The sequence below is a fragment of the Echeneis naucrates genome, chromosome 15 (assembly GCF_900963305.1).
Source record: "Echeneis naucrates chromosome 15, fEcheNa1.1, whole genome shotgun sequence".
Classification (NCBI taxonomy): Eukaryota; Metazoa; Chordata; class Actinopteri; order Carangiformes; family Echeneidae; genus Echeneis; species Echeneis naucrates.
Genome location: NC_042525.1, coordinates 6,583,194 through 6,832,869, shown reverse-complemented (window position 1 = coordinate 6,832,869; position 249,676 = coordinate 6,583,194). Strand labels below are relative to the sequence as shown.

Below are 249,676 nucleotides of genomic sequence, written 5' to 3'. Positions count from 1 at the left end.
GAATGGTTACAATAATCAACTGGTACTTATTTGTTTAACTTATTAATATGCCATAAAAGTATGGTCACAGATTCTACAGAGGGCTGCCCCTCTGTGTCTGTAGTTTAGGACTGTGTCTGGGATTAGCGGTCAGTTTGTCTGAGGGACACATCAAGATTGCACCTGCAGTAACCACTGAGTTACAATTAGGTCAAGCCACCTGAGACAACCCTATGGGGGTTGTGGCTGTCCTGGGGGCACTTCTGCGGCAATTGGAATATCCATTATGTGGGCTATTAAGTCTCAGTCTATAGATTTTTCTTGTCCTCTTTTCAATGGTTTTACTAAGCATCTAATAATCATACTCATAGATAGTAAGCCTGTTATCAAACTTGCATGCAAACTGATCTGGTTCATTAAACATTAAACTTGGTGAAAAGATAGAAGTAGGTCAAAGGAAATTAGGGTGCATTGAACCTGTAGCTGTGTTCGCGGATGTAGAGCTAATCACTGGGGTAATACTTACTATCAATTATCAGCCACAGTTGCCCACACTAACAAACAGTTAATGTCTTTACTATAATAAAACTGTGTATTACTAGCAAAATTCTGTAAAATGACCATTTCTGTCTCTCCTGTAAATGTTTTATGCTTTATTAATATAATGTAATTTTAATGACAAATGAATGTATGTATATTTTGTGATTTACATTTGTGGACTTACTGGCTGATTTGATTATATGTCTTCCATGTAGGCTTGTTTTTTCACTCATTCATTCATTCATTCATTCATCTTCTAGCACTTATCCGTTTCCACGTTGCGTGGAGTGCTGGAACCAATCCCAGCTCACACTGGGCGAGGGCAGGGTACACCCTGGACAGTTATTTTCACTCATAGGTGAAAGCAACTTCACAATATAACACACATCACTACAGTTTTGAAATGCATGCAGGGTATGATATTCTGCTCCATACAGCAGGGGAACCAAACTTTACAGCAATGGGATTATTTAAACTTTTTCAAACTCGCAGTGAAAGTCTAACAGTCAGCATGAGGGCGCCTTTGCGGATGGAGAGATTCTATCCATATGCCAAGCACACTTACCAAGCACTATTTTCATCAAATGCGTTTTGCATACAGAGCCCATGGTATCTTAACCTCAAGAGTTTGCTGTCTTTTCAATCTACGTTACTTTTTACAATTTCAAGTATCCTGTGTAATAGTCGCCTTCATTTAAGGAGCATAATGTCCCTTAAATTACAACAGTGTGCGGTCATGCCTCACCATGTCTGGAATTATTGAGACAAAATTAAATTACTATTTGAGTAATTACTTTTGCAAGACACAGACTAAAACAGTCCACGGTGACATTGACACTTTAAAGTTTTTCGAAAGTGAAAATTATAGTTTTCTATATTATACTGGGAGAAATTTGTCCGTTACTAATTGAAATCAGGAACATTCTCACCAATTAATTAGTTGTTCACTGTTGAATTGGACACTTGCAAATTCAACCCACTACACTCAATAACCATATATCTAAACTTCATTTTAGCTCCCAACTTTAAACATTTTAATTAAACTAATGTCTTTTTTCATAACCCATTACTCACTTTGACAGAGAAGATATGTATACTTAGTTCAAGCAACCTTTCGAAACTGCAAAGGACTTTATCACAGCGCCTGGCAATGTGCCCTAATGGAGAGGGTGTACCAAAATCTATTAAAAGCAGAGAAATTGGTAGGACCTGGTCAATTGTGTTTTTACATGGAGGAGCTGGGATCTTCGTGTTTTACATTGGATTATATGTTTGTTATTTTTATCATTCTTAGAATTTTATAATAACACTTCAATCACCTGAAGGGGTAGCTCCAGTGAACAAATCACAAAACCATGTTTCCTATGCCACATTATCTCTAGAGGATGACAATGCTCTCACATCAGAATTATAGCATCACATCCACCTCTCATCTGCTTTTTCTCTCATACAAAACAATTTTCTCAGACCAGCTGAGGAGCACAAGAGATGCGGCAGAAATAGATCCAACGACAACAGCCATTGGCCTGAAGCACTCAAATGTGATTTTGAAAATGCGTTGCCACAATTCAAACTGGCCTTGTACTGACTGACTGGGTGAGAAAATATGAGGCGCTCATGTGACTAAAACAGACAGTGATGAAGTAGGGTTTTGACTGTGTTATGCTTGTTATGTTCAGCGGTGTGATCTTACACGAGCCTTGACTGTCATTTGGCTATGCTTGTCTGCAATACAGTACAGGGAAGTTTAACATTCCCATTTTCTAAATTGCCAAATTCAGGCCAAAATGTTGTAAATCCTGCAGGCACAGCGCACTTATGTATGGCATGCATGTATGAGAATATCAGAGAAAAAAGCTATGTCTATCAGTGTAAAATTGATGAAATACAAAATTGGGTTTGGGTTAGAGGGTTAGGGATTATGTTTCAGAGATCTTTTGAAGAAGGTCACAGACTTCACTATTGTCATTAAAATACACCTCAGACTGACTTTAAGTGATTTTAACTAAAGATACTTACATCTGCTCCCTCCGCTGCCATGTTAAACCTTTGGCCCAAAGCACTGGCTTTTTCATATCAAAGAGAACCTATATCATGCAGCTATTCCAATGAGGTTGTCACCAACTGATTTTCTTTCATTAGCCTTCAATAGATAGGCCAATTATTTTCTCATCTTTCAGGAATAACCCACAGATCTGTAGCTGCTGGCCAAACTGACACATTATTGTATCTTTTTAATTCCCTTTTATTTTTTTTTTGTCTTCGTACTAGATGCTGTCATGTCCAGGTGAGTTCTCAGAAATGATGAATGAGACTCCTTAATAGCTTTTGTGATTTTTGTGAGCACATGAAAGGTACACATCAGTGGTTATGTCTGCATACAGATTAGTAACACACAGAACACTTTATTTGTCTACTGCTTTGCCATATGTCAATTTAGTAAATGATCCTTTAAAAGGGGGCAGGTGTTTTGCCTACAAAGCCCTTCCACAATTGTGCTTTGACTGGTGCAATAACGCATCAGAATAAAGCAGTTAATATGTTTGTATTCAGGGAAAACAATGGTGTTTGCTGAGCTTGTGTATGTACTCATCCAGTACAAATATAATGCTACACACAGCAGTGCTGTATTTGTTCATCATGCTCTCAATGAAATTCAGTCCATGTATACTGCATTAGGGGAAACAAAAACATTCTTAAAAAGTACATTGTTTGGTGTTGTTTAGTGTGAAGAACATATTTCGCTGCTCTTCCATGAAGACGTGTGTATGCTATTATCTCAATGTTTGTGAGATCAGTGCTATTTATCATCATTTGTCAACAACCCTGCACATTCTATGTTCACCTAACCCACTGAAACCTGAAAGCTTTTTTTGCAGCTACAGCTCATTACGGTGAAAATAATGAATAAAGAATAAAGAATATATAGGACACACTGAAACTCTAGGTGTTGAAACTGCACCCCATTCTGCAGTCACAGTATTAAGCAAAAGTCATTTTGTTTGGATGTTTTTTGTGTCCAGGTCATGAATACTATCACAGAGAGCAGTTCCAGTTAGATCAGTGTACTGAATATGTGCCCATATATCAGCCACCACTTCTGCAACATCTGAAATGCAACTCAGAATAACAAAAAAATGTTCATCTAGGCTGCTCACAGACAGTAGTGCTAAAGTGTCCTGAAAGAAAAAAAAGAAAAGAAAAGAAAAAATCTGTAGGAAGTAGCCATTGAAAATGCGGGATTGACGGATTTTAAGAACCACATATTTTCACAGTTTGTAATCAATTCTCTCATCTGCATAAAACTGATTAAACAGAAAAACAAATGAAGTTAACTTAATACAAATATTACAGAACCACAAAGGCAAAGTGAAAACTGTACACAAGGGAACATTTTTATTGGTCCAGGTAAAGCGCATATTGCTATTTATATGTATGGGCAGGCTGCTTGCAATAGCATCGGGTACCCAGCAAATTACTGTTATCCAATCAGATTTGTTGTTGTTGTTTTTTTTTTTTGTTTTTTTTTTTTTTGTCTAGTAAACAAAAACTAAATGTTAGCTTGATCACTCACTGGTTGGGATCATTGTTAGAAACTCCAAACCAGGAAGTATCGTAGGTGCATAGAAACAAAAATCCTACCAGAAGAACTGATTTCATTGTGGAACAAATGGAGTAAAACTGCTTACAATGGATTTGATACAATCACAATTTAAATAACTGTAATGTAAAAGACTTGCTCATTTGAATGGTTCACCCTTTAATAATGGACATACACAGTTTTGGGATTGCCTCAGTTTTATGATTCACCACCTTTCTGCAGGTTCATCTGTACAATCTAAACTTTTCTTGTGATTTGACTGTATAATGAATTAGAGTCTATCTGAGCAGTTTAGCTCAATAGTTCCCTCCCTGTTTAGGTTTCATCTACAAAACAAATTAACCACATATTAATACTGACTCCTTATTAGTGAGCTCATTCCCTCTTTGGCTTGTGGGGCCTTAACTAACAGTGAAACTATCAGGCTTTCTTATATTATTTTTCAGTTTCCAGTTATTTTGAAGCCCAGCTTTTACAAACATAAGATTTTAAATAAATAAACAGATAAATGAAAATGGCCTATAGCCAAGTGGCAACAGAATATATTACTTAAAGCATTTACAATGCCACAGCAGTGAAATAGATGCACACTTCACAAACACAATTCAAATACACAGTGCAGCAGTCTATTAATCAGTATTCCGCGGACAGCAGAGAAAACACAGAAGATTATATTCACTGTAACTGAGCCGGTCAGTCATTTTACATCCAGGCTGCATCATCCACCTGCCAAGTTCATCTTTGACAGCACCTCACCAAAACAGACAGTTTACTATCAGGTAAATATATCTATTTGCGTTTTATTTAAATTACTTCACCATTTTTTTTCGTTTGTGCGATACGTTTGTTTATCGAGTCTTTGTAACTTAGCTAATGCTAGCGTTTATACACATCCGTGGTTACATAATGTAACTATGGTTACAGTTTTAGCTAGTTAGCTAAAAGCTGCCACCGCTGTATGAACACGTTAGGCTTTTTATTGCTAAAGCTACAGCTTCAATTCCCAAATACCCACATTCATGTGAGCTGCAGGCTCCATTTGTCCTCGTCTTTCACCAAGCAAAAGCAGCAGCTAAGTGGATATCTGTCATGGGAAGTGCTAATGCTAATGTTTTAGCGGTTAGCTACAAAGTAAGCTAGTTCGTAGCTAAACGCCTTTGTGTAAATTGAAACAACAACAACAACAACAACACAAACACAAACACAAATTAATATTAGTAGCTGCCGCATGTGTACATTGGTTCGTTTTTTTTTAAATATTACTGTTGTGTTCAAATGTCAAATTTTTCCATTCCGACTAAGTTACAGAAATAACTGACGCTTTGCGCTCACACACAATGTTAAAAAGTAATTTCAGTGGCGCATAAAAAGATATCAGTGTCAAATTATAATCCTTGTTTCGTGATGCAATATTCCACCCAAAGTTGTGGCTGCTTCATGTTTCAGAGGGAATACTTACACCATTTCACATCACACACGTAACATTTTGAACACAGACTGAAGGGAGCTCCAGAGAAAGAAATGGTCTCCTGGTCTCTGTTACGTGTTGTTAACGGGTAAAATGGGGTTTCTGAAAAAAAAAAACAAACCCAAAACAACAAACAACAACAACAAAAAAACCAACTCTTTATTTCAGAGAAAATCCCATGGAGGCTGACATAACCAAACCAAATGGCTGCACTAAGCTTTTTACTTACCTGACAAAAACATACGATGCTGTGTGCACGAACTCAATCGAAAATCACAGGGGTTGCAAATGTCCAAAAGCATAATTTCTTAGATTATTTGTTGGGAAATTTGTCTTGTCTCCACGTCAGGAGGGTGGCAGACATGTAAATGTGAAGGCTTGGGGTGAGAATCAGCATGACCATCTGTTGCATGCCGGATACCCATGTCTGACTTTTAGTGTGGACTGTCTGTGAAAAGATTTCAAAGAGAGAAGGTCTTGAAAAAAAATATGTTAAATATTCTATTGATGTTTTTTAAGTTGCAGGATTGATTTCTGACCGATTGTTCAATTTATTTTTCTATATTTAAACATCTTCTCAATATCCTTGTGTCTTTGTATGTTAAGCCTTTAAAACCACAAAGTACACAGTTTTTAATTTCATTATATGGAAGAAAAACAAACAATAATGACTCATTTCAGAAATAACGTCTTTAGCATTTTTTTAATCCATAGACAATGCTAGTGAGGATTTAAAGGTGAGTAACACCCTGTCTTAAAACCAACAAATTATGCAAATCTTGTTTATTTATTTATTTATTCATTTTTTTAATACAGTCTTGGCACATGACCCCCTCACGGTTTGTCTTTGTGCAGATTGCAGTGACCAATCAACAGCATGGCTTTTGCACAACACTGTGAGTAGATGGTAATGTATAACTGAATGATACTCCCTCTTTTCAGAAATGTAAATTTGGTAATGTTTGGTCAGAGCAATAATGATCTTCTCTCTGATGTTACTATTTAAAACTGTATTAAAACAAATTCTGTTTTTTGCTTGTGGAAAAGGTTTTAAGATTGAATATTTTAAAATTGTCGTACCTGCAAGAGGGCAGACACAGATTTCAATTCTCATATTTTTTTGATCTTTTTGATTTAGATCAAATCTGCACATTGGATATGAGGGAACGTGCCTTACCCTTATGCCACAGACTCAAAAGCCCTGATTTAAACTCTTAATGGACGGATACAAATGGTACATGTTGTAGCTGAGATTTCTGCCCCAACTACTTTTGAGTTGCAGAAAGATGTATGCTATGAATACTGAGACATTGTAAGAGTTTTGTTTTTATTTCATGAAAAAGTTTTTAATATGGAAGAAATATCTCCTCTCTAATAAGTGCTGTCAGTTAGACCTAAAAGAATGTCATTGCAAATGGATAGGCGGACCGTTATCAGTCCTTTGTTGGTTGTGAAAGGCTCTCCTTCCTGCCAGTAAAAGGAGATCCTTTAGAAGTAGAAGTAACATTGAATAGATCAGCTGGTGTTGAATTTAAGTCATATTAACAGCATACAGCTGAAAAGAATTTTTTGTCATATTATTATATTGAAGAATGGAATTCCAATTCCAATACAATTAAGTCTTAAAGAATAATGTAACCACTTTACCATATTTGTACAGTCTTGAACAGTGAAATATAGCCATCTGCTTAATTCGATTCACCAGTTGCTCTTTAAACTATTTTCCCTTTGTGTCACACTTCTGAGAAGTATGCCGTTGTGTGTGGTTGAAGGGGAGGGTCCATTAAAATCATCTGTCTAAACAGTTCAGTATGTGGAGCCTGAACACCTGTTGAACTGTTGGTGTGCTGTTTAAACAAAAACTAAACAAAGTACCTGTGATTTTACCTTAATCTAGTTTTCAATATACAATAATCAATCTGAATTGGTGTGGGTTGTGGAGCCACATTGTCAAAATAAGTAGACCCTTGGTGGAATAAAGGAGTAGGTCATGGCACCAACTAGACTGCATTTGAAACTTAGCCTGACACCTTCACGGAGTACATTGAATGTTGAAGTCGTTGCCCTCCATATAGGAGTATAGTATTGCCACATGGCATTTGCGTGTTCTGACTAAAATAGTATGAGCATGGAGCATGTCTCTTTAGTATAAGGTCTGTCTTTACAACTGAAAGCTGTCACCTTATTATTGTAGCCCAACTATAGCCTGTTCTGCTCACACTACATGTTTGATTTCTTTTGCTGTGCGGTATAATGTGATGAATAGACAGGTAAGGCTTCAATAAAGATAAATATGTCAAGACTTTTGTTGTTCAGATATTTACTTTTTCTGTTTGAACTGACAGTTTCTGCTTATAACACATTAAACCACCTTACAGTGGAGCAAATCTGTATGCATTAAGCCTCCTATTCAGAACAGTTGATAAGATGATAATAGATCAAACAGCGTTAAATTCTGGCACCTGGCTGTTAAATAAGAGAGTTTGTTTGAACTCCAGTAGGGCATTTATTTCCCCTAATATGAAAGCTTTCAGTGTGTGTTCTTGTTTGCTGGAGTCTCTGTCAGTGCATTTCAGTAATAATGACAGAGTGGGAGGGCCACTCGGTGCAACTAATAAGGAGGGCGATCTAGCAGGCGATCCCACTGTGACTTTTATTTCCAAGTCCTGGAATCCGGAATCGTACTGAACGTAATCACACATGGATTATGCTGTTTTCCCAGGTTTCTGTTTGTTTTTGTCTTAGAGGAAACTTTCTCAGCATCTGTAAGTACCCACAGACCAAATTTAATTCCGTAGTAAATGTAAAAAGCGACTGAACAGTGAACAGCAGCGTGTTAAGATGAACTCCTCCTTATATCAGACACCTTTGCCATGTTTTGTCGCATGACATCAAAGTGTCCTTTTATATCTGCTTAAGTTGTTTGCAAACCGGACACATGCTTTATGAACCGGTTATTTCTGATCTGTGGACGCTCTGCAGCAGTGAACATGCAGCGTATTGCATCACTTGTTAGTAGCAAAGTGCGAACTGAGCCAGATACTGAAAGGACATCAACCGCTTCATGCAGTAATTATTAAAAAATAAAATCATCCAGCCAATCAGCGGTCGCGAAGAGAAACCCGCTTCTCTGAATATAGCGAAGTGTTACAGTGAAGTTATTGCCATTGACCGAAAGTGGCTGAATGATTGATGGAGAGACGGGATATAGTATAATTACTGCAAGTATTCAAGGTTTAGCGCTGAGCTCTCACCTTCCTCAGGCGGCCAGATGTGTGTGATAATAGTCCATAAAAAAATAAATACAAAAGGGAATTAAATGCCAGTTTACAGCAGGTAGCGCGGCGACGCTGTCAAGCAAACAAAATGAGGCAAAATAAACCTCAATAACATGGCTTTAAAGTAACACTTTAACTCCTACAGATCCCTTAAAAAGTTGAATGGAAAAACGCAGAATAATTGTGACTGCAGTGTGAGGCATTTCAGCTGCGTGTATGTGGAGAACTGATGGGAATACTATCACCCCTTCACCCAGACAAGGAATGTGATACCTCTGTAGTGCTACTTGTCTACAGCCCATGCACAGTTGTAGCTGCAAGTAACATGGTCACTCCATCTCCAAGCTTATGCTGCAGGCCTGCATGCAAAAATTGTTTGAGTAGGACAAAGCACAAGTACTTCCATGTTAATCATTGGGGAATAATAATTTAGATAAAAAGGAGGGAGAGTACTCTAGCTTGAAAAATACTGTTGATCACACTATGTGTGACTGTGCATTTAAATTGGCTTCATGTGTTGTGGCTGCTTTATGGTCTTTGGAAGTCAAGTGCAGTGCAGTGCTCTGCTGTCTTCATAGTTTTTCCCCAGTAGAAATGGGTGAATGTAGGCTCAACTAGGAAAGAAGGATAAAAGTCCTTATCACAGCGTGGTAGGAGTCACAAAGCCACATTATAGGCACTGAAAAACAGCTGGTGATTCATTTTGAGATTGCTGTTTGCTTTTTCCTATACAACGTACAAACAGCAAATTAACTACATGTTGATTTGTTTTTATAAAATAGGAATCACTCCCATATAGACTTTACCTATTTACCTATTTGTATAGCACATAGTTAGTGTCAAATTTAAAATGTCTGAATTTGTTTGTTCTTTCTGAAGTTCTTGAAAGAGAGTCACAAAATTAAGTTTTGTTTTATGTTCAGTAACAAACATTTTGCGATCAGAGTGATCCAAAAGTTGTTGGATTAGAGTCAGGATTTACTTACTGTACTTTATTGGCTGCACTTCAGTATTGACCCATCTAGGATGTAGATGGTCTGAGAAAATCCTTTCCTTCTTTGCTATGGCATTAGATTAATGTAGAAGATTTGGTTTGGCAGCTAAGTCAAATGGTTTGAGAGACCTACTTGTAACCTGAGGTTTCCAGGTTTGAGTGTTGACTGTGACGTCCTTGAGCAAGACACTGCTGACAGCTTACTCTTCAAATCACAACAGTGTTAATAGAGTAGTATAGAAATAAAGGCACATGAAGGTTGCGGCATTTAAACTAAGACTCAGAAATGATGTGTTGGAAATATAGTAAACTTCTCATACAATTACTGGGCAAACCCTGCTGTAAGCCAATTAGTAAAAATGATGAATGATCTCTGCTGTAACTTGTTAATTTGTCTTATAATTTTAACAAATTAGCACTGTACATTTAGACAGCATCGTATTGTCTTTTCTTGGTGTCGAGTGCATCTGCATATCTCCACAGTTAATTTGTGGAGAGGACATACAGACCTAATGAATTATAAACTGTCTATGGAGAACAAGAGGCAGCTTGGCTTACTACTTTACAATTGAAATCTTAACATCAACAGAGCTTAGAGAATAATGATTTAGCTGTCATTATCTTACTGTCTTTATCATTGTGTAGCAGGTGTTCATGAAAGTAATGTGTAAAGGACTCAGAAGTGCATTTTCCATCTTGAGTGACTGCATAAATACAAACCAAGTTTTTTGGGGCCAGTGAGTGGGCTTGTAAAACAATTAACAGTTAAAATACATATTCAGAATAACACAACTAGCACATAATTATTGAATACATGTTGTTAAAATAAAAAGGCTGGACTGAAAGACAATTGACAGAGTACTGTGAGTATGATTACGATTAGATATTGGGATGTGAAATGCTTAGCTGTTATCCATCTTAGTTTCACACAGACACCAAGTTATTTCAGTGCAACACTGAAAATATATCCAAAGTTAAGCCAAATTTGCTGTTGCACTCAACAGAATAACATTTTCTTAATAAAAATCATTTGAGTAACATTGTTTATGTTTGGGCCTTTCTGTGTGGCGTTTGGATGTCCTCCCCATGCTTGCGTGGTTTTCCTTCCACTGTCCAAAGACATATATGTTTAAGTTGATTGGTTACTCTAAATTGTTCGTAGGTCTGAGGGTGAGTGGTTGTTCGTCTGTCTGTCTCTGTATATTGGCCCTGTGATGGATGGTGACCTGTTGCCCATTGTGAGCTGGGATTGTCTCCAGTATCCCCTGTGACCCAAAAACGGATAAGTGGAAGACGATGAATGAATGAGTGAATGTTTGTGTTTGCTGTCCTTAGTTCTGTTTTTTTGGCAATTCATTTTGATAAATGTTTGATTTGTTGCTAAAGAATGAATTTAACTGAACTGTAAAATAAAAAAATTTCTGCCTTTTCCCAGGTTTTTTCAATTGGGCTGGTTTCTAGTGTCAGAACCATGATCTGTTTGCTAAGATGGATTACTTTCCTTTGGACTTTAAATTCCATTCCTTGCAGTTTTGGAATGGCAGTGGGCGAACAAACAGGTATATGGGTTTGTTGTTCTCAGCTCTTTATCCTTTGCAACGTTGATGTATAATAGCATAAAATGCCAGCTGTGATCTTCCTTTAATGCCCATGTGTCAAAAGAAAGTATACATGTTGGGAAGATGTATTACGCCATTTATATTATTTGGATAATCGTTTAAGTGCATTTCAAAGCAACAAGTCAGTGAAAACATGTACTATACCTGTACTGTGCATGCACCTTTACTTTTGTTTGATACAAGATTTTAAAACTGCTTGACATTTATGTTTTACAAAGCATCTTTTACATATTTGACAATTTATCTACAGTAGTGAAAACACAGAGTAATGTATGTCATTGTTATGAAATTAGTTTTCTAGAATGTTTTAAAAACATAAGGCTTGTTAAAATGTGATAGGATTGTAGTCATTCAGCATGTAATTTAAAAATCAAATATAGGCTTGCCTTTGTATTAAATCTCACATCACATTTTCCACTTTTAAATGAAAGCTCTAAAAATTAATGCCAAAGTAGTGAATTGATTTTCTGTTCTGATGTGGATTTCTCTGAGAAATGCGCAGTGGGAAAAGAAAATCTATTATCTTTTTTCCTGACAATTTTCTTCTTCTTCTTTTTTTTTTTTGAATACTTTTAAGAATTGGTTCAAAATGTAACTGGCCATCTGTACCCACCAGTAATGGCTTCTTTGTGGCTTTCCTCTAGATGGCCCATGTCCCCCCCTAAGTGTAGAGGATCGCAGGTTTTCTGATATTTTAGATCGTCCTCTAGAAATCACAGGTATGCATTATTTCAACACAGTTGATTTCTAAATAAGACACTTACATGTTTTATATTTGATGACAGATCTTGACTCTGTCCACAGGATTTGATCTCACAGATAAGTTTCTGCTCCGAAAAGGAACAATTACAGAAGACCTACAATCATTTCGTTTAGGAAGCAGTCCACTTATCAAGCCAACAAAGTGAGTAGCATGTGACTTTATGTTTGAATGCATATTTATGCATTTGGGCTCAGATGATGTACTCTGGTTCCTTAAACTAAATATCTTCTTATATGCTTCTTAATTTCTAGCACTCTGGCTCATTCCATGAAACTGTTGCATAACTACAAACATGCTAACCCTAACCCTACAATGCAATATTTAAACTGCAATATTAATTTGCATGAATGACCAGGGTGTTACTCCTTTTCATAGTCATAGATGGTTCGTGTTATAACTTGTGTTAGACATAACTAGATTTTATCAAAGTGTTGACTTGAAGCACTGCAGATTTAGCATACCCTCCTCAGAGCAATAGTTTCCATTTCCCTCAGATAATAAGGAAAAGTTGTGAGGTGAGTTGGTGGACAGAATTAATGTATATTGCATTCATTCAAGGAATGCTCTAAGGGCAGAAAGTAAGAAAGAAGGTCTGCTGCCCCACAGGGAGAAAGTTTTGAGTTTGATTCCCGGGCCTGTGTGAAGTATGTATTTTCTCCCTAAGTCTGCGTGGGTTTCCTCTGGGTGCCCTGGCTTCCTCCCAAAGTCCAAAGACATACATGTCTCGTTTAATTGGTGACTCTAAATTACCCCAAGGTCAGTGTGAGTGGTCATTTTTCTTTGTATGTCCCTTTATGTCAACCCTGCGATAGACTGGCAATCTGTCTAGGGTGTGCCCCACCCTTGTCCAAGATGCTGGATGGTATTGCCTTCAGCGCTCCGTGTGATATTGCTCAATGAAATGAAATATGAGAAAAGAGGAATATTAAAATATCTGTATTTGTGTATTAAGAATGACCAGTGTAACTGGCTACTTGGCTTTGCAATGATGTTTTGGAAAAAAAAGTATTTTGAGATCTTCATTGTTTCTGTGTCCTTAGGTTGTATCTGTGAAAGAGAACACTTTGTCATTCTTCTGGGAGGGGAGGATATTTTTAGTGTTTTATATGGCATGCAACTGTAAACATTTACTGCCGCTCTCTTTGGCTAGGTGAAAGAATCTTTAAGCCAGGTGCTTTGTGATTTCCTTCCCTGTTCAGACAGCTGGTCGAAAATACACATAGTTTAGCCCTTCTCTCAGTCTGCACCCATAGAGCAAGAAGATGCTGGTTTTCAGTGACATTGCTGACAGTGTAATTGGTTATATTGCAAGACTGTGATCCCTCTCATATCCAATTATCCAAGTACTTTGACAGGTGATACTGCATGTCAGCTGAGGAGGGAAAGCAAGGGCAATTGCATGGAGCAGGAGGCCCCTCTGCCCCTGCCACAGCCAGTAAAATATTGCTCACTTTGCTCGCAGAATATGCAACGATGGATGTTGGACTCTTTAGATCTGGTTAATGTTCTGCCAGCTTCTTGGCACAATACACATTGTGATACATAGATCAAAGCTGACATGCTCATGGAACATTGGTGTGCGGTGACACATCGCCTTATAGAATGCCACTGTATTCATAATGTACTTCCATACAGTATTGAAGCTCTCTGCTGCTGTTGCTCGTCTTAAAATGAATGTTTGGTCTTACCCTCTTTCCATCTTCATTTGACTTCTATCCCATATTCAAATCTGCCTATTATAACATTTATATGCAAGCTGCAACAAAACCTTACATGTTTTTTCTCATAGTTGGGAAAGTTCAAATCCTTACATGTTTAGTGGGGTTCCTTTTCTTTCTTTAGATGTATAGCCAATGGAAATCGTTGAGGTTTCTTTCTCTGATTCTGCTGACATCAAAGTAGCAAGAATCTCAAGGGTATTTATTTTATGTTGCAATAATATGTTTTTCTTTTTTTATATGGCAAAACATATCCAAGTAAGAAGGTCAAATACACATTCACCTTTATATACAGTGCATGGACTTAAGCACCTTCTCAGGTTTAGTGGGTCTTTTCTGACTTCAAAGATGAATACGAATCATATTATGTTGTCGGAAGCTAATGTCAAAATAATTTACTCTTAACTGTCATAGTCTTAGCTTACGTTGAATGGAAATGGGACCTAACCCTTACCCTAACCCTGACATCTGCAACAGTGTTGTCGTACAATATTGTGCACAGTTTGAGTATTTACTCATCAAGGCAACTCTTAACAATCAAAATGCTGAATTGGATGGTAAATGGAGTGTGCTTATTGGACTATAAAAGGGCTTATATTAGCAGGTTTCAAGTCTTACCAACTATTCAAGGAAGTACAATCCACATAGAACCATCCAGACAACATTCTTTTCTATACAAACATACTGCATTCTGTGCATTCTGGCTGATGCACACACCACTTCTACATGAGGGGAAATCTGGTGTTCAGTATCATGCCAAAAGACTATATGCTGATTGGAGGCTCTGGAATAAACCTGCCGATACGCCAATGAATTAATTAACTACTTTTTCCTGAGCCACAACTTCCAAATAGGATTTAAAATATAAGATAAGATATGAATTAAGATATAAAATGTGTATGGTGAAGATACAGTAATGCAGTTTATCAAATCAGCAGGGTTTGTGTTTGTTGAACTGTAGTCGTTTGTAACAGTTGTGTCAGCTAATTAATCATAAGGGTTTACTGCAATCGATAGTGTACAGCTGACTTACTCTTTCAAGTACTCTGTCAGATATAAAGTAAGAGCCTAAATAATATCTGAAAAATACATTTTTAAGTGCTTGCCTGCACTGTTTGGTGTGAAGTGTTTTTTTTTGTTTGTTTGTTTGTTTGTTTTTTTCTGTGCAGCCAGGTATTATGAAAATCATAGCAATGTGTTCATTATGACGAGTTTTGTTTTGTTTTGGTTCCTTTACACATGAACAATTCAACATTTTTCTAAGCAATTCCACGTTGATTAGAGGTAACAAATTACCTGACATTAATTTGAGCAGCTAGTCATGATTGTGCATGAAATAAATTATTTTTTTGCTTGTTATTATTGCTGTGTTATCTGTATGTATGGAAGAGGAGGTTTATTTATGCTTAAATTATAATAGCAAAGCAATCTCACACATTTCAGCCACAGACATTCACTGTGATTTGCATGAAATCTCTTCAGTGGTACAATACTCTTACAGGTCGGAAGCATGTGTGATTTGGCTTGCTCTGTTGCAGCCTTCTATCATGCTGGCACACATGGCAACTCTATGTTCAACACAGAAACAGGACTCATGCTGTGAGGAGGTTAAGCATGAATGATGCATTTGGCATAGAGACTGACATGGTTGAGACCACTTTGATCTTTTGGAGGATTTATTATCAGTTTTAGGGATTTGAGCCAACTAGGCTAATGTTTGACAGTTGATTGTTTCAGCTATGGCAATCTGATTTTCCCAACCCATTTAAAAGAATCATCCTGGATGGTACTTCTTAAGAGGCAGGACAGCAAAGCCGCTTCCGAGAGATTCTCCACCAGACCGGTAGTGTTGCTGTGACTTTCTGTCAAACCATTGTCTCTGATTATAAAAGGAGCAGTTCCAGCCAAAGAAATATGTATAGTCAATGACTTGTTCCAAGACCAGTGATAGTTTCCAGACTACATATGCTTATATGAAAATGGAGTTGCTTTTGATTTTAAGTCTTGTGTCAGCTGTGGTGTTCCTCTGTGATATGTTGTGCTTTTTTTCATCATTGTTATAGAGAGCCTCTATTTTATATTATATATTACGTATGCACAAGAAGCTGTTGGCTCAAAGACATTTGAGCTCAATATGATATCTTTTTGCTCTTCCTAACAGCTGTGGTTCTTTCAGTACTTTTGCTCCGTGGCACACACTACAGGCATGTATGCAAAGTGCTATACAAATAGGATACAGCTGGCATTGGATCAAAACATGCCATTGAATGTAATCCAGAAGGTGGTTATATTTCTTCCAGAACATATTTGCAAATGCAAATTAGTTGTATATAAATGGAACGTGGAAGAGGCAGGGCTGGCTGAATCACTTATTGTATATTATAATGGTTTGTCTGGCATTGCAGCCTAAGAGCTCTGAAAATGATTGCAAAACCTTTCCATTCACTGATCATCACTTTTGTGTAGTAGAGTTGTCTTAACAAAGTGGTTTACAAACCAGTTCACATTAACATGTAAGTCTAGTTAGCTAGTCACAGATGACAGTCCGCACAAGGTCAAGAACTTTAACCCTCTGGACCTCAGGGATCAAGTGTACCGCCAGCCAATGTATTGAAAGAAGAGCAAACATAGTTTTAAACATAGGGACTTTTTTGTGAAGATGGGTATGAACATCAGATCCCCAACAGTGCTGTGTACTCTGCAGATTGTATAAGTTCTATTAAACTTACTTACATGTATTATATTCCAGTGTACGGCATTAGTAAACTGCTGGATTTGTCTTTTACATTTTCTTTCATGTTACTCCCTGCACCTTATCGTTAGTACAGTATATTAGGTATAAGCAGTTGTTGTATGCGTAACATAAATATACTCCATCTTGAATTTATTTTATAAATCCAAATGTTCATTGATTGCCGTGACACTTTTCACATTGAAATGCTGCTGGAGAAATCCTTTAGCCCCTGGGCAGCAAATGACCTTCCCAGTCCTCAGCCTCTCATAGATACATTTGATTTTTCGTAACTTCTAATTTGGTATATTTACTATTTTAGTCATGTACTATTTACAGCAAATATCAACGAATTCAAGGGATAGCAGAAGAGGGTATGAAGCTCTGAGAGAATAGGAGATGATATATTGGAGTGAAAACTAATTTCCAACCTGTCCAAAGAAACTCCCTCACTCCCTCCCCCACCGCTCTGCTCTGCCTTCTCAACGACCTTATCATTGCATTATTATTATTTTTGCTGATCTTGATTTATTATGTTTATGCTCTTCCACTTTTGACTGTTAATCTGAGTCTGGGGTAAGGTCTAGGGTGGGTTTATATTTGAAGGGTACAGTGTTTTGTTTCTTTTATAATGCAGCATTTAAAATTAGTAAGGGAGTGCAGGTGTAGGCTGAGAGATGAGTTCCTGATTAAGCAGTAACTCATTTGAGTGCGTGTGATTTGAAATATGATGTTGTTTTCCTTATATCTTTGCTGCTTTTAATCACATATTTTTCTTGTGCTGGAATACACTTTCAGCTGGGAACACAGAATTATTATCTGACTTTACAGAGCAGCTGAGATCATGCATATAAACCAACAGCTGCTTTGGACTGGACATGATTAACCCTTTAACTGTAGCACATAGTATCTCAGCAAGGTAAAAGGTTGGCTTCTGACTTTGGATCAATTTCTATACATTTTCATTATCTCAATGACAGGCACTAGTATAAAATTCATCAAGCTAAATGGAATCAAGTTTGTCAGATTTATTTATGTGAATGTCTACATAGCAGGAGGATACTGAAATGGTTTATTGATCATTGAAATTGATTGACTGTTTCATTGTTCAGCCACTGAAAGCTTTAAGAGTTGACTCACAGTGTTGAGGTATGACATATGCTACAATAAGCTACAATAGTCTATTATTTTGTCTTTGTTTAGATTAATATTTCCAAACGGGCTCTCAAGTGAATACTCCCTTGTCACCATCTTCCGGGTAAGAAGAACAACAAAAAAAGACCGCTGGTATCTTTGGCAGATATTTGACAATTCAGGAGGCACTCAGGTGGGCCCCACTGTTTATTTTATAGTCATATATCAGTTTCGGTATACAAATGCGAAGAATATGGTAGGAATATATGTTTCAATCCAATGTTTTTAAGCTCCATTTTACTCCCCAGGTATCTGTTATAGTGGATGGTGGCAAGAAGGTGGTGGAGTTTTCCTCTCAGGGGCTGTTCACATTTAGGAGCCGTGACCTGCACGTCCTTTTTGATCGGCAGTGGCACAAGCTGAGCATTTCTGTGCAGAGTAATAAGGTCTCTGTCTACTTGGACTGTAAACTCATAGAAAGTACCCAGACCAATGAGAAGGACCCCATAGACCTCAGTGGGCACACTCTCATCACTACACGAGTGGAAGATGGACGGCCTGTAGATGTATGCCCCACACTACCTTTGTCTAAACATTTTTGTCTGTGTATTGTAAAATCTATGTTGTCATTTAAGTATTTGCCAGTTTTTCACTCAGTAGTTTTGTTAGATTTGTTCAGTGGTTTGGGAAAGTGGTTCAGTCTATTAACAGAAGTTTTGTAATGCATGCCCAGTCCTTTCAAAAGGTATTTGAGACTGGCTTCAGGACCTTATTTTTTTAATCTGTTTAAGTCCTTTATTATGACATACGTGTTATGCACATTCTTAGAGATGCCTCAAAGTGCTAAAAAAATCATGAGGTTATTTATCCCCCTCAATGCTTCAAAGCAGAATTTGGCTTTAGTAGAATTAACCACAGACTCCATGGAATGTGTAAAGATGTATGTCAGTGCATGAGAAAAAATGCAGGATTCAAGTTATCGCCTGATGAAACAGCAATTCCTGTCGAATTAGAAGGCCTTATAGATATATGTCTTTTAGGTTTATATGGGATATTTTCATTGTCTTGGAGGTAAAAGGAACAATACTGTTCAGATAGCTTCAAGATAGAACAGCTCATATTTGATTAAAATCGTGCTGAGTGAAGAACAAACCTTTGTCAGTAAAAAGAGCAGCACAATGTGTTGATGAAACTATTGTATATAGTGGAATGGTCCCATAATGAGAGCTCTTTTGCACAGATTGAGCTGAGGCAAATTCTAATCTACTGTGACCCTTACATGGCTGAGATGGAAAATTGCTGCGAGCTACTGGAACCAAAGGTAAAATGTTTTATATTGCTGCTCAGTGTTAATGTGCGGTTTAAAAACAGCATTTATCAGAAATCAATCAATGATAATAGACGAGTTGTCACAATATATTCTGTCCTTTATCCTTCATAAGGCACTACATAATACACTGCACAGCTAAAGAAAGGAATAAGACGTAATGAAGGCATACAAAACTCTAAGAACAAAACTGTAAAAACAATTCAGCAGGCCATTGATTTAAATATATTCATGGAAACGTCTTGGTGTCCCGGAGTAACAGACTGTACCTTAACAGATGGTGTGTGATGAGACAATGAAGGTATAATAAGCTTTTGTCTGTCATATATTTCCCCAGATAGAAACTTAATAACAGAGATTTTCCATCACTGTATAATCAATAAAGGCTAATGGAAAGCTATTCCAAATGGAGAGATGACTTTTGACCCCTTACAACGACATGTCTTTATAAGCATGCTGCCATGTCAGTGTAAAGTTACATCTTGGGAGTTATCACAACCTTGAGAAGAAGTTATCACTGTTTGGCTATTTTGCCATTTCTAAATTTTACTTCACAGCATTTTATGTTATTATATCATTTGCAGCATAACACATTGTATATATATGTTGCCTAAAATCTGGATTTTAGTTAAAGTGTGCTGCATTATAGTGTACTTTGTACTTGGTAACAAGACAAGACAAAGGAAGGTGTCTAAATTGTGAAATTCCTCTTATTGATCCAGTGTGAAGCCACGAAGACATTTAATGGGACTTCCCCTCCCCTGGTTTCAGAGCAGCTTCCCCAGATGCTGTCTCAGCCGGTCTCTAAGTCAATTGACAGATGTCACTGTCCAGCTGAAAAGGTACAATCAATCCCACCCAACAACAGTCTCTAATTGACTAAGTGTAATGCCTGTTGTAACTGAAATAGCACTGATTTACTCCACATGCACTCTATCCTTTATAGACACTAAAGAACCAGTTAAGGAACATTTATACCAAATAGCATTTTGGAAACCAGCCAATGGTATTACAGTTGTAATCTATTAGAAAACACATTAATAATTGTCCCAAATTGTTCAAGCATTGTAAGTTTTCACCATACTACAAATGTGAAAGTGCAAAAAGATTTTTTCTAAACAGCAAATATTATTGTTAAATAAAATGCAAATTGAGATATAAAATTTGAATGGAACAGATGGTGCAGCTGCAAGGTGATGTCCTATTCCACATACCCCCTTTTATGATTTTTATATTCTGACTGCAAGTTACAAAGTGAATCAACTTTTCAAATTTACAAATACAGTTCATTCCCATCAGTAGAGATATCGGAATGAAAGATCACGCACTATAACAATTTATAAAGATAATACATTTCAAGACTCTGCAAAAGCCTAATTTCTAAGTTTTGAATACCTTGTTTCTGTTGCTTTACTGATGAATAAATCATTAAGATGAAGTTCTGTTTTTCATTCTACTGTATTCACTATAAGAAAAGATTTATGCTGTTGGAAGAAATGTGTCTGGAATGTTTTAATCTTAATAGTTTAAAATGTGTTCACAGGGAGATGCTGGACTTCCAGGGTTAGCTGGACTGCCAGGACAAAAAGGGGATAAAGGAGACAAGGTACAGACTTTATGAAGCTGATACATGCACTTAGTTTTTGGTGGCATTTATTTAAAAGGAAAAATACAGGTGTTAGTAATCACCTGTCAGTCTTGTTTGATGTGGGAGAGCAGCATCACATTCAACATCCACAATTCCCAAAATCCGACGATGCACAGTTCATTGAATCATAATAAGTATTATCACTATGCCAACATACGTTGCCCCATGTTGTAAAAACTATATTTTTATTAAAGTATATTTAACCACCAAATATGTAAAATAAATAAATACATAAAAAAATCATATATTGCACATAGTGACAATGTTATTGCACACCATCTAAGCAGAAGTTTGTGGGACTACTGGGAGCATTGTTATGAAATCTGACCAATGAAGATAGGAAGGACCTTCGATCGTGTTCCTTCACACATTTTGAGTAAAGCAGGTGCTCACAGAAATAGATCCCCATTCCGTTCAGAGAGTCTCCCAGGGGGTGAATTGAAGAGAAAGAAAGAGATACATGCATCTCTCAACCATCACCTGTCTATGTTGTAGTGTCTGACAGAGTATCTTGTGTTAGAGATGCTACCATACACTTAACTGCAGAGGAATTCTGTCCCAAATCTCTCAAGGAGTGTGAACGGAGAAAGCATGCATTTTTCCAAAAACAAAAAAAATAGGTAAGCAGCTCAATAAATTAATGGAATTGTAAACGGCAAATTCCCTGTCAGCTTTTGGCTACATCACTAAAAACAGGTCCAATGGACAATGTGTTCAGCTACGAATGGTTTTCATAGGCAGGAACAGGTGGTGGTATTGTAAACTTGATAAGACCAGATGACTTTTGGGGTCAGTGTCCTAATTACCATGATGTGACTGTGACATTAAGACAAATGAGATGATGTTAGACCTTTGTGTCTAGAAAACTACTCATTCCTAAAAGGTATAAAACCAAATTTATGTATTTTTCATCTTCGTGTTGACTCATTTAAAATGTACTTACTTTGTTTAATGCTGTCAATCTCAATACACACTAAACACGTACCACTGGTGCTAAAATTGCTGTTCTCAGAAGGCCATTTTCATGCCATTTCCTAGAGCTGTATGATGTAAGGAAATCAATTTATATTATGGATGTAGGTCTAGATATTATATTATAAAATGTTTAATTTGAAAGATTTTTTGCAAAACTATCAAATCTAATCAGATTTGTCAATGTGTTATAATGGGCACTGAATGATACTTCATTGGCCTAGCACTTATCAACAATGCTATCTTGTGCTTGTGCAAATAGTCATACATCTTCCTAGTAAGTGTTGAACAGAAACCCATGAGCCAAAGAAACAATGAGAACACATCTTTCACCTGCAGAGACCATGTATAAAAAAAACTGTGTTTCCATTAGTTTTGCATTACTGAGTCGCCACAATAGTCACTGCTGATTTGAAATATACTCTGTAAGGGCACAGGTCATTCAATTTTTTTCTAGTCTTACTGCAGGCCTTGTCTTGTGCTCTGAATCAGTAGCTCATGTTGTTAACACCTGAAATCTACTTTCAGCACATCAATATCTGGCACTATATGTTTTCTTATTGAATACCAAAATTCATAACAAATCCTATTACAGGCTTGAACACGAGATCAATGAAGTAAAGGAAAACATGATCACAGTGTCAGACCTCTATGCTGCTGAACTGGCACAAGATGATACACATCTAAATTAAGATTCATACATTCATTCATCTTCTACCGCTTATCCATTTTTTCGGTTGCGGTGGGTAAAAGGTAAAAGCAAATTTACATGATGCTTTGGGGTAATTCAATTTTCAGGAAGTCCACACAAACTACACCACTGAAAGGCAATGGATTCAGAGATACATTATTTTAGCAATAAATAAGCTCTAAATCATCTTAATTTATTGTGCTAAGAGATGGAGGCATGTTTGATATAATCACGATTTATTAATACAAAAAATATAATTTTAAGCAGGTAGTGTGGTATATTTCTAATATATAAATGATGATAAGTAAGTAATAAGTAAGTAATGAGTATAATGATGATTGAAATGTTAGTAAAATAAACACCTGCTCTTGAGTCATCACCCTATGCAAGGGATACAGATACTTGAAGACAAGAAAGTGTCACGAATCATATGGTGTAATTCTTTTCATGTCCACGAAGAAAAGAATTGTAGAAAATTAGTTTTTGTGAACCATCAGAAAATATAGTGTTTTATTGTCTTTTTGTTACAAGATATTCTTTCACATTAATCTGCCTGGTACATCAGGATGGTGGTGCACCTCTGTTAAAGCATATTGAAATCATTGATCCCTAAATTTCCAAGAGACTTCCAGTGGCTATTCTATACTGCTGCATTCATTGTGATTTATGTTACAACATATTAAAATAGGCTAATAAAGTAATAGCACCATCAATAAGATGAACACATGGCACCTTCAGTTACCAACAAGAAAATCTGAATTTATATAAATTGAAAATAATGTCAATGTACTTATTAACAATTTAGCTCGACTTTGTAGAGATCAATCAAAGACATCTGGGCAATTTAGAACATTTAAAACACCATTAATGAGAACTGCAGGCCAATCATCATGACCTACACAGTGTACTTCTTGGAAAAGTGTATAGGGATTACTTTGGCTGTATTACTCCAACAGAAAGTAATATCCTGCATTGCAGTGAGGGTTTGATGGAGGATTCTAATGTACTGCAAAGGGATTAAACTGCTATGATTAATCCAGAATCCCTCAGGAAATTAAACAGATAAGTAGTGGGTTATAAGAATGCAGCTTACTTGAAAGGATATCCATTTTCTATGGCATTGCACCTAAACCTGGGTATCACTAGATTTACAGAACCTGCTTGTACATACCAAAAAACCCCACAAAAAAAAGAAATAAACGAAGCTATAATTAAAATTAAAACTTCTCTCTCATCTACAATACCAGTACTTTATTTACATTTACAGGTCTCTTCTGCTAATCGCTGCTGTTTTCAATTAGTTCATTCAATTTACACTTACAATGCGGGTAATTTAATTTAATACAGTTTATTATTAGGCTGACATTGAATCTCTATTAGCTGTCAAATAATGTAATTGTTCTTATTGTATGCATTGGTGTAAAAGGTTTTCTTTAAATGGTTTTGTGGTGTAATGTGAAATGACAATTGAAGAAGACTGAATTTGGAAATGCAGTACATGTGCATGACTGAAATCAGCAGCTTTAAATATCTGCTGTTTTAACCACTTTAACTTCTGAGTCCATGGAGAATATTAGATTATGCCACATGCTTAATCTAGAAATTTGAGAAAATGTAGTCCAGGCATGTTATCTGGAGTAATACCATTAAAGATGGCATCTCATTTATTGGGTTTGGATCCATGCTTTCTTTTTTGAGTGAGCTTCTTGAGTTCAAACAAACAGGGCTTATAATGAAGATGTGACCATGAATGGGCCTCACGTTTAATTAGATTCTTAGCTTGCAGCAAGTTTTTTGTTGATTCAATTTGTTGTACAGCTATCTACCTCCTCCATTAGCAATTTGTTCCTTTTCTTCTTCTTTTCTATTGCCCTGTGAAATTACACTCTGAAGACAATCAAGCTTTTCTTTCAGCCATGTCCTGCTCTGTCCTAGCACGACTCAGATCAATGAACTCAGGTCAGCTAGTCCAGACCAGAGTCCTGACTAAACATGAAGAAGCAGCATTTAGCTTTTATGCTGCCAACAAGTGGAACAAACTGCTAGTGGACGTTAAATCAGCACCATATGTTAATTCTTCTCTCATGTGTTTATTCATGAAACCTGCACTGTACTTCTCTTAACTTATCAAACTGCTGTATATTCTTTTAATCATTTTAATCAATTTAACCAGTTTATGATTTTATGACTTTTCTCTGTATGTTGTCTTTATGTATGTAAAGCACATTGAATTACAATTTGTGTATGAAATGCGCTATCTAAATAAACTTGCCTTGCCTCTTTCTAAAATGGAGCAATTATTAAAGCATTACAGTGAACCCTAATAAGGTTCAGATTTGTATTGTCCAGTTGTTGGAGGAAACACTATCCTGATCTGCAGCTGCCAAGCCACTGTGTCAGCAAGAACTTATGGAACAGCTGTTTGAGCAAGATCGCTGATGAAATGACAAGCCTTCATAAAGCTTTTCACTAATGTGTGAACGAGAGACCTTTCACTAACTGTACTTTGTGTTGTTTCTGTCTCAGGGGGACACAGGGGAAACCGGGCCACAGGGGAGCGCAGGACTAAAGGTAAGCAACTGGCAAACATTTCATTATTGTTGATTTATTCTGAAAGCTTTGTTTGCTTGGAAGTTGAAAATTTTTTGAAGTAGTATACACAATTGCAGAAGCTTTCACCATTCTACTTAGCTTGTGAAAGCTTCCTTTTGGTTTCCAATGATACGTCTCCGATCCCACTCTTGGAGAACTAAGAACCAGTATCCAATTTTTTGTTGTCTTTGATAAATTTTGTTTTAGTTTCAACTTTTTTTTTCTAGTATGATTCAGATCTAGTGAATAGAAGGTGTCTCTGTGTCCTTAGTGATTTCTTGACTTCTTCACTTCACTTTCTTGACAGATTTTCTGACAATATTGCATCGAATCACTGGCTTGTGTGTTGACACCCTCAAAGTATTACAGATAACAAAGCTAACTCAGAATCAAATGAAACCAGCAAATGGGTGTCCAGTCCACAAAGAGGAGGGTGTTCTGTGATTATCTGGCACTTTATGAATTGATTTGATTTGATTTCACTCCCAGATAAACCCAACTTTATTCCCAAGCAAAAGTGCTACTGTCTTGGTCTGATGCCCTATTGGACACAGTTGGCAGTTTTCCTGGGTGGAGTGCCAGAAAAGGATCACATCTTTGTCGCCTCAATAGCAGCTTCTTCTAGATGATCTTACTGTCTGCATAGAGGTTGAGATTTGAGAGTGAAGTGTCTCAGTTATGGAGACTTGCTGAAGCTCTTTGCTGTTGAGTGAAAAACAAATGACTTGCATAACTTTATGAGTATTTGCAGTAACATGTAACTGTCTGTACCGGAGATGACTAACAGGCAGACTGTGGTGTGGGTCCAAATAGGACAGCAGATCTAGATCTATTACCCTTAAATTATTTAGGATTAATACATTCTGACTATGCATTTCTATTTTAACTGGGCATGTTGATAAACAGCCAGATTCAACCCAGGCTGCTACAGTTAGGACTGAACTTACTGTATATGGTATGCATACCACATGATGTATTTACTATTCTTAGAAAAGTTACTATTACTGATGCCGTGGCTGAGTGTAGATCTGGTGTGATAGAAATTGTCATAGAGTTGGATATTTAAATTGTGAGAAAAATTAATATACCTTCAATTGAAATTCAATTGAAATTTTATGTATTCTCTGTTATCAGGTCCAACATCACTTACTACAGTACCAACATGTGGTTGTTTTGTTTTCGTGTGGTTGAGTGAGAATGTCCTTTCATTTTGTCAGGTATTGTAAAGAAAGGATGGAAAGCAAGAGGGAGAGTAAGAAAAAAATCTTATCAACTAGACATTGCATTCAAGTGATCAATTGCACTGTTGATTGTTGTGGAAGCAGTTTAAGCATCAGCAGCCACCTGTACAGGATCATCCCTGGATGGCTTGAACCTTTATCCACTGAAAATGTTAAGATGACACACAGCTTTCTCCACTTGAGCCCCCTCAGATGAGGTTCACACACCAGCTAAAGCACTCTCATTCCTCTAAGGTGCACAAGAAAGTCCACATTAAAATCACTAGCAGTTGTATTGATATGGTGCTTATGGAAGCATTGTGCTTTGTAGTATTACATACTTAAGTCCAGGCTCTTGTCTGTTTTTCTGAAATGCAATGATGTGTTTCATGAAACCTGTTTAAAATTCCAGTCTGTTTTGTTACATTCCGAATGTGTTTTCGTGATAAAATGATTACACTAATCTTTTGCACTTTTACATATATGTGAACTCATATTCTGTTAACATTTCACAAGGCACTTTTGCCTGCAGGAGGGTCCTAAAACACCAATTATCAGATTTTGAATATTATATGAGTAATAATGTGACTGACCTCGGATACTGTGCTATGAGAGTTTTCTTGACCTTTACTGACCAGCTAAGATCATGAAACTGTATAGGTCTGAAAACAGAGCCAGCAAGTTCCAAGACATCCTGGAACACTGCTGGCAAGGCTGATGCAAAGTTGGGGCTGGGTAGTTCAGGAATCAGTGATAATAGAGATATTTGTGGAATAAGTCTCAAACAGCTTCTTCCCTGACTACATGCAGTATAATCTAATGGATTTTTATAAACTTTGCCGAGACCGAAATGATGCAAACAATCTTGCTTTGAATTTGATATCTGATTCTTGTGTTTGTGGCTGTTTGCGTAGATCGGCTGCGAATGAGTTTTACGCTGTGGAATTTAAAATTATTTTTGATTTTACCAATGATGACTTGACAAAAGTGTTTAGATACTCTCATACTCTTCAGCACAATTTGCCTACAAGGATAGTTGCATGTAGGTTCCTTGGTGCTTAACGTGGCATATAACTTACCATTGATATTGAAAATATGTCTTATAGTTCATATGAGTTTATGAAAATTATCTATGTTATGCTATGCATGTTATGTGTAGTAGAAACATCAGGGTGGGTGAATTTGTTAAGACCTACTGGATGTAAAAACTTTTCAAGGGTCCTCTCTTTGACTTTTAGCTTTCATTCTTGTCATTGCAGGGAGAACTGGGATCAGAAGGGCAAAAGGGGATCGATGGAGAGAAGGTAACTACTACTCTGTTCAGCAGACATATATTCTATACATAGCACATCAGCCAGATCTGGTTTCGTCAGGGAATCAATTCTTATAGGCTTTTCATTTTCTGTGTGGTGCCCTAGGGGTAGAGTGTAGCAGAGCTTTCTGTGTGGCTGTTTTCAGGTGCCCATCATATCTGAAGTAGATCTAAGTGTGTTCTAGCCAGCAATGTCCTTCTGCAGTGAAATTAATTGATATGTATGCTACCATAGGCCCAGCATACTAACGGACTAAATTCATTTTTGAAATGACAGTAATCCCCTTCTGTGTCTTTTCAAGTTAAACTTCATTGCATGCTCTTAAATCTGCCTGACATGATGAAACCATTCATTCATTAATTCATCTTCTACCGCTTATCCATTTCCGGGTCGGGAAGGGCACTGGAGACAATCCCAGCTCAAATTGGGCAAGGGCGGGGTGCACCCTGGACAGGTCGCCAGTTCATCACAGGGCCAACACACAGAGACAGACAGAGACGAACAACCACTCACGCTCACACTCAGACCTATGGACAGTTTAGAGTTACCAATTGACCTAAACATGATGTCACAGTGTTTTTTTTTTTTTTTTTTTCTTTTTTCTTTGAGTAAATGCATATGCATCAGACTGTAATTAACATTCTTCTGGGATCTTGTTGAAGCTCTCCAAACCACAAGCACATTAATGCTATTTAGTATTAGTTAAATCAAAGAGAGTGTTATGTTCTGCAGCATTTGTTTGCTCACACTGATGCAGTCTCAATAGATAGTAGCTTTGCAGATGGCCAGTTTAAAGTGTCTTAATAAAGGGACTTTTCTTTCCTTTTCCAACCTCCCCTCAAGCAGACAAACAGCTGCCAGAGAAATTGGCCTCCCTGCAGGCACTGCCCCAACAGAAACTCAGAAAAATCTGAAAACCAGTGTTAAAACATAAGTCTGTCAGTAGCAAAGATTATTGACTGACAGAAGCCAGCAGAAGTACTTGACATTATTTAGTATAAGTTAGATTGTTATGCAATTAAAACATTATCAGAAAGCTACTGGGATATTAATTTAATGAAAGAATTAGTCACATAAGTGGTATTATCAGTAGTGCTTTTATTTATGTGTGTATCCACGTTAAATATTCAAGTTACCACTGCAATAGTCGTTGTGTACTTGTTACTCACTCCCTCTTAACCCTTCATTACACAAAAGTGGACAGGAAATCCCACATGATTGTAACTGTGCAGTAATTTAAATAGAGTCCGTTCAAAGAAAAAAAAAATTGGTTTTAGCTGGTTGCAGGCTCTCGCATTAGTTTGTCTCCCCACAACCAGCATGGCCCGCTTTGTTCCATGGTAAGTAGCTATTGGCAACTTGAAAAGCCAGTTGACGTCACATGCATATTTGCATATGAATAACCTGATCAAGTTTATTTACAGAGAAATGTGGAGGAGAGTGAGACCACCTAACTGGAAATTAACTCAGTCCACATCAAAGGCTGACTGATTTGTAGTCACATTATTCAACCTGTAGTGACAGGATGTGAGTGTACATGACTCCTCAGTTTCCTACAGGCTTTGAATTTCCATTCACTGATTACCACTGGTTGTAAAACAATGAGGAAGAAAGAGTGACAGAGCTCTTGTTTCTTTGTATGAGCAACAGTTGACTGGACCTCAGTGGCACACAAACTGGAAAGAGCTGGAACCTTGTTCATCAGGGAGAGACTGAGAATGGGTCACTAACCCTTCTCTAAGAAAAGCAGCTGCTTGTAATATAGCTGGAAGCCACAGGTTGATGTCATTTGCTTTATGATATATTAGTGCACTTTTATGTGTGTAGACAATATCAACATTTCTCAAATCAAAATGAAGCATATAAATGTATGACTACATTTAACTGACGAAGTATGAAGTCACAAGGGAGCATTTTAAAAGTTAGATAGTTGCAAAGTTAGCAGCGTTTTAGCAAATGTGTGCTGACAAGCTGCATTGCTACCCTCTTTTCTGTGTGTGTGTAGAAGCCATCTTCATAAATTTGATTCAAACTTTTGTGTCTGTTCAGTCAATAGTTAGAGGTTGTAACATTTTTCATGATCCCCGAACACTCAGATATTAATTCATCCATTCATTCACGCTTTATGCCATAAAACCTCCAGGCAGATGATAAGATCAATATCCATTCCAACTCTCTCTGACCAGTATACTGATCTGGTCTGAGGCACAAATATGAGCATAGTAGGAAAGGAGACTTGTTTATGATCTTTGTGCATCCTATATGGTTGACTGCGTTCCCCTACATGCCTCTTTGGGATTTGTTATGCTGTGCCCCACTTCCTTCAAACAACTAAACAACGTTGGGAAATAGGGTCTGCCTTTAAAGCTTTTTGCCCATGATCACAGACATCTTAGCAGAAAGACAGTTGGCCTGGCTAAAAAAGATTCTTAATCATTTTAAGCTAACAAGCCACTGGCTGATACACCCACCTTCAGATAAACACTGAGGCACTGAGTACGATTTAAGGTAAGTGTCACATTGTGACAAAATATCATAATGACTGTTCTGACAGAGTATCCATTTTTCAGTCAGTGATCTTAAAAATTGTGTTGTGAAAAAGGTTGGTATTTTAATTTCCAGCATTAACTGAGCTTAGCGAATTTATCCAATAACAGTCACCTACTTATATTCTCAGCTGTTAGATAGTCAGCATTAGATTAATTACAATTTGTTTTCACTAATTTATGAGAAAAAAAATATGGGTCTAAATGCATATTTAGTTTGATTAACTGGCGTTTGTTCACTATTGAGAGTACTGCAGGTTCTGTAGGTGAAAATAAAGTGACCTCCAAGTCAATAAAAAGTAGTCGGATGAACGAAATAGGATGTAGGTTTCTACATTTGATTGTAAACAAAGTAAAGGCATCTGCAAATAAACTAGTTTGATAATTTTTAACCTATTTACTATGTCCACCAAATTACTTGTCCCTTCACTGCAATTAGCTCCTGTTCCATTTTTAAAGCTTGTATGTTATTTAAAGATTGAGTAGACACCTGAGAAGACAGAATTCTCTGAATGAGCATGTGATCTTGTATCGTTTTGCAGATACTCGTCCTGTGGGAAAGAAGGAGTGCAAGCTGTGTTATCTTGGGGGTAATCCAAGTTACATTTGTGGCTACATGATGTTCAGCTCAAGAGTGAAGTGACATGGAAAAGGAGTCAAGCAACACTGATAGAACATGATATCCTCTCCACTAGAGGATCTATTGCAGTGAACTCTGATATCCTGACACATTGTGCCTTTGTTTAGGTTACCTTGATAAACTGTATTTATTTACTGAGTGTAGTAGACATGCAAATACACTGTCTTTTTCTGCGCTCAATGTCAGTGTGATTAGTGTTGTACCATACTTAATGCGGTAGTGTATTGCTGAGCAAATGGAAAGTCACAAAAGGCATTTCCTGCCGTAACCTCCCTGGCATTTGTAGGCCGGCACTCAAGATATCTATGTGACTTTGAGATCCTGTTCCACAGAGCTTTACAGGCCTGTCATTCAGTATAACTACATATTTCCACCAGAATCATCAGACTATTTAATGCATCTAGAAAATTATGTAGTGCCCCCCCCAATCATTAAATTATGTACAATAGCTACAACTTGCACTCATTCTTCCACTTGTCAGACAAGAACACCGACCTGCAGTTGCTTTGGTTGTTAAAATGTGTAAGCAAAAATAATTAGACTGCATTTGTACATCCCTGCTTCTCTGGCTTTGTTTATTTACTTGTTTTAGTTGTCTTGGGCTAGGGAGTTGCCAGATTGTCTTGTGGCCCCACCGCTACAGGAGTGACGAGACACAGTGGTGTGTGTAATTAGCAGGCAAGTGTACACAGCTCCCCACAGTGTTCTGACCTCATGCTGCAAGAACAACAGCCATACAGCCATCTCCAGCCTATTCCCAGCCGTGTCTCTCTCCTTCACCTTTTCCTGTAAATGAAACAAACCTGTGGCTCGCAGCAAAAGCTAACAATTTATCCAGGATCTCTAGATCTTATCTCTCTTAATCTCACTAAGGACCAGATATGGGTCTATGGATTCGTGGCTATTAGATAGAGGGGCAGCATCTTAACTAGGGTACAGCATGTAGTGGGATGAAGAATGATAAAAAAAAATAATAGATCTTCTCCTTTATGGTGTCATTAGATGTTACCTCACAAATCATCACCATTCATCATATTTGAATAATTTAGTGTTCATCTGTTGATACCGTTTAACAAAGCAAAGCACTACCTGACATTGTGATTCAAACTATATCGAAAATTATATTCAGGAATTTGGATTTAAGGGATTGTTTCTTTATGACCCAAATATTTCCCTATCTGTTACTTTCTAACATCTTTCCTGTTTCCTGAAAATCATATCAACATTTACAAAATATCTATTGCAAAATACATAGATACTAGAAGTGTATAGTCTTCTGTGGATAAATAATAAGTCCTTGTCAGTAGTAACATTCAAATATAAATCTTTTCTATGACACCTTTCCTTCTACAAAATGGATGTTCTTATTTAAGGGATGCTAATGTTATTCCTCTTTTAAAATTCTCTATGGGTTGAGACCTGGAAGAAAAGAAAGAAACGGGGTGAGGATATTGTGTCTCATAGCCACACAAGTCAAATATATAACACTAGTCGCTAACACTTGATTGCACAGCTTTTTAGAGCAGTGAGAGCAAAGCTCTGTTTTCTTAAATATCTGCTCCCCTGACAGGAATAATTGAATATATTGTATATGTCTTCTCTGTTACGTGAGGGCACAGTTTCAATTGATTTGCATGAATTTTTCATTTCAAGTGAATAATTCTAAAATATTCAAATAAAAAACATTAAAAAGTAGTTACACAAAAAGGTTATTTTTGCCTCATAAATAAAAAAATGCATCGAACATATTAAAAGCACAAACTCAGAAAACTTGGTGGAGGTTAATGGCGGCAGAAAAATTTAAGCAAATCTAGTTAATGGTTTGTTTATTTAGTATTTGTCCCTGAGTTTTAATGCATGAAAGGGGTGCTGAAAACCAAAGAAGTAATGCTTACTTTATATGGATGTGGTTCTTATTCACCTTAATACTGACAAGTTCAGATGCTGTGCAGCTCGCCAGTGCCAAGCTTCTTCATAGATCTGGAGTCTTGGGATTATCTGTATTATCACACAGATGAGCCAAATTTCTCTGAAAATATGCTTGTTTGTTTTTTTCTCAGCCAAAGTTTCTTTTGTCATACAAAATCAACAACCACACATACACCCAAGAAACGGAGCATCAGCCTCCTTGAGGAGACAGACCGACTTGCTCTCATGTGGAAAACTTTTTAAATTCTGAATCCTTCATTTAAAACCTCTTCCTGAACTTTTGAAATTGAAATGTTTGCAAGTCAAGAACATTTGTGTGACAAAGTTTGTCCTCTGTAGTTGCTCAAAAAGGTTTGCAGCTTACATTCAAAAAGAAAATGTTGATTGACTAGCTCAGCTTCAGATTTACCTGTAAAACATAACCGTCAAAGTTTGTATCTTACAGTATGAATATCCATATTAATGGTATTAATTAGTAAATATATCTTAAATATTAGAGTCCTTGGCAGAGTTTGTCATTTTAGGATGGAAATGTGGAACATCATTTGCATTCAGAAGACCTTCAGTGGTCTTCGACATTCTCCAAATCTCTTAATTTTACTTGAGGGAAGAACATAATTTTTTTTGAAAAATATTCTATGTGCTGACCTCTCATGCCCTAAATAGAAGGACATCAGATTAGAAATTTCATCAATGCTTTTTATAATCCAATCCACAGTCCATGCACACACGCACACATATGTGTGTGTGTATATATGTGTGTGTGTGTGTATATATATATATATATATATATATATATATATATATATATATACATATATACATATATTTATTATAGTTTCCATAGCTTCTTTTTATGTTGGAAATTAGATCAAATTGACAATTAGCTCTGTATTTGTTATGACTGTGTGACTGATCTGAAGCAATACCGTTTTAGATTTTTAGTTGTTTTTTTTTCCCGCTTAACTCAGAAGACCTTGTGTTCTGTTTTTTAAATAAAGAGAAAAGCAAATGACTGTTAAGGATCACAATAACGAGGAAAAAGAGTCTATATGGCAGGACATTTACTGTAATAAGAAGACAGGTTACCCTTGTTACCCAGATGGTTGCTCAATTTTTACAACACTAATCAAAATACGCCTCTCCACTTGACTCAACCTGAAGCTGTTTACATCCTTGTCAGATGGGCCTTTCACCACATCTATTGTATTAACTCAAATGTGCTTTTAGACCCCTCTGTTATATTTCCTCAACAGAGAGCTGAAGCTATCAATCTAAATAAAGAATGTGTATTATTTTCTGCCAGCTACGAGGGGAGAAAGCCCTATTATTGACAGTGTGTGTTGTGTGGAATGAGTGCCAACATGCAGTCTGATACAATCATGTCAAATCATGTCATTTTAAGTACAACTGGTAGGAAAGCTGTTTTAGAGGTTTCCATAGGGACAAATATTTTCCACTATTCCTGTGGCTTCTGTTTTCTGAATTGGGCTTTAACACGAGGCTTGCAGGGAAAAAGTAATGAATTTGTCATGTCTCTGGTGGAGCCAGACTTAATATGATAAGGGTAGGTAATCATCTTCTGCAGATATATAATTCACTATTAATAGCCTTTCTAACTCTAAATTTAACCATGACAAATTATTGTATTTCTGATTCATTTTACACACTGCTCACACTCCCCATCTTTCCTGCTCCCCGCCTAACCTATTTCAAAGAGTTGCTGCTACTGGCCCAAATGTGTCACACCTAACAAGGCTTGCTGCAAATTTAGCCTGTCAATATGTGTCAAGCCTCATTCATCAGCTAACACTCTTTATCTCGGCTCCCCCTCTTTCACATTTCACCGCCAAGCGGCTTGACTTTGCCCAGAGCTTGCGTGGTTCAATCCCACCCCCAGGTCCATTGCTGCAAGCTGTAAAAGCAGTGACAACCCCTGTCCTTGCTGTATCTAAGTGCACTGAGGGAACACAGACGCTTGGGGTAAACAGAGTGGAACCAGCCGATTGTGAATCTCTCAGCAAAATTTTGGTACATGCGCCTACTGGTGACTGACGTTATCTGCTTCTTTCTCATTGACTGCTTGTGACAGACATGAGTATCTCACACCTGCATGAGATACACATCTACTGAGTGTCATCGTACTGACATACAGTAACACATACTGGGTCATTTTTTAATGAGTTTAGTTCATTGCCTCTAGTAAAAATAAATATATCTCTATATATTTTTGTTCCTAGGGTCTGAAAGGAGACCCAGGGCCAGTTGGTCCCGTTGGTCCCAAGGGAAACAAAGTGAGTGAGTCCGCCGTACAAACTGGACTGGACTAAATTACACCATAAACTTTACAGTTTTTGTTTTTAAATTAAAACAGATACTTCAAGGGATCTAGTTGATTTATATGAGCTGTAATCACTGTTTCAATAGTGTGTTTTCCCATCTGTTTGAAGTGCTGCTGTGATTGCTGCTCCAAACATGGCCAGCGAAAGAATATTGTTATTGCTGTCATAACTTAGCAGGCCATACTGATGGTCATTTACAGTAGCCTTTATCCCAACTGAAAGAAAATGTTCCACTCACTATATTTGTATATTCATAGGGAAAGCTGTTTGTATTGGACGTACCCAACAAAATCCCTTTATCGTTCCCTCTCTAAACATATCTTTTATGGGACTAAAGGCTACTGCAAAACTGTGGATTGCACACTATTACCTTCTTTCCTCAAAGAGCCCCTTTATTTTAAAATATTGTATATTCAACTTTTTTTTTTAATCAAAGCGTACTAATACAACAGATACATTAGAATGTGCCGTCTGATGCGTCATGACAGATCTAATTGTTATTTATTATTACTATCAGTGCTCATTATACTTGTTTCTGCATAAATGTTACCTGAGATTGAAAGATGCTGGATTCGTAAAAGACGATACTCTATTCACTGACATCACTGACATGAATTTGATAATATCTTGTTGCAGTGCAGAAAATATTGGTCTTTTTAAACTTAGCTTTTCTTTTCATCTCACAGTGGGATTATTTTCATTGTATGAGATGAAATGTTTTTCCAGTAATTAGTTGCCATATCTTCTGCTCCTTTATTTCTCTCCCTTACTGGGGCTTTTTTCCCCATTTTATTTATTTATTTATGTATTTTATTTTATTTGCTTTCTTTTGGTAGAACTCACCGCATAATTGTAGGTGCAATGCTCTGTCTGCCAGCCTTGAAGATATAATGAGGTCTGTGTGTTTCTGTGAAGACAACAGAGAATCAGAGAGTATTTTATCCTGTTTTCCGGATGGGGGAGTTGAGCTAGGTGGGAGCGTGGAGAGCGTTTGTTTGTATTGAAACTGACAGAGGGAGGCAGATTTGGAAGCACAAAGTAATGAGTCCCCTGAATATCCCATAGCAGACATATTTAAGCTGTGACATTCACTTTGACAATAAAATGGATATGAACTACAAGCAGAATTTTTTTTCTTTCATCCACATCTGATAAAAGGGTATTGCCAGTTGTCCACTGATTCTCAACTCAATGCTTTATATAGTAAGGTTGAGATTGTACGCAAAAGCTGAGGGAACTGCAAAAATATTGGACAGTGATATACAAGTCTTATATGAAAAGACAAAAAAAAGAGGCAGCAAAAAGTGTACAGTATGAGATCATTGTTTACATTGGCTTATGCTAGCGTCAGAACACATCTATTTTTCTCCTTATATGACTGTTTGTGACTGCCTGTATGTCACAGTCACCAAACAATGTTATCATACCTGTCCATTGTTAATACTGCAAAGCTTTTACATAATATGGTACAGCTGTGTTATTTTAAGGCCTGTCACATTTATATAGCACAAGCTTACTTTCCAGTTTTCTGAGTGTTAAAGTCATCAGACAGGTTTCATTTCATGACTTACTATAAATACCATTAAATGGTTTGGTATAGCACATTGTGCGTATATTGAAATATTTCTGCTATGCATAATCTCATTTTACCTGACCTTCAGCATGTTACTGCAAACACGATGAGCCTATGAGGTACACGTTTAAAAGTCAATAGTCAGTGTACAGATTTAGCTGTAGCCATTTATGATGCACACAATATGTTAAAGAGGCTTTTGGAGTTCTCACTAATGATTCATTCACAGGGTAACGTGGGTAAGCCTGGAGTGCCGGGGCTGTATGTAAGTTCACACCATTTCATCTACACCTCATTATGCTGTCTATACAAGTAAAGAAATTCAAAAAGAACAGGAGTAATGTTGTTCATGTGGCTGCATTATGCTGGACTGAGCTTTGTAAATATCACAGCCTTTTGGCTGAGCAGGCACTATACACACCTGGCCCACAGAGATTGAAAGTGAGGCACTCAGGTGAGCAGTCCCTGTGTCACATTACCATCGCCTGGGAATGGGTCAAACAAGGGGCAGATAGAGAGGGCTCAGTGGGCATCCCCTCATGGGCCAAAAGGCTGGAGATGAGCAGCCAGGCAGAAAAGAATGGCGCTCCAAGCCTTGGGCTGGTAGCGGAGGTTGACAGGTAGTCACTGTCTGTATCTTTCATGGGTGAGACGTGGATGTACTGGCCCTTTGATGGCCCCTACAGATGTCTAGAATTTACAGACACCTACATAGAACTACACCAATTGGGTTATAATTGGATGGGCTATACTGGGGCTTCTTATGTTGTGGAGAGGACACAGAACAACATAAATGTGCTCATTCATTCTAGCAAACACAAACTAAAGTTGCATGTGCCAGCAAGCTGTAGAAATATGTACTCAGATACTTCCATAGCCACCTCTCAACACATATAGTAAATTTGTGGGCACAGATGCATACGTACAAACAACTCCATGGTTACACGAATTGTAGCCAGGGAGTTGACGGCTTCTGGAGATTAGAGGTATACTGCGGGTGGTAAACTAATTACATACACATCATGAGGGGATCAGCCTGCCAGTTTTAATCAGTGTTAGTGTGATATAGAATGCTGTCCCAATGATTCTGTCCTGCCATTTTACAATACCCATCTAACACTACCCCTCTTTCTGGTGCTAATTTTACAGGACAAGGAAAAATAACAATCTTTCCCTGACCAGCAAACATGGCTTTAGTTTAGTTTTACTGTTTCACTTCATTCCATGAAACTTTGTGATCAGAAACTCTATGCTCACCAACCAATAAAAAACAAAAGAAACATGAATTACTGATTTATTAGCAAGGAAACTACAAGGAGACTAAAAAATGTTTTGTCACTGGGCGGAGCTGTCACTCTGCTTTCAGCTGCTTTTGTAAAATGTTTTGGGGCTTGTTTGTTTTTGGGTTTTTTTTTTGTTGTTTGTTTTTTCGTTTTTTTACTGGCTGCTGACTAATGTAACAGACATGCGCATTTCTGCACCTGTTTCCAAGAAAAGTCAACAGTATTTGACTTTTAGTTGCCGATTGAAAGAGGACACCAATTATTTGGCTTGTTTTTGAAAGATGAGATGTTGAATGTGGCCTTGTGTCCATTCTGTGGCTCAAAGGATAGATGACTCTGTCTGCCCTTTTCTGACAGTGGCCGGCAGGGTGTCTGGGGAGTAGAGCAACAGTCACGTCTGAACTTCTCTTGGGGTCACTGCAGCCAAGGATAATTACTGTAGCTCATGACCAATTATGTTGCTTGCCTATAACTGGTCACGTGTTGTTGCTATGTGCATGAACCATGTGAATTGTTTCCATACTGACATACATGTTTTCAATTGTTTAATTATCAGGTTAACAAAGAAGGCTTCAAAGGAGATCAGGTATTTTATTTATGTTTACATTATTTACATTATTCACTGACAAAACAACTTGTATTCTTGAGTCTATGTTTTCTTCTTAACATTAATTTATTTGCCATATTCAGGGCCACCGAGGTGACAAAGGAGAAAAGGTAACTAATTAATCACCACATTTAAGTAACACCTCATTTCTGTGTGTTTTTCTTGTTTGACAGAGAGTGCACATAATATGTTCTCAAGCATTTAAACACAACTATTAGGTTCATCAAGCAATTACTGAAGCACCATAAGCATATGTTATTGCACACACACAACTTCAAAACTAAATCACGCCTCAGCATATACCTTGATTAACTTGTTAAAGAGTTTCTTATCAAGCTACTTTGTAGAATAATGGAATGAAGCTCTGATCAAGTGAGGCTGCAAATTGCCTATTAGGAGAAGATGGTGGAGAAGTTACCTAGAAACTGTCCATGAGTGAGAATAAAAACTACAATTGCACACAGCCTATGCTGCCTATTCTTTCAATTTTAACTAAGATAATGCTGTCTTTCCCATCATTGCAAATAAGCCCACTAGTTCTTTACTGGTATATAAAGAACATTTGGCATCAACCTGTCTTATATCACTTTTTACAGCCATAATCTGTTCTAGCAGTACTGAATCTACATGAACATAGCACCCAATTAATTACGATACATATCCTTTCCCTAGGGATTGGCGGGGGTGCCAGGTCAACCAGGGGAATCAGGCAAAGAGGGCAAAAGGGTGAGTAAATAGAAACATTCTGTCAGTTGTGTGGCCTGCCTAGTGGTTGTACTGACTTAGCTTGGGGAAATGCCAAACAGCAGCTGAGAGGCTGTTGTTGTTTTTGCAGGAGGCAAAGATGATCTGTGGCAAAGGGATTGCAACAGATCTGGAAAGAGGGAAGGGGTGGTGTGGGCCTGTTGTATGACAATTAATGAATGGGCTCCATGGTCATGGGGTCACATGCACTTAACAGTGTGACTGGCAGCACACATGGTTAGGTTCCACTGGGTTTTATGGACAGTGTTGAGTTTCCTAAAAGACCAGCTTGGTTTGGACCAAAGTCCATGACTGAATCAGCTGAAGCCCTACATCATATTTATTTGCATCTCACCTTTTAAATGGAAACTCTGTGGTTGGGAGTGTAAATTTCAGGATCTTCATGCATTTATGCATAAATAAAAAAATAAGCTTTTACTCCAATATTGTCTGTTCAGGATGGCTTTTGTTCAAAGCTTTGTAATGTGAAATTTCAAGTGATTATGCATGAATAGTTCACGTTTGTTATTTGCATGGGTATGGTATTCTAACATTTATAATGTAGTTGGTAAGCCTTGCATCATTATGCTGGGGTGAACATTGCCTCATTGAAAGAATGTTATTGTTCCCTGACACCACAGCTGAAAGGCATTGTTCATCGACAGGTGGAGAGAGTGTCCTTTTGTGTCCAGTTTAATTGACTTGGTGTGAATACCTTTGAGTATTCCTGTTTGTCTTAATACTCAGAAAATAGCAAAAAATAAATACAATTTGTCTCAACCGCAGCAAAATACAAAATATAAAGCATCGTGAGCTGTAGAGCACCCATAAGTAGGTCAGGCAAATGTTCTTTTCAGATTAAGCAAGAGCTGAGATGACGCACAATACTTGAGACATCTGGATGCAAGTATCTCAAGAATTCTACCCTTCTGTGCGTGAATTCATTTAAAACTCAAAACTTGTTCAAATAACGTTAACAATGTATGACTTATCATCAGTTGTGTTATTTCTCAATGGATCATTTCCCCCAATACATGAAGTAGCAGAATCTGTTGTCAGGGAAAGTGAGCTTGTAAGATAGTGCAGATGTTTATTTGATGCATTTTTCTCTCTACCTCATTAGTTGGGGGTTATTTTATACCTAACCTCACTTAAGTAGGGACTGTGCGTCAAAGGAACAGGGTGTCAGAGGCATCAATTATGGTGCTCACTTTTCTTGTGGAAAACAGTCTTATGATGAATCATTCAATCATAATTGGTTCTAAAGAAAAAGAAAGCTCTGTTTTTGATGTTGTGTCTTCTTAGTTTCCTTTATAGAGATAATATTTCTTGCTCTCTTGTAGTTAGTGCTTTTTAAAATTTTGCCAGTAAATGCCTTTAAACTTGCCATCTCAGACTTCATGCTGCTGTTGTTGCTGAAGACATAGTTGTGATCTATTAATACTCTGTCTTTGATGACTCACTGACTTGACTGACATGGTGACTGTTAATGTGCTAAGGTTTCTGCTTATTCTTAGCTCCAGGAGTCACATGTGGCCTCAAAGTTGTTGACCAACCTGTGTTTCTGCAGTTTGACAGCCTATTTTAGGAAGGTGGACATGTATCATTATCAGGGGCTAGCTAGTGGCCAGCTGATACAGCAAGAGATTCTCACCCAATTAGCAACTCTTGCTCAGGCTTGCAACTCATTGGTGTCACACAGAGCTAAAGCTGCTGTCCAAATGATGCAAAATATAATGATAGAGACTGACCACTCCACAAACTTCATAGAATAGCCAGGAGTGAAAAGCTTTCATAAGGCCTTAGATTCAAGCTAGAACATCTCTCACACCGTCTACTCCAATTTATTGTTGAGGAAAATATGACCACTCTAAGCCATTTTGATTTACTTCAAGGAGATATAGAGGACATTGTAACGAGGAGAAGAAGAATGATACCATTTGCACTGATCCTTTTCCGAAGCTTAAAGCAACATATGCAAGAGAGAATATCAAGGGCAGTCACCAAATGCCTTCTTTGACCTCATGTCTAACATTCACAGAATCTTGATTTTACCTTATTAGCTTGATGGATGACTAGTTCAGTTAGTCAGGGCCAGTCCAGCCATGTCTAAGAATTTATGGCAATGTGTTGCCCCTACATTACACATTGCCATTAATAGTGATTTGAATGGCTTGGTTTTATCCATTATAGATGGTATTGGCATGGAATGCAGGCAAAGAGTAGGACTTTGGGATTCAGAGGCACATTAGAGCATATCTAAAAAGAAGGTAGGGAGAACAAGTAAAATGGATATGTACCCGTTGCTGCCTGTGGTGTGCTAAAATATTCATCGGGTGCTGTAATGGCGTGCTAAGCTCTGTGTTGTCATTGTAGGTTGGCCCTGTCCTACGCAGACCGGGGAGGTGAAAGACATGCATGTTGAAGGGATAACCTTGATATTAAAGGGTTTTTATTTTGGTCATTAGTTATGCTTGTGCAGCATGCAGTGCACATAAATACCTGTTAGATGCCCATCAACAAATATGAGGCTCTGTATGATTAAGTGCAATGAGTCTACAAAAGCTTTGAAGGATTTTGTAGCGGAAGGATTGAAAAAGTACCAGATTTAATCATTTTAACTGCTCAAAATAGGACTGAAAACCCATCCTTGGTCAATGCACTTTGCTTCCATAAAGCCAAAATACACAGGAATACCACGGCAAGCTTGGTTTACTCATGTCCTGCCAAGTCCTCCCAGCATACTCTGCTCCAGTAGTTGGCATAGGTTCATCACTGTGCAAGGCAGTATGTTGCCATGGATTAATAAATAATCATGTTAATAAATCCCCCATTACAAGGTGGGTCTCTGAGTTTTAATCCATACCTAACACCACATTAAGTCATATTAGCTGTATAAATACACCAGTATAGAAAAATTAGGCTTTGCTAAACCAGGGTCCCTGACGAATGCCATGTTGAGTGTTTGCCATAGAAGATATGTGGTGTTTTCATACATAATGGACAAAGATTAGTTTTTTTTTATTGGTTGTTTGTTTTTTTAACTTTGCATGATCAATAGCTGTTTTTCTTCACATAGATTCATCCTGTTGATAAACCATACCTTATTTTCTTTAATGCATTTCACAGAAGGCATTTAGGTTGTATGAATACAAAAGATTTGCAATCAGCTTTAATCAGCTGAGGATCTCAACTGTGTCAAGGATTCCCTGTCTTCTGCTTTGGAAAATGCACGTGCCTGACAGATGTGCGGCGCAGTGTTTGTTCTTATTAGACATAGCTGTGCTAGTGCAGAGATGATGAAACTCCAGCAAGCCCTAGAGGAAGCAGAACTGTGACTGCTCTGTATATGGATGTGGTCTCTTCCAATGAATAATGCAGTGAAATCCTATTATTGGTTTATTCATTTATTTAAATGTGGTTAGTTTGTTATTTCTTTGGTTATTTTACTTAGAGAGTGATCTTGATGAACACTTGGCGAATTATACAGATTTGTAGCTGGCAAGTTGCAACTCTGATAAAATTGTAGGTGGGTAGGCTTTTTTTTTTACTGTGCATGAAGTCAGTGGATTCTGTAATCTTTGATGCTGCAAGGAATCAGACAACAGTTGACATTCTCAATTTACTGTCAATCTCTCTCCTGTTAAATGGCTCCTGTTTTTCATTGAAATATTAATCTGCATCGTTCAGCTCCAGGTGTGAGAGGATGACACTGTGCCATTTAGCAAAATTCAAAATAAACCAAAAAGGCCTGGAGTAAGTTGCCAGAAAGACAACTCTAGATGACCTAATAGACCCTAGTAGGGCGAAAAGCTATTAACAGAGACTTTTTTCATTTTAAAGGAATAATTTTCTCATGAAATCATATGATGTGCACTATCGATATTACCAATAAAAGAATCTGCCCGACTATTGATAGCTATTGAAGAAGCATAACAAAGTGGAGCTCTAAGATATGACCGGACTTTGATTTTGCTAACAGGTTATTCATTACTAATTACAGTGTCCAACAGTTTATTTTTTTAATTTCAATTCTTTCATTGTTCTCTTTTAAGTTATTCAAAGGCATTTTCATGTAAATCCTTTTCATGGAGATGTGTTGATGTTTTTAGATGGTTCTCTAACAAGATGCAGGAGCATACATTTCCTTTTAAATTAGCTTTGATGTATTCGTAGCTTATGACAGCAGACATGTGGTGGCTCAAAGCTTGTATTAGTTTGCTTTTTATTTTCCAACAAGCACATATCAGTGAAGTCATGAGACCGGTTCAGACTAGACATGTGATCCTTATGCTGGAAGTCGAATGAAATAAGAGAACGGACTTAGAGTAAACATGATGTTAACTTGTTGGTTATTTAGTCAGCGAGACACTTTCTCAGGAAGGAGATGCTCTTCAGGTTATTTTTTGAGAGTTGGCTCTTTGTAAAATAATATGAATCTGTATTTCAAAACCTCAATCCCTGCCACATCACATTTGTTAGTTGTTGCCATTTCACATCATGTAATAGCAAAGTCCAACATCAGTGTATGATAGTGATGTTCAGTTCCTCAACTGTGATAAAGATTTTGAAACAACGAAACTAAGATTAGCAACAGCTGGCTGGACACTTTAAAGTGCCATGGAAATAATCTGTCAAAACACGATAAAAGATCATCTTTTGTGCCTCTGCTTGGCAACTCTGCCAGCCCACTTTTCTAAAGAAGAGGGAGCTATGTGCTCTTTTGGAAATGATAGTGGTGTTTACATTTTCCATTCTTGTCCTGTGCTGAATGACTGAGACAGCTGTCTATATGTCCTGACCGAAAGCACAGGCATATTTTCCACATATTTTCCTCTGTCTCCCTCACGATGACACATCTCACATTTTGTACGTCCACTGGGTACTAAACTACACGTGAATTGTTTTCTCCCAGACCAGGCAACAACTATGTAATCTTGCACTTATGTCATTTTTTCTCCCACTGAACTGTTGACCATTTTCTCTTAGCAATGGGCACATAGAGCCTGTGTGCGTGACTTCATCATGCTTAAATGTCTACGTGTGTGGCTGTTAAACCATGAGGAAAAACATCATTTTGCTTCAATAGAGATGCCCCGGCCTGCAAAAAAATATTCTCCTGAAGTGAACTTACTTGTTCTGTACTAAACCAGGCAAAAATCACATTTTTTATATTGTATTACTACAATTAAGCCTTATATTGCAATCGCACTATCTGTCAAAATAATAAATATTGGCTTTTTTGCATATCACTCAGCCTTACAGGGCACCAACATCACGCTGTAACTGGATTGCTTTATGTAGGTGAACTAGGTGTCATGTTAGATAAAATAGCATTCCTCAACTCTAAAATGAAATGTATGCCCATTGCACATACCTTTTGTGATTTAACCTAATTGAGTTTGAAAAAGCATGCCGTCTCGGGAAACTAAAAGCATGCTGCAACTGGAATTTAGATGCCTCCCCCTCTACAGGGCCAAGCAAATGTTGTTTTGAAATAAATGAGCCACCACAGCATATATAATATTCATATAATATCTGATGGACTTGGCTCAGGTTCATTTGGATCATTCTGGCTGTCTGTAGAGACTGAAGCAGACAGTGACATTGATAGGGAAAGAGTTATGGTTTGGTTTGCGGGGACTGGAACATTTGGCAGCTGCTTCCTACTCCATAGGTGGAGGCAGACATGAACAGCGATAAAACTGTAACAGACTGTTGACCTCTACCAGAACACCTGCAGAGTGAGATTATTAAGTAACGAGTCCCTGGTGAGAATAGCAGACTTCTTGCCAGAAGTTCTCCATGGGAGGCTGCCGCTGAGTTTGGTGATACAACAAATGCATGAAATTACAGCAGTTATTTGATTGGAGTCATGCTTTTTGTTGTTCATGTCAGCACACAGCTACAATGATATTATGTCTGCAAGGCTTTCTTAACAAGGGCCCGAGTTGTGCATTTACATTTATAATTCTGACAAGCGGACTTTTTTTCATATTTTGTTGTATTTTGAAATGCTTTCAGTCAGATTTGTCACTGTTCTATTTAATACACTTTCTTATAATAAACATAAATTCTATACATTTTACATCAAAGATAAACAATTTTGTAATTTGCAAATAATAGTCACTGCATAATAACAAATGTAAAAGTATAACTTGTTAGTTCCAATTAGTGTTCTGTAAAATAAAGTGCAAGCATATATTTTGAATAATTACAAACTGAAGAAAAACACTGTATGTCTTGTATACTTTAAATTCAGTGTAATGCAATTTAATAACCAAAACTAGCGCCTGTTAAACAACTGTAATGGTATATTTAACCACTGAGATCATTAAGTTAATATTTCAATCAGTTTTTATATATGGTGGTGAAAGCTGCATTTGTAGCTTCTGTAGCGGCTTGACCTAGTGAAGCTCAATGGCACACAATGAAGAATTTACAGGCGAGCAGGGCTCACAGCTGAGATTTTCTGACAAGATTTACACTCTGTGATTTTACAAAAGGGGGAAGGATTTGTTAACTCTTTGTTTCCATGAATGGAAGAGGTTATTCTCTTTCTCTCTCTCTCTCTGTCCGAGACGAAAATGGCGAAAAAAATCCAGAGAGCTTGCCATGCTTTTGACACCTGTATTACACCAGGAGGTAACACGTTTGCCCATTGCACAAAGCCATTAATCTTGTCAATGTCAAGTGCTTTGGGAAGGAGGATGAAACAAAGATTTGACCTGATTGGGTATGAAAAGGTCTCCCATTTGGGCCCAGTTGGGACAGAGGAGAGTTACAGGAGGAAGTGTTTGGCACATGCAAGGACAGATGCACAGCATTTTGATTTATCTCTATGACTCTTGTCTTTCCCAGAGAGCCCTACTATGGCGACATCCATGGGTGTCCAGAATAAACACACATTAATTGGCCTATTAATTACAGAGATGAATATAGGGGGCAAGGCTTGGAGAGAGCCCCTTTGATTGCACATTGTTCACTGGGTTTTAAAGCGATTTTGTGTGTATGTTCGTGTATGTCTGTAAGTTTACGTGTGTAAGTATACAAGTGAAACGCTCATGTTCAACAAGGGGTAATTTAGGTCAACTTATCCTCTGAGCATTACATAGGCTTGCTATACTTGGCCAGAGTATGGCTCTCATTCGCAAATCTATGACTTAACATCTTTCTCAGGAGACAGTTGTACCACACAGCAGGGACACTGCAGGCAAAATCTGTTTCCCTGCTGCTCCAATGTCTAAAATCATCAGGGCCTGGGCCAGGTCCATCCCAATGGCTTGTGTCTAATACCTCTCCAAAATTTTCAAGTGTTGTTTCAACGTCTGCCAGGTCATACCAACACTAATAGAGTGTCATGTGTCAAATAGAGTCAGCTGAATGAATTGACTTGACTCTTTGAGGTATGTCACTGGACACGAGGTGACTGGCCCCTGTGACTGTTACAGGTATCATAGCCAACACAGCGGCTTCAGTCATCTAAACAATGAGATTTCTCTGGCTCTGCACAGTCTAGTAATATACAAACATCCTCTCCTGGCATATTAGTCAATTTAGGGGGGAGGCAGAGTTTGAGAAATGCTGAGAATGTAAATACCTGTAACAGCAATTTTTGATCCAGGACGCATGGATAGATATGTGAAAGATATGTCTGAGCTTTTCATTTCCTCAGCCAACAGAGGGAGGAACATGAGGAGCTCAAAGGACAGAAGGGAAGGAGGCTGGTTGGGGAGGACATGCAGCCTTGAACACTGCAGACCACAGAGGTGTGGTAGTGGGAAGCTGCATCATTTACAGCTCTCCATTCATATACTGATTCTCCACACGCTCATCCTGCCTGCAACCAATTTAGATACATTCATCTGTGTCCACTTTAATGGCATGCCAGGGAGCAGTGCATTGACAATGGCCTGATATTATACAGATGGTAGTGTGCGGGACCTTAGTGTAATCAGTTATGCGTGGTGAGTGATATGAAGCATAAGACTCACTGAGGGCTACAGTACCCAGAGTGAGCGCCCTGCAGATCTATGCACAGTGTATTCTCTCTGACCTCAAATATTTGGTTTGTAGAATGAACCAGGGTTTATTCAAAGTAGATTTTCAGCCTCCCCTATTCACTTGTTGGATAATGCATTAATGAAACACTCAGTATCTGTAAACATAGGATGGAAGCAATCTGCTCCGGATGAATAATATGGCCAAAAGTCCAGATGAGACTGTGAAATTTCTAAGAGCCAAGACTAATAACAGCTTCCATTAGGGGATGAGAACATTCAAGAGGCAATGTTGGTCTAGTGAGGAGCCAGCAAAGTAGGCACCCAGCTTGCATGAATACACTGCACAGACATTCAGCTGATCAGTGGGAACTGGGCTCATAGTTTAATATAGATTTATCATCTTTAACACATAAAAATGCTAATTCATATTGTCAGCCCTTTTTCCTCTCCTTAGGAGTTGTTAAAGTCAATGAGCTCTTAAAACTCATCACTGCAGATGTGGTAGGGCCGTGGTTGTTGTAAAGAGATGTTCGGAGGCTCCCTCAGGACTGCTTTGGCTTAGTTTCCATAGATATTCAGAGTCTGTAATTTCTGTATTTGCCTTTGGCTGTCGTGTTTGCATACTGTGTGGTAGTGAGGAGTTGGATGATAGCTGCAATGGCTCTGTAATGGTTATTTTAGCATTCTGTCACTCGGTACCCTTGTGCTGCCACATGTGTCCCTTTGTATTGTGAAGGAGTTTAAAAGAAGCATAACATGCCATGAAAATTATTGTGACTCTCTCGCTGCCCTACAAGTTTTTTCCTCTCATCTATTTCCTTCTGCTCATTTTTAAGCACTCTACAGAAAAATTTCCTTTATGGTATTCAGTGTCTAATTGCCAGACTGCCTAATTAGGGATGTTACCCCACACACATCATACATTCATGCATTGAGGACATCCATCCTCTCTCACAGAAGGCTTAGAGTCTCCTTGTTGGCATTTTCCCCTGCAATGTATAAATTTGTGATGAAGCTAGTTTGCCATCTAGTGGCAAGCGTACAAATGGCAATTTATTCACATGTGGTCTATGATTGAGTCCTTGTGAGGAAAGACCCCATGGAAAGCTTTAGCCAAGAGCCTATACGTGCAATCTCGGACAGCTGAGCTGTGTCTTAAGTCGACTGCAGTGTCAGCCATCTCTTTATATGTCCCTGAATATTTAGATGGCTTGAAGTTAAAGAGAGCATTGTGTGCCAGTCAGAATGGTGAAAATACTAAGCTGCATTTGAGCCCCTGCCAGGCAGCTGTCGGCTTTGCCGTTCTCTTCCTGCCCCGTCCGCTCCTCTTAACCCTCAGTAAACAACTGGAACAAATCCTATTTTATTGAGGCTTTCACCAAGTGCAAGGGATCTCTGCAAGCTCCAGTGCCCAGGCATTTTTAGAGCTTGTGCAGTGTCCTAAGATGGCACCCAACAAGGGCAGTCAGAAGTAGGGAATTTGCACTCTGTCTCTAATTGGATCCTTAATCAGAAGCAGGTGAGGCTAAGGTCTCCAGTGTGTTTTGTGGCATTTCAAGCAAGCAGCATAATCAATATTTATCCCAGAAGCATTGATATCTGTTTTGACACAGTGAAACCAGGCTTGGTGTTGATTCTGACAACTGCAGTATATCAAGCTGCATAGTTGGTGTGAAGTCAGTCACTGAATATTTGTCCGCCTCACCAGCTGACACTCAGAATTTCGAGGTTTATGCCCAGAAGCTACCAAATTGAAGTGGTGTATGTATGTATGTCAGTACTGCCAGCACAAGTTTGTTTCTTGTGAAGTACTGATCCACGTAAAGTGAGAATACGATAGATTTTGCATTAATGTGTTGCTGTGTATTTCAAAAAGATTTTACAATTCCGGGCAAGGTGGCATCGGAATGGCACATTACTGAACTAAACATGGTCAAATTTGTAAGACGATGCTGCCAGAACTGCAGTGTTTCTGAGCTCTTTTGTGCATACTGTATGCAGCTCTTATGCTAGTCTTTCTTATGCCTATGGTTCATGGTGCAAATTTCTAAATGAGAATTTAGAAGATACTTTTTACAAGGGGGAAAGATTACATTTTTAGAATTAATGGAAGAATAAGTGAGCTTTTCCTGGCAGTTTAAATAATTGTCTGCATCTTGTCTGAATCTGGTTTCAATAAGTGTGAAGGAGGTGAAGCTTCGACTAGAGGGACAGAGGCTTCAAATGCATCTGGTTGTGTGTCACACTTATCTATGTGTCTTTCACAAGGCAGGAGCAGACAGCCATTTTCACTGGGGAATTAACACTGTGACAGGCTGTCCATGAGCCAAACTTTCTCCTGTGCAACATGTGCCCATTGATCTGTGTGTGTTTCTGCATTTTCTGGGTGTGAATACACAATTCAAATCCTGGGTGTCCGTGAGCTTTTTTCAGAGTTAGTGACCTCATTTTTATTCTGTGTGTTGTTAAATAGCATGAGGATACAGTGTGAGTCTACACATTTGTTTACCAAGCACATACAGTTTCTGCTCACAAGCCAAACAGTAATTTCCAGTTAAACCCATTACAGCAGTTAGACGAAAGGCTAAGGTGGCTGAAGTACATGTCTCCAGAGGGGGATGAGGCTCAGCTCAACCAGAATGAGCGGGGTTGACATGTGAGTTTTTCAGTCAAGAAAAGGTCATAGTTTCCATGAGCTACAAGAGAAGACGCGACTTGGTTTGGTAATGTCCACTAGTTTGCCCTTCAGGATATGGAAGGACATGCAGTGATTAGTTGGTCAGAATGCAAGTAGAGGGGGTATTTAGGCTATATTTGGTGGATAGTGAATTATGCACAGTTTATAAATTAACGTCTAATCCTAAATGAACACTGTGGCTTCATCTAGTTAACAAGTTCAAATTTGTGCATTCAAGAAAACACAGCATGTAGTAGAGAATTAATGTAAATTGGAATAAAGAAAAAGCACTTATTCAGTGTTCTTTTGTTTTACATAGAGAGGTCCATCATCAAAAATCAATGACAAGATATTACATTTGATAACAAGATGACATTCAAATGTTTTAAAGAGACTTACCAATTGATACCTACATATTAAATCCAGTTACTATTAGAGATGGTACTATTAACAACTTTTGCTATTAACCACTATTTAAAACGTCAAATTATCCAGCCATGGAGGCTGTGTAATGCTGAGATGTTGTCACAAAGTGTCAAAGACTAAATCGTCATTGTCATCTGTAATCGTGGAAGTGTGATTATTTGTCTCATGATAATTGTAACATCAAAATCCATAATGGTGTGATCCCTAGTCACTGTGTCCTTTTCAATTGTGTGTCAAGTTTGAGTCAGGTGGTGTTCATTTCAGAGGGCTCCCCCTTCTACTGGCCCCCAATGTCAGCGGCGTTTTTCAGGTGGATTATGCGCCTTTTTTATGGCATATCTGCTCTACCTTGAGCATATCTGTTCTGCCTTTTCCATTTGACAATAGTTTGGGTAGTCAGACATGGAATGTCTCAAAGACCATGTTGACATTTGGGATAAGGATTATGGAGTCATCATGAAGGAGTGCCTCTGGTGTGTGTCACTGTCGCTGTTGAATTTGCTCTCAGATTGGGACTTGTGTGTTGGAGGACTGAGCCAGGCCCCATGTCTGCGCTTTCCTTTTACACTTAACAACTCAAAGCATGGTTGAAGCCAGTCAAGGCAGGGATCCATGTGGATTAAGTCAGAAGTTCAAAATACGCTGTCAATCTACACAAGCCTCCACACCTCAGCTCAAAAGTGTACTCATTCTAGTTATGCAAACACCATTATTGAATTTGTAGCTAATGTGGGGGCGCTTTTCACACTTCTGTTTTATGGTTTGCAGCTTTTTAGAGTGGAACTGATAAATACTACATGCAAATATGTGTTAAGTCTTGCCAGCCCATCTTTCATTTACTCATGAGGCCAGTTCATCTTTTTCACTAGTACTTTTCCCTTTCCTTTCCTCCACGATCCCTTCATCTTTCTCCACCTCCTTCCATCCCTCCCATCCTTCATTTCCTTCCTTGCTTGCCTCTATCATCCTTCCCTCCAATCTACTGCAAAGACATGAAGGAGGGCTTCACACTGCAGCGCTCAAATAATAATCAAGCAATAGGATGTTGTCAAATTTATAGGACACTGAGTGTTGCATAGCAACAGAGATTGCCAGGGTGATCCAACAAGCGCTGGAAGTTGGGTGAAGGAGAAATGGGGCAAGTGGCAGGAGACATGAGAAGGATGGAGAGACACCAAGAAGAGAGAGAACCATAGTTAGGAGAAAGGGATGAGATGAAAGTAATAGAATGATAATATTACGCACAAAGGGAGACTTGAAGAAATAGAAAAGGAAATTAGAAAGTTAAGGTTGGCTTAGCTGAAAGAAAAGGTTTACTGATACTTCTGGCTGCTCATGTGTGCTTGCCATTCTTTGATAATGCAAGCTATTATTATCACCATGATGTCATATTTTACTTTGGCATTTTGGCATACATGAGGTGTTAACTTTCAAAGCAGCAGGGTGAACTAACCATTCTTTTAACTAATGTTCAGAATGGCAGACTGCTCTTTTACTCTATTCACTACATTCCTTATACATCAAGGAGAGCAATGTTTTGGTTTTGCTTTACATGTTTTTTTATTTTTTACACATTGTCTCACATTTTTTAAAGTTGAAATCCTCAGTTTCAGGTTGCTGTTCGTCGTTGTTGCCTAGAGACTGCTTTGGACTGCAGTTCACCTCTGACAAGCACCTTTCCCCTTCACCAAGAGAAACAGGACATAACATTTACATTAGTTTGCAGATTTTCTAAAATTTGCTGTTGGAAATGTAGCAAATTTGAGCCATTGCACTCATCTTTGAAATAATTTCACTGTTGGCTATTACAAAAACCTATCCATTTTGTGACCCACCATTGCTCTCTGAGAAGGGAATGTGTTTTGTGCTTCCTATCATTCTGGTACGACACTAACATACTTTGTGTAAAATTTTAGAATTTTGCAACTGAAAATATGTTGAATCAATAAATTAAACAGTTTTATTTAACCATTACATTTACACTAGAAAAGGCCATTGCAACATAAACATAAGGCATAGTTGATTTGAATATATGAAAGAAATATTTGTCATAATGTCAGGGATGACAGCCAAAAGTTGAACTGTTACTGCTGGCAATCACTGGTGTAAAAGCTTTTGCACGAGTGTTTTTGTTTTTTCAAAATCACAACAAAACAATAACCTCTAAGTGCAGAAGGAAATGTTGTACCTGATTGAAAGTTCAATTATTAATTCTGATGCCAATCCTAATTCACATTGGTTGAGGTCGTCAGTCCATCACAGGGCCAACATACAGAGAGGAACTGCTCACACTCAGACCTATGGACAATTTAGAGTCACCAGTTGACCAAACATGATGTCTTTGGACAGTGGGAGGAATCCGGAGTACCCCCACGCAGGCACAGGAACAACATGCAAACTCTGCACAGAAAGGCCCCAGGCTTGGGAATCGAACCTGCAACCTAACAGTGGTAACCACTATGCTGCCATGCCATGACTGAACAATATTCTAAAATGACCTAAGTTGTAAATGTCCCAAAATCCCTTTTGTTACGTCTGTATGACATTCTAGCAGGTACAAACATGATATTTTGAATCAATCATATCATTGAAATGGCAGTCTGGCTACATTCAATATGAAACCCAGCGTTAATAATCTAAATGCTGAATCTGTACTATTTAGGTGCTCATGGTAACCACAATGTTTGTTGGCATCTTGATTATCTCAGTATTCCAGAGCCACCATATCCCTTCAGAGGCAGTTATCGCTCTGTGTCACTGGCAGGTGTTTTAGTTTGGAGAGTCAACTGAGTGCAAACGGTGATGACAGCTGTGCTCCGGACTAATTACTTCTTGTCACTGTGGACAAATTTGTTGGGGACGTCGTGCTAACTAGAAGTCTTCTGGGCAGAAAAGTGTCAGTCTGACCCTAGGGTCACCCAGTGCAGTTAATTTTTTTTATTATTTATTTTATTTTTAATTTTTTTTATGGATTTCTTTTTGGTGAAAATGAATGTGGTTGTAAATCTGGTGTCAAAAAAGAAAGAAATTCAATACAGCTAATATTAAGAGCTGTCCTAAAATTAGAGACACCTTTCATAATGCAATACAATTAAGCACCACCAAAGTTGCCATAAAGTTGAATCAACACCAGTTTCAACAAAACCACAAATGTGGTTAATTTAAAATATTTGAATTACGGAGTTACACTATTTTAAAACAGTATGAAATCCCAAATGACAATAATATCAATGACGGGAAATAAAATCCTACACAAAATCATATGATTTTTCTAAGAAGTAACTTTGAGATAACTGTGCAAGGATGGTACAGGGCTACAGTAATAAGTTAATCATTTGGAGTTTATCCTTGATCACCATTTAGTTGTTCATGCTTAATATGAGTTCTAGAGTAATGGTATTTATTTTGATGATAATATGCAAATACGTGGATACAAAATTATGAAGCACTTTGGAGTTAAAAGAGATTTAAGGGCAAATGGGGAGAAATAATTTTGAAAACTGCATAATTCATGATCTGTTTGAAATAATAGCATATGAAATATGCATTAGCTAAATTACTTATCTATGTAATCTGCTTTTGTTATTGAATTTAGGCAGAAAGGAGAGCAACAGGGGCTAAGGCTAGAACAAATGATCTGATATTTTTGCAAACATAGCAATGATTCTCTGTCAGCATTTCATTATGATAACACCACCCTGTTTTTTTGTCAGAGTCAGACCTCGAATGTAATATTTTTTAAAAATCTACATGCTTAGTGCTTATTGAAGACTTGGCTGGCTGCTCTTTTCCCACGACAAAGTAATCAACATAAGTTACATTTTGAACATCATTTCATCATTTCAAGTAAATAAATTTAAGGTTTAAATGTGCTCTCCCTACACAATGACATAATTCAACATTTTCCAGTTTGTCTTGATGGGACTGCTCAGTCAGGCTCATTAGAGCACATGTATCTTTGAGCAACATTAATACAGATGATCAAAAGACACTGGCCAACGCTGTGAACATCAAACAGCATGAACAGAGGAAAAATGTGCTATCCCCAGGAGTAAGCGCAAACTGGTTCCATTGTGTCATTATCAAGGTTAATATTTACCGTACTACTCGTCTGTTTTCATCATCCTGTAATCTGTAGAGAACAAACAAGAGAAATGCCAGCATATGAGCAAGAGCATACATGCAAACAGATGATGAAAAGCATTATATCCCAGTTAAGTTCCTTCCTCCATCTTTGTCGCAGGCAAATTGTACAAGTCAAAGTCGACCCACTTAATCAAAGTCTGCATGCATGACAGTGACAGGGGCAAAGCTCTGTAATGCTCTATTTTTCTTCAGCAGCCAGTGATCCTCCCATCTTCACAACTCTTCACAACCATTAACTCTTTGGATAGAAGTGTTTTTGCGTCACCCCTACTGACACATACAGTAGAAGAGAATTACAGTCTTTCAATATCGCAATAGTGTCAGATGATGAAACTCCCTTTGGAAAGAGGTAATCATATTTAGCCTTAATATTATCTGCATTGTGCCGTACTTACATCCTTGATTACGCTGCTGTACAGTGAATTGATACTGGCTGGAGCATTACCATCTCCTAATCGAGCTGATTTTACATCTGTCCTGTCTGTGTGTGTGTGTGTGTGTGTGTGTGTGTGAGAGAGAGAGAGAGAGAAAGAGAGTAATTCCATACACTTCTCATAACACAGAGCCAGTGAATCTCTGCCAGTTCATAGGATAGCTGTATGGATATCCACAAGAGCTGTATCCTCTTTTCTCATGAGAAATGATAAACCCTCTTGACGTAAATTATACCAACTTTGGTTTGGCTCCGATAGCATTAAATCTCATTAAGATGTCAGCTTTTCAAGACTTTCAGATTTTCAAGCACTTGGGCATTTTGTAATTCACAAAATACTGAAAAAGTACAAGGCTTCCTTCGTTTTGACCTCGTTTTGCAGTCCTGGACAGCACTGCCTGTCTTGGCCTGCTTGCTGCTGTGTGTGCTCCTTGGGTTGATTGATGCACCAAGGGACTCACACAGCTGGAAAGGAGGCAGTAAACCAGAGGAGGGAACAAAGAGTAGTGGGCCACACGGGGTGCAGCAATTAAGCTGTTTTCTTGTTGTTAATTAAAAGCAAATTAGAGACTGCGACAGAAGTCGCTGTCTAGTCTCAATTGCTGGCAGCATTTATGCCCATCTACACCTGTTGTTGCATCTTCACTCACTCATCTCAATCCTTTATTTCTTTCCTTAGGGACGGAGAGGAAAAACAGGGGAGCCTGGACCCAGAGGCCTTCCTGTAAGTGATGCACATGAGCAGATACCTACAATACATTTTGGCTTTATGTTTTACTTAACTTTTTCTCATTTAAATTAAAAACTTTTAATCCCCCTCAAAAAAAAAAAAAAAAAAACAGGACGTAATGTCTTAATTTTATGCACCCATTTCAGTATAAGAAAATATGGGCTGTTCTTTTCTCTTTTCTTCCTTCTATTTTTTTCCAGTCAAAATCAATTTCAATTTAACCTTTATTTGACCAAGAATTCCCCAGAGATTACCAGTGCCATCATTGTAAAAGCATATTAAAGCAAACAGCTGATGAGGACACCAGAAATGCCCTTAAAATCCATCTTAAAAAGAGCAATTACACTCCATCTTATTCATAGTGAAACCTCTGTGTGAAGTTTGCGTTTTAATTCCATGCTGAGGCTATATTGATCCAGCCAAAATCTCCCATTCTCTCATTCTACTGCAGACAGGCTGTATTATCAGCACAAAACCACAAGGTGTATATTAAAGTAGCACTTGAGAATGCTTATATTGATGAGTAGGACAATTCTTCCTATAAGGCCTGTTGACTTCTTGAATTATCGTTGTTTCCTCCGGGGTCCAAATCAATCCCAGACATTATTTGCGTGTTTGTTAAGTGACCCACACACTAAAGGGCACAAACACCACAATACATTAAAGGAGACAGCTTGTCAGACATTTAACTGCTGAGATGCCATCACACACAGAAGTGTTTAGGCATTGTGTATCTCAGATGCATTGGGGGTCCAATTATTTTCATGGATTATTGCCCTAGTTACATTCTTGATCAGGACATAAGGTGTTTTTTTTTTGTTGTTGTTGTTTTTTTTCTCCCAACAAGATTAATTTTTGTTTGTAAAACTGAGCTCCTCTGTGTTAAACTTCTCAAACATTTCTCAATGTAGCCACAGACCTACTTATTACCTCATAAAGTTGTAGGACATAGTCATAGGTGAAAAGAAAGACAGGATGCAAAAGACGTGACATTTCTAAATGGCAACACCCTGATGATACCCTTAGCATGTGCCAGATTTCCCTCCATCATCTGGTACTGGCATTTATAAGTCACCTGTTTTGCTGAGGTAGATCTCAGGGGAAAAAACCATCTTTATTCAAAACACACACCAGGGCGTCACTCTCTGTCCATTGGCAGCAGGACAGTGCTTCAGTTGAGGGAGCAGTTATTTTTCCAAGTTAAATTAGCAATGCACAATAACAGGAGAGTCTGTGAAAGGCACACAAAGATAATCTATAGTCTGTTAGAGGCCAGCCATGTTTTCATGAGACCTAACATAACAACAGAGCAAATGTTAGAAAATACAATACATCAAGCCTATGCTGTAAATATGAATATTTTTCAGGTGAAATTGCTAGTTAAATTTTTGGGTTTTTGAAGTTTTATATATACAGTCATAGTTTTTAGAAATAAATATAAATGCACATCCACACATACACACACCAATGTGTGTGTGTGTGTGTGTGTGTGTGTGTGTGTGTGTGTGTGTGTGTGTGCGCGTTTATATGTCTTAGGCTGACATGAAATCCTTTACCTGTGTGAAAAGAATGGTACAGTGCTTCCATTTGTAGGGTCCCACAGGAATCACTGAGCGAGTGAATGTTAAGATATCACTCTGAACATTATTCAGAATCAGAAATAATTTTTTATGAATCCCCGGAATTGACATCTTGGCTCCATCCATTACAAAACAAAGGATAGACATGTGGGATATAAGGCTGACATGAGATGTCTCCCTGTTGGATCTGCACTTCCAAGAGGGGAGTCAAGATGACTGAGCAGTATTCACTCTGGCAGTCTTCCCATCAGACAAAGAGTTTTATCATCCTGGGCTGTATTACAGAAACTTCTGAACTTAACAGATCCTATCATACAGTAACGCTTTCGTAACTATGTTAATTAAGCTTATGAGCTGATTTTTTAACAAAAAAAAAAAAAAAAAAAAAGCCATTATGAATAGTTCCAAAATCAATGTTCCTATCGTAGCTTCAGACTTCCAAAAATATAAAACAACCTTTCCAAACTTTAGGATAACAGCTAAGCTGTTAATAGATACAGGCTACCCGGGGCCATGATACTGCAGTCAGCTGTGCAGCTACGACCAACTGTGGAGAAGCAGATCCAGCAGCACAAGGCTCTGCTGGTTGTCTGACAAATGCCCTTCATTTTTTGCAAGAAGAATTTTTTGAAGTGAGGTAGCATTTTTTGTACATTTCAATGAGAAATCTTATAAGTTACAAAAATACTTTAGTGAGTTGAGCTAAGAAAAGTAGTATTGGTTGCTAGGTAACAGATATAAAAATTGATAACCAATGTCGGATTGAGTGTTTAGGATTTTTCAAACTGAGGTAAGATAGCATGAACAAAAAGAGAGATAGCATTCCTAAAAGTATTTAATTTAGTAATACCAAACCCAAAAAATGTATAAATTAACTTAGTTTTACTTTTGCTCATTGTAATGCACACCATTGTCTAAATAAAGATGTACCATTTATAAGTGGCTGTAGCGAGAAGCCAGCCCAGATAAGTCAGACATTTATGTGACCACAAGCAGAACCTCTTCTTGCTTGACTGACAGTTTTGTGTTTGTAGTTAAGTGCAGAGCCCCCTCACTGGAAATGACACCTTTCAGTCAATTGTAGCCTATTCACAGTGCAAGTTAAATAGCTGTTTCCACCCTGCACCTCCTGCAGCGCAGCACATCGTGGCTCAGTGCTCATACTCCATACAGACAGATGGCCATTAGGTACAGTGCTTTTGCAAACAGCATTTGCAATCATTTTCATGAAGCCCAGGGGTGCTGTATCTCACCAAAGGCACATGAGATTTGCAATGGAAAAAAAACCCTCCAACATGAACCTCTACCAGGCTTCCCACTGTCTTTTTTGTTACCTGTTCCCTTCACAAACCCACCCCCATCCACCACCTACAAAGCCTCCAGTGGCCCACTTGTGATCATGCCGAGAGTGAAAGCTATTGTGTAGTGGACAACCCCTTGACCGCAGCTGTTCATTTGATGTATAGGTGCGTCGTTTGCTGGGGTGTCAGCTCAGACTGCAGAATTCCTCCTGCTCTCTGTGCCCAGAGGAAGGAGACATGTCAGCTAGCCAACCTTGAAAAAGAAAGTTGGCTGTATTAGGACACGCTTATTATACCTCAAAACAAATGGGATTGCAGGAGCAATACCAGGTGGAGACACAATGGATAGAGGTTTTGTTTGGATATAGAGTCATCATGTATTACCATGTCATACAAAGTCAAGTTTGAGGATAAAATGACAAATTGAAGTTACCCTTGATTACGTTTCCATAGGTTCTGTACAGCCGTCATCTGTCTCAGCTTTAATATCTCCCTCAAATCGATCTCATGATTAAAGCATATGTTAAAGACCTTTGACTCATACTAATGTTAGTTGATTCAATGCTCTAATACTTACATTAATATCCAAGCAAGCCATGCCCTTGCCATGGATCAGTCATGCTCCAACATTGTAGATACATCTTTTCTTTATCATTATAAATTCATGTTTACTGCAGATAAGACAGCTCTTGTGTCTGAGAGAATTATATCACACTTTAATCTGCCATAGTGAAACAAATGCAGTATTGCATTTAAAGGAATGTACACAACTCCACATGATGAGTGAGAGAGGCTTAACAAACACTGTTGCCAAGACAAATGAAGTTTCCATTAGCAGTAATAATTGAACAGCATCAGGGATTCTCCCTACTTTTCAGCGGCCATCCTTTTGCATTTTTTAGCTTGGACAAAACAGATGCAAGTTAAACTAAACTGCAGTTTGTGTAACATCTTTGTGAACTGAGCCCCCTCTCACACTCTCAGCAGAGTGTGAATGTTTTAGTGTACAAAAAAAGGACGTAGCTGCAGATAGCTTTCTCATGAATCACATCTCCATAACTATATCTCCCACTGACAATCTCAAACAGGCTCAGAAGGAACACTGCAGATATTGATGGAGCGACAGGAGAGATGTAGACAGGCTTAATTGCAGTTTGATAACTCGGTGTGTCTCAAAGTCAACCTAACACTCACAGACATCCACAGGTGGACCATTTCTACCTGTGTAAAGGTAATGTGTAATGCAGTTAAGATTATCTGAAATGTCTATTAACTTGTTATAGACATTCTCCTCTCTGGAAATTGCCTGGAAATTGACTTTGTATGATCTGCAATGGAGATCTAGGAAAGACAACCACCAAAATGTTTTTCCATCAGCCTATGCCAGAATGCAGTATGGTGCATTTGTAGATCTGTCATCCTGTCATAATATTAACTTTCCTTTAAATGTGATTTAGATTGAATGTCAATTCAAACATTTTTTCCTCTCTCTTTTAAATTGGTGTATAAATTTCTGCGTACAGTATGATTTGTAGCTCATCTTGTGCCACACTGCCCTGCCAACATGTTCCTCAGCTTTTTCTACATTATTATGTAAGCTCTCATATCTCCTGGGTTGAACCACACCCATCTTCAAAATTCTACCTTCATTTCAGTCTCAACTACACACCTGTAAAGTTTTTAACTATCCCTGAATGGTTGAGATAAACACCTCCACAACTATTGCATCTGCTATATTCTGTGTCTTCAGGACCACACTTTACCAGTTTAAAACGAATATGGCTGCTTGTTATAGTGGTGATTTTTTGTTGAGTTTATTAATAATAATAAAAACAAGTGATTCCACTGGGTCGAAAAGTCAGTACAGAATTTAGTTATTACTCAAATTCAATTTTGCCACAAGTCTCTCGTCCCTGCCTAAAATATTAATAGGACAATCTGTTCATGCATAGCAGCAGTCTACTGACTTAATAACAGCTCATAATTTGGACAAGGAAACAGCAACTATATCTCGTCAAATGATAGGTATCACAGCAGCTGTCGGTAGTGAGCTGGAGGAATGGGGAAGGGGCTGTGGCTGAATGGCAGTTATTGTGTTACTGTCCAGGCACTGCTAAAGAAAGTACAAATATGCTGCGACCTTTCTGAGGTGTCCCTCACTCTTCTTGGACCAATATAAAACAATATAAAACATATATTCTTAAAGTTTAAACAAAGAGCATTTGAAGAGTTCCCTAAAATTCTCGGTACTTGCCATGGCAAACGATAGTCTAAAACCTTTCATTCAATCTTTTTTCACTTTTGTCCTTTTTATTCTCTTGTCTGAAAGAGATCTTTATTAAATGCATCAACACATGTGAAGCAATGGATTTCTTCCACTCGAGAAGGATTTGATTACTTAATTTCTGTATGTCTGTCATGTAACTACATAATGGCTCATAAAGACCAATTGTAACAGAGGTATTTGAGCGTAGAAGGTTATACGGAGGTGAAAAAGCATACAGAATGTTGTGTTTTCTACTGAGGCTTCAAGAAAGTGTGAAGATCCCCAGCATATATGCGTATAACGTCCAGTTCTGTCATTCTGTCTATAAATCTATAATCTAGAAATAAATCATTTTAATTATTCATTCTCTATGTGTCTTGGCCAAGGTGCAAGTACATTTGTTTTACAGTTTCCTTTACTCAGAGTATTCCCCACATAACTGACAGGAAGAAATCCCACTACGGACAATCCAAGGGCAGAAAATCAGCAGTCATAAAGTGCCATCTATTGGCAGACAGAGGAATGATTTTAACACGGAAACATGTAAAATACTGCAATGCAACAGGGGCTTGAGCTTTTCATTATGCTGTTTGACTCACACAACAACATAGTCGCAAAAACCCGATAGTCTGAAATTGTTTTCCTTTTTTTCCCTCCTATAATAAGCCACAACCCCAAAGTGTTTTGGTTTGAAGAGGACACCGTATTGTATGCTGTCCTGATTACTCATTTACTCATTGTCTCAAGTTTCAGCTGTCTTTTTCAGTCTGACTTTGCTGTCAGTCACAGTCAATGATCTTCTTGGTTCACTTACAGGGAGAGAAGGGCGAATCTGGAGACCCAGGAGAAAAAGGAGAGAGAGGAGACCCTGTACGTATCTTTCTGCAGTGACATTTACAGTGCCATTGTGTTACAAAGTCATTAACCATAGGCCTCCTTCCATAGGGTCAGCCAGGAGCTGAAGGGGCCAGCGGGATGAAAGGACAAAAAGTAAGTCACATCAATGCCCAGTGTCATACACAGTAATTCCCTCTATTTGTGCTTCTTGTGTGTGTGTGTGTGTGTGTGTGGGGGGGGGGGGTGGTATAAGGTAGTAGAATGGATATGATATAGCACATTTCAGACTCTAAACCTTTCCAATTCAGTCATCTTCTCTTAGCCTGTTTTTTCTACAGGACTCTGAAATCATCAAGCACAGAATAATGAATCTGCAGGTTGTTATTTCTTGTTTTTTTTAGTTGCTTTTGTTTGTATGCTTTGTACTTCCAGTGTGATCAAAATCAATGTCTTGCTGTTGACAGCTTGTGCTTGTGTGCTCTGCGTAAATGTGTATCTTTTTTTGTTCTTGTTCATTGAATTTTGTCCAGGTGATACTGATATTTTTTCAGTGAAGCTTGTAAGACTTGGACCCAGAAACATTGAAGTGGTGCAACAAAGGTTGTTCATTGTAGATTTTAGGAAGAATTGCTCACGGCTGGAACATGGGATGGGAGGCAGAGAGGAGTGTGGCTGGACTGGACGATGAACATAGAGATTTTGGCAAGTCACAAGTGAACCTGAAGTACAGACAAACAGGCAGCAGTCATGAAGAAACAGTGTAGATAACCTGATCTAAAGTCGGTGTGACGATGCTTTGGCAGGAGTAGGACCATCACATACCCACAAACACAGACAGAAAAGACAAAGGGGGAAAAACATGAAACATGAGGAAGGTGAAAACAGCAGGAATACATGACAGAAAATGCCCATAACTAATAGATCCTTTGTAGAGGAAACCCTCTGTGGTAAGCAGAGAGGAAAATCAGACAGGTTAACAGTTTTGCCCTCAGTTCTTTTACCTTGACTATTATCTCTGTTTGTATATCTATATTTCGCTTAACAGAATTGCATAAAACATAATGATGTCAACAAAATCTGTTGGAAAAGGGGGCATGTGTGAAGTAAGAAGCACATTGTTTGCTTCAGAAAGTGCTAACAAGTGGCAATTTATAACGCACTTTAACCATCAATGGTACCCAGACAATGAATCCTTGTGGCACACTTAAAGGTGCAGCAAAATAAAACTGAGTTCAGTAGGATTCATCTTCTGGGAGCTGTGAATGTACAAAGTGATGGAATAGCTGTCATTGGCACACTTAAGGTGATGCTGCTAGTTTTACTGAGAATCTCTGTAAAACATGATTGTGACGTGGTCTTGTATTCTAAGTGTGTGTGATAATTAGCATTTCTTGTGACGTAACTTTACTGACTGTATTCGCATCCTTAGATAGAGCCCCATTCATAGTGAACAAAAACATTTAAACAAATACCAATGGATGCCAATAAAACATTCTGTATCATATCTCATTGTATATGAGGCTACCTGCATGTGTAATTATACAATAATTAATGCTGCATTTTCATCCGGAGCAGATGGAGAATAACTTAACTCTTTCTGTTATTCATTCATTCATTCTTCTTCCACCACTTATCTGTTTTTTTGGGTCACAGGAGGTGCTGGAGCCAATTCCAGCTGACATTGGTTGAGGGCGGGGTACACCCAGGACAGGTCGCCAGTCCATCACAGGGCCAACATACAGAGACAAACAAACACTCACATTCTGAGCTACAGACAATTTAGAGTCACCAGTTGACCAAAACATGCATGCCTTTGGACAGTGGGAGGAAACCCATGCAAGCACAGGGAGAACTGCAACCTTCTTTTTGTAGGGCAATAGCGGTAACCTTTTTTCTCTCTTTGAATAACAAATTTACACATTTAAGTGGGCTTAGTGGGGTACATCATGTATTCTTGGACAACTTTTTTGTTGTTTAGAACACTATGTATGCACAGGTGATGTGCTGTGTTGTCTTGTTTGAAAACACAAAAGTTATAGCTTGTAAATTATGAATAGGAGAAGGGAGACTTCCAAATCCAATGCATCACAATTCAGAGCTGTCTTATGTTTCCCTGAAGCAAGCAGGCATTACAAAGTTATACGTGGTGCAAGTGATTGGATGTTTGTGTGTGTACTGTATTTACATGGAAAACATGTATTTTGCATAATGCACACCATTGCAGTATACTTTTCAACAAGACCTGTGTGTTGTGTATTCACTCATCTCAAGGCTCTTCACAGACACTTTGAGTTTGACAGTAATTTCTCTGAAGCCTGGTAATGTTATTGCCTTCTTTATCGTTGATCCAAAACCTGTTGATGTTGCTGTTTGAGGTCACTGGAGGCAACTTGCTTTCAGGAGTACTTTCTAAAGTGTACTTTTAAGCTATGATGTTATTGCCATGTGTTTATCTCATGGTCCGGCTACCAGCAATGTGTAGTCACTGATAGTATGTTTCTTTTCTATTTGCAGGGTGATGTTGGTCCTCCGGGTCCTCCTGGCCCTGTGAGTATAATATATACACATAATATTTACAATTCCTCCAATATGCAATGTACTGTACACCTTACATTTCCAATTGGATTGAGGAGTAACTAAAATAACCAGGTCTTTGCTGAAAACCTAAGAAATTTTCAAATGTTTACATCCTACTTAATAATGTTCATAATTATAAAACATAGAACAAGTAACTTTGTTGGAAGGCATCAATGCCGCTCTGAAGGAGAAATGGATAACAACCTGGCATGTCTGATGAATACTGTAGGTGACACAGAGTGGGTGGTGCTGAGAAGATAGAATTCATTGCTAAGACAATTTAAAGTAAAAAACAAACTGTGAAAAATCAGTTTAAGATCTGCGAGGGAGCAGCAATAACTCAGATGACATGTGGCAACAAGTTTCTCTAAATTGAAATTTCAGTATAAAATGTGCCAAATAAGAACATGGTGTTGGAGACCACGTGTCACAATCTGAGAAGTTTGACATTTAGATGACTCTGTCCTAATGGGGTTTGTTCTAAAGATCCTCAGCCTATTCAACCTCTAAAGGCTTCAGACATGAGTTTGGAAACAAAGTTTGATGGCTTTCTTTCTTACTCTCACTTATGTTGCTTGTTAGTTGGGGATTCATATGGAAATTAGACAACTTAATTATACTGCAAGCAAAAATCATTCAATCTTCTTTGGTTTCACTGGTTCCTGTCTAACCATCAGAAACCTACTTGCTTAATAAGAATAGATATCAATGTTGGCAGTTTGAATGCATACTCTAAATATTGAGGTCTCGCTTTGCAATTATTTTAGAATTTTTCTTCCTATTCTGTAAAATTTGTTTCAGAGGATAAAGAAATGTTCTCCCGGAAGTGAAATACTCGGTCGTATTCATTGTTGTGTGGTGAGGTGTGGATCACACCTGACACTGGAAATGTACACTATAGCACACAGTGGAGGAGGAAAACATTAGTCATTTGATAAATGAGGCTTTTTGAATATTTAGCACCAGCCACTGTCTGTGCTCTCTGCTTTCCTGTGGCAGGTAATTTTGGCAGTTAAGCATTGATTTCCCTTACACAGCAGAAGCAAGGGTTCAGATCATTACCCTCCCTTCATAAACCTTCTTGTGCCTCTGTTTATTAGTAAGGGGGAGGAGCAGTGGGCTTACAGGCATACTTGGCCATCACATCCCCCAACAACCTTAAAGTAGCAAAACAGTAATTTTAACTCTCAGAATATCCTGTCTTTATTGCTGCCAGTATTTCTTCACAATAGAGTTTTATAATCTATTAAAGTGAATCTGTTATGCCAAGTTATGCGTAGTAATGGTTCTGTTCAGTATTTCACTGCTACTAGGAAAGATTATATCAAAATCTTCCGATCTGGCCATGTGCTGATGGCTCTGAGGTTCTTGTTCAACTTCTGAGGAAAGATAAGTGAGAGCAGTTGGTTTTGTCCATATTTCTAGGTCAAAAGTTTGCAGATTTTGCAAACAGTCCCATTGGAGGGCGTCAATAGGGGTAACAGTACATCACTAAAGGTTACTTTCACAATAGTTGGCAAATGGGGGAGAGCAATTCAAATATTCCATCACAGTAACACTCTCATAGAGCCAGCTGACACAGATTAGTCAGGACCAGCAAGTCCTCCAAGCTGAACAAATATATAGTTTGTGTGTCTGTACTCCTGATACAATTCATAGGAGTATCTCTTTCTGTGTCATCTCCACAAATGTACCAGACCTTCGTTGTCATGGTTACAGCAATGCGTATGTAGAGCATATTAACAGCAGCATGCTAGACCTTCATTTTCATGATTGCAATAATAAACATATAGTCATATTTATTGTACAATCACAGATTGGTTAGATTAAAACACAAAAGGCCCTTTTTTAGGTACAGGTTTTTCATCAAATAAAAACTGAAATTAATCTTAACTTGGGGGGGAAAAATAAGACACCAAGCCCAGAGACCTTGATAAAAGAATCGTATCTTCTAAAAATTTAATTGCTGTAGGGACACCAAAATGTTTACCAACTGGATAAGGCTTTGAGTTCCAGGTTTGCTTCTATTATCTCTTGTTTATTTTATCCTGAAACTAACCAACAGCTGAGACAGTTAGACCTGCATGTGGCCCTGAACCTGACTGAAAGGGCTTGAGGTCATGTAGATGTAATGAGTTCTGATGATTATAGATAGATAGAGTTTGATTTACTTCCTATCTTTGTTCAATTTTAATACATTTAGCCTGAAACACTGGCTTTGTTTTTTAACCTGTTGTCCAGTTTGCACAGAAATTTCTATTGTGTATTGCATATCTAGATTGTATCTAGACGTATATACGCCTGCAGTATTGGCAATGAAATGTGATCATGAGCAATCCACCTGAAGCAATCCGTCGTCACTCACTGCACTGCCCCACCTCTCCCTGACATGTGAGGGGTTCGGAATGTAATTGTAGCCCTTTTTAAAACTACATTTGAGGGAGAGCTTATTTCTTTGTGAGGAAAGCCATCAGAAAATTGGGATGCCGTGCAGAAATTCTGAGAGTTTATTTCCTGTTTTTCATTCTTACTTTCTGAAATTGCCAGATAACAAAAATGTTTAGAGAACACTGTGTCATGTCATTTCTTCTAGGTGATGACAGCTCATGGATTGAGACAGCTTTCTGGGACTGTAAGCAGCTGTTTATATCATAAAACTTTAATATTTATATTTATTATATATTTATTTTCTGTGGTTGTCTTCAAATTGTACACGAGGTACACTTCAATCGCATTTTGAAGTGGTCTGTTTTATGTCTTGTTTGAGGATGAAATGAATGAGAGGGCCGCAAAAGGAGAAAAGGGAGATCAGGTAACTATTTCTGTCATTAATATTTTTCCATATAGAGAATTAAACTCAGTATTAGTTTTCAAACATTGCATCCAGCATTTCTGAACACAGCATGAATACTAATTCACATTTTGTATATTGCATTAACTAAAGCAGCACTGGCGTTTGATTTAGAAATTGAACATCACCTGCTGTTCAATGATGTCTTTGTGCTGTAGAGGTGAAGCACAGAATAAATTGATGTACAATTATTGTTTGGGTCTCAAAACAACAGATGTAATGAGTTTAGACAAACAGATTACAAAGGCCACTGATGCAGCTGTTGACCAAACATTGAAATTGTCAGGCACATGAATAAGAAATATAAATAACAGGTAGCGATGGAAGAATCTACACGTGGAACATTCACTGAATAAGTAATTGAAAGAAGCTAACTAGGCCAATTAATTTCCTTGTGCACATCTTAAGAAAAGGCCATTGTGTATATCCTTTACTTTTTTGCAGGGAGAGAGAGGGGCTCAAGGACCACAAGGCTTCAAGGTAACTAGTTGAAGTTGTAGCACCAAAAGTTGAGCCATGATATCCCCAGTTGGCAAAATAAGGCTTTCAAAGTTGTGGGTACTACACTTTGAGCTGTAGAAAAGAAGAAAATTTTTATCTTCTTTTTGCTCCTCATCGATATCTTTCTCAACTTTTTTTTGCCACTTTAACAGGGAAGCATAGGGTTGCCAGGATTAAAGGGAGATACAGGTCCAGAGGTGAGTTTTTGTATTTATTACATACATTACAATAGCTTAAACAGGTATGTCTAAAAATTTATGAATATTGTACAAAGTTGAAAATGTAAAGAATGAGTCAACGCTTCAACACACGTGCGAGTGAATATTTCACTGTATAGAAACACTTAGTTTACTGTTGTAACCACTAAATGGTTAAGACTCACTCTTCGAGAATTTTGAAGTTCTTTCATGAAAATATCATACAATGTTCAGAATGATGCAGATTATTATCCCAATCATGAAATGCACTATATAAAAATAGCAGCCAGGATACTGATGCTTGTGTACTCCTTTTCTTAGTTATCATTTGACATAAACTCAGTTTCCATGGTAATATGAGGATCGTTCAAAGACAATAATGGGCTGAGAAAGGAAAAGGATATAGACAGCATAGCATAGCTGGGGTATAAGCTTGTAAATCTACTGGTGCTCAGTCATGAAGATATCTGCAGCATACAGTAATTGCCATGAAGACAATTCTTTCACTAAACAAATGGACAAAGTATCACAAAATATTTTTTTTCATTTATGTTTTGCCAGGGGAAACGTGGGCCCACTGGACTCCCAGGACTCCCAGGCGAGCAAGTAAGTATATTGGCTCTAGACACTGCAAATTTATGTCAAGCCTTCCCCTTTCTCATTGTCACCTCACCATTTCCTCTACTTTCTATTGCAGCCTGACAGAATGAAAGAGAAAGATGAACAGATAACCCTCAATGGGCAGGGACAGGGAGGAAGTAGGACTAAAAGTCCAGAATTTTTACACAGATGATCAGTAATCAAATTTAAGAATTAATTAGTGGAAAGAGGCAAATCTTAGCGCTGTATGCCAGGAATGGAGGCAGCGGCCCAATCTGTTCTCCACACCTGCTTTGGTAATGAGCATCTGTCTTTATTCAAAAGCAGGGAGGGAAAAGAGGCATTTCATAAATCCTGGCTAAGCGAAATTATGTTGGAACACGGCAGCCCACTGAAGCAGTGAGGAGGAGGAGATAAATGTGTGTGAAGAGATGAAGGCCTAGTGATAGATGTGTCTCTTTTCACCACTATTTACAGGGCTCGTCAGGGGAAGCAGGGGTGCCTGGGAGAGATGGCCTGAAAGGAGAAAAGGTAGGTAAACTTCAGTTCAAGTTTTCACTTCAAAGGAAAAATAGACAGCTATGATGTTTTATCACAGGTCAAGCATGCCAGACAACTTGTGAAGACGCATTGCAGATTACCCACCCTGCATACCATCCTCAATCGTGTAACTTTTTTGTTTTCGCTTAATCTTTTCCTAGTCGGACACTTTCCAAATATTGTGATGAAAGCGGCAAAGTGCACAGTTGATAGATTTGATGGGCTTTGTCAAAGTAAACACAGTTGTACAGAAGTCTCCCCACCCAAAGCAGTCACTCTCCTACACTGCAGCTCAATAACAGAAAAGTGTTTGAGCCTCCTATATTTATTCACATTTCTAATCGTCCTTCCCTCAAATAATATTCGCAGCAATTATTATATTATTTTTGTTTAATACATACAAGTATCAAAACAAACTGTCACTGTGATCAGCAGCGCTAGCGGCCAATATTGTTGACCAACCTATTCCTGTAAGCATAAAGCAAAGCAAACATGCTTTGTTTGAAATGCACACCAGCATCTCAGTGTGCTAGTGCTTTCACCTCGATGCTTACATGCCTGTTAGTGTGATGTGTGTTCACGAGTCACTTACATGCACTAACAGACTACATATGAGGCTGATGGGAATGTTATTAGCTTCACATGAAACATTGTTCTTGTGGTGTTTCTTGAGGAAAAGTCCAGCCAGCCCACGCAACATGTGGAAGAATTCTTTGTGGTTGACCAACGAACCAACATTGCTATCCAATGATTCGCAATGTTAAATCACTTATACACAACTAAATGATACAGGTCAAATTTGAACATTTCAGTGGTAGATAAAGTTTTCTCTTTTGGTTGAAAGTGTCGTAACAATAAGAGTCTGTAGATTTATTTGAGGGCCAGGAAACAAAAAACAGACACTACTATTTCTGCCTTATAGAAAGCAATTTTTGATCTAAAAACTTGATGGGCTTGCGAGGGTCTGTTCAGACATTTTGTGTTCAGAGAAAATTCTGATTGCTGTGTGTCTTTCTGTCTCTAGGGGGATTCTGGTGGAGTCATGGGGCCACAGGGACCCCCAGGTCCTAAGGGTGAGCCTGGAGAACCTGGAGGTGGATATTTGGTGAGTTCTATGTAATATGCAGTCACTTTGATCTGTCAGTGTTCACTTCCACCATCAAGTGATAGAGTGCAAAAGTTGTAAACATTAGTGTGGAACATGAAAATGGCACAACACAATTCTGCAGAAGTTCTCAACTCTTAAATCATCCCCAAAGAGCTGGAACAACAGCCGTAAAGGTAAACTAACCTCCACTGTTCCAGCTGCGTAGTTGCCTTGACATTATGGAGATATAATTCCATTAAATAATCCGCCATTGGATACCTCAAGCCTGGATAATCACCTATCTTCCCATTTTGGAGCTTATAGCTGTTGAAGCGCTCTCTTTTATGGCCGTAGCTTTGCATATAGAAATGATCATTATTGCATCATCAAAAAGGCAGTGCATGTGCAGCTAAGCCCTCATTTGTCGTTGATGCCACTTGCACTCAAACATTGGAAAACTGTTGACAGCTTTAAGCAATCATGTTTGTCTATGGCAATTCTGAACTGAACATTAAGGTCAACAGCAGACCCACTCATCAAGAAAGAGGTGCTGTGTTCAGTTTAAGCAGGATAGTAAGGCAAATATTACACTCGGGAAGAAGTATTTAAACAATGTCGAAATTGATGCAATTTTGGAATAGAAGGCTTTGTGTATGTGTGTATAAATCTCAGTGGGACATGTTATAAGCAAGCAATTTACCTTTGTTGTTGCATTGTTCAAAAGCTGAGCATACCAAATGTCTTCTGCATACATCCCGATAATGTTTTAATTAACATCAATGCAATTTGTAGACACTGGAAGAATTCTCACATTTTATTGTCTTTGTGATGTAAAATAACTGTAAGAGGGAAAAGGCAATAAACAGGACTCAGACTGTCTTAAGTGTTTTTAATGCATGGAGTAGTTTATATATACTTTATTGATTTTGCCTTTAAAAGAATAATGAGGAATTTAGTCTTTGTTTCTTCTGACTTTAAGTATATGCATGAATCATGCCCCCAATTTTTACTGAGCTCAGACTTTTTTACTGTTTTACTGTTCCCCTGTTTTATGCTGGTGTGAATTTCTTCCTGAAACTGTAGAAGTGTTGCATTAGTTCAAATCCAGCTTCTGAACCTAATCTACATTGTACAAAGTAGGACTTGTAACACAAATGCAGCCAGAGAACAGGAATCAATGTCCCATCAGGAAAGTAAAGTAAATTATGCTTAAAGTAGGCTTGACTGCAATCAAGGTTTTTCTCTGTAGTACAGCATTATTAGTCTGCCTCTGTATCTAGACAGTATTAAAAATGATGGAAACAATATGGGTCATGAACTCTTGATGCAGTGTTCAGTGTTCAGACATTTTGCATTTGGATTTTAGGTTCAGGTTTCCTGTTTAAATTCTTGTATTACCCTGCACCTCAGGGCTCAAAGAATCAGTGAGTCCCTGTTGTGACACTCCATTCATGTTTTGTTTTGTTTTGTTTTTTAGGGTGATGGGTTGTCTGCAACTAGAGGGTCTCGTGGGCCCAAGGTAAGAAGCACTGTGGTGGCAAACAATCACCAACAGAATGTTGCATGTGTGTTCTACAATGTTTGTTAACTTCTTAAAATGAGTGATGGTCTGTTTGGTATGTCAGTGTATGACATGTATATGTGTTTTGATAATCAGCTGCAGTATAGGTCAGTTGCTCCAAACCTTTTTTGTTACCTTTAACCCTAGGGCATTGTCACATGAGCTCAAGCATCCCCTCACCAACAGCCCCTGAAAGTTTGGATGATATTTAACACTTTTATAGAAGTGGATGTTTGGCAGGAATACAGTTTTCTTATAGAAACTGGGCCATTTAACCATATTTGATCATTAATTTAAATTGTTCACCTGTTACTTTTTGCTAAAAGAAATTGGTAAAATATCTGCTTTTGATTCCGTTACTTTTTGCTTAACTCTTTAGACTTCCCCACTCTCCTGATAGATAGTTTTCACTAAGTCTGCCCTCTTACCCCTCCTGGCAGTTTATCTTTTGGGTACAAGTTGGTTGGGAAGTTTGTTTAAACACTAATAGATATCATGCTGTTGTTCAGAGGTTTCGAAAAGTAAAGCTTAAAATAATAATCATTATTAATCGTGTTTTATGGGAAAAAAGGCCTTGATCATAGTTTTGTGTCTCAGCCTTGAAGCTACTAAAGGTAGAACATAAAGGGAAATTAGTGGAGTCTGAATACCTAATGACCATACAGCGCAGCAGCAGCTCTACATGACTTCTGGATTTACTATCACTAAAACTGCACCCACTTCTCTCTTGAATTTTCATCAGGGTGAGAGGGGCGTTCCAGGATTGCCAGGAGACCATGGTGAAAAAGGCGAGCCTGGAGAGAGTGTTATAGGCCCGCCTGTGAGTATGATGTTGTATTGATTGGTTTGTGTCTCCCACATGCATCATTGAGTTCAAAGTATAAGAATTCAGATTCTTGTCTTGAAGCATTGTAAGAATGAAATCCTCTTTGAATATCAAGATCAGTGTTCATATCTCGAATGAAAATGCTCATCATTACTGTGAGGTGTTGGTCTAATGCCCTCTACCTTCATCATATATGCTCTACTGCTGTTTGAACCTCACAGATTTGATTGTGAGTGAGTCTGCTTTCATTTTTGAAATACAGGATTGTTGGAGACAGAGAATCAATAGAGCAAAAGGTGTCTAACACAATTCCTTTATTGGATCCTGGGTGCTAGAGGGCAGATTGTGTTAACAAGATGTATAATGTGTTCTTAGGGCCTCATGGGACACCCAGGAAAGCCGGGAATGGAGGTCTGATTCCACAACACACAAACATGTTCTATTATTTTTCTTCCCATTGATTAGCAAGTTTTGCAATCATTCTAGAGTCCTTATAAACAGTAACTGTTTATTAACTGTATATTAATATATATATCAATATAGTTAAAATTTTGTTTTGTTTTTTGTTTTTTTCAGGGTGCTCGTGGACCGACTGGTTCTATGGGCCCTCCTGGAGCTCCAGGAAGAGAGGTGAGTGAAATCAGTCTATACCTCTACTTACTCACTACCTCAAACATTGGCAAATAAAAGATGGCCAGAAGCATAAAACTATGTGAGCTATCCACTATGAAGATGAACAAGGACAATGTATCACAGCTCCTGGATATAAATCCCCACCAACTGAGATTGCTGTGAAAACCAAGATAGAGTCTTGCATGTTTGCTTGCTGTCATTTCCTGAAAGATTGTTAACGCTTTTCTTTCTCTGTCTATTAAAGGGCTCCCCTGGTAGACCAGGCCCTCCAGGCCCTGCTGGACCCCCAGGTGAACCAGTAAGTGAGAAAATCAAATTTGTTCTGTCTGCAGTTCAGCATCACTGATTGCAAACTACTAAGTTCGCCTTAAAGCACAAGTCATTATTTGGAGTCATGCTGCAATTCTGGGAGAATTTGCAGGTAGTCACTACTGTTCAGTAATAAACAACATTTTAGATGTTGTAGTTTACAATTGCTGCTGATGCTGCAACAAACTGACAAATCTTTTTAGTTTTTTGTAATTCAACTGAGCAACATTTATTGCTGCTATGATAACTGTATGGTCAGTACCATGTGTGCTGCTGTTGCTATATCAAAGCCTTGTAAATTTATCTTTTTAATCCCTTTATATTCATGTGCTGTAAAGACCCGTGAAAGACATTTATAGTCCACTTTATGTTTATGAAAAATACACAAGCTGCAATTTAAAATGTTTGCTCAACTCCAGAGAACAACAATATTGTGAGGACGTGAGGATCCTATCCTCCAGCAACAAAGTTATTAAACTGCCTCTTCAAGCGTTGAGGATCAAAACTGAAAATGAAAAACTGAAACAGAATTTTGTAAAAAAATGTTTGGGGTAAAATCACATTTCTAAAGGCGCATAAGGCAGTCTTATAAATTGATGTTTTGAGCAATTTACAAGCTGCGGTTGCCAGAACATACAAAACACACAAAAAAAAAATCATGAAAGATTTGTTTGTGTCAAAATTAAGACTGTGGTGATGCTTCATGGATTTTTCTTTTTTTGTGACAGACTGCCATGCCAATCGTCGGAGACATGGGTGCTTTACTTAAGGTATTTTATCTTCATAGTTAATGATAATTGCATCTTTTCAAAAACAACAACAGGGAGAGGGAAGGAAAGGGGCCTCTGAGTTCGTATTTAAGAATGTTGATTTGGAAGTTTGTATGTTGACTTTATACTTATATATGGATGCTGTCAGTTCCAAGAGATAATAAAAGCCCTCGAGTGCCTCCATCAGGATGAGTGGGAGAAGTATCTTCAGGAAACAGGCTCACAAGTTTTACTCATTCACTACAGGTTACACAAAAAAGTCAGAATTAACTTTTACATAAGGAATGGAGACATATTGTCATTTCCTCTGAACACATGAAGGGTCGTACAGATATACACAAACAAATCTATTCAACATTGTTATGATTATGAATAACTTATAGGTCTTAGTGGAGGGAAATAGCTTCAAATAATGTACAACACTTAAAATAATATATTCTTAGTTTACCTTACTCATTCATTTTTAATGGGTAGCACTGTCTTAACATCAAAATAAAAAAAATAGCATTTTCTCTGAGATAATGATGTATAGTGACAAAACATGGCCTCTAATATTAGTTTATAGGAGTAAGTTTGATCAGACACCATGGAACTAAGAATTCACCACAGTTTAAACATACTATTCTCTGTATTTAGAATCCCATACAGAAAAACCTTTGAGAACAGCTCTCACCTTCTATGGTTTATCATAATTTCCTCAGGTAGAATTCCCTTGTCACTTCTGTTCACCGTCATATGTTAAAACATTTGATTCCTTACCAAAGATTTTTTCCTTCCATAAACCACATGGCCTCCATCTGAAACCATTATTTGCTCCCTTTGACATTGTGTTGCAGCATGCTCGCCATACTTAAAGGTTATTGCAACTTTGTTCCGCTGTTTCGTTTTTGAAACAGTGTTTCAAATACAGAATGTGCACTGACAATTTAAGGCCAAGACTAATATCAGATCAAGTGCTTCTTTTGTGGCTTTTTATAATAGACAGACTCCGTCAAAACCATTACACCTTTACTTTCTCTTTTTCTATTGACTGAAGCAGATTAGTCACCTTATGTGCTGTGGTGACCTGCAGGGCAGCACTTAGCAAAATCAAAGTATTTCAATTTTTAATACTTAATGCACTTCAACTCAGACAATAAATAATGTGCTTTTATACGACTGTTCACAGATTGATAAAATTGATGGAATGCCAGTGGTGTTGTCCTCCTCTATCATTTGCTCCTTTGGAGTCAACTTAAGTGCTCTGTCAGATTAAGCTACTGTATGGAGCCGTCATCAGAGTGGATTTTTGGCACTCTCATTAATATTCTAACCTTGTTGCCACTTACAAAAAAGGACTAGACACATCAGGCGCTGGCATTTTACTTTTCATTCATGAAATCAATAATATCTTGTTCTCATGTGCAGATTTTGTATTTCATTTTCAGTTTCTAGTTTAATGCAGCTTTTTAATGGTGCAGTATGCTCCCATTTTTTCTGCCTACCTTCAACATTCCTGGAAGGTGCAGTGCTGTTATCAAGCCTGGATCATAGACTATGATATTTAAGATTCTCACCTAAATGTCACAGTCAATGAATTTGACAAAGTTCACCACTCACCTGGATGAGAGACACTCATGGTGGGTTCACATTATTTCTGCTGTGTAGACATTTAGAGCGCACTTTGTGTCAGTGGAGGTCCTGTTGTCCACCCAGGGGATGTGACATAAGAAAGGGCGAAAATGCAATGCTATGGCTCGACTTGATGAAACCTTATCCTTGCCACAACTTTTGTTTCCTCCCTTGCCTGCACTGGTAGAATGCTTGCAGTTTGTGCCAGACAAGATTCCCAGGACTGCCTGGGCAGAAAGGAGAAAAAGGGTCCCCTGGTGTGCAAGGAGTAGAAGGCATTGTGGGAGAAAAGGTACAAGTAACAGCATCAATTTAGCAGGAATTTGGAACAGACATTGTAGACCTGTTTTTCTGACCATGACACTTATCATTACATGGCACATGCTACATTTCCTATTTTCCTATTTGATTGAGTGCATGTGTGTTTACACCCATATGCATTGTGTTATTGTGTATTGCTGTCCTAATCAGGGAGATCCAGGTGTAAGAGGACCCACAGGCAATCCTGGGAAAGAGGGCCCGAAGGTAGACAAGAAAATTGTATTCTTCTGTAAAACAAATGTACTTAATGTATTTTTTAATGTGGATCTGAATTAATTAAGTGTTTTCCTTGTAGGATCAAAGAATCTGCAAAACTATTAGTCTCATTTCACTATATTGTTTATTTAAATGTATGTTTAATCTAGTGTAAAAAGATTTACATTGGAAAACTCCTTTCAGAAATTGCTTTTTGGATTATCTCTAGAAACCTAGCCATCTGTCCTACGACTCATATTATTCTGTGTGCTCATATGTGCTTGCTGCAGAAATTGTTGCTATGGAAACTCCTGTATGTTGTATCACTGTGAAACAGGCCGGGCAATTTGAAGTTGTGTTCTGTAAAGGGGGAAGTGACATTTTGAAGTTTATACCTATCAGCCTTTAGTTTTCGGCCTTTTCATGTCCAGTGAAAAACATTCACTTTTCTATCCCTCACTGGCTCTGCTTTCCTGCAGGGAGTAAAAGGAGAGAGAGGGTTCCCAGGACCCACAGGAGATAAAGGTGATGATGTAAGTGAAAAAAATTTAATCTAAACAAATTAATTCAGTAGTTATCTAACCATCTGGAAGTCACTGTGACATTGAGAGGTGAGGTTTTCAAAAGAATGTAAATCTATTGTAATGTAAGACTTAAGACTTCAAGCCTGTTTACTCTGAAAGTGTTTTATCAAAAGATGCTATTAAAAGTTATCCACAGTAGGGCATGTGCACTATGCCCTACCTTTTGCATTTTTACAAGCTACTTTATGAAGAAAGTAGTGTGCCATGCATGTGCATGCGTGCTCATAAAAAAAAACAAGGCAATTTTTACTGAACTGCAATGACAACAGACTACCTAACAATAACCTAGATTGTATCAGCTCAATAAAACCATGTTTTATTTCGTAGTTCAAGATCATTTTTATTTATTTATTTATTTATTGTGATCATTGAAGATAACACAAACAATGCAATTTCAGAATTACAATAAACAATACAAGCCTGCCTTGTAAAAAAAAAAAAAAAAAATCATACATATGCTCTGCAAACCACTGTAACAGCTGAATTGTTTCACAGCTTATACAGAGACAAAGTAGTATGAAAAAGCATTAACATTAACAGCAGCCATTGCTGCAAACAGAAAGGTCTGATTCACCCTATACAGAATTGTCTATCTCTGTGGTGTACCATTTCATGTGATTGTGTTGGGTTGAGAGGATTAAGACCCAAAAGCAGAACACCAGACACAGTACTGCGAGCAGAGATGGGCTATTTATTGTAAGATGCAAGGAATTTGGAGAAGAAGGAAGAGCCAGAATCCAGAGTCCAGAGTTGGTTGGAAGGCAGGTGGTGTACGGGCCGAGGCTGGCTGACTGGTGGGGGGAATACTGAGGCACAGGTAAAAAGAATACAATTTAGGTTAGGGTTAGGAGCAACAGGAACAAAAGGTAACAAGTCAGACTAGGTCGGCCGTAGCATTAGTACCACATAAGTAACTGAACAGCGTCTAGTGGGGTGAGCTGCACTTTATACTGCAGGGCTTTATGAGTTGATGATGAGCAGCAAGAACTGGTAGAAGCACAAGGAATGAGTGAGAGGCATGACAGATTGTTATTAATGACTTCCTAGAAAACCTTTCGAGGGAAGAAGAACACAGGTGGACCAACACATTACACAACACCTTACTCCTTAGAGAGTTTCTTTTTACTCTCTTGTGAGTAGCCAGTAATTTAATGGCACATGAGCTGTTGGCTTGGCGTCCACACTGAAGGACTTTAGATGTTATCATTTCAACATCCTACTTTAGAGCTAAGAAAGTATACTGTAAGCCCAGTGTCGCAGTGAAATGTAAATGTGAGTGTTCTTTTCATTAATTATGTAAGGCCTGATTATCCTCATTGTCTCCTACAGGGGCCTCAGGGTGTACCAGGCCTTCCTGGAGTGACCGGTCGGACAGGAGGCCAAGTAAGGCATCTGCCATTCATGTGGCCTGATTTTATCCAGAGCCTCTTTCATTATTCAATAACATCAGGACACAAAGAGCGTTTTTATGGGTCTATTTTATTGTAACGTGTAAGGTTTTGTGCTCAGAGCAGATTTGTTGCAAGAATGGTCTTCTGTTTCTAGGGACTTATGGGCAGACCAGGTCCAATGGGCCAACCAGGAGCCAAAGGGGAAAAAGTAAGGTGTTCATTTCATTTAAGAATTGATCTATATAATGCAAGGAGTGTGTATATATTCCATGGTTTTATGTATGTTACACTATTCGACTTCACACATCATGTTTGCTAATATTCCTGCATTGTTTTCAGCTAATGTAATTGGTTGTAAGTATAAATTTGTTTATGTGCTGTTCCGTAAAGTGTAGGTCTTCATCAAAATAAAAGTACAATTTAAAATACAATTTAAGATGGCAAATCTGATCTTGGAAGCACAGGTGCTTGAGAGGTTAGCGTGCATGCCATGTTATCGCAGTGTCCTCAGTTCAATTCCAGTCAAGGATCTATGCAGGTCATTTCCCTCTCTCTTTCCCTGTCGGCCTCTTTGCAATGTGCTAATTAAAATAAAGGCATAAGAAGCCCCAAAAAAGGACAATAAAAAGAAATGAGAAGGCTTTTTTAACCAAGACATTTTTTGTCTTTGTTGTTGTTTCATATGATCCTTTTTAGGGAATCTTCGTCTTTTTCTTAGGACTCGTATAGGAGATTCCATATTTACAGATTGCATAAGCATGAGACTGAGTTAAGATTTGGAGGTTCACAGATATGTCTAAGATGTTCCTGTGGTTTGTCTTTGGCAGGGAAATGAAGGACTTCCGGGCAGACCGGGGCTTCCAGGGCCTCCAGTAAGTTCTTTGTGTTTGAATGCGAGCCAGCTGGTGATAACAAGTCCCAAAACCTCTGAAATGGTCAGGGGTTCTGTGTCTGTTCAGACCTAATGCTAAGAAAAAAATCTAAACATTAGTTTTATTTTGCTTTCACCAGGGCCATTCAAAGAGCTTATTTTCACAGATGCGTGTGAAGGCCATAGACATCTCTTCCTAAAGAAATATAATCAGGGCTCTTACATTTCACTTTGTCTAACTGTGTCCTATGCAGAAAAAAAAAACATGATGAGCATACATACAGTAGAGATGTGATGAAATTGTAGCGACCTGCACACTGGCATTGAATCATGTTCCCTCCCTTTAAAAGGCCACTGAGTAAGCACTTCCAAAGGCAAATCTATAATTCATCAGCAGTCCCCTTGAACCTTCCGTGCCCCCCCACACCCTAGCCTCATAAACTGCAGTCTAGGAGTACAGGGAATGGCTCAGTGGCGTGAAAAGGGCACAGGCATCCACTTGCTTCTAAATGAGAATCTTGACTCCCACATTTACAATAGCTGCCCTCCACCAATGTATCACGAGAAAAACATTCTTAAAGGTTCTAATATGTCCAAGAAAACTAGATTGCCTAGTTCTCATAGCTCAATCTCTTAATCTGTGAGCTCTTTTGTGTTTCCGAGATACTCTTGTTTCTTTTAATCACAACTAGCAAAGGGATTATCAAAACATGTCTACTGTACTCAGTTTTTTCTGTTCTCTTTACTTCTCACTCTCTAGCACTCTCTCTTTGTGTAATCACCAAATGAGCTATTGATCTCTCTCATGTAGCTTTTAAAGGCTTAACACTGTATAAACGATCAAGACCTACTGTACAGTTATCTGTAGACTCTTAGTGACTAAAACTCACTGAGAGGACATGTCTGATTTTCTGCTGATTGTGTTTCAGGGTGTACCCTTTGTGGAGGGCAATGGGATGAGTAGTCTGTACAAGCTGCAGGTAAAGACTTTTAAAATTACTTCAACTTAGTGATAGCATTGTGAGCCATTGAATGCATAGTACAGAGCCTTCAATCATTTGTGGCTAAAACGTGTTTGACCCAGATTGTAAAATGTGTTTTCATAACATGAAGAATGTCATTTCAGAGTGGTGGAGGTAATTTAGGACCCCCTGGAGCTCCTGGTGCGCCGGTAAGAACAATCACTATTATGCCTGAAGCAAATCTGTAACAGTGTATTATGGAGAAATACTAGCACATTGGCATGTTGATACTGTATAAGCCACGGAATGTAGAAGATCTGAATGACGAATAACCTGACCTGCTTCCAGTGTCATCTCAGCTTCTGGGGCCCTTATTTCACAGCCAATTATGTATATTCAGAGCGGATGGCTGTTGAAGGCCAAGAGGCTTCCTGATTTTTGAAAAGGTGTCTCTCAACCTGCCCCAGGACACACTGCATCATTGATATGTAAAATGGTCTTAGAAGTTCAGTTGCTCGACACAATGCAAAGCTGAGGTGACCCAATTTTGTTTATCAGCTCCCCCTGCTCCTCCTTATCAGGCAGTTTGTAATCTTGTCCATTCCTGAGAGACCTTCACTCACAGGCCCCGCAGGGATCCATCCACCTCAACGAAAACACTTAAGGTGGTAACAATAAATAGACTCTCCAATATCCCCAGTGCACGATGAACATGAACCAAAGTTAAATCTTGAGGATAACTCTCTCAGTACTGCATCCATGACAGCCCAGCATCCCCTCTGGAGTAACCATAATGAGAGCATCTTCATCACGGACAGAGCTCCATCTTTTTAATAATTCCCATTTTTTATGTGGACAATGCTAAAAAAAATTGAATGCCTGTCTAATATATGCAAATGTCATGTCATAATGAGATTGGATTATGAGATTCTGGTCATCATTTCTTGCATGAGTGAGTTCCATATTCTACAATGTACAATTTATAGAAAGAAATTGTGCGCAAAAGGTAGAGCAATGATGAAAACTATTAATTTCACTGACAATAAGTTGGAGTAGCCACATGTCATCTCAGGTTATATTTCATATTTTTATGGAGGCAGTATCCACATTCATGGAGGTAATCTGTTGTTTTACTTTTTTCCTCTCTTTTCAGGGTCCCAAAGGAGACCAAGGACCTGCAGTGAGTTGAGGATTTTCATTCTGGAATATATTTTTATGAAATATTTGTCTGTTTTTGTGTTGCCAAAAAATAAGACTTTAGAGCTGCCAGTTGCTTTCTATTATTGTCTCTGTGGTTCTCTACAACCAAGTCAATACACCCTCAAGCTTGAGCACTTAACCGCTCTTAGTTGAACTTCAACACACAGCAAAAAATGATTACTTCGCCTGCAAATATGAAACTGTTGTACCATATTGCCAGTAGGAACCTATGAACCCTCCCTGTACATCACATGCCCACCCCCCAACCCCCCCAAAATGATGCTTGAAAAAAATACACATACACATGGAGACAATTTGACGCATTGACATGAATTCTTTATTCTCACAGGGCCAATTGAATTTTTTATTGTTATGTTGCACAGTGATTTTTCACCAAGATGTTAATTTGACACTTTAATAAATTGTGTGAGTGGCTCCAGTGCTGTGGTGGAATTGCCCCAATCTGTCTCACAGCTGATCCTCTAGCTGGCCCACTCTCCCCTTAGCCACACTCGCTTATTCACGACAATCTACATGTGTGACAATTACCTGCACAATTTGTCTATGTCAGCACCAGTTGCCCCTCCATGCAGTGTGATGGCATTTTCCCATGGCAGCTTGCACAAGATGAGGCAGATAGAGGCCATCACTTGTTCAAGCGCAGGGAATGGGGCTCTATTTTTAGTGCAAAAAGCAAGTCTGATTGTGAATGTCAAATGGGGCTCTTTTTCTATCCCATCTGTAACCTACAAGGTGTGATAGCATGTGTCATAGATCACATAATATAATACACTCGGGTTGAGTTATTGTCCTCTTGGGATTATCTTTGTATTGACACGTGAAGGGCTGTATTAACAGCTGGCTGGAAATATCAAGAGATGAGAGGACAATTTGTCAAATCTTGGCTTCTGCAGAATTAAATTTACTTGCCTTCAATCTATAACTGTACACTACACTGTACAGCTGTAGTCTATATTTGCTTGTTTATGTATAATTTTTACTTACAGACATGTAATAATGTCCTTTACCAAGATTACCCTCCAAAACTAGGATCTTTCGTGGTAGCAAAAGTAGGGAACTAAGTATCAGTAGTAGCTGCTTCAGCAGATACCTTTTCCTCTAACAGGGCGACCCAGGGGCAATGGGTTTACCTGGACTGGAGGGACTACCTGGTGCGAAGGTAAGCAGAAACATTAGCTCAGAGAGAAGTCTAATCTGCCATGATCTAACCCGGTTACAAAGGGAGGAAAAGTATTTTCTCATTCTTTTATTCTCATATCCACCAGAAAACAACATTTAACAAAAGGCCAGTGAAACATGTCATGATAAGTTAACTGATGGGACAACAATGATGCAAAGTCATTGTTTTTGGCTTTTCTGAAAGACTGGCTGAATCAATTTCAGGTTGAACATTTTTTTAATTGGAAATGCAATAATACTAGAGCAGTTTGTAGGGAAAGTATGTATATTATAATTAACCATCCAACAACAACAAACTTAACAATGCATTTGGAACTTTTCACAGCTTCCTGTTGTAAATCTGTTTATAAGACCCGCTGTGTGCATGCGTGCTTGTGTGGGCACTCACACATGTTGCCCTTTAGAGATATATTATAGATGTCAAAGTTGGGACTAATAGTTGTATTTACATTGATAAGGAGGTATGTAATAAATATGCGTTCATGATTTCTTTGAGTAATTCGACCTAAACACAGGCTTTTAAACTTTCTTTTGCATTTGTCTAAACACTGAAGTGTGTAGGCGCTTTAATTATATCCTGGTTACGTCATTTCTGATATCACTACTGTATGAATGTGTCTGCATGATATTATAGTCATTTATGTGTATTCCTTATGTACTGTGTGTATCATCTAAATGACACATGTTGTGTTTCTTTCAGGGTGATATTGGTTTGCCTGGTTCACCTGGGACGCTAGGTGCTCCAGTAAGTATGTTTTGTTTTTTTGTTGTTGTTGTTGTTGTTGTTGTTGTTTTTCCTCAATGAATTTACCTTGACACATACTCCTTCGTGATCAATCTGTTGTTAAAGTGTTAAAGTCTGCTCCTGGCAACAAGTCAATGATGTTTCATGAAGCACTCAGATTAGTCCCATAACACCACATTTAAGAAATCGGATGTATACCTGTGCTCTGTATTTTCTGAACTGAACTGTATTTTCAGTGCAGCTATAGTAGCAGTTGGTTGCTATATAATAAATGGGAGGTTGCAGGGGTGCAGTGGATATGACACCATTGAGGACCTGTCAAACACTGTCTGTTCTCCTATGTTTGTGATTGACAGGGGAAGCCCGGCACTCGTGGAGAGCCAGGGATCCCAGGAGAGCCGGTGAGATGCAGCCTCTAACTCTCTTTGAGCTGTCAGTCTATGCGTCATTCCTTTGTCAGTGCCGATTGACATTGCCTGTCTGTGTTCTCTGACAGGGTGAGAGGGGGCCACTCGGAGAGACAGGATTCCCAGGACCCGAGGGACCGCAAGGTGTTGCTGTAAGGAGGCTACATGAATTCTGTTGCTCTTCTCTTAATAATGAAAAGGAGATGTTGCTAAAATACTTGCCAATAATTCCAGGTTTGATATAAAAACGACACAGTCTTCTTTCATCGTCGATCAGCAGCTTGTTTTTTCCATTACATTAGAAAAAAGATGAGTCAAGGACAGTATGGCTATAATGCTATCAGGTGTCCTAGAGATGATTACATTCTGCTACGTAATTACCATCAGAGTTGGTTTCTGTAATTTTCCCTGTAAGCGCACAATGGAACAGTGTTCACGCAGCAATCAGGATCATTATCCTTTGGTTGAGATATCTCATTAACTGTGGAGATTACGAGTGCAACAGTGCTGATCCAATCGAAGGTGGAAGCTGATACAGAATGTCTTTGTTTGTGTTGCACTCCTTGAGCAGGGCAGACCTGGAAAAGATGGAACTCCTGGATACAAGGTGAGTAGTGAAAACACGTTGCAAATCCCCTTATAGAAAGTGCTTTACATCAGCCAATCTACAGAAAGATGGCACAGCAGATTTTTACCCCCCCCCCCCCCCAAAAAAAAAAAAAAGCTACAGCATCCTGAGTGCATGAAACCTATTTGCATATTTGAGATTTTAACAATACAAACTAAATAGAATCCTGCAGATTTAAGGCTTTGTTGACTTTTAGTCTTTTTACCCTAATTATACAGTTAATGCGTTCAGGCAATGATAAAATGTTTGTAATAGAGGGCAGTAGACACTTAGATTAAATATGCATTTTGCTGCCTGATGAACCTGGTCAAAATTGAAACAAATGGTGCACCAAAATCTCCTTTTAAGTGACTGATCTAATACATTATACACTATTTACTACATAAAAACATACATACAGAATGGGCTCACAGCATGTAGCGCTGATCAGCCATGAATAGCCATTCCCAGCACATTATGCAATCTAATAACCAAACCGGAGTGGCTATTAATATTTCTGTTTTGCTGGCTGATTAGGTAGGTTTTTTTCACCCTACATTTTAATGACAGTCCCAGCAGTTTATTGTTTTCTCATTATTATTAGTTAATATTCTTCCATCAAAATCTCATGACAGAACATAGCCTTTATTCTCATGACTTTCTGCCATGGTGCTTGACTTTTTGGTGGGGCAACAGTGCCATCTAGCAGACTGTAATGCTCCTTCATCCACACTCCTTGCACACTGCTTTGAGGTTTAATGTAATACTCAGGGAAGCATATTTCAGTGGGCAAGATGATAGATTTAAGCTTCCCATCAGGCACTGGGGAATACAGAGTACTGCAGATTAAAGCAGGCAGGGGAGAACACCATCACAAAGAGATGCCCGCTTTAAAACCACGTCATGCCAGATTGTCTTTTGCATGGCTCCTGTAATGCAACAGGAAAGTGATACAAAGATGCTCCCTAAGGTATTGCTGTGTGTGCAGTAAAGGAAAGCAATGAGTAGTGACGGCGGGGATTGGAAGACGCAAGATGTTGTGACATGAAGCCAGAGACAGGTATCCTCCTCTCGCTCCTACATACAGTAAAGACAGCGACAGTGGGAAAACAGGTATTTCTAAAACAAAGTCGGAGTGACACAGAGGAGCTGTGACATCGCAGAGGGTGGAACCCTATACAAAGAGATATTATGCAAGCAATACACTTGAGCTCAGTAAGAAGCAATCAATGCAGTCAACTGAAAAAATACATTTCTAAATTCAGGCAATTCAGGAAACCTTTGTTCACTTTTTTTCCAGACAACAAACCAGAAAACCTCTGCAAATATTACAGTAAATGTGGTTTTAAGTAATATCAATCTCAGCTTCATGTCTGCAAATTAGAATATCAGAGTTTTGAATATTTCTGAACATCAGTGCCTGGTGTGAATGAGAAGCTCTGGGGGATGCATCATATCATGTTCACATTCCAGTTTACTTCTTGGTCTACAAAAAAGCCTAAAAAATGCTTTTTTGCTTTTATTTCTAAGGGAGCTACAGGTAGAACAGGGGACAGAGGACCCAAAGGAGAGCGTGTAAGTAGCATCATTCCTTAAAAGAAGCTGTTTTGTAAGACGAAGACTATATAATTTCCAAAAAATGGTTTGAATAGTTATGAAAGTCTTTCCTTCAGCATAAATATGACTAATCCCTATAAGCACTGGATAAAGACATTTAACGCTCACTACGGTTTCCTATTGTATTTGCACGGCAAAATTAAAGAGCTCTGTCACACTTCTGTAGTAATCTATTGCAAATGCTGGTAATGGAGGATGCAAAAATACGCTTTTAGCTTTAAATTTGGCAACAGAACCTCAGGACAAGCGACTGACTGGAGAAACGGGCCACTACGTACAGCATGTTTAGTGATACAGTTGGGTATGAGTCTCACCTGAAAATCAGACTGTCTGTGGTGTAATTTATGCCAGCCATTGACTTATTTACAAATATAATGCAAAATATTGTGTAGCATCATATAGAGTAGAGATAAGTCTGTGCTTCTGTAACACAGGGTGATGCAGGAATTTCCGGGGAAAGAGGTGTTCAAGGTGAAAGAGGTCGCCCAGGAGACCCTGGTCCTATTGGACCCGTCGGACCACCTGGCCAAAAAGGGGATCCTGGCCCTCCAGGAGAGTTTGGCAGAGTAAATGTCCTGGTAAGTTGTACCTTTGCAGATATTCAGAGAAAACAAAGACTGTCCTTCCACGGGATCAAAACCTTAATCATCCTTCTTCTTTCCTCAGCTTGTGTAACTAGTTCAGTTCTCATTCTCCATGTGTAAAGTGGTGCAGCCACAGATTTGTGGATGAAACATCAAACAAGGCTGTGCAAGGGAGGATGCTGTTCTCTTTCTGCTCAACACTTCCCACTCCTGATAATCTAAGCGCAACAGAAGGTCATAGAGGGAAAGAGATAGAGACAGAAAGAAAGACAGAGATATGTGGGCGTGCCCAGAGCTCTGTAGAGCAGTGAAAACACCTCCGTGTGTCACAGACATTTTACACACATTTTGCTGTACGCAGTCACAACAATTATATAACATTCACAGCTCAGATGAAAAGCTGTTTTGAATGCAAAGATTCAAGGTCCAAGGCTACAGTGTTTTGACATTGCTCCTGAATGATCTATCAGTGCAGAAAACTTCACGAACTACAAAGAGAATACTCTCTTTTTCTAAAGCATCTTGCTCTGGTTTCTTGTGTCAAACCATATATTGTTGTATAATTGCTTTGACGTTGGAGCCATAAAGAGTTGACATGACAAACTACTATTTTCCTCCTGAGCGCAGATCTGGACATAAAGAAACAGCTCAAAATCTCTTTATAGACTTATAGCAAATTTAATGCTCCCTGCTTGAATTTGTTTTACTTTCAGCAAGCTTGAAGGTGCAAATGTTACATAATAAAGCAAGATGGGATTTTACTGAATCATTCAAAAAGAGCTTAAGAAATCTCAATGCCAGCTGTAATAGGTTCAGTGTGAATGTGAATCTATCAGGTATTTCTTCAGGTTTCTATCATCAGTGGGAATTACATGTGTTGAGATACAGGTGGGTGACAGATTAAAGGAAAAACCATGGTATGGGGTTTTTATAATGGCGGTGGACAGTCCCATTCGTGTTTAATTGGGTTCAGATTTGGTGACCATTAAAGGCATAATATCATTTTCACATTCATTAAATTATACACTCCTCATGGCATATGGATAAGAGAATTGTCCTCTCATTTGTCCACACATTTTGGTTTGCTTTATCGCTCGTCTGCATTCAACAGCTATCCACTTTATTTTCATGCTGTGATGACTGTCATGTCTGTTGGTCTCTTCTGTTGCCAGTTCAAAACATATTTCAGGAAAATTTTCTGTTCTTCTCTCTTCACACAGGATGATCCCAGCTTCATTGAGGAACTAAAAATGTTAATTCGAAATGAAGTATTACGGGTCCTTGAAGGTACATTTTTTTTCTAACAGCAGCCTCTGTTTTTTCTTCCTTGTGTCATCTATGCCTTTTCCAAGTGAAGTGTTTTTGTTTTTCTTATCTTACAGAGAAGCTGTCCAGAGCAGCCATGCTAAAGAAGACACCTGCAGGCATCTTGGCTTCACAGGTCCAAGGGCCCCCAGGACCTCCTGGCAAAGATGGATTACCAGGCCCACCAGGAGAGCCTGGACCTCCAGGTCCTCAAGGTAGGCGCTTTGAGGAAGGCAGAACTGCTGAGCCATGATACAGCCTTTGAAAAATAACCAGCCCTGATACAATATAAAGAAGAAATAATATTCCTTACAATTGAAAACTGTGAGTGAAAGTCAATTAACCATATGTTGTCTGATGTTACTGAATGTTTATATAGCCTAGGCATATGTGTAGGGCTCATTGGTGCATTGAATCTACCAATTAGTCCACCCACCATATGCTGTATCACACATGGAACCTACTGAATTTAAAGGAGGCAGCATTTACTATAATAAAACCAGGTCTGCAGCTTGGCATGAATTCTGCTTAAGATGTTTCTCTGCATGTTAAGAGGTGAGATTTAACGTTGGTAATTGACTGGTTTGGGGCGAGGGCACCAATGTAGGCTAACACTTGGATTTTGCAGGGATTCATGGGTATTTTTCTCTTGCTTACACCCACATATCAATGCAGACTGAGGGGCGGGAAGCAGAGGAAAGGCCAGGAGTGTGGTGCACAGCGACTCTATGGGAAATATGAAGACAAACGAAGAATTGGCTGTGAATAAGAGAAAGTATTACCAGTGTGGACAGCAGAGAGCCACAGTGTTGATACCTCACTCCAGTAAAGAAAGCTCCTAAAATAAAAAAGGAGCGTAGTCAGGAAAGAGGGTGAACATTCTTTATCAAACTGATAATAACTTTCTGAGTGCTGAAACATTGCTGATGGTTTGCTGGTTAGGCATAATACCTCAAACTTGCCCAGATGTATATTGTGTCTGCAGCAGAACTATGACATAACTTTTGAAGAGGAGTGTAACACGTATCGGTGCAGATCAAAACACCGTGGCACCGGCTTTTCTCTTTAAGCTTTGTATCTACCTCACATTATTGAAGACCATTAACACTTCAACTCACTGGTATAATATAAATGCTGCATTAATTAAAAAATAATATGGTTAATATAAGTAGTATTTATGCCGTGTTAATGCCTTTTGCATTGCACAATTGGGATTTTGCTCTGCCTGGTTTATTTTTTTTATGCTTCAAACAAGTGTTTTATAGGTCATTATTAATGCAGCTTTGCAATAAGTATTTATTGAAAATAAAGAGGAAAGTTATTTCCCTTGATATATCAAAAATTCAACAACTTCTTAATTTTTTCTTTGCCTCCACTCAGCTGGGGAGAGAGTTTGGGGTAATATTTCCTCATTATTTCTCGTCATCCTTCGCTGGAGACTGTGCTCCTCTGGAATATCCAATTTGACTTCTTCTCCAATAAGCCAAAATGAATTGTTTATGGAGAAAAATAACCCCTCTGTTGGATTCACAGTCTTTTTTTCCTCTTGGTTAGATTTCACAATGGCGAAAGTCTCAAGCTGGTAGAGAATACCCATAAGGATGCTGAAAAGCATCAGTTCTTTTTTGTTACTTTTTTCCCTCATTTGTTTTTATTGAGTGTTTCTTTGTCTTTCTATTTATCTTTTACCTCTGAGATCATTATGGAAATTCTCGCTGCTGTCATTGTGTTTTAAGTGCATATTTCAAAAATTCAACATTGTGTTCTTTGAACATTTTTTTACTTTGTATTTCAGTTCATTCTGTGCATTTATTGATACTGACTTAAGCAAAATGTCTTTTATTATATCTGCATATAAACTGTGTTTCAGAACTGCTAATCTTTGTGCTGTACAGTATAGAAATATCAGCAAATATCCCCCAGTAATTAGTCTATGATAGAAAAAAGTCTCCTTTTAAGTCGTAGCAGGAATAGATGTTGCTGGTAATACTGTTTACAGCAGCATACAGCAGGTGTAAAAAGTGCAATCTTATCAATCAAGCCTGAAATCCCACCCAGTGGAAATATAGTTTTTTACTAATGTGTTTTGTCCATTAGTGCCCCTAAACTGTGTACGGACGTTGTGTGCCATTTTCAGTTTATCACTGTGCACTAGTCCAGCATGACACCCAAGCTCATTGCCCTGTGTGCTATTCAGGATTTTTTTTTTGCTTAAGGTACAGTGCTCTTTTCTCCATGGTACGTCTCCTCCCTGAATGAATACCCCAGGCTTTGTGAGTGTTGACAGAAGTCTCGTTATTGCGACAATGTGTGGATAGCCACTCTCTCTTTGAGTTGCAGTTTTGAGGCGTTCATAAGCCTTTTTTCTGAGATTTTCTCTGACATGTAAGCATTGAAGCATTACTCCTTTGGGGCAGGCAGTGCGAAGCTTTCAGTGTTTCTGATGCACTCCATGCAACTGCTGGTCTTGAGACTCCATTACTTTTAAGTGCCCCATGGGGAAATATTCTCACAGCCACACATTCTTACTTCGTATACTGCTGTTTTTGAAAATTAAAGACTTACTGGCTTTGCATGGAGTGAAAAGGTTTGCTGCCCTGACTTGAAGACACCCACACAAATCTGATACACTAAGCATGGATGTGTGTCTGACACTGCTTGTTTTTTCATCTTGGATGTAATCCTATGACCAAAAAGAAAATGGCTGACTTTTATTTTATTTCATTTAATCTTCAAATGAATGACCTGGCAGAGAATTATATTTACTTTTAACTTTATCCTTGTCAGAGTCTAGTTATCACGAATGGACATGGTTGTTTTTTGCATCTGTTGCATCTGTTTTCTCCAGAACGAGCTGACTTTTAATTACACCTCTCTTGTCACTCTCTGAATGCCTGCAGTGACCCAAATGTCTGACCTGTGTGTGAAAAAAGCGTATTTGCTCTGTTTTGAAGTCTTCAAAGATGGAGAACTGTACAAGCCCACCACGCCTTCTTCTTCAAACACTAAGGCACAGATGGATTGTTTGATGATTTTTATTTTGACAGGATGTCAGTACTTGTTTTTATTATTCAGAGGCTTGGAATTGAAACTAAAAATCCAGAGTAGCCTCTTTCTATATCAACTACTATGACTGCTTCCCTCAACACAAGTACATACTTGAGACCTGACATTGTCATTGTGTTGATGATGTTTCTATCATCAAGAAGTTAATCTGTAATGTCGGTGTCACTGCACAGACATATTAACATGTTATGGCATTGATATTAATCGTACTAACTGTGCGACATAGTCCATAAACATGACGCTAAGAAGATCTACTGTTTCTTTGCAGTATTCATATTCAGTGTTGTGTCTGCCTGCAGGGTACAGGGGTCAGAAAGGAGAGCGAGGCCAGCTAGGTCTGGGGTTACCAGGAGATCCAGGAGTCATGGGGCCACCAGGTAAGAACACCACACCCTAATCATAACCCATAAGAAGCATCTTAGTTAGAGGATATATGTTTTTCGAATCTGGTCCAATTAAGGTTCAGCTCACTGGTTCAGCAAATTCTAAGAAGGAAAGGAGTGATACTGTTGGGGGGAAAAAAACTAGTCTGTCACAGACACTGAGAAGAGTTTCGGGCCTTTTTTTTTTTTTTTTTTTTTTCATTAAAATCATTGAATTAATCCTGTTCTAGGGCTTAGGTTTTATTATTTTACCATTGGCAACTAAACAAAACAGTAAACTTTTGTCTTTGTGCCATATTTGTCACACGTGATCACAGGATCTCCTCTATATCTGTCACAGTTCACCAAGGTTTGCTAACTGTCTAATGAAAGAAAGGAGATGAAATACATGTCCCTATACCATCAGGGAATTGGGGTTGTGTCATATTGCAAACCTGAAATTCTATTTCACCCTTCATTTGATATTTCAGCACATTGGAGAGCAACACAGCTCCCAAATTGCACGGTTTTCTAAAACTCAGGGACCCCAGTAGATGAGAAAATGTTGCAATGACGTCCATTCTCTGAAGTAAAATCCTAGCTTGGTTTTGTCTTGGACAAAGTTTCACTGAACACAACTCAAATTGGCAGCTTGTCCCCTGGTCCCATGAACTAAAAAAAAAAAAAACCTCCTTGTATCCTGGAGCATTGAGAAGTAGATTAACTTTCTGACTTCCAGTCTGTGACTGGAGAAGTTTATCACAGAGCATATATTCACTCAACCTACTGTGTCTATGTGCATAATGGATGTGTAGGGAAAAGGGGATCTGACTGTAGCTCCTCTGGAGAGAACAAATCATGGCTGGTGAAAGACATCCTCTTCAGGGCCACAGAGATAGGAAACACCTTCGACACAATGGGCGGGGTGAGACTTCAGCAGTACTTACATCTTGGGGATAGTTGGATAGCACTTGAATAAAATCAATGTGCCAAGCCACTGTTCTATGTTTTTCCTGAATTTAGATTTACAAGTCTCTTGACGATGGAGGATTTTTTTCCCCTACCAAAAGAGTTTGTCATCTGGCCATCATAGTGAGGGACAGCCTGTCAACAGGGACGTGTTCCCTCTGGACCATCTGTAAGCTCATAGAGACAAGCATAACTGATTCACATGCTGCGTATCTGCCGATCATCTGACATTGATTGGTGAGGGCAGGGTACTCCCTGGGCTGAGATACACACAGGCAACTACCACCTCACGTCTATAGGCAAGTTAAACTCACCAGTGAACCCAAACCTGTTCATCTGTCAGCGTAACCCAAGAAAAGGAAAACAAGTCTATTCAGGTTTTAACCCAAAACTTCCTTTGGACCCAGAAGCCTCTTGCCACCCATTCACATAGAAAAGACTCCATTTTACCAGGTTTGTTAGACAGAAGTCCTCCCGGCAGGCCACAGTCTCCATTTGATGTCTTTGCTTCATCTCCCTGTGACCTATCTTGATAGTAATTACTTCTGATGGTGCTGTTGCTAAGTTATGCACACCTGAAGTGCATTAGTTCTGTGCTATTCTGAAGTCTAATTAGCAGGGTTAAGCTAGCAGCTGTTAGCATTCAGCTGAAGTCTTTGGCTGATCACTGATTTAAGAAGTTGGAAAGTAAAACTATTTTTATGGCGCTATGCACCTTTCTATTGATGGTAACAGAAGAAGTGGCTAGGGCAGACAATGTGTGTGAGCAGTTAGAGGAGATGGATGTGGCAGTGAGGAAAAGGGCAAGTTGTGTTGTCATAGGAGAGAAAAGAGCAAAGAGTCTCTATGCCTGTTGTTGTACGAACTGTGGAAGAGCACCCTCGAGCTGTGGCTGCTCTGACTGATGTAATGAAGAGCTCAATGGTAGTGGAAGTTTTTTTTTTTTTTGTTTTCTTTTCTTTTTCAATTCATGGAGAGAAAACAGAGGAAATGAAACTGTTACTTGTGTTTGTACCGTACAAACACATTGTTCATAGAGACATGGGGCCGATGCCGAATGTGTCTCCATTCTAACAGCTGTTGCTAAGAAACATGAGTAACTAATATCTGAGATAATGACCTCACCATGTTATGATAAAAATATTATACTATGTCATAAAATCCACATTCGGAATAATAATAATAATTAATAAATAATAATTATTTATAGATTTTAATGCAATTAACCATGTTAACTGATAGGTGCCCTCAGCAACTTCAATAACATCATTTGTTGTAATTGCAGTTCGCTTTAATGTGAAACAACAAAATTAAGTTTTTTATCATTATCTTACCTCAGGCAGTAAGTTGATAAAATATGTCAATGTGATTTATTGGTCATGGTATTAAAATATATATATGCATATAAAGTATCTTGTAGCTCTTTGGCTTTAAATAAGTCATGTATCAGTATATACTGAAATACAGGATGTCACAGCTTTACTAAGAAAGCTTGTGCAACATGTAGTGTTTCACTACTCTCATTTGTAATTCTGTGTCGCTTCTCAGAAAGGTGTGTGACCATGTGTGTTTGTGTGAGGGAACATCTGCTTGTCTGTTTTTTCACTAATGCAAAGCTCTACTGAACAATGATAAGGTGCATCTCAGCACGGGAATCAATAATGTGTAATTTTCTGCCAAGGCCCTCCTGGGATCACTTCCTCAGGCCCTCCTGGATCTCCTGGGCCTCGTGGACCTCCTGGGACGTGTGACCCTGGTGACTGTCTCCTTCCATCCCTACCAGCCCAGCAGAGTGGTTTGGGCTAGGTAGAATACAGACACACAGTCTGGGTTTTTTTTTTTTTTTAAGGATTGCTGTTGGTTTGTTTTGAACAAAATGGCAAACCTTATATTTTTTTCATTACCCTGCTTTTAAGTTGGTTTTTCTTTCTTGGTTTCACAGCCCCTACTTTAAATTGATGCATTCCTTGTCAACCCTAATTATGTCATTCAAGACCATGAAATGACTTTATTCTGTCAAGTTCACTCCTGTCTGAGAACATGAGCTTAATTATTTGTTTGTCTCCTCAATGGGTATGCCTATGCACTCTTCTGTTCATATTCAGATAGGCCAATGTGCTGGCAGAAGGTACATCTCCTTTGTAAGTGAGTGAGTGAGTGTGTGTATGTATGTGTGTGAGAGAGAGAGAGAGATTATTTGAATGAATATGGTCATTTTATGAGTAGGTGTGAGAAAACGGCAGATTTTTGAAACACCTTATACAACCAAAGTGCAGCAGATGTGTCTAATATGGAAATTATTTATTTTAGGCTCCTTCCTTTGAAATTAGTAATCATTAATGTTATTATGAGGAAGAAATTAGCAAATTTTTTGATTATTGCAATGTTTCGTCTACTGAAATTGTGACTCATGACACATTTGCGTTGTGAATGATAAATAATTGTAGAAGAATCAGCAGTGTAGTTGCTGAAGATGTTTTTCTGTGCCAGTACGGAGCTCTCGCCATATCTTTGTCAAACAGCAGCCTACAGCTCTTACTGTTCATCTGAAACTGTAGGGCACAGACACCAACTTCCACATCGAAATGAATGTTCCTTAAGTGTTGTTTTTTAGAGTGTGCTGTGACCTCTCATTCACCTTTTCTGTTGATCTAATGTGTAAATAAGTTGAAGGAGTGACTGTGGGGTTTTCTCTTCTCTTCTGTTTTGTTTAATGGGGCTTGTGATGGGACCTGACAATGTAATTACAGTACATAAGCATAAGCTTAATGTGTCAGTGTAATGACACATTAAGGTTCCCACGTTTCTTCTCACTCATCGGAGTTTTCAGTCCGAGCTGATTGTTAACGTATATTGTTTACAGCGTTGTGGATGATGATTCCTCTGGTTTTATTTGTATATTTTTGGTTTTCCGTCACACAAAGGAAATTGGACAACTACACTACCACTTCAGACATCTTACTGTTATACTCATAAATATACTTGAACTTGTTGTTGTTTATTTTTATTTTACAGTATCATAATGTACATTCTGGTATTTAACTCGCTGACCAGCACTGTGTGTCACTATGTACTGTTGGGTCTGTGGGGAAACTTAAGACTGGAGTTTTGACTTATTTATTTCTGATGTTTCCCGGTGTTCTCAGCTCATTTCAGAAAGCTTTGAGTCAGCTTCACATTATTAGGGATTTTGATTTACCTTCTTCAGAAACCAAGTGTGGAAGGCTGAATATCTTACTGAGGACAATCACAATGAAAATATCAAAAACCTCTAAGACAGGAAGCATTCATACTTTGGGCTTAAATGTATGCCCATATATTTGAAGATTTTCTTGGAAATGTGCAATTGACTCATTGAAAAGCAGACCTGAACTTTAGAATAATGCCCAATGACAAACTTTTATTTGGCAGAAAATGATAATTAAGTTGTCTGTGGTATATTTTACTTTTTCTTGTGCTTTCTCATATTCTGCACTGTATAATGAAAATTTGACTCAAAGGCTCAAAGTTTTCTTTTAAGTTTCCTGTTTCGATTAATGTTTGAAAAATTCTGTGGGTGTATCTGAACTTTTGTGATGCTATGAACTCATTTCTATCTGAATTTCATCCTTTAAGATCTGTCTGGCACTTTTCTTTTTCCACTTCATGCCTCACATCATAGAAAGTCATCATGCTTCTTTTACACATGTAAATGATAATTCACATCTTATTCTGAAGCTGCAGAGGATTTATTTTTTGTTTAATATTTTCTCAGCATGTTGGCTTGGATTTTATCTTAAATTTTATCAGTGTGAGTGGGTCTAATTTTAGGGTATGGAATCAAATGCGTGCCACTGACTCCATTTGTGAGTTGAAAGAGCCCCCTGCTGGATATGGATTTATTTTATCATTTCTTTTAATATGAATAGAAAACAATCTTTCTTTGGGTTATAGGCTTCATAAAATCCTTTCTTTCTATTGGCCTGCGTCCTTTCATCACCCTAATTTTCCTATTCCGCTTAATGGGTTCCCCTTGGAGACAATAACACCGACCTTGACCAAATTCAAATGAGACAGCATCAACAAATTAATGGGATTTGAACTTTTTGGTGCACTGATGAGAGACCAGCTTTCTGCATGTATTAAATTTGGATGGAATTGATATTAATGTGCATTATTTTGCAGTTTTCATTTAGCTCAACAGTACAACCAGGTAAAACAAGAAAATAAGCTGCTGATGTCACAGCCCGCTTCGTAGCTCTCCCACTTAATTAAGATGAAAGCAAACACTGAAGCTTAATTTGAGCATCCTTTAAATAAAATGGTATTTTTGATAAGATTGTCAGATAATACACAAATTACTTAAAACTATACTCTTGGTTTTATACATCCACATCTTTCATTTTATGCTGATTGTTCTTACAGTGGTGTAGCCTGATCCTATTGCCACATATAATCACATCTTGTAAATAAGCTTGTAATGAGGGGGAACTTGGATCAGTCTCTCAGCATGGTCCTGGATTAAAAATGTCTCCCTGCTGCTCACACTGCTACCCATCTCTGTTCCTTTTTAAGCCTAGATCGTGTTGAGTGACTTTAATGTGTGTTTTTGAAAGTCTTTGGTTGGATATCTACCTCAGTCTTGGTTTACCACATGTCTACATCATTAACTATTTAACACTAACTGTTGCCTTTCACTGAAAAAGCAATCCGAACCTTATGTGTATGTAAACAGATATGCTGCAGTGCTGAACTGCTGATGAAACGTCTGGACAGTAATGATAATCTAGTGTATATGTGGTTACCAGGTATCAGAGGTTATATTTTACACTTCCCATTGCAACATCTTTTACCTATACTGATTAATGGCACCTGCCTTACACGTGTGCAATAAATGTTATTCAGTGCTTTATTTCCTTTGTTCTCTTGTATTTTGTGTACTGACTTTGCTGAGGTTGCAGTCTAAATCAAATGGCAGTTCTTATTTCCTATGAGTTTCATATTTGAAAGTTTTGTTTGGGAATTACTCGCAGCACTTAAAATTTTTTTCTGTTTTTCACAATTTTAATGGAATGGCTTTCTTTAAGCTCTCCAAATGTTGAGATGTGTATGAAACCTGATATGAATGAAACATTAACCATTTTTTATTCTTGCCCTTGGAAACAGCTGTTGCAGAAAAAAACAAAAACTCTAGCAGGACATTTAGTAGCTGTTCTGGACTTGATATTATCACACAAATTGGAAAAAAATAAATAAATAAAATAATTATAGAGCGATTCAGAGAAGATGGAAATTTTAAATCCGTATTTCCATGGCAACTGAACAAAAACCACATCTGCCTTTAAAGGTCATGTGACATGATGGAATAGCGCAGAAAAAGACTCCTGAACGGGCTGAGAGGTGAGATAGTCATATTGTTGTTTTCAGCAACAACATTGGGGGTTTCTTTAGGTGAAAAATCATTGAAAAGCAACAGAGAGGACTTTAATTTGCATTTCCTGAAAACTGGTAATTTATCATTACAGATTAATACCAGATACAAAATTTGTGTACATTGCATGTGGTTTGCTTTTTTTTTTTTGTTTGTTCGTTTTGGTTTTTTTGTTTGATATTACTTACTGAGGGTTTCCCTCCTTCCTAAAATATGTTCCCATGTCTGCACAGCTGCACTCTTCTCTGTACAATGAGGCAAAATCTCACGTCAGGTTGTTTTGTAGGAAATATAATTAACCACAATTCAAACATTTTTTTACAGATTTACAACATAAACTGAAGTCAGTGTGACTTGATGACATTTTCATCCTGTCTCCTTTTTATTTTGAACTGCTGGGCTGAGAGCGTGGTCAGACAAGGCAAGTTTGATACTGAGAAAAGGATTTCAGCAGCTGTGCTGCTGGTACACTGGTGTACACAGAACAAAACTGGAAAAGGCCCTTAAACCAAACAAAATCCTGAGCCTGATTTGTGAGACAATGGATGAGCTTTAAGTGAGAAAACGGTGCGTGAATGGAGAACAGGAGAAGAAAAAGCAGATAAAGCTGTGAGGAGATGTGGGAAAAACAAACATTTTTGGTCATTTCTTTTCATCTCAGAAATGTAATCCCACTGTCCTCCATAGATCAAAACATCTCTCAGGTAGAAAAACACCAGAAGGTGCAAGATTTTTACAGCACAAAATAATGTTTAGTGTTTGTTGTTGATTTTTTTTATATACTGCTGGCTCCTTCTGATCAAGATGTGTCTGGCACAAAAATTCACACAAGACCAGAGGTTAAGTGATCAAAAGAACCACACCAACCACAGCCCAAAGAGACGATTGTGTGATCTTGTGTGCTCAGGGGAGATGGTCCATCAGTCTTTCTCTCTCTGCCAAAGTGGCTCTTAGTTTCCTGCAGGTCCCTTCACGTCCAGGGACTGGATGGCCCCCGCCTGGAGGTTGCAGGCTGATGGGTCACAGTAGCCATTAGGACCAGCTGCACCTGGAGGCCCGGGCACACCAGGCTGTCCGGGAACGCCAGGAGGTCCCCTCTGCCCATCTCGACCCTCCCGACCGTAGCCAGGTTTTCCGGGCTCACCTGTGATCACAGTATTCACTTTAGGATTTTGGATAAGTTCATACTTATTAAGTCGCCCCCTCCATACTTAGGAACATCATTCCATTCCTTCATTGAAATGCAAAATGTACTCACCAGGAAGTCCAGGAGGTCCCGGCTGGCCTTTAGGTCCTCGTGATGTGGTCCCTCTGGCCCCTCTGTCACCCATATCGCCTGTAACACAATGACAATATAGTTTATATTGTTACATTGTCTGGACCCCGTCAGGAGCAACCCCTGCCAATAAATATATTACCTTTAGGTCCTTTGCTTCCAAGAAGTCCTGGTGGCCCTTTGAGTCCTGGAAGGCCTCTTGTTCCAGCCTGCCCAGGGAAACCATTGTCTCCTGGAGGTCCGGGAGGCCCTGGAGGTCCAGGCTTCCCGGGTAAACCAGCCACACCAGACTCCGGCCTCCTCAGACTAGCTGCTAACTGGGCGAGCTGTTCTGTTGGAGCAGGAGGAAAACAATAAAACACATGGACCGTTTCTAATCAGTTAGCTTCAGCTGACTGTTATCATTGGAATTTTTTTTAACCTGCACTTTGTCACAAATAATGCTGTAGCAAATGAACACTCATTTCTGAAATCCCAACGCAACTCTCATAGAGGCAACGGTCCAGGAGCTCTTGTACTTCAGAGTGAAGCAGAGCGAGATGAAATTGTGGTCACGACATCCTTTGGGCTTCCTGTTTTTCAACCTTTTTCCACCCAACCTCAGTAAATTGAGCAGAAAAAAGATAATACTCTTTATTTCAAGCAATCAGCGATAGAAAATGTATGTTCATGGTGCGGAGGATCTAATATTAATCTCCTGTGGCTTTGCACCGCATGGTGCTATGCACTTAAGATTCCAGTTTCCTGGCTTCTGATGAAAATTCATGCAGTGGCTCTACAACTGCTCTTTTTCAAGATTTCCTCCCCATCCAGACTCTTTGCTCGGAGGAGGGGAGTGCAGGTCTGCTGGAGGTGAAATAAATTTTTTAGCACATCACGTATAAAAAAAGGGTTAGGGCATGAGTGGAGGAGATGAGTTGTGAAGATATAAGAGCAGAAGAACGAAGAGAACGGAGGTCATGACTTTTTCTACGGCTAGTAGACGGAAAAATTTCATCAATCAAATAAACAAAGGTTGAAGCTTATTTCATGTTTTGGTTACGAGCCCTTCTCTTATTCGTACTTCAGGGCATCGATGCAGCCACGCAGATCAATAAAACAGCAGAAGGGCAGATCTCTGCGTGGGTGTGTAATGAGACATTCGAGGAAAGATTCGAGTCAAGAAATGAGGCAAAAAGGGATGATAAATGGGGTTAAGGCCTATCAGCCTTACCTTGCATGACGCGCATGCAGACTTGTTTGATGTGTTGGTCACTTGGCTCTTTGCCCTGGAAAGAAAAAGATGAAAACATTTTGAGGCTTCTCAGTACTGTTATGAATTCACTTGGATTATTTGATTGTCTCGGATGTCTTGTACGAATGACAACACAGGTGAGTTTTCAGATTTTGAATGAAGCTGCTGTGAGCCTGGCAGGGATTCAGTTTCTTCACTGAGGCCTTTGGTGAGTGCAAAACTCACTTGCTTGTGTCTTCTGATCAGTTCCCTGCTGCTGCAACATTTTGGGGTTTAGAGTTTATTTGCACAAGTTAAAAAAGAAACAACCAACTACGAGGGCTCATGGTGTGTCGTAAATATTTTTTCTAAATATGTTCTGAAGACTTTAAAAACTTCCATAATGCAGTCCCCCTTTATCTGAATTAGTTTGAGCTTTAAACACGGGAGGCTTTACTTCTACCCACACGTTGAAAGTAATGCATTTTAAAAAATTTGACTTTTATGACTTGAAACATGAACAAATGACGACTGATAATTTAGATGATAGTTCAGTTGGGACGATCTCATCTGTTTTAGTTTTGTTTGTTTTGTTTTGGTTTATTTTTGCTCACCCTTTGTGAGTCTAATGCTAAATGAGAAGATCGTTTTGTTTGCTGGTCTTCTGTCTGTCTGCTCACTCAGGTATTTTAGTTATCCTCAAGCACTTTCTCAGGACCCTGATCTGAAGTGTGTTCTTGTGGACATACCGCAGGACCCTGGGACCCTCGGACTCCAGGCGGCCCCCTGTTCCCCTGCATGCCCCGGGGTCCAGGTGTGCCAGAAGGCCCCTCAATGCCAGGCTGGCCTCGACTTCCCTCGGGACCTCTTTTGCCAGACTCGCCTGGATTTCCACTCTTAACAGGTAATAAATCACCAGACCAGATAGAAATATTAAAAAACAACAGCATTTCCATATACAGAGAGAGCAGATCTGAATAATCTGTTTGAACTCACATCTCCTTTAGGCCCAGATTCTCCCGGCTCCCCCTATGACACCATCGATGACACAGAGACATTTTTACTATAACTGAGTTGTTGAATAGTTGTCGTCAGTTAAATTAGCAGTGTTTATTAACTTACAACATCCCCCTTGTCTCCAGGGCTTCCTTCATCACCTTGTCCTCCCTGTGAAAACAAAATGTAAATAATTTAGATTCAGCAACATGTTCATGATTTGTGATGCAACATTACTATTAAGACAAAATGACATCACATGAGGATTTCATACCTGCTCTCCTTTGGTTCCTGCTTCTCCACGGTCTCCCTGTAAAAACAAAACAAAGAGAATTTCTTCAACTAATCAGCTGTTTGCTGTTGAACATTCATTTCTCTCCTGCTGCTGTAGAAAGCAGTATTTAATCTGAAAATTGATCTGAATGGGACCAAAGTAATCTCTGACCCGCTCTCCTTTCACCCCAGGAATGCCAGGAGGACCAGGGAGACCAGGAAGACCAAGATCGCCTTTGTGTCCCTGTAACAAATAACACGGAAAGCAGATGAGTAGAAATTTTGGAGCATGGTTATGTGGAATATGTTGAGATCCACTGCAGTCTTTTAAAAGACAAACAAAACGGTGCACTTAGATTATTTCATAGTGCACAACACCTGTTGGCATCGCTGAAAAGGCAGAATCATGACTTCTCAAAGTAAATAAGTCCTGTGAGAACATGGGAATGTGTTGATAACTGGACAACATCCACACTTTGCGCTCACAAACGCTCAGCCATGCTGCATTTGTGGGCACCGTTCCCTCTTTGATCACTGACCGACTGTCTCAGGAATGCCACCAGAACAGAGGGCTCATTCAGCCTCTGCCGCTTTTTAGTCTCCCCTTACTGTGAAAATAGACCCCATGTGAGATCCAGGCTCAGTCTATTCTCTGAGACATTCCAGTGAAACAACAGCCAGGACGAAGGACTCGGAGGCTTCTGGCCTTTCCAGCCTTTTTCATTCAAAGTACCTAAATACAAACGGTTATTTTCTGCCTCTCCGTTGTATATTCTCTGAATTCCGTACTCAGCAATAAGATATAGAGCTTCCTCTATATATAAATCCTGATAGATTTACTTTGGCTGCCAAGGTTTCACAAAGATTTTATTTTCCAATTCAAGGCCTGAATTAAAAATATTGTTTTTTAGATATAAATCGATCACTTGAAATCCAAAAGTAATTCAATTGTGCTTGTCTTTATAACTTACCCTGGCACCTGGCTTGCCGGATGGTCCTGACGGGCCTTGCTCTCCTATGCCTCCCTGTCAGAATGAGGAAATGAAAGTTAGAAAGTAAAAAATTGAATTAGGATACAATATATGCTGATATAACAAAATATGAGCAACAAAGAAACAATAGAAAACAATAGAAATTCAGTCGATGGAAAATACTCACAGCTTCACCGATCGGTCCAACAGGTCCGACCTCCCCCGGTTCTCCGCGCTCACCCTGTCAGTAAAGTAAGACACCAGTGGTGACAAAGATCAGGGCAGCATGTCACCATCCCGGACGCTCATGTTCATACTTACTGTTTTGCCTGCAGGTCCCATTGTCCCAGCGATGCCTGGCTGACCAGAATCTCCCTGCACACAGACAACCAACATGTCAGATTCTCACACTAGGAGAACGAAAAGTTTGGATCCATGAAACAACATAAGATAGCAAAATAAATGATGAAGTAGATAACCTTAGGGCCGCTGAAGCCTTTTGGTCCAGGTGAGCCAGGCAAACCCTAAAAAGATAAAAACATCAAACGTGCCATGAAAAGGTACAACAACAGCAAAGAGAACTAAAGGGAAAAGATTTCCAACAGCAATGTCACACTACTCCTCTTTAGAAGGACGAATAGAGCACAAGGTAAGATGCTTCAGTGGAGCTTCTGATCCAAATAAGCTTGAGGTGAAAAAGGTGTCCGTGGTATTTAAAGCTGGTGATGACTTTTACTGAACAACAAAATCTTATCGATCAGGCTTTTGCTGCCACAATCAGAGTGTGTGTGTGTGTTTTCTAACTAATGTTCATTTCTAGCTTTCATTAGAAAAAATGACCAATAAGATGTAAACGAAGGCCACCAACAGAGCAGGTTTATTCCATTCTGTTGGACAGACAGCAGCTTTATGCTTTGAACAGGTCCTGTGGGGGGGTCCTCAGGATGCATACAATCAGAGGGTTAAAGGTCATACTCACAGGAAGCCCCTGAAGTCCAACCTCACCAGGAACACCTGGCTTCCCAACACTTCCCTGCAGGGAGACAGACAGTGAACTGAGGCTGATACAACTCATAACAACAAGATAGCCAGTAATTTTATTATTATTAAATAAGATCATTTATAACCAAAATAATTCTTTATTTTTAGAAATGAATCTGTAAAATGAATGCTCTACCTTGGATCCCGGCATCCCAGGAATACCCTCACGACCGTCCACACCTGGTAAGCCCTGATGACAAAGAAAGAAAACAAAATGAAATGAATTGTTTACTAATAATAGATGTGAATAATAGTTATTGGGCGGACACTCACAGCCTCTCCCTTGGGACCTGGCAGACCTGTGATTCCTCTTGTTCCTTGAACACCCTGAACAACACAGCAACAGTAAAGTTAGCCTATTTACACCACCTGTTCCACACATTTATTTTTGACCTTGGAACATGTTGGTGGACACGAACCATTTCGCCTTTGGGCCCAGGCTCACCCATCACACCTCTCTGGCCTTGATCCCCCTGAAAACACAAAAATGAATAATGTATGACTCAGACAGACAAAGTGCTTTCTTTACAAATAAAAGCATGACACCCTTACAGTTGCTCCAGGGACACCCTGGGGACCCGGGACTCCATCAGTACCTCGAGCACCCTGTCAGGAAACAGCATTAGTATTGATGTTGCAGTTTATTTATAATAAACAGGATTGATCATAATTCATAAGGATTTTAGGTATATGGAGGCCATAGAGCTGTAAAATCATAAGCACTCACCAACTCTCCCTTAGGGCCCATCATTCCCATGGCTCCACGAATTCCCTGAGGGCCCTAAAATAATAACACATCCAACAACTGTCTCAATGAGCAGATATATAAGAAACGGACAGGAAAAAAAGATAAAGAGCTCTAACGTAACATCTAATTGATAAAGTATCTCACCGTTGGTCCTTGGGCTCCAACCTCTCCCTGACCTCCCTGCTCTCCCTCCTCACCCTGAGAAAAGAAAAACAGCAACAAGTCAATCAGATGAAACACTGAACAGGCATCACACGGCCTGCTCCGGTCAGCGGTGTGTTGAATAGAGAATGAGGCAGCTAGTCTGAGATGTGTTTTATGCCCACTTCTTACCGGACTGCAGAAGGGGCAAAAGTAAACGATTTAACTCCAAATTACTACTTTCCTGCTCTGCAAATTCCAAATAATTCATATGCTGACTGTGTGGTAGACCTGAGGAGGCATATCCATTAGGATAAATAACAGTCTGCCTCTGAGCCCGCGTGCGTTTTCTACGGCTACAAAGGCAATTTCTTCTTCAATTATGTGCATTGGAACTGGATATTAAGACATGTAAATAATAAATCAGTGCTCACTAACTGTTACACAATAAAGAACTAATAATGCAGTGGAATGGATCAGAGGTCTTATTGCTTGAAGACAAATAAGGCCATGGTCTTGATTCTGTTTGGTTTTATGTTACAATAATTTTCGATACTAAAATAAAAATGTTCATCTTCAATCCGCATGGATACAATGCTCAAGAAAAAATAAAGGCAAAGACCTAAATCAGCCAGGCTGCTGAAAGATTCAAAGAAATTTCTGGTTGTGTGATGAATAAATAATGATGTCTTTATTTATTTATTGCATTATTGTTTTATGTAACATGTAATTAGGAGAACATAGCTGCTGTTCTTTTTAAATGCAAAGTGAGCTACTTACTTTTTGGATAAAACTGTGCTACTGTGCAATTCACTACAAACCCTTGATTTGATTTCAGTCGACATCACAATATAATACACTTTCAACAGCAAAGTGGCATGTGGTTATTCTGTTGTTAACTGTATCTTAACTGTAAACATCTTCATATTTGTGAATTTGCGCAATTGAAACTTTCAGTGAAGGAGAAAATCTGTCTCCTGGAAGGAGCACAGACGGGCAGTAAATCATATCCCTGCACAGGGTGATAAAGAGAGACAGGCCCAGACTCATTTCCATTTATATAGTGCACGGACACATTACAGCGAGAGGGTAGTTGTGCTTGAACATCATTTCACATAAATCATTCTCTGCGCATTACAAGGAGTCAGAAGCATTATACACACACACGTATCACTTCTTCTTGAAATAGAGCAGCTCAAATAATACTTGTCTCAAAGGTGCAGGAAATCACTCCTTTTCATTTAGCTTGTGGATAATCCTCATCTGATGCGGGGCATGTGACATTTGCTGTGTTTTTAAGTGACTATTTATGTAGTTTCATGTCAGTTTAAATCCAATGCTGATGTAACATTTCATAGGACTAGAAAACAGATTGTTCCCTCAGATCATCGTTTACCTTGTGTCCTTGTTTGCCAGGTTCTCCTGCTTCTCCTTTTACACCTTTGTGTCCCTGGAAACATAAAGAGAATAAACACACTGCTGCATATACTGTACAAGCACAGTGAAATGAATTCAGTGTGACACAAAACACCTTTGCTGGCACTTGCCTTCATGCCAGGGAGGCCAGGATGTCCAGATGTCCCAGGTGGACAAGAATTTGGACACTAAACAAGGAAGTTGGAAGTTACAAAATAAGAATCATAAAATACTCCTGACACTTTCATGCAGATCTCCATAAAGCGGCCTTTTACCAGATCAGTGCTGCCAAGCATTCCAGCTGCACCCTGAAAATTGAGAGAAAATAAAAGTTAGCAATTTCATACTGTAAGCTATCACCAACATTAAGGCCCTAAGCAGCTTGTAAGTCACTGAAGGAAGGACAGCGCAGGCATTAGCAACAAGGCCAAATTCATTTGATGCCTGCGTCATTTTTCCTCCCTTGTGAAATAGGAAAGCCAAATGGAATGATTTGCAAGCGTTGTGGGATGCCAAAGGAAGCTGGGTCACTTACTCTGGGTCCAGTTGGTCCACGAGGGCCCTGTGGACCTCTCACACCCATAGCCCCCTGTGGACACACAAAATGTGGAAAAAAACAAAACGTGATCCACTGATTTGAACTACCAACCACGTATCATCAGGAGTCAAAGTGGCAAAATGAGTTTAGAACTATTCATTTACTACCATCTTACAATGTGGTTTTCTTTGGGAAACCTCCATTAGTATGCCCGGCCCACATGAAACATGCTCATATAGTTTTTCACACCGTCAGAAATTTGATGCTTAACATTTAAAATATTGGTTCAGCAGGTCTATTTGCAAATAGTCATCCAGGGTAATTTATTCTGGCGGGCCATATTCGTTCATTCCTTGTTAAAGGTCGATGGCAAATTCAATGTTCTGACACACATTTATCAGTGCACATGGTGAAATATGCCAAAACCAGATTAACTGTATCTCCATAATAAAGGTTATGAAATCCACTGTGGGCTGATACAGACAAGTACAGCCCAACAGCGAAATTCAAACCAGAAGGTAATACACCTTAACTAATTAACTAACTAAATTACTGGGCCGGCTAAATATTTTATATATATATATATATATATATGGGGTTGATATGTTTTTTTTACCCTAAATAAATTTTTTTTCTTACAAATATATGAAAATGAAGATGTTGAATCGTGAAGTTGGTACAGAAAGCGTGATCAGTGAATGATTCATGTGTGCGTGTTCTTGTACATGCTGAAAAAGTTCAGGAGCAGCACTACTTTTAGGTCACTGACATTAGAGTATGCAGCCCGATACAGATGCATCATATTATTTGTAGTGTTGGGAGATGTTCGGAGCCACCTGGAGGCTGCAGCGATGTGAGGGGTGTATCCTAATCCCAGACAGCATGAGCAATAATAACTATTATTCAGTCTCTACTTACAGGGGGCCCGACCTTTCCCACTTCACCCGGAAGTCCTCCAGGCCCAGGCGGTCCCTGTCCAAAGTCACAGTTCAAGAATTCAGCATCAACACAATTTAACAAAATAGGTAACAGGGCAGTATTGATTGTGTAGTAAACAAATGACTTACGGGGGGTCCATCTGGCCCGACACCCTAAAGAAAGACACGTACAGAAGGACTCAGTGTGGAATATATATATTATTTGATGTGTAAAAAATAAGAATGATTTTCCAGCTTTTTTTTCTGATCCTTCCAGTGACAGGAAATTACTCACAGCTGCCCCACGAGGTCCAGGTTTCCCAGGTTCACCCTAAAGGATGAAGAGGACACCTTAGATACACAGACAGACTTTGAGACAAACACTGAAATACTGTGCTCAGGTGAAATTGAGCTGTTGTGAGCCTGCAGACAGTCCGAGTTAACATTCCTGCAGCTCATCACATGACTGAGCTGGGCGCATTTGACCCAGCAATGTTTAGCCTAATGAGGACCAATGTTGGGGCTTCGTTCCCCACGGAGATTACACAGAGGACTTGCCGGATTAAGTCTCATTTGTCATGAGGAATTGGTTTATGCACTGCAGCTCTCGCCACAATACCAAAAGCCTGGACAGCAGCTTGGCACCAATTCACCAACAAGTCTCTGGAGCAGGAAAGGAAGGGCTCATTAGTCACTCACTTTCTGTCCAAGTAGACCGTCAGGCCCGGGATCTCCAACGGGGCCGGTCAAACCCTGCAGAGAGGAGATATCAGGCTTAACTAAAACAAAGTGCAGACAGCTGAAATGTGTTTTTCCCAACCTTATGTTTGAAACTAAATGCACCTAACATCTACATCTATATAATTTTACATCACAGCACTAACAAAGTGCATTAAGAGGAGCCCTTTGTTTTCATAAATAAACATTCGTTTCATGATAACCTCCAAAGTGTTTCAGTATCCACTCCACTGATGGTTCGTGTCCATCAGTCACCTTGAAAGTAAAATGTCCACAACTGTGTGTCTGACTTCACAGACATGCAGGAAAAGTCAGCATCAGGGCAGAGGGCAGCGCAGAGAGCAGCATTCCTCTGGCTCATTTCAAACAAGCTCAGTGAGAGAAGCCATTCCACACTGCTTCGAGGATTCTCAACAGGAGACACCAACAGCAGCCAACAGAGCTGCTTTTGTTTCCACAGTCCTGGTTGTGTTATGGAGGTAAACCACAGCCAGTGGACCACGACGCAGAGAATAAATGGAGTTTATGACCATATTATGATGAGTGAGTGTTGAAATTTGACATTTAATCTACTTAAACATTTAGGAGAGTTAAATCCGCCTACAGATCCTCTTTACCAGTCGATCATCAACACCAGTGCTGTTATGTTTTCCTAACCTTTCTTTAAACTTGCATTAAAAGTGAATTAAACTCAGTTCCTGGTTTATCATGTTACAAAGGAAGTTTAGATTGCTTTAATAAATTCCTCACATTTTTGCACACTCTCCCAAAGTACCCACCCCCCCCAGTCTGAGTAAATCTGAAAGTGATGAGAGCAAACATAACCTATGAAGTGGGCGGCTGACTCTTTGTGGTTCCACCCCTTTGGCAGGTTTGGGGTGTCATTGTAGTCACAAATTAAGCAAACACCAAATACATGAAATGTAAAAACATGGAGGACTCACATCATTTCCAGGAATTCCAGGTAATCCTGAAGATCCGGGTTTGCCAGCGTCTCCATCAGGTCCCTAAACAAAGAGTTGCACAGACACACACAGTTCAAGGGGACGCTGAGAACTAATGTGACAGATCATTAAAAATGTTTTATCAAGGAGTTGGAGTTACAGGAGGGCCGTCCTCGCCGTCTGCTCCCCTCTCCCCCTAGACAACAAACGACAACACAAAGAAGTTAGTGAAATACTGACAAAGGTTTCTGACACACTGTATGGACAATGTGAGAGCACTCACAGCAATCCCGTCAATTCCTGGGACACCTGCAGGTCCAGGAGGGCCAGAGGGTCCGTCACTCCTCTGGGTAAAATAACAACGATAAGATAAGACAATATCCGCTTCGACTTCTGAAGCTGGCCCTTAGAGCTGACATCAGGCTGGTGATGTCTCACAACAACAGAGACATTATGAATAAAGGAGAGCAGGTGCACTGCCTTATTGTAGTCTGACAGACGACAAGTCTCTTGAATACACACAAATATCTGTCTAACAAAGACAAACAGTTTCTGCTTGACCAAAAATGTCAGCAAATGGTGGCACGGTTTAAAGGAAAAGAGAAAAAAAAGCAGAGGACTTAAGACAGTCCAATAAATGCATCTATAAAAAAAATCCATCATCTTGTTGACAGAGAGGACACTCACCTGCAGCTCTGTCCCATCAGTCTGCGGAGACAAAGAGACAGAGCACAGAGAGGGAAACAGATATAAGTCTTACTTGAGCGGAGCAGAAGAGGACAAGCTGCAGCAGCAGGAGCAGAAGTGGCCCTCTGAAGCTGGGGGCCGGAGCCATGATCTCCCAGTTGGACAGGAGAGTGTGTAGGTTTAGTCCTTTCTCTGGGAGCCCCCGACAAAACAACCCAACTGAATCCCCTCCAGCTGTCACATAGACACCAGGGGCTCATGTTTATTCATGGGACGCCCGGCTACCGGAGGCGATTGGCGGGTTTGCGGGGGGGGGACCCCGCGGGGAGGGGCCACACCGCAGACGGCACCAATAGGCAGGACCAGCGGGACATTTAACTTCATACAAACCAACATTTTATATCAACTTTATCCCTGCTGGGACTAATTAAAGCGCCGCGGAGGCTGATCAGGGAACCGTTCTGCTCTTACTGTGTGGATACCGGTTGGGCTCATTGCCTTATCCGTTTATTTACCTTTGGATCAGCTGATTAAGGCAGCATTTGATCTTTTTCAATCGGATCTCAGTTGATCAGGTTTTAATTCTTACCGATGTCCTGGATGGAAGATCATCACACGCCTCAGTCCGCCTCACGTCGCAGTGAATCAGCATCGACTGGAGCTCAAACTTGATAAATAAACACAGGGAACAACGCATGATTATTATTATCGTCGTCATCATTATTGTTATTGCTATCACAGACATGGCCTCCCCCATTAAACTCATCTCTTCGCTGCGTCCAAAGGGAACTTTCCATTAAAAGTTATCCTGCTGCATATAAAAGCGGATAAAAGCTTATTGATCACTTGGTGGATCTCATCATTGGAGTATTATCACGGACCTATCGTGTGATCAACGTGTTGCCACATCATGAGTTGTGCAGCAACATGCCTTTGGAAAGAAAGGGCCTGATGCTTCGGTTTGTGCTCACGTCGTGTTTTCACCACAACCTGCAACAATTTGCACATATTTGTCGGTGGAGCCCGAATGGAGACGCAGCTGACTTGTGCTGGACTCTGACTGGTAGCCTGTGGGCTTTACAAACAGGGTGGTGAGAAAACACAGGGATTCCCAGCGATCAGGACTCTGTCTTCAGAGTGCAGGGTGACAGCACTAACAGGGAGACGGCAGTCTTTACTTTGACAGAGCTAAGTCATAGAAAACTGCTTTTCTTAGAGGAGAGGCCAGGAGAGGCTGTATCTGTGTCAAAAGACACAGATACAGCTTTTGTCTTAACCTAAAAATATGAGTTAAAAACAAAAAACAAAAACACGACTTTTAAAAATGGTGATAGTTGGCAAAAGGTTAATACATAGAGCAGTAATAATTACTCATATTTTAAGAGCTCATTCTGCCTTAAGCAAGTAGCTTAAACCCGAAGTGAAATTAATTTAACATGCATGAGTTGAAATCATGCAAGAAACCGCAATGTTAATATGGTAATGTAACTGTAGGCTGAAAATATGAAGTCAAAATGGAAGCAGTCTAATAGGGTTGGAGGGCTTCCTGATCTGATGCTGGATGATCTCTGAGTGATACTTTGCAGGTCTTTGGCAGCATTTCCTGCACAAGCTGGGTGAGTTGTCAGACCTACCGGAATTGCCATCACTGGGTTGTCTTTAAGTTTTCCAATCAACGTGAACCCATCCAAACTGACTTTTTCCCGGGACTGTATGCTCTGGGAACCAATCATGACACAGTCAACCAAAAGGGTGACGGAGCTCCTGCGGACATCAAGCAGGACTCTGTGCCACTGGTCGTTGAAAAGAGAAACCTGGGGGCTGAAAACCACAGTCTGCCTCCCACTGCCCTGCACTGTGAAGGTAAACTCCAGTGACCTCGACTCCCCGTTGAGTCCGATGGCCAGCTGCTCGTTGCCATTCACATCCTGTATTTGCCAGATATTCCACTTTTTATTTATGTTCCTTGAACTCATGCGCAGCACGGCCACAAAAACAAACTCCTCCGGCAGTCCCCGTGGATAAGCTGATCTGAAACAGAGGATGGACTATTGTGAAACCTCAAGCTTCCATCTTCTGTTAAAAATCAACACCTGTTACCTGTCATTGTCATTGGAAACTATTGTGTTCGTGATGGAAAAGTTATATATTTCATAATATAGAGAGAAAAACTTTCATCATGTCATTCATTTCAGAAGCGATGTGATGGAAATGTGACCCATCCTGGACATTCAGGACCATGGACAGGGTAAATTAAGTCACACTGGCTCAACCACTAGATGTCCCTCTTGCCTTGGGAACTTTGCAGCTCACCTTGTGTTGATTCTGAAGTTGAATGCTGGACCTATTTGATAGGCAACATGCTGAGGAGATGATCCAATGACCTTTTTCACTCTCCCCCTTCTTGCCAGCTCAGCAATGTGGAACTGGGACATGATGTAAAATCCTAAAGGCACAGGGGACGAAGAGGAGTGGTTCAATTGAAAATCATCTCAGAGGTCGCTCAGGATCTCGAGTTGATCATTTTCTCTTGCTGAATAACACTTTTTATAATGCTGTCAAAGTAACATTTCCATAGAGAGAAAGTGTAAGCCCTTCAACAAGATTGCAAGCTATTAATGGCTAACTGTACATAATTGGTGTTTTTCTGCAATATGTTACATAAGCCTCATGTTGCTGTGCAGAATTTTTGACAATGGCAGGGTCAATGTCACAGAAATAAAGAAATAAAAAGTATGAAGACAACTATGCTACAAGTTTTCAGTGAAACCACCTGGGAAACGATCCCCCCCGACATTTATCTGTGGGCACATGGATTGTTGTGCCAAATGAATGCCAACTTGAGGTGAAAGCCGCACAGCTGCAACGTGGAAACAGAAGACAGGCCATTAGTAGATAGTGTGTGTGTGTGTGTATGTGTGTGTGTTGCAAGGAGGGAATAACAGCTTGGTGTTTGGAGAGCTGCACCACTGCCTTGAATAAATATTGAACTATCTCTCACTGTTTGTGGGTTCCTCTTTAACACTTAAGCTCTAGATTTTCCTGTTCTTGCACATCTGGACAGGAAGTTAACGGTGTTCATCAAGTTTGAGTAAAGGGCTGGCTCCATGGGGGACCAATATTATAATGACCATTTAACACTGTTAAAATGTGTGGCCAAAAATATATGTATCAATACATTTCATACATTACCAGTACGTACATTTAGAAACAGCCAGAGAGCTGAACGCTTTTACCCAGAAATGTTAATGCTGAGCGGTAAACATGTCATAAAATATAGATAAGGCCAGCAGTCTGTCAGGATGAAAGACAAAAATTGGCTAATGAAAATGTAAGAATGCAGTCATATAAGTGCATCATATTGAGGGATGTCAATTAGCAGATTGTGTCAGCTATAAAAGAGAAATGGCTAATAAAGCTCAGTACATATGAATAAGTTATTCAGTACGTCAGGGAGAAGACACAGTAAGGCAGAGAAACTGCTCCTACAAACAGGAACACCAGCATGATTATTGTATGTATGCATGTTTTCAGTTGACACTTGCTGACAATCGGTATGGAATTACCCAGCACTGGAGAAATGCATTCAATTTTAAATGATGAAATTTAAATAGTTAAATGTATTATCTTGTCAGTTTCTCTGTGGAGGACTACTTACTCTGAGAATGCAGTCCTGTGCAAAGATACTTTGGGATCACGTAGCAGCAGCACAATGAATACAGAAGGATATTTCTGGAACATAATAAGAACTGTGTTACTCTTGAGCAGTTGGAATCATTTGCATAACACTGGTAATGACAAATCATATTATAGGTACAGTCTCTATTAAGCCAATTATTTACCTTTTGACTCCACCCATTTCATTGCTTGGTCTGGAAATGAAAAAGCACCTGCTGCTGGGTGTTTCCGCAGATTGGCTTCCAGAAGAGACCCTCTACAGCTGCTCCCTCAGCAGGAGTGAAAAGCTCCAGGTCACAGTGAGGGGTCTCTTATAGGCTTGACATTTATTTGGGGGACTGAGTCAACAGCTTCCAGAGTGTCAGCTCTGCATTCCACTGTGGTTGTCCTCCAACCACCTTGGGTTTGATTTATTTTCAAGCATGCAGTGACATCCTATCCCAGGTTTATTTCAATGATTATTATTTTTTTTTTATATATAAATATAACTGATAAAGCAACAACGTTCCCATGTGGTGGTTCTGTTCATCCAGCATTATTGGGGCTCTACATTTTCTGTGATTTCTGTGGTTGCTTGGTATTCAGGCAGCATTGTTTCCATTGTAGTCATCTTGAAAATCACAAAGAAGGTGTGATTCATGCTGCAGGAGGCAGAAAATAACCCTAATGCTTCTCATGGCTGCTGCTCATGTACATATATTTTCCATTGTAATGATAATATCTAGATATGATAATCTAGAGAAATGCATTGCATTTTTGCAGGGCAGCCAGCTTTCATAACGCCTTCATAGGGAATTGGTTTACAAAGGGAACTAAATATAAGAGCCATCCACATTTCTTCTCATAACCTGCCATTTAGCACTTGTTTCAAGCTATGAATTGATCGGCCTCTATCAGCACCAGTAAGTAAAACTGGACTCAGAGCTGCAAACGCTGCAGAAAACCCGCAACAAATCAGATTATTCTCAAAAATAACACCACAAAAAAGTATATCCGCTTTCATCTGCATGTCCTGAACAAAACAAACTGTATTATTTAGCGCCTTTTCTGCCTATTCAGAATACATGAAATGGATTCCGTCACAAGAAGACACAACTATGTTCATGAGATTAAAAGTTATTATGGTCCAAGAACAAAATCATTGTGATTCGCGTCCCTTTGAGCAATGTGCCGTTGACAGGTAGCAACTTTGCATGCGGCGTCAGATGCGGCGTCTGGTATGTGCAGTGACGCGCAGTTGAACGCTCACCAGCGGGCAGCTGGAGCGGCGGCCGCTGTCAGCCCTTCAGACCGAGCAGCACGGTTAGCCCGGCGGCTACCAGTCAGCTCTGCCCGGAGAGAGATACATGGCCGGTCCGCGCTGCGTGTTGTTTCCAGGCCGTCCCTCCTGGAAGTAGGAAGTGGGAGCGTCAGCAGATCAGTGTGTGTGTGTTTTTTTTGTTTTTTTTTATGTCAGCTCCTCAAAGCGAGAGGACGAAGAAACCGGAGCTAACGGCGGTTAGCCAGCCAGCTAACGTTAGCTTAGCAGCCGAACGGTGAGTAGCGTCAGCGGTGCTAACTGAGCCGTGGGTGGCTAACTGGCTACGGAGTGGGACTCACCGCTCCCAAGTCCGTTCATGGTCGCCTTTTTCAATTTAGTTTTTTTAATGGCTAAGTCAGTATCATTCCTCAGCTCTTGTGGGCCCCCTTCGTTGCAATGTTTTGGTAGCTTCCCACCTGTAACCCCGCAGATCTGCTGGCCGAGATTTTGCCCAGCAGCCGGGGACCATTGTCACCTCACTCGCCGGGGAAGGAGCATCAAAACCGTGTTGATGAGTTAAAACTCAGAGCTGTTTGGGGATTTGAAATGTTGACATAAGATTTCATCTAAAAAAAAACGGAAAAACAAAACAGTTGACCGGTGTCTGGTAAGGCCTTCTGACACACACACACACACATATATATATATATATCTTACTTTTACTTTCATCGTGGTAGGAGGTTGGCTGGTCTGAGGTGTCCTGAGTCCCAGGTATGATTACCTGCCAGCACATTTCGGTTTTTAGATGGGAAACAGCAGTTTGCTTGGCTGTGCAAAGTCTGATTTGGTGTTTGTCAGTGAGGAAACACAGTAAATAACGCTTCAGAGGACATCCGTCCGCAGGCAGCCTGACAGCAAACGTAAAAGCAGCTATCGTGATATAAAAGTGGTCATTTGAGTTATTTGGCTGAATTGTTTTACTATCCACTAATTTGTCCGTTTTTGCAAACTAACTATGTACATAAAGTGGCTGTTTCGAGATTTGGGGATAAGTAAATCAAGTATAAGTATGTCTGTCACAGCCTAATTCATTTAGTCTACTCTAACCTCTTTGCCTGTCCAGTTTCATTTTGTTTTTATGTAAGAGCCTTTAAAGATAGCCTCTTCAGGAAAGGAAGGTGTGTTTGGATATTAACACAACCTGCTACTATTTTCTCAGCATTGACGTCTGCGTCAACAAGGTCAAATTCATGGTAGCCTTTTGTCGTATTGGTTTCCACTGGCATGAATGCCATGACACATTGTCTCCCAGTGGATAATTTATTCATTTCATGCATAACTAATTTAGGTAGCGCCTGCATGATGATTTTTGCCAGTTTTATTGGGCCCCTTAAAAGAACCTTGTAGCCTTTAATGAGATCTAAATACATCTTCAGTTAAAAATGTATAGTGACAAGGGTGTCTGTATTTATTTCTAATGTTGAACATTGTTGGTACAGTATTGTATTTCCTGCCTATTTTTGTGATGTTATTCATAGTGTTTTCGTCTACCCTGTCATACTAATGCTATAAGTGTCTGGGCTTTTAAGAAATTAGACAGAGAACAGGATGCCTATGCCAAATGTAAGACTCATTCCCCAGTAATAATTTCCCTGAAACACTGACGATCATCCAAGTCTTGCATCTTAAATTTGATCTTGCTGATGCTTCATTTTAATTAATCAGGGAGTATTTCAACAAGTTATGTAACTGTAGTCTGGTATTTAGCAATATTTTTTCATTTGAAAGACACAGCACTTTACAAAAACCTTCAAATCTGTTTGTCCACTTTTTCCAGGTGTGGAGCTGAAATGACGTGAGATGTAAGGCCACTGCTTGTAGAGATCAAGATGACTGAAGTCCAGGCCACAGTCGAGTTCTCTGTGGAGCTCCACAAGTTCTACAATGTGGACTTGTTCCAAAGAGGGTAAGCATCATCTCTTTGGTTCAAGAAATAATAAACAACACTTGGGTATTTTGTATATTTCTGTTAGCTGACATTTGCATTGAAGTATTATATTACTAAGAATAATAACCAATAGACAGAGCTTAAGATTTCACAGACAGAGCTTTGTTATTTGAACAATAAACTTGTATTCAAGTGTATTTTGCACTAAATAAACCACATAGCTGTCACTGAATAGCTTCCATGCTCTTCAACATGACACAATGAAAGGCAGCTATTTTCCATATTAGTTGATGGTAAATACTGGTTTATCATTTAATCCCTGCTTCCTAGCCTGTGATTGTATCACTGTAGTATTGTTTATAGTTTTCTATGATACTGCTAAATTAGGTATGATATGGCTCACTTTTTTGCCTTGCCTTTTCCTGCTAATGCCTGCCAAGATGTCCAACAAACACAGAATTTTCAATTTTTCATGGAAGCTAAGATAAGCCTAATAGCTCTAACTGCTATGGTCTTGAACGCATTGAAGCTATGGAATGGTGCACTAACACTTTTCTGTGCTGAGTTAAAATATATGCTCTTTTCTCTCAGCTCATCAGTGCTTTAAGAGCTCAGGTTTACAACATGAGTGTCTGCAAAGAAAGTGCTCATTATTCATTAATGAAAGGTGTCATGTCAGTTTCTAAGTACAGCCATGTGTAGCTAACCTTCCCTTTCAGAGCTTTTAATGAAGCTTTTGACTAAACTGCTAGTCATTCATACCAATGTTAATACCAATGTTAATCTGATCTGTCCATATTTTCAGGTTTTACCAGATTCGTGCCAGTCTGAAGGTGCCAGCCCGGGTGCCCCATAAAGTAGAGACCAGTCTACTCCATCCGGGAGGTAAATTAACTTTTAAAGATGTGTATAGCTCCCACACTGAGGGTACTATTTTAACTCCACAAGCGCAACATGAAGCATGAAGTGGTAGGCCAGAGATGCACGGATTGTGTGGGTATCTCAAGCATAGCTTCTATTTTGGATCATGTAGCTGCAGCAGCGCAGTGGGCAAAAGGGCTTTCTAAGGTGATTGATAAATTCACTTGTACCCACCAGTCATTTCACTGGTCTCCAAAACAGTGCCAGTGCCCAGAGGGAGTTATTATGACAACAGCTTAACAAAGGGAAAGTAGCTTCCAAAAATCAGTTTTTTGCACGATCTAGAGCAGCACAACCTGAGCACACAGAAGGTTAAATATGCTTCCAGAGGGAGATGATTTAGATATTATTTAACTTGTTCAATTAAATATTAAATAACTTCTCTTCCCCTGTCTGGCCTTTGCATCTCCCTGTGTTCACTGGTGTAGCACTGCCCTCCCTGCCTCACAAAGGTATTTTCACTCAATAAAGATCAACAAACTAGACTGGTGGTGGTCACACACATGCACTGAAATAATAAAATATTTTGTTGTAATACTATAAGTGCATCTATCTCATAAAAGGTTGGCACACCCTGTGGTGTTAGACTATGAGGTAAAATGCAGACACACACACACAAAAAAGAAAAAAAATTAATAAATGCAGCCACTCATCAGCCCAATGCCATTTCAGTTTTGTTTCTGTCTTACATCAAGAATGTCCACAGTATACTAGAAAATTTGCAGTTTTTATCTCAAAAAAATGTTGTTGCATTCAAGGCACCTACTGGATTGATAAACTGGTGCAATATGACATCTCTTGTAGCTCTCAGGGCCATGCCACAGTATTTTGATTTTAATCTGACATCTGTCATCTTGTGTGACATGGCCTTTACCAAATGAGAGGCACTGGATTTATCTACATGTCCTTCTGAATTAAGATGACTACAGGGATTTTATGTAGAGAAGAAGCTTTTCAAGGCCAGGAAGTCCTGGAGAGCTGCTTGCTCTCATCGTCGTGTGGAAATGCACAAGGTTCTATGTACCCACATTGTGAAACCTTTTCTGTAGTTTAGCAGGGTACCTCTATGGATCCAAAGGTCAATGCTGAGCCCTGGCTCTTTGCTCTCAGTTCTCCAATTAGAGTGCTGTTTTTCTGTAAATGCTGATGAAACCAATGAATTAATACTTATTCAATACATTAATAATTTCTTGAGATTTGAATTTCATTTTAGCTCTTGAGATATTAGTGTGGTCTTGGGATACTGTTATTGCAAATTTGGTTTACTTAATGTTTTGTTGACATGGAGCTGGTAGGGCACTGGCTTATCTCACTGGCCACTCCCTGTTCTTAGTATTTCTTAGAGGCTTTGTGTATATGCCACATACCCTTTCTTAGCAACTTGCTATTTTTTTTTTTTTTTTTTTTACCTTTCACAGGAGAGTATGCAATGCTTAAATGTTTCATTTCCCTTTTCCTCGCAACTCTTCTTTAGTAAAATAAACGGGAAACTACACAGTCAGCCTTAAAACAGGGCTAATAAAATTTAACACACGTTATATGATTAACACTATCTGTAGGTGGCCAAACTGCTTAGAATACTATTGCTTTAATATGATCATCATTTTTGAAAAGACCCCACAAGGACTTAAAAAAAGGAAATTCTCGATGCCCTAATCATGATATACTGTACCCGTAGGGGATGCTGAAATAAAGTTTTGTGTTTAGCTCGAGCCTTAGTAACAGTGTGGTCTAGGGTCAAAATTCCTCTGCCTCGGTTGTCTTCTGCTCTAAAAAATGTGCGCCTCTTTTTGTTTTCATTCTTGGCAACTCATTAAAAATATGACAGATATTGCTGATTTTTTATTATCAGTTTAAATATTAAAGCCTATTCATTGTACCAGGAAATGAAATGTCATTTCCTGGTACAATAGATGTCATGCCCCTGACAAGCCATGACATATTTTAAACTACAGAACCCGTTTAACAGATGCTTACAACACACATGCAGACATCGGCTAACCAGTTGCCTGTTTGTTGACGTACTGCTTGTAGTGTGTAGGTGATTAAACAGAGAAGAGGGGATCAATAGAAAGGCAGACGGCATGCTTGGATGCTTTCTTAGCTTCTGCTTTTTCACACAATTAACTAAACATGGTTGTTTTTTTTTTTGTAGGTTCTGATTTGGCATTTCCTGCCTCAGTCCAAGATGATGCTATCTGCAGCAAAACTTTCCAAATCCTGTACAAGAATGAAGAGGTTGTGGTCAATGATGTACTCATCTTTAAAGTGATGATGCTGCTAGATGGGAAGAAGGTAAGTCTGACACAGATATTTACTTTATTTTTATTTTCCAGTGCATAGTTTTCTACCAAATGTCACTGCTCTTTACACACTTGTACAGTTGAGATGTGTCTGTTTTACATCCTTTGGTTTTATATGCAAGATGTAAAGTCAGCTGTTTTTCAATATCATCAGGTGGAAGAGTCCCTGAATGACATGGATTTCCAGCTCTTCTTAGATTTATATTTCACAGATGGTGATTACACGTAGGTGTTGCAACATTTAACTGCATGTTCTTGTGGTTGTTTGCGAATTTGATATTTGCATATCTTATGTAAATGTGACACTAATAGGGTCTACTGTGTCATCCTTGTTCAATTTCCACAGGCCAGATGATCCAAGCTCTTTGCAGAATATCAGTGGTCGCACACTTCGTTTGCACTTTAGCCTTCAACGAGGCATCCACCAACACATCAATGTCATGTTTGACTACTTCCACCTGTCTGTCATCTCTGTAGCCATCCATGCCTCCCTAGTGGCATTACATCAGCCCCTTATCAGGTCAGACTGCCACTTAACCCCGGACAATATGTGGATATTCAGAGAAGAGGGCCATGGCTTGCATTCAAAATAGTTCTATATTCATAAACAGCACTTAAAGCACTTAGACATATTTACACATTTAACCTGCCGTCAATTCCTATACAATCATTTAAAAAAATCAACATTGCAGTTGAAGAGTGAATGAAAACTAAAGGGAAACTAGATTGGATGTGACACCTAGATGTTTTACCTCAAATCCTTGTGGTGATAGGGTTAGGGTGTTTTATTCTACTCCATGTATTTCCCTAGTTTTCCTCGACCAGTGAAAACCACATGGCTTAACCGCAATGCTCCAGCACAAAGCAAAGACTCAGTCATCCCACCTCTGGAGAATGTGGTATTCGGCAGCAGCTATGTCAAGCAAGTATCACCAGATGTAAGTGATGTCTTTATGGAAAAGAATATTGTTGGCAGTTTTTTTTTTTTTTTACATGTTGTGAATATGTTATGAACCAAATAATACTAAAGATAAGATGTGGAACACCGATGATAAAAAACACAACTCAGTTTTATAAGATTTGTTTGTTAGATTATTTCATGCACATGACTGTTCAGACAAATCAGATTTGCCTGTCCCACACCCCACGTAGATACTTCATTTCAATCTTATATGAATCATAGGGAGGTATGTCAGGCTGACAGATTGGATCAAAAAACATGGATCTATCAGGCCATTGCTACATTTTGCCATAAAATAATGAGATTCCACTGACAGAGCTGCCCCTGGGATGCAGTGGTGTGAATGTACCAGTTATTCATATGGACCAGAGGCAGTGGATCTCATCCCCTTGATGTGTTACTAATGGGTAGCTCAAGTATGTGTAGTACTTTTCACTTCCCTACAGGGATCTGCACCGAAGCCACTATAAAGCATTGCCAGTGTATATGGAAGACAAAATAAATGTTTGGAAATAACTGTCATTTGGTTATTGAAATATCAGAGTAATGAGTCCTACAGTATAGTTGCATATATTTTTGAACCACTTTCTCCTCCCAGTGGATTTCTTTTCCCACACATAGCTGAATTCAGATTTACACAGTGATTTATTTATGACTTTTCTCATGGCAAAGGCTACAAATCAATTGTTTCCAAGTGTTAGTGTCCAGAGCAGTGGTATTACTGTTTAGAAAACTAAACACCTGTTACCTCTTCACCATGTCCTCTATGATCCCTCAGGGCAGGACATTCCTGGTATCTGACCACTGTCTGCAGCATGCCTTCAGTCTGCACCAAAACCTTTGCTCCAGCCTCTTCATGGCATACCAGGGCCTCTTTGGCTACTTCACCTCTATTACCAAGGACCTGCCCTCCTCCCATCGTATGGAACTAGGTATACTGCAATGTGTCTTCACATCAACTCACGTCAGAGTGCGGCTTTAGTGGTTGCTCAGTAATGTAATCCTACATCCTTTTTTTTTTTTTTTTAAATATGGCTCTGCCACGCAGATTTTACTTTTTCTTTTTTAATTAGAAGAACTGATACAAGTATTTAAAGTGTGATACATAATAATACCTGATTGATTTTTTTTTTATTTAATTTTTTTTTGCTTTGGATCAATTTTCATTGTTTTGTCTTTTTGATGTTATTCATGTATTGCAAGTTTGTTGTTTTCTCGGTTCTCATGTCATTTCACCTGATCCCCTACACATATTCTACCCTTGAAACAAACAACACAACTAACTACACACTAAATAATTCAGGGATACAATTGGGATTGACTAATCTAAGGTACTTGAATTTACAAAATCATATTTGGATTCAAAAGTATAGTCTGTTCACATGTAAATTAAACTAAAAAGTAACTGCTCCTGAACACAACTCATCATTGTAACTGGCTCATCAAACCTAATCCACACAAGTGGACAGTTATTAACCTATCCCAAAGGACCAAATAATAAAAAGGTTAAATATGCCTATATGTGCAATTTTACTAGCCAAGCCCAGCATGCAAGTCCTATATGAGAGAGTACTCAGAAGACCCTATCCCCGAAGTCAAAGACACGTCTACATAGGTATGTCCTGACCCTTACAGTACCTCAAATCAGCCTGCCTTTCTCCTCTTTTTCCTCTTCACTCCAGTTTCCTTCTTATAGAAAAAACAATTTCCCATTTACCAGAGAAAAAAAGAAATGCTGTCGTACTTTCATTATTATTTATGTATACACTTTGTCTGTCTTGCCTTGGTCAAACAGTCTTTAACCTCAGCGGTGCTGTATAGTTTGTAGGCTGTCTCTGGTTCCTTCTAACACTGACGCTGCTTCACACTACAGGTTCTTCATAAAACCATCACCATTCTTGAATAAATTATAGAAGAGAATCTTATTAATTCTGTTCCTCTACCTCCCCAGAGCAACTTGACTTAGAGGCCCGTCTAACTGACTTATGTGAACAAGTCAAGGTAAGAGCATGCTTGAATTGGTCATAAGATAATAGCTTATGTCCACTGGTAATACTTATTGCCAAGGACTTCGACAAAACACATATATAGTCATAATTCTGTGCTTGTTTTGAATGCCACCTGTTGTTTTTATCTCCTCCTTTAGTAGTTCACTGGTTGAAGCCTGGCTCAGTTTGAAATAGTAAAGAAAAAATAGAATAATCAATATGTGGTGGTACTGTTTAGTTATACTCAATGTTCACTGTTACCAACTAAAACATATGGAGTTTATCGTTGCATAAAAGAGGAAAATCATAATCAGGTTGAGCTCCGAGTCCAGTGATCAGTAAGAACTGATATCTCTAGATAGGTAAGCCTCCTTTAGATGAGGGATGGAATGATAGCAATGCCTGTACAAGATGGGGGCATATTCCGTCGGTCAAGTGCATTTTTTTATTAGTGTATTGCACTGTATTTCCAAGTCACAAAGACGCAAAGGAGATTGAATAAATCGATTCACTTTGATTTTGGAAACTTCATGTTGAATTGAAGCACCTTCTTTTTATCAAACATCTTCTGATTATTGAAAGTAAATTAAGAATAGCAGTAGTGATTTCATGTCTTTGTGGCTTAAGATGTTTCTTATTTTTTGGGAATCAAGAAGCCATGACAAAATGAAACTCACAGTAGTTTAATGTTAAACATACTCATAGGAACAGACTGACAAACCAAACAGAAATTGCCTACAATAAAAAAAAAAACCAAATATTGGTCTTTATACTGATGTTCGTAATACAGTATATACTCACTTGAGCCCTCTGCTGGGTGTCTTTGTACTTGCAGCAAAAAGCAGATTCCCCTGACGAGCTGGCAGAACTGGTAAATATGAACCTGGCACAGCTCTGCTCTCTGCTCATGGCCCTTTGGGGACAGTTCCTGGAGGTGGTGTCTCTGCAGGAGCATGTTGCTGCCCTTCTAGCTATGGAGCATCACACACACAGAGTGAGTTTCAGTTTCATTTAAATATCTCATTGGTCATTTTTAAACGATGATAATCTTTTTTCTTTTTTTTTTTAATCTGGTAATCTGAAATGACTATTCTCAATAACGTGGTGCTGTTACAGGTACGACGGTTTGCTGAAGCTTTCTTCTGTCTTGAACATCCAAGACAATCTGCACTGGCATACCAGGAACTGCAGTAAGTTGTGCCTGCAGTGACATGCTTGTCTTTATTGTGAAATACCTTCGTTGGTGACTGGCCTCTCACAGTAGTTATTCATCTGAAATACTTTTCTCACTCTTGCCTAACCCCCAATCCCACTCAGTGCTCACAGTCACCAGCAGATGACTAATGCTATCAAAAGCTCCAGCTACTTCCTCTCACTGCCCCCACTTCCAGTTGAATGTGCGGACCTGGATGGTGATGTTAGCTCTTTGCCAATCATTTTTGAGGATAGATATTTGGATTCTATCACTGAAGGTTAGTAACACAATGTTTCTTCTAAGAGCTGACGCACAAGAGCTAGATATACAGTCTTAAGGCGCAATAATGACAGATTTTTATTTATTTATTTATTTTTTTAATTTCTTTTGGTTCCACCCTGAAGATCGTGATGGACCCTGGCTCGGCATCCACAATGCAAGGACTGGCTCAGTGTCCAGCAAAACAGATAAGCACAATTCTAAGGACTGCAGTGCAGCAGCCAGTCCTATACCTGAGTCTCGGTGTGCCATGACGGAAAACACTTGGCCAGACAGCTATGATCCACCACCTAAGTCGAAAGGCAAGTCAGTCAAACTTAAGAAAAACTCAAAGACTGAGAACTCCAAGAAGCTGATCAGACAGGGTTCCAAGGATTCTGTGGTCCTGGTGGGCTACAAGAACCTCAAAGCTCCATTTGGTGACCCCAGCGCAAAGTACAAGGAAGGGGAAGCTCCGTTGAACCAGGACGAGGAACGTGATACCTTGCAGGGGGAATCAAGTAGTTATTTAAGGACTAATGCTAACTCCACTTTTGACTCTGGCGCCACAGCAGCACATTCTGGAAACAGTGCTGTTGCTTCTGTCGCAGATGCCAATATAACTACCACTGCTTGTCAGAGAGATTTCTTAAAAAATCCCACAAATTTGAACACACAGAATAATCCCCAGGCAGGTACTGGGGCTATCACTACATCCAAACAACCACTACACAAAGACGAGCAATCTGACCAAGGTGGCCTAAAGCTGCCACAGTGGTCCAGTGGACTTAAACAAATTGAGGTGAAACCAAGTAACAAGAATCCTTACCATGGGGATAAGGTTACAGTTCTCCTACCATGTCGGACTGATGGAAATGTAAGTAATAATATTCCTGAGATAACCCAGACAGGCCTCTGTGATGCACAACAGTCTGTTGTGGAATCTGTGTTTGAAAGGCCAGGTAAAAGCCAGGTCTCAGTACAAGTAAAGAGTGATTGTATCAGGCTTCCAGATGGAGGAGCTCCTAGTGCCTCATCTCGCCTCTCAGACTCAGGCATTGAGAGTGAACCCAGCTCCTTTGCTACTCAGCTTGCAACAGGACTGCAGACTTGCACAGGACCAGGTGTTGCTGAATCAGGTGTTGCTGCCCTACAGCCTGAGAGGCCCCTGAGTACTGCACCGCGGCCCATTCAGCAAAACACTCTTCAAAAGCCCAGTGGTGAAATTCTTTGCCCAGAAAATACCAGTGGTGTCAGTGGAGTTCAGTCCTCTCTCACATCTATTAATTCTTTGCCCTCAGACGACGAGGGCGAATGTTCCTCTAGGGGCTCCAGTGGAGCCGAAGTTCGCGGCAGGAAATCTAGTGTGTTGGTGCAGGAACAGAGTGTAGTCTTCTCTGGGGATACGACTAATAAGTCTGCTGCATCTGGCACCCCTGACATTTGTGCAGGTGATTCCCAACTTGTAAAATCAGTTTTTGAGTCAGACACAGACGCTAAATTAATTAGCATTTCTGAAGTCGGACGAGAGGGAGCAGCTGGCACCGGGACTGTTAAAGAGTCCCGTAGCGAATCCCATACTGCCTGCCCCTCCAGTAACTCTGCCACCAGTAGCACTGACCTGGTAAAACGTGGAATGGTAGAGAACTACTTTGGCTCATGCTCTAGCACTGATGTGTCTGAGATCAGCCCTGTAGAAACATCTGCTATCACATTGGGAATCCAGACAGGACCCCAGGTTGAGGAGGATGAGGACGAGACAGAACATGAGATGATCGAGAATGGTTATTATGAGGAAGGGGATGGCTATGCTTTTGTAAATGGTCTTGTAGATGAAGAGCAAACAGGACTTGGGGACACAGCCGCTAAAGAGACAAGTCTTCTGTTTGAACCACTTAGCATCTGCTACCTCCACGAAAGTAAAGATTTATCAAAAGCACCCATCTGCTCAAATCAAGCCTCCAGCAGTGTTGGATATAGCTTGGGAAGACCTCCCTGTCCTGCCCTGTCCTTTAGCTTGCGGTGGTATGAGTGTGCATCTACAACACAGATGAAAGCGTGAGTCATCCAATGTTTTGTTTTTTTTTCTCAAATCCCACTTAATTTTACATTTAACACATATGACGATCCTTTTTCACACATCATACATTAAAAATTTTCAGTATGTAAAATTATGATTGGACAGGTTCCTCAAGGCCAAGGAAGAAATGAAGCAGCTGAGGTTACCTGGATTCTTATACAGTGAGGTTCCTGAGCTGGCGTCCACTGTTCCATATTTCAGCTTGGAGGAAGATGAAAGCTGCGATGAAGGCATCCATCTCATTGTCTGCGTCCATGGACTGGATGGTAGGAAACCTTGTGCTTGTTTATTGAGTCTATTTTTTTTTCTTCATTAAATATTTTAACTCTGTCGTTCATGTTCTCTCGATTGCTGCAGGGAACAGTGCAGATCTAAGACTGGTGAAGACTTACCTGGAGCTTGGACTGCCTGGTGCTCGCATAGACTTCCTAATGTCTGAAAGGAATCAGGTGAGGATAACATCATAAACACTGCTGTGCCAAATATTAAAAATCTTTGCTATATTCCTTTTTATGTTCAAGTGGTTCCTGCATATGCTCCTTGAGCTTTTTTGATGATCAGCAATTAATTCTCCAAAGTAAATCAAATCAAACAAAACCTATCCTAACCTAACCAATTTTATTCTCTTTTCGTCTACAGAATGACACCTTTGCTGATTTTGAGTCAATGACAGACCGACTGCTGGATGAAATAGTCCAGTATATTCAGATATACAACCTCACTGTGTCAAAGATAAGGTAAGAGGTTCAAACGTTCTTATAGCTGCTGTGGAGTGGCTGGAGTGAAAAAAGCTAGTGGTGATAAAGGGAGACAATGGTACATGTTTTCAATCTCTCTAGTGGCTCATTTGTAGCATTTCACACAGTTGTTCACATTACAGATGCCACAAATAGTTGTTCTACAAATGATAGAAAATAGACTACAAGAGACATCCAATACCTGGCTCCTCTCCCATATCTGCACAGCCAGTCTTTTCTTCAGTGTGCAGTGGGTGTGAATGTGAGTACCTAACAATCTGACATATCCTCTTTATCCATGTAATTCTTCTTTTGCAGCTTTGTTGGTCATTCTTTGGGGAACCTCATAGTTCGCTCAGTGCTGAGCAGACCCAGGTTTAAATGTTACCTGAGTAGACTGCACACCTTCCTCTCTCTCTCTGGACCTCACTTGGGCACACTCTACAACAGCTCTGCTCTGGTCAACACAGGTACAGTAAGGGTCCGAACAATTCACTGATGTTTTCAGACAGCACATTTTTGAAGATTTGGCTAATACTTATATTTTCTGTAGTTATTGTCTCTCTTGTCTCTCAGTAATGGATTCTGCTAACTATTAAATTCTATTCCCAGGCCTTTGGTTCATGCAAAAGTGGAAAAAGTCTGGGTCGCTCCTGCAACTCACATGCCGTGATCATTCTGATCCTCGTCAAACTTTCCTTTACAAGCTCAGCAAGAAATCTGGTTAGGTTTGCTGTATTTCCTCTTAAATTGCACACACTGTTTAAGTGGAGTATAACATAGTAGAAAATTTGCTGGTCTGTCTTTGTAGGTCTGCAGTTTTTCAAAAATGTGGTGCTGGTTGGGTCACTGCAGGATCGCTATGTCCCGTATCATTCTGCTCGAATAGAAATGTGCAAAACTGCGTTAAAGGACAAACAAACAGGTGAGTTGAAGCAAAATTTTTGATGTGCCTACTGACACAAGACATTTTTGGTAAACACAAGCGTTGCTCTGTGTACTCTATTTGTTTGCAATCTCTAGTGCAAACTCTTCACTCTTGCCTTGTTCCACTCAGGTCCTGTGTATGCTGAGATGATTGAGAATCTGCTGCTGCCAGTTCTTCAGAGCAGAGACTGTAATCTAGTGCGATACGATGTCATTCATGCCCTGCCCAACACAGCCAACTCCCTAATCGGCCGGGCCGCCCACATTGCCGTCCTTGATTCTGAGATCTTCTTGGAGAAGTTCTTCCTCGTTGCAGGCCTCAAGTTCTTTCAGTAGAGCTGCGGCAGAATCAAACACATGGCTGGATGACAGGAATGTGGAGCAAATACCTCACTGCATCGAAACCTTATTCTGATTATGGTATCTGGATTATCCCTTGGTTTTTAAAAATATTTTACTTAGAGAAAAACGACATACGAGCATAACCATGATTTATTTTCATTTCCTGTCTATATTAGAATAACAGTGGATTTTTATTTTTCTACTGCCATTTTTTTAAAGATTGTCTTGTTTTTTTGTTCATTATTTTATGTTTGTGAATGATTTCCCTCATCAATCTATAATCTCAGTGTTATTTATGTGTTATGTTTTTAGTTTTGATTAATTTTCTCCAAGTTATTCAATTGATTTTAGATGATGAACTGGAAATGTAGCTGCTACAAAAATGAAATGGCTGTTTTGGTGAGCTGGCCCATGTCAAGTCTGCACATACTGTCCTCACCATTGCACCATATTTTTTTCACCAGTTTTAAGAGAAACTGCATTGATTTGCACCACAACTACATTTTAAAAGCTTTTGTACTGAAAATGGTCATTTGTACAAGTTACTTTTTTATCAACAAATTTTCCATCATTTTTAAAGGCAAAGCTTGCATTTGAAATAGGATTGTTGCTCAGACTTACCAGCCTTGGCTTCAGTTTTAATACTTTCTGCTGTTCATTCTGCACATTTCCCCAACCTGGTGTTGGGACAATGAAGCTTTGCCTACAACATAACATTTTATTACAGAGTTTTAAGCAATGCTTATGATTCAGCAAAAGCACAGGTTGGTAATATGAACTTGTTTTATTGAAAGTATTGGGTAGGTATCATGGTGATTATTTATGTGGAAAAACTGGAAAGTGTTGATTGAAATTAAAAATGTTTCTTGGACAGTTGTTTATATATCATCATACTCCTACCATTAAATATGCATATTATGAAGTTGATTATATGGCGTTTTCTTTTTGAGGAGACCTGTGTTCCTGGGGTCTCTTCGGGTTTGGTACAATAATGCATGAAAATAGCTTTTCAGTATAACGTACTAATGTACAGATTCTGAAATTATGAAAGAGACAACTCATTTTAGCCAGCGTTGTCAGAATGACCTAGGAGATTTGATGAATTTGGATTTTTTGTACACATGCGGCCATATTTTAGATTTCTCTTTGCAGTAGAAAATATAGCCCTGCAGATGGCAGTGTCAGCCAGAGACACTAAATGGACAGTTTGTGTAGTCCGTTATGCCAAAGATCGCAAGAAATGTATAAAGAATATCATTTAGTATATCTCTTTACATTGCACATAAATGTTTTTGTGGGTTCTAGCTTGCAGTAACACCCTCACATTAAGTTTGAACTTGTTTGAGAAACTTATTGATTTCCTCATAACAGTGGAAGATTTCTTCCCACCAGTCTTCACTGATGCTTTCATCACTGAATTACATCACAGCCATACATATTAAGAAAAGCAGTTTTCTGCTCAGGATATTCAATAATGTTTTTAGTTCATCCTGAAAAGAAAAAGATGCATAACGGCCAAATGTGTTCTACTGGGATGCTGTACAGAGGGAGGGTCTGTAAACTTTATTTACACACAGATGACGATATGGGAAACTGGCATAGCCATTATTATTTGAGTCACCAGAAACACGGGAGTATCCATCTTCTAGGCTTTATCAGGAGGATGATTAAAAAAAAAAACAAAGTAAAGACTTGTACAAAAATAAAATATTTATTTGAACACACACGGTGCATTTTGGGTTGAAACGTGTAATTGTGCCCCGGCCCTAAGATGGTATGATTTGCTGTGGTTGTATGTTACTCATGATTACTGATTTTTTTTTTTTTTAAATACCTAAATAACGTTTTAAAAGCCCAGAAAGACCGGTGACACATCCAAAGATCACACTTCCAAAGGTCATCTTGTAGGTAAGCGGCAGAAAGTAGCGGTGTGTCATTTGTGAACGATTCGTTCATTTTGAACTGATCTTTTGCATGACTAGGGAGTAACAAATCATCTCAGTGGGTGATTCATTTCTCCCCCCTGGTCCGCACATGTGCCACAGACTCAGGTTCGTTCACGAATGGATCCTTCTGTCGCATGTTCTCGTGTTCTCTTCCTGTTGGAACGAATTCATGCAGTACAGGTCTTCAGTGGCCAGGTAGGCTGAAGTGAACAGCCATCACAGGATGTGACTTTGTTAATGATAAGCATGAAGTAATCAGTAATTTCAACTTCAGCAGGCTTTGGCCTAAAATGATGATCAATAATTTAACAAAAAAAAACAAAAAAAAAAAAAACAGTGAAGCAACCCATGTTGCTCTTCAGTGTTTTAAAGCCGCCCTTTTTCAGTCGTTACTCAAATGACAGCTGCAGCGCCACGCTGGTTTCAAGGAAAGAAATGAACAAATGGCTTGAAAAAAACATTGTTTCGCTTTACTAAACGAGATAAAGAAGACATGAGCCAGTAAAAAAGATCCGAACTTCAGTTTTATGCAAATTGTGTTACTTCGACATCCAATTAGCATGAGATCGGTCCACCAACGTACAACAATGTCGGGGGGATATTCGTTAGGTCTTCTATTAAAATCTAAGTAAGCTGATTAAAAGGATAAAAATGGTAAATATATCTAATTATCAATAATATATACACATCGATAACTGAAATAACCAGGCACCAGAGAGGTTTTTTTTCCCTTTTTATTTTTACAAATATTCGCATATTTGTACGCAATTAAAACACACTCACCCCCACAACTTTTCTGAAATGGTACGGCCCAATCGTAAGCACCACAGTGTGTTTAAAGAGGCCACAACATACCATGGAGGAGGAGGGGGGCCGGAGACTGGCTGCACTCTGTCCGGATAAAAGTACAACATTTGGAGTCTGGAAAAAGTGGAAGAAGGTCTGAGACTCAACTGCGAGCTTTTACGCCTCGTTTAATATGATGGTAAGTCACACACCGTCCGTAGCTCACTACGTTAGTGCTCAGGGTTGGTGATGCACTTGTTGCATCCAAATACACACTTTTGACTTGAGGGTAAAATAACGTAACCACGACTGGGAATAGGAGGGATTGTTCAGGTAATTGTTAAAGTTGATTTTTTTTAAATCTTTTTATAGTTTCCGAGTCTTAGAAATGTGTAGTGGACTTTGCAGAGGACACGCTTGCAGCTGGCTCATGATGCCGTGTTGAAGTATGAAGCGATTCACAATGAGGAAATAAAATTGGAGATAATGAGCGCAGAGCTGGAAGTTTGAATGCACCTGAAGTTCTCCCGAACTGCACTGCCAAGCTCATGTATAGTCTGTGTTTATTCTGTCTTTTAAAGAAAGAAAAAGTATGCATTTCATGGCTCTGAGTCAGCCCCAGGACTGAGGCTCACTCTGTTTTCAGTGGGATGAGTATAAATGGTGCTCTCCTGCTGATCCAGAATCACTCCCCTCACTTTTTGTCTCATTCCTTCATGGTTTTCGCATTTGCAGGCAGTGAGGGATGTTGTTTTTCCAACAGCCAGCAGTACAATCAGAGTCAGGGATTATAACAGTCTTGGAGGGGAATTATCGCATACAGATGGCTGCTCTCATGTGATGCCAGGTTTCTCCCTGGTCAGCAACCAGGGGGATGTCTGAGGACTCCAGCTAGCTCTGTTTCGGGTTGATAGTAAACAGGTGGGATGCAGAGTAGTGTAAATGGCCAGTAGTGCACTAGATTTGTGTATGTGCAAGTTTGGCCTGGATTCACCTGCTCTGTCTTTGGTGTGCAAAGTACTTTATAGATGCCACCTGCAGTCTTGTTTTGTTTTGGGCTTTTTTGTTTGTATCTTGAAATTTTATGAGTGCATTTACATTTATTGTAGCCGTACCTGCAATCCTTACCTGTGATCACATATTTTGCATTTAAGATTGAAGACTTAAGTCTGGAAATCTTTGACATAAACAAACAAGGTCCTGATAAGTTTAGTTCAGATTCAGATTGAAAAACGAGCTAAAGAAGGAGTTCACGACAGGGCTGTCTGCATACAAGGCATTTCATCTTCATGTGTGAACTGCTCATACATTGTTTACAAAAGACAGCACCCTCGTCCTTAAATAGCCTAGACATTGAGGTGTAAAACTCCTTGCTTATCATGACGTTGTCTGTGATTTTCTGTCAAACCTAGAATTTCTGAAAGGGAAAAATCCATCAGTCTGTTATATAACTGCAGGAATACTGTAATATTTCCGATCCCAGCTGACATGTTGTCAACTGAACTAACTGTTACAGTGGAGCTACAACTCTTTCATAATGTTTAGTTTCAAACTGTTTACTAATGATAACTACACATAACAATAATGAAAATAATGCAGTAGTTTTTCATACATTTTTAGAGTTTAAAAAAATTGCTTTGTGCATTTGTGTTTGCATTTACTACTGTGTCAAGTTGAACTGTCTGTAGTTTTGACTTTGTCACAAACAAGATGTTCAAGCTACAGGTATTTCAGGTCTGTTTGCTCTGACACCTGGATGTGAATGGAGCTGTGTTTAAACATGTCCACAAATCATATTTGGTAAGAGAAACCTTTAGTGTTTTGCCCTCTGAGTCAGGAGCATTCACTCTTTGAAAGTTTTATATGCTTGCAACTCATTTAGTCTTTCTTGTGAGTTAACTTTTTTTTTTTTTTTTTTTAATGCCTTACAAAACAGCTTGTCTCTTTAGTATGTAATAATAAAAGTTAGGTGTAAGCAGACAAAAGTATGACGTAAAGAAACAACAGTTTGTTTGTCCAACCTTCTTAAATGCACAAAGAGACAAATATAGGCTGATCAGCTTTTTTTCCATCCCTTGTATTCTATTCTTTTTATCCTGGTTTTCATCCAGAGCTGGATTTAAGGGATTTAAAGTCGGCGTGCAGCAGTAATTAACCTGATTAATTGACTCTTAGACGTTAATCAGATGAGCCTTCGTACCAGTTGGGGCTTTGGGTCAGTAAAGGGGGCAAGTTCCAGGTGAGCCTTGGTTTGCAGTAAATTGCCCCCCCCCCCCCACCTCATGGCCATTTGTTTTATTAGGTTTCTCAAATCTGCCATAATTAAGTCCAGGTCCTGTCAGAATAGAAATAGTTTTCGTAAAGATTATCTGATTGTTTTCCAAGTAATGGCTATTATTAAGATTATAGTATGGTAAACTTTACCCAGCCGTTGAAGTGTATGATGCTTTTTAAGGTAGACTAACTGCTGTCATTTACATGAGTCATGTGTTTTGATTATTGTGGTGAATGTTCTTTGTGAGGGTCAACATGGTACAATGGGCAATCCATGTGTGCTAACAGGAGAAATCCGTGTGTTTGTGGGATTGTCAAAGCTATGAATGATTGAAATCAATGTAGAGGGCTGTATGTTACGCCCTTTGAGCTGTGTGCACTGATTTGTTGAACTCCTTAAAGTTTGGTAGTGAATGCAACACGAGGTGATTGTCTGTTTTTCAAATTCCATTTGGCTGCCTTCATCGCTCACTTTGAACTGTCGTTAGACTTTTTATTATTATTATTATTATTATTATTATTATTATTATTATTATTATTATTATTACTTCACTTATCTCACTCTGATGTCATCCGTCTTCTTAGATACAACATGGACAAGCTGCCCTTCTACAGATAAAAAGTGAAGGATAGACAAAGCAAGAAAAGACTAAAGCAGTTTCACAGAAAAAGCACTCATCACGGACATACAGCAGACATTATGTCCACCTCCATACAGCAGAGGACCATTTGTGTTCTCCTGCCCAACAAAGACCAGCTGGACGTCACTGTCGGGGTGAGCCTTTACTTTGTCACTTGCTGTCTGCTTGACTGTCGCTAAGTGGTTTGACAGATGGTCAACGTTTTGGCTGTACCACATAGTCGCACATTAAATATAAACATCTTTTTCTTTTCACCTGCTCCAGCCAAAGTCCACAGGGCAGGATGTTTTCAACCGTGTGACAGAGCTTCTTGGAGTCAAAGAGCTGCATTTCTTTGGCCTCACAGTGGTTAAGGGTAAGTCCTCTCCTCGTTGACCTTCAGACTGTTCACATCAGCATAAAAAGCAGTACGTCAAGAAAACACGAAATTGTAATTATACTGCAGGCAAATTTGTTGATCGGCTCATGAATTTACTACTGGGATCAAAACAAAAACATCATGTTTGTCTTGTGACAACAGTTTCCAGCAGGGCTTTTGTACGCCACTCTTTTGTTGTCACTTTTTTGTGTAATATTTAGAAAAACGTTATATTGCAAAAACCAAAAATATATATTTGTTCTGCCCATTATGCATAGTTGAATGTTGCAATCTACTTAATTTTTGTTTCATTGCGTTCCTGATCTCTTTCCATGTACAAATGCCTTGGTAATCTTATGCGGCACACTATTTAAACAAGCAGCCTTTTGTTTTTGTGGTGTTGGTTCAGCGATCACTTAGACCTGGATTCCTGCAATATTAACTTCATTAAGCCTGGAATGCACCCTTGCATTCCTCCTCTTCACTCAGGGGAGGGGTGGATTGATGATGGGAAGAGGAGGGTCAGAATGGAGGGGAAAGAGACAAGGGGGGGGGGGGGGGCTCGTCATGACACAGGCAGCCTCACAGCTCTTGTTGAAGGAGTTGGAATGAGTCACAGTGGGGGAAAAAAGGGGTACAACATCCCCATTCTGAACACAGGTTGGAAACACACCCTTAGCCCCTTTTACTGTTAAATATCCAGATTAGAGCTGTGCTAGGTCGATTTGACACTAGCATAGTTGTCATAAGCTTCACATGTAGACTAACGGCTTTTTTCTTTTGCCTCATTGAATTTCATTGTTGGGTAAATTTCACACTTGATTACATTACTGTTTGTTTTCTAACTGCTTGTTTCCTGATGTTTTTTTTTTTTGTTTTGTTTTTTTTTTTCCCCCTCTGTCCCAGACAATGAACACATATTTTTAGATATGGAGGAGAAACTGACTAAGTACTTTCCTAAAGAATGGAAGCAAGATTCAGGAAAGGTAAGTGCCCACTGCAAAGAGTAGTCGGTTTTGATGAAGCATTTTGTGATGACCCATTCTCTGGACTATTATACATGTCAGTTAATTGGGAACACAGTTTATTGGCCTACATGCCACAGCATTGCGTTTAGCATGAGAAAAACTTTTAAAATGCACAGGGCAGCTCTGACACACATCTTTCTACACACAGGCTTTACAGAAAAGACCTTTGCCTCTAATACTCTTCCTCAAAGTGCAGTACTACATAGAGAACGGCAGACTCATTTGGTATGTTCCTCTGTATTTTTTCTATATACGTCTTCACCACTTTACAAGTTTGTTATACTGCTGGTGAACTTCTGTGTTTTGTTTTGTTGGTTCTAATTCATCATTGTCCTCCTTACTGACATCATTTCACTCCCTCCTCCCTCTACCCATGTTTAATTTCGGTGACGTCTGTGCCAGTGAACGGAAGTCACGACATCTATACTACTCTGATTTGCGTGAGCGTGTGCTTCGCTCAGAATGTCGTCAACAAGAGGAAGTGTACTTTCAGCTGGCGGGTTACGCCTTACAGGCTGATCTCGGTGACCACCCGCCTCCCAGAGAGTCTACGGCCATCACCGCTTACTTTGAACCAAAGAATTACTTTCCCCCCTGGGTAGGTATTACCATTCATTTCAAACTCGAGCTCCATCCATCCATCTTCAGTCACTTATCTGGAATCAGGTCGCGGGGAAACTCAAGCTCCAATAGATTTCTATTTTGAGTTTATGTGCTCCTTGCCTAATGCGTGTCTGTGTCTTCTTCCTTGCGTAGATTGTTGCTAAGCGGGGTGTGGACTACCTGCTCTGTCACGGGCCAAAAGTGCATCAGGAGCTGTGGGGCCTGTCCACCCGTGATGCCATCCTGCTGTTCATCAGGGCGGCATGTCGATTGGAGGATGTACCTGTCAAGTTTTACAGGCTCCAAAAGGTTATGAATCCGTTTAGTGTTTCAGTTTTTGCAGCACACACCAAACTTCAGAGGTGTTTAAGTGCATACATAGATTTTTATGGAGTTCACATAAGAAATGATCATTATTTAACGGGGTGGCGAAAGAAACTGTTTTTCTAACTCATTTTAACTTTTGGGTATTTCAGACATATTTTATTGCCAAATTGATATTTTATGAAAATATCTGTCTCAATATTTATTTTATTGAGACAAATTGAGTCAAATTAGAAAAATTTGAGCCGGGCTAGAAAATGAACTGTGAGGTAGTTGTGTAACCCTCCATCTATGCCAGTTTATTGTCCATTCTATTTCTAACTCACTCATTTACTCGATAATATTTAGAAATTTTGCCCATTCGTTGCATAATGTGTTATTACTTTAAATCCGTTGTTAGCAGCAACTCAGCATGTTTTCCAGTGAGCACGGAGAGAGGCTTAGCTGTGAAATAGCTATCTTATCTGTGCCAGTCAGATGCCTCGCTGACATCTCATCATTCATTTGTCCAGGACAAAAAGGAGGAGCGGGGCACAGCATTGCTGGGTCTGACCCTGCGAGGAATGCAGGTTTATCAGGTACATGCATGTGTGAATGTGGCATTAATGCAGAGTAGGTGTGTCAAGCGCTCACAAGACTGAATCTGTGTTTGCTCACAGATTCAGTGTTTGTATCTGTACTCCTATAAAACCCCTGACTAGACATGTGAGGAATGTGTGGGATTGCCACCAGCAGCATGAGGAGATAGGAGCCGTCTGCCATGCCTGTCAGTTGTTTGATCTGTCCATCAGGGGCCATCTGGGGTGGGATTAGGGCTCCAGGCCTGGCTGATTAAAGAGCCAGCAGACCGTGAGATACCTCAAGAAGTCCTTAGCCTCTTGGCCAAGACCAGATGGACTCTTCTGTACAAACACAGTTGATTATTGATCACTAATTTAAGATAATATCCAGAAATTAGTTTTTCTTTCACAAAGTGGCAAGCTGACAAGTACTCAAGCTTTTGCTTTAAAATTATGTGTTTGGTTATCGTTAGGAGGTGGACAACATCAGACAGCTGCTGTACGACTTCCCCTGGTCAAACGTGGGACGTCTCACGTTCCTGGTATGTACTCCTCACCTTCCTTCACCGTTAAGTGAAGGAATTATTTAACATGCATTAGCTTTGTACCCTATGAATGACATGTTACCCCATGCAGGGTAAGAAATTCGAGATCCAGCCAGATGGCTTGCCATCAGCTAGGAAGCTGGTCTACTACACCGGGTCATCGTTCCGCTCTTGCCATCTCCTCCTGCACCTGAGCAGCAGCCATCGTCTCTACCTCAGCCTCCAGCCTACCCTCAAACACTTACGCCAGCTGGAGGAGAGTGAAGGTAGGTGAGGGAAGACCAAATACTAGGACAGAATTACTATCTGTGATAATTATAAACATAACACTCCCCTAGGAACTGCTAGTTAAATGCTCAACTTAAGAAAGTCAGTTTTTCTTGCACAAAAAGACTGAAAACATTCTTGTTCAATAATTACATTTGAAGTACAGAAATTGACCCTGAGTTGCTCTTCTTTTTTAGAGAAAAAGCGCTACAGAGAGTCATATATCAGCGATGACCTGGACTTGGACCCCCCAGGCAGTGAGAGCAGCCCTGGTCTGTCTCGTCACTCAACCAGTAGCTCTGGAATTGAAGCTGATGCCCGCCAGCACAGCATCTCCACAGAGATGGCCTCTATGGAGGAAGAAGGACAGCGGCAAGGAGAGAAGTGTTTCAGCTCAGCAGCCAGCCATGGCACCGCCTGTACAGCTGGGTTTGACGCAGGCAGTAAGAGGCAAATGGAAGATGAGGGCTGGCAAGAAGAAGGTGAATACCTTGTTGATCTTTTTTTTTTTTAAATCAGATTACATGCAATTGGGAAAACTTCTGATGAACCTAATGCCTTGTGTAACCTTGTAACTATGGTCTCGTTATAGCCTGTTTCTTGAGAATTCGTACACTCTCTCCTTTTTTTTTTTTTTTTTTTTTTGGTCCATTGTGACCTCAGACAGATCTAAGGCCTCCACAGCTGAGGTTTTGTTTTTGATAATCAGATTTAAAAAATGTGTCTCTCCAGAGATCAAGAGCAATGTCGGGACTCCAAAGGAGGTTCTTGTGGATGATCCTGATGATATGTTCCAGTTGGCTGATCTTCTTGAAGGGGTGTCAGTGGATTGTGCAGAATTCCCCCTAGACACTCATTCTCCAGGTATGACTCATTAGGTTTTGACATGAGGGATATTGTGCAAACAGCATTTTATTGGTTCTCATCAGACCAGTGCTTTCCTCTACTCTACTCTGTTAAAATTGACCAATGAAATCAACTGGGTTCTCCAGAAAACAACACATCTCCTCAACTTAGTGATGGATATCTTGAAGATTTACATAAAGATATGTTAAAACAGGTGTGTCATACATCTTCTTTGTCTTGCCTTCTTTTTCTTAACTTCCGAACTTTGAATTACTCTGTATTTCCTTACCTTTTATCTTCAACTCCTGTCTCTTTTCAAGACGTTGAATTCAAGAGCACATGTGTGTGGGGATCGCCACTACCGCAGTCTAGATGATGTGCGTCTCTTCCCACTGCCGGCCCCCCTGGGGACAACGCTGTTGCCAGATTCTTCCCACAGCTATACTTTTGGCCTCCCAGATGTCTCAAGAAACCCAAAGATCCCTGTTAATCACAGTCATTACCCCATAGTGCACGGCCAAACCAAACATTCATTCTATGGATGCAGGTCTACCAACAGCCTCTCCCTGGACATGTTGGGTGATGAACAGTTCCTCGAATTCATACTATGAGCACATCAAGTGCTAATGGCTACAAATTCACTTGCTCTTGCCCTTCGTTTATTAACTTGCAGGTTGCCAACACATGAATGTCTGTCTGTGTGAGTGTGTGTGAAACGAGGGATGTGCATTTCAAAGTGCAAAGACATTACTGACTCCTCACTCCCTCTGGAAAAGCTGTGGGGTAGATTGCAGATCTAACTCTGCAACATTTCAGTCTCAAACAGATCATATTTATTAATGTATATTGTGTATACACGACTTGCACTATTTTATTTCATTTCGTTGTCCTTAAGCAGAAACATATCTAATCAATTTTATTGTCTTTTGTGAAACCGATGCTGTTCTTTGACTAGGTCAATGTTGAGGGTATAAAATTTGACAATAACAGATGCTTTGAAATTTTAAAACAGTGTAGTGTTGTGCTGTTTTTGCATCATGTTTTTTTTTTTTTTTTTGTCAAGTCATTTGTGTTTTACCTCCACAATCCCAAGGTGCTAATGCTTGTGCTCCTTTTACTTAAAAAAAAATCATATTGAATAATATACTCTATTTTGTACAGTGTGCTCAGTGTATTTCATATTAGCCTGCCACAGCAATGTAGCTGCTGATGTAGAGAACTGAACCGCTTTACTGTTGGTAACGCATTCATCCAAAGCTTCCCCATTCCGTATTCTCCTCCTGTTTTTGTGTATACAACATCTAAGTATTATTTGTCAAGCACTATTTCTGTAACCAGTAAGTGTACAATGAATCTTCAGTATTTTTGTATTATATAACCCCCCAAACAAAGAGCCTTTCTGTTGTTGTTTTTTCCGGTATTATTTTCACTGCCTTGTGAAGGATAATTAGTATGCAAAAGAACTGATGTCTTTGGCCAACATGAGGTCACTGGAAAAGAATGTCAGTCTTAAAATAGAGGAAAACTTTCACTTCAACGCCAATAGTTTGTGAATAACTGAGTATAAACTCACAAAGCAGAACAATCTATTTTTGATCATTATGAAAATAAATTCTTAATCTCACTAGTTGGAGCAGCAATTTTCCTAACACTGTTTACATTTGATAGCCACTCCCACACACACACACATTTCTGGTGTGTAGTGTGTTTTTGTTTCTTTTTTTTTTTCCCACCGTCCCACCTCTCGCGAGAGTTTGAGATGACGTTTGCGGAAGTTTACATCCCGTTCGGGTAAAACGTGCAGCTGGTGGCCGCTGTGGCAGAAGCCGGCTGTGGGGCCTCCAAGATGAACGGTGTTTTGGTGAAGGCGGTTCTGGCCAGCTCTCCGGACTATGACCGGCTCTTCGAGTCTCTGTCCTGGCCGGGGGAGTCGTGGCCGAGGCCGGAGCGGGTGGAGGCGCTGACGGCTCTCATTGAGGGGCTCGGACCGCTGTTGGCAGACAGCAGCTCAGCGGAGAAAAGCCGGCGTATTCGGGATAACGTCGAGTCGGTCGTTTGGATTCAATGTCTCCCTCTCCTGAGCAGAATCTCCATCGAAGCCGGAGACGGTGCTCCATGCAGGGAGAGCACAGCAGCTGCCTGCCGGCTCCTGAGCGCCTGCGTCCGGCTGTGTGACCGGGCCGTAGCGGGCCGGGTGGCTCTGTCCGTCCTGCCGGCGCTCCGGCTGTCGGAGGACGAGCTGCCCGGTCCGGAGCGGCTCAGCGTGGAGGTCGCCAGTGAAGTCATGGCCGCCCTCATACCCTCACTGACGGACGACGACCATCTCATCCTCGCCACCTTGTCATCGGCCTTATCTTGTATTAAAACGCTCCCCGATGCGTTGGTGTCTAAAGTCACGGTGAGGCTCCTGTTGAGCCTCCTGGACGGCTGCAGCGGTGTGCGGCTGAGGAGCAGCCTGAAGCTCGTCCTGGAGGAGCTGTGCAGCTGGCACTGCGCACAGCGGACAGCCGTGGTCACGGAGCGGGCTCTGCTGTGTCTGACCGCCCTGTCAGACCACCTGCTGCTGAAAGCTGAGCTCCCTCCCTCCTCATGTGTACCCGATCCTCGGCTGTCTCTTCACTTCTGGAGGATCGTCCAGGACGGACTGACGCACCGGGACAGCATCTCCCGTAAGAGAGCGCTGTACCTGCTGAAAAGGTGTGTGGCTCTGTCAGAGGAGGAGCAGGTGGACTGTCCTCACCCTCCATCGGGGGAAGGTAACATGCTCAAGCCCCGGACCAAATTTAAATCAGTCATTAAATGACCTTACAGTCAATCATTTTCTTCCCCGTTGATGGATTTGTTGCAGGTGAGACCTTGTTCAGATGGGCTCCTAACAGAAGCGAGCTGCTTAGAGAGTTCTGGGAGGATTATGCTCTGGTCATGGAGACCCTGGAGGAGAACCAGGTAGAAGATGAGTTAGACAGCTAAAACCAGGTCAGCTGAGGGCATCATGGGGCAGATTGATAATATCCCTTCTCTCTTCTTCCTGTGCAGGTTCATGTGGTCCGGCCAGTTCTCAACAGAATAGACACGCTGATCCAAACAACAGTAAATGATAGTCAAGGTAACATTAAAGCACTGCAGTCTCTTTGGTGTTTTAGTAATTTACTTATTTATTTATTTATTTTTGCATATTTTGAATCATCTCTACCTCTATCCTTTTTTATTCCAGGCATTTTTGCCTTTTGTTGGAGGACTGACCTGTATTCATATGAACTTCACTAACCTCCATTAAATAAAAAATGCAAAATAAACAATCCCCAAAATGCATGCTAGATAAAATAATCAAACTGGATTCGTTTTTTTTATTTTCCTCCAAATGACAAATGTTCCATTGAACACACAGTAAGGATACAGAGGCAGCTCATTAAATCCTCTGTCCGTGTTGTAGCTTCAGGCGTGGGCCTCCTCCACCCCTCCTGGCTGTTGTGTGTGTACCAGCGGATGTTCCACAGTGAGAATAAATCCTTAATGAGAGAGGGAGTGTGTCATCTGCTGGAGCTGCAGATCCTCCAGCAGCCAGCTATTGCTTTGACCTTTTCCCAGGTACAAGCACAGATACATCTTATCCAGTGGTATTATAAGACCTGTTCATTTGAGTTTTACTGAAATCAGAGGTAGATTTGTGTATTAACGTTTCTCTTCCTTTGCTTTGCTCCTCAGTTTATTGTTGGGCCTTTTATGAACGTTCTGTCTGAAACTTCACTTTTCCAGAGGTAAGAGTGGCAGGTGATAATTTATTGCTGTAAGTATTTTTATTTTTTTTTGTCCAAGCCATCATTAATCCACCCTTTATCTACATGTAGATCAGCTGGACAGAGTGTGGGAGATTGTCCTGAGTTGGCGGCTAAACTTCAAGGCTTCATGGTTGCCTTCTTCAGTAGCCTACCATCAGAGCACAGAGGTAGAGGAAAACAGAAGTCACAGAGAATACAAATGAACAAAACTCTCACGACTATGCATTTGCATTTGCTTTGTAGGTTCTGTGTTGTTGAAGATGATTCAGCAGCTGAGCTCTAAGTACTGGTGTGCAGTGCCTCTTCTCTTCCTCTCCCAGGCTCTATCCAAACTGCCCCCAAGTCCACTTCTGGAGATCGATGGGCTCACTGCTCTGAGGTACCTCTTCATGCGTACAGTAAGAAACACAGCGTCGTAGCTGGTTACGCTGGATGTTGGTGCTCATTTTTTCTGTGGTGTCTTTTATAGGGAGGTGCTGCGCTGCACCATGATCACACATCAGGTTATGTTAAGAGGAGCTGCCCAGTGCTTCCTGCTAAGTAGTGCCCTCTGTCTCACAAATGTGGTAAGACACAAATGGTGAACTTGAAGCTAAAACCTGAGCAAATCTTTTCATTGAATTTTGAACAAATTCACAGAGGTCTCATTTGTGGGGTGTAAATCAGGTGGTTCAGTGAATTACAAACATGTAAACTGATTCTTTGCAAATAATTTCTATTAATTTGCATTACAAAGCATTTCCATATTAAAGGAGCACAACATGCAACTTTATTGCCTTCATCTTTTTCAACAGCCTCATAATGAACCTATATATCCTCGTATAAAAATCTACTATAAAGAGGTGCTGGAAGTTGGGCTTTTTTCATTTAGAAAAGACAGAAAAAAGAAATAAATACCAAAGAAGAGGTTTAGAAATAACAACATGTCCCCATGCGCGAGCATGTGTGGTTAGAGTAGAATCCGCAAAGTATTTTCCGAGGACAGGACATGTCTACAACATGTGATATGGGCGGCTTCACCTCTTTTACATTAGTTGCAACAGGAATTCACATTTGGATTTATAGGAGATAGCTTGGCTTTGGGTGTCATTGCATAATCTTCAATAAATAAATGAAAGGAACACAGAGGGATGTTGTGTTAAATCTGAATCCCATGCATTGTGTGAGAGTAAAAGGTTCTCTCCTGTAAAACCAGAGAATTACTGGTTTAGCATTAACAGATGTACCTGGTTTGTGTTCAAATAGTTTTTTACCAAAAAGTGAAAATAAAGAAGAATGAAAACTATCAGCCAGTGTAATTTTTAATGAAATATTTTAATTAGGTGAAACATCACTAAAATGGTGAAAATTGAAGTCAGTAAAGCGTCTTGGCAGTGGGATCAGGCGTTGGTCATTGAGTTCAGAAATAGTAATTGAAATAGTAATAGTAATAATTGAGTTCTGAATGACAGCGGTCATTCTGTCCTAATCTCGTTGTAACACCACAAATGCATCAGAGATAAGCTAAATGACAATCTGAAATAGTAAACATTGAACTTACTGCAAGGCTGTTGTGAAGGTAGTGGACATTGTCTTTTTTTCAGAGGGCAGTGACCCTGGATGATGTCTTTAGCTTCCTGATGCATTTCCATGTGGAGGAGTCACTGTGTAGAGGGACAAACATCTGGAATCAGGTGCAGTGTATGCACAAGACACAGAGTGAACACACAAAAGACAATATGCCTTAGAATAGCACATTTCAGAAATTCTATGGTTGGCTTATTTATACCCTTCCTGTTTGTGACCCCCATTGCAGTTGTGTGTCTGGCTGTCAGACAATGAAAGCAGTTTCAAGCCCAGGATTGTGGATGGTGATTCCACTGGTGCTGCTAAAAAGACAGAAACTGTAAGAAGCTATGTTCAAGCTGAGATATATGCCTACCACCAAGTTCCAGCGAGCACAGGTAGGTCAATTCAAGTAAGTGAATGTGATTCATCGTGGATTTTAACAGTTAGTGTCAGTCAGTTTTTGTGCTTCTCAGGTCAGATTGAGAGGTTACCTGACTCTAAAGAAGCTGATAGGCTGGCCAGAGCCATTTTGCTGTGTGTGGACATGGAGAAGAGTCAATGTGGCACCAAGATCAGTAGCACTCTGGAGTCATTACTGTTTCCCCTGATGGACACCCTGAGCAGAGTCAGCACCAATATTTACATGCCTGTGCGTAAGAGCGACAAGAGCCTGCAGCTTTTGCTCCGGCTGCTCCAGCTTGGAGAAACAGCAGGATGTCAGCACGTCGGAGAAGAGCAAGGTTTGTAATAATATTGATTCACTGTCACGGCCAAGTCCGCCCTCATAAATACAGGAGGAGGGGGTAAGGTAGATGGATTCAGTCAGTTATGGTATCTCATGGGGAAGTTAAATGACATATTTTTTCTAATTTTGAAAGCATTCTTGGAAATATAAGTGTGCTACAAGGTTTTCTGCAGAGCATCAAAACAAAGCTCTCTGTGTGACACGCTGTCTAAAACTTTGTCCACTTTTGGAACAAATCAAAATTATTATTCTTATTAGTACTAGTATTATTTAATGACAACATCCAGTCTCCAGTTCTCAGTCTTGTCATTACCAGCACACGTTACACAGTCCTGACCCACTGAAGAGTGTTTGATATTCAAGTCTTCTTCTTCTGCTTTTCACAGGCAACAGTGTGATGGTTGTCATAAAGAAGCAAATTTTTGAAGTTGTTGATCTCATCCAGGAGTTTATCCTGAGGCGGCTGTGTGGGGAACTGCAGGAGGTACATCCTAGCAAGCATCACTCTAATTAGCATGCAGGTCCTTAGTGGCTAGCTCTGATTCTTCTTTTCCTTTCCAGCTATTTGACGTGGAGCGAGCAGAGCTGTATCTGGCTGTGCTGAAACAGCTGGTGCTCATGTACAGTTCACCACAGCACCGCAGTAAAATTCAACAGAATGATTTCCCTAAACTCATCAAGCACAGTCTCAGTGTCCTACAAGAACCAAGCCAGCAGGTACAAAGCTTAAAATCAACCGACACTCAGAAAAGGAATTTTCCAAACCAACTTGACTAATTATTGAAAGACCTTTTTTTTTTTTTTTTATTTCCAGGTCCCCTCTGTGGCAAACCAGGTATCTAGAGCAGTTGCCATGGCTTCCCTGGCTACAGTCTGTGAACTTCTGGAGCTAGAAGTGATTAACATGCAAACAGAGACCTGTTATGCTCTGAAAGAATTAAATGAGTACTTCTACAGTCCGTTGTCACAAAGTCAAGCACTTCTGGGAAACTTCAATAAACGCCTACTGAAACCGCACACAGGAGACTGTTCAAGGTTAGATTTGTTACAGCTGTTACAGAAATGTACAAATTAAAAATGACTCCTAACTGTTGGGCTGGGAATTCAACAATTAAGTGCTTTTCTTGACTTGACAGTGATCGAGCAGCGCAGGGTCCTCTGCTGCAGGACTGGGGATGTATCGCTGCTAAATTGATTCGAGACCAGTGGATTTGTCTGAGCTTCCTCATCAAGGATTTAGGGATCCCTGAGATTTGCAGAGCACCAGACACCCTCAAGGCCGCTCTCAGCTGCAGTGTGGATGCCCTGGCATTGCTACCTAGTGACCTGGTGCTGCCTGTGCTCACCTTTATGCAGGCGGTGCTGCCGCAAGTGAGTCTCAGTTGTTTTGTGTCAAAATAAGTAATTAAAATGATTTTTAGGTGTGATCATGAGTTGTTTATTTTAAGAAGAAATACAGTGTACTGTGCCCTTATTTGGTAATGTTTTGATCCCAGTTACTGCTAGAAGAGGAGATGCTTTGTGTGGAGGCCGTGACTGTGAGCTGGGAGCTGGTGCAGGGACTGAGCAATAATGCCAATGACTTCTGGCCGGCCCTGAAAGGGTTCATCTCCATGGTCTTCCACCATAAACTACTCGAACTGACACACACTCAGGCCCTGACGTTTGCTGCCACCTTGAAGCAGGTGATAAAAATCAGGCTGCTTGATTTTGAAACGAATGGATGTGATAATTTGCTCTTTTAAAATACATACTCTGTTAATGCTTGTGATTGATTTAGACTGCCACCGAGCTGATTGAGCTGTCTCAGTCAAAAAGTGGAGTATTCGGATTGTTGCTGCAGCACTGCTGTCAGACATGGCTGCCCGAAGGACGAGGCTGTGGCGACCAGACTGACACTGTGTTCTCCAGTGTTTTCAGCTACATCAACATACTCACTGAGGCTTGTGTCTATGGACCAGTGTTTAGACGAGACCAACGGTAACCCTACAGAACAAAATTTCCCTAGTTTGTTGGCTCCTAGAGCTTCTTTTCTTTTTTTTTTTTTTCACTGTTTTGTATGCCACTTTCAAAGGCTCATCCAAGATGTCCAAACATATGTGGAGCAGCTCGGAGAGGACCCTGCTGGCAATGTCATTGTCACAAGGTGAGTCTTCCTTTTTTGCAGTTTGTGAGTGCACTCTCCATTTTGCAGCAATTTAAAAGACAGCCACTGGAGGTCTCCCCTGCTGTGCAGATGATTTCACAGTTTAACCACAGTCTTCATTCCCCAGTGATGACAGAGATGAGCAGTTGCCCCGAATTTGTGCTCTGACTTTGCTCAGCCGCCTGGATTCCTCAAATCGACAGCATGAAAGACTTATAGAAGAACTTGTTATGGCTTTATTGAAAAAGGTTAGCTGGGCTGCTTTATTCTGTTGAAATAAGTGTGATAATTGATATTAGTACATGCATAAATATGTAATTCATGTTCAATTATTCACAGAACGCTGTATGATTAGATATACTAACACTCCAATGTGATTATATTATGAAGGAGTGATGCCTTTGATTTGGAAACGGGATGAAATTACTTTTATTTATAGTTATTACTGTAATATTTTGTGAATTTTGCTTGTAATAGATATTGATAGTGTTTTCATTTAGGTGGTTCAGCTAATTTACCAAAACAAAGAAACATTTTTCATCTCCCACTCCATCCCTACAGGATAACGAAATATCAAAGTCAAAGGTGCGTTACTATAGCAACTCCCTGCAGCACCGTGTCAAAAACAGAGTATGGCAAACACTGCTGCTGTTGCTGCCTAAACTCAGAGAGGTAAGACAAAAACACACAATGCTAACAGTCACACAGAAATTAAGCCTGCAGAGAGTAGCTGTGACAATATGTGTGTGTTCTTGCAGGAGTTTGTTGCCTCTTTACTGAACCACGTGTTTGAAGCTGGATTCTGCAGTAACCAGGCCTCAGTAAAGTACCTGATTGAATGGATGATGATTCTGATCCTCATTCGCTATCCACAACACATAGACAACTTTTGGACCTGTTTCAGCATGGTGGGCCCCCATATGGACACCCACCTACCACTAAAAATACCACATAGTGAATGAAATTACAGCTAAATTACTGTGTTTTCTGTACAGGATCATGAAAAGACCAAGACAAGTGTCTGCACTTTCCTGTCAGTCCTGGTACATTTGAACACCATCATGCCTCATCTAAAGGAAAAGGTGAAGTCCCAGCACTTTTCATTAAAAGGAGTCATGCAAACATCAGTTGTTTGTTTGTTTGTTTGTTTTTTTTGGTTTGTTTGTTTGTTTGTTTGTTTTTTTTTTTTTGCACAATCTCTCTTTCCACTAGATCTATCTCCATGTGTGTTTAAGGCAGTGCAGTTGCGGAAAGCGCTGGACATCATCCTGCAGTATTGTTTCAACCATAACTTCAGCGTGCGCCTGTACGCCTTGCTTGCCTTGAAAAGGGTGTGGAACTTGGCAGAAATCCAGGCAGAGGAAGGGGCTGATAGCTTAAGAGAATTGTCCACTGTGATCGAGGCCTGTTTGAACCAGGCTGAGGCCATGCAGAGCACTGGGTGAGCACCTGTCACACTCAATAGCTGGAAGAAGAATTATTTAAAGATGCTAATGTATTTGTTTTACTTCACTTTCTAGGAATGCCAACAAAAACTGGATAAGGATTCAGGAGCACTTCTTCTTTGGTGCCTTCCATCCTGTCAGAGATTACAGTGTTGAGGTGTGATGGGGTATTTTTGCAGAAATTGAGAAGTCTGGTAGCTAATTTGGTTTTCAGATTTTTAAGGTAGCACAATATACCGTAACATTTTTGTTTTCTTTTTTATTTATTTTCCTATCCTAGACCATATTCTATACCTTCCCCAGCCTATCAGATTTGGCTGATGATGAGTGGATTCCCACATGGAAGTTTGAGAAACTGGCGCACTTTCCTGAAAGTCTAAGGTTTCCTTTGAAAAATCCTTCCCCTGACCTGAGCCAGCTCCAGCCTGGAGACTGGATCCAGCAAGACAAAGGTACAGAAGCAGCAACCACAAGGAGTAGATGTATTTCATACAGTACATCTGTGGTTGGGTGATCATGGTGTTGCATCATTTAGGTGAGCAGGATAAAGAGGAGCGCTGGGCTGAGGTACAGAAGAAGATCACTCCCTGGAGGTTGGGGATTCAGGAGCAGGAGCCTGAACTCCAGCTGGTTCCACCACAAAGGGCTGCTCGGCTGGGAAAACTCCACGGTGCCTTGCTGGTAGTCGCATCACTAATAGACAAACCCACCAATTTAGGAGGTGAGGAACAGAACAATAAAATACCATACTACCCATTTCCTAAGAAAATAGGAGATAAATATTTGGTGAATTTCTCATTGACTTATGGTGAATAATATTGTGAAGAACTAACATCACAGGCTTTTGTTTGGTTTCATGAGTCTGGGCTGGGCAAAGAGATCTAATGGAGCACCGACTGAAACCAATTATTTGAGCTTGAGCTTTATCAGAGTTTGAACAGAGAATGTCCAGCTTTCATAACAGACACTCCTGTTTTCTGTTCCCTGTGAGCTCACTCCAGAGCTGTTCTATCAGATGATAAGAGACTGAATTTGTTTATAGAGGAAAAGACCCATTTTCAAAACCAATATTGATACTGGATGATGGAAGCTAGAACATTAGCTGGGTCATTGTGTAAATGTTTTACTTCACTTGGCCCACTCAATGGTCATTTGTGATGTAGCTTTTTATATCTGTCTGTTCCCATGACAGATTGGTTGACATTTTATGCCAAGTCATCTCTGCTACAGACGACTAAGGCCTGAAACAGGGATCTTGACTCCACCGTGAAGCATTAATGAGAATTAATTCTTCACATATAACCTTGGCCCTTTTTTAGTTTAGTTTTTTTTCCCCTCTCATTTGTTTGTTGTTGTCCCAGGTCTGTGCAGGACTTGTGAGATATTTGGTGCCAGTGCTCTGGTTCTGGACAGCCTCCGCCACGTCAGTGACAAACATTTTCAGTCCCTAAGTGTCTCATCTGAACTATGGCTTCCCCTGTTAGAGGTAAATTATAGAAAGAAATTACATCCTTCCCACTGGGCTTCTGTCTTGATAAATTTGTGATTTGTACCTGGTTACCTCAGAGTTAAAATGATCTCAAGCAAAATCAACATACAGAGCCGTTGACGTTCTGCTGTTTCCCACGAATGAGGAAAGTAATAAAACACATTCAGTCGTGTCTTTTGGAAATTTAGAACATTTCTAACTCTTTTTTTACCCATATCAAGGTTTAAAGATGTGAAAAGGTTCTGCCTCATCACCCATTAGTCTCATTTAGAAGATGTTTTCTAAATAATCATGACACTTGAGCTTTATTGAAGTTCATTTTTTACTCTTTTTGAGATTTTGGGTTCTGGGACAGTATCTGTTGAATTTGACTGTTGAACAGAACCTAAGATTAGAAAAACAAATTTAATGCTCAAATTAAACTGTGGGGAAGCTGTAGCATGCTGATAAAATGGGCTTTGATGGGCTCATGTTCTTTGATCGGCTGTGTAAGAAGGACATTGCAGGCATGAAGTACACACTGTTCACCCTTCTCAATGCATATGCATTTATATTTTCTTATTACTTGAACTAAGAAGTTTGTTTGCATAATCTCTAAAATCCTGTGTCCGTCCATCAGGTGAAGCCAGTGGAGCTCACTGACTTCCTGCAGCTAAAGAAGAGTGAAGGCTACTGTATAGTTGGAGCGGAGCAGACCGCCAACAGTCAGAGTCTCCAGGACTATCATTTCCCCGAGAAGACCCTGTTACTTCTGGGGTATGACAGAATTTAATGTTGTATCGATGTTGGTGAAAAAGAAAAAAGGCACATGCTACCCATAGTGCCCAACGCTGGAAAGCCTCTCTTTTCCCATGATTTTGTGACTTTCACACAGATAATTGTGTGAGCTGACGGGACTATTAAATGTTATCTCAGTGGTTTAGTGTGTTTTCCCCTGCGGGAACTGCACCTCACCCCTCCATCACAGTCCTGTTGGGGCATGCTCAGCCGTAATTGGCTCTCGCCAGGGACAAAAGCACAGGAAATAAATTGCGCCAACCAATACAAGCAGTGTGATGACAGCAGCAGAAACCTTTATGTTCACGAGACTGTCCTGTGGCTTCTATCAGTGCAACACAAATAATAATTTTGCTCAGCCTTTTGTAACTTTACACAAACTGACATAATAGTGGACGAAAGTTTGTGCAATTTCTAACTATGCAATTTATAAACATTAGCTGTCCAGCTGATCTGACAGAAAGGGAGAGTGTAGGTGTCCTGTTTTGTTTTACCCTGTTTGATGACAAAGGTGTGAACAGTGCTGTTAGCTCCAACACCCCATGTGTGAGCAGGATCTTGAGGGCTTTCACAGCTGTGTGGCCGCAGCATGGCCCCGTTCTAATCTCTCATCAGGTGCCTATTATCTCACCTAGTTGCACTCAAGATAAATGTAGCTCATCAAATCAGGCTTTCTTGCTGTGTGCTGCCCTCTGTGGACTCACTGAATGCAGAACTCATTACCTTTTTATGTTTGCTTTGCATAGCCCATATTGCTAGAGCCAGGTAAATACTCAGCTAATTACAGTTTGAATTTGTCCTGGACCTGCTCACATGCATGACAAAGTTTATTCCTCATAACTGTAAGGACTTGAGGAAAATTAAGAAGTGATCTGGCCGCTCATGGCAAGGGCTCTTCACCTTAAGAGCAGTCAAATATCATTACTTTAATTTCTACTCTTGCCGTGTGGAAAAATCTTTTAGAGACACTTTGGGTGAGTTTAAGAAAAAAAAAAAAAAAAAGTAACATTTTGATAAAAATTCTCCTTGGTGTTCTTGTTGAGTTAGATGAGGAAAATTTCTAATTTTTTGTCAGTGTTTTGATTAAATTAATAATTATCACAGATATCACATTAAAAATACTCAATACTAAATAGACATCAGTACTAAATAACTATCATTAGAAAAATACTAACGCCAAACTCGGGCAGTACTTGATTTGCCTATAATCCATCCCACAGTGAATTTCTTTCTCTCTCTCTAGTAATGAACGAGAAGGCATTCCTGCTAACTTGCTCCAAATGCTGGACGTTTGCGTGGAGATCCCTCAACAAGGCGTCATCCGTTCCCTCAACGTACACGTGAGCGCTGCCCTGCTGATTTGGGAATATACACGGCAACACCTGGTTTCCAGTTCAACTGAAGTCAGCTCAAGAAACTGAAGAAACCAGCCGTGCGGCCCAATGGAGGTCACTTCCCTTCTCCAGATGTTGCCCTTACTTCCTCATTTCTGGTTTGCAAGTGCTTAAAAAAGCATCTTAGGGGACTTTTAAAAAGAAGATGTCAACATAGTGTGCGGATTTTAATATTCTACAGGTTGGGATCGGCCCTTTCAGAATTTTTTGTGATCAGCAGTTCATCAGTACTGTTCTTGTGCCTTAATGGGAGTCATGAATAGAGATGTGTACTGCTCATTCAAAATATTCTGCTGGGCATGCTGTTTTGAGCAACCTCTATAACAGCAGCATAGAAATGTTGTGTTTTTGTTTTTTTTGTTTTTTTTTAATCTGAGCAATTTTTGCCCCGGAGCCCCAGAACTATTATGTCCATATTTTTTATGAGATGATGCTGCTTTTAAAAATAGACAAGTTTATATGAATTTGCAGAATTTTTTTTTTTTTTTACACAGATGAATAAATAAAAGGCTGTTATTATCTTTTAAGTACTTGTATTTATTAATCGTGGTGGAGGGAGCAAACAAAGAGTTAAAATAAGGAAGGGTAGGCGTTCATGCGTCCCCCTTCCTCCCTCATGAAGAGTGCAGGAGCTGGTTCACCTGGAGACCAGGTGGGGAGCAGATGGAGCAGCTCACCGTCGATCAGCCTCATTAATATTTCCATGAAGTCACACCTGTCCGTGGCTCATCATGTAGGGGGAGCATCCTTCAGAGGGACACATGGAAGGCCTGGGCGGCTCCTGGTCCGAGCCCCCGCCGCCTCTGCAGGCAGCTGCGGTGCTGGACAACGTGAGCTGGACAGAGAGAGCGTGGCTGGAGGGGTCCCGGCGGACCCAGCTGGTCCTGGAGATCCTCATGGTGCTGATGTGTCTGGGCGCTGTGGCAGGTAAATAATGACTTCTGATTACTTTTTCATTTCTTCTTCTTCTTAGTATATATATTTTAATGCTAAACAGTTTCCTGTTTCCTTGCCACTGTCACAAAGTGCTTGGTTTGGAGGGAAACTTTGGTCAATTCCATAAAGAGTTTGGTCTATACCTGCTCTAAATGTAGTGCCTTCGCGTAACTTTATGGTTTGGTGCTATAAAAATAAATTTTATTTAGACAAATTGAATTCTTGCGTGTCTGCATCTTGTATTCAATGTTCATGTAATTCTTCATTAAATATTTATATCTGTAGGACTCTGGGTGAAAACTGCACAATGTTTTCTAAAAGGGCATTTTAATTTTTATTAAAAATGAAGAGAGGAAAAAAAACAAGTAAACAAACAAAAACCCTGTGCAATTAATTTTTTTTATTTTTTTTATTTTTTTGATGGCAAACATAGCTTTTAATACACGTACTGAGAAATGTGTTTACTTGCTGTGTTATCTGGATATACAAACATCCAGTTAGATGTATTTAACAAAAAGCAGGCTCCTTATTTCACTGCTCAGATTACAGTGATGGGGTCAGTGTGATGCAGTACAGGGTGGTGTAATACCAGCATCTTAGACAGGAATAACAGAGATTTAAAAAAAAAAAAGAAAGAAATGCTATTCAGAACAGTTTAAATCAGGACACAGATTTTCCCAATCCAATTATTAAATCATAGCTTCAGTACCTGGTGAACGTTTGTGTCTGAGGTTGTTACACATGGAAAAAGATAGCGTGACCTCTGTGCCATTGTGTGTCTGTGTGTTTTGTTGTGTTTGTATTGTAGGTAATATTCTCGTCATTATCATTGTGGCTGCAACCAAGACCTTCCACTCAGTGACGTCAGTGTTGATCATGAATCTGGCCGTCAGCGACCTCCTGGTGGGCGTCGGAGTCATGCCTTTTGTGGCCCTGTCCGTCATGAACCGTGACTGGGTGGACTGTACGGTACGTTACCTTGGTCCAGTTCTGCACTTCCCAGCTTCAGCGTCTGACGTAACTTTGAACACCAGTTTCCTTTGGACCCGTCAGTGTTCATGTGATGCTGTGTGCTCTCTCCTGCCTGACAGGACCTCTGTTTGTACGTGGGCTACACCTCCTCTGTGTATTGCACAGCTTCTGTACTGACGCTGGCTGCTATTGCTCTTGACCGCTACCACTCCATCATGGACTGCCTTCGCTACAGCTCCCGCTGCACCCTGTGGAGAACCTGTACTGTGGTCCTGTGGATCTGGCTGCAGGCTCTGGTTACCAGTTGCCCTCCCCTGCTGGGCTGGAGCTCCGTCAGCTATGTGGTTCCGATGTACAGCTGTGCAGTCAACTGGGCCAGCAGCCCGAGCTACACCGCTTTCATGGCTGCCCTGTCCTACCTCCTTCCTGCAGTGGTCATCCTCTTCTGCTACGTGAACATAGTCAAGGTGGCGCGGAGTCACGCCAGAAGGATTCACACCTTAGAGGACTCTGTTCAGCGAAGCATGAATCCAAGCTCTGCTTTCACTCCCGGGGATTCACCTCAGCGGCACTGTGGGATGCTCCACAGCCCCTCCAGACTGATCTATCATGTGAGTGGACAGCTTGTCTCCGAGGTCAGAGGAGAACGAGGAAATGATATCAGCTCTGTTCTCCCTGATTCTGCTACAGAGCAGGGCAACCCAACATCCAGGCGCCTGTTCTCCTTCCTGGCCCAGAGCACTGCCCAGCCAGTGCTGCAAAGCTCACAGCAGCACCACAGTCACAACGGAGTTGTGCGTCTCTTCCTGGTCATCTCAGCCTTCTTCTTCTGCTGGACACCTTACATAGGTGTGGCACTGGTTCAGGCCACAGAAACTGCACTTTCAGGCCATTCCCGCCTCATCCCACCCTGTGCTGTTACCTTTTCATACTGGCTGGTTTTGCTGAACTCTGACATCAATCCTCTGTTGTATGCTCTGCTTAGCAAGCGTTTCCAGGGTGCTCTGCAGGGTCTGAGGCAAAAAATAAGAGCACAGCTGAGGCGTGGCATGGGCAGGGAAGGTGACGTCAGAGCAGAGGGAGACGAATGCAAGACCAGCGACCCCTGCACCCTGAACACCAGCCCTCGTGGTCCCCCTTCTAGCTCTGAGAGTTCAACCAGTGACGACTCCAAGTATTCCTCCTCCATTTTTACTGTAGGCACCGACTCATTCAAAAGTCAGTCAGAGGAGCATCTATGTAAAGTGTGCCACCCTGAAAACGCCTCCTTATCTTGCACATGGCCAGGCTCGGGTGCTGACAGGAGGGTGAACTGCTTGCAGGTCCCCTCTCGACCACAGGCAGGCAGCAGACTACCTTTCTCTGCTCTGACCAGAGAACGACAAGCCACCTTCTTCTATGGCCAGATTACAGTGAGAGTAGACCATGATGTTTGTTAATTGTGCTTTGGCAGATGTAGTTGCACTTGGATCAGAATAACAGTTAATTCCATGACTGATTCATCTATTATTTCTGGAGAGATATAAGATGCCAGTCAGAGTAGCCCAAAGCTTTGCTTTATCTCACAACCCAAAGATATTTCATTTAAAACCAGCAGATGTTTGAGAAACCAGAATCAGTGGTTCTGGTTTCTCAAATAGATTCAAAGGTCAATCAGCTAATAATTATGTTTACAAACAATTTGTGTAAGATGCACATCACTGCAAAAGCCCAGAATATGAATTTTACTAATAGACTTTTTTTCCTAATTAAATACTCTTAAAAGAATATTAAGATACCTCCAGATTAATTTTCTATTCATCAGTTAGTCAGCTATTAATTTCATTTTAGCTGAGATCATTAAATTTGTTAAATTGCTGTCTGGTGGTGATCACGGATCGCACAGCATAGAACTACATCCATCATCTATACCCCCTATCTGTCAGGGCCGTGCAGGGCTGGAGCCAAGCTCTGCTGACAGTGCAGTGCAGGGCACACCCTAGACAGGTTTCCAGTCCAATGCAGGACCGACAAATAGAGACACACAACCATCCCCAACCATTTGGACTGTGGGAGGAAGCCAGAGAGAACACAGACAGAACACACAAACCCCCCGCAGAAACACAGAGTCCGACGATCGAACAGTGTTGAACACTGCACCGACGTACTGCCTGAGAACCACAAGACTGAGGAGATAATAAACCTGGACAACAGAATGTATTGAAAAGAAATCTTTTATATAGTACATGTGATTACACTTGAAGACACCCAACAGTAGATCTAATAAACCCATCATTTATTCACGCTCTAAATATTTCTTCCTCAAATGTGATAATCATATGTTGTATCTCAGTGTAAAAATCTTCATTCCTTACAAAGGTTTACATTTATGTCTAGCAATAATTCCAGAGGAATACAATATTATTATTTATTGTCATAGAGAATGACAATGGGAAACAGTGCTAATTTACTCTATTGCAAAACAAAGAAAAGGCAGTGAAGTGGACTTGTCAGCTGTATCTGCTCATACAGTATGTGCATGCTCTTCCTGTAGGTGTCACTTACTGTTTCTCAAGGTTAGTCAGCAACCAAATGCAAAAATCAAAAAAAAAAAAAAAAAAAGTCCAGTGCGATGCATGAAGAGTTTTTTTTTTTTCTTTCTTTTTTTTCCCACATTTTTAAAAAAGCAACTCTGTCAGATGAGTACAAGAGGGGTCGTAATAAAGAGTCTCTCTGCAGCAGTCTGTGGTGGCGTTGTAGAAAAACAAATGGCGCGTAGCGAGCATGTGTGGTGGAGTGATGTTCATACATTCACAGCAAGGCAGAGATTCCATCAGTCCACTTCACAAGGCAGATGCCTCTCTTGCGCCGAGGTTCATCTCAGGTTGTTAACTTGCCTCTTGAAATGTGATACATGAAAACAGATACAGTGAGAGTTGGACAAGGAGCAGAGCCGGGCAAACATTACGCCATTCTCATGTGTCAGTGCGCCTCTCCTCAAGCCACAGTGAGTTTTTCTTCTGCTGTTTGTTATTTTAGTCTGTTCCAAATGAGTTTGTTTGCAGTTGAGTCCAGAGAGTTAAGTGTGAAAAGAGTTCAAAGGGAGGCTCAGTGATAGCTATGACTCATGTTGTGAGTTATTAAAGGGGTATTTCCACATTTTCATGTTTTATTATGAGCTGTTGGTGCCTTTAGTCCATCCAAAGATTGGGATACCTGAAGCATTAATTGTGAATGTTTACTATCATTTGAACGACAAGTACATGTAATTCATGTATTACCTGCTGCCAGTGTCTCAGCAATAGGTGAAAAATGCCAGGCAAATGCTTGATGGGCTGACAGTGCTCACAATTTTTTTTTTTTTGGACAAACAAATGTCAACCATCTCATGCACTGGAAACACAGACAATAGAGATTCTGGTTTTAGATATCTCGTGACTAAGCTGAGGGCCTGAGCACTGACTGTCAGCTTTGACAGGATGGGAGTAGCAGCCCGCCAATCGGTGTGGTCAAAATGGACCTGACTGTTTCTCTCAAAGTTGAACGGGGTGAGGCGACATGAAAGCTTCTTTAGCCCAGATTGATCCTTAGATGTCCAGACAGGTCCCTTAACACCAGATGAGCCCATCGGGTCCACAGCTCAAGGACATCCAAGGTGTGAAATACAGCTATGTACAGTGCACGAAAGGCAGGTATTTGTTAGATGTTTTCAGGCATTCAGCATTTTTAGGCATTCTTCTTTGGATCTTAAATGTGTATAACTGTTTACATGTTCAAGCCAGCAAGACCACGAGGTATTAGGCCTTCCTGGAAAAATGTCTGCAGGATGTGGTGAACCGAGTGGAATGATTAAGAGGTACAGCAAAATTAATACATGACTCAATCAGTAATACCTGGTCATCTTTTGGGTAAGAAAGATTACAGCTGATATGAGTCCACCAACTTGGATGACCTCTGAGTGGAACGGACGCCAAAGGAATGATACACAGTCTATTCTGCTTGCATCTCCCCCCTTGACTAAAATAATACTGATCAAAGGGGAAGTCCAAAATGTTTTTTGTAATGTTTTGTTTTACACAGGGAGCTGTGTTTAAGATGGGTCAGGGCACTGGACAGGTCAAATGACCTAACACTGAGTAACACCTCAATGTGTGTGTGTGTGTGTGTGTGTGTGTGTTTACATGGTTATATGTGATGTCGTCAATGTGCAAATGTTGACATGGAGGTCCGGGCTCTCCCTCTCCAGTTGAGCCCCGTGGTGGCGCCTGCTTCTCCTCCGCTCTCTGCTGGGTCGTCACGCTTGCGCAGCCTGGTGCTGAGCTGGATGATGCACTGGTCCCAATCCTCCGGTAACAGCAGCATGAGGAAGCCCAGGCAAATGATGAACACGGCAATGAGGCGAACCGTGTTGAAATGAATTTCACATGTGTAGAGGTCCACCACTGTGAAATCATAAGAGTGAGTATCAGTGGAGGGTTTAAATGGTGGCGTTGAAACACACCTACTTTAAAGGAGTAATGTTAGAAATCAATATACAAAGTTAATTATGCATGAATTATGATTTAAGAAAAGGTTTGTTTTACTGTCTGATGTGAGGTTATCCTTGAAATATAAAGTAGATCATAACTTTTGGAGAGATGTTGATGGCATCAAATAACTGACTGAACCTAAAAATTTGGATCCGTGAGGAAAACCAAAAGACTTACTGGCATTTACAGGAACACTTAGGACGATACCAAGCGAGATGAAGGTCGGGTATGTTATGGCGATGCCAAAGTTCACGAGGACGTTGAAAGCTGTGAGGTGAAGCAGAATCAGAGTAGGAGTAAAAAACACAATGCAAAACGAGCAAAAGTGTTTTCATGGGCTGCATAATCATTGCAGTATGGGGTGTGTGTGCCATAGTGCGTGATACAGAATCTTTCCATACCAAAAAGCAGGCCTGCAACCCCGCAGAGGTAGGCCCAGGGGATGTCTCCAGGTGAACCGATGTACTCCACGCGTGTAAAATACAGGATGATCGGCACAAAGCTGATGAACACAAAGTTGGCACTTCCAACAATGCTGAGAAAGAGTGCAGCCTCTCCAAATTTGGCACTGCCCAGGACCATCTTGAAGAGCACCTGAGGAAGAAAGACCAGAGAGCGTTGAAGAATCTGCCTGCCTTTAAGGAGCAGACGGGTACTGCAGAGGGGGCAAGTACCTGCCATGACCCTGGCGAGGGAACTGTCTGCTGTCTATCACGTTAGGCGGCACAGACAGCGGGGCAGAGGAGACCGAAGCCCCATCAAAATATAACTATCTGTCCCATAAGCTGCTTGATCACGACATCATTGCCCGAGGGCAGCAGCCAAACACATACATATCTCATGCTCAGCTGAGTCTTTCATTTCATAATCTCCTCCTGTCTTCTGCCACCTGGTTACATAAGTAGAAGGGAGGTAGTCCAGGATTTCTTACATAAGACATATTTATACATATGTTTAACGATTTCTGCAGGATTTTTTCCCACTGCACATGAGAGTGTCACTACGTGTGGGGTACGGTAAACAAGCTTAGTTGTCATGTTTAAAATGCAAATACCTTGTAGAGTGCCGACATCGAAGCCGAGGCCACAACCAAAGTGATGCCAATGACCGAGTGGCTGTGGAACCCATCAGCGTAGGTCATCATTACAATGCCTGCTATGGCCAAGATGGCAGCTACTATCTGTAGGCAGAGACAGAGAGGGGGAGGAACATCAGTGGAAGACGGATGGACGACATGCTGCTCACAGCGTGGTGATAAAGATGCTGGAGCCATTACTGCTGTGTGGGGACACAGCGGGCACACATGGTCCACACTTTGTTATTCACTGCAAAAATCACAAGCCTCACAGGACAACAGTTGTAATGGTATAATTAATACATCGGTTTTATTTTGAAGTCTGCAGACAGCTCCAGCCTCAATAGCACCGTGTGTGTGTCACTGTGGCAAAATGTGATTCTGGACACAACTATTGTGGCAGGAACATACACAAGCACACACATATATATCCATATATTTGAAGTCGTGTTTGTGTGTGTGTACTGTCATAGGAACTACCACAGGGCGTTATCTGTGGACAGATATTCTCAGATTGATGGGTGTGGTGCAAACTCTGGGTACCAACAACTCTTGTGTTGTTGACAGGCGTGGTGTCAACTTCCCTCTCATATAAAATCTGTTCTTAGATTGACAGAGTAAGTGCAACTTAGAACAGGCAGCTTCTACAGTGTCAGCCTGATTTACGCTGCACAGCCAACATGTTTATACATGATGGGAATAAAATGAAAACCAATCTTTTTTTGCTGCTTGTGTTTGAGTGCATGCGGTGTTAACTGAGCACATGGACTGAGCAGCAGCGATATGGACGGGACGCAGTCCAGCTGAGTGGATTTGCTCTGCATTAAGGAGGTGTCAGGAAGATAAATGAGCCGTGTGCTTTTGCTTGCCCAAAGCCTTTGGCCACCTTGAGCAAAATGTCTCTTTCTGCACTGCAGGCTGCCCGTCAGTCACAGCTACACCTTTTATTTGTAGTGCGGCACACGTTGCTCACAGGGTCAGTGACCCTGTACGGTAAAGGATCATGACACATGGATTTCTATAATTCCAGTGTGACGATATAGATGGAAGATTTAACTCCCTTTCATCTAATGAATCAATTTGTTCACACATTGGCAAAAGGGCTTCACTTTATTTTGTAACTTTCTAACCTGAACACTCCACTCACTCACCGCCTCTGCTGCTGTCGCCAACAGGAATGAGTTATTCCTTTCTGAACGCAATTTTGTTAAAGCTACCTTCATCTTTTTAAATCATTTAGTTCCCATTTCTCTCTCTCTCTCTCTCTCTCTCTCTTTCTCTCTCCTTCAATGGCATGCCAAACTCTTCTGAGAGCCGCTGCATTGCTGCAGACTTCCAAGCACTGCATTCCCCACCACTGAGCGAGAGAGAGAGAGAGAGAGAGAGCGCGTGTGTGTGAGGGTGTCAGGGAGAGAGCGAGAGGGATGCACAATTATTGTAGTATTTGTCTCTGACTGGGGCCTTTCATTGCAGATAATGGGGGTGGGGAGGAGGAGCATACACGAGGGAGAGGTGGTGGGGTGGTGAGAGTCTGAAAGCAGAAAGTGGGGAATCCATTCTGCAGAGTGCAGATGGCTGTAGATGAACGCATGTAAGAGGTGCTTAGTGGGAGCAGAGCAGGAGGCACATCAGTTCTTACACTCACCCCTCATCTGGAAAAATCTGTGACAAACATGCAAGCGCGTGCGCACACACACACAAACACTCAGCAGGAGGCACATTTGAATGATACATAGGCGGGACATTATGCTGTCACACGGTAACATGCTCTTCCCTCCACAGTGCTCTGTGTGCAACTCACATCCAGCTCTGATATATTGTATAGAGACACACAATCAGATGCAGTTAATATCCCCACTTGACTCAAAGAGCATCGAGTAAGATGGCAGACTTCTGTCTGTCCACCAAAGCAATCATTTTTGACCAACCTTCTGGTAAGAATGTCTCCATTAGGTCATAAAAGAAATGTGAGTTACAAGACACGATAGAAAGAACAATCACCAGCTCCAAAAATGATGTGCATCTCTGACCTCTCAGGGATATACATCCTGCTCAGCACACACTGCTGAATACACATGCAAAACAAATGCATAAATGTGCAGCAAGTAGCACAGATGTCCCCTGCGAACACTTGGAAAGGCAAGGCAAGCTTGTTTTTTCTCGATTTTGATGTTTTCCTAAACTGCTGTTGTGCATTTAATCTCTTAGGGCCGATGTACCTTTTTCCAATTTCTCTTTTTATCAAATTTTCATGAAACTGAATCAATCAAGGGAAAAAATACAACACTTTGTTGGCATTTACTTTAATGTTGCTCTTTTTCTTTCTCTCTCTTTCTCTTAGATATTAATTAGAGGCTGGCCAAATCAACTGTGCTCGAGACAAATAAGGCAATCAAACATCCAATTAAAAGATAACATTAAACCACACAGATTATTTTTAACCTGATACAAACTGAAAAGAAAGGTGTTGTAAAATCTAACCAATGGGAATTTTTTTTTTATACTATGGTTTTAAATAAAACTCTTGTAATGACAATAAACAAATTCCTTTTAATGGTTGTTGTCTTAATCGCAGTTGAAAGAGGCCTGAAGGGGACAACTGGAGAATCACTGCTTTACTTTACTTTTTTTTTTATCATAACTGAGAGCAGAGAGAGAGAGAGTAGACAACAGCAACAATAAAATCTCACAAATTCTTGCAGACATACTCACCCTGACCCCCATGAAGCGGTCTCTGAGTACAATCCAAGACAGCAGAAAGACGAAGGCCTTGTTACAACAGAACAGAGCTGACACGTCTGTTGTGTTGATCTTCCTGAGGGCCTGCAGGTACAGGTAGTTGGTGAGGATCCACAGCAGGCCAAAGGGAGCCACCTTGGTGAAAAACACCTTGGGGGTCAGCCCGTCATCCCCAAAGAACCTGCAGCACTCCCTGTGCGGACACACAACACAGAGTGGAGTGTTCACATATTGAGTTATGTGCTATGACTAATTTCAGTTGATACACATTATTATAGTCTGGGACTTTAATCAATATTTATAGATACAAACAGCTTCATCTGTACAAATGCCACCACAGGGAGACTCTAATCTGTGATGAAGGCTAAAGTTATTCCCACTGTAACAGTTCCATCTAAATTAATCTCTCCCCAGTGCATGAGAGACCGATTAGGCAGAAAGAGCTAATATCAACAAGTAGGCCCTGAAATTACAAATTTCTGAGCTACAACTCTGCCTCTGTTAATCAAACTAAACACGTTATTTCATTTGTTCATTCGTCTTTGTCTTTGGAGTACATTGTAATACAATAATAGCAGTGTATGTTTGTGTTTACTATTTGCCTGAACAGATACATCAGATGCATGCTGTTCATGCTGCAACCAAGCAGCAACCCAGTGCGATGACCTCAGATGACCTTTGTCTACAGCCAAAGTTTGCTAATTGGCTGTAGACATCTTTGATTTTTGAAACTAGAAGACATCATATTTAGTGAAGGTGGCACTTTTCTGCTTTATACCCTATCCTGATTGTCAGGCAGGTTTCTGTTTGTGTTACAGTCTGTCATACTGTGGCCACACCTTAATGCAGACTCAGTTTTATGGCCTATTTTTTTCTTAATTGGGCAATAAAATTAATAAAAATGAACACCATGTTGTATTAAAAAAGATTTAAGTTTACTGTCTCAAACTTCTGGGATTGAGGGAAACTCCTTGGGAAAATGCTTACTGAGGTTAAAACAATAAGTAAATAAATCAAGAGAGTCCTTTGATGGACGTCAATCGAATTGGTTTTCATTTCTGCGGTGCTGTCACCGCTGAGACTTTTCTTTTCAGACTTTTCAGTAGATAGATATTCCTGCTGCTCCTGCATGCCATGAAATTATATGGTTGTGACTGAGCCAAGTATCAGTATCTAAACACTTGATACTCTTCATCTCCAATCTGTTACTACGGTTGAAATATTCCCTTTGCCAAGCTTTTATATTGTGTCCCACTGCTCTGATGCCAACAAGTATTTTTTTCTACTCTTAAACTACAGCTTCCCCCTTCCCCTGGGTCAAAATATAACATTGTTGAATTTATTTATTTATTTATTTATTTTGAGATGCTGTCTTTTGGACTTGCTGATGTTTACAGTGCTTCTTCAGTTACACTGTTTACCCTGAAAGCATCTGTGGGCTATAAAAGTGATGAAGCAGCAATGACTGAGGAGTGGCAGGTAGCGTGTTTGCCTGATTGTCTCTCTCGATAATGAGGTGCAGCGTTGCTATGAATCAACTCCAGAGAGCTGAGTCTACACTAAATTAACATTTCTCACGCTTAATTCAGTGACAATATTGTTAATGTCTGTCACCATTTCATTGCAGATGCTGGATACGACACCTCCGGTTGACGGCTGCGTTGTTTTGTTGTTGCACTTTACAGACCTGCAATCTGCTCTGACATCAGGAGGACCTGTAGCTCTGCAACTCAGCTGAGGAGGCATATTTTAATGCATTCAACAGCTCATGAAATCATTTTATGATCATTTTCATCATTTTTATCTGGTTTCTTTGGGACTGAGAAAATGGAACCAGTAATAAAAGTGATCAATGTGTCACAGTGCTAATGACTCATTTTGCGCCGTGTGTAGAGAAACAGGAAATGAACAGAAACTTGCCTTTTCAGAGCATTTGTGCCCTACGACTTGGCTGGATTGAATTATGACTTTTTATCTCATAATTTCGACTTCTCATCTCATAATTATGACTTTGTATGTCATTTTTTTTTTAAATCAAGGCTAAGTTTTCATCTTTTTTTATTTTTTACTGGCAGAAATGGGCTTCCATAAATATGTCACATTAACTTCAGCTCCTCTAAAATTATAGCAAAGAGAAACGCAGATTTTTCATTCAGAAGGCAGTTATTACCAGTGTCTGACCTTTTCCATTGGCCACCACTTTATTTAAAGAGACAGGACTAATATTACAAATACCAAATCTTGGTCACTATTTTTCTTTTGCCTGAGATTCAGCACAAGACACTTGGCCCATCAGCTCCAGCCAAGTTCCGGCAGCCCATTCCCACCCATCATCTACGACACCTGCCACCCCCTCCACTTTCTTTTTCTTTCTTTCTCTTTGGACTGAAGTAGATTAGCAGGCAGCAGAGTTAAGATTTTTGTCTAAAGACTGTGATTATCACTGTGTTTCAACTCCGAAAGCTCAAAACATCTTCTGTTTGTTGCAGCAGCACAAAGACGTCTTGGCAAACTAAAAAAAAGTATTATCTAATCATATACAGTTGGAATTTATTTATTATGTTTATTCTGTATTTGTTCTTCTTCTTCATAATAATAATAATAATAATAAGGTAATAAATTTCTGGTTGCTCTTCCTTTTGCTGCTTTTTGACTCTATAACGACCTCCCACAAGGTCTTAGAGAAGCCAAATCGGCTTAAGTTGTTTTGTGCATTTTCCTCTCTGTATTTGGTTTTCTTTTTCTGTAAAGGATTAAGCTGCTATGTAAGTCAACATGCCCACAGAGCACTGACAGCCTGCTCACCTGAATCTCTGTTTGGGCGTTTGCCTCTCCGGACTCTTGCACAGGTGGCCAATGTAATAGAGGGGGAAGAAGAGGCAGTTCCAGGTGGTGGCAAACCAGGTGAGGGTGAAAGGGGCATCAAACTGCTTAAAGGTCAGCTTGGCCAGCTGGGTGGAGCCTGCCCAGGACGAGCACACGCACATGACCATGGCGACCCCCCACAGGGCCTTCTGCACTTGTACAGTTGTTACCCTGATGCAGCAGTGGAGCCTCCGTCTGTTGGAGCCGGACTCTGCTCCTGAGGCCCCAGCAGCCGACTGTGCATCTGTGTTGCCAACCACACTCTCCCTGGTGCGGTCTTCTCCTGCAAGTGGACACACACAAATATTAGACAGGCAAATAAACACATTGATATTTATAATCTACTTTATTTGAGTGCCTTTCAAAATGAGCTACTTTTGTTTCTGTTTATAAAATAAAGATTAGCTCTAGCCGTGGAAATAATTTGAATAACTTTCAGTAAATATGAGCTCAAAGCTAAAACAGCAGCTGTCTCTGGGTCACCCGTGTGTTGCCATAGTTTTCTAGATAAAAATAGTCGCTTTTGCAGTTTAATTGAACCTGAAGGTAATCAATCAGACATCTGAGTTAAAAATATAATGATCGTGTGTGACAGGCAGCATCCAAACAGAGGACAAAAGAGGGCAGATCTGTTATCCAATCCAAGGCCTCCTCTCGACCTCATGAGCTACAATGACATGTGCGTGTGTGTTTGCCTGAGTGCACAAAAGCATGTGTTACAAGATTTAGCTTTCTATTGCTCCTGTCAAAACCTGACAGCCCCCATACTTCTTCAGTTACAGTGTGAATTGAAGCAAAGTGTTGCAAAGCTGTTTTCTACCCACGCTGTGCCTCATTCCTGATTGGCTCCACCAAGATCAGCCGCTGCTCTTATAAAGTACTGCAGTACATAGCTGTGTGTGAATGTAAAAGTTATTGAATTCAAACCCAACATTTAAAGTAGTTTCAGTAGTTCAGATCATTCTTGTGATCTGGCTTTCTTGATCTCTCAATGACTTTGCGATTAAGGACAAATGAGCACAACCACCAAATATAAATGAGGTTTCAGACTCAGTCTTTGAACCATGTGGCTACATGTTCAGCACAGGGACCAAAACTGCACGGCTTCAATCAGCTTCACGAGGACACGGCAGAAAACAATGCTCCTCATGCTCAGCTGTGTTTTGGAGCGGCTATATGATGCAGACCACGCATGTTCTGCTATTTTCTGCTTCCCAACAAGTTAAAAATGTGCTATCTCCCTAATGGTGTTTCCAGAGGTAATGGTGGGCCGCAGGGAGCCTTTTGCAGATTTAGCTGCACTGTACACTGTTGACTGGAATTTAGAGCACACGTCAAAAGGCCTCAGTGTGACGAGAATAAATCCAACTCCGGCTGGCAACAATTATTGTACACCATCAACAGGACACTGAGTATTCTGTTATTAATGCAGTCTTCCCATGTCAGCTGAAGCAGTGTCTATCTTTATGTTAATGCAGTCTCCCCAGCAAAAAGGACACCTTTTGTCTAATTTAAAATATTTTACTAAAGACCTGTGTAAGAGGGAATTCATCAAGCCCAATGAGGCGGCTCATTCTTCTGTCGGAGCTGTTTCTGACCTTGCCAGGTGGTCTCATCATATCTCAGATTAACTTCCCTGATGACTATCGCCTCTAATGCTAATACCCCGCCCTCCCAAGGCCCCCTGCTGAATACACAAGAGATTGTTAATTTGTTTCTCCATGGCAAAAAAAAAAAAGAAAAGAAAATGTGATGCAATTAAAGTGTAATTATACTGCATTGAACAACGCTCCATGTTGCAAAAGCACTCAACAGGATCTGACAGCCCCGGGGAGAAATCTGGTAGCAACGAAAGCTGATTCATTTGTTGTTGCTTTGAAATAATGAATCAGCAAAGACCAAAAAAAGACACAGACACACGTGGATATATATCGAAGTCTTGGGACAAGGGTAAGAATTAAGTTTCTCTATTCTGAGCTCCAAGCCTCAGCGTCTGTCTCATTCTGGAGGTCATCTCTTGTTTACACCACGCAGCTTTTGTCCTTCCTGGGCCTCCGTCCCACATCCTGTAGCCTTGGCCACTGCGTCATGCTGCAGCGCACTTTAATCTTCCAAATGTAGTGGTGGGCCAAGCTACACAGCCCCTAGAGAGGCACTGGGACAGCCGGCAGAGCATTTCCAGCTTTGGCACGTGCGAACACGCTGAGTGAGTTGTCATGACTGCATCAGTGATATTTCTGTCATGCCGGCGACACTCAGTGATTCAGCTGTGACCATAATACTCAGAACAGATAGAATCCATTCTGTTTTTAAGCGACCCCAAATATGAATTATGAATTAGCAATTTAAAGCTGTGATGAGTAAATGCTGAGACAACAACGTATATTCATTTGTTCCAAACTGAAACAGTGACTCAATCATTTAAGGTCAATGCACTCCTTTCATATTTACTCTGCCGGCGACAATGATACTGTATCAAACTTGACTGCCAGTGATGAACAATAAGAAACACTACAGAACTGATCATCGAAACAGACAGCTAAGCCAACTGAGTAGCTGAGAGTCATAGGAAGGCTCCTCTGCTAATGACATTTACTACCATGACTGTAAAACACTGAAAGAGTCTCCTTGTGTAGCTGCTGAATGATTAAGTGAAAGTGCTTAACCTTATCATTTCTTTATCAAATGTGAACCTTCAAGGTCAGTGTCCAGGTCTCATGGCCGCTGCAGTAAAGCGAACAGCCTGCAGCACAATCTTTGGTCTCATTTAGGGTTTTTTCTTTTGACAACATTTCATAATTAATCTCAGATTTGTACATTCGGTTTAGTTGCACATTTAATTAAATCAAATAAAATTCTTCATTTAGCATCGAGAATACAGATGGAAATATTTCCATTCATTCAACCAATTCCATGTCTAAAACGCTTAAACGACACCAAAAGGCATCTGTGAAGTCCATGTGGACAGGAAGACATCCTTGTAGGATCGGCTTTGGAGTCTTTGCAGTCTGTGACAGCTGTGTGTGGCGTTTCAGATGTATTCAGGGAAAGGCAAACCTCAACAGGAGGGAAAGAGTTAGAGAAAGCTGTTACTAACACAAAGCAGCGTATTTTAGCCACGTTTCGAACACAGAGTTCTGCTCTTTCATTGACAGTGAAGGAGTAAAAAAAAAAAGACATTTGTTCAATGTGACTCCTCTCTCTGTGTGTGAAAATCTGTAAATGAATCAGTTCCTTTATCTCTAAAGGCACAGTAAATCAATCTTTAATTTATGTGGTCATTGGTCCTGCGGTTATTTAGTGCTCTCAGTGCCTACTAGGGCTGGGTATTGAATATATATCATTCTCCTAGCAGGATCAAAAACACTGTGATAGATGTTCAGACTTATCCGGAGATTAACTAGTCAGTTTTCTCTCAACACATGCTTCCCTGCTCCCACCAGGCTACAGTTCCCACTCCCGCTCTCCTCCCTCCCCCTACAGACTCTGCAGTGCAGATCTCTCCAGCTGATAGCTGCAAATCCCAAACGTGCCAGCAGAGGCCTGCCTGACTGCCTGTTCTCACACTTTACAGAACATGGCCATGGCAAGCCGAGAAAGCCCTATTACGTCCCTCTGTAATTCCCCGAATGGGCCGATTCTCAGTGAGCAGGGAAGAAAAATCCTCATCGGCAGCACGGACGATGGCATCAGACTTGTGCTGGTTTACCACGGCGGCCAGGCAGCTGTCAGGGGACCTGAGCTGAATGTGGGAGACACTGAGGTAAGAGAGTCAGGCTTGTCTGAGTGGCAACACCTTGGTGTGAGTAAGAGTGCACTGCAACACTCGGCCTCAACAATTCAAAAGGTAAACAGATCAATCACTGATATACACAAGAGAAAGTCTTTTCCTTGTCTTACTGTCTGCTGGGACTTTGTTTCCTGATGAATATGAATTGACAAATGCATCTCACTTGTTTGCACTCTCATAAGTAAACATAACAGTGCGACAATCCCTGAATAGTGTCAGTTATAGATTATGTGGAAATGATTTCGGTACGTTGGGTGAACTGACCCTGAACCTTTTGGATCTAGATGAATAACAAGGAAATGATGCAAAACCTTTGCTTGGCTTTAAATGTGGTTATGCCTGTCACAAAGCATCAATCACCGAATAATTTCTTTGATAAAAATAAATCCTTCAGTCCCACGTTGACTTATATGGTCTGTCATTTCTGACAAGTCTTTAAAAGATGCTAGTCTGTATTTGTTTGCAGAATTTCTAGGAATTCGTTGCAAACTACAAACTCAAAATGTCAAGTTACAGAAGGACGGGGTTTGTGTCATGGCAGGCAGACAGACAGGGAGCCAGGTAGCACGCAGACAGACAGCAGTCATTGTCTTTGTAATCTCCGAGAGACAGTGGGAGTCTGGGATACTTGGCTGTGACAGCTTGGTCAGGCCAAGCTGTCAGTCAGAGGCCCTTCAACGCACCAGAGCAGGCTCGTCTGACAAACCTGTCCCACGCAATAACACAGCAGAGAGACAGGTGGAAAACACACCCTGCTGCCTCAACCACCTGATAGGTGGAACCACATGGGCTCAGAGGAAAAAGGCCTGGGAGGGCAGACAAGGGCAGGGCGGCTGTTACTGATCCTGCTCTCCTTAATTCCTGACTCGTTTCTCCTTCACCCTCAGAGGGCGAAGAGGCATCGTCGTCACCTCAGCATCCAAGCTTGTTGTTTGCCACTGGCACCGACCCGCCTGGCTGGTTCAACAGATGCTCATGAATTGGGTCAATGCTGCTGCCCCCTGATGTCTCATTGGTTAGCGACACGACAAAGCACAGCATGCATGCAAGCAGGACACGTTTGTGTGTGTGTCTGTTTGTGCACTGTGTGTTACAACAGCATTAATGCTCTTACTTGTAGTTGGCACTGGGTTGACTGCCCAACAGTATTTTCCCCAGCGTCGAAACATCTCTCAGCATCCAGCTCCCTCCACAACAGTGAAAACTCTGTAACTGACCCGCAGTTTAACACACTGGCAGGAGTCCAAACACTTTCTGCAACAAATCAATATTTAAAAGATTGGCTTCAGCGTCCTGGCTGAAGTAATGGATAGGCTAGCACCATAGGTATACTGTACCATCAGAGCATCTGCCCAAACAGCGCTTCCACTCCACAGACGCCACTATTTTTATCTCACACTGCTGTAAAATGACAGACGCAGCATGATGATCGATCCTTTTTGAATGTTACAGGATAAAGGAAGTTTATCAAATGAGATTTGGTTGGAGTGATCTGCAAAGTCAGTCATTTTCACAGATGAAATGGCAACTGTGCACACAGTACACTTTTATTTTTTTTTTGCTGACACTTTTTCCTCACAATTACTACAAGTGCTTGCATGCAAGGTGGATATATTTTGTCATTTCTGCATTGCAAAGATTACCCTATTAGGGACAACACAACTGTACCATCTGGTCCACTGGCTGCATTAGACAGTCGAGGAAGCTCGGCAGCAGTCCCGCAGCCTGAGGAAAGTTTTTGGATCAACTCCCTGAAATTCGGATTATAGCTTAGAGCTGCATCTTCACACTCTTTTTGACAGAGGATTTTACTCAAAGATAAAGCACCAGTACACTGTTACACAAGTCCTTCTCATATACGAAAGACAAACGAGAGGGGCGGTGAGAGAGAGGTGGCAGCAAACCTGAAATGACCTCATACAGTGAATAAGTTTAGCACTTTAACAACATCAATCCACCTATTTAATGTCTCATCTCATTTCAGCATGGACTGACTGAACACGTACTTTGCTTTCGATAGACCTGAACAAAAGCTTGAGCTTCATCAATGGAGCAAGGGTCTGTTTCCCTTGCCTTAAAAATGCCTCTGACTACCTTCAAAGTCATCTCCAATTACATTCAAAAGATAAAAGTAACCTTTTAATGGAGCTCGACAAACACGAATGTCATCGCTGCTTCTCATCATCCTTTAACAGCAGTGATGCAGGTCAAACATTGATGCACCGTATGTTTGGCAGATATCCCGATCTCCATATTGAGGTTGTTGGTATTCATGCCGTGTCTAAATTCACAAATTCATGTTCTAAATTCAAATTTACATACAGATAAGATGCATGCAAAGGAGCGCATTTTTGCATTTGTGAATGTATAGCTATGCTATATGTTCAACATTGACGACTTGCGTCCTTTTGTTTTATCTCCAACTTTAATCTTTTAAGGCTGAAACCTCATCTTTTTTTTTTTTTTATCTCATTTGCTTAGTGATAACTGCTGCTTTTCTTTTGCTTAATGCTCCTGGTTTAAGATGAAAATGCACAATTAGCAGAGGAGACGGGCCGAATGTATCAGGAAGTTAGTGTAGTACATTTTAAAAAATTTTAGGATCTTGAAGCACACAGAATCATGCAGACGGCTGGATTGTCAAATATTTAATGATAGCTTTTTCATCAGAAGTCTTAAATCACGTTCAGGTGTTCAGTCGGTCCCTGAAAGCAGCTGGTGAAACAGGACCAGCTTCCTGGGGGACCTATGGACACTGAATCACTTACAAAAAAGCCTGCTCTGTTTCAAAGCTGTTAGAAAATTATAGAGATTAAAGGGATTTTTATGAACTTCTCACCAAAGCTTCTGACAACACAGGAACAACACAGACACTCCCCAAAGACATCATCAGCTCCAAATAGATTTTTTTTTTTTTTAAGATAGAAAATAAAAAGAAATCAATAATAATTATCCATAGGCTTCTGGCTGGGTGCATCTGTCACAAGGACACATAGGAGAAGATACTCCAGATGAAAACATTGAACAGAAACAGCAAGAGATGCTCAGGAATGGACTTCAGTTACAAAATAATATCAGGCAACAGTTAAAGAACAGTCTGAGTCAGGGTTGTGTTGCCCGTTGATGGATTGTTGTGTAACTACCCTCCAGATGACAATTACTAAGTGTGATGCCCCAAAATTGATCAGTGGTGGTTCCACCTTTCTCTCAAATCAAAGCTGTTAACTTGATAGTCCCAGAAGACGTGTCAGTGATCCAGAGACGGCCACGAAAGCAGGAACAGACTCTGAATTTGGTTTTTACTACATCTGCTCAGTTTTGTACTCGCTGTGGTGAACTGGAAATGTGAAGTGGACACAAAAGGAAGCAAAGAAGATGAAGAAAAAGGAAAAGACATCAGAAACAAAATGTTGCTGATGAGGAAACAGGTTTTCGGTGGGGGCGTTACATAAGCAGTAGAGTGTGTGAAAAGCTGTGTGTTGAGTCCCTTCTCCTTCAAAGCAGCTCATAAACTCTACAGCTTTGACTCCCTAGAGCAACTTACAATACTATATCTAGCCCAAACACAAACAGACGCGTGCGCACACACTAACAATCCTTTCTCTATCCATCATCCATGTCACACCACAGCTTTTTGTTAATTCTAAATAAACAGAAGCTTGTCAAAAAAACAACCCGCCACCGTCTCGGTTATTCTGAAAATGAGATATTTTGGGCTGACGGTCGTACAAATAGGCTCTGCTAATCCAGCAGCGGTGATTATTCTGGGGTTATGATGGAACAAATCCAGCGTCTTGCTCGTTGATTTGTTAGACTTCTGCAGTGTCCATATGAAACAGCATGAAAGTTCCTCATTCAGAATCTAGCAGCTGGTCCAGGCATAAATTATGAATAATTAAGTATTTTCAGTTAATAGCCCTGACCGTCCTGCTCCACTACACCTGGAGTACAGTCACAGTTAAGCCTCACTGATGCCTCTTAGTCTGCAGACTGTGAGCTCAAGTTTTGACAGAAAACGCTTTCAGAGGTTGAGGATTAAATTTATATACATGACTGTCTCCATTATTAACATTTATAGGAAACATCACTTTTTTTTTTAAGACTGCACTCACATTTTGGCAAATCTATCTTCACTCCACTTAGTGACTGCTTATTGAAGCACTGCACAAAGTTAATGCTACAAGCAACCCTCTCCTGAAATAAACAGAGATGTGATAATGGTCATTTCATCTGTAAAGGCTATTTCAACGCGCTATTCGATGAGCACATCACGCAAAGGAGAAAAAGGTTTATTCATTATATATAATTCTTGGTTTTTCTTTTAAGTCACGTGAGAGACGCAGATGTGCTGTAGGGTTCACTTCAGATTCAAGGAGCTTTATGCAGTTCTGTTGAAAAGTGCCATGAAATCAGCAGCCAATTAAGTGTTTTCTGTCCCAGAAACACTGAGACATTCAGCGGTCCTCTGTCGCTGAGGGGTAGATTAAAAAATGCATAACATCCCACTTCCATTCTACACTATAGGCTGAGGAGAAGAGCCAAAGAGACACACTGCACAGGCTGTGAGAATATACCTGCTGAAGGTGGCAGGACAGGCGGGGGGACCCTCTCTCTCGTGCGCACGCACACACACACACAATGCAGGGAGACCCCATGTACTAAAGGCACCACAGAGGACCGGTCTTCCATCAGAGCCTCTGCAGGGACAAACTAACATGTTTGCTGCTGGGATGCTCTGGTATTTTTATTTATTTTATTTTTTTTTTTTTTGCCGTCTGTAATGGGTGGAGGTGGGAGAAATGGGGTGGGGGGATCCCTGCTGCAATAACAATTTAAGTCCCTCCCTGAGGATAAGAGTCAAATTTAGCCCAAACCCAGCATGAGTCAAAATCAGTGCGTCAAGTAATTTGGAACCTGTGACAACATATGAGTTGCTCTAATGCTGTTGAACACGTTATTAGGGGGTCGCCTAAAATAGCAGATTAGAATTTACTATTAAGGCACGATGCAATTGAATTATGATGAGGAAAAAAATGGATGGGATTCCGTTCGATTTGCGGTGAATGTTGCATCCCATATTTTAGGCGAAGTTGCGCGCTCGGTTGATTCCCTTGTTTTTGTTTTTTGTTTTTCTCTTTTGCTGTTGTTGCTTTTATCTCGCGGGCAGAAAGATTTTCTAAAGTTAACAGACAGAGCAGCCTTGAATGAGATATTCAAAATGAAATCATCTCTCTGTGTTTTACATCAAAAAGAAGGATGCCACCAAATTTAGAGTAAAAAATAGAAATAAATGAAAAAGACAGACAGCCTCCCCCGGTCTGCGGTCTAAAGGGACGGGAACTCTCCCCTACCTTCCACTTTGGTGAGGGTGAGCACCGGGCTGTTGCAGGCGGACAGCGGGGCGACCCTGGCGGAGTGTTTCTTCATGGTGATGAGCTCGGATGGGCTGAGCTCTGAGCCGCTTCGACTACATCCCTGAAGCTGATGTGGTGCAGACGCCAGACCTCTTAGTGGGACTCTTGATATTTCTAGAGCCGGTCTCCTGTGATCCTTCTCCCATTTGAATCCATCCAACTCCCCCCTGTTGATGATTATTTATTTATTTAATTTTTTTTTTTTTTTTTTGGTCGTATCCCCCCACCCCCTTCCTCCACCTGCCTCTCCCTCCCCAAATCTGCTCTTCCCTGCGCGTCCTGGTTGGTCTCTCCTCACGTACAGTTTGACAGTCTCTGCAATTCGCCGGCGTCACACATCCACCCCCCCCCCCAATCATATACACCACCCACCACCGTCTGTCCCGAAGCAGCCGTGCTCCTCCGTCCTTTGGGACACCCCCGCTGCCGTGACCGGCTGCATCCAACTCCGAAGCTCTGCACCATGTTTGGACGGATCTGATGGGACACATGTAGTTAACATGGGAGAGCGCGCGCGTGTGTGTGTGTGTGTGTGAGAGAGAGAGAACACTTTAATTGGCGCGATTTATATTAAATTTAAAAAATGATGAGACGAATTGATGGTTTTTATCCGGGATCCACGCAATTATGGCTAATTTAAAGTCCCCAGATTTCTTCACAGTCCAACAGACCATTATATGGAGGGAGAGCTATTGTAGTTAAATAATTGTTTCATTGAAGTTTATTATTGATGCTGCGGAATGATGGCCAGAGCACATGATATGAAGATATTGATTGTCCTGTCTTTTTTTTTTTTTTTTTTTTTTTACATTCTGCAACCTCAGCCTTATACATCTCCTTTTGATACTTCCCTTGGCTTTTGTGTTATTTTCTCTGTTGAATGTTTTCTATTTTTTGAATATGATTACCTCACATACATACATACATAGATATATATTTATTTTACAATCTATGAAGGTGGTCATATTGTTCCTGCTGACCTTTATCCTCCTGTCCCTGTGCTTGGGGAAGCCATAAATGTGCACGCTCTGAATGACTGGAGCATCCTCATGCAGCACAGCATACCATGGTGAATACTGTATTCACCATACATACACCATATTTTTCTGGGGAAAAAAGTGTGTGTGATTTATTATGTATAATCTGTAGAGGATAAGTTTAGAAATGCAGATATGAATTGGTATCAAAATGCTATTTCCTGTAAGAACTCATTATATTGTGAGTCCACACTTGTGTAGTTACTTGGAAAATCGTAAACCAGCCTCAGTCAAAAATAAATAAATTAATAAAACGACTAAAATCAATAGTATTCACACAATTAGACTTTGATAAGTAAGGTTAGTTAACTAAGTGATAGTTATTTACCGATTATTGTAGTTTTTCCCGTTTCTATCGCCCACTTCCGGGAAGTTTGGGGGGCTACTTAGACCACGTGATCGGCCAGCTCTTTGAGCTTCCGGTGACGCCACTCTGCCCCAGCTGACCCCAAACAACCCCAAACAACTTAGTTTGTTTAGTTTCAAGCTGAGTTGAGGCGAACGAGACAGACACGTAGGCACACGGTCAATGCTGTCGGCCTGGATTTTCTCTTCTTTCACCGATTTTTTTTTTTTTTTTGTTATTGTCGTGGGCACGTTTGCCATTTCTTTCCCACCGACATGGCGACGAGTGTGTTGACAATGACGGAGGGGCTGCACGTGCTGAAAAGTGACGAGGAAAGCGACGACGACGTCGACTACTACAGCTCGGACTTCGACAGCGCCGACTCGGTCGAAGAAGACGCTTTTGATCCAGGGGACGATGTCGTGCTCGACCAAACGTGAGTAATGTTGAATTGTTGTCCAGTCACCCGCTGATAGTAAAATATAAAATACACAATAAGATGTGTTAGTAAAGCAGAATTGTGTTTCAACATGGCGTGGTGTGTTAGTGTAATCCACTTATAAAGCATAATTGATGGCTGTGTGTGTGTGAGTGAGTGAGTGAATGAATGAATTTTTTTTATGTGCTGACTCGAGGTTTCTCCAATTTTTCCCACTTAAAAGGCTTTTCCTGGAGTTTTTCCTCAGTCGAAGTGAGGGTCTAAGGGTAGCTGCTATGTAAAGCCCTTTGAGACAAACTGTTTATAAAAATGGGCCACACAAATAAAATTGCCTTGCTATGACTAATCACTTTTTTTTTTTTTTTTTTTTTTTTCAGTGATAAAGATGCCTCTCATTCCTGCCCTGTTCCTGGACCCTCCACCACTCTTACGCAGTCTCCAACCAGCCCTTGTCGACCATCACCACCTGCCAGCACTCCTCAGCCTCCCATTCCCAACTCCCCGGCTTCCTCCCTGCCTGCTCAGAGTCCTCGCAAGCGTGCAGCTGCCGTGAGCCCAGAAAAAACGCCGTCAAAGAGGCCTGCTGTTGTCCCACAGGATCTGGATCCATGGCACGGCATTGATGAAGAGGATGAGCTCCCTCAAACGCTCCCCTTCCGTCCACAGAGAACTCCCGGAGTGCAACTGGATCGTCAGAAGGATTACAGCCCCCTTGAACTTTTCATGCTGTTCTTCAGTGAAGATGTTGTGAATGTTCTCTGCCAAAATACAAACAAGAATGCAGAGCGCCGGCTCCTGAAAGGACAGTGGAAGCCCCTGGACACCGAGACCATGATGAAGTACCTGTCCATTGTCATTTATCTCGGCCTGGTGAAGCCCTCCGCCATGAGGGATCTGTGGAGGAAGGATCGCCTGCACAGCCACCCCTTTCCCTCCAGTGTGATGGCAGGCTACAGGTTTGAGCTGATCGGGGTATTCCTGCACATGAGTGACCCAGCAGCTGACCTTGTGAATGACCAGCTCAGAGGCCAGCCTGGTTATGACCCCCTGTTTCGCTTGAAGCCACTGCAAGACCAGATCCTGTTGGCGTGTAAGGCATATTACCACCCCTACCAGAACATCACCATTGATGAACGCATGGCAGCCTCAAAAGCTAGACATGGCATGAAACAGTACATGAAGGCCAAGCCGATAAAGTGGGGTTTCAAGCTGTTTGCACTGGCTGATAGCAAGACAGGCTACACGTTCAACTTCAATGTGTACCAGGGGAAAGCACTCACTCCTAGCGGAAATGGTCTGAGCTATGATGCGGCTGTAAACCTGATCCACGTGCCCTTCCTTGGGAAAGGCTATAATTTGTACGTGGACAACTTCTACACCAGCAGAGCTCTTTTTCTCCATCTCCACCAGATCCGCTATGGGGCCTGTGGCACCATGAGGGAAAACGTGCTTGGTTTCCTGAAGAACAGGGTTAATGCTCTCCCCAAGACAGCAGAACGAGGGGAGATGAGGTGGCTCAGGGAGGGTCCCCTGCTGTATGTCAAATGGAAGGACACGAAGGAAGTAACTATGTGTTCTTCGCTTCATAAGGCCTATGGCGGCGACACAGCGCAGCGGCGGATCAAGAACCATGATGGCAGCTGGTCAGTGCGTGATGTACCTATACCTCAGCCAGTGAAGGAGTACAACAAGTACATGGGGGGAGTGGACTTGTCAGATGCTCTCATCAAGTACTTCACTGTGTCCCATAAGACGATGAGGTGGTACAAGAAGCTGTTTCTCCACTTTGTTGACATCGCTGTGGTCAACAGCTTCATCCTTCACAAGGAGTTGGCTATGGAGAGGCAGAGGACTCCACTGACCCAGAAGGGCTTCAGGGAGGCACTGTGTTTGGAGCTGGCCGACTTCAGGGGGGTGACCGCTGAGAGTGAGAAGGCAGCAGAGACGCCACAGCCACAGGAGGCAGCTGCTGAAGACAGGCCGAAGGGATGTCTTCCTGTACCTGTCACAGATGTGAGTGCTGCAAAGCCTCGCAACAAAGCCACCACTGGGAGGCAGTACTGTGCTCACTGCAGTGCTCAGGGAAAGCGGAACAAGACCATTTTTAAGTGCAGGTCTTGTGATGTTCCTCTCTGCATGATTGCAGATCGTCTCTGTTTCACAGAGTGGCATGACAAGAAAAAGTCCAACACCTTGAAGGACTGAAATTTCAGCCAGGTGTCTATCCTGACAGACAACTGAACTTGTTTTGACAGTTTTTTTTTTTTTTTTTTTACAGTTTTTTCTTTTTTACTGTTTTTCAAGTTTTTTTCCAGTTCATGATTTACATTTTTCGCCTCCTAAAGTCCAGCCCCTCGTCCACGTCGTAGGAGGTGGTAACAGCACACAAACTGAGCAACTGCTTGGACAGAAACAGCAACTGGTGTAGCTATTTGCACAGTCAAACAAATCCCTGTTGCACAATGGCTTATGTTAAGTTTGCATGAGCAGTCAATAAAGAGATCTGAAACTGTGTAAATGGCGTGAAAAGTAAACAACGAGAATAAAGTCAATAAGTAAATTGAAAAAGCTGGAAAGCTGAAACCATTCATCTGGATTCAATCGTTTCATGGTAATCCACTATGGCCTACATATAAATCCAAACAAACATTTAATAATTAAAATTAGGAGAACTATTAGTGTTATTTGGAAAAAAAAACTAATAAATTGTAGGCCTATACATAAATTTTTAACTTTGTTGTTGTGGTGGGGGCTTTGTGTTGGGTAACATCTTCAGCTCATCTTTTGAGGCAGAAGAGAGCGCACCATTGAGTGTCCCATGGCTCGTGTTCATTTGATCTCTATACCAACAACAGAAATTGGTTTCAAAAGTTCAAGTGACAGTTCAGAGACTCTCATCAAGTTCCATCGCTCTTAAAAACTAAGAGAAATCCAACAAGCAGTTTCTGAAATTGTATCTGCAACCCCTTTTCTGTTTACGTCACGTGTGCCTTATTCCGAGGAAAACAGATTGCTGTAAGTGGTACAGTGCAAATTGAACAGCCAAATATTGATCTAAGAATGCCTCTGCTGTCCCCGTGACACACACACACCCCCCCCCCCCCCCCCCCCTCCCCCTTTAAAGACATGAATACGTGCCTGCAATGGCTCAACATGCATGTGTATATGAGTGCTGGGTATGGGCATGCCGAAAAGGAAACAGCACTGAATAATTCACTGCTTAGCCTCTACCTCACTCAGGCAAGAATCCCCTGCTCTGGCTAACTAGGACAGGCAGCTCTAAAAACACTCTGCCCAGACCCATTTCAACATCCCTCAGCAACAAAATCCACTGGATCCTCTTCTACTTTCCATTGCTTTCCCCTCCTCTGATGTTTGGGTTTGAAAATGGGAAATGTCAGGACCAGCGGATGGGAGCTAATGGATGAAGTGTAAGAAGTCACAGTGAACGAACTAAAAGGACAGTGCAGGATGTTTGATGGATAAACATTATAAACACGTCACCCATGAATTATGTTGTTGCTTGTCTCTGTGAACGGTTCGTGTTTTTCTGGTGTGCACATGAAATGTGTGTCCCCCATTTGAGCGCTGCAGCTGCCAGCTGTCTTTGGAAAACAGCCTAATTTCGTCAATTTTCAGTAGTATAGAGATTCAGACAGAAGAGCACTCGCTGGTATTGATAGAAAAGCTGGGGCGGTGGAAATAGGTGGAGCGGGTGAGATCATTAAAAGATCCCAGTCAGTGACTCAGACTTTTATCTGCGAACACGGAGGAGGATCAAACCAGTCCACGCTTTTAGACACCACATGAAAACTCTCTCTCTAACACACATTCACACACTGCATATGAATAGGATTAAGCGCATCTGAGCAATAAAGAGGCGTAAAAAAGCCAAACCCTTTGAGGCTCCTCCGTCAGTGCGGCCCCCTGAATACCTTATATCTACCCAGAGGCTGATGAGAGCAGATGCAGGACCAGAGGCAATTCCTGCATGTACAATGGAGTGGTCTAGTGCCGTTCAAAAAGAGGCTTGTATCTTTCTTCAATGTTTGTTGGTGCCAAATAATGAGAGAAGCCATTGTCATTTTCCGGGTCAAAGAACCGGCGCTGCTAAAATTTTATCAGCCAAACACAGAAAGGCTCGTACACATCTTTTTTTTGGGACTTGGTAAATACAACTGAAAAGAAAGAATATAACAACAACAACGGGGGAGTTCCAAAACGTTAGCGTGGCAATGGAAATGTCATTAGTTTTGCAGGTATTTGGTTTGTAGCGTTTTGGACACAGTGAAATATTAACGTGATGATGACACTAGAGAGAAGGCAAAGGGATGACAAAATCACTTCACAAACTGCCAGCTACTTAGACTGGTACTGCAGCTGCAATATAAGTACACAAGACAGAGCTTAAGAGTGCAAAATGCAATAATTCATTGGCAAAAAAAAAGTTTAGCTATGATTGACTTGAAGCACTAAGTGCAAATCAACATGTCTGGGGTGTGCACTAGCTGTCTTGGTACAGAGAGTCAGAGCGGTTGCTGTTGCCCTTTAGCTGAAACACTAACAGATTTTACTGGCATTTAATATCCAAATGACACAAATAATGCTAATTTCAGACAAATCAATTCCTTATCTTACACCAATAACAGGTACTTTATGTGAGCTTTACCAAGCTGAAATTAAAGAAGTCTGGAGAGTGTTGCACTCTTGGCCAAAGGCAAAAGTGTGTCTGCTGTAATGTAATATTTCTTTGACTTTCACACAGCAAAGGTCAGATTTATTCACTTTCAAATCTGTGTTCAAAACTGGCGTGAATACGAATCAATCACAAAGGTTAACATCAGAAAAGACATTAGTCTGTTTGAGCTGGCCAGCAGGGACATATAATCTTTATGTTTATGTTAGATGAATGAAAAAGGGTACAAAAAACAAAAAACTGCTTTTTAAGCACTTAGTTTCCCATCATCAGTCTGTCCAAACTGAAATATGACCTCTCCTGACTGTTGTGATTCTGTCATTTTAGAGAAAAATCTCAACAATGGAAACTATCCAGATATTCACAGTTAAGGCATGTCTTCTTGTGATGCCAGGCTGAAGCCAATTTTTACTTGACCAGTAAAATATCAGGTACACGGTTCTGTAATCAAAAAATAAAACACAGTTGGAAATTTAATTTTAATAATGCTATGAATTTTAATGGTGGGATGATTGATGGACTTGCTCTGTTAAATAAACTGAGGAGACAACGTTATTGTTTGCCTCCATGAAGAGAAAAGTAAGTGAGTTTTTAATCTGCTCTTGTTTACTATGGAAAGCAGGTAATGGAGCTGCAAACATTAAAGCTGAAGATGAGCTTGTCTCTCCGGTCTCACATTTAATAACAATTCCCGGGGTGGGGGGTTGGTTTGTACTTGAGAGTTCGAAATAACAGCTTGTTTCAAGTACCAGAAAGGTCAAGTCAAATTAACTCTCCCTCTTTCTGGCCCGTATACGTCTCCGGAGCAGACCTGGCTCATGTGTGGAGGCAAGTGGCTGTCAAGGTATTGCAACCAATAGCAGTTTATTGGATTAATGGCCTCAGCTTGGTCCCCTGGGGCTGTAGGAAGGAGAAAATAGTTGCCAAATCACTTTTGCCATTTTAGTTACAATGCAGAGGCATATGGTGGCTGAGACTTACATTGATCTTTCATAGAGCCCTGAAACCTTTATACTCCCTGTTATATTCTAACTGATACTACACATTCAATACCGTTTTAAGAAAGAGCACAAATGAAAATAGCTGCTGGTGCTTTTTATAATGAAAAGAAAATATAATTTTCAAATAAATCCTATGTCAGGGAGATAAATACCTCTGTGAATTACTGTAATATATCTTTTTTGCAGAAAAGAGTAGCATGAAATTATGTGATAAAATAAACAACAAAATCTTCATTTTTTTTTTAAAATCAATTCAAGTCTCTAAATTATTGATGATTTATTGTAATAATTAGCCAATAATTTCTTAAACACATACATTCACTGGTCACAAAAAAAAAAAAAAAAAAAAAAAAAAAAACAGTGAGAGAGTTTACAGATTTTATAATCTCTCCAGAATCGACTAGAGGAAAGACAGAGATTGGCTGCCACTTTAAACAAGGGTGGGTCTCCCTTTAAATTACAACCACAGCTAATAAAGCCCAGCAACATCTATTAAATGCCATCAAGTTGCAATGCCTCTTGATAGCCCTTATAATCACACTCTAACCCAGCGGCCCACGCTTAATCAGGAAGACAGAGTCTCCATTAAATTTATCTCTCTCCAGAGGAATTGGCATCAGACGCCACGTTTCTCCTCTCCAATTAATGCTGTTTCAGAGTTACAACATCTGATTTGCAAACATTTGATTTGTGGTGCAGACGTGCAGGCAGGTCCAGTACAGGTGCTAAAACTGATTTTACACTGCTCTTTACGTGGGCAGTAAAAGCTACAAGTTTTTTTAAATGATGGAAGACAGACAGCAGACACAGCCAAAGAGACGCCGTTAATTAACAGTCCTGTGTTATCATCAGCAGGCTCAGCTTCGACGGCTTTTCCAAGCACTTTTTGTATGCATCATCTTCACAAACAACACACACACTGTATTTTCCAACGTCTTAGTCATTTACAAACATCAGAAATTCCCTCTAGGTGACAACTGCAACTACTTTCCCCGACCAGTTTGAGCCTGTTGGTTCAGTAATCCAACTGCTAACCAGCCTCTATAATCAACATCTTCCATCTACTCCTAATTAAAACTGCTAATAGGCAAGAGGAGCAAGACTGTTAAGGAATCCATCTTTATTATGCTTGTAACTGTCACATTACCCATAAAGAGCCAAGTTAATTTCCCTTCATTAGACAAAGAAACTGACCCTTGCACCCCAACTACTGGTTAAAAAGAGAAATTTCTCCTGGGAAATAATACTTCATGATCTCTCTAATGAATGCCGCTTGCTCCCTCTGTTGTCAAGTCACAGTATCACTTTTGAATTTTTAAGGTCTACTTAACAGGTAATGTAGCTCCAGGATACATCTGGATGAATTGTATTTTCATTTTTGCACCGGGCCGGTCTTGAACTATGCATTTTATGCATTTTTAAACTAGATTTCGTTGCGGTTCTGACACAGAGAAAGAAATGCGTGTGACATTATTCAAATTGTTCTCAATTGCTGTAATGATGGGGGCAGCATTTCCGTAAAAGCTTCTCTCCACCACTTGCATCTGTATAAGGTTATTATCCAAGCTTTCAGTGTGGGCATGAATTTCAAATATTGTTCGCTGTACTCCTTCCTGTGCTGCCATCAAAACTGTTTTAATGAAAGGAAATTAGACTCTTGGAAGTTGAATTTTCTGTGTGTTGGATGCAGATGAAACCAGCCTTTGAATTGACAAACCTGTGGGGACACGATGCTGACATTGTAGAGCCTCCAATGTTTCTGTAGGGGGAGCTGTGACCACATGTACACAGTGAGGACAATCTGACATGAAGACACCTCAGCTCAGAGTTTGGATAAAAGAAAAAAATAAAGGACCAAGAAATCAAACTGCAACCCAGCAGTGGAGCAAAAAGTGGGACAGCAGTGATGAAAGGTGATGAAATGACCCACATAAACTGAAAACACACGCACAATGCAACACACTTAAATACAAACAGACAGACACATTCAGTGGAGCCGTGCATCATGGCAGGTCTCTGTGGGGTGACGTCTCACCTCCTGCTCTCTTTCATGTCCTTTCTGTGGATATTATTAGAGCCCTGTCACATTTGAGCCACTAGCTCTTTGGTTTGATCTTTTCAAGGTACATTCTCCATAGTGAGGTTACAAAAAGGCCCAGAGAGTCCCGGGCGACCCTAAACAGCACTGGCAACGCTGCTAGCAGCCACATGGACCTATAGTGCCTTTATAAAAATGGAAAAAATAATCACTGAAAATTAGCTTCAAGAGCGGCTTTTTAGGTTATCTTAGGGTATCTCAAATACAAGGTTGTTGTTACTCCAGACTTTTGCTTTTGTGTCCATCTCCCAGCGAAAAGGTTTAAACCTCTCTGCTTTAAATCTCGTTTACCTTCCCTTTAGCCAGGTGTCTCATACTTCTTAAACCGAACCAAGTTATAACAGATGGATTAAGAGTGTGTTATATTATACAAAGGAACTTTGTAAAAACATGGAGATCTTTTTTCGCAGTTTCTCTAGAGAATGGAAATAAAACCATAGAGTTGCTTGTTATGCATTTGACCATTAAACGAGCAACGTCCGTCAACACATCTTCTAGAACCTTCTGAAGTCCTTTCTTTGTTTGATTTTGACTGAAAATCTCAAAGCCAAGGGCCAGATTCAGTGAAGATAGATAGATAGATATACTTTATTTATCCCAGGATGGGAAGTTGCAGTGAAATGTGTATTTTCAGTTTTGAGACATGCTAAAAATTAAGTATCACACAAATAGGAGACACTGACATCTTCTAACAGCAATCATAAGCTAAATTAGTATAATTAACTATTATTAGTATTGATGGAGTTTAGTTGGGTTTACTTGAAGCTGCTATGTGTGGATATGCCACAATATGAGGCTGCATTCATACATATAGTGCTCCAAGGCAGGTTAGTTTAAAACCAGGCCACTAATGAAGGTTTATTAATACAGGGAATCAGCAGTATCCTGAATTTCAAGCAAGCTCCACTGTTTTCTATTCCTCCCTGAATTTTTGGTATTCCTTTATTGATCCCTGAAGCTACAGATCTACTTGTCTCCCTCATTATTTGGGTCGAGACATTGAAAAGCCAGTATATTACTGCTGGTTAAAAGGGTTGGAGATGGAGCAAGGAGTAATTGGTGTTTCTGCATAATGCTTCAACATGCTGTGCCACGCAGGGGCCTCAAACCCGTTAATTTGTTTGAATCCAACCTCACTAACTGCCAGGCTAATCCTGTGACTCTTCATTTTGGCTATAGTGTGAAACTATCATCAGCTGATGAAGGACATGAAGGACCTGTTGCCACCTTTAAACTCACTCACTCCTGCAGAGACAGCCAAATTGTAACCCAGAGTACACAGGAGATTAAATGAGTAAACTAAACTCTCTCTATGTGACTCATAGTGGCACAGAGACGGCTGACACAAGTGTGAACATCCTTTACAAAAAATAAATAGGAGAAAAGCAATACACCTGAGACACTCAATTATGGAGAGATTTGGCAATATGAATCATGTTGCTTAAACATAACTGAGGCTGGCAGACTGAAATTGTGCAAAGGACTCTGCCTTTTGAAGTAAATAATTCAAAGTGAGGGAGCAGGTTCAAACACACAGAAAGTAACTAGTAGTTAAATACAGTTGGCAGCTGCACCAGCAGTATAAAAGTTTTTCTGGCATGTTTAATTTGGACCTCAATAATCATGTTGTCAGAAGGCTTCAGACCCGCTTGTTTTTTTTCTTTGAAGCATGCGCCGCCCAGCCGGGGTCGCTTTCAACGCTAATTAAACTGGTTTCTGATCAGTGGCAAACCTTACTTTCAACCCGCAATACAGCAGGTGGTTGGAGGCCTTGGAAAGGCCTTGGAAAGGCCATGGACAGGTGTGTGTGTGTGTGTGTGTGTGTGTGTGTTGTCAGCATTGTAAAATTTACATCGCCTCCATCGCCACTTCTCAACCTCAAACACGAGCACGCAGGCAAATAGTGAGCAGTCGCTGAGGGACGAAAATAGATCTCGATGCCCTTGTGTTCCTCGAAGCTGTAAAATGCACAACTTAGTACACTTGTTATGGGGTTTACAGAGGCTCTGTTTGCTTTATCAGCTGGTGATGGAATTATCAAAAATGAGGCAATTCATTATTCTGGTGACCCCTCCTCATTATAAGATCAGTGTAGGCAACATGGCTGACAAATGTCCCCTGAAATCACACCTCATTCTCCCCAGTGATTACTCTGAATTCCCACTGAGGAAAAGGAGAAAGGTGCTCTGCATAAGGGTTTCTCAATCAGCCTTAAACTAAAAACATTGATTCACCGTAGACAGTATAATAAACTCCATAACCTGCGATAAACCTGGTAGTCCTGATGTATTTTACAAACATTTCTGGGTGAATTCTGGGTGAATAGACGGAAAAACAGTCTACTGGAGAGAAAATGCAGTAATCAAAGCTAAAATTTCAGTGATACACAGATCTGTCAGAGAGCTGTCCTTAATGCGTGGAGTGATTGTCAATAGTAAGTACTTGGGCAAATGGAGGCCTGGGCATTGGCTTGATTTGAATAAGCATTGTGATCAAGTGGTTGTTCCGTACATGTCGTAGGCTGAGGGATGTGGACCAGTCAATTCCCCGAGGGGGAGAGGAGGTTCAGGCCTTCTGCATTCCCCCAATGGCTGTCGGCTCTCATCCATATCCACGGCTCCCTTAATTGCCTGATTTCCTGACCCACGTTGAGGGCTGGTGAGGGTGGGGGGGTGTAATAATGACTTACAGTGACATGCACGGGTAAGACTCTCTCCCTTGGTGAACCAACAGACTACAGCCCCATGACAGACCTCTTGATTTAATACTTCAATTAATTCCTCATGATAAACTCTCAAAGAGGACTTCTCACAGAAAATATCCTGGGTCTGGGTTTGGAAAGACTCCCATGAGACCACAGCACAATAAAATTTTGATAGGTTGGTTAATTACTGGACAGAGATTTTTTTTTTTTTTTTTAATTAGCAAGTAATTATTGGAGTCATTTAGAGCTGAAGCAAAATGATTTTCAATATTGATTATTCACTCAAGCCTCTTTTGAAAATAACCAAATTCTCAGATTGGAGGATTTATTTAAAGTGAATCTCTTTTGGTTTTGGATATCATCAGATTTTTGGGAGTTATTTTTAAAGTCACAGCTGCTGTCCATCTTTACTCTGTCGTCTTTTAGAAGAACCTATAAAACCATAAATACCTCAAATAGGCTTTTACATTTGTGTTGAGGTTTTTCAAAAGTAGGTGCCGCCTTACTCAAAAATATATATGACTATAACTGAGCACGCTTGAAGGAAACATAAAATAAGGAACATGAAATATCTTTTAAGTCACGTCCTCCTCAGCAGCTTGAACAGTTTGTATCATACTGTATCAAGACTTTTAGCACTTCAGGGCTTCATCAGTCAAGACTCATGGAAACTCATCATCTCGGGAGTCCACCATGCTTACACGTTGCTATTGTTCATTATTTATGAAACCCTCAACGCAGCAAACAACTGGAGAGATGGTCGGATGCACTTGCCCCTGGCCTCTGAGTTCCAAAGGAAATCAACTGCTTACATTCTCACAGTCATTAGTGATACTTCTGCAAGGCCAACAATAATCTATGGAATAAGAAAGACCTGACGAGGGAACAATCTACTGATGTGAAATTACCACTGGAGTTGCAACACATCTGTGTAATCATGCCTATTTCAACTAAGCATCTCCTTCTTTATGATGTGTGTTACCTCATAAACACAACTGATGAGTTTAAAAAGAGGGAAGTTTGAGTGAACACCGTGTTCGATGAGGATTATTCTCCTTTGAGCATCACAATAAAAAGATCAGCTGTCAAACAGGTGCCAGTATTTTTCTTTTCTCATGCAGAGGTGCCAACTCAGACAGTACACACCGCAGAGGAGGAGTGGGTGTCGCCATCACGTACAAATAATTTCATCCACTCTGGTTGTTTTTCTGTTACGCCTCATCTGTTTTTCTCTGACACATCTGCCTGGACTGTATGTTTACCCTATTAAAAGAAGAGAGATTGTGTACCTGTGTGCACTCTTTCATTATTCACTGTCTTGCTGAAACTTAGATGAACACGGATACCACTCTAATGTCTAGCATTAGCTGAACTTATTATAAAGCCATGCTGTCCAAAGGTAAAAAAAAAACCAACAACCCCAAAACAAAACAAACCACAGCTACACTACCTGGGCCTCTAATGTCAGTGATTGTTTCATTTACACAAAAATTGGAGTGGAATGATAAAATTGTGCTGCGTCAGTCCTGTGCTGGGCTATTTTTTGGGTTCAGTGTCCTACAGTTTCTATAAGTTGCTCAGGAACCAGTTAAGACACGGTCCAACATATTACCTCTGTATGACCAGGCGGTCCTGTTTGTACCAGTTTAGAAGCAACTTGAACTTTGAAAATCAACTGAGATTCGCGGCGTGTTAATGAGCAAGATCATTGGCGCTGGAGTTTTCTCCCCTGTGGACAGAGGCTGCTGGCAGCAGATTCATATTCACAGACCGGTGATATCCATCTTTTCAAAAGCACAGACCGAAATCTCTACAAAGAAGCAGTGTATAAAAAGTGTATATCCTAAGATGTAAAAAAAAATAAAAAAAAAACTTTGAAGATACTTTACCACAATATATTCACAATATCGTCATAGAAGGTTGGTGGTATGGATTTATGTGATGCTCCTATGGTACAACCAAGCACTGTGTCCTGGAGGCTTAGCTGTACTGTTTCCCCTATCACATCAGCCTGCCCTCCTCCCCCACAAAATCTCTCTTCCATCTCCAAAAGATAGCAGAAAGACAGCCATAACCGTAACTACACTGCCAGCACCACTCAGTGTCATTCGGCTCTGAGATCTGACAGGTAAACAAACCAATTAGAGTAAGGTGTTCTCTAAATGTTGTGCGCTGACACTTAGAAACCCCTGCCCACATTCATCATAAATGTCACATGCTGAGCTCACCCCCACCCCCTTTTTTTTTTTCCCGGCTGCAGCAGTGACAGAAACAGCCACACAAACAAGGACAGAGAGCTGGAATAGATTGAGGTTCATGAGTGTGAAGCAGATGGGGTGATTGATGCGACTGCTCCTCTCACCCCGCTGCAAAGATTCAGTCACACATACAGTGTATGAGAAATGCAGTGAATGTGTGAGCAGATGTTGCATGACTGTGCTGGGGCAAGAGGACAGTATAACAGTGTGTTGGAGGAAGCTGGTGGGGAACCAGACGACACTTGTAACAATAATGTTTCTATTTTTAAACCTTGGATTTCTGAACACAAACGGCATGTGGAGAGTCACGCAAATGGAGTTGAAGAGCAAGGACACTTGTTAAAGGCTGAAATACATCTGACTACGGCTTTGTACATCTTTGCAACCAGCAAGATCGTGTATCAGGTGCGTTTGTGCGACGCTGTGTGCAGCATTTCAACATCAGTGAGGGACGTCCAAATTGTTTGCTATTTTTTAAGTTACTTTCTATTTCACCTTTCACTATTCCTAAAATCCTTCACAACATCACACTGGTCTGAAATACACACTGAAGTCTAAACATAATTGAGTATGACTAAAATAAATAAATGTCATCTCTTTGGAACATTTGGTATCATTTTCATTTGTCCCAGGTTTCAAACAAATGTAATTTAACACTTTATGGATTAGTCACCCTCTCTGTACTCTGGATAACATGAGTCACTCTAATGCTGATGGGAGACTGTTGAGCCTGGGAGGGGAGCTGTACTGTACACATCATGTTTACTCACTTGCTTTCTGCCCTGCGTTCTGATTTGTAGGTGTTAAACTGACTCATTTTCAGTAATAACTCATTTGGCCTTTTTGTTTATTGAAAACAGAAAGACTGCGTAATCACGACTGCACAAGTACACTGATGTGATACGTCAACTAATGAGAATGAACAAAAGATATTACAAAAGAATAAGAGATAAATCAGATAATTTTCAATGATCTTAGATAATGTATCTTGCCTGATTTGTGTTAGGGGGTTTTGCCAGTTGCACTAATGTATCACCATGTACGAGCAATATGAGCAAAGTATGCATCACCTCATATTTGAAACATACAGTATATCTATACCTAGTTAGGCAGCCAGGGCTGAAGTAATGATCATTAATATCAAATATGTCTTAAAACAGTCTTACACGGACAGCTGTGACTCCTTCGCTGTTTGCAACCTTCTTTCATATTCCACAGTCATTTGAAGGTTGATTTATGCAGCTCTAATATGTCACTGTCCTGCTCTCTGCTGGAATACCTCGCCATCTTAATCAGCTGTCATGGAAGAAGTGTGACTAACACCTTCAGTGTTGGACTCCAGCGTCTGAGTCCTAAATGCAGCGAGAAGGTCATCTGCCAGTTGCACAGCGCAATTCAAGCCAATCACCGTTCATAGTCTCTTCAGAATATGAAAAAGCAACATTATACTGGAAAATAACGCTTGTCAGAGGAAAGGAAAAAAAAAATGTGCAGGATAGGTTAGGACGCTTAAATATTCTTAAGGGTTTAATATGGTTGAAAAATTTAAATGGAAAGAGGTTAGATTGCTTTAAGAGGTATGACAGGAGAATCCTTTTTGCTTTTACAGTTTTGTTCTTATTACATAAATGATATCTGCACTTACTTTTCTAACTGCTAAAAACAGAAAGATATATACACAAAAATAAAATAAAGCATCATCTAAATGAAAGGACTCATCAGCTTAGCTGCATTTGGTGAGGACTTGTCTTTGCATCGGTATAACAAAGTGGCATCAATACTCTTCTTTCTACTTCTACTTCTTTCAGTTAAGATGCCTAAATAAGCCTCCTAATTACTTGCACAGCCCCATTTACACTCCGCTCTTCCTGTTCCCAAGCAGCGCTCTTCTGTGGCTAACACAGACAATGACGTGCTGTGTATGGCCACAGCAGACCCTGGATTAATTACGCGGAGGTAGGAGTCATCACTTCACAACTTCTAATTAACCGCAGATAAGAGGAGCGAGGAGGAGAAAGGGATGACAGCAGGGCAGGATTTGACATTAAACTGGCAGGATTTCCATTACAAGGAAATGGGAGCCCTGAGAAGCACAGCACCAAAGCTGTAATTCAGCTAATTCTTAGAAAATCAAGCTTAAACGTACAGATTCTGCGTGTTATCGTGCAAACAGCATATCCATCACATCGCTCTTGGCAAAAAATACCAAATGATTCTTCTAATAAGCACCCATCTTTGAGGTAAGACTCAATCATCGCCACGACTCTGTGTTATCCCCACTGAATCGGTGGTGCTGTTCTTCTTCCACGCTATCCTGGCTCATCACCTCCACCACTTTAGATGACACAGAGCAGATACGAGCAGCTGAGAGGGGGTTTTGTTCTCCTTCAGTCTGGGAGAGCTGATTCTGCAGTTCCTCTAGTCAACTGGGCTCCAGCTGGAACCTCAGGAGCAGGTGTGTAATGATCCATGCACCCCTTATCAATTATAGATGTGATGTTACGCAACAGAAGCTGCCTCTACTGTAATGGAGACGGTTAAAAAAGAGACTAAGACAACTTCTTCAGAGGAGCCTTAATACCACAGCTTGGGTAGAACAAGAAACTAACTGTTTTTGAAAAGAGTGGAGAAAAATTATTTAAGGGCTGGTTGGAGCAGGAAAATGTAGTGATACTAGTACTTAGACAACCTCGCATACCTGTCGCTGTGATGAATCAGAATCTGGACGAGACACGTTCAAAAAATATCTCTTCCGCTGAAACTGTGTGCTTGATCCTGTCATTGCTCATTTTCTAGTATCTTTGGTTGACTGAGAGCTGACGCAGGATAATTTGTTGCTCAGAACTCATGCTCCTCCAGAGACAATGCCTCAGCTCCTCTGGTGAAGAGTGACCCTCCACTTCTATTGATACATAAACACCCGCAAGTGGGAAAGGACCGTATGTGCAAATAATCTCATAAATATCAGTCCCACTATCATATAACCCTTCTACATTAAATATTAAACACACTATGATGTTGAACTCCTCAGGGTGTATGATATTTTTCGGTGTCTTGTATGTTATGCATATCACTAAAACATGGAGTAGTGTTTTAAAAATACATAAAGAAGCTGAGGAGCAGTGCAGAGATGAAATCCTGCAGGGAAATTAATTGTTTACCTAAATACTGCTGTCTCCATCTCTTTTCTCTCTCCTTGCTCTGCCTCTTTGTGGATGATTGTGCACGTGAGCGCATATTTGAGTTTTACAGCAACTCCCGTTTACATAAGCCGAGGATCTTGTCCCTTGACTGAGCATCAGCCTACTTGACAGCACTGTGCCGCTCGGTGCATTTAGCGGCTCCGCTTGAAAAAAGCCAAGATGTAGATGAAGAGGATCAAGGTCGGGGAAGTTTCACTTCCTCTAAGTCAGTGAAGCAGTCAATGAATCTTTCTCTGTCTGCGTGAAACAAAGGAGGAACCGAAACGTCATTTAAATACCTGGTAAATATGGGAAGACTATAGATTTCTTACTGGACAGTCCCCTTAAAACTTATTGCCATTTATTTTTATTTTTGCTAGTCCACATTTCCCAGAGTGCTTTTCCAACGAATCTGCTAGGAGCCGAGCATATGCGGCTGCGCCAGCTGAGCTGAACAGAGTCACTGTCATTGTGAGCCCGTCCCTTCCAGCTGCCCTGCTACTGCCAGCAGTGTACAAGGCCACATGGGCGCCCTCCAACCTGCTCCGCTATGGAGTCTCACCATGCCAAAAAACCCTGAGCCCAAAATAGAATCCAATCTCATTTCATGCCTCGTGAAGCTCTAAATTTGCACCAGAGGGGATGCCACATTTGTGATAGATAGTGCGAGTAAATTAGGAAAAGTACAAAGTCTGTTTGTTGGACGAATGTTTCACTTCTCAGTGGAATTTGACAAACCTGCGGGGACTACTTCCCAAGCAAAAGAAAGGTCTTTCTATGAGGCTCTGAGGTAAAATAAGCTTTGATAGCATAATACTGTTCACGGAATCAACACATACCCTGAAAATCTACCTGAGCAACTCAACCAACTCTTCTTTTGATTAATACATTTAATCATAGAGAAGGCAGCACACACTTCTAATGTTCTGTTGGAATCATTCAACTCAAGATGAAGTTCAAGAGGCGTCACTAAAATAATCTTTGTGTCATGTGTCACCAAGACTTTGCAGGCAAAGAGAAAAGTGATCGCACTTGTTTTCCGTGTGTGAACAGAGCTTCCCTGGATCTTCACAGGCTAAATCTGCAACAGTGATATCAGATTCTGCAATGGCAACATCCCACCCATTTCTATTTCATTAACAAGGATGTGGATATGTTTTAATAAGAAAACATCTAATTTGAACTACCCCAAGGAAGCAATGAGATAGATAAAACATCTGCAACATCTGCAACAACGACCGCACCGGTATATATATATATATATATATATATATATATATCATACACTGGCTGATTTTTCACTCTTCAGGTGCTCCCATAAATATTTTATGGGATTGAACCCAGGTTAATCGTGGAGGAGTCTCCATGATAGTGTGGACTGTGTTTGGGTTCATTATTCCACTGCAGTATGAAAGATGCAGGCTTGGTTGGGATGTATTTGATTCAGCGGTGGTGTCCAACCCCAAAAACATCCCCAGGCTTGAATTTTGGCCCCTCCACATCTCATTGCGGGTGTGATAGGCCACAGTATAATCCTCCTCTCTCTTTTTTGTTATACAATGTCCTGTCACTGCTTAAATTTCAACACAACTTTTTTTTTTTGTTTGTTTTTGTATTTTCAGCCCACCCCAAGCAGTTGGCCTTGTTTCCCCTCCTGAGAAAGGACTTACAAACTGCTACTTGTCTGCTGGGACCACAACAAGAAAGCCTTCTTCTGACAGCAAGCCTGCTGATTTTAGTCTTGCGAGCTTTATTTTAAAAAGTCTGTATCTGTGATGAAGATGAATTTGAAACCTCGCTTAATGTATTTGATCTTCTGTTGTGGCCACATTTTGGATACCACTGATCCAAACCCCCCGTTAGACACCTATAGTCTATCAGGGAAGCCCCGATTTGCTGAGAATAAAAATTTTACTTCTGACGCTTTCATATCCTTTCTGTTGCAATACTAATGAGAAAAGTGTTGCCTCAGTACACAAATGAATCAGATACAATTATGGAAGCCTTGAGGACATTTTGAAGAAAGAAGTCAAGTTTGTCACTTTTGGAATAGTGTCGAATCTTAAACATTTCTCCTGCATTTTACATACTGTGACTTCCTGGATTTTTAAACATTTCTGAATGCTTTAACTTTGGGATTTTTTAGGTGAAAATATCAGATATATTTTGCATTCAAACTTTTTGGCTCCGCTGTATAGTAACTCAACATATTCTCTCCAGTAACCTTTCTCTACTCACCAGTGACCTTTTCTTTGATATAGACATCAATTCCTCCATCTATGGCCTTTTTCAGATGAGACACAAAGTGATTTTCTTTCAGGCTGGGTGCATGTTGGCTATTTTTGTGTGATGTCAATTTATTCCAGTGAGGAGAGAGGGGAGACAGATACAATGTGATCAAAAAGGAGGCAGTGAAGCTACGTGATATGCAGGCAGGTGAATAGATTGATAGCATGTTCCAAATACACTTACACCCTGAATGCAGAGCCATCCTGGGGTAAATTGGACAAACCTGTAAACCTACGCAATACAGTTTGAGTTTGCTTAGCAGACCGAATGGAAAGTTACTCAGACCAGTTTGATAAATGAGCAAGACTTCAGCTCAGTTACTCATGTAGTTAAACTCATAATTTAATGACAGCATCCTGAATGCTAACGACCCCTCTGCTCTCATATGCAGAATATTAAAATGATCCATTAAATCAGACAGAGAAGTCAAACCACAGCCAATCTTTCATCCCCAGGAGCAGTCACAGTCTACGACTAGCCCCACTCTTCCTCTCACTCTGCTTACTCCTTTGTGAAAGTGCATGTGCCAGTTTGAAATGGCAGGTGGTACCGTCTATTTGCCATCTATTTGCACCCTGCTGAGAAGTCCTCAGCCACCTGTCTCTCTTAAAACTGGCCCTCTACTCTTCAGCCAGCAGCCACTTTTGCTTTCTATTACTGTTTTTGATGTAGACAGGTCGCGTGCATGCGTGCATGTGTTTGTGTGTTTGTCGGAGGGGTGCTGTGGGCTGATTCTGTTCTGCTCAGCCATGGCATGCAACCACCAGGAGCAGCTGCCACTATAGGTGAGCCAGATGGGCTGAGAGCTGTGTTGATTTTGAACAGAGCACGTTTTTGTTTTACTTTATGTTAGATTTATTGGGTACAGCAGTAAGTGGCATGAACTCGATAGTTCCTGGAAGGCCAATTAACTGGAAATCCCCTGATGGGTATGAACACGGAAAAAAAGTCTGATGTAAAAGTGTAACTCACACTGAAATATTCTGTTTGCAATTCAGCTGTCACCCAAAATGTAACATTTTAGAAGACAGACTCTGCTGTATAACTCAACTGGTGGCTGTTTGCTCAGGTGAACATTTCTCTTCTGAACACAGGATGCGTGCTTTGCAGTTATCTCAAATGATATGAAATGTTTGGGCGCTTTAAGAGGAATTCGCAATTACGTCTAACCACCTGCATTTTCAAATTGGGATTAGAATAACCATATTCAACTCATCGTGTTAAATTGTCTGTGAAGGGACACAAAATAAATAAAATACATGTATTTCATCAACAGTAGTGATGTATATTAAGTGCTATTGCTTTAGAAGCCTTTTTTTTTTTTTTTTTTTTTAAATCAAATTAAAATAAACATCCCTCCCTCTTTAAAAACTTCAGTCACCACTGTCCCAATCTGCAGTGTTTAGATGTTTGGTGTTGCAGCTGTTTAATACTCCAAAAACTGATATTTTTTTCTAAATTAGCACTATATTCTAGCACCTCACACTTGCACAACAGCAACCACAATGATACTTTTATATGGTTATATGTTTTTATGCCATCTTGTGCAAAGAAAATTCCCTAAGGGAGAATAAAGGTTCACATCATCATCATCATCATATTGCCATCTGTCTCATTTGAAATTGACAAACAGAAATTGCCACCTGCTAAATCACAACAAAGTCCAACTGAAAGACTTGACCTCACGCCACCACACACGAGTGAGATACCAGGTGAAGCCAAAGAGCAAGGGAGGCAAGATGGTTATCCATCCCATCCCGGGAGCTGCAGCGACTATGGCTCAGGGTTTTTTCTGTTTTTCTATGATGCAAATAAACTGAAAGGATGCAGAAAAGGAAAACCACAGAGAGAAACAAAAAAGCTATGTCAACAACAAAACAAACAACAACAACAAAAGCTACCGTGAGCAACATTCCAAACTGCAGAGAGACAAACACTGGCTCCAATGTCTGCAACAACCAGAAACAACTAATTATCACCAGGGACATTTAGATGCAGTGGTAATGACAGAGATGGGCAGCATCAGCTCTGTTATTATTCACACAGCACACGGAGCACAAACCCTGGTGCTTTGCCTTCACTTGATGTCATGGTTGATACGGGGGAGTTGGGAGGTGGGGACATCATATCACCTCAGGCTGATAATAATGCAAACAATGATTTCCCATAATCCCTTTAAATCGCACAGTAACATGAAACCTGACCACGGGTTGGTGCAGATTAAAAACAGCCTGCATTATTGCATAGAGTAACTCCATGCACTCACACTGATCACCGGTCAGGTGGCCACACAACACAACAAAGTGCTGCTTAAGAGCTTTGTTTGCCTCACCAATCATTTACGCACAACCAGCTCCAGTGGAGTGTTTGTGGCAAGCGCAATCGCTTGGAAAGGTGAGCGCCATTAGTTCATACACAGCCTACCTGAACACATCTCCTATTGGACACCACATTGAATCAGTGCTCCTTACAGAAATCCACGTGTGTGTGTGTGTGTGTGTGTGTGTGCAAACGGACTCACTCTTGTAGCTGGCGCTCCAGGGCTGATAGCCATAATAGCCGGTGATCCGCAGTATCCGCTCCTCTATGGACGCGCTGTTGATGTCCTCGACTGAGCGGGAGGACTTGAGGTCCTCCTTGATGGCCTCGTCCACCACCAGGTACTTCAGCTGTCTGAGCTGAGGGCTGATGTCCGAAAGCCTTCTTGGGCTCACGTCGGGAGACTTGCGCATCCCGCTGGGAATGAAAGAGCAAAAAAAAAAAAAGGGGGAGGGGGGCAGATGGAGGGGGGGGGGTATTGGGGTGTTAGGGTTGCAATGCAAAGTAGGACCGATTGGTTCGACAAGGGTTAGCCTGCAAAAGTGTGTGTATGAGCTGATAATGTGAGAGCATGCACTGCCAGTGCAGTTCAGGGCCCCTGCAGCGCCTCTTCTACAGAAATCATCATCCTTCACTGGCCCTGCGCCCCATCAGCAACACAACAGAGTTAGAAAGACACTAAGCCAAAGTGACTGGTCCTGCAACTGTTGTATAGGCTACTATGCACCGGGGTTAGCTCCTACTGGAGGCTTATAGGAACTTGAAACTAATGAATCGATCGTGTGCGGTTTGCAGAGATGGAGGATCAACACTTGTGACAGCTCCGGGCGTCATACATGGGATCAGTGGAGCACAGCCACTGATCCCATGTTACCACACAGCAAAGATACACTCTCGTTATTGTCCACAGGGCCAAATAAACACAAGAGAGAATCGGTTAAAATTGCTTAAAAAAAAAGTGGTGTACCAGACAAAGTAGAACAAAGATGACCTGGAAGGCTCTCAGCTGTTATGAAACCGACATGTGGACGCAAAAGCTTTATTTATTGGCCCGTTAACATGGTAATATTTCTCCATGCAGGCCGTCTCTATAGAATTACAATCTGTCTCTAAACAATTTAAAATTACTGTAAAAACTAAATGCATTTAATGTGACTCACGGAGAATAAGTCTTTATATCTTCTGGATATTTATAACATTCAAAGTTCATTTTCTTTATGTGCGCGCAACAGGTGCGCCCTGCTCTCCTCTGGCTCCGTCGGTCGGCTGTGAGGAATTAGTAAAAGTTAAATGTCTTACATCGGCATCAGAGTAGTAGGAGGTCCAAGGTGGCACATACAGTCCCGGTGGGGCCGTCCGACCCGGTCCCACACCGAGCCCTCTCCATCGCCGTACATTCTCAAGGCCACAAAAATCAGGGCAGCTTACTGCGAGTCTAAATCCTCATCAGACGCCGACGGAGACCAGAACCGCCATCCTGCTCCTCCTTAGCCCCAAACACATATGCCTGCCCGCCTTTGCTCCACAGCTCAGGCTGCTCCAGCTTGGAAAGGATGCGCTCCGCTCCGGATGCCGCTGGGCCCTGGAGGCGCTGCAACAGCGCCATCTACCGGATAAACCTGCTCACTCCTTCACTAACCCCAACCCTGCGGGTCCGACATTCAGCTCGTTTCAGTCTGAATCCAGGATTTGGAGCACAGACTTCTGTCTGCAGCATCAGTGAGCCCCAAACAGTTTTACACAAGATCATCTCAACGCATAACTGCTCATTATAACTGTTAGGTAGGACATTAGGTCAAAAATAAGATGTCCTCCTTCTATAGACCCCTGAATGTCACACATCTAGCTGCACATATAATTACTCATCTCCCTAAAAAGTATTTTCTGTGCGTTGTGGCTCTAAAGAGCTCGCCAACTGTCACACACAGACAAGACAGCAAGTTCAAGGCTTTTACTCATAAGACTATCATAAATGTTTAGACTCCAGAGGCACGTAAGGCTTCACAGTTATTCTTGACCATAGTGGCATTTGTCAAACAGCAAACCCCGGGTTATGACCAAACACCAAGTGATTGTTTGAATTACGTTTAGCTGTGTTGTGCAGATGTCAAAGACTGAAGTTGCCTTCTTTATCATGTCTACATGTCAAAGAAGGCTTGATGCTGACCTGTATTTCAAATGTCTGTGTGAACAGAGGTAGACAAACGACACGAGTGTTGTTTCTGTTCACTGCCACTGCATCAAAGACCATCAGAGGGATTCAGTTGATTGGGTCCAATCAGAGCTGTGTTTCCAGTAATGTGCTAATTATGTTCAGTGGTGTGATTATGACTCCTTAGAAATTAAAATCAATCAACTGCATTTGTTTGATGTGTTCAGAGGTGTGAGCTGAACAACATTAACAGCACACAGTGCACTTGAATTATTATTATTTTTTTTTTTTAAATGACTCATCAAGATTATGAGTTTATTCTAGTGAAAGTTTCTCACTGAATAGGCTAAAGATGACACACGTGCTCATTTTATATTCGTGCATAACAAAGTTTGGATAATGTGCTCTGTTCCTAGATGAAGCTAAGCAGTACAAGCAGTTCCAACAATCAGGAAGTGGAGCTCTACCTTGCATGAAGGGGGTAGCATCCCAGTCTGTGGTCCACTCGCTGCATTGCGTCGGCATCCTGTGGGCTCCTGACTGCGCAGAGCAGCACAAGTGAACCGGCTGAATTTTTAAAGTAAGGTTGTGGGTTTTTTTTTTTTTTTTTTTTTGCATCGATCTGTGACTGGCTTCACCTCAGCTGTCCACACAGCAGGGTGGGGTAGGGGGCTGGGTGTGAGACCTGCGCTTACTAAAGCAAAAAAAAAGTGGAGTCTAGTCATCAATAAGAGGGTCAACACCTCCCATCGACAAGTCTTGGGGAGGAGAGGATCAGGTTCATCTTGCATATTGCGCCTCTCCACTTCACAGCCCGGCCGGAGTCAAAATCACTTCTGCCCTGAGGCTTTGCCAAAACAAAAGAACGTAGACTCCTTTGCTGTGAAACACAGCTCACATACATCCAAACTGTTTTCATGGAAGTGTTGCTGACACATTTAAGTCTTCCACTTCAGCAGCCCTCTTATAGAAATTTAATTGGTGCCTCAATCTACAGGGCACTGCGCTCCTTTCTAAATATGGATCAGAGATTAAGTGAGAGCCAAAGCCCTAGGCCAAGAGGCATAAATTCAACCCTCTTGGTTCACACACGAGATGGAGGATATCGATTGGTTAACCAGATAACTCCCCTTTCTAACAACCAATTCATTTTTTTTTTTTAAACAGCAGGTGGAATTAGTGTTGACTTTAGTCAGTACACTAAGGCAGCCTTGACACTCGGGTAACGCTAAATGAAATGTTGCCATTATTCAAATCCTTCAATAACGTCTGTGCTTGTTTTTTAATCCATAGTGTCAAAATGTCAGTCATGAAAAAGGTGCTTTCTCATGACCGACTTACTGTCCTGTGAAACTGAGGAATAATAAGGGGCATTATTCAAAAACAATGGTTTGGTTTGATTTGATTTTTGTTCATTAACAGAGCTGCTAAGAAAGAAAACAGCCTTTCATATATTGGCCATGCCATTAAAACGCTTTCTGGTTGAATGTTTCTATAACACACTTCCACGCTTCTTAATGTATGAAACTATCAAATTTTACTCTCCTTCATGACAACCTCCCCTTTAGCTCTTTTTCCTCAAAACAAGCTGCACAATTCAGTCTTTAATCAGAAGCTTAGAAACCTTGACCTGTTTTCCATTATTTTTCTCATCCTCCTGTGTCCAACTGCATACATTTCATAAAAAAAGAATGATGATGTAAATCCTCTCTCCTCTGACCATCAATATTTAATATGCAGCTCTCAGTCTGGAAACTGTGTAACAGACAAGTGTGGATTGGCCGACACAAGAGAAGAAGTGAAATTCTCAGCCGCTAAAACAGGTCTCATTCAGCATCGTGTGTTTAAGCACCAAGAAATACTACATACTAACATTTGTAAACATTTCATTTCTCCGAACTAAGTGGTTCAGTATTGGCTTTTGCATTTATGCCAACATGTGGAGCAATTTATTAAAGTGAGCCAGAGAGGCTACATCTATTATTCTGTTACTGGACAAGGTGGTATCTGTTGTTATTGTTCCAGCTAGAAGGAAACATAACCTTTATGGGATTGGCACCCTGTAGTCCCGAGTGGCCAGTGTGATTTCTTCAGGCTATATTTATTATTCAGCTGCCATTATTAGTAAAGTTGAGGCACAGCTGGAGAGTTACCAGCAGAATGTCCAGGGATGAGCGGCCCTGCTAATGGCAATATTGTGAAGCAGTTTGATGCCCAGGCAGATAGCCCCGATGGGGAGACAACATTTCTCTTCTTTCCAGATGAACCCTATGACTGCCCCAATTTCTACTCCCAGATATTCCCTTTTTTAGGTTTGTCGACAAATAATACGTGATCGAAGATCCAAGTAGCCGAGCATACCTGCTGCTTTGTTAAGACAGACATCTCAGAGATAGCAGGGAAACTGACTTCAGAGGCTCTTCTCAGCTCAGAATAGTTCACAAAGAAAGTGTTGAGCAAAGTATTTCTCCTGTCTGAATTGGGATCCAGATTAAACACATCACCTCTGATTTACAGTCATGTGGTTATTATAAATAGAATGTGTTTTTTGCATTGAATGCGATTGAAATTGGAAAAGCTCTTTGTCCTTCCCGCATATTAAAGCAATACTCCTTTATGAAATTGAAAATCTGTCCACTTATCACACGATTTTCATCTCTCAGAAAGATTTGCCTGTCCTGTCATTAATGCCTGCGTTGCATAATTGCCCAGGTTCATCAAATTGGTCACCCAATGCTGCAGAGGAAGAAAGTCTCCGCTCCTGATGGTTGTCTAACGCTCTCCAAATGAAACAAGTGACTGGTCCCTTTGAAGATTTATGACCAATTATTTTGTGCTGACTTGGTGAACTCCTCCCAGATTACTGTGAAGGTATTGTCAAGGATTAGCAAAGACTGGTCCTGCATGTGTTCAGAAGCAGATTAGACTCCTACAAACACAATTTCTTTTAACTATTCAGATTTTTTTTTTTTTTTTAATTCACCTTTTTCTAAAAAATTATGTTTTCTTGTGTCTACAGGCTTCAGGGCTGTGGGTTATTGGGATTTCAGTCACTGTAACAAATTGTGCTTCCTAGAGATATACTTGCACTAAAATTGTGGATTTGGGTTGTTCGGCTGGATCTAGATGATTTAATTAGTGTAAACCTGAACACTGTAGCACGATGATATCAAATCTTAAATCTTAAATCCCTCAGTATTTACATGATGTTCACCATTAGCCCAGACAGCCAGCAGGATGTTGGTGACTACCTACCTTTGCAGCATTCTTGAAGTCTAGTGTCTGATGTTTGTCCATTCCTTGATTAGTTATATTCCTTCAGTCCACAAGTGTTCAGAGAAAAAAAAAGGTGGGTTTTATTCCAACTTCTGGCCACCGACATCTGAAGTCTGCAGACTGCTGAGCAACTTTAGTTATAGCACTCAACTTTAATCCTCATTTTTGCCTTTTGTGTCCTACTGGGGCAGGGCCAACACCACAGCAGTGGAGCCCACCATTAGTTTCTTCTTCTTCTGGGTTTCTGGCAGATTAGAAACCATCTTAAGAGGTGCATACTGCCACCTATAGTGTCAGAGTGTCCAGTCATGACCACAGTCTGGTTCAATTTGAACAAATAAATTCATATTAAACAATTTTTTATACCCAGGGTATATGCTTAATGAGGTTTACAAGGATGATTGATGCTGTTGCTGTCAAAAAAAAGTTTTGTAATCAAGATTCAATTAAAGTGTCCTTGGAGAGGCAGCTTATTTGACCTGATTACTGCTACGTGTTTTCATTGGGATGGGATTTCTTACATGCTGCACATGCCGCAGTTCTCACAACGCAGACAAATTCTTATGTTTCACTGCATTCAGCACAGTCCCCACTCCCAGAAAATATGAAGTGCAGACAAGTCATCTATTAATCATCGCAGTTAAGATCAAGCTATATTTCAAACGCTGAAATGAGCTGTGTCTTGCCCAGCTCTGGTTTATACAGTCTTACTTTCTTGGCTTAATCTGTGTATGATTTAATGTAGTTTAGTATTCTGAGTGCCCTTCAACTCATTTACACATTATGACACCACCTAGATTTTTTCAATGCTATCACTGCAGCTTGCATTCATCTCTTAGTACTACTTAAGGAGCTTTTGCATAAAAATTTAAGCCGGCATTGATGTCTAGCAATCCCTTGCTTTTGCTTTGATAATTTTCTGTTGGTAAAAGGCACATGGTCATTTTTTTCAGGCCTTCCTCATCTAATAGGTAGCCACAGTGTTTTCTCAATATTTCCCCTCGGCTGAACAACACACTCAGATCTGATTCACCTGGATGTCAACTTTGGTAGGATTACAAACTTCCCAGGAGCGGCTCCATCTGTTTCAGCAGGAGTGATGATGATGTTTTTAACTTGTAATGTTTTTCATCAGAAGTCTGAACTCCAGGGAAAACAGCTGCAGTTAATATTTTTGTCCCTCTGTTCCTTTTTTTTATAATATATTCATATTTATTACAGCACCAAAATAAATCACTGTATGGCGCTGGAGATGGAGAGTTCATACTGCAGAGATGCATATTTCACAGAAAGGTTGCAACAGAGAAAGCGCCTCTGGCTGCAGCATCCACTTGCCACTTCTTCTCTTCTCGCCCCCCTTCTTCTGGCCCTGTCAGATTTTTTTTCACCTCGTGCACATTCAAGACAAGAGTTAACTAGGGCACTGTATGTCCTGCTAAGTGCGTTAGCATGTGCGTGCTAAAAAAAAAAAAATTAAACTGCAGTGCACGGTCACAATCTCACACAACTGCATATATCATTATAGTTGTTTCTGGGTACCTTAACAAAAGCAAATCATTATTATCATTTAGAAAATATATTCAATTCTCTCTTTTCAGCAGTTAATCGAAGAAACTGCTGTGTTGGTAATAACAAATGAAAGTACTTATAGAGCTAGTGATGGGGAATGTTTGTGCTCAAGGCCTCCTTCATTCCCATAGTCCCAAAGTCCCAGTGTGTGTGTGTGTGTGTCAGGATATAAATAGAGTTGCTCCACCATCAGAGAGTGGTGCTATCGGGTAGATTCCAGTGCCTAAGTCCAAACCAACCCCCTTCTCTGGATGACCCCTGAGTCCTTGCAATATGAGTGCATGAGGAGCCAAAGTAGCAACAATGGACTTGTTGTAAACACCCGAATGATGAAATGTCCAGCATTACACAATATTCTCCTGGGCGTTTCTGAAGTGCGTCTTACTGTTGGGTTTTACTGGAATGAGTGTTGGAGAACAATCTCTAACACAGCAGCGTGTTGCGTCATCTGTACACTACCAGATCCTTAAAGAATGCCTTTAGATTCATTTTTGCTTTTGCTTTTTCAGTTTAAGCACAGAGATAAAAATCCTTAGGTTAGCAGGATTGAGACATAAGGCTGGATTCTTTTATCTTTGCAGCCCAGGATCATGTGAAATCAAATAGCAATATTAATGACGAGAAGCGGCTGGTAAATTTCAGACTGGTGCGAAGAGCTGGTCTCTTCAGGGGATACTTCTGTTCTGCCCCAGTACACTCCTGACTGACAGCCTGGCTGCAGCTACTGACAACTGCGCTGCATGTACATGTTTGTGTGTGGGTAAGAGAGAGACAAAGGGTGGCACCAGAAGATGTGATGTCCTGAAGGGTAAGTGTACTTTAACTGGCTATGTGCCAGGCGAAGAAGGTATTTTTTTGGAGTCACTTGAGTCAGCAAATGCAGTCTCATTTGGCTGTAAGCATCAACTCTGCTTGTGCTTGCAGTACGTTCTGGTTCCAGCTGTTTATTCTGAGTGGTCACAATAATTCAATACAAAAGTACAGAAACCCATTAATTTACATTTAGGCAGCTTCTGACTCCCTGCAAGAGGGCACTATTTTTCATCATTAGACCTGTTCTATCTGACCCAATTTACACCCCCAGTTGCCAAAGAGTTCATTCTAAATCTAATTAAAAAGGAACCTAAAATTTGTACAAATGCCGCAAATAAACGAATCATAAGAATGTGAATGTTAACACAGTTCAGACTGTGTGTGTGGTGCACATTCTGGTTAAAAAGAACTATTTGCCTTGCACAAATTAAATGAGGGTGGAAAATCATTTTGCATTTTGCTCTGGGTTAGTTCATTGTTGCGCTTTGAGTCTGCTCTGTAATAAGATTTTTCAAAAATTTAAATTAGATGCACGCAGCATGGAATACAAAGTTGTGCAGATTTCACACTTCAAAGCAGGGATTTTGATCTGATTACAGTTGGATTTATTCCAATCGCATTATGTAAATCAACGGATTCAATTGCTATTTGGTGCTGATTTAGAGTACGGCACATTTGTACGGTGTCAAACCATCTGACATCCTTAATAGTTATTTCCAATCATTGTGACCCCGTGGGTAACTGTTTTCTTATAATGTGCGCCCAATAAATACTTTGCCAGGAGCTACCTTCCCCCTCGTCTTTATTCAGGCAGTTAATCTTCATAACGTGGACATTGGCTCAGCTGCTCTGCAATAGGAGGTGCCTGCATGTCAGCAGTAGTTACAGTTTTCACAGTTGCTAAACAAAACAAAGCCCTATTTTTTTCCTTTAGAATTTGCTCACCAAAGGTCCAACACAATAAACATACATCGATTAAATTCATTCTCCCTGGAGAGATGTTGGAGCTATAAATTGTCCAGTCATACATAAAATAAGATAACGAAAACTGCAACACACGTACTTGATAGGTTTATGTCATGTTCTTCATGTTCCCATAAGAAATCACTGCTCTTGAACAGCTATCTGTCCTGTCTTTTATGAAGAGCTGCACGTAATGAGTTTGATGTGTAAATCCTTTCTATTTACGCTCAAATAAGAAAGCTTCTGTTGTCGCTGGGCTCTTATTCCCTCACAACTTCAATTACTGCTCCTCTGTGATGCAGACAAAGATGTGCTAAACAATCACCTCCCTTTCATATTCAAGGATTAGATGAATGAAAAATGGTGTATTCAACACAATTTTTGCCTCTTTGAGTAAAAAAAAGAAAAAAAATCATAAGAAGAACAGATAATCACATTCATCACCATCTGCTTTTCTTTTAAATTCACCCAAGTGGTTTTGTATCATTTTATCTTTCAAATACACTTTGATGGTATATGCATGCAATATAATCTCTTGTGTTGCGGGAAGCCAAGATGTGCTGCTGAATGCGTTTCCATGATGTATCAGCCGGACAAAATAATCACCATGGACACCGCTTCAAGGACAGACAAGCCAACACTTTATTTGAGACACACTGATATTGTACAGTTGGATTCACTTCCATGGCTGAAACGGAGTTCACAGAAAACCTGGTGGCAATGCTGTATAGCAATATTGTCATTACAAGTAAAATACTCAACTGTGTGTTTGTACCTACAGTATGTACCACAACAACTGAAGAGATATATCCACAGAAACCTATGATACCAAGTATTACAACTGTGCCTGTTCCATCAGCATGAATTCATTTGTGTCAGTGTGCTTCCAGTTTCTAATCCTAAACATAATGGTTACTCCCTGAACAGTACTACATCTACTTTACCTTCCAAACAAACTGCATGATGACAAACACTGCTAGGAACAATCAGGCGGAAAGCTCAAACATTGATCTATACAACTCATCTAAAAAGCAGTGAAAATTCAAGTTCTCCTTATTCCCAGCAGACATTTGAATGGTATCAATGCTTCACAGTTAAGATGAAGGCCAAGACTGGTTAAAAAAACAAAAAACAAAAAACGAGCAGTCTTACTGACCTATTAAAAATATTAGGTCAGTGAGTAACTCAGATGCTGAAACAATCAAAGCTAAACTGAAAGTGGTCATGACACTCTGTTGCAACTAAACATGTCATCACGATACCAACGGAGCCAGCGGAGCAGCAAAAGGCAAGGCTACACGCTGGTCAGGCCTTAAATTGCACTGTAGCAAACAGCATAAAAAGCACCAATACATTCAAGACTTCATAAAAGGCTGCAACTGTGTCTCGATGGAGCAGAAAAAGAGGAGGTCAGAAATTCACCAACAGTGAGAAAGACACTGTTAAAACTGAGAACAAATGCAGGCTTTTCTAAGGAATGTATTAAAATGTGTATACAAAAAATGTCCAGCTTTACAGTAATGTGTCACACTATGCACGAGCGCCTGCACCCAACAGAACGTTGGAGGACGGATAAGAGCAGGAAATGAGCACTTCTGTCAGAACATTTTACCTCCTGCTGGAAATGTATTTTTTTTAAAAATACACAGAGGAGTTCAATGTCAATGTCATACAAACTTACAAATGGCTATCCACTGTCTTAAATTCAAAGTACGGAAAGTCTTAACTTTGCCAAAGAGATTATAAATGCATGTTGTATATAGTCAGAAATGAGATGGTTCAGTTCAAGCTGCACTTCTGTTGCTTGAATTTGAAATTTTCAAGTTTCCTTTTACGTACCATCTTGAGTACAGAATTTCTTCCATGAATTACGAACAAAATTTTGTAAACCTTCTCTGCACCATATCTAAAAATATACATTTTGACATTCAAAGGATGTAAAAACAGTAAAATTGTTGTCGTTCAATGTCTTGCCACAACAGAAGTAATATTTTCAGTTTCATTAAAAAGATCTCTAGGCTCATTACTAAAATCTTTGGAACCATGTCCTTTTCCTTTCAGAGAAATCCCAAACAGTTACGTTTTTCCGTCAAACTGCCTGTTTCCAGTACATGAAAAAACTGAGCTGTCTGTTTATTGACTGTAAAATGCATTTGGGCAGCCAGCTTTCTGTCGGTCCCTTTTTAAGCTGGGCTAACCTCACTTCCCTTTTCACACAGTCCATCACACATGAAACAATTCTGAGAAAAAAAAAAAAAATCAATAAATTATAGTGCTTATCGCTACACGTGGAAAACTCTGAAATAGCACTGCAACATGTTGAGAAAACACACACACACATCTGCAGACAAATAGTTTCCCTCAGAATGAAATGCAACAACACGGACTGCAACCAGAATAGTAACGACCTCTATAAAGACGAGCCAAGAACGCTACAAAACGACAGTTGATTTATTCTTAATGTATTGTGTACTATCTGTCAGATACTGTAAGGATCAACTGCAGCCCCCTCTTTCAGTCAACCATGTGACCCACATTATGTGATGGGAAAAGGTGGCCCCTGAAACTTTCACAAACCCTTTCATAGAAGTCAATAGGAGCCAACCAATTGGAAAGAACCTAATAAAACATTTTGATGCTTAGCCAACAACAAACTTCGGTCAGGCTGCAACCAGCACTGGCGTGAGAACACAACACAATACATTACTTGTTGTTGTCTCTTGTTGTTGTTGTACCTGAAGTAATGATCCGACCTCAAATTACAGTCAATTAAGTGAGTTGTTATATGTGATATTTTGGGTTCACCTTGGCTCATCTTTATAGAGTTGTGTTCAATCTAGATGGCACTATTCTTTGCATCCTGATTATGTACATTCTGTCAAGCATCTCTATTTATAAAGATACATCCATATTGTACTACATATGTACTATTTTGTGACAGACAACAGATATTTCATCTAGATTTAAGAGACCAATTACTTTCTAAAATGTTGTTAAATATGCAATAAATAATACAGCTCATAGAGGAGCTTGGCTCCTGTGAGTCATAAATACAGCAGAATACTTTTATTTTATCACTCCCTTTGTCTTTAGAGTAACTGCTAAAATACTAATTTTCGCCCTAATTAATGTGCATAAATTTAATCTCTGCTGCATGGCACTGTGCTGTCAGTATTGAGGTTCACTAAAGGAGATTGTTTACTCTTTACTGTTAAGTTTTGCAGGGTTAAGTTTTGCAGAATGCCTACAGCTGAGGCTCATTCTTTCTACTTAGACTCTTGCGTGCATTGCCCCTTACTTTGATATTTTCATTCTTCATTAGTTGTTTGCTCTGTCTTTGTTTACTGAATCATGGGATCATCATTGGGAGAAGCCAGAGTTGGGACACTAACAAACGACTGGGTCTTGTCTTCATTGTGGGCTGTGGCTCTGTTGGACACAGTGGTGAAGGACAGCTGGTCGTGCTCCAAAATGGCAATGCGGTCCTGTGGCTTCTCCTTCTTCAGGTAGAACATCTTCCTCAGCTGTTTCAGCTGCTGTAGCTCGCAGAAGGTCTCCAGAACCACCAGCATGACGATCAGACCCAGGATCAGATACACTGATGGGACAAACACAGACAAGTAAAGATATTACTGGGTGTATTATTAAAATGTATTAATTAATATTTTTCCTTTATTGTCCCACAATGGAGAAATTCACATTGTTATAGCAGCGAGAAGCAAACAAACGGGCATACAACAGAGACACACAATAGCAAGTAGTGCTACCCATTGCAGCAGCTGCACCTGGGAAGTTAGAGGAATATTGCATAGTTGTTATTGTACATTATGTATTGCACAGTATTATTCTTAGTGTGTGTGTGTGTGTGTGGTCTACTGGGTGGGACAGTCCTGGTCATTAAACTGTCTGACAGCAGCAGGAAGGAAGGACCTACGACATCCTCTAGATTTAGGGGTGCGTTTCAGTTCACGGTGAGTTAAAAGGCACTTAAAGGGATACTGTTTATACTCTTCATACTGTACTGTATAGAATTATCTAAGAGCCCCTCTGTTGGAAAAAACAGGGCACATTTATTCACTCTTATCCCAAAAGCTGTTGTTCATATACACTGACACAAGAGGGCAGCAACTAGACATCCTCTATTTTTCCACTTTATTTTTCCTTTTATATTTTCATCATTAAAGAGAAGGAGTCAAGTATAGGAGTTGGTTCATTCCAGTCCATCTCTATACCTTTAATATATTTCCCTGTTGGGTGAATTTGTGTTTTAAAATTTTAGCGAAAAATCAACTTATCCAAGTCAGAGGGTCCAATGTCCATCTATTGTTATCTACGGGGCTCATTAAAAAGGGGATATGATATATTCTAAAAATCTGCTGACTTTTTTCTCACAGATAACCATGCACACATATATTCACACACTGATCCATACTCATACTTATGTAAGTTCAGCTAGGCATCCATTTTAAAAAGTGTACAGTGTACATATGCTCCTTTGTTGGATAGTCTAATGGGAAGAGAAACACAGTTTCAGACAATGCTGGGATTCCCCCCTCTTCCCTGTTTACATGTATAATCTTTCACTTCCACCTGATCTCAGAATCTAGCACGAAAAACCCCTCTCAAACACACTGGAAACCTAAAGTATGTTTAGACAGGTGTTTGACCTATAAATTACAGGATTAGAATCACAAGTAGCCCGTTGAGTCGAAAATACAGAAAAACCCTTTTGCGCCGAAAATATAGCAAGCAGGAAGTGGCTGTTATGTATAAGAGTTTAGAACAGAGTGTAGGTGTAGATATAAGAAATAGGGCACCCATGTCACAAAACCAATGACTTCTTATCACCAAAGACGGAGGCAAAGTCGCACTCAAAATGATCTCTTTTTCCTCATGCTCCAAATGTTACTATGGACAGAGATGATGTTACCTCCAATATGGACATTTCCTTTTCAGCAGAGGAAGTTGTACAAATGTGCTTGGTGTCCTTTCGTAAAAACAAACACTTTCCCTCACAGTTATTCCTCCTACTGATTGCCTGATTAATGATGTCCCTTGTACCAAACGCCCACACCACACATGGCAGGCAACAGCTCTCTGGAGTTGGGTTCGGCATTCATCCATAGATTGTGAAGTCTCAGTGTTTGGCTTGTTTTTTTAACTTTAATTTCTCCCACAAATCCAATCAATGTCTCACTACCCTGCTTTAGGCCATGGCCCAATTTCTATCTTGACTGCACTGTCTTGTTCCATCTGACTGGTTAATATGGCTTTAAACATGCAGGAAATTGTCAGTAGCATTTGCACCTTTTTTTAGCTCCTTCAATGAGTTTTGCATCGTGTAGAAAACTGCAGTTTGTTGGTGGCTACAGCGGTAAATTCTCGTTAAACGTATTTTCATCAAATTTGACATTGTGTAACAGCAGCCTGTTCTACATTCAATATTCAATACTGATTGTATCTTTTGGGAAATGATTCCTAGTCCTCTGTTTTACTTCTTAAGCTTTTTTGCCTGGACTATAAATAGAGCCAAAGGCATTGTCTCATGTAGAAAAGTAACTTTAGACAACACCAGCAAAGATGGAGGATGAGAAACACAGAAATAAAGGAGCAATGCCTCAGTTGACAAGCCAGATGATTCCAAATCTTCCTTGACTTTGCTCATGAGTTTAAAGAAAGATGCAGCACTTAGGAATAAACCAGGGCTTGTTTGAAAGAGCTGATTCTCTGGTTAAAAAAGGAAACAACAGCTCAATCCATCATAGGGCAACAACACTCTGAGGATTTCTGTGTAGGCTTAATCTAAAGTTTCACTACATGAGCCATACATTAGACCTACTTGGTTATGTCACAAACAGGAAGTTGAAAGTTCACCATCAATACACTCTCTAAACGAGATATCCCCATATCAGCAGATCACTAAAGCTTTAACTCTTACAAACTGTCACATAGTTGTTACACGGTGAGGGCCAATGTCAACCGAATTCATAGGGTTTCATGGCTGGATTACTTCATTAGCCAATAATAAAGAAAGCGTCCCTCCTTCACTGCAAAAAAAAAAAAAAATGCAGCGATATCCTGTTTGCCACAGGAAGCATCTTAACTGATTTATTCAAGACCTGGAAATTTTAAAGACGATCACTAGCTAAAACAATGCTGCTACTGCCCATCACCTAATTCATTCAACCTCTGGTTGCCATAATTAGACAGAAGTTTCACATTTAATTTGTCAATGAAATATGCTTTTTAAGAAACTTCATGTGGCACCATTAAATTTATTTATGTAGGGCCAATGGCCAATAAGAGGAACTGAAAGACCTTACAGCTGCTATCATCTCACTGTGGAAACAGCCCCCAATACAGAGAATCATCAGCACTCACCAGTGATGCCGACTTTGTAGAGCTCCCTGAACCTCTGATTGGCGGCCTCCCCAGGTACATAGTCTCCCAGGCCAATGGTGCTCAGGGAAATGAAACAGAAGTAGAAGGACTCCAGGAAGTTCCAGTTCTCCTCCAGCGCAGAGAAGATGGCGGCAGGAATGAGGAAGAAGCAAGAGACAGCCACTGTGGCGAGCAGCGTGGCGTGAACAATGGACACCAACGGCTTGGACAGGCCCCAGCGAGTGTGGATGTACATGATCGGCCTCCGTGTGCTGAACACCATGATCCTCTGCACCACAGCAGTGAGGAAGAGCAGGGTGAAGGGGATGCCGATCACTGAATAAATGATGCAGAAGGCCTTCCCGCCATCTGACAAGGGTGCTGTGTGACCATATCCTGTACAGAAACAAACATAATTACCCACAAAAGGAATTTTGGAAGTACACAGTAATACTGAATGTGTGATATTTTATGGAAATAACCCTCCATTATATACCACAAGCACATAACAATCCACAATGGATTATTTTCTGGCAAATACCTCAATTTCAGCACTTATTTGCAAATTATTAATATTAATATTAATTTCAATGCCTTGTGCATGCCCTTTATCATAACAGAATGCCAGCAAAGTATAATGTTTGCAATTCTGATTAATGTGTTTACTTCGGTAATTCTCAATTTGAAAGTACACAGCGCTGTGGGGTACTTAAAAAAAAAAAAAAATCTCACAAAAGTTAAGGATACATTTCTTCCATTTTTAGTCTTCCCCTTAAAATACGAAACAAAGAAACAGTCAATTTATTCAAATGGCTTGGTTTTTGAAAATACTCACAGCTTTGCATCTACGGTGGAATGACAATTAAATTGTTATTGTAAAAGTATATGTTGTCTGTTTTTGGTACATGGCTAAGAAATTGTTAAGGTTGATGAATTGAGCCTTTTTCTGACTACTTTGAGCTTTATTTACACAGGGAGGGGTGGCTGTGAGTACTTTTAAGACAAAGTCATCCAATGGCCAACAAACAAGGTAAAGGCTGAACGGCAGCGTTTGAAGGCAGGAAAAGGAGGATTAGTGAAATTAGTCTTGAAGTTATGTCACACTAAAGTGAAGGAGGCATTGCTATGAAAAAAAAACAAAAAAAAACATGTTCTCGTGAGGTGGACCTAACGAGAGTGTTAAAAATACTGTGGCACACTGACAGTGATGTGTAAATGAAGAAACAGCACTGTGTTTGCTGTTAAAATATATCAGTTTCTGCTTAAACACAAGGCAAAATGTACACTGCACTTTTTCCCACTGGTGAGACTAAAAGGAAACGACCCATCACTGTGATGTAGTAGCACAAAAAAAAAAAGAGGAAAAACTGTCTTCTTGTTCTTGTTTTATCTTTTGATCCAAAAATTTCCTGGTAGATCAACAAAATCAAAACGGGACACTTGAAGTCCGGCTTAGTTTGATGTCTGCTCGGGTTTCTGCTTACCCATAAACACAATTTTTGTCGCGACTCAAACAATGAAGAAAGAGCTTTAATGCAGCCAGGCAGCTGCTGCTTCATACGTTATCTGCACAATTCCTATGTGGAAACTTCACAGATATTTGTTGACGTGATCAGACTCAAGTTCCATAAGTAAACTAGCTCCAGGTAACTGCACATCATGTTCTAAGGTGCAGTGTAGATGACAGAAAATGACTGTCCCCCCGTCATTCACTGTTTGAATACTTAAAGGAAAAACATACAAAACTATTTGGAGAAGGAATTAGCCAAAATTAGAATATGTGATTTCCTGAGGGGTGCAAAAAAGTGATGTTGACATACTGCTCTCTCAAACTTGCAGCTTCAGTCCTTGACACTTAAAACGAGTGTGTGTGTGTGTGTGTGTGTGTGTGTGTGTGTCCTACATACAGTAATGCATTGTGCGTTATACTAAAAGAGGGCTGTTCCATTACAGAAATGTCAGGTTGGCTGTAGTGTACAGTGTGCCATACATTAATCCAAGATCTAAAAATAAATCTTCAGCTCCTTTACTGTGACAGCAATATAAAATAAAGGAATAATACATCCAAAAGCAACATCAACATCCTTTCATTTTAAAACTGAAGCAACAGCTTTAAATCTTCATTTAAACAGTTTGGAGACAAGTTGTCAAAGAGAAATCAGCTTTTTGTAAATTACTTAGCAATTCCTTAATCACACTTTTTTTTTAAATTCCAACCAATGCCTTTCTCTTTTTCCTACACACTTTTTGATTTTTAATCCCAAATATACTTTTTTGTGGCCTTTTCTTTTTTTTTTTGTCTCTGTAGCCGCCTGTAGGCCACATAAACCCAAAGGCCCAGATGTGGCTCTCTTCAGGCGAGACAAAATAATGTTTTCCAGACAGGAAAACAAACAACACAAACAGAAAGGAAAGAACAAACCGAACCATTCTGATGGAGTGTGTGTGAGTTGTGTGTGAGTTGTGTGTGTGAGTTGTGTGCTACATGCTGCAGCATCTCCCCGCAGCTCTCACCTGTGGTGGACAGCACGGTGCTGGCGAAGAACAGCGCGGAGGTGAAGTCCCAGTTCCAGTTGGCGGAGGCGTTGTTGAGGATGGAGACCCCATAGTTGCTGGCGTCCAGGGCTTTCTTTAGAAACTGCTCCAGGCGCTCCTCGGACAGACAGTCGTTGTCCTGGAGGAACTGCTTCTTGACGGCCCTCAGCTCCTGGCGGAGGGTGTCCTCATACGGCAGCTCCACCGAGGAGAAGACCACGGCGCCGAAGACGAGATAAAGCAGATACCCCAAAACCAGAGACACAAAATACCACGTCGATTTGTGACTCTGGATCAAACGCACACACGAATTGCTAGCGAGCGACTGAAGCATTTTATTGTTTTTTTTTTTTTTAATATAGGTGTATCACCTCCGCGCAACGATCCGGGTATCTGTGAGAATAATAAAAACGCAAAACCCTAATAAATGTAACTACCCCCGGTGGTTGTATGGGCAGGATGTCTTCCTGTGAGGGGTCTGGTTGGGGACAAAGCTCAGAGAAGAGTCCCCACCGATTCGAGAAAACCTGCTCCAAACCTGCTGTGGCGCTGGAGGCGTTCAGGTGCAGCCGGAAACCTCAGTAGCGTACAGCGAAAAGAGCAGCGTTTGACCAGAGAAGGTGATAATCTATCCCATATAAAATCTATGGCCGTCACCTAGATGCCTTAGGGGCGAGACCTGATCAAAAATCATATCATAGCCAGAAAATAAAAATATTAATCCAATTCACAAAAATAAGTGGAATCCTCTTTCCCGCCCGGCCTTTATTTGGGTGTATCATAATGCATTAATGGTACTTTAACGCCCAAAATATTGATTAGATACAAAAATACCAATATATAGTTACATTTTTAAAATGTCATTTCTTAAAACGTTCACGTTAATCGCTCCTGAAACGGTAGTTGTCGCATTTCCGATTTTTTTGTGGCACCCGAAGATAGCAAGTGATGTGGCGGCTACAAAGGCCACGTGACGTCAGAGGCGCTCTCCTCCCAGGTAGTCCGCCGCGTTTCGGTTTCCATTGAAAACAACTGAAAAACGTCAGTAGTCTATTATCGACGCATCCACGCCTTTTGTTTTGTAACATGAGAGGGTGAGCAGAGAATTTGAAACGCCCCAGTAGGTGGAAAAGAAAAGTGTCGAGGAGAGACAGTTTCATTGGCGACTTGAAGAAGAGACTATATACGTTAGAATAAACTTAAAAATCATTATTTCTGCTCCTGTGGGGATGACAGTGCGGGCTGATGGTCCAATTTTCACTACAGATTTATCAGATAACTACTACGTCCATTTTCTTATGTATTATTACTATTATTATTTCATTCTTACGATTTTCTTCGTGGGATATACCAATTTTAAATTGGTATAAAGTTTCCCCCATGAAGCTGCAGTCCTTTCTGGACACCCGTGTGTCCAGACCTGGAAATACTGGTGTGTGACAGATTTTCCAGTAGTTTTCCCTCAGCTTTTTGTTTGATACTTCCTGCTGGATCTGTCAGTCACACAAGTTCACTTCATGCCATTGAATCTTTAGTTCCTCATTTGTTTCTGAGTTTGTGAAAACTAAAACAACCCATTAATGCAGATTACTAAGAATTTAAGTAGCTATGACAGACACGGACAAGGACAAGATAAAATCAGGGAAAGTTAGAAAAGAAGAGAATACAACAAATATTGTATGTTTCAGCATGTGTCTTTTGATTAATCAAATTAGACAAAATGTTTTTCTTCAGCGATAAGGGCATCTTGTGCCTTGAAGCCTTTCTATTCAATTCAATTATTGGGATGGATGCAACATCATAACTCAAACTCATACTCCAATGAATCGCTCATCTAGGGCTCCTATTTTGCCATGGTATAAAATCAAATTATTGATCTATTTGTTTTACATTGAAGAGACACATTGATCATTTATATACATGTAAATATCAGCATCTACATATGTGTCTCTGCTTTATTTAACAATAACCACGTGGGCAACTCTCCCATGACCCGAGACCACCAGAGGCCTCCAAATCCCTCATGATATAATATCACAATGTCAACAGTCATTGTAACAGCCAAGGGTTGGCCTGCTTAAATTATTCCATGGTTTTAAGGCTGCTGTAATGTAGCAAAAGGCTTTACACTATTATACAGACAGGGTGCACTGCTGCTGGGGATAATAACATACCACTTTGGGCCCCAGCACTGACAGTGCAGGGCCATCTCTAATCAGTTTCCACTGATAACACATTAATATATTCACTGGAATTACATTCATTGGTAGATTTTTTTCCCCTTTTTTCCCTGAAGTGCTCCAAAGTGTGATAATTAATACTGGCCACGTTATAACTGATTCGTTGTGACTCGTCTGTGTGAGGGTGACAACGAGCTGCGCAGTAATGACCGTAGATGTCCTATTTGGGTTGCCGTAGTAATGCAAGACTGTGGCACTCCTCCTCAATGAACGTCGGAAAGATGGCGACGGGATACGCACAAGCGAGAGTCAACTGTGCCGGCGGATAGAAAGTGACCCAAAGAGACAAAAATCCGCCTCTCTTGCAAATATTTACCGGTGCAAAGTCTGTCCGATATCGTCTAGCCATGGTTCAGCCCATGCACGGCTAGGAAGAAGAAGCCACTGCTTTGCTATGGAGCCTCCGGATCGCAACAAGCCCAGCAGGTATGTGAATTTGTTGAACAAGACCCTACACCATCAGGACATCGCACTTGCCAAATAGGGAGCTGAACGTGACACTGCAGTCGGTTCTACGGGAGCGCTTGCGCATCCCTCGGAAATCGACTTCCTGCCAAATAGTGCTACGCGTGCAGTTACTGCATTTGCAACACTGGAGTTGCAAACTTTTTGGAGCAACATTTTCAGACGCACTTTGCTGCGGACACCCCCCGCCCCCACACTTAATTCTCGGTTGCTTGTAGGGAGAGGCAACATGCTCGACAGATGTTAAGGTAACACAAACCAACAGTTGTCGGCCTTTGTAACAGTGCAACATGTCATGAGAACAAGCTAGCTCTCGTCTCCTGTTAGCTGCCGCTTGTCAGTTTATTGTTCACCCGCAAGTTCACGAACAGAGGCTGCCGGAGTTGGACCAGGATGAGAGCTGCAATGTTGGATCGCACGGCTGTTTTGGAAGTGTGTTGTTGATTTATTTTTCCTCCCCCCTCCCCCTTTCGAGATGACCAAGACAATGCACTTCACCATCACATCAGCCGAGGCACACAACTTTCGCTGGCTGTAGCTAGCGTTTTTGCTCCACTGTTATTGTTAATCCTCTAGCTAGACTTGGCGCTCCTGTTGTTGTCGCCCCCCCCCCCCCCCTTTCCAGCTCTCCACTGCTGAATCATGACACCGGCTCGTTGACTGCGAACGGTAAACTTTATGCTGTGTGTTTTATTTCAAAGTGGGTCTGCTTTCTCTTAGCAGTCTAGAACTTGGTTAGCAATCTGTTGCATCTAACGTGCCATCGTGCAGTTAAGTGTGTGCAACCTCGCACATACGCATGAGAGGGAATGCATTGCAAAGAGGCACCCATGAGATGTTTTATTTTTTTTTATTTATTTATTTTTTGCTCACATGTGCACGTATCTCAGTCGAAATGCCGCAGTGTTTGCCCCTGACCGCTGGCGACAGACCCCTCAGGAATCTGCTGTTGTGTCTTCCCCCTTCCCCCGTCTGCTCACATGCACAGTTGTTTGCCTGCAGAGCGAGTGACTTTGGAGGGCATTTATCACTGTGGATCAGCTCTGTCATCTGCTATAATCCTGGTTTTGTGCAAATAGCGTGTGCTTTTTCTTTTTTTCTAGTAATGATTGAGCCAGCAGTTGGTTGTTATTCAGTTGCACCCTTGCGGCCACTTAGTCCTAGGTGGGGACACAAACAGCTTGCATGATTGTGCAATACTGGCCCTGTTAATGTAATTGCTGTCTCACTGTCTCATGGAGAAAAATATTGAGCCATTAAACATACCATTGCCAGAAGCCTGATGGCGTCACAATCTGACATGTTTGAGATGATGTCTGTGCAGACTTTGGGTTGTCAGGTAAAGTATGCTCCAGATAGCATATGTATGCTTTGGCAGCTAGTTACTGTTTGGGGGTTTTTATGTGTAGCGTTGGGATTCAATATTAAGAAACTTGGGTAAATTTAAACAAAAGTTTCAATGTCTGATCTGGGAAAAATTTCAGGGATGTATTATTAATGCAGACAAATGTGTATTTGAAATGATTGCATGAAATGCAAAGATCATGTTTTTGCAAAAAAAAATAAAATAAAATCTGTAATTACTCTTTCATCGATTGCACAGTAATTGTGAGTTTGCAACTATTTTGAGACAGAGAAGTTATGGGCTTGTGTGGCAGTGAAGGCTATCATTATCACTGCAAATAGAGAGGTCCTTTGTCAATAATGTCTCATTTTGAAAGTCAGTCTGAAGACATTGTGGCTGTCAAGCATTCCAGGGATTTCAGGATGTGGTGTAGTGCGCCCAGTGGATGGCTGCCTGGAGCCCCAGAGACACTCGTGGGGTAGAACTCATTAATGGCCACATTTGCTGGGAGCACAGCCTGTAGAATACAGATGGACTGTCCTCTAGCATTTCCTAACTACATCTCTGCCCACACCTGCTTTAGAGACATTAATGCAGCTTGCACATTCTGTTACTTTCAACTGTGATTTCATTTAAAACAGTGTAGTCTTTGTAGTTCCTAAAACTGTGGTGCTTGATATTACAAATGCACTGCAGGAAAAAGATTATGTCAGATGATAAGTCAGAGAGAGGGAAAGGAAGGACTCTTAAGTGCTGCAGAATGACTAGTAAAAGGATTAGATTGGCATTTATCATTTGCACGACTGTAAAAAGAAACTGAAATGTGAGATGAGAATGACAAAGGTGATGCTTATGACTCTACAATTACAATTTCAAGTTGGAGCAGTCCACGGACTTCCTCATACTCATGCAAGCGTCATTAAAAACATGCCATTACACCCTTTACTTCACGCCAGAGCCCACTGTCTGCAGTGTCTACATTTAGATGCATAATGATCATGTGACTTGTGATTAATGGCATGAGCTTCCACGGACACAGTAGACACACTGTGTCTCAGACGGCGTGTTCCCTGGTGTTAAGTAATGTATAAGGGCAGATATTAAGCTCAGCAGTGTGTTAGAAATGCACCGCATTTTCTGCTACTTGTGGATGAAAGTGGCTGTCTGTTGTGCATGCACAGTCTGCTTTGCACCATTGCATGTAGGAGAGGTTAGGAAGTCCTCTCCTGGCAGTGTCACACTGTTCCAGAGGAGGGTGTGGTGTGGTATGTTGTGTTCATTGTTTCTAAACTCTTTCAGCCTATGGCACAACATGTGATTTCCCGACTATCAGATATTCATTTTCAAATTCTGATAGCTGTGCACATAGATTTTATACTTTTATTGGCTCATCAGTTAGTAGACAGCAGACACCACATTTAGACTCCCAGCATTAGTTATGCCAGTGTGACCTAATTAGTCAGAAAGTGTGCTCTTAGAGAACCCCAGCCGCCTTCTCCTCCTTTTCCTCTCAGAAAAAATCCCCCATAGTTTGGACATTGTGAGCAAGTGTGCTCACTAACCAGCTGTGTGCTATTCAGCTGTGGGCCTCACAGGCCACGTGTCACAACTATACAATAGAGTGCCCCTTCCTGGTACAATGGTGTGGATGGTTGGTGTCAAAGGTCAGGCCCCCCTGACTCCGACAGCCCTTGGGTATCACTGCTTCAGTCACTATACTAGAAAAGAGTCCTGATTTTGTACTGTTTATTATGCACTCAGTGTTTCTGCCTAGGGGCTCTAGCGTTTCACTGGCTTTTATTGGAGCCCCAATGAGCCATCAGATGAGCCATTGAGAGCAGCCAGACACCATCTGCAGTGATAATTCACCAGCAGCAGCCAGGCAGGGACAGCTTGAAGACCATAGTGCGTCTATGGTTAACTGCAGGGCATGCAGGGCAGTAGCTTTCTCTAGGAAGCCAATGAGTAGGTTTTGGGAAAAAGCAAAGAATTCAGAAGAGGAATTTGCATCGCTTTTTACTGCTGCAGCACAATCTGTGCTTGAAGTGTCTCATGGCAACCAAACAAATAACCGGCAGTGATGGCGTCATTGGTTCCGCTGTCATTCCTGACTGATTTAGTCATGTTGTTCTCCGTAAGGAAGTGCCTTTTTTTAAACTCGATGTCACTCCCTCTTACATGCATTTACTATTTTTGTCCTCAGACACCACTCAGTAATGCATGTTTTAGAATATTTATACTATGTGCATCATCTGATCATACTTGAGGTGGGCACAGTGGGAGGTTGATGGCAGTGCTCTGTCTCCTGTCCTCACACATTTTTCTGATACCTGTTCTTGTTTTTGCATTGGCAAAGCACATTTCTCTGTTGCTGTTGGTGCCATCTGCCTTACTGGAACACATAAGATTGCCTAGTGTTTTCTCCTTGTGCTTGCATACTGAAAAGATCACTGTAGTGTGCTGCTTCTGCAGAACAAGCCCTTTCACAATTTCCAATACAACACTCTCATAAAGGCACCAGTGTTCTGTCATGTGTGAGTTATTCTGTAATCTCAAGACAATTTGTGGTTAAGATTGACGTACTGGTATCATTAATCTCAAAGTATGTTTTCCTGATGAAGGCTAGTATCTTGTTGCATTAAAAGCTGCCGGATTTGAAGCAGGTGTCTCTCACCCCTGTGTGTAATTCCTCAGCTGCTCCCTGGGGACTGTGCTGTGTCTGGGGACAGATTCTGCATTGGGGCAGATGGGCCATAGAACTCTGGGCTTTCTCTCCCTCTATGTGGCTCCTTGAAAAGCTTAATCAAGTGATTTTCGGATTAACCCCCTCCCTTAGCACCCACACCCACACACAAACTCCGCTAGTGAAAGTGATGCAGCCTTACTCTTTTCAACTCGGCCTGCGCAGACACTAACAGGCGCGTGTTGGGGAATGCTTTTCAGTCAGATGATCGATGGTGGGACACATGGTGACTGGCATAGAGAACAGCCTTTTTCATGCACCCCCACCTCCTTTCATCTCTTTTTGTTTTTGTTGGCAGGGTCAGACCTTCCAACCCTTGTCTCTAATCCTATTAAAAAACCCTCAGAAAGGCATTAGGTAACAAAGCTGTGACAATGTAATCTAGAAAAGCGTGCTGCTTGCACACTCTGTTTTATCTCACTCTTCTTCTAGAAGGATGTGATCCAAAAGATTTGTTACCTTTGAGGCAACGTATTCTGTTGTGGACTTTTCTTGTTTGAAATTCAGATTCAGGATGTGGTGAAGCAACCGTGATGTCCAAATCTTTAATGTGACTCAAGATTTTTTTGAAATCACAGGAAAGCAGTGTTGATGTTCTGCATTAACACTGTGTCTGCATATAGTCCAACACATTTCGACACATTTTGGATGAGGAAGCCTCCAAGCTCTGGGAACTCAGCAAACATGAGTTGTACAGTAGCCTTTGGTAGATGACACAGCAAACAGAGTTAATGTGGGTTGCTATTTCTCCCTCTCTGGTTGAGCCTTTATGTTTACCTAGACCAAGTGCGCGTGCCCACAGCTTATTATCCTCTGCATGCCTGTCGTCATGCACAGAGCATCGCTGCTGTGCATTTGAGAGGCAGCCAGTCAGGCTCCAGTGGACAGACAACTTGTCAGTCAGCTGTAGGTAGCAGCAGACGTTTAGTCTAGTTGCAGTTTGTCAACTGGTTTGATGTGGCACTGCAGCAGATTGGGTGCACATTCTGTTTTGGGTACAAACAAACCTAGTACACTTTGACCTTCTGCATACATTTGTTGGGTTTCAGTGTAATATGTCTAAAGCAGTTTGCAGTTAACATCACTTCCAAGTAACTGTGTCTCTTGTGCAGATGCAAATCTGGCCCATGTCAAGAGTTTGTTCATCCTGTTTATGTGTAAATGTCATTAAATGTTGGCAGGCAGGCCAAGCCAGTGGAAAATGCATCTCAAAAGAACTTGGAGATGGATGAATCCTATGACTCTCCCAGTGAGGAGGAGGAAGCCTTCTATGGCACATCACCTCCTTATACCCTCCGTCAGATGAAACGCATGTCTGGCAAACATCAACGGAACAATCAGGCGAGGAGTGCTGGTCGTTCTCCCAACAAGGGTGTGTTAATAATTTTGTTTAATTTAATTTTAAGTGTAAATGGAAACAAGTTTTAAAAATGTATTTACCTGTTTTAGATTAATTGTAGTGACTTGACAGTATTGCTATGTTCATTTCAGCAGATGTTGGCCCATCTGTTCTGAGAGAGAGTCCCAGGCCAATGGAGACCCCTGAGGAGCACAGCTACAAGCAGGGAAAGAAGCTGAGGAACACACTGCGGTCAACAGAGAGAGACCACAAGAAGACATTTGAAGGCTCCTTCATGCTGGATCCGCTCTCGAAGTCGAGTCCTTTTGGTGCCCTCAACATGGATCCTAGAAAGGGTTACTTGAGCCTGGGCTGCAGTAGTGGGAAACTTCCTGTGTCAATGCCCCACATTGCTCGGCCCCACCGCCAGACCTCCAGGACGGACTGTCCCGCTGACCGCCTCAAATTTTTTGAAACTCTGCGGCTGCTGCTCAAGCTCACGTCTATGTCCTCCAAGAGGAAGGAGAAGGAGCAGAGGGGCCTGGAGAACATGCCATTCATGGCCCACAACAATGAGGTCATTTGGTTGGAGCTGCAGGCCTGGCATGCACGGCGTTCCACCAGTGATCAAGACCTTTTTCTTTTCACTGCTCGCCAGGCCATCCCTGACATTATCAATGAGGTTCTGCACTTTAAGGTCAACTATGAAAGCTTGAGAGGGGTCCAGTGTTCAGGGTCTCAAATAATCCAGGGGGACTATCAGAGCATCCGGGATTTCGTCTGTGTAGAGAAGAGGGACCCTGCTGTAGCAGAAACCAATCACTGTGGAGTAGACCCCTGGGGCTTTAGTGCAATGAATGCAGCAGAGCCTCTGGGCTCTGGTGTTGACTGCAGGGAACACCTCCAGCGCCAGCGGCTGGCATTTGAGCAGGTGAAGCGTGTTATGGAGTTGCTGGAATCTGTGGAAGCTTTGTACCCCTCTTTACAGGCCCTGCAGAAGGACTATGAAAAGTATGCAGCACGAGACTTCCAGGGCAGGGTGCAGGCGCTCTGTCTGTGGCTCAATATCACCCAGGACCTCAATCAGAAGCTGCGTGTTATGGCCACAGTGCTGGGCCTCCATGACCTCACACGTATCGGGTGGCCTGTATTTGAGATCCCTTCACCTCGCTGCTCCCGGGGCAATGAAGAGGAGGAGAATGAAAACGACGAGGAGAACGACTCAACAGCCACTTTTACAGCTGACAGTGAAGGGGAGGACAGGGATGTGGAGGTGGACGAAGGGGGATTCGGACATGAAGAAGATGGAGAGTTTTCTCCTTCTCTGACTTCTAAATTTGCCACGTTGTTTTTAGAAGATGAATTTCTCCCGACTGTTTCTGCAGGAAGTGCAGAAGCAACTGCGGGAGGGGGAGTGTTCTGCCCCACAGCAATCTACAGGCCATTTGTGGATAAAGCACTGAAACAGATGGGACTGCGTAAACTGATCCTCAGACTGCACAAATTGATGGACCGCTCTCTTCAGCGGTCCAGAGCAGCGCTGCTCCGTCACACTCCTGCACACACTTCTGCACTGGAGGTGAGAGTATGATGTCTCTCTCTATATATATATCTATATATACATACACACACACACACTTATGATATATTTGTATCTCCGTAATACAAGCCAACATCTCTCTTCATTGACCATCACTCACTTTTTCCTCAAACAACATTACTAACAGACGTGTAAGCATGGTGTTTCTAACTGGAATCAGGATTTTTGACAAGTAGTTATTCCAATGCAAGGAATAATTTTTAGTGTTTCGGTGTACAACAATGTGTGGGTGTGGAATATGTCCTGTTTGTAATATTTCAGTGCCAATATTATTAAGGCACTCGAGTGAATAACAGTTGTTCTCATAGATAGGACCTCCATAAGAAGACCAAGTTCAGGCTACAATCAAATGTGTGTGTTGCAACAGTAAGGAAGCTAGAAAAACAGAAAAGGACTTTTTTTTTTTTTTTTTGAATTTGCTAAAGTGGACAATGCACTCGTGTGTGTCAGGAAAAATGAGCGAGGGGCAGGGTGTGTACCCATCATGTTTGCATGATGTTGGTAACGTGGTCTTGCACATTTCTGGACCAGGCTGAAGTTTTTGGTGGCATATCCACTGCCATGCAGGGACGCATCTTTCCGGAATCTTTGTAGATTCCCGTCTCTTTTAATGTAATGGTATACAATGGATTAACCTCCCTGGACCTATCTTTCACCTGCAGTTTGCCGACTTCCCAGACCCCATGCTTGACAGTGATTACCTGCCAGAGCTGTCACGCCATTTGTCCTGTAGTGGTACAGCAAATCCAGAGCTCGGAGCAGACCAAGTGTCCTGGGAGGATTTGCTGGACATGGACCTCCCATCCTTCAGGCCGGCATTCCTCGTGCTGTGCAGAGTCCTTCTCAATGTCATTCATGAATGCCTTAAACTGCGACTTGAGCAGAGGCCTGCTGGAGAGCCTTCACTGCTCAGTATCAAACAGGCAAGCAGCTGTTTTTGGTTGACTCTTATGTATTTCCTGTGCTGCCCATGCAATGACTCATTTTACTGCAAAATAACACACTACATTTTAGTTACATTGCTCATAAATTTAGTCATTAGGAAAGAGATCAGTCATATGAGTCACTTCTGGCACCATCAGCAGTTGCATATATAGTCTAAATGCATGTGTATTTATGGACACACAGTTGATTGGTAGAATGTTGTATGCTCTCAGTTAGAACTTCTGCAGAAAGCTGTGTGATGGTTTTTTTTTGTATTGATTACTGATAATTGACTAGGATTTTCAAGTCAAATTCAACTTATGAAGGCTCGTTGACAACATCTCCAAATAGTGTGTTTAGAGACCCAATAATTTGGGTCTCTAAAAAATCCTGAAATACCCTTTAGTTGAACAGTGTTCTCCTTTATGTCTGTAATAGATAAGAGATATGCCTAAATGTTAATCGTGTTTTTAGATCTATTAATTGTGCTCTGCAGTTGGTACGTGAGTGCAAAGAGGTTCTTAAAGGAGGCCTTCTGATGAAGCAGTATTATCAGTTCATGCTGCGTGGCGTGGTGACTGATGCTCAGGGCTTGCAGACAAATGCCAATTATGATGAGTTTGAAGAGGATCTTCACAAAATGCTGGTGGTAAGATTCCCACCCTCCCTCGACATAAAGTTGATGTGTAAAGTTGAAAGTTTGTTTTGACCGACTGTGTTACTGTTGTAGAAACTGTTGCGAAATGATGCATAATTGAATGTAAAAAAAAAAAAGTGAACTTTTTTTTTTGTTTGTTTGTTTGTTTAAGGTTTACTTTGACTACATGCATAGTTGGATCCAGATGTTGCAGTTGCTGCCTCAGGCCTCTCACAGCTTAAAGAACTTGCTAGAAGAAGAGTGGAACTTCACTAAGGTTGTCACTCCCTACATCCGTGGAGGGGAGGCTCAGTCGGGAAAGCTTTTCTGGTAAGTGGACCTGAAGCCTGTCTAACTCGTGGAAAAATAAGGCTTATTTCATTCCTCTTACAGTGATGCCACCAACTTGAATACCAAAGTGGCACAAAACTTTTACAAGTGAGTTTATTAATAATTCATATTCGTCTGGGGACTGCTCTGTTCTTGGCAGTGACATTGCAGGGATGTTGCTCAAATCCACTGGAGAGTTCCTTGATGCTGGCCTGCAAAAAAGTGGTAATGAATTCTGGGAAAGTGCTGATGACAGCACAGCATCAGACGAGATCAGGTAGGCGGAATAACATGATTTAATTTGTGTTTTGTTTTTTTTTTTCGTTTTTGTTTAGTTTTGTTTTTCATTTTAAATTATAAATTTTATCCCTGTGGTTCTAAACTTTAACCCCTTTTATCCTTCCAGGCGGTCAGTTATTGAGACAAGTCGGTCACTGAAAGAGCTGTTCCATGAGGCCAGGGAGCGAGCCTCTAAGGCTCTAGGCTTTGCCAAAATGCTTCGCAAGGTGAGGGGCAGCAGTGGAGAAATTTCTATAGTACAGAACAGGAAGCTGCAACAGAAGAGACTGCAGTATATCTGTGACCCTGTTTTTTGCTCAGTGAAAAACTGGGACTGTGTGTTCTGACCCACCCTTTGTTTTCTTGCTTTTCTGCAGGACTTGGAAGTTGCTGCAGATTTCAGTATGACCAATGGGGTTACTTGCCTCCTAGAGGCACTTAAAAAGAGAAACTATGTCAAGGTATGTTTGCTTGTCTTTCAGTTTTGCACATATCTGAGCTTCCCTTTGGGTGCTTTGGTCATTGATTTACATACATTACATACAGTTTAACATCCCTTTTACTTACAGGTTCAGATTCCAGGTTTGGAGGAGCTGCAAGTTTTTGTCCCCTCCGGTCTGATGGATCAGCGACCACTCATCCTGCAGCTTCTCAATGCTGCTGCTGGAAAAGATTGTTCCAAAGAGCCCGAGGATATTGTTGATGATGAGGTCTATCTGCTCATGAGTAAACACAAAGCTGTGGACTCATGTACGGATTGTGACTGGGCTCAGTGGGAGGGAGAGCTGCTTAAATTGGTCCCCCAGATGGAAACTGTTGACACTTTAAGGGCAATGAAGGTATGTGTTTGTCTGTATGTGTGTATAACGTGTGTATAACGTGTGTAACAAGCCTCACACTGGTCTAATGCACTCTCAGGTGGAGAACGTGCTCTTGATCGTGATGCAGTCAGCTCACCTGGTAGCTCATCGAAAGGCCTTTCAGCACTCCATGGAGGATGTGCTCACTCTCAGTCGGGAGCAAACATCTAGTCAGCCTCTGATTGCGAGTGCTCTGGAGGAGTTGAAGGTACTTAGAATAACCACAAGCCCTGACCTGTTAAAACGTGGGTTAATTTTGTGTCATTGTGAAAACAAGTGTGTGTTTGTGTCCTCCTTTCAAGTCTGTTTTTCACCTCAGTGGTTATTCGTCAACCTGAGTTTCCACTCTGTTATTATAACCCGGTAAAAATACTTCGTGCCAATGTCAGACCAAAGTAATTCTTAAAGGGGAGGTCGTTGAACTTTTACCACACAGTCTGGTACAGGTTGAGTTTTGCAAACCTCCCCCCCCCCCCCCCCCCCCCTCTCTCTCTGTGTGTTTGATGATTTTGTTATTTTTTTAATTTAATTAAATTTTTTTTACATGAGAAAATAAAAGCAAATTTTCTCTTTTCTCTCCACATCGTTTTCTCGCTGAATACAGGAAGAGGCACTACAGCTATGCATTAAGATCAGCACTGCCATTGATCGAGTGGAATACATGTTCACCACAGAGTTCGAGGCAGAGGTGGAGGAGTCTGAGTCAGCCACGCTACATCAGTACTACAGGGAGGCAATGATACAGGGCTACAATTTTGCCTTTGAGGTGAGCACATGCTGACTTTCAGAGGCGTGAACTCGAACACTGTATATTTTTACAGTTTGGCTCAGAATCGGGGCTTTTCTGACCGCAATGTGTGACTTTTTTTTTTTTTTTTTTGGTTTGTTTTGTTGTTTCCAGTACCACAAGGAGGTGGTGCGTCTGATGTCAGGAGAGTACAGGCAGAGGATCGGGGAGCGCTACATTACTTTTGCCCGCAAATGGATGACCTACGTCCTGACGAAATGTGAGAGTGGTAGGGGCACCAAGCCCAGGTGAGGCCTTACCCTCTCCTAGTAGTTCATTAAGGAAGCATCAGTGGTTTGAGTACCTTGCTCAGGGAAGTTTTTTTTTTTTTTTTTTTTTGGGTTGCGTTGCTGCAAAAAGAGTTAAAGCCAGCACTGACAGCTAACCAACAAACCATTGTACCTATGGAACTGACAAATTAACAGTGTTCCCAATCATCTAAAACAAATGGCAGATTTCAAACTGGTAAAAACTTGTTTTTGTTGGTATGTAAGTTCGAAGTAGTTTGAGAGGTTTTCTTTCTTTTTTCTGCCAGTTTTCGGTCTTAGAACTAGTAACTATTCACATATATTCAGATTCTGTGTGAGAGACAGTCTTAATTGAAATGCATGTATTGTAACTTGCTTTGTCAAGAGCTCATGTTTTGAACTGTAAGATTCAAAGCATGAGTAGAATGAGATATAAAACAGACTTTAGGTTAACATAATGAAGAACAAGCAAAGAGGGAGAAGCTAAAATCTGTTGTATTATTTGATTGTTATTATTTAGCTGTTATTATCCTCAAATAGAAAATCAGCCCTTCAGCATATTTGTATTTCAAGTTTAATTTGATAATTACCTGATAATTACTCGCCCTGCTGCACCCATGAATGTCTGGCATCTAAAACACCTCAGATGACTTCTCAATGATGCTGCTTAAAAATGAACATGAACAGAAGCTGATGAACTGTGATGTTACACCTTCAGGTGGGCAACTCAGGGTTTTGACTTTCTTCAGGCCATCGAACCTGCCTTTATATCAGCATTACCTGAGGATGACTTCCTGGTAAAATAGTCTAATCCCTCCTACCTTTTTTTTTTTTTTTTTTTTTTTTTTTCCTGCAAATTTGCAAAGTCTTCTTAAAATGTGACATGTTTATAAACTGTTGACGGGTAATCTACCCTTCTCTCTGCAGAGTTTACAAGCTTTGATGAATGAATGTATTGGACATGTAATTGGAAAACCTCATAGTCCCGTCACAGGCCTGTACATTGGTAAGAATTTCTTCAGTGATATGACCTGTCAGTGACCTCTCTGTCTGGAGTTCAGGATTTACTCACTTGTTTATATTCCTTTGTAAGTTTATAACTTGGGTGTCATGGAGAATTGTTGTTGCACAAAGCAGACACAGCAACAATGAAAAAACAATCCAGTTCCCGTAGAACAGAAAAGAATGACTTATTTTACTTATAGTTTGTCAGTTTGCATGATCCCCTTTGGTTACACAGATTCATTCGAGCAGCTCAGTTTAGCTGCTCTGCAGTCAGCAGTAGAATAAAACCTGTGGTTCTTGTTGGAAAAAGTGAATGTGGGAAGTAAGGTGTTGCTGAAATAAGAGCATGATCCAATTGAAAAAGAATATAAAAACGGGAACAATTATCAATGTAGCAGACCGACAGACATGGCCTTGTTTCTGGCCTTTAACAAACATAAGTGACCATGAGATCTGGGAATCATTACTGCAAAATATCTTTGAAACAACAACCTGGTAGTAGCACAAAGATTTCTTTTGCAATATGCCTGTTTTGATTTGGATGGAGTAAAGCAACACATTGCAGTGGCTGTCATGCACTTGCATAATAAGCAAGCAGAATTTGCGTTATTTCTTAAAGGTTCATACATTGAAGATTTAGAGAGCTGAATACTGTATGTCATGCAAAACAGCAGATTATTGCCTGAATTGAGAAGCTTCTCCCTCAAAAGGACACATCTTAAAACCTATTCGTCCTTGTTCCCCCTTTTCTGGGTTTTGTGTTACTCATCACATTTTATACAGTGTTTTCCATTAAAAAAAATTTTACAATTGTCTGTTTTATAAATATATAAATATATTTGCAGTGTCCTACGACCATAGCAAACAAATTTATTATAGCTATGGACTCCCCTCCATCAATGCGTACTCTGTTCCAGGTTTACTTTGGTGGGTGGTCTGACTATATTAAGCATTGAGTGCTTTTTCTTTTCAGCTCCCAGGAATAGTCCTCGTCCTGTGAAGTTTCCTCGCTGCCATAGTGATCCACCAAACCCCAATCTGTTCATCCCTAATGCTGAAGGATTTAGGTATGTGATGACAGTTAGGGTTAGGGTTATGATCTACATGCTCACTGTGTGTTAATTTTAGTACTCTTTCCTGCATGGCTCCGCACGCGTCATTTCCTTGCTCTTTATTACTGCACTGTATTTTTTTGAGCTTGTTGGTTGTGCCAGTTTTCTTGTGCATATATGTATGCTGCTGAGTATGCCGGGAGTTGTATAGTTGTATTTATTATTATTCAAATTTAAAAGTGAGTCTGTGTTTGTGTGTGTATGAATGTGTGTCCCTCAACCAGCCTCCCAGACATACACACACACACACATGCACAAATATATATATATATATATATATATATATATATATATATATATATATATGTATATATATATATATATATATATGTATATCCCCTCCCATGCCAAGCAACCTCACTTCCCAAGGCAGCGCTCCTCAGTTTGTTTTTTCACCACACAGCTCTCGAAGTCTCCCCTGCGATCTCCGGAACCAGCAGTTCCCAAACGGCCCTCGGCCCATCCCTCAGGGCCTGGGGGAACACAGCCACACCAAAGCACCAGGCAGCACCCCCAGTGACGTCAGGTAGCTTTGCCCCCCAAGTCACAAACCCATCCCCAGAGGCAAAAGCATTATACAGCTTCTGGAAAAGGACGGAAAGCAACAGAAGTGTAGAGCCAAAAAGTATCTTTTCCTTTCGTCAAATCTGTCGTGCGAATATAAAGCTTTGACAGGTAACTTTTATCTATATTTGTAGGAGCCAAAGGGAATTACTTTATTTAATCACACTGTCTGCAATTTCCCTTCAAATATGATCTGAAATTCACAAATACTGTGCTTACAGAATTAGAAGAAGATATGGTTGCTAACCACTGGAAATTTTCCTTAATAGAAATAGCAGAAAGTGCTATTAATAGAATCAACGTTGGCTATGAACGTCATGTTGAGAAACAACTCAAAACCTGTCTATTTAGCATAATTTTTAGCTTTTAAGGTAGTGAGAAGCTGCAGTGTACGCGGTCCCAGCATAACACCAAATCAGAAAAATGGCCTTGCACATTTCGTTACAGATGAAAGAAAGTTGTTTTGGAGGAGGGAAAAAAAGAAAAAACACACTGACTCATGGAAAGAGTGGGCTATTATATTCTGCTTTTTTATTGCTATTAACATCAGTGCTGCTTTGATGCTGGCTATTTATTGTGTTTACATTTTCTTGCGCATCTGCGTGTGCTTTTGAAATCAGAACATGCACTCTAGAGCTCTAACCTTCAAGTGTGAATGACTCTGATGCATGCTGAGCTGTTAGCGGCTGCCTGCAGGAATACTGGGAATAAGCAACATCTTTGTTTCTCTTGAAAGTACATGTCATTTTGTCAAGTTATATTGTTTTAGAAATTTAATGCTGCTATTTCAGCATCAGGTTGGAAGTGTTTTAAAGTGTTTATGTCATTTTCATTTTATGGTCTAGTGTTGAGAAACATTTCCCCCAAAAGCATCTGAAAGTGAAGATATTCTACTGATCTCTAACCCCTTGTAAATCAGTGGCCTCCATAATGCTAAGAAACTGTGAGGAGACACTGCCCTCTATTGTTACATTTTCTAGTTTGACAAAGAATCCACTTAGTACATGCATTGCTATGAAGAAAGTACTCTCATTATGAGAGCATAAAAATAAAGTTCAGTCAGGGCAGAGGCATTTGCCCTGTGCTGAGCCTTAATTTGCCCATGAACAGAAAACCTTGTCCCCCGCCCCCATTCCTGGCTGAAACATGCCAGTCTGAATCAGTAGTTTTTGTTGCATCAGTTTCTTCTCTGTCCCAGCAAGGGGTCCAGTTACCACGAGAATGACCGTCTGTCTTCAGTTGCAGCAGAGTTGAATTTCAAATCACTGAGTCGCCACTCAAGCCCCACGGAGGACAGGGACGGTGGGTGCCATCAGTTAATTAGCATAGGTTGACTCACATAGTCAATGTTCAAGTGCCTGATTAGGTGAGCAACTCCTGCGATTTGTTTCTCCAGAGCCCTCCTATCCCAAAGGGGAGTCCAACAGCACTGCACGCCGAAGCTGGGAGCTTCGCACCTTCATCACCATGTCCAAGGGTGAGAATGATGAGTGGTGATGAACATTGGCTACAGGTGTTTAACATCAGAAAAAAAAAACTATAAGTCTTGCATCCTCTCTGTCAGACACGGCAGCACGACAAAGCCCCATGGAGGCCGTCCGTCGCTCAATTCGTAAGTTCGAAGATAAACGCTATGCCGTGATGAAGCAGCGCAACATCATTGGCCAAGTGTGTCACACGCCCAAGTCCTTTGACAACTTTATGCACGTTGGGCTGAGGAAGGTGACCTTCAAGTGGCAGAGGGGCAACAAGATAGGTATGATTACCTCGTGGAAGTATTTGTCATCATGAAGGTCAATTTACATACAGCAGCTGGTGGTGATGTGTCATTGTGTATGGAAACAGGTGAGGGCCAGTATGGGAAGGTGTACACCTGCATTAACGTTGACACTGGAGAACTCATGGCTATGAAGGAGGTAGGCACACCAGCAAGACCACATTACCTATTTCAAAGTATTGATCAATAAATCCAAATACTGATGCATTATATTTATTGTTATTGTATCAAACAGATTCGATTCCAGCCAAATGATCACAAAACGATCAAGGAGACTGCAGATGAGCTAAAAATATTTGAAGGCATTAAACACCCGAACCTGGTGCGATATTTTGGAGTTGAGCTCCATCGGGTAAGAGGCACATGTTTACGTCAACTCAGGCATCACCTGGTGCACACCGAAACAGTTGGGTGCAAATATTAATGTTCTCTCCTGCAGGAGGAGATGTACATCTTCATGGAGTACTGTGATGAGGGCACGTTGGAAGAAGTGTCCCGACTGGGGCTGCAGGAGCATGTTATCAGGCTCTACAGCAAACAGATCACCACAGCCATCAATGTCCTCCATGAGCATGGCATTGTCCACCGCGACATCAAGGGTCAGTTTTGCTTTAAACTTTTTATTTTCCCTGTGCCACAAGTACAGGAAATTCTGAACGCACCTCAATTTTTCATTTTGTTGATTCTATCTGTATCAGGAGCGAATATCTTCCTGACGTCATCTGGTCTGATTAAACTGGGAGACTTCGGGTGCTCAGTCAAGCTGAGGAACAACACACACACCATGCCAGGAGAGGTGAACAGTACGCTGGGAACTGCAGGTAAAAGCTTGTATGTTCTGTTTCGGTCATGAGGCGGCTGTGGCCTAATGTTTACCAAAAGGATTCATTTCTTTAACATTTGTTACTGGATATGGTATTATTGTTTTCTGTCTTTTTATGCTTTGTGTGATTAATATAATGAGTGCTCCTCAGGATTGACTTTGGAAAGATTATGTTTGTTTATTTGCCCCCCCCCCACTCCCCACCTTCCATTTCATTAGCATACATGGCACCTGAGGTCATCACAAGGGCGAAGGGTGAAGGTCATGGCCGAGCAGCAGATATCTGGAGTTTGGGCTGCGTCCTCATTGAGATGGTGACAGGAAAGGTGAGGAGCGGCAGAAACGTTTTACCTCAGTCACGGGCCTGTATGAGATTCAGGCACATTGTTCTGTGCGGTCCAGGAGGTAAAGACAGATGGAAATACTTGTAGCCTTGTTGTTTTTGTGCAAACATGAGGCTCATTGTACAACAGATGTAGCTCTGACATGCATATCTCATTGTTCAGTTAAGTTAATTATTATTGACATATTTACACATTTATGCCTTTATATATTATTGAATTGTGGGGCTCTTTGCTAAAATGCTGATTCATTGTTATCATACATTATCTGTTTTGTGAGAATGAGTGGTTTCACTCAGTTTAGTCTGTCCTGACATCAGAACTGCCACTTTGTCATTTAAAAAATATGTTAAAACCTAATGCTCATTAGGAACATCACAAGAAAACTCTTAAATGAATCAGCCCCCTTTCTCAACACCTCAGATAAAGGAAGTAGTAAAAATAAAAACAAGGAAATGACTAATCTTTTTATTGTTGTGATAACCTGCAGAGACCCTGGCATGAGTACGAGCACAATTTCCAGATCATGTACAAAGTGGGCATGGGCCATAAACCCCCCATCCCAGAGAAGCTGAGCACAGAGGGGAAGGACTTCCTGAGTCACTGTCTGGAGAGCGAACCCAAACGCCGCTGGACAGCTAGCATGCTGCTGGACCACCCGTTCGTCAAGGTGAGTTACTGATCACCCGACTAAAATCTCACTAACATAAGTGAACTGTCAGGGTTTGACCGATCATGATGTTACTGTACGTCTGTTTCAGGTTTGTACAGATGAAGAGTGACAGGAAACCTCCTCTCTGGCTCCCAAGTTTACAAATTAAAGCACTACTGTGCATGCTGAAAAGAAAAAGGAACTGTGGAAGTTGAGAAGCGGACGTTATGGCTGAAGGTGCATGGAGTTAAACTGAGGAACTAATACAAAAACCATTTCAGAGGACAACTGGACCTATGGAGTATTGGGCTGTCGTGGGGACTTGAAGGGGCAGGGGTGGGACTGTACATACTGTAAGAATAGGATTGGCTTTAATTCATGTATAAACAATATTGTAAAGTTAAAGTAACTATTGCCACATTTGTTCTTCCCACTGGTGAAGAGACCTCTGAAAAGGCTTTGAGGATTTTTTTTTTCTCTCTCTCTTAAATAAATGGGCTGGGCGGGGTGGGCTGGGACAAAAATCTATGGCACTTTTTAAACTGTTTACCCAAGGGGACAGTTGAGTAGAAGAGGGAGGAATCTTATATCAGTTGCGGTAAACCTCACTGAATGGAAGGAGAAGCTGGTTTAACATGATGAAAGGAGCACCATCCAAATAGTCAGATTAATTTATCACTTGTCTTTTGACGAGCGCGGGCACTAGGAAGGATTTTTTTTTTTTTTTTTTTAGTTGTTGTATTTACTTTTCTTTGCCTTTGCTGAGGAGTAAATGTCAAGTTTGAGCAATGTTCAAGTCTACTGGTTGCCGGTGAAGAGCTGTTCATGTAATCGGAGCGTAGCCAACAAAGAGGAGAAATGGGGCCTGCTCTCCCTCCCTGCTGCTGAACACAAAACATCCACACAACCAAACACAGACACTGACACAAACCACAACTTCTGGTCCTCTGCTGCTCTTATAGTGTTTGCTATGTACAAACAATATTAATAAACCAATCTTTTTTTTTTTTAAGAAGTGAAAGTATATTTTCTTCAAACATGAAACTGCCACACGTCATTTCCATTCTTAGAGGTAGATCTTGTATGTTTGAGCCAACAATAAAATCTTTGGCTAACATACAATGAAATATTTGCATTATTCGAGGTATAAAGTGAATTTGTCCCCAATTTTTCTAAAGCAAGATGGACACTAGCTCCCTAACACTGAAGATCAGTAGTTTGCGTTTTTTTTTTTTTCCTGAGGAACCTGCTTATTCCCACAACTTGAGCTTCTGTCAATCTCTGTCTGACCAATCATCCAAAGCACTCCCAGACTGAAGGAAAGAAAAATCTGAATATTATTTTACTTACTTTTTTTTAGATTTTAAAGATTGGAGCATTTTTCAGCTTGCCTTCCTGACATAAAAAGCATTTATTATTAGTAAATCATTAAAATGAAAAATCTTTTTGAATCAGGTAGAAGCATTTTTATAAAAGCAACTTTTGGTAATACCTTTAAGGTGAAATGGCTAAAGAAAGTATAGAAAATTTTTTTTTTAAACAAATGATCTGAAAACTAAAAAAAAAAGGTCAAACTCAAGTAGTATATAGAAATAAGTGTCTCTAGAACTGATATCTACTGTCTAAAGAGGAATATTTGATCGTATCCAATGAAATGGATCATTTGACTCCAGCTGTAATAATGAAATTTATCAGGGACAGTGTTGTGCCACCAAAATTATATGAATAACTGATAGTAATATGGCTGAAGGAAGGAAATGTTGCATTCTCCTGCATAAAATGATTTGGTGATTTCCCCTATTTAGAGAAAAAAAAGTCAATAGTTCAACCTAGAAGTTATAAATCAACATAAGCCAACCTGCAGAGCAGAGAGCCACAAAAGCTACGATGATTAGCATTGATCCAGAGCTGATGAGCTGAGTGAGTAGGAGGCCCAGGCTGTAGTACCACGTCCAACCACATAGGTCAACTCCTTATTGGTAATGGTTTTATACTAAGGTACTGAAGAGAAATACACCTTAAAAACCCAAACACTTTTTCTGATAATGATCGTACTGACCCGGCGGGCCAGCTGCTTACTGAGCAGCCACAGAGGCAGCGTGCAGAGCTGCAGTAGGCTGATGATGAGGCCGCTGACCAGGAACACATAGCAGATGATCAGGTGGCACAAGAGCTGAGATTTCAGCAGCTGCAGGAGGCCCATTGTACTGTCAAAGGTAAGGTCGTAGGTAAACGACTTCCTTCTGATGTCACACCCACCTGAGTCAGCGGTGTGAGATACTGTATCCACACGGCAAACACACAAATCAGCTCTTTGTTGACTGAGGGTGTGACAGTAACTTTCCTGTGCCCATCCACACATTCTGTGAAGAGATGCCTTCCTTGTGCTCATGCTATATCCTAACATTTATGGAAAATTGCATTTTTAATTTCAGTAAATCTAATATGAGGTTCTGATGGTCTAAGTAAAAGAAGTGAAGTTTATCGTTCAGTTACAGTAAAAAAAAATAAAATAAATATGTTTTTGGTTACAAAATCAATTATTCTTTGTTGAGAATGAAGCAATGAATGAAGCAAGATGAAATACAATATGTAAGACGATCGGTGGTTTGACAAGAAGTAAAGAAACAAACTGTGGATCTTTCATTAAGTATGTATTAAGTCAACACCACCGGGGGTCACTAAGATGATGGTTTTTCAAATCCACTTTTAATCCGAGTACTGTTTTGTGTATTCCAGTGGAGAGGACATGCAGGGGCAAAGGTCACAGCTAAATCTGAAGGTCATGGACAAGAATATCCAGATATCTGGAGTCCATCTTCATGGAGATAAACTGCACCTTGTTTTTACTGTCAACATTGCATTGCATTAGCCGTCGCTCTAACATTGGCTTTTTTTAATTTTTATTTAAAGGAGCAGTATATTCATTTTGTCATTTAGTCAAAGCAGTGTGATTCATTATCTAATAAAGTTGAAGTTTAGATAACACAATGTCTTAGTAATTACTTTAAAGAATTCCTGATTTCCAGATATCCTTTTACTCATATAACATATTTTATCTGGTAAGTGCAGAAACTAGAAAATATTATTTCAGAGGTTGTTTTTTTTTTTTTTGTTTGTTTTTTTTTGCCTTTAGTGAACACTAAAGGTCAAATTATAGCCTTTAGGAGGATTTGAAAGTAAAACTAGTTGCTGGTTGACGTGGTGTATATATCAAACCAAGATGAAAAACAGGCTGTTCTCCCTCCCTACTTCCGGAAACAAACAATCCAAAGTGTTTCTATGTATATAAAAAAAAAAGAATAAAACATTATGTCTCTTTAAAAAAAATGAAATGGATATTTTATTCTGCCATGAAAATATCAGTATACATTACATGGAGGTAGTCCATTTTGCATTTGTTTTAAAATCTTAGTTTAACTTGAGTTAAATTTTGTCTTCACTGTATACAAATATTTATCCTGTGATTTAAACAGAATGCCTTAATTGCCTTATCTTCTTATAATGTGATTCCCGAAAGATGTTGCTTCAATCCAGTTTCGATATTCTACATCATGAGCTTCTGCAGCAAAGGATGGAGAAAAGCCTACCTTGACTGTATTGTGCTTTTAAGCATGTTTGCACTTGTTGGCCCAACAAGAACCTGCCAGGAGTGTGTTTATGTATGATTCAAGCAGCAGCTTGCAGATTAGAGGCTGTGAGAAAGTCAGGATTTCTTAGTTACTGTTTAGCGGAGCCTTCGTATTGCCGTAGCTTGACCCTCGGTTAATCTCAGTCTGGCCAATCATCCAGCGGACTCCCAATGAGCCTGTGAAGGGGAGATTCAAGAAGAGTTCATTTAGGATATTATCTGAGTGAGTCACAAGGAAGACAAGGCAGCTTTTCCTCTAAAGGAAATGGTTATTTCTGCTGTAAATTCACATTTAAACTCTCTAAATGTACTCTCAACGTGTGAAGATTGTTTTTCCATATCAGAATTAGATTATGTGGCTGAATTTGCCTGTTTGACACTGTAGACTAAAGTTTGAGTTTTACGACAGCCAAAGTACACACAAAACCTAAAATGAGTTGGGTACTTAACAAATGATGAGCTCTTCCCTTCTAGAAAACAAATCTTGTCATTCTAAAATCAACATGTCGCAAAGTGGCCACTAATTAACTGTGGAAACTCTGACATGCTCCTCATGAACCCCCACAGTGAGAAAATAGCTCCATTTCAAATCTCTGTGAAACAATTCGGACGGAGATGTTTAAATATGCTAAAAATCACATGCCTGATTGATGTTGGGGACATGCTCCCAAACCTGCTTAGTCAAATTCTCCAAAAAATGGTGACTTACATTTGAGGTGTCAGATCTGCTGCTTTACAAAGTATTTGAACAAAAAAGCATCTGGTTAAACTGTGTGAGGAAACATTAGACCTATTTCACAGCTTTGACTTGAATGTGTAAGCCAACCTGCAGAGCAGAGAGCCACAGAAGCTAAGATGGGTAGGATTGATCCGGAGCTTATGAGCTGAGTCAGTAGGAGGGCCAAGGGGTAGAGCAGCAGGCTGCACCAGAACAACCAGTTGATCAAGGTCCAGGGTCGGCGTGGAGGACTCACCACGGGTCCGGGGAAACACCCCGTCTGTGTGTAGTGCTCCTGAAAACTATCCTGCAAACAGATCAATACAAAACACAACTCGATCCCAAAGTTCTCCACGGAACAACAGGGGTACGTTTGTACTTGTTGCATCCAGGTTGTTTGTCAGCACCCAGGATGTCATAACTCGTCATTATGTTTCAGCAGTGAAAAGCTAAACATCCACCTTCAACACAGCCTTACCTTTTCCTGGTAGAGTTTGTGGAGCCAAGCAGCGCACTCGGCCTCATCCTCTGGGATCATCTCTAGAGGGATTCTCCTGCAAGTAAATGTCAGAGCTCTCAGATGGGAAAAAAAAAGATGACACCAGTAAACAGGATATACAATGTGGCATTTCGTCATACCTCACATATAAATCTGCATGATATTTCTTCCCGTTAAGAATATCCAGCAGAGTCGGTGCTTCATTATTTCTGAAGTTCAGCGTAGAATCATAAACAGCTGCAGCTGCACAAAATGAGACACAGCCCCAGTTAGCTTTAAGGCTCATTGATTTGCTGATGTTCTGCTCCCAAAGCCACACAGAGTCTGGCATTTACTGGAAGACATATTCAAATTCTTCATCAGAGCTAGAAACTCACCAGTTCCTCTGAGGTTTTGGACAGTTACCCAGAATCCTTTGGTCCTGGGCAAAAGATGATACTTGAGTTTGGGCAGACCTTTGCTCTCAGCCACCTGCATGCTGATCTGGTGCTTCTTTGGTGTGAAGCGTGTCCCTTCACAGTAAAGCAAGAACTAGCCCCAGGAAGAGAGTGTTTATTAAAGAGCACTACGCAAAACTATCTCTGGAAGATCATTTTAAGTCAAAAAAAGACTTAACTCTTAACTCTAAACTTTTTTAAAGATGACACTCACCCAGTATTTTTCTGGGTAATCTCGCAGATTTTGAAGACTTTGTGACACGGTCCTTCGGTCTTCCTCCCATTTCCTCTTGCAGAAGACTATCTCCAGGAAGTACCACATCCAACCAATGATTGGCACATAGGCCAAGTCTTTCTTGGCTAAAACCTTTGAGCTCTGGGAAGATTGAAAGTGAAAGCACATTAGCCACCTGAAGAGTGGAAGGCAAAATTTACTATTTACAACAAAGAGGATAGTCGGCAAATTTTACCTGAACTGAATTTTAACCTGAACACTTTTTCTGATAATGACTGTACTGAATTGCAAAATAAATGTTTTGAGGCAAAAAAAAATTAATGTGTCTTTTGGGACACTTTGTCTTACCCCAAGGACTCCGAATCTCTCACAGAAGGTCCAGCCACACAAGAAGTCTATCTCATAACTGTGATTGAGAACCACAATGGCATTCTCATTTCCATAGAGAGGATAACTCTCTGGGTCTGTGTACAGCGTGCACTCAGTCCCAGACCACCACTCCAGGGCAGCTACCATCTCTGGGGATCATATAGACACAATAATGTAGATACCTCTAAGCTCAGCGATGTGAAAACTGAACACCAAGCAGAGGAGAAGAGGAAAAGATACTCACGGCTACTGATGCAGTAGGCCAGTCTGATGTTGACCCGGCGGGCCAGCTGCTTACTGAGCAGCCACAGAGGCAGCGTGCAGAGCTGCAGTAGGTTGATGATGAGGCCGCTGACCAGGAACACATAGCAGATGATCAGGTGGCACAAGAGCTGAGATTTCAGCAGCTGCAGGAGGCCCATTGTACTGTCAAATGTACACACCTTAAAGAGTTAAAATGCAACCAGTTCCCTTTGATTTTGCACGCACACACACACACACACACCTAGCTTCAGTCCGCTCTGTCAAACAAAGTTGTCAGCTGTTGTCAGTTGTAAGCTGCTCTCCCAGCACTGATCCCACTCCTGACATAAAGGTTTTCTTTGACTGGATGTCATCTGCTGAATGGAGCCTCTGTGCTGGACTGTGCAAAGATTCAACCGTGCATAAACAGCATGACCAGATAAATGCTTTATTCCTCATTCCTTCCTTTTACTGCAGTTTATTTTTTTATGTCAGGTCATTTCCTCAAAGTCATGATTTGCATGATAACTGTCACTGCTGATCAGTCATACTTTAGTTGAAGAAGTTCACATCTTTAACTCGTTGCAGTCTCCAGTCAAAATTAGGACAGTCAGAGTCCAAAGACCAGTTTGAACAAACTTTACTTTGGACTCAAAATGTCAAGTTGTCAAATGTGAAGTCCTCCAATTACGAGCAGCACACACCTCACCAATATGAATGTGAAAACATGTCACACTTACCTTGTTCAGTCTGAGCTTCTTCGAGACAGCAACAGACCTTGAACCTCTCCCAGGTTGCAGGAAAAGAGGGAAGCGGCGCTCTTCACTGTGTCGCCATGCTTCTGGCTCAGATTTCACACATTTTCACGTCGATCCCCGCAGCTGAAGTAAAGCTGCCCCACCACCCACCACCAAACGTCTGAACCACACCCATCAGCAGCCCCCTCCCGGTCCGGGGATGGAGACATGTGCGGGCTCTTCCTCCTTCGACAAGCTCTGGAGCTGCTGCGGAGACGATCCGCGAACAGGAGCGATGCTCGGGGCTGACACATGCAGCCGAGCATCGCTCCTGTCAACACGGCGGTGGATGGGAGGAATAAAACCCACTGAGCGGGTTACCATCATCAATAAAACACGCTTTAATACAGGTTCATTGTGGGGGATCCGCAAAGCTCTTATTTAAAAAGCGCTTTCTTCTCGGTGCTGCAAACTTCGAAGGAGTGAAACCTCTTTGTAGTTTCTGTCATCTTTGTTTTGCCCTTATATGGTACATAAGGAAGGGAGGGAGGGCGCATGCGCTGCAGGCTTTTTCTCTTAATCCCTATAATAAAGTAAGAAGATATCTTAGCTCATAAAGGACTAATTCAGATCCGCGGTGTAATATCACGGCTGTGACACACACGTCGGCCCGACTGCTCCTTCCGCTCTGTCTGACAAAATATAGTCCCTGTGGGAGTCATACTGAGAAGATTAGTAACAGATACAGGAAATCTGTTTGGTTAATTAATTAACATAAATTTTAACTTTTGCTTGTTTTTGCCATGCCAGCTTTATATTACATACAAAAGTGTCAACTGTTTCCACCACTAGTGTGTGTGTGTGTGTGTGTGTGTGTGTGTGTGTGTGTGTGTGTGTGTGCAGACACTGATACCTGTTGGTATTGAGCTCCCCCTTCAGGTAACATGTCGCACATACAAAATAATTGGTTTGGCTGAACTGTCTCTGTTGATGTAGTTAATGAAGACAGTTCAGCCAAAATGACTCCATTTAACACCAGAAACAGGCTTCAGAATGTGAGAAAAAAATGGGTGACTGAAAAAAACAGACGTAGCGATGATAAAACATACTTAAAGCAGCCGTTTCTCATCTGTTGGAACACTCACTGGACCCCAAAATTTTCCTTAAAGCAGGTTTAAAGTACATTTTTTTCTTGACATTCTTCTACAAGTGAGGGCGCTCACATGCCAGGATAAGATTACATCAAATGGAAATATTTCAGACGGCCTTTTAATGACGTGTTGCACATTGCCTTGAAAATTTCGGCTGTTAATGCCCTTGACTTGGGATTTTATAGCTCACGCCAGCAAAGCTGTCCCTGTCTCGTAAAGTTTGTGGATTGGATAAAACTCCCTCTTTGGCTTCAAAGTGGAGCTCTATAAAGCAAAGTTCTTCCATTAACCCTAACCCTAACCCAAAACTGAAAAGGTCACAGGACAGTGCGGGCGCAGTGGTTCATGGAAACACTGAGTTTAATAGACTTTCTCCTCTTGCAGAAAATAACACCATTCCTCAGCCTGAAGTGGAAACAGATACAGTGACCTACAAGGCATCCGCTTCAGTGTGACCAGAAACAATTTCCCCTTGCCAACACCAGAGGGGAATAGAGACGCACCGAACATTGCTCATGTGGTTTGAGAAAATCTCTGACAGAATATATTTTCTATAAGGAACCATCAAAGTTTCTGATTTTCAGATTTTTTCTTAGAGACCCCTAATGGGACGTTAGTGGGCTGCCACTTGGGCAACTGTTTCCAAGCATCCCTTTCAAAGATCCCATAATGCTTCGGCCCTCATGTCCTTTATGACCAAATAACCTTGAAGAGAGGACATGCCTGTCTGACACAGTCCAACCATGCAGTAAAGTAGCTGAGGAAGTTCCTTATGTTCAAATACCAAAGACAAACCGAGCGAAGGGGCTCCAGGGAGTACTATTTAGTAAGTGCAATAGGTTTTACACTGTGAGCTGAACTGAGGAAGAATCACCATGAGTTTGAACACATGTGAGTTATTTTATATCCCAAAGAGACTTTAAAAAGTGCTTTCAGTCATCGATGGTGCATATCCACCGCGCTTTCAGCCAACCCAGTCAAATAACTTTCTGGTTAACTGGCTGGTTTAGATGAGTCAGAAGCTATCATTATCTTCTCAAGTTCACCGCTAAATGCACAATAAGGTTTTCCCCACATTTTGCTAAGACTGGTTACGCAGCAATAGCAAATAAAATACTGTAGCTGCCTTGATGTTGTAGTGCAATTTTTAGATGAAATAAAAATATCATGAATACACAAGCTGGAAAGACACAGAAAGGACACATGGTGATAAATGGATTTAAAAGTATCCAAGTTAAAGAAAGTGCTATTTAGAATTAAGTCTCAAATTTGGTTTGTTTCATGGATTAATGGGCTTATTTTTAAAGATAGGCTCATTTGTGCAGTGCTAAGTCAAATTTCATGAGCAGAAATATAAAGCAGGATACTAAAATATGTCATTCTGAATGAAAACAAAAATCTGTTTTCTCTCACGTGGCTTATCAGACATGATTAAAAGCAGACGCATTTATCTTTCTTCATTAGAATTCAAAAACATACACAAAGATACACATAAACTTATTTAAAGAGTTGGATCCAAGATGTGTCCTTTTAATCAAACAGTCCATTTTCAACATAAGTGTGCTGGAGAATTCATGTCTCCTCACCGCACTCGTTTCCAAAGTACAACTCCACAACATCATCCTTGTAACGACTGCGTTTATCTCAGATTTTAGGTGAGCAGAGAAGCTCTCCAGAAAAGTTTTCAAGTGTCAAACCTACCATCATTTTATCCTATTGACATATTTGTACCATAGCTGTCATCTCAAAGCCGCCTCAGCATACTCAAAGCCGAACTATGCAAGAGGGAAGTACAAGAGAACCACTGTTAAAATGGAGAATCTAAATCCAAGTGAAAACATACGTCTTGAAATTGGTCGCTGAAAAGTCCAACAATCAGTGTCCCTCCTACTCTCAGCGGGCAGCCAGGCAGGAGATGGTCTCATTCATATTTGGTGGAAAAGTGCAGCTGATATGATGTTACTGGATTCAAAAATGTGTTGGAGGGACACCTCACCACAGGAAGTTACCATTTTCCAAGAAATGTCAGTTTTCATAAAATGACTAATGTGTTACTGTTAAAGTTGCCCTTCTTACAACCCTTCTTGGTACTGCAGGCAACTGGATGCTATATCAGAGCAATGTCGTGCGTTTGAGCACAGCTCTTCACATTTGTTGCATGACATTCCTCTGCTCGTATTTATCGTGCGGTGTTCAATCAAGCAGACAGACTATAAAAATAATTTAAAAAAGCTTCCACGGTGGATGAAACTAAAGAGCAGCTGAAATGAACATGCTCCTTTGACATGGTGGAAATTTGGCCGGCACCAAAACATCCGCTTCAATCTTCAACAACCCCCCTGAGCCCTCCCCCCTCTGTTATCACACTCATCAGACTGCAAAACAAATTTTTACTAGCTGACGCTTGTTCCTTTAAAATATTTAGTCTAATTAATTAGTCACTCTTGGAAAAATCAGTGACTGCAGCTGACTTCTCTCAGTCCAGATTGAATCAGGTTGAAGCAGCTGGCCAAAGCCAGCAATGTTGAGCCAGGAAGAAGTACATTTTTGGCTCGGCAACACAGGGGTGATTTGGATGAACCCACTGCGTAAAGAATGCAATGAGGATTAAGTAAAATCACTGAAGAAGTGTGATTTATGAGCCATTCTGCGTCAGTGTCTGGCTTTCACTCCTTTTACCTGAAACAAATTGACTCATTCGACCCCTCTGCATATTTTCTCTTTGTAGGTTTATCAGCCGAAGATCCTCGTCCTTCCCTCACAGGGTTTGGGCCTCAGTCTGAGAAAGTCTACTGCTGACAGTGCGGTGAATTTATTTATGATAATACAATGTGTGGCCCGGTAACAAGATATACAGGTGACTTTAAAAACTGCTGATTTTCAAAACACAAAACGCAGCTGCCTGACATGCCTGATGCAAACGATTTGACCAGGCAGCGTTTCTCTGTATCCTAACTGGAAAAGTGAGCCTGACTACATTTGAGCAAATGGTCGGAATAAATCAGGACTAACTCTGACCTGAAAAAGGCTTGATTCATTCAGGTTTTGTGCAGGCTTTGGTAAATAAGGCGATAAATCAGATTAAGTAATTTTGAATGAGTGCACATTGGAATGCCATGAAAGGAGGTAACGTGCTCAGATTTCCTGTGTGCATGCATTCAGCTCTTGGAAATATAGGAAAAAAGTACAAATCAGAAAAAGTGACAACATAGCTTTGGGCCTAACTGTATTTGACACAGTGTATATGTACAGTAAGGCCATAATGAGATCCTGATGTATGCAGCCCGTTTCTCCCGGACTCGGCCGTGCAGTGTTGTCCATCAGGCAAACGAACCCCAACAGTGAAACGCTGGGAGGCTTTCTGCAGACACCTGTTCTGCTGTTCTCTGGGGCCCAAACATGAACCAACCGGCCAGAGAGAAATTATTTGATGTAACGGCATCACCAAGGTGAAGAAGATTCAAATACTGCATGGTTATGTAATTGCATGCGCTCTTTTTCTGCTTTTCCTCCGGCTCACACTGAGAGATTTCAGAAATGGAATTTGAATGCTGTAAGAAACGTGAGCCAACATGAGATTGTGTGCACTAAACTCCGGAGGTTGGTCTGTGCACATGTGAGAGAAGCAGTTTGCGCTGCATGATAGCATGATAATAGGATTCACTTATAGTCTGTATGAATGCAGTTTCATTTAAAATGAAGGAGGTTTCCTCCCATGGTTATAATTAGAAAAGATGAATTCTTTATATGGGAGTTTGAAATGGTTTCAGGGATTTTGGCCAAGTTCATGTTGGTTTGAACTGTTTGCTCCAATTATTCTCAAAAGCAAAAGAATAATAAAAAAAAAGCGTGCTAATTTCACAATGTTTCATTTTGTTAAAATGACGAGTGGTGGATTATAACGACATGCATGCAGACTAATACCAGGTACCTCAAATCTCCATCTCATGTAAATTTATACATTCTAAGTTGTTAATTTTGTGGATTCATATAATCAGTGGATTAAAATGTGAACGGAACCACGTGCTGACAAACAAACCACAGCTTGTCTCAGCTCGACAGCTAACTTTGGCCAATAGTTTTGGTTTTACAGTGAACGACTTCACTGTTTTGGTTTTCACGCTCTCTGCTGTCATCAGCTACATTACATGATGTAGTGCTGGTTGCTAAAGCGTAGCAGTTCCTCAAATAGTTGGTAGAGACCAAAATAAAGCTACAAGAGCAGTAAGTAGTGGAGGCAGAATTTAAAAATTAAAAAAACCAAGAGATAGACACTCTGATAAAACTAACAATGACATAATATTTCTACTTTACTATGCTTGTGTTTTACTCAAAAGAAGGGAATGAGCCCCAAATAGTTGTGTGTCACAAATCTGACAAATGATTGAAGTTATCAGGGCCCACTTTTACTGCAAGCATAAAAATGCCAGCACATTTTTTTTTCTCCAAATAGCCTGTGAAGATACTCCAACTGTTTGGGAATGAAAGGATTGCCCAGAAAGGTTGTCATCATGCCCACACACACACACACACACACACACACACACACACACACACACACACACACACACACACACACGTTCTGACATCACTTGGTTAAATTCAGTGCCAAGAGCTGTAATTCTGGACATGTGTGCGGCCAACGGCCTTCTCACAGAAGTCAGGAGATTGTTAACATGTAAAAGAAACCTGAGTTGATTTTTACAACCAACCAAGCTATATATATATCCAGCCATATCATTAGGACTGCAGGCAGTGCATGCCGGCGCAGCGGGGAGTGCGGTGAAAAACTTCACCACATATTTATGAACATTAATTATTTAGGTCAAATGCAAAACTCTAACCCTGCAATTTTCAGTTTTCCCCAATTCTGTGATAAGTCACCTTCAATCAGTCAGCCTACAGCGTGCTAAAGAGCTGGCATCCAAGTGTGCAGTCTGTTGAGGACACATGGAAAATGTTAAACTTCTGCCGTCTTATCACTTAGAAGGTAAATAATGATGATGAATTTTCCAGACACTTTGTCTATCGCTGTTAAAAGAAAAGTCTAAAACCACTTATGATAAAATTAGAAAGTATGCGGGAGCAGCTGCTGTCATCTCCCACACAGTATTGTCATAACAATGCAACCAAATTTCCTCAAAAGCATCACTGGTATTCAGTCTCATGACATAACATCAATATATTTGACCAGGACGAATTCTTTCTTGCTGCAAGTTGAAATAAAAGCCCATTGAAATGTCTTCTGAAACACCTGCTGAAAGTTTCATTTAGTGACTTTAGTTAGTGGAGAAAACTATAAAAAGGGTAATAATCATACATTCAATTTCACATCTTCAAATGTTATTTAAATAAACTGCTTTGGCACAAAGAATGGAAACCTGGCAGGAATTCCAGCAGTTCTGTAATTTGAAATGACAAGAAAGAAAGAAAAAAAAAAGATGGCTGATATCACTGAACAACTTGTTGTGTATATTTTCATGACTGGATGTTCCATTACAGCAGAGTGCAACATGGCTGAAAAACCCATCAGAGATGTAAAAGGATATGGCATGATCACTTGTTTCCATCGTTTGAAAAAAAAAAAAAAAAAAAAAAAAAATGGGGGGGGGGGTAGCATTGTCGTCCCGCTCACAAAGAGCAGCCACAGGACCAGCCTGATGGATGAACACATTTGTTTTCACACCAGCCTCACATAAAGAACTACTGAATGCTCCATCCATCAGGGAATGGCTAAGTGGCCTCACACTTTTGGATCCACCTGAATATGTTATTACAAATACACTTTAAATACACAACTTATTTACCTGAAAACAGAGCACGCTATCGACTGATGAAGAGAGAGCTGGCTGAAGTCTAGTAAGTGTTTTTGTCACATTCATACATATGAATATGAACACATGACTGACTAAAGATGTTTTGGTGAGTGGATTTATTTGTGCAATCAATCAAATGTGATGGCAATTTATGAAACGGTGTCAACACTTACTACAACAAACAACTGCATTGTGTCAACAAGCTTGTAGTTTGTTATGAAGTGTTTATATACTGGCGTGCAGTGTTATTGATTATGTCCACAGATCACTGCTGACTGATTTCCTCACTTTTTGTTGGTCTGCAGCTTCTGGGTTTGTGACAGTGCGGACACAGGCATGTTTGACTTCACTGTTATTCCAGGTGCAGGTTTGGCGTAACGTGACGTCTGGACTGCGTGGAGGTGTTTATGTGCACGAAAAGCTTTGAGACCTCTCCGCACGCAGCGCAGAGTCCATCATTTAACAGCAAAACCCTTTCTGTCACCAAACCAAGCGTCTGTATCTGTAACGTCAGAAGCTTCGGTTTCATTTTGACCTTTACTTGACTGCTTCAGGTAGCTCGCTCCAAGACACTTCACTGATTCAACTTCAGGCTGACTCAACCATTCAGGTTTTCTTTGGCAACTGTGAGCACTTATCAGGTTATTTAAACATCTTTTTAAAAAGTTAATTGAATTCTTGAGAATCCTCCAGCCCAAGTTTAAAGCCTCTTCGATAGCACAGGACTTTTTGTTGTTCTGTTGTGGCTTCATGTGTCACAATGCACAGCCAGTGCAGCTTTCCAAATGTTTCACAAACTTTTTCGTTCTTAGATGACAACATTGACTAAAAACACATGAAATGCCATTTATCTCAAAGCAAAGGGAAATGTGCTCTTATCTCTCTCTAAGATATGGAGTTATATTTGTTTCTGTAAGTCAGATAAATCAGCCTGTAGCTCTTTGGACTGCCTGGCTGTATTTTGTGGGAGGTTACTGCCGGGCCAACCTGATTTAATGAGACCCAATGCATCTGTTCTGGGTTTCACACCGATGCCATTGCGACCTCAGTGGAAACCAGCCTTGGTCTGACACCGTGGATGTTTTGGGGGGATAAGGCTGCCTGAAAAAAAAAAAATGCAGTTCCATTTGATTTTCTTGAATATATACAATCCCTAATAGGAGCGTGTTTCTTTCAGCCAAGATTTGCGCAAATGTCCAAACATATAATTACTGTTGCGTGGGAAAACTCCTTCCTCTTTTCTGTCTGTCCACTTGAGGAGTTATTCTACTTCTTTTGTCTTCGTGTGATGTCAGTCACATAAAACATCTGAAGTGAAGACACCCCAAACTCGTGAACAATATCAAAACACTGGCTTCTTGCAGACAACTTGGAGCCGCTGTACTGCAGGACCTCCGCTTGCAGCCCGTCACTTCTGGGTGCAATGAGTGTGTGCGCTGAGAGAAGCACCGTGGATATTTTCCAAATGACTCGGAGAATGTCGTGCCCTGAAGTCAATGCCTTACTTTATTTCAGATGACAAACCAACTTCTTTCCAAACAGCACACTTGCCCTTGGCAGCGCCTCAGTCACTTTGTTCAGCAACAACGTAGGTTGACTCAGAGAAGGAGCCAGTGGGAACACTAAATGTTGATTTGTTTTGGATTCCGGGAAGCAAAGCAAAAAAAAAAAAAAAAAAAATTGTCAAAGTCAAAGCTACAATAGCTCTTTGATCAAAAAAATGATTCCGTTGCTGTCCTGGACTGGGTGGCTGGACTTGAAGCGTGAGCTGAGGTTTTTGTGAGGTCTGATACAAAAGGTGGATTTTGATGCCTTTGGATAGAGACTGGCTGGCTGTTTCCATGTTTCCAGCTGTTTCCAGTCTCTGAGCTGGGCGAAGCTAAGGGGCCGCTGGCTGCAGCTTGACATGAAGAGGCCTGCTCCT

At 40.5% G+C, this 249,676-nt stretch overlaps 11 protein-coding genes across 21 annotated transcripts; 7 read left to right on the top strand and 4 right to left on the bottom strand.

Moving 5' to 3' along the window:
- Positions 1-8,222: 8,222 nt before the first annotated feature.
- On the top strand, positions 8,223-96,970 carry LOC115055795 (collagen alpha-1(XIX) chain). 3 transcript variants are annotated; one of them, XM_029521817.1, is made up of 53 exons: positions 8,223-8,353; positions 11,296-11,419; positions 12,124-12,198; positions 12,284-12,383; positions 17,895-18,018; positions 18,134-18,391; positions 19,066-19,146; positions 19,875-19,994; positions 20,696-20,758; positions 24,990-25,034; positions 27,535-27,579; positions 34,944-34,997; positions 36,848-36,883; positions 38,458-38,487; positions 38,592-38,618; positions 39,181-39,234; positions 55,617-55,661; positions 61,631-61,684; positions 61,760-61,804; positions 64,166-64,198; positions 66,822-66,860; positions 66,996-67,040; positions 67,524-67,559; positions 67,733-67,777; positions 68,339-68,383; positions 68,855-68,908; positions 69,942-70,022; positions 71,482-71,523; positions 72,308-72,385; positions 72,767-72,802; positions 72,968-73,021; positions 73,269-73,322; positions 74,062-74,103; positions 75,902-76,006; positions 76,186-76,239; positions 76,710-76,763; positions 78,144-78,197; positions 78,360-78,413; positions 79,033-79,077; positions 80,006-80,056; positions 80,203-80,247; positions 81,192-81,218; positions 82,365-82,418; positions 83,139-83,183; positions 83,540-83,584; positions 83,680-83,742; positions 84,162-84,197; positions 85,728-85,772; positions 86,249-86,392; positions 87,619-87,685; positions 87,781-87,918; positions 91,069-91,146; positions 93,782-96,970. In XM_029521817.1, the coding sequence occupies exons 2-53, from the start codon at positions 11,332-11,334 to the stop codon at positions 93,904-93,906; spliced, it is 3,357 nt and encodes a 1,118-aa protein (XP_029377677.1). In that variant the 5' UTR covers positions 8,223-8,353; positions 11,296-11,331; the 3' UTR covers positions 93,907-96,970. The 3 variants fall into 3 exon arrangements, with proteins under 3 accessions (XP_029377677.1, XP_029377678.1, XP_029377679.1); XM_029521818.1 differs by lacking the exon at positions 34,944-34,997; XM_029521819.1 differs by lacking the exons at positions 34,944-34,997; positions 36,848-36,883.
- An 807-nt stretch (positions 96,971-97,777) lies between these two features.
- col9a1b (collagen, type IX, alpha 1b) lies at positions 97,778-113,562 on the bottom strand. Of its 3 annotated transcripts, XM_029520806.1 has the most exons (38): positions 113,252-113,562; positions 113,068-113,141; positions 112,183-112,269; positions 111,723-111,855; positions 111,044-111,440; positions 109,999-110,076; positions 109,410-109,430; positions 109,006-109,068; positions 108,883-108,918; positions 108,723-108,785; positions 107,740-107,793; positions 107,336-107,371; positions 107,191-107,214; positions 107,042-107,095; positions 106,121-106,174; positions 105,861-105,893; positions 105,717-105,773; positions 105,566-105,619; positions 104,173-104,226; positions 104,008-104,061; positions 103,833-103,886; positions 103,700-103,753; positions 103,554-103,607; positions 103,417-103,470; positions 103,219-103,272; positions 102,719-102,763; positions 102,561-102,614; positions 102,427-102,480; positions 102,240-102,293; positions 101,441-101,512; positions 101,270-101,305; positions 101,122-101,166; positions 100,996-101,028; positions 100,749-100,895; positions 100,000-100,054; positions 98,929-99,117; positions 98,769-98,846; positions 97,778-98,654 (listed from the first exon to the last, which is right to left on the bottom strand). In XM_029520806.1, the coding sequence occupies exons 1-38, from the start codon at positions 113,266-113,268 to the stop codon at positions 98,461-98,463; spliced, it is 2,769 nt and encodes a 922-aa protein (XP_029376666.1). In that variant the 5' UTR covers positions 113,269-113,562; the 3' UTR covers positions 97,778-98,460. The 3 variants fall into 3 exon arrangements, with proteins under 3 accessions (XP_029376666.1, XP_029376669.1, XP_029376670.1); XM_029520809.1 differs by lacking the exon at positions 112,183-112,269; XM_029520810.1 differs by lacking the exons at positions 109,410-109,430; positions 109,999-110,076; positions 111,044-111,440; ... (2 more) ...; positions 113,068-113,141; positions 113,252-113,562 and adding an exon at positions 109,483-109,621 and having other exon boundaries at positions 98,461-98,654.
- A 789-nt stretch (positions 113,563-114,351) lies between these two features.
- Positions 114,352-128,908, top strand: fam135a (family with sequence similarity 135 member A). The gene is made up of 21 exons (XM_029521332.1): positions 114,352-114,622; positions 116,165-116,293; positions 117,081-117,160; positions 119,352-119,491; positions 119,654-119,724; positions 119,846-120,019; positions 120,311-120,437; positions 121,239-121,392; positions 121,998-122,075; positions 122,412-122,461; positions 123,284-123,442; positions 123,565-123,638; positions 123,766-123,920; positions 124,048-125,959; positions 126,087-126,247; positions 126,339-126,430; positions 126,621-126,718; positions 127,037-127,188; positions 127,331-127,441; positions 127,530-127,643; positions 127,776-128,908. The coding sequence occupies exons 2-21, from the start codon at positions 116,217-116,219 to the stop codon at positions 127,979-127,981; spliced, it is 4,185 nt and encodes a 1,394-aa protein (XP_029377192.1). The 5' UTR covers positions 114,352-114,622; positions 116,165-116,216; the 3' UTR covers positions 127,982-128,908.
- Positions 128,909-130,791: 1,883 nt separating this feature from the next.
- LOC115055274 (FERM domain-containing protein 6) lies at positions 130,792-139,575 on the top strand. Of its 2 annotated transcripts, XM_029520964.1 has the most exons (14): positions 130,792-130,918; positions 133,579-133,768; positions 133,899-133,989; positions 134,899-134,978; positions 135,169-135,245; positions 135,423-135,618; positions 135,777-135,932; positions 136,460-136,525; positions 136,981-137,049; positions 137,144-137,318; positions 137,517-137,801; positions 138,052-138,183; positions 138,312-138,379; positions 138,486-139,575. In XM_029520964.1, exons 2-14 carry the CDS (start codon positions 133,694-133,696, stop codon positions 138,774-138,776), a joined length of 1,761 nt encoding a protein of 586 aa, XP_029376824.1. In that variant the 5' UTR covers positions 130,792-130,918; positions 133,579-133,693; the 3' UTR covers positions 138,777-139,575. The 2 variants fall into 2 exon arrangements, with proteins under 2 accessions (XP_029376824.1, XP_029376825.1); XM_029520965.1 differs by lacking the exon at positions 138,312-138,379 and having other exon boundaries at positions 138,486-138,675.
- A 399-nt stretch (positions 139,576-139,974) lies between these two features.
- tarbp1 (TAR (HIV-1) RNA binding protein 1) lies at positions 139,975-151,976 on the top strand. Its single transcript, XM_029521214.1, has 29 exons — positions 139,975-140,921; positions 141,014-141,111; positions 141,202-141,271; positions 141,599-141,753; positions 141,871-141,923; positions 142,014-142,111; positions 142,188-142,323; positions 142,414-142,510; positions 143,528-143,617; positions 143,740-143,887; positions 143,966-144,232; positions 144,624-144,721; positions 144,799-144,954; positions 145,052-145,272; positions 145,374-145,608; positions 145,734-145,922; positions 146,018-146,217; positions 146,312-146,383; positions 146,511-146,631; positions 146,945-147,055; positions 147,142-147,291; positions 147,379-147,465; positions 147,619-147,824; positions 147,904-147,985; positions 148,109-148,280; positions 148,364-148,549; positions 149,190-149,314; positions 149,937-150,073; positions 151,338-151,976. Exons 1-29 carry the CDS (start codon positions 140,012-140,014, stop codon positions 151,513-151,515), a joined length of 4,848 nt encoding a protein of 1,615 aa, XP_029377074.1. The 5' UTR covers positions 139,975-140,011; the 3' UTR covers positions 151,516-151,976.
- A 222-nt stretch (positions 151,977-152,198) lies between these two features.
- Positions 152,199-155,378, top strand: LOC115055772 (5-hydroxytryptamine receptor 1D). The gene is made up of 4 exons (XM_029521792.1): positions 152,199-152,415; positions 153,233-153,393; positions 153,516-154,808; positions 155,322-155,378. Exons 1-4 carry the CDS (start codon positions 152,250-152,252, stop codon positions 155,376-155,378), a joined length of 1,677 nt encoding a protein of 558 aa, XP_029377652.1. The 5' UTR covers positions 152,199-152,249.
- A 2,197-nt stretch (positions 155,379-157,575) lies between these two features.
- Positions 157,576-197,572, bottom strand: slc35f3b (solute carrier family 35 member F3b). The gene is made up of 8 exons (XM_029521325.1): positions 197,456-197,572; positions 196,359-196,573; positions 164,524-164,866; positions 161,692-161,911; positions 158,959-159,084; positions 158,306-158,498; positions 158,082-158,171; positions 157,576-157,817 (listed from the first exon to the last, which is right to left on the bottom strand). Exons 1-8 carry the CDS (start codon positions 197,551-197,553, stop codon positions 157,576-157,578), a joined length of 1,527 nt encoding a protein of 508 aa, XP_029377185.1. The 5' UTR covers positions 197,554-197,572.
- On the top strand, positions 175,262-178,146 carry LOC115055480 (piggyBac transposable element-derived protein 4-like). The gene is made up of 2 exons (XM_029521324.1): positions 175,262-175,606; positions 175,987-178,146. The coding sequence occupies exons 1-2, from the start codon at positions 175,446-175,448 to the stop codon at positions 177,812-177,814; spliced, it is 1,989 nt and encodes a 662-aa protein (XP_029377184.1). The 5' UTR covers positions 175,262-175,445; the 3' UTR covers positions 177,815-178,146.
- Positions 197,573-205,557: 7,985 nt separating the features above from the next.
- kcnk1b (potassium channel, subfamily K, member 1b) lies at positions 205,558-214,397 on the bottom strand. The gene is made up of 3 exons (XM_029521050.1): positions 213,825-214,397; positions 211,311-211,706; positions 205,558-208,527 (listed from the first exon to the last, which is right to left on the bottom strand). The coding sequence occupies exons 1-3, from the start codon at positions 214,177-214,179 to the stop codon at positions 208,271-208,273; spliced, it is 1,008 nt and encodes a 335-aa protein (XP_029376910.1). The 5' UTR covers positions 214,180-214,397; the 3' UTR covers positions 205,558-208,270.
- Positions 214,398-216,283: 1,886 nt separating this feature from the next.
- map3k4 (mitogen-activated protein kinase kinase kinase 4) lies at positions 216,284-234,925 on the top strand. Of its 5 annotated transcripts, XM_029520442.1 has the most exons (27): positions 216,285-216,511; positions 221,820-222,010; positions 222,130-223,556; positions 224,240-224,500; positions 224,998-225,150; positions 225,311-225,468; positions 225,629-225,745; positions 225,875-225,974; positions 226,125-226,208; positions 226,317-226,586; positions 226,666-226,815; positions 227,212-227,373; positions 227,509-227,642; positions 228,361-228,439; positions 228,570-228,648; positions 229,621-229,714; positions 230,163-230,285; positions 231,522-231,625; positions 231,720-231,800; positions 231,888-232,079; positions 232,169-232,239; positions 232,336-232,452; positions 232,540-232,699; positions 232,799-232,921; positions 233,143-233,249; positions 233,755-233,934; positions 234,026-234,925. In XM_029520442.1, the coding sequence occupies exons 1-27, from the start codon at positions 216,480-216,482 to the stop codon at positions 234,044-234,046; spliced, it is 4,770 nt and encodes a 1,589-aa protein (XP_029376302.1). In that variant the 5' UTR covers positions 216,285-216,479; the 3' UTR covers positions 234,047-234,925. The 5 variants fall into 5 exon arrangements, with proteins under 5 accessions (XP_029376307.1, XP_029376302.1, XP_029376303.1 ...); XM_029520443.1 differs by lacking the exon at positions 230,163-230,285 and having other exon boundaries at positions 216,286-216,511; XM_029520444.1 differs by lacking the exon at positions 230,163-230,285 and having other exon boundaries at positions 216,287-216,511; positions 222,133-223,556.
- On the bottom strand, positions 234,610-240,963 carry agpat4 (1-acylglycerol-3-phosphate O-acyltransferase 4 (lysophosphatidic acid acyltransferase, delta)). 2 transcript variants are annotated; one of them, XM_029520449.1, is made up of 10 exons: positions 240,789-240,963; positions 240,311-240,448; positions 240,050-240,231; positions 239,785-239,954; positions 239,416-239,577; positions 239,142-239,295; positions 238,905-239,007; positions 238,744-238,819; positions 238,374-238,572; positions 234,610-237,724 (listed from the first exon to the last, which is right to left on the bottom strand). In XM_029520449.1, exons 3-10 carry the CDS (start codon positions 240,225-240,227, stop codon positions 237,633-237,635), a joined length of 1,134 nt encoding a protein of 377 aa, XP_029376309.1. In that variant the 5' UTR covers positions 240,228-240,231; positions 240,311-240,448; positions 240,789-240,963; the 3' UTR covers positions 234,610-237,632. The 2 variants fall into 2 exon arrangements, with proteins under 2 accessions (XP_029376309.1, XP_029376308.1); XM_029520448.1 differs by lacking the exon at positions 240,311-240,448 and having other exon boundaries at positions 240,789-240,962.
- Between the last annotated feature and the right edge of the window lie 8,713 nt (positions 240,964-249,676).

Bases quoted from the DNA above. Each gene is read 5' to 3' on its own strand.
- LOC115055795 (XM_029521817.1), top strand. From the start codon at position 11,332: ATGATCTGTTTGCTAAGATGGATTACTTTCCTTTGGACTTTAAATTCC. The intron at 19,995-20,695 runs GTACAATCAATC...ATGTGTTCACAG, and splicing joins GTCACTGTCCAGCTGAAAAG to GGAGATGCTGGACTTCCAGG. The intron at 39,235-55,616 runs GTGAGTAAATAG...TTCTTTCCTTAG, and splicing joins CAGGCAAAGAGGGCAAAAGG to GGACGGAGAGGAAAAACAGG.
- col9a1b (XM_029520806.1), bottom strand. The intron at 111,441-111,722 runs GTGAGCTGCAAA...CCTCTGTTTCAG, and splicing joins AACTTCAGAATCAACACAAG to ATCAGCTTATCCACGGGGAC. The intron at 101,029-101,121 runs GTAAGTTAATAA...ATGGTGTCATAG, and splicing joins CTGGAGACAAGGGGGATGTT to GGGGAGCCGGGAGAATCTGG.
- fam135a (XM_029521332.1), top strand. From the start codon at position 116,217: ATGACTGAAGTCCAGGCCACAGTCGAGTTCTCTGTGGAGCTCCACAAG. The intron at 119,492-119,653 runs GTAAGTCTGACA...CAATATCATCAG, and splicing joins TGCTGCTAGATGGGAAGAAG to GTGGAAGAGTCCCTGAATGA. The intron at 122,076-122,411 runs GTATGTCCTGAC...CTACCTCCCCAG, and splicing joins TCAAAGACACGTCTACATAG to AGCAACTTGACTTAGAGGCC.
- LOC115055274 (XM_029520964.1), top strand. From the start codon at position 133,694: ATGTCCACCTCCATACAGCAGAGGACCATTTGTGTTCTCCTGCCCAAC. The intron at 134,979-135,168 runs GTAAGTGCCCAC...TTCTACACACAG, and splicing joins GGAAGCAAGATTCAGGAAAG to GCTTTACAGAAAAGACCTTT. The intron at 135,246-135,422 runs GTATGTTCCTCT...CGTCTGTGCCAG, and splicing joins GAGAACGGCAGACTCATTTG to TGAACGGAAGTCACGACATC.
- tarbp1 (XM_029521214.1), top strand. From the start codon at position 140,012: ATGAACGGTGTTTTGGTGAAGGCGGTTCTGGCCAGCTCTCCGGACTAT. The intron at 142,324-142,413 runs GTACCTCTTCAT...TGTCTTTTATAG, and splicing joins GATGGGCTCACTGCTCTGAG to GGAGGTGCTGCGCTGCACCA. The intron at 144,955-145,051 runs GTACAAAGCTTA...TTTTATTTCCAG, and splicing joins TACAAGAACCAAGCCAGCAG to GTCCCCTCTGTGGCAAACCA.
- LOC115055772 (XM_029521792.1), top strand. From the start codon at position 152,250: ATGGAAGGCCTGGGCGGCTCCTGGTCCGAGCCCCCGCCGCCTCTGCAG. The intron at 153,394-153,515 runs GTACGTTACCTT...CCTGCCTGACAG, and splicing joins GTGACTGGGTGGACTGTACG to GACCTCTGTTTGTACGTGGG. The intron at 154,809-155,321 runs GTGAGAGTAGAC...CCTATCTGTCAG, and splicing joins TCTTCTATGGCCAGATTACA to GGCCGTGCAGGGCTGGAGCC.
- LOC115055480 (XM_029521324.1), top strand. From the start codon at position 175,446: ATGGCGACGAGTGTGTTGACAATGACGGAGGGGCTGCACGTGCTGAAA. The intron at 175,607-175,986 runs GTGAGTAATGTT...TTTTTTTTTCAG, and splicing joins GATGTCGTGCTCGACCAAAC to TGATAAAGATGCCTCTCATT.
- slc35f3b (XM_029521325.1), bottom strand. From the start codon at position 197,553: ATGTACGGCGATGGAGAGGGCTCGGTGTGGGACCGGGTCGGACGGCCC. The intron at 161,912-164,523 runs GTGAGCAGGCTG...GTGTCCGCACAG, and splicing joins ACGCCCAAACAGAGATTCAG to GGAGTGCTGCAGGTTCTTTG. The intron at 158,499-158,958 runs GTATTTGCATTT...TTTCTTCCTCAG, and splicing joins CGATGTCGGCACTCTACAAG to GTGCTCTTCAAGATGGTCCT.
- kcnk1b (XM_029521050.1), bottom strand. From the start codon at position 214,179: ATGCTTCAGTCGCTCGCTAGCAATTCGTGTGTGCGTTTGATCCAGAGT. The intron at 211,707-213,824 runs GTGAGAGCTGCG...GTTTCTGTACAG, and splicing joins CACCGTGCTGTCCACCACAG to GATATGGTCACACAGCACCC. The intron at 208,528-211,310 runs GTGAGTGCTGAT...TTGTCCCATCAG, and splicing joins CTACAAAGTCGGCATCACTG to TGTATCTGATCCTGGGTCTG.
- map3k4 (XM_029520442.1), top strand. From the start codon at position 216,480: ATGGAGCCTCCGGATCGCAACAAGCCCAGCAG. The intron at 222,011-222,129 runs GTGTGTTAATAA...TGTTCATTTCAG, and splicing joins TGGTCGTTCTCCCAACAAGG to CAGATGTTGGCCCATCTGTT. The intron at 226,816-227,211 runs GTACTTAGAATA...CGCTGAATACAG, and splicing joins GTGCTCTGGAGGAGTTGAAG to GAAGAGGCACTACAGCTATG.
- agpat4 (XM_029520449.1), bottom strand. From the start codon at position 240,227: ATGGGCCTCCTGCAGCTGCTGAAATCTCAGCTCTTGTGCCACCTGATC. The intron at 239,955-240,049 runs GTGAGTATCTTT...TATGATCCCCAG, and splicing joins GGCCTACTGCATCAGTAGCC to AGATGGTAGCTGCCCTGGAG. The intron at 239,008-239,141 runs GTGAGTTTCTAG...CATTTTGTGCAG, and splicing joins CCAAAACCTCAGAGGAACTG to CTGCAGCTGTTTATGATTCT.